Source organism: Culex quinquefasciatus, chromosome 3 (genome assembly GCF_015732765.1).
Source record: "Culex quinquefasciatus strain JHB chromosome 3, VPISU_Cqui_1.0_pri_paternal, whole genome shotgun sequence".
In the NCBI taxonomy this organism is placed as follows: domain Eukaryota; kingdom Metazoa; phylum Arthropoda; class Insecta; order Diptera; family Culicidae; genus Culex; species Culex quinquefasciatus.
In genome coordinates, this window is record NC_051863.1 from 127,641,121 (window position 1) to 127,929,478 (window position 288,358).

General features: G+C 36.1%; 5 protein-coding genes and 3 long non-coding RNA genes across 10 annotated transcripts in view; 2 read left to right on the forward strand and 6 right to left on the reverse strand.

Annotated features, from left to right (window-relative positions):
- Positions 1–4,430, reverse strand: part of LOC6038818 (gamma-glutamyl hydrolase) — a 4,565-nt gene extending 135 nt beyond the window's left edge. The window contains exons 1-4 of one of the 2 annotated variants that reach the window (XM_038264927.1): positions 4,249–4,430; positions 3,763–4,059; positions 595–1,080; positions 193–536 (exon numbers count right to left, since the gene is read on the reverse strand). In XM_038264927.1, coding sequence (XP_038120855.1) covers positions 193–536; positions 595–1,080; positions 3,763–4,059; positions 4,249–4,334 — 1,213 coding nt within the window. In that variant the 5' untranslated portion in view covers positions 4,335–4,430. The remainder of the gene's footprint in view (positions 1–192; positions 537–594; positions 1,081–3,762; positions 4,060–4,248) is intronic. The other variant, XM_038264928.1, reaches the window with a different exon arrangement.
- Positions 4,431–12,905: 8,475 nt separating this feature from the next.
- Positions 12,906–13,775, reverse strand: LOC6038819. The gene is made up of 4 exons (XM_038263392.1): positions 13,721–13,775; positions 13,608–13,661; positions 13,136–13,503; positions 12,906–13,060 (listed from the first exon to the last, which is right to left on the reverse strand). The coding sequence occupies exons 1-4, from the start codon at positions 13,728–13,730 to the stop codon at positions 12,974–12,976; spliced, it is 519 nt and encodes a 172-aa protein (XP_038119320.1). The 5' UTR covers positions 13,731–13,775; the 3' UTR covers positions 12,906–12,973.
- A 5,984-nt stretch (positions 13,776–19,759) lies between these two features.
- Positions 19,760–45,287, reverse strand: LOC6038820 (staphylococcal nuclease domain-containing protein 1). The gene is made up of 7 exons (XM_001848485.2): positions 44,812–45,287; positions 28,869–28,993; positions 27,659–28,804; positions 24,659–25,664; positions 24,008–24,189; positions 20,901–21,027; positions 19,760–20,638 (listed from the first exon to the last, which is right to left on the reverse strand). Exons 1-7 carry the CDS (start codon positions 44,875–44,877, stop codon positions 20,522–20,524), a joined length of 2,769 nt encoding a protein of 922 aa, XP_001848537.1. The 5' UTR covers positions 44,878–45,287; the 3' UTR covers positions 19,760–20,521.
- LOC119768673 lies at positions 42,764–43,410 on the reverse strand. The gene is made up of 2 exons (XR_005278137.1): positions 43,306–43,410; positions 42,764–42,837 (listed from the first exon to the last, which is right to left on the reverse strand). It is a non-coding gene; the product is annotated as an uncharacterized LOC119768673 (long non-coding RNA).
- Positions 45,288–51,203: 5,916 nt separating the features above from the next.
- LOC6038821 (EEF1A lysine methyltransferase 2) lies at positions 51,204–52,052 on the forward strand. The gene is made up of 2 exons (XM_001848486.2): positions 51,204–51,508; positions 51,571–52,052. The coding sequence occupies exons 1-2, from the start codon at positions 51,295–51,297 to the stop codon at positions 52,023–52,025; spliced, it is 669 nt and encodes a 222-aa protein (XP_001848538.2). The 5' UTR covers positions 51,204–51,294; the 3' UTR covers positions 52,026–52,052.
- A 1,332-nt stretch (positions 52,053–53,384) lies between these two features.
- LOC6038822 lies at positions 53,385–234,437 on the reverse strand. Of its 2 annotated transcripts, none has more exons than XM_038258591.1 (6): positions 234,281–234,437; positions 233,009–233,081; positions 72,855–73,098; positions 67,305–67,442; positions 61,682–61,867; positions 53,385–55,287 (listed from the first exon to the last, which is right to left on the reverse strand). In XM_038258591.1, the coding sequence occupies exons 3-6, from the start codon at positions 73,096–73,098 to the stop codon at positions 55,265–55,267; spliced, it is 591 nt and encodes a 196-aa protein (XP_038114519.1). In that variant the 5' UTR covers positions 233,009–233,081; positions 234,281–234,437; the 3' UTR covers positions 53,385–55,264. The 2 variants fall into 2 exon arrangements, with proteins under 2 accessions (XP_038114519.1, XP_038114518.1); XM_038258590.1 differs by having other exon boundaries at positions 72,690–73,098.
- On the reverse strand, positions 56,162–58,374 carry LOC119768575. Its single transcript, XR_005278076.1, has 2 exons — positions 56,445–58,374; positions 56,162–56,385 (listed from the first exon to the last, which is right to left on the reverse strand). It is a non-coding gene; the product is annotated as an uncharacterized LOC119768575 (long non-coding RNA).
- LOC119768574 lies at positions 85,384–85,870 on the forward strand. Its single transcript, XR_005278075.1, has 2 exons — positions 85,384–85,692; positions 85,770–85,870. It is a non-coding gene; the product is annotated as an uncharacterized LOC119768574 (long non-coding RNA).
- Positions 234,438–288,358: the final 53,921 nt, after the last annotated feature.

Here is a 288,358-nt window from a genome sequence, read left to right on the forward strand (position 1 = left end):
ATTTTCAAGATTAAAATGCCTTATTTCAGAAATAAAAACTAAACTTTATAGCCGAGAAGAATAAACTAATTGATTAGTCACATATTTTATGAAATATCAAACATTTATTAATCATTTTCAACAAAACATAAATGCAAATTTCATCAATTCATGCAACAAAAATCCCCACCATGCAGTTAGCACTTTACACACCTGTGGCCAACTTCTTAACGGTACCTTTCTTTGCAGCAGCCACCCTCGGCGGGTACACCGGCGGAAGTTCGTCCAAATAGTCGACATTGGCCTCGAACAGGTAGCACTGCTCGAACGCCGATCGTTTCAGTCCCGTGAAAGTCGCCGGAAAGTTGTAAATCACGTGCTTATCGATGTCGACCTCACTGGCAAAGTGTTGCCCATTTTGGCGAGCCTCGTTGACGAAAAAATCGGCAAAGTACTGCGCGGCCCGGATGGCATGGGGGCTGTGCGAAATGTTCTTGCCGCGGACCCACTCGTAGAGGTTTTTCTCCGGGTGAAATTGGACACCGTAAAAGGGTAATCTGGAATAAAATAAATTTGAAATTTACCTTTCAAAGAATAATGATGCGAACTCCGTACGTCTTGTGCTCAATGGTGGAGATAAACTCGAGCCCGTTCCAGTCCTTGTTGGTGGACATGACGCGCCACTCGCGGTCCAGCCCGTACTCGGTAAAGTTCTGCTCCGTCGTGCAAAACTGATGGAAATTCGCCGTAACCGGTTCGTTAGCCAAGATTTGCACCACATCTTCGGGGGCTTTCGCAAACAGTCGGCTGGTCCGGAAATCCGCCGTAAAGTCCAGGTGCAGCCCCTGGTTGTTGGAGCTGCAGTGCGCCCGGTGTTCGTTTCCGTCTGCGGCCAGATACGTGAGCAGTTCGAAGCCCAGGCAGGTGCCCCACACCGGGAAGTACACCCCTTGGGCGTTCAGTTCCACCGCGACGTCGTAAATGTGGCGACCCGCTTCGGCGTACCCGTTGGATTGGTTGAACCAGGTGGCGCCACCAGGGAACAAGGCGCCGTTCAGCTTGGGAAGGAGGGCCTCGTAGTAGTCACGGGTTTTGTTGATCCTATAAAAAAATCAATTTAGAGAGTCTTTCATGAATATCAAAACTATGAACAATGTGTATTAAATTTGAGGGTTCTATTCAAACTCGCAACATTCGACGCCAGTTAGAAATACATGCCTTTCCTCAGTTTAGCGATCTTCACAACTCTAAGGAGCAATTCCAGCTCAAATCAGGAATTTTTCTGGTACTTTTGTACCCGACCCTCTCCGATTTCAATGAAACATTTTAGAAATGTTATCCTAGGCCTATTTAAGCCACTTTTTTTGAATATGGAGCCAAAAGTACTCGATTGGCTTGATACTGCAATTTAAAAATTATTGTATCTCGAAGCCGTTGCGTCGTATCACAAAGTGGTCAAAGACAAACTTGTAGGAAATTGGACGAGCTTTCTGAAAAAAATACACTGAAACAAAAATACACGCCACTTCTATGAGATTTTTTGATTTTTAAGTTTAAAACTTAAATTTAAAGGTGATGTCACGATTTTTTCGTTCAATTTTTTGAGGAAATAGCCTAAAATGTTACCAAAAGTCTGACGAAAAATGCAGGATGGTATGTCTCTCCTAAAAAAATACAAAAATCATTTACTAAAACTGTTTTTGCCTTCCTCACCTTACTGAGGAAAGGCTATAAAATCACTCGAAAAATGAACTTCTTAATTCGACCTCGTAGACCCACCTTCACGTATACCTATCGACTCAGAATCATGTTCTGAGCAAATGTCTGTGTGGATGTGTGCAGGTGGGTGGACAAAAAAATTGTCACTCGATTATCTCCGGACTGGATGAACGGATTTTGACCGTATTAGTCTCATTCGTTCCGTCTTGGGGTCCCACAGGTCTCTATTTAAAATCAGCAAGTTTAGTTAAGTACTTCAAAAGTTATGCTAAAAAAACGATTTTGGCGTATGTCCGGAAGATTGTAAAAAGGGTGTTTTTTGCAAGAAACCCTATCATGTTATACATTTTCAGAAAGGTATTAAAAAGACCTTTCCAATGAGCCCAAAACATTGAAGATCTGACAACCCTATCAAAAGTTATTAGCACTTAAGTGTTATTTATACACTTTTTAAAGGCCGGATCTCAGATATTTCAGTAAAAATGATGTCCGGGTCCATCATGCGATCCATCGTTAGTTAGATAATTGAAAGACCTTTCAAATGAGCCTAAAACATCAAGGATCTGACAACCCTATCAAAAGTTATTGACACTTAAGTGTTATTTATATACTTTCTGGAGGCCGGATCTGAGATATTGTGATAAAAATATTGTCTGAATCTTCCATGTGAACTTTCGTTGGATAGGTTTTTTTTATCAGACCTTGGCGATGAGCTAGAAAAACTGAAGGTCTGCGAACCCTATCAAAAGAAATCAGTAATAAAATTGATTAGTTAAACATGTTAAGGGAATGTTGCTATTTTTACTGAATGTATTGACTTTATGAATGTGAGGAAGGCACCAACCACCTAAAGGTGGATTAAGTATCGTTTTTTGAAAAGTGGTCTAAACGTCAAAATTTTCAAAAACCGGTAGTGGGAATCGATTCCCCAGACAAATTTACATAAAAGTCTCCATATTGACCATTGTCCTATGTCCAATCCTTGGGAAGATACAGCGATTTAAAAAATAAAAATGTTGAAAAAATGAGTTTTTTGGAGGTTTTTGGCAATTTCTATATGACAGACTTGGTTTTTCAGTCTCGTAAATATTTTTACCGGAAAGCTCGTCCAATTTCCCATAAGTTTGCCTAGGACAGCTTTTTGATTTGACTCGTTTTGATATATATGTAAGCTAATTTACTATCCAGGTTTCTACCACACTGAAAAATATATTCTATTTTCAGTTATTAGCAATGTAATTAAGTTTATATCTGCAAGCCCGGACATCCAATTGAAATGATGTTAAAAGACTGACTTATAGGAAATTGGACGAGCTTTCCGGTAAAAATATTTACGAGACTGAAAAACCAAGTCTGTCATATAGAAATTGCCAAAAACCTCCAAAAAACCCATTTTTTCAACATTTTTATTTTTTAAATCGCTGTATCTTCCCAAGGATTGAACATAGGACAATGGTCAATATGGAGACTTTTATGTAAAATTGTCTGGGGAATCGATTCCAACTACCGGGTTTTGAAAATTTTTACGTTTAGACCACTTTTCAAAAAAAAAAAAACAGTTTTAGTAAATGATTTTTGTATTTTTTTTAGGAGAGACATACCATCCTGCATTTTTCGCCAGTCTTTTGGTAACAATTTAGGCTATTTCCTCAAAAAATTTGAACGAAAAAATCGTGACATCACCTTTAAAATTAAGTTTTAAACTTAAAAATTAAAAAAATCTCATAGAAGTGGCGTGTATTTTTGTTTCAGTGTATTTTTTTCAGAAAGCTCGTCCAATTTCCTACAAGTTTGTCTTTGACCACTTTGTGATACGACGCAACGGCTTCGAGATACAATAATTTTTAAATTGCAAAATACAAAAATATTTAAATACCTTACGCCTTTCTCAAATGTTATTTTCGAGTACTTTGGCTCCATATTCAAAAAAATGGCTTAAATAGGCCTAGGATAACATTTCTACAAAGTTTCATTGAAATCGGAGAGGGTCGGGTACAAAAGTACCAGAAAAATTCCTGATTTGAGCTGGAATTGCTCTAAGGTCCTAAAGCTCACTCAACTCACCAAATGGGAATCACTCGCGCGCCGGCTCCCTCGACAAACTTGACGTAGCTCGCGGCGATGTAACTTTCGTATGTCTCCTCGTACTTTTCCGCCAAGCTGTAGGACATTTCCTGGGCCAGCACGCCGATGATTGGCTCCTCGTTTAGCTGTGACGACGACGACGACCCAACGCGACTTCGGTGATCCTCGGAGCTTATGACGGTGGCACTTTCTACGAACAACCGTTCGGGGGTTCCCACGATCGTCACCAGCACGAGACTCACCGTGAATAGTACGGTACTTGGCGCCATGATGATGCTGTTAATTGTAACTGTTTATTACCTGTGGGTTTTGTTAATTTTGTAACAAAAGTAAGATTCTCATGGACTATAAGCTTTGGTTGTCACCAGTTCATAAACTTTTTGCAACCGTTGTGCACCAATAACAAATTCAATTTAATTGAAAGATAAAAAAACTGTTTTCCCAAGAATTGCTAATGTTGCTTACACAGAACTGCAGGCATGTGCTCGCAAACACACCGTCCAACTGATACTGACGGCGAGAGAGTGGCAATTTATTCGCTGCTGGACCATTGTCAATTCTTGCTGTCGTTGCTGCCTATCAGCAATTATCAATTTAAATGTGATGAGTCAGTTTGCGACAGAGAAAATAAACCAGAAGCTGCTATCTCCTCCTCGTGAACGTCACTCCATTGCGGGCTGCTCTGGCTCTCCTGGGGTTAATCTTAGGTACACATTGTCGAACACGCTGCGTTCGGGTTTGTTTAGTATGATGGCGATTTGCAACTATCGATTGCAAGTGGGCATCAGTGATGCACCTGTGTTGATTTCTTTTGTCTTTAATCACAAAAATGCATCCTAATTTCCGTTTTTTTAATTTTTTGAATTAAATAAAATTCAATCTTAAATACATCGCATCGATCGAATGTACCCGTTCCTACTGTTCAAATTTTGTACCTATCCGAGTATTTAAAGTAGCTTCACATAGTCGTACCCTCGTTGAACTCGAAATGACAATTAAAGGCTGGGCGACTCCGTCTAACAATTTATGTTCGTCAAATGCATCTCAATTAAGATTTAATCTTTGTATCGCTCTCCACCAAATGGACTTGAGCAAAGATGTGCTGAAATTTTGAGCTTATTTTTAATGTTTTCAAAATTATTCAAATGTAACCACGGTTATTCTAAGCCAGTGTTTCTCAACTGGTGACAAATTCCCCACTGGTAGGGATTTTTTTCATTCTAGATGGGAAACGAGGATGCAATGGAAATTGGGTACTAAAGCCCTATGTCAATTTTTATGTACAACGGTAAAAAACACGATTAAAAACCATTTCTGATCATTTTTCATTTTAATGCAAAATTTTTTTTTGACAAGACAACATTTTTTCGATGGATCAACTATTGTCCCCTTGGAACGAGCTGTCAAGTAGGAGCTTTTCTGTCAAGAAGGACCGCGAGGTTAATTTTTCAAAATTCATTAAAAAATCCATTTTAAACTCTTTGTGGTCGTACAAAGGGTCATTGTACTCAGAAAAATAAGCTTTATCGCTGTAAACAATAATATCAGCAATCTATGATTCATTTTAGGACCCAATTCAGTATTTTTGACGTTTTTTGCCAAAGCCCTAATTTATTTGATAACTTTCAACATTTTTTTTTAGATTTTATCTTAAAAGGTGTTTAAAGATATAACTGAGTTTTGCTTTTTTAAACTACAAGAAGTTAATTGACTTCTTCTTTTGTTTTTTGAAGAAAAAAAAAATAATAAAAAATATTAGGATTGATTTCAATGACGTTAAGCTAAACTCCGAATTAAATATCAAACAAGAATTGCCGTTCTACGCATAATTATCACATGTAATTGTTGGACGATTTTGACCTTTTAATTTTTTAGTTTAGTTTGTCGTATACTTTAAGAAAAACACATATAATCTAGTACTTCGTTCGGAAACTCATTAAAAACAACACCAAGTATGTTTGTCCCATCGTTAAACTTCTACGCACATAGGGCGAAAAAAGACCCACGGGACAATTATGCGTAGAAACACAGAAATCGGTCGGAAAATTTCAATCGCGTTTTTCTCAGTTCTGGAGTTTTTTTTTTTTTTTTTTGAAGAGGTCCAATAAACCAAATTTTCAGTTTTTGCTTTTTGGGTGTTTCAAAAATACCTAAAAAGCAAAAACTGGAAATTTGGTTTATTGGACCCTTACAAAAAAAAAACTCTAGAGTTGTGCTGTTTTGAACATGAGACAATTCGACGGTAACATTTCAAAAAGCATCATGTATACCCTATAGGGGAACTATACCCTTTTTCAGCCTATTTCTATTATCGGCCTATCAGCACTTTGATCATGAATTACAGCTTTCATGAAGTGTTTTTGACTGTTCCAAAGTAATAAATAGCTCAAATAAAAGTGAGCAAGCAACTCTTCATTGTTGATACATCTGAAAATGTTGATTTTATAGCGGAAAACTGCAAAAGTGATGAGAATTGGTCGAACAGCTTAGTGTGATTAAAATGGGTATATTTCCCCTACATTTTGACATTTTCTGGGTTATTGCATATTCTGAAAGTACTCCTAAAAAGCTATCTCACCACCAAAAATGAGCAAAAGTTACTTCAGTTAAGTCTGTTTAATCATGATTTTAAATAAAGTAACATAAACAAAATCTCTGCCATCAGCAGTCCCTGTTTATATAGCCCTGTCAACCTGTCAAACAAAAGACTACATGAACCTCGTGACGAAAAAAAAGCAACATGAACAAAGCGCCATGTACATTCGGCGAAGAAAAACGAATCATAGCAAAGCCCTCCCCCCCCCCCCTCAATGACAGCAGGGTGATATAGACGTTGGTGATTTCAAAAGGAGTTATGTTTGTTTTTCTCAAATAAAATTACGGAAATGATGTTTAATTGAATTTGGATGATTAAGTATCAATAAAAGCAACGTTTTTCATTGTTTGTTATTAGTAGAACATCTTATTTTGCTTTTATATTAAAATGGGAATTGAAAATGGATGCTCAACATTCAAATGTGGTTTTCTCAAAACGCATGGTTTGTACATGATGCTTTTTGAAATGTTGGCGTCGAACTGTTTTCGTGGGGAATTGCTGAATTTGTATATTTTGCAGTACAATTTAAGTAACGAAAGCGTAACGTTGAATAAAAATCTAATATTTAGCTCTGGTTGTTATTCCATGTATAAACATTGTTTAACTTGAAATGTATCTTGAAGGAGTATCAACTCTGACAACTCCCCAAATTTAACATAACAATTTATTGATTTATCTGTAGATACGTGATATACATTGTATACAATAAACCAATCAATTGAAGTGATAAGAACCTGTCTCGATATGCGCAATTATTGCGGCGATTGTTGATTATTTCGCTTACAACAGCAAATCAAAAGTTTTTATAGAGTTCCATCAGTTATTAAGCTTATTTGCTTGAAATAGGTCAAAACTTGGTTTAAATTTTGAAGTCTCTGAACTAATCTAACCCTTGCGCAGCCAGTCTTTCGATGGCATCCTGGAGAATGCCTTAGGTTGATTAACGCCTAGCATTTTGTCATTATTAATATTTGCTGTACCCAAGGGTGTATGCACTTCAGCGGTATACGCACTTCGGAAGAAACCGGTCAAGAAAAAAATCAAATGGGCAGCAGCGGCAGCTAAAGCAAGCCAGAGAGGGTGAAGAAAAGCCCCAAGAAATCTCTCCCTCTCCTTTGTTCTGCTGTTCGTGAAGCTGTTTCTTGACCCCTTTCCTTCCGATCTGAATACCAGCCTTAAAGCGTTAAGAGCGAGTCCACAAACAGGGCATACCCCTTTGTATGGGACGTCATTTGGACCTCACCAATCTGCCTGAAATTTTCAGGGGTTGTTTGTACATATAAAACTAGCATCTGGCCAAAATATGAGCACTCTAGGTCAACGGAATGTGGGGCAAATCGGGACACAAAGTTTAAAGGTTAAAAAACGTCAGAATGTTAAAAAGGCTATCCAGATTTTTAAGCGAAGATGGCGTTCGAATTGTGAACGCCCGAAATGTCAAAGACACGCAGTGGTATCAATATTACAAAAAAAAGTGTGCCATGGCACACGCAGAAAAATAAGGCTTATTTGAATCAACAAAACGTTTTGTTGATTCGAAAATCAAGATGTTTGTTGAATCAACGCTAAACGTCAAAGCAACTTTTTCAAAACAACAAAAGATTTTTGTGGAATTGAGAAAATCAAGGTTTGTTTCAACGCAAAATCGGCGTTGATTATATTCAACAAAATTTTTGTTGAATCAAACCTCGTACAGGCTGATTCTACAAAATATTTTTCTGCGTGCATGACAGCTACATTTTTTTCTAATGTTGCAGCTACTGAGCGATTTTGACATTTCGGACGTTCACAATTCGAACGCCATCTTCGCTTAAAAACCTGGATAATTTAGGCAAAATTAAATTTATTTTCAAAATTCAAAATGCATCTGAAAGGGCTTAAACAAAGGCAACCAAGGGGTTGGAAACTCTTAGATCTATAATTATTTTGTTAACCAGTATATCAAAATATATGTTAGTATACTTATTATTTCCTTCCAATCGCCAGTATACTTACCAATATACTGAGAGTATCTTTCAGGGTTGTTACGGACGGCGCGGATCGCGCGGATGGCGCGGATGGCGCGTATCGCGCGGATCTGGCGCGGATTTGCTGGCTAATGTTGCTCAGGCGCGGATTTCGCGCGGATAGCAATTTTGATAAACAAAATAATTGAGAACGATAAAATTTCTTGCAATTTACAAAGGAAAATATTATTAGGAATTAAATATATTCAGTCTTTTTCGTTGAGTGCGAAAACATCAATTTCTAGATGGATATCGGTACTGTCAAGAGCACGATGGCGATGGTGCGGGAGACCCTGGCGAAGTCCAAGCTGTTGGACGGATCGTCTGGAACAGGATAAGGTTGCGGATGAACAGCAATCCCGGTGATGAAGTTCCATTTTTCATATTTAAACAGTTTTGTCTTTCTTGATTTTTAATTTATTTTATTTTTTTCGAATCCGCACTGCTGTACACAAATTTTCACATGATATATTTTTTTAAATATACAATTATTGATTTGTTTTAGGGGGGAAAAATCGCAGCACCATTTTTGACGGTTCGAAATGCTCCTAGAGAATTTAAAATTTGTCGTTTTTCAATTGGTTTGCAAAAAGTTCACATTTTCTTGTGATAAGATTTTCTACAGTTTTCAAAACAGGCCATAAGTACAACTTCTTTTTTAGAACCACCGAACTATGTAGAAATACTGGTTGGGAGCGGACATACTCAGTGCTAAAGTGAAAGTGTTCACGTCAAACGATCCTGAGAAGAACCTGGAATCTGACGATCGGGATACCACCTCGCGGCGTCTTTTGAAGATTTGAGCTTTATGTTAAAGATTTGCTGTTTCTTGGTGAGAGCTGTCCATCATAAGTTGTTAAATTATTATATTCCCCTATATTATGATATTATAAATTAAATAACCCTTCTATCCCTTCCCCATTATCCCTTGCCCAATTCCCATTTTTCCCAATTCCCATTTTCCCCAACTTCAATTGCCCAATTCCACTTCCCTCCTAAACATATAATTATTTGCCAATTTACACTTACACACCACACCTAACTGATTCGGAGCGTTTGGTACGGTATGTCCACGCATCCTTCCTCCCCTGTTGATTCTGTGAAATGTGATCCGTTCACCGAATCTGTCTCTGCGGTTAATGCAACGCAGTAGGCCTGGCCGCTTTAATTTTTGCTGTACATTTTTGGGGTTACTCGGATGTACTGCAATTATTAATATAGACAAGAAAGGACTTGAGGCGTAATCTAACCGCAAGTTCTTCCAGGATGCTTTCTTCGGACTGGCTGCGCTTGTGTTCGATTAGATTAGATTAGATTAGAGTGCGAAAACATCAATTTCTAAGAAGTAGTTAATGAAGAAAATTTTCTTCTTAAAAATTATTGATTGTTTTTTTTTTTCTTAATACGAAACTTTACAACATAACATTACAACTCATTATTTTTAAAACATCTGCTTAACAATTCAAATAAATACCAATTTTATTAAAATCAAAATAACAAAATTCGAAAAAATTACATAATTTTAAAAATTTGAAGCTATGAAACTTTGTAGATTTTCTATGTTTTTTTTTTCAATATAATTTTTTTTTTAATTTTTGGTTTATTGAAAAAATCAAAAATTTTGTTGCCACTCTCATTCAGGTAGAATTGATTCTACTCCCAATTATCACAACATGACGAAATCCACTTAGAAATCTGCTAAAATCTCCGTCTAAAAGCGAAATGTAATGTTCAATTAAAAAAAAATAAGAAATCTGAAATTCAACAATTTGAAATTTAAGAATTTACATATTCAAATAATAAAAAAATAGAATTCATAATTTGAAATTGTCAAAACATACAGACTCAAAAAACGTAAAAAAGTACGAATTATTAAATTGAAAAATTACGAAAATATTACAATTGATTTTTTTGTAAATTTTATTTTTTTTAAAGAAAGTTCTTAAGTTATCAAATTATTAAATTATTAAATTATTAAGTTATTAAATTATTAAATTATTAAATTATTAAATTATTAAATTATTAAATTATTAAATTATTAAATTATTAAATTATTAAATTATTAAATTATTAAATTATTAAATTATTAAATTATTAAATTATTAAATTATTAAATTATTAAATTATTAAATTATTAAATTATTAAATTATTAAATTATTAAATTATTAAATTATTAAATTATTAAATTATTAAATTATTAAATTATTAAATTATTAAATTTTTAAACTTTTAAATTATTAAATTATTAAATTTTTAAATTATTGAATTATTTAATTATTTAATTTTTAAATTATTGTTTTATTTTTTTGCAATTTTCTTAGTTCGGATCATTTTCGGAGTCATATTTTTGATTAGAGAAATTTAGAGAAGAAAATAATAGAAATTTCGTGTTTCGATTTTCCAGAGTAAAGTTTTGGCGAGAATTATCAAGTACTAAATCCCTAGATTTTATAATTTTGTGATTTATTTGATGGTTTTAATTTTTTTTTAAATCCTCGAATTTAATTTTTTTCTGGCAAAAAAGGTTCCATTTGATACAGGTGGGATATGAATCCACAACTGATCAACGGTACTGATCCAAATGCCTTCTGTATTATTCTTTTTTCGTTTAAAATTTCAATCATTATGTTACTCTCTTCTATGTTTGTCGCGGTTTTTTTTATATGGCGCGTATTTCGCGCGGATTGGGTTTTGGGGTCGGCGCGGATCTGGCGCGGATTTTTTCTCGACTTTTCCGTAACAACCCTGTTTAATATACTAACAGTTTATTGCTGTTCGGTAAGTATACTAACAAGTATACTGGAATATCGTTAGTATACTCAGTATTCTTAAGTAATATTAGAGTTTCCAGCCCCTTGAAGGCAACAAAATGCAGGGAGAAGCATCCCAATTGGATTGCTTCTTGGGATGCTTCTCCCTGCATTTTGTTGCATTTTTTATGCCCTTTCAGATGCAGGCCAAGAGTGCATGATACTGATGATACTCGTCGGTTGACACCCAGGCGAGGAACATCCCGGAAGGAGCCCAACTACATCCGTAGTGCTGTTTGGACAAAACAGCATGGCCTTGGTTCCTTGCAAGTGTCCTATTTTCTTACCTCCACGTTGGCTTGGTTTAGTCATCATGATGATAAGATGTAACCTAGCTGGCCTATGGAAACGACTCGTAACAATACACAGTAAAATAACAATTAGTTTTTGAATTCAAACTAAAATATAACAGTTTTTGCTTTAATGAAAATTGATAGGCACACTGTATATGGTTAGGCGCTTATACTTGCATCAAACCCTACGTAATGTACCACCCCCGGCCGAGTTAAAATGCGTAACCGGAAAAGAAGGTGTGCATGCCTGGCACGAACACTCAAAGCGTGTTCTAGCGTGTTGCTCGTACTGACTCAGAGCAAGGGTGAGATGTAGGTGTAAGGGCAGTGCGTGTTCGTCTGGAACCTGGTGCATATGATCGGTCAAGGCCCGTTCTTACACTGAAAATTGCGAATTGCGAATTTTTTATGCCCTTTCAGATGCATTTTGAATTTTGAAAATAAATTGAATTTTGGCTAAGTTATAGCTTTTTTTAAGATTTTTGACTTTTTTGAACCTTCAAACTTTGTTTCCCGATTTGCCCCACTTCCCGTTGACCTAGAGTGCTCATATTTTGGCCAGATGCTAGTTTTATATGTACAAACAACCCCTGAAAATTTCAGGCAGATTGGTGAGGTCGATGCGAGAGCGGTATGCTCTTAAAGCGGCCAGGCCAACTGTGTAAAGTGAACCGCAAAGATGATGCACTGAATATAGATTGAGTTTTAGCCTTCGTGGTTCAAACAACAATACTGTTCTGAAACTACAGGGGATGAAAAAACGTGGCATCTCTCGCATACGTCCAAGTTGTTTAGGCAATTAATCGTTGGGAACCACCATACTAAGAAGTTTTTGTGTTCCGGGATGGGACGTTGCAAGAACATTGTAGGTATTTCCATTGTAATGCCCTGGACACTATATGCCGTGGTTATAGCGCCAAATCTCCCTCAACAAACTAATAAAGTAAATCTTTCCCTGTTCCTGAGGGGAACACCCGTGAAGAGTATCGGGGCCGGCATTTACAAAGCGGATTCAGTGACAGTTTATTTATCAACTAAATGTTTACATGTTAAGGGTAATGTAAACATTCCATATTTTGTCTTCCTAAGGTGTCTTTATAAGGTCCAGCTTGCGACGATACACTACCTACCCTTCACTAATCAATCGAATACAAAATGGAAACGATTACCAGTTGTGTTGGTCCGAGCCGGGATTTGAACCTCGATTTACCGCCTACGAGGCGGAAGCGTTACCACTAGGCTACGTGGCTCGGTCTCAACAAACAAATCCGATTTGGAATTCAATTTTGAAGTTTCTTATACAAAATTGGGAATTGGACTAGATCTGAAATTGCTCGGGATTGGATTTTCCATAACGTTGTTTACGTGATTTGTAGATAGCTACCGCATTTTTGCAACTTAATAAAAAAGATCCTATTTTTTATTATTAACAGTTTGTATTTTTTATTGTGGTCTACTTAGGTTAAATTAATTAATAAACGTATCTAGGCATTTTCTTCTGCTTCAATAGCGTTTACTTTTGCTATTAAATCGTCCAAGTTCAGTACATCTGCCTTTTCCATCAATGTTCGCTGCAAAGTCCATGAGGAAATTAGTGTTAGCCATACTAAACCATTATTTGCCACAAACAACGTCAAACACATTACCTGCTTACTCCGCAGCATTTCGATCCACTTTTCTCGCGTGACGCGCAACTTCTCCATCTCGTCGCTGCTAATCAGTTGGGCCTGGCTTTCCGTCACAAAGTGCTCCAGTTTGGCCAAATCCGTCTCTTCGGCTTTGATCTCGGCCCGGAGCCGTTTGAGTTGTGCCTTCAGCGTGATGGTCTGCAGGCGGGCTTCCAGCGCTTTGGACTGCTCCTGGTAGCAGTAGTCGTCCACAAAGGACGGTTCCAGCTCGGTTAGGCCCGTGAGCTGTTTGATTTTGGCGTAATCGGCCAGAGCTTCGCAGGCGGCATCGTTCAGGTTGTTCAGGTCGATGCCAAAATCCTTGAGCAGTTTATCGTTGCGGGCGTCTAAAGGTGAGAAAATGTGGTTTTGAATTCAAGATGAATTTTGAAGAAACAAAAAACCATTTGGGATTATTTTTTATTGTTACTGAAATCAGGATTGTACTTACTCAGCAGACGAACTTCATCCAACATTTTGTTGTTGGTAAACATCCTTGAAGTGTCTTGAAAGTAATTAAATGAAATAATAGCTTTAAACGTTTAAAAATATGTTATTAACTACCTTTATCCATAGAGTTATCTACGTGCGCATGTATTGGGTGTACGTACACGAAAAAGATTGAGGTTAAATTTTGTACCAGCCAGCAAAACAAATGGTGTGCTAGTGTGCGTGAGATCGGCCTTAGATAACTCTATTATGAACTGTTTGAGATATTATTTATTTTTTAAAGATTTAAAAATTAACTGAAAACTGCAACTTGTTTACATGCGCGCCGACAAAATTTGAATCCATTGCGATGTTTTGACAGCTGCATGCACTGCAAAAAGTTAGCATTTCGATTGCGTCGATTTTTTTTTTTCGATGCTCAGAACAGAGATGTGTGCCGAAATTCTCAAAGGAAATTGATACACTGCAGGTTGAAATAAAAAAGACACCAGGACGAGTGCGAAAGTTTAACTAGAGGAAATTCTCGTATGTTTGGTAGGTTTAGGATTCGTTTCTATTTCCATTCAATTCGATAATAAATAAGTTTCACAATTTATTTTGCAAAAACCATTGACAGAAACATGCTTACTCACCTCGAATCGAGAAAAATATTAAGATTGGTATCATCGACATCGAGTGAAACTTTTATGGCTGTCGGTCAACTTCACAGCAACTGCACAGAAAGTTTAACTCCATGTTGCACTCGATATTCTTTTTTAGGGAAGTTCCTAAGCACCTTCTTGGGGAACTTAAAACAAGTACGTTTTTTGTATCGCGTTTTTTTTTATTTTTCAAAATCTTGAGTTTTTTTAAAGGTTCAATAAGCTATTGAGCAGTTCTCTCATATTTCGGCCATTCGAATTTTTTTTTTTGCATTTTTTAATCCGACTGAAACTTTTTTGGTGCCTTCGGTATGCCTAAGGCTACCAACTGTACGGATTTATTCCTTATCATACGGATTTTCGAACCTCTTCGCGGATTTTTAACAGGCCGGAATTTTTGTAGGGAATTTTACGCATAATACGGATTTGTACGGAATTTTAACAACTTTTTAATCATTAAATTGCTTTTTTGATTTGGTCGAAGCTTTTGTTAACTAGAAATTTTTATTTTTCTGTGAGTTTGATTTAAAAAGGGAGAGTTTTCTGGGGTTTCCTCAATTCAAACTTGATTATCAATAATTCTAGAGTTTTTGAACTATTGTCTTTCATATGTTGATAGGACCTTTTTAAAAAAACTCTAGAATTGTTCTTTTAGAAATTCCTTACTAAATATATTTATCCATTTCCAAAGACTTTCTAAAACTTGTGAAAACATTTAAACATTTGAATTAACAAATCTAGAGTGTTTTTTAAAGGTCCTATAAACTGTTGTGTTTTACATGTTTTAAGACCTTTTTAATAAAAAAAAACTCTTGAAAATTGTTCGTGAAAACACTAAGAACGATAAGCAAACTTGACATTTCGTAAACTTTTAAACGTTTAACAAAAAAATTGAAGAACATAATGATTTGATTCAAATCACGGTTTATTTTATGAATACTTTTAAACGTGCACGTCATAAGCACTCTGATAGCATTGACAGTTTTTTTTACACCATGGTGTCATATCGGCAAAGTGTACGGATTTTTGCTCAGCAAGAGTTGGTAGCCTTAGGTATGCCCAAAGAAGCCATTAGTTTGTCCATATAATTTTTCATACAAATTTGGCAGCTGTCCATACAAAAATGATGTATGAAAATTCAAAAATCTACGTATCTTTTGAAGGAATTTTTTGATCGATTTGGTGTCTTCGGCAAAGTTGTAGGTATGGATATGGACTACACTAAAAAAAAGATACACGATAAAAATTTTTTTGGTGATTTTTTATTTAAGTTTTTGTGATTTGCAGAAAACACTATTTTTTTTATTTTTTGATATGTTTTAGAGGACATCAAATGCCAACTTTTTAGAAATTTCCAGGTTGTGCAAAAAAACTTTGAGTTATGAATTTTTCAATCAATACTGAGTTTTTCAAAAAATCGAAATGTTGGTCGCAAAAATTTTTCAACTTCATTTTGATGTAAAATCAAATTTGCAATCGATAAGTACTTTAGTGAAATTTTGATTAAGTGCACCGTTTTCAAGTTAAAGCCATTTTTTGGAAACTTTTTTTGAAAATAGTCACAGTAATTCATTTTTTTTTTAATTAGTGCACATGTTCGCCCACTTTTGAAAAACAAAATTAAAGCTGAAAAAAATCTCTGTATTTTGATATTTTGGACTTTGTTGAAACGACCCTTAGTTGCTGAGATATTGCCATGCAAGTGTTTCAAGAAATTTTAATCAAGACTAACGTTCTAAAAGTGCGTAATATTGAATATTTGCCCCCTTTTGAAATGTTAGCCTTGATTTAAAATTTTTGAAAATATTGTTTTCGAAAAGATCGGAAAATTTCACGCATGTTTCATATTTTGACATTGTACATCGGACCATTAGTTGTTGAGATATCGATGATAGAAAATGGTGGGTTGTTTGGGTGAGATTTGGAAAACATCAATTGAGCAATTCTCTACGAAATCGGTATTTTTTCTTCAATTTTAATTTTTGTATTTTTTAATCCGGCTGAAACTTTTTTGGTGCCTTCGGTATGCCCAAAGAAGCCATTTTGCATCATTAGTTTGTCCATATAATTTTCCATACAAATTCGGCAGCTGTCCATACAAAAATGATGTATGAAAATTCAAAAATCTGTATCTTTTGAAGGAATTTTTGATCGATTTGGTGTCTTCGGCAAAGTTGTAGGTATGGATACGGACTACACTGGAAAAAATAATACACGGTAAAAAAATTTGGTGATTTTTTATTTAACTTTTATCACTAAAACTTGATTTACAAAAAACACTATTTTTAATTTTTTTATTTTTGATATGTTTTAGAAGACATAAAATGCCAACTTTTCAGAAATTTCCAGGTTGTGCAAAAATCACTGACCGAGTTATGAATTTTTAATCAATACTGATTTTTCAAAAATCGAAATTTTGGTCGTAAAAATTTTTCAACTTCATTTTTCGATGTAAAATCAAATTTGCAATCAAAAAGTACTATACTAAAATTTTGATAAAGTGCACCGTTTTCAAGTTAAAGCCATATTTAAGTGACTTTTTTGAAAATAGTCGCAGTTTTTCATTTTTTTAAATTAGTGCACATGTTTGCCCAGTTTTGAAAAAAATATTTTTGAAAAGCTGAGAAAATTCTCTATATTTTGCTTATTCGGACTATGTTGATACGACCTTTAGTTGCTGAGATATTGCAATGCAAAGGTTTAAAAACAGGAAAATTGATGTTTTCTAAGTTTCACCCAAACAACCCACCATTTTCTATCGTCAATATCTCAGCAACTAATGGTCCGATTTTCAATGTTAATATATGAAACATTTGTGAAATTTTCCGATCTCTTCGAAAAAAATATTTTTGGAATTTTCAATCAAGACTAACATTTCACAAAGGCCAAACATTCAATATTACGCCCTTTTAAAATGTTTGTCTTGATTTGAAAATTCCAAAAATATTTTTTTCGAAAAGATCGGAAAATTTCACAATTGTTTCATATATTAACATTGAAAATCGGACCATTAGTTGCTGAGATATTGACGATAGAAAATGGTGGGTTGTTTGGGTGAAACTTAGAAAACATCAATTTTCCTGTTTTTAAACCTTTGCATTGCAATATCTCAGCAACTAAAGGTCGTATCAACAAAGTCCAAATAAGCAAAATATAGAGAATTTTCTCAGCTTTTCAAAAATATTTTTTCAAAACTGGGCAAACATGTGCACTAATTTAAAAATGAAAACTGCGACTATTTTCAAAAAGTCACTTAAATATGGCTATAACTTGAAAACGGTGCACTTTATCAAAATTTCAGTAAAGTACTTTTTGATTGCAAATTTGATTTTACATCGAAAAATGAAGTTGAAAAATTTTACGACCAAAATTTCGATTTTTGAAAAATCAGTATTGATTAAAAATTCATAACTCGGTCAGTGATTTTGCACAACCTGAAATTTCTGAAAAGTTGGCATTTTATGCCTTCTAAAACATATCAAAAATAAAAAATTAAAAATAGTGTTTTTTGTAAATCAAGTTTTAGTGATAAAAGTTAAATAAAAAATCACCAAATTTTTTTTACCGTGTATTATTTTTTTCCAGTGTAGTCCGTATCCATACCTACAACTTTGCCGAAGACACCAAATCGATCAAAAAATTCCTTCAAAAGATACTGATTTTTGAATTTTCATACATCATTTTTGTATGGACAGCTGCCGAATTTGTATGGAAAATTATATGGACAAACTAATGATGCAAAATGGCTTCTTTGGGCATACCGAAGGCACCAAAAAAGTTTCAGTCGGACTAAAAAATACAAAAAAAATCGAATGACCGAAATCCTAGAGAACTGCTCAATTGGGTACAAAAGCCGTACGTCAATTTTTATGTACAACGGTAAAAAACACGATTAAAAACCATTTCTGATCACTTTTTTTCATTTTAATGCAATTTTTTTTTGACAACATTTTTTCGATGGATCAACTATGATCCCCTTGGAACAAGCTGTCAAGTAGGAGCTTTTCTGTCAAGAAGGACCGCGAGGTTAATTTTTCAAAATTGATTTAAAAATCCATTTTAAACTCTTTGTGCTCGTACAAAGGGTCATTGTACTCAGAAAAATAAGCTTTATCGCTGTAAACAATAATATCAGCAATCTAAGCTTCATTTTAGGACCCAATTGGTTACTAAAGCCCTATGTCAATGTTTATGTAGGGGAAATATACCCATTTTAATCACACTAAGCTGTTCGACCAATTCTCATCACTTTTGCCGTTTTCCGCTATTAAATCAACATTTTCAGATGTATGTATCAACAATGATGAGTTGTTTTCTCACTTTTATTTGAGCTATTGATTACTTTGGAACAGTCAAAACCATTTTATTTAAGCTGTAATTCATTACCAACGTGCTGATAGGTAAAAATACGATTAAAAACTATTTCTGACCACTTTTTTCATTTTAATGCAAAAAAAAAAAAATGACAAAACAAATTTTTTCGATGGATCAACCACAGACTGTGGTTCAACTGTGGTCTCCTTGGAACGAGCTGTCAAAAAGGAACTTTTCTGCCAAGAAGGACCGCGAGGTAAATTTTTCCTAACTGATTTAAAAATCCACTTTAAACTCTTTGTGGGCGTACAAGGGTCATTGTACTCAGAAAAAAAGCTTTATCGCTGTAAACAATATCAGCAATCTATGCTACATTTTAGGACCCAATTTTCATGTTTTAAGACCTTTGCATGGCGATATCTCAGCAACTAAGGGTCGTATCAACAAAGTTTAAAAAAGCAAAATATAGAGAATTTTCTCAGCTTTTCAAAAATATTTTTTCTATAGTGGGCAAACATATGCACTTATTTAAAAAAAATGGCATTTAATGTTCTCTAATACAATTTAAAAAAATAATAATAAAAATAGTGTTTTTTTTGCAAATCAAGTTTTAGTGACAAAAAGTTGAATAAAAATCACCAAAAATTTGTCGAAGACACCAAATCGATCAAAAAATTCCTTCAAAAGATACAGATTTTTGAATTTTCATACATCGTTTTTGTATGGACAGCTGCCAAATTTGTATGGAAAATTATATGGACAAACTAATGATGCAAAATGGCTTCTTTAGGCATACCGAAGGCACCAAAAAAGTTTCAGTCGGATTAAAAAAATACAAAAATTAAATAATAAAAAAAGACCTGTTTAGTAGACAGCAGCAGTAGAAGGAGGAATTTCGGATATCGACCTGAAACGAAACAAAAACAAATTTCGCTACGATTCAGAGCATACAATAGTAACGTGGCGATACCAGCTGTTTATTACTGTTCATGAGGAAAGTTGTTGTTTCTGTAATAGCTGCTACACGTTGCGGCGACGGCGTCGCTTCACTGCCTCATAAATATAAATATTGTTTCTGTCTTGTTAACACCTCGAAGCAATTGCTGCAATTGTTTTCCGCTGAGAGGAGATGAACAAGAACCAAGACGTGACCAAAGGGGAGAGGGGAGAAATCAAACAAACCAAAAAAAAACGAGACTTTGACAAAAGAAAAAGAAAAACTTTATTTCGACCATCAATCAATTTTCTCGCACTCGATAAGCAATGGAAAATAAGAAAACGCAAAACTAAATGTATTGAATGTGAGTTGGAGAAGAAGCGCGCGCTAAATGTCCTACACGAATGCCACAATATTCAGTCAGACTCCGTGCGTGTTCACTGTTTCTACGTATAATTTCTAAGATTTGCAAGCGGATCGGAGCGGACGACAGTCTTGTTGAGTGGTGGAGGTCTCTGGTGTCACTAGTACGGAAACGGAACTTTCTGCAACATAAGGGTGCGGGGTTTTTTTTTCTTGCTCTGGGCAATAAGGTTGGTTCCTTCTGATTGTTTCAGTTGTTGTTGGCTTGTTTTGTGTTCCCTGGGACCGGTTGTTTGAGTTTATTTTAACGCGCTTTTTAGCTCATAACTTTTCAAGACGATGTTTTCTCTCTTTCTAGCTAGTGGATGTTATGGAAGTATTTTAGACTGTGTGTGTGGATGTGTGTTTAAAGATTTTCTTTTTTTTTAATAAAAAATATAAACTGGAATAATATCTTAAATAGCTGATTTTGTCTCCATTTTTCCTCTTCTTTTACTTTTTTTTGTTTAGAGTGTGTGTGTATGTGTGTAGAGTTTTCACCATTTTTTTTTGCTCGATAATAATGTCGTAATTATATAAATGTTTTTTTTTTTGTTTTTGTTGAATAGGCAGGGAGTTCAATTACGCATTTTGGGAGCTTGCGCTCCTCGGGGCACGCCCTTAACGGGGGCCACCCAGGCCAAACTCTCCGGCCTGGTCCTCGGTGCTGTCACCGTACTGCCAGATGCCGTTGCGGTTCTTGCGGGCGGACTGCTCGGCCTCCTTGTAGTCGTTGATCTGCGAAAGGGGGAAAAAAATCCGTTAAAATTTGCAACTTGCTCAAATTAAACGCTAATTTAAACGACATAAAAAATGTTCCTAAATCTTTGGTAAGACGACCGCTGAGATTCGGATCTGACCCGGCCTTCTAGAGTCTCGCTAGGCGTTTGCTGTTCCATCAATCAATCATACGGCGCCGTACGGAGTCGGGGCACCGTATAACCTATACATGATGGTTAAAAGTCGCTCTCTTTCTACCGTTTGTGGCGCTCAAACTTACCAGCTTCTGCAGTCTGCGGTCCTTCTTGTTCTTCTCGGCAATCAGGAAACCGTCTCCGATCAAATCCTTTCCGACGTCGGACTTGGTGGCGGGGTCAACGAGGGTCACGTGCTCGGCACCGGTGACGCTGTAGTGGAAAGAACACGTTTCAGTTAGTTTCATGAAGATTATTCGGCGAACGACAGTCTTTGAATAAGTTGATTTTGTTGAACCTATTTGAGGCGGTGATGGTCACCTGGACACAATCACGCTTCGAAAGGTCGGTCCGGAATGGCCCCGAAGGGGGCCAACCTTTGCTTTGCTCTGGGCAATAATCTAGAAGAAGCTGGCTTGGGTGTGTTTCGCCACTCCTTTGGCATTATTGCCCCTTTTTTTAATTTTCAGTTTAAAGCTAAGTACGGAGATCGAAAGGAACGCGTTCGAGAAAAGTTTAATAATTTAAAATTTAGGATAGAAATACTTTAGAATTGGCAAAAAAATTACAAAACTAAAAAAACTCCTGAAACTCGGAATTAAAAATTACCAAATCTACAAAAATTAAAATTCTGGAATCCAAAAAAATATTTTTCAAGTTTACGAATCCTTTTATTCTAAAATTTCGTAAAATCATAAGTTCTTTGATTCCCTAATTCTTAAATTCTGAAATTTTAAAATATAGAAATTCTAAAAATTTTTTGATTTCGAAATTTTGGAATTTTTAAAATCCGAAATTTTTAAATTGCTAAACTCTTAAATTCAAAAATTTTAAATTCCAAAACTCTAAAAATTTTTTTTATTTTTAAACTCTTAAATTCATAAATTCCTAAATTCTTAAATTTCATAATTCGTAATTTCCTAAATTCTTAATATATTCTTATTCTTAATATATTGTTACATTTTTAAATTCTCTGATTTTTTACTTTTTTCATAGTTAAATGCCGTCACCTCCAAAAACCAAACAGAAGAGTTTAGAGTTATAATTTAGGTTAGAAGCCCTAATTTTGAGAAAGATAAGACAAATAACTAGATTAACCGTGGTAAATTTTTTTTCAGGAACTTCAGACTGGTCCTAGATTTTGGAATAAATTTATATATTTTTTTGAAATTGCAGGTGTTTTTTTTTTAATTTTTTTTTGAAATTATAGCATAATTTACTACTTCAGTTTATGATTTTTTAAACTTTTAAATTTGTGTATTTTTGAGTTTTTGAATTTTTCAATTATTGAAGCGGCATTTTGGAATTCAAGATTAAATGCATGATTTTTTTAAAGGTTGAATGTTTTGATTTTTTTTTTATTCAAGATTTTTTTGTATTTAGTAATACATATTTAAATTTCTGATTTTATAATTCTGAAATTCTATAATTCCAATGTTCTGAAATACTGAAATTCTTAAATTTATTTTTTTTCAGGTTAAAATTTTTTAAATTCAATAATTCAAAAATTCTAAAAGTCTTAAATTCTTAAATTCTAAAAGTCTTAAATTCTTAAATTCTTGAATTCTTAAATTCTTAAATTCTTGAATTCTTAAATTCTGAAATTCTGAAATTCTGAAATTCTGAAATTCTGAAATTCTGAAATTCAGAAATTCTGAAATTCTGAAATTCTGAAATCTTAAATTCTTAAATTCTTAAATTCTTATATTCTTAAATTCTCAAATTCTTAAATTCCTAAATTCAAAAATTAAAAAAATCTAACATTTTAAAATTCTAAAATTCAAAAATTCAAAAATTCATAAATTCAAAAATTCTAAAATTCTATAATTTAAAAATTCTTAAATTCTTAAATTCTTAAATTCCTAAATTCTTAAATTGTGAAAATCTTAAATTCTTAAATTCTTGAATTCTTAAATTGTGAAAGTCTTAAATTCTTAAATTCTTCAATTCTAAAATTTAAAAGTTCTAAAATTCTAAAATTCCGGAATTCTAAAATTTTTAAATTCTAAAATTTAAAAAACTAAAAATCAAAATTCTGAAATTCAAGCAAAACATTGTTATAGGGCCGAAGGCGAAGTGTAAACAAAGAGTCTATGCTCCTCGTTCCTAATGTAAACATTAACTGACGTGAGCAGGATAAACTCTTCGTTTCACTTCGGCTTCGGGCCTTTTACATTGTTTAGCTTGAATTCTAAAATTCTAACATTCTAAAATTCTTGAATTTCAGAATCTTTATATTCTAGAATTTTCAAATTCTTTGATTTTTAACTTTTTAGACTGTTACCGAAAATCAGACATTTTAGAGTCATATTTAAGATTAGAAACCCTAATTTTGAGAAAAATAAAGTCACAAATTATTTGTCAAATTATTATCCGGACGGAGGAAAACGTTTGATGAGGACTTCAAACAGTCGTGTTCACTCAAACCCCGATGGTTTGAAACCAACTATTGTCAAACGAACTTTTTGATCTATATATTTTTTTTAAATTCTATATAATTTCTTTGGATTTTTGTATTGCAGCATTATTTGTTATTTGAGTTTTTTAAGTAATGATCTTCAATATTTTAAATTATAGATTTTCGAAACAATTGAATTTTTAAGTTTTGTGTATTTTTAAATTTTTCGACAGTTGAATTTTATGAATCTTAAATATTTGATTTTTTAAATTTTGTAATCCAAGATTAAAAGGATTTTTTAATGTTTATAGTTTTGAGTTCTTTTATTTAAGATTTTTTGTGTATTTGTGTATAATTTCTAAATTTCTGATTTTTTATTTATTTTTATTTCCGATTTTTTTGAACTTCAAGTTTTTAGAATTTTTGGTTTTTTAAATTTTTGAGTTTATTGAATTTTTCTGCCACAAAATTTAAAGATAATTGTTAGGCTTTTACGTCTGTCCTTTAAATTCAAGATTTTGCTTTTAATGATTTAAAAAAATAAATCCATGGTGGCGGCCAAAACCAACTTTTCAAATTTGACTTAAACGTGGTTGCAAAACTTAAATTTGACGTAAGTTAATAAAAAATGCGATTTTTTTCAAGAAACCACATCAATTTCTGTACCGCTTGAGAAAAATCTTTTTGCGTGACCCTTTCCTTGACAATTTCTTGAGCGTTTTTTTTTTATATGGAGTTTTTGCGTTCCTTCCGATCTTCGTACCAGCCTGAAAGAATGAAGTCTAGCACACTCACCGATACTCGACGTTCATCTGCAGGGTCTTGTTGAGCGCGTCGTCGGCGAACGCCTTGATGGCGTCCTTCCGGTCGTCCTCGTCCGTTGGCAGCACGACGAGCGCCAGGCTGTACTCGTGCGCGTACGGCTTGTCGGACAGGAAGGCGGGCGGCAGCATCGCGAGGCGGGTCGTGGGTGCGAGCTAGTAGAAAGGAAGGAAGTTTGCGTTATAGATATTGATGAAATTGTCTGGTGGAGAGAGGGTGCTGTCGGATCTTGGTCAGCAACCAGCGGAGTTTCGCCCAAGCCGGGTGCAAGCTACTGCTGCTCTTAAATCGTTGGACGAGTCGCTGGAGAGGGGGCAAGTCTACCTCGTTGGCGGTTTCCGCGTCGCCCGCCGTGGCCGTTCCAGCGCTACAAAACGTAACGCCGAAACAGGTGGGACCGGCGGAAGGTGCCGAAAGGTAAACCGTAAGTCCCCTCGGGCGCGAACACGCCAAGAGTGCCTTAAGAGCGTAGACTTGCGGGGCGTTTCGCTGGCGTGAGGGCTGATGACGATCCTTTCTTTTTACTGTTGCAAGCATATGACTCAAGCATTTCTTGTGAAGGACAGAAATGGATCTAAGGTACTTGCGAGGGAAAAAGCGATGTAACTGTGGAGTAGAACTTACCTCGCGGTTACCGTAGTCGACGTACAGGATGGACACGTTGCCGCCCTTTTCGACCTTCTCGACCTTGGCGCGGTACCACTCGTTGTCTTCGCTGAACTTGGCCGCGCACAGATCACCCCGTCGGGGGTTGTACGAACCGGTGACCGGCGGCATCGCGCGGAACTCCTGGCGCAGCTTGGTCATCAGTTCCTCCAGCTTGGCGCCCTGGTCGGCGTGCTGGGCGTAGAACTTGAGCTCGGGCGTAACTTCCGTCACGACGACGCTTTCGTACTTGACCTTGCGGTCAGCCGGTGCCGCCGGATCTTCCTTTTCGTCCTCGTTCTCCTTGTTCTCGTCCTCGGTCTTCTCGACCCAGTCCTTCCAGATGTTTTTCCTCTTGGCCTTGGCGCGGCCTTCGGCCTCCGTCAGCGCCCGGAAGTGTTCCGTCTTTTCGGCAGTAAAGTGCACCGACGCGAGACCCTCCTCGACGAGTGCCACCGACAGGTTCACGTTGCCCTCGGTCCACAGCCATCCGATCACACTGGTGGCGGCCTTGTCCGTCGTTTCAATCTTGACGCTCACGTCCCGCTGCAGGATTCGCTCCTTGCTGAAGGCCAACGCATCGTCTCCGAACGGTTCACCCTCCTGGGCCGGAATGCCGTTCAACGCGGGGCGACCCGACCGGGGGCAAGAAATACCCGCCAGCAGGAACGTCACCAGGCAGCTGTCCTTCGGACAGTAAATCCGGAACCGCGATCCGCTCGCCACGAACTCAACGACGGCCTCGGTACGCAGGGCGCGCTGCCACGACGGCAGATATTGGTGCTTGATGCGCGAGTGGTCCACCGTCAGGTCGTTGATCCGGTGCGTCGGAATGTCGTCCTTGGCGTGCACGCCCTTCAGGCCCTTGGCCGCCTGCGTTTCGGCCGAACGCAGCTCGTCGTAGTGCACCGAGCGCTGGTCGTCGTCCTGGCGGTACTTAATGACGGTGGCCAGACCCTTGGAGACGAGCGCTTCCGCCACGTTGCTGGAGGATGAGGGAAAAAATAGGTTAGTTCTAGTTTGTTCATGGATTTTCAGAGAAATTACAGTCAACAAAGGTCGGATCGACAATGTCTAAAAAAACTAACTTAATCCACCTATGTGGTTGGAGCCTTCCTCACAACAATGGCTGTACACAAGTTTCATATATTTTTTAGATCCGGCTTCCAAAAAGTACATCAATATCACTTAAGTGGCCATATCTCGAGACAGGGTTGCCAGATCTTCAATGTTTTGAGCTCGTTGGAAAGGTTTCTTGATAACCTAACCAAAGATGGGTCGGATGATGGATCCGGACATAGTTTACATACATTTAAGTGAGATTCGGCTTCAAAAAAGTACATCAATATCACTTAAGGGGCCATATCTCGAGACAGGGTTGCCAGTTCTTCAATGTTTTGGACTCGTTGGAAAGGTATTTTGATAACCTAACCAACAATGAGTTGGATGATGGACCAGGACATAGTTTACATATATTTAAGTGAGATCCGGCTTCAAAAAAGTACATCAATATCACTTAAGGGGCCATATCTCGAGACAGGGTTGCCAGATCTTCATTGTTTTGGGCTCGTTGGAAAGGTTTTTTGATAACCTAACCAACGATGGGTCGGATAATGGATCCGGACATAGTTTACATACATTTAAGTGAGATTCGGCTTCAAAAAAGTACATCAATATCACTTAAGGGGCCATATCTCGAGACAGGGTTGCCAGTTCTTCAATGTTTTGGACTCGTTGGAAAGGTATTTTGATAACCTAACCAACGTCGGGTCGGATGATGGACCCGGACATAGTTTACATACATTTAAGTGAGATTCGGCTTCAAAAAAGTACATCAATATCACTTAAGGGGCCATATCTCGAGACAGGGTTGCCAGTTCTTCAATGTTTTGGACTCGTTGGAAAGGTATTTTGATAACCTAACCAACGTCGGGTCGGATGATGGACCCGGACATAGTTTACATACATTTAAGTGAGATTCGGCTTCAAAAAAGTACATCAATATCACTTAAGGGGCCATATCTCGAGACAGGGTTGCCAGTTCTTCAATGTTTTGGACTCGTTGGAAAGGTATTTTGATAACCTAACCAACGTCGGGTCGGATGATGGACCCGGACATAGTTTACATACATTTAAGTGAGATCCGGCTTCAAAAAAGTACATCATTATCACTTAAGGGGCCATATCTCGAGGCAGGGTTGCCAGATCTTCAATGTTTTAGACTCGTTGGAAAGGTCTTTTGATAATCTAACCAACGATGGATCGGATGATGCACCCGGACATAGTTTACAAACATTTAAGTGAGATCCGGCTTCAAAAAAGTATATCTATATCACTTAAGTGGCCATATCTCGAGACAGGGTTGCCAGATCTTCAATGTTTTGGACTTGTTGGAAAGGTCTTTTGATAACCTAACCAATGATGGGTCGGATGATGGACCCGAACATAGTTAACATACAGTTAAGTGAGATCCAAATATATGTGAAAACACATTTTTATACATAACTTTTGAACTACTTATCGAAACTTCAATCTGTATAAAACTCGATCTATGAGACCCAAAACCAAGTCGAATGCAACAAGTTCGGGTCAAATCGGTTCAGCCAGTGCCGAGAAACATGAGCTAGTTTGTTAGTCACATACATACATACACACAGACATTTGTTCAGTTTTCGATTCTGAGTCGATAGGTATACATGAAGGTGGGTCTACGACGTTTTTATACGAAGTTCATTTTTAGAGCAGGATTATAGCCTTACCTCAGTGAGGAAGGCAAAAATTGTACAGAATTTTGTGCCGGATCATTGGTAAGGGCAAGCTATCGGGGAATAATCCTCCAAAGCCTTGCTCTTAGAGTCTCGAGCGGCTGGACGTTTTCTGTACCACCATTTAATCATATGACGACCCATTAAAGAAGGGAAGTCTATAACCTATATGATGGCACGAGTTAGAAGGTGAACAATCGAAAAGGGTACTCACGCTCCGCCCAGCGTCACCGTGTAGCAGCACTTCTCGGGGTAGTTGTCGCGGGCCGGCGTCACGTAGTCCAGGCTGCAGTTGACCTTCTTGCCGATGAGCTTCTTGCGCAGGTACTCGCGCGCCTCGAACATCCACGGCACGTCGTACAGCGGGCGGGATCCCTTGGGGCGGGGCGGCAGGTTGCCTTCCTCGTCGGCAACGCGGGCGGCCTCACGCGGCGGCTTGATGCTCGAGAAGAACACCTTCTTGGTGAGGGTCGGGCTGACCTTGACGAGGATGGCATCGCCGTTGTACACCTCGATGACGGTGCCGGTGAGGTCCTTGTCCTTGGAGCTGAAGGCGGCCGTCGGCGCTTGGTAGTCCTTCCAGAGGCGCAGCCGGTTCGTCTTGGCGTGTTTTTCCGAGGCACGGAGTCGGTCGACGCCCTCCTTCACGTACGGCATGCTCCACTCGACGCACTTGGCGAAACCTTCACGGAGCAAAGCTTCCGCGATGCTGCCCTTGGGGAAGATGATGGTGCCGACAAAGTTGTTATTGTTGACCGACTCGAGCCGGACTTCGACCTCGCGTTGCAGCAGGCGGGACTCGACAAAGTAGCGGGCTTCCTCGGCGAACGGCACGTCGGCCGTGGCGTCCGGTTTGCCGTCGGCGTCCAGCTTGAAGCCGGGGCACCGAATGCCGGACATCATGAGGGTAATGTGCTGGAAGCCGGGCAGCAGGAAGGCACGCACCGTCGATCCGTCGCGCACGTGCTCGATGATGGCCTTGATCGGTTTGCCATCGTTCTGGTCGAAGAACGCCTTCGGGTTCTCGATGGTCCAGGTGATGTTGCGCACGTGCTCCGACAGCGGCGCGTCACTCCACTTGCCCTTGCGGGCCGCCTTGGCAGCGTCCTCCAGTTCGGCCAGTCGCGACGGTTCGGCGTTCTGGCGGGCATTTTCACGACGCACCGACACCAAACCTTCCGACACGATCGACTCGACGATGTTCTCCGACGTGGTCGGATCCTTACCGAGGTAGATCGCTCCGTAGTCGCGGGTTGCGTTCGGGGGTCGCTCGGCAAACCACCACACTTCCTGGCCGATCAACCGCTGGCGCAGATACTCGCGGGCTTCCCACGCGTACGGCTCATCCTTGGAGGCTTCCCTGTAGAAACAGACATCATTAGATTGTAGAAAAACCACGCGGTTAACCTCACTTGGATACTCACGCGGAGGTGTTGGTCGGTCGGCGGGCGAGCTTCGGCGCGGTCACTCCGGCAAAGTTGATCTGCTTCTCCGGTGGCGGACCTCCCTTGGGCTGGCCGCGGATGATGACGGAGTCGCCGGACAGGACCTTTGAAATGGAAAATTTTCCAAATTAGTCTCCATTGCTAGGCGGACGACGTGCGACTTGGACGAGCGACGAGTTCAAAATGACGACCGGCGGAAGAGCACATGACGGGGGGAAGGAAGAAAGTGCTACGACTTCACACTTATACAAGGCAGTGCTGATGAAACCAACACAAGAATGCTGTAGCTAACGCATCGTTGCGTGTAGAGCAACAAGAAGGTACTAAAAGGAATCGAGAAGAATGTCAGGGTGACTGCTCAGCTGGAAAACAAAAGTAACATTTCCAACCTAATGCAACGACGGGGGAAGCGCAAACATGCCACGACGACACCTTCGAGAAGGCGATCCGCACAAACGAAAACAACAAGCTCACTGGAATGGAACTGGTCTCACCGACGCAACGCCTCGCAGATCATAACTGAACCATTTTCACTTGAAGAAGGAGATCGCGGAGCCAAAAGTAAGTAGTGAGAGGTAAAGTTTTGGGGAGAAAGGCTCGATCACAACCGGTTGACGGTTCCAATTTTAAAATCGATTACGTGATCGCAACGAAATCGTTGACGCAGCCAGCAGCAGCAGAGACATCATGGAAGGCGAATGAACCCTTGACGCGATCGATTGACGACGATTTCGCGATCAGCTGATTGGGTAAGTCGAAGGTGCTAAGAGTTCAGGATGGTACGAAGACTGGTTGATGATTGTTGGTAAAAAAGAGTGTTTCTTTCTATCTCTAAGGAGTTAGGATTTACGAGAATAGCATGTATTTCCATCGATCATCTTATTATGTTTTATAAATACTTTGGAAAAGTTTGTTATCCTAATAGTTTTGTTTATTCAAAGTAGTCCTTCCTATAGCATCGTTGATCGGAAGGCACGCTGACAAAATTACAAATTTGGGTGCAGGGCTGTGGAGTCGGAGTCGGAGCCGAACATTTTTGATAACCCGGAGTCGGAGTCAGAGTTATCTTAAATTCAACAAAACTATATGTTTTCTTACAGAATTCCTTATATTTTTGCCTTCCTCACCTCACTGAGGCAAGGCTATAAAATCACTCAAAAATTGAACTTTTTAAATAAGCCTCCCAGATATACCTTTACGTAGGGTATTTTAACCATTAGTGGACCCCCTAGTAGAGCCGAAGCACATTTTTCACGAATTTTCAATATTTTAAGCACTTTTTCGTAACCCTTTGTACAAAACAATGAAAACTGAAGTCTTTCGAACAATTTTGACTATTTGTTTCATCAGTTATTTGTTTTTGAGCAGAAAAATAGCCAATTGAAAAAAGTTTTTTGCCTGTTGTGGACCCCTTTTTCCTATAGTGGACCCGGGTCCATAATCCGATTGTGGACCCGGGTCCACTATAGGCAAACTGTTATTTTTATACCAAATTTAACCAATATTTGATGTTTTGATGCATGGTGTAGGTCTAATGATAGATATAATGAATAAAAGATGGATTTTGCTCACTTTTCATCATAAACAAATATTTTTTGTTAACAAATTTGGCTTTAAACAACAAAAAACCAAACAGTCATTTAAACACATTTATTTCCGAAAAAGATCAGAGAAAACGTCTCAAAAACCACTGTAAACATAAAAATAATTTAAAAAAGTAATCTTGATGCATTTTTTCCATACTAATTAAATAAATGGTTGACCGATACTAAACAATAGAATTGTTTACAGTTGCTGATAAAACCACGCATGTTTATTGGAAAAAAAGTTTTGTTATTGATTTATTATTATAAAATATCATTTCAAACTGCAATTATGGTGCTTCAGTTAAGTACAATTAACTATAGTTTTGATTAATTATAAATTCTTACGGCTTCAGCATTATTGGTACTTTTAACATGAAAACAGCTATATTTATACTCATAATTGAAAAAATATGCGTTTAACTTGATAACAACAAGCATTTATTGTATGTTTTAGAGAAACTTTTGCTTTAATACACCGTTTTCATCATTTTTGAAGGTTTAATTAACAGGGGTCCACTTTTGGAAAAGTTTGGATTTTCGTTGTCCTATATTGGACCCCCCTAATTTTTGCTAGAAAATTGCATTTCTTCGCTTTATTTTAGTAAATATCCTTAAACTTACATTACTTCGACTTGCTGAAGTTAAATAATCAGTCAAAAAATGATTAGATGGTTAATTCAATCATAAAATATAAATGCAGTTTTGTTGTGAAAATGCTAGTGGCCATGGCTGATTTCAGATGTCCAAATCAAAACACTTATTTTGGTGAAAAGGACAATTCAATGTCAGTCAACATTGTTCTAAATGATGCTGAACATGCCAAATAAAAGATTTGTAGACAACAACACGCTTGAAATTGTGATTTTATTGAATTTTCCATTAAAAACCCTTCAGAGGGTCCACTATAGGAAAGGGGTCCACTAATGGATAACGTACCCTATACATATCGACTCAGAATCAAATTCTGAGCAAATGTCTGTGCGTGTGGATGGACGTAGAATTTTTTTTTTCTCACTCACTTTTCTCGGAACTGGCTCGACCGATTTTGTCCGGATCTATGTTTTTGGATTTGCCTTCAGGTTCTTTAAGTCTTTTTAAATTTCATCCGGCTTGGTGCAGTACTTTAAAAGATATGTTCGAAAAACTGTTTTGGTTGATACTAAAAAGGGTCATTATTTACATAATTTGAAAGCTCCGGCGGATAGCTGTCGGAACTTTACGCTCAGTGCACGCACACAAACACTGCAGTGCTTTCAAATGGTTCATTAAATTTATCATACCTAGATGGCAGCACTCAGATGTATAGTGTCTTTACTAAGTAAGCGTTAGCCAAAGCTTTCGTAGTGTTCGGTTACAAGGCTTTTAGAAGGAAGGCAGCAACCACCTTCCGGTGGATTAAGTAACGTTTTTATTGTTTTTTAAGTCGCATGCATCAGAAATATTTAATTGATTCTTGACTGCTTTGTTTTGCCTATATTTATGTACCCTTTCAATTTAAGTTTGACCAAATGTAACCCAGTACTTTCTGAAAAAGGACACACTTACATCTTCTTTTACCCCAAAATGTACGTAGTAGAGCAATTATCCACGAAATCGTTTTTTTTTGGAATTTTAATTTTTGTATTTTTTAATCCGACTGAAACTTTTTTGGTGCCTTCGGTATGCCCAAAAAAGCCATTTTGCATCATTAGATTCTCCATATAATTTCCCATACTAATTTGGCAGCTGTTCATACAAAAATGATGTATGAAAATTCAAAAATCTGTATCTTTTAGAGGAATTTTTGATCGATTTGGTGTCTTCGGCAAAGTTGTAGGTATGGATATGGACTACACTGAAAAAAAAATGATACACGGTAAAAAAGTTTTGGTGATTTTTATTTAACTTTTTGTCACTAAAACTTCATTTGCAAAAAAAACACTATTTTTATTTTTTTTAATTTTTTGATATGTTTTAGAGGACATCAAATGCCAACTTTTCAGCAATTGACAAGTTGTGCAAAAAATCTTTGACCGAATTATGATTTTTTTAATTAATACTGATTTTTTCAAAAAATCGAAATATTGGTCGTAAAAATTTTTCAACTTAATTTATCGATGTTAAATCAAATTTGCAATCAAAAAGTAATTTAGTGAAATTTTGATAAAGTGCACCGTTTTCAAGTTAAATCCATTTTTAGGTGACTTTTTTGAATATAATCGCAGTTTTTCATTTTTGAAAATTAGTACACATGTTTGCTCACCTTTAAAAAAATATTTTTGGAAAGATGAGAAAATTCTCTATATTTTGCTTTTTTGAACTTAGTTGAAACGACCCTTAGTTGCTGAGATATTGCCATGCAAGTGTTTAAAAACTGGAAAATTGATGTTTTCTAAGTCTCACCCAAACAACCCACCATTTTCTAATGTCGATATCTCAGCAACTAATAGTCCGATTTACAATGTTAAAATATGAAACATTCGTGAAATTTTCCGATTTTTTCGAAAAATATATATATTTTAAATCAAGACTAACATTTTAAAAGGGCCAAAAATTCAATATTACGCCCTTTTGAAATGTTTGTCTTGGTTTAAAAATTCTTAAAGTATTTTTTTCGAAAAAATCGGAAAATTTCACGAATGTTGCATATTTAAACATTGTAAATCGGATTAGTTGCTCAGATATCGACATTAGAAAATAGTGGGCTGTTAGGGTGAGACTTAGAAAACATCAATTTTCCTGTTTTTAAACACTTTCATGGCAATATTGTCGCCGCGGCACTAAACCGAATTGAGCAAGTTTAACTCTCGCGACGATTTTCTGTCGCGAAATATCTGTCAAGCATGTTTAGGTGATTTTGAATCAGTGTGTTTGCTTTTTTTGTTTTGACGGCTTTGGATGATGAGAAAAACGTGGCTGATCTTTTCTGATCTGCCAAGGAAATGGAACGTTTTAGATTAAATTATTGTTTAAAATCTTGGTTTTTAGTTCTACTACCACTAGAACTGTTTCATTTGGGATAATTTATGAAGTTCAGTCAGTTTCCAGCTTCAGAAAAAGACGCAGAAGGGAAAAAGTCTTGGTTAAGTTGCTGATTACGGATGGATTTCCGTCGGAATAAAACAAAAATAGGTGGCCTCATTGTCGAGGGACCTCAATCCGGTCCGTTGTGTCCTCTCACCGAGAGAGTTTTGCTAATGCGGGATGTTGCGGGTGTCGATTGAATAAGCTATATAGAGTCAAAATGGGAAGACCCAGCCACCAACTTGAAAATCAAAAGCGCTGTAATTGTCCTCTCCAAGCTAGACATCATAAAATGGTCCATCTGGATGATCAAATCCACGCTCACAAAACGATTTCCGGTAGATTTTCTTGATCGATTCCATGCTCCGTGTAAGACGCGGCGCGAGTCTTGTCGCAGCTCAACTGGCGACATTTCAGTTTGGTGCCGCGGCGAAATTTTGTTTTGGTTTCGCGTGTGACATTTGGGGTACACTCAGAAAAGAAACAACAGAAAATTGCTTCGCGAGATGATAAACACTCACGCTGTTAATTCGATTTATTTCAAAAACCACAATATCTCAGCAACTAAGGGTCGTTTCAACAAAGTTCAAAAAAGCAAAATATAGAGAATTTTCTCAGCTTTCCAAAAATATTTTTTCAAAGGTGAGCAAACATGTGCACTAATTTTCAAAAATGAAAAACGGCGATTATTTTCAAAAAAGTAACCTAAAAATGGATTTAACTTGAAAACGGTGCACTTTATCAAAATTTCACTAAAGTACTTTTTGATTGCAAATTTGATTTAACATCGAAAAATGAAGTTGAAAAATTTTTACGAGCAATATTTCGATTTTTTGAAAAAATCAGTATTGATTAAAAAATTCATAACTCGGTCAAAGATTTTTTGCACAACATGGAAATTTCTGAAAAGTTGGCATTGGATGTCTTCTAAAACATATAAAAAAATAATTTTTTTTTTTTTGCAAATCAAGTTTTAGTGACAAAAAGTGAAATAAAAAATCACCATTTTTTTTACCGTGTATCATTTTTTTCAGTGTAGTCCATATCCATACCTACAACTTTGCCGAAGACACCAAAACGATCAAAAATTCCTTCAATAGATACAGACTTTTGAATTTTCATAAATCATTTTTGTATGGACAGCTGCCAAATTTGTATGGAAAATTATATGGAGAATTTAATGATGCAAAATGGCTTTTTTGGACATACCGAAGGCACCAACAAAGTTTCAGTCGGATTAAAAAAAAAATGGAATGACCGAAATCTAAGAGAACTGCTCAGTAAATGTTTGTTATGGAAAAAAGTTACGAGGTACATAAAAAGATTAAAATAATAATCACTGTTTTTGGAAATCGGAAAAAGGCATTGAAAGTTTAACTCTTCCAACAAATAATCAACGATTATAACTATCTATTACTTGGAACTCAACATGCGCATTTTGTTTATAACTAAGTACAAAAAATCAGAGTGTTGCATTTAAAATAACTGATACTGGCAAAAAATATCAAAAAAGTTGCAACTAATTTTGAAATAATCATTGAATATGATAAATATATCTTAATTTTTACTATTTCTCTACTAAAATCTGCGAATGTTGATCCTAAGGCAATCTTTTTTGATATCGTTGCAATTTATCGTTGAACAAATTTCAAGATTTCAGTACCAAAAAGAAACTTTTTTTTTTTTTTGCGGATCGAGGTGGGATAGCCAGGATCAAGTCAGTCCAAGTCCGGTTGTGTAAAGGAACGGTAATGGTCGTGTCAATCACATGCGGATCGCTCGCACTCCATGGGAGCGGGGATTGAGGACATGATTGGGTAGGTTAAAATGAGATTGTGTTTGTGAGAGTATGTAATCGTGTAATGATGTAAATAAGCTAAATCGAAACTTCGTGCTCAATCGCCGCCCCCAATGTTCATTAAAACCCCGTTCGCACGAGCTTCCCAAAATCAGCGCTATAGGTTTAAACTGTCGAGACTGTTAAACCCCACAGAACTGACTCCAAGGAACCCTAGCGAACGGAGTACACTATCCACGCACAAATGGACCTTTACTAACCGATTATTAAACCATCCCAACAAACGCAAAGTTATCAAAATGAATTTATATGTTGAGGTTTACAATCAATCAACGAAAGTAATTAATTATCAGAAGCAAAGAAAACAACAGGAAACAATGGTTAAAAGCTTAACAGGCCCTCGTCTTGTCACGTCCGTCATAAGTCTTGTTTGCTGAAAGTTTAAATGGTTAGTGTTGTAGTTAATCGTATTCAACATGACCATAATAGGCAGGCCTGTAATACGATTACTTTACTGATTTGTTACTTAGCTTTTGAGAGGACGACCCCGCAACCGCCGTCAGATGTCCTAGATCACCTTCGCCAGTTGATGTCGGAATTGGTCAGTAACGAATTTGACCTGGTCATCCTTTGACCAGCTCCGCTGATGAGGCTGGGTACCTGCAAATATTAAACAAAGGTGGCGGCAGTATCTTTTTTCTCCTAATTTCTAAGGAACGAACTCATTAGGGAGAATAAACCCTACAAATTTCAGTACCAAAAAGAAACTTATAATAAAAAGTATAGAAAAAATGATAGGATTTCAATTTATTTTTTAAACACTATTTGATAAATCAAAATCAACATATTATTCAACCAGTACAGTACTTGTTCGGTAACTGGACTGGAGGAAACATAACGAGGGAAACACCGATGCATAATATTTACCTGATGAAATATAAAAATATAAGTTAATCAAATTTATTAACAATGCTTACTTTTCATATTTCTCAAATTGTGACTTGAATTTAAATAAAAGTTTGAACAAATTTTTTTTTATTTACTGAACACGATGTTTGCATCTATGAACCCCTCGGTCTTTTCGGTTTGTTTTGGAATTTTGACGTTTGTCTGCTTTTTAACTGGGCTACGGCCCAGTTAGAGCGCAGCCCAGTTAAACAACGCCCAGTTACCGAACATCAACTGTACATAGAAAATTTTAAAATTTAAGCAAATCACAAATTCCTAGGTAAAATATTTTCTAGGTCACGGATACTTGAAAAGGACCTCTTAACAGGAAGGTGCTGTGTCCTATCTCTCGCCTAGACCAGACCAAAATCCATGATAAAGCTGACAGACCAAATCTGTCAGACCAAGACTGTCAGACCAAAGAGCAAAAAGTAAACAATCTTGTTCTTCGACGTAGGTGCACACAAATCAACAAAAGAAAATTTGAAAAAGATTTTATTTTTCCAATTCAATGACTGGGTTTTAACTGCAAAATTGAATGGACGTCAGAAAATGATTAAACAGTGCGGGTGTCCTGTACACCGACAATTAAATAAGCAGTTAAAAGCCTTATTCTTCCACATTAATTTTTGATAGCGTTTTCGGTTTACACCTGAAAAATCTTGAAATTATTTATACGGATTTGTGATTCCTCTCTTTCCACCATTCCCTTGCCTCTTAAGCGTGAATTTATATGTTAAATTGATCATTTAGGCTAGGTGTCTTGTAATGATTCATTAAAAAAACAACAATTTAATATTTAAAGGAGAATGGGCGAATTTGGTCCAAGGATGTACACGAACGGGACCAACTTTTTTCGAAAGATCTCGCCGAGACATGAAAAAAAGTCTTCTGGACCAACTCTCTAAACCCCGGGGTTCAAAAGTTACAAGTTGTTGAAGTTTGAGTATTTTGGGTTAAAATGTACAAAAAAACTTATTTTTGCTATTTCTAAAATCATTCATAAAATCTCTGTTTCATTATGGATTTCAATTTTCTTGACTTCATTCGACGCGTATCAGCAAAAACTATGAGTTCTGATATGTCTTAGCATGATTGAAACATGATTTCTCTGGTTTTTATCCGTTTGAACCGTTTGGCCAAGAGGCATCCCATATAAACAAGTCGAAACTTCAAGGTTTTGAAACCGGATCCGACCCAGATTGTTTCAGTGAGTATGGAAGGCTTCAGTACATTGTTGTAACAACTTATTGGGATGGTCTGAGTCATCCGAGAACTCCTTGGAGTTAAGACCGGTGAGTCTACCGCCGTAACAAGCAAGATGTCGGCGGTTTTTGACCACGGATCATACCCGCATGGCTTCAGTGAGTATGGTGCACTTCTTGGTTAATGTGTTGGGATGTCTTTGGTCATCCTAGGACTCAATTGAGTTATGATCTGTAGGTTTACGGCTGTTACAAGGACTCCCTGGAATGGTCCAGAACATACCAACATAACAGCAATACAGTCTGCCATACTCACTGAATCTTTGCGGTTATGATGCGCGGTTAAAAATCGTCGACCTTTTTCTTGTTACAGTGACCCAAATATCTTAACTTCAGGGAGTACTAGGATGACCAAAGACATCTCAACATATTAACAAAGCAGTCTACCATACTGACTTAAGCTATGCGGGTATGTTCCGGGGTCAAAAACCGTCGACCTCTTGCTTGTTACGGCTGTAGCTCTACAGATCATAACTCCAGGGAGTCCTAGGAGAACCCAGGACACTCCAACACATCAGCATAGTAGTCTACCATACTCACTGAAGCCATGCGGGTATGATCAGTGGTCAAAAACCGCCAACATCTTGCTTGTTACGGTGGTAGACTCACCGGTCTTAACTCCAATGAGTTCTCTGATGACTCAGAACATCCCAATAAGTTGTTACAACATTGCGCTGTAGCCTTCCATACTCACTGAAGCAGTCTGGGTAGGATTCGTTTTCAAAATCTTCAAGTTTTGGCTTGTTTCTATGGTAAGCCTCTTGCAAAAACGGTTCAAACGGATAGAAACAAAAGAATTCATGTTTCAATCATGCTAAAACATATCAGAACGTATAGTTTTCGGTGATACGCGTCGAATGAAGTCAAGAAAATCGAAATCCATAATGAAACAGTGATTTTATGAATGATTTTAGAAATAGCAAAAATAAGTTTTTTTGTACATTTTAACCCAAAATACTCAAACTTCAACAACTTGTAACTTTTGAACCCCGGGGTTTAGAGAGTTGGTCCAGAAGACTTTTTTTCATGTCTCGGCGAGATCTTTCGAAAAAAGTTGGTCCCGTTCGTGTACATCCTTGGACCAGCTCCCATACAAATTTGCCCATTCTCCTTTATGAGCTTTGATTAAATCAAGTGTAAATTTGAGGTTAAGTAAATAAATCCAAATTTACTAACAAAACTGTTCTTTTTAAAATGCTTTCAAAACTGGAGATATTTTTTGATTTCTGTTTCAATAACGTATACAACTTGTAACCTAGAAACTTTTTTTCCGTTTTATGATTCGAACTAATTTTCCTTCAGAAAGTCATCTGGGGCGAATGTATGTCCCGAGGCTGTGAATTCAACGGTCTTATGCGGTGTCGTCAGGAATGGAGCGACAAACTTCATGTCTGACGAGTGGAGTCTGCAAATTCAAGTATTGGACTAACATTCCTACCCTTGTTGAACTGCAGGCTTCTTGAGAGGGCGCCGATATTGACGAATAAAGAAGGGATTTTCAATTGGAATATCAGGCTAATAATTTCAGAGGGTTCTAGCCTATAAGACAAATTTATAGTTTTTACAATATTAGTGATATTTTTTTGTTATTTTGTTGCATATTTTTCAAATACTCTATAACAATCATGTTTGTCCTGTTAAAGGGCTATCCCTTGTTGATAGCAATTTTAAAGGTTTCCTTTTTAAATAAGATCTTGCGATAAAATTTCGATTCTGGATAAGTCACATATTATGTTTTGGTTTAGATTAACAACTTTTGTCATAAACCAAAAAACTGACCACATCTGTCGAAATCTGGAAACATGCTAGGGTTTACCTTTATTCTGTCGGAAACTTGAAAAATCCTAGCAACCCTGGTCAGCAGTTATCACAAGTCATTAAAGTTTTCCCATCAGAAAATTATACTTCAATGGAAAAGTTATTTTTTTTTGTCAGAAGTTATCACAGAAAATTGTCCCTTCATGTTGTTTGTAGAATTATTTTACATATTTTTAAAAGACGCTAAAAAAGGCGAAAGCAAGAAGTCTGTCGAGTTCCGAAATTGATTTACAGTCATTCCACTTACTCGGAACACCCACAAACTCGGAACACTTTTGTGATTATTCTAGATTAAATTTTCAAAAGGTCCTATCTGCATAGAAAACAAATGACTCATAGGTTGTTTTAGAAAAAATACTCTAGATATTATCAATATTATGCCAAATTCATCTTTTCTGTCGACCCTACTTTTTTTAGGACCTTTATTTGGACATTCTCTTGCTATTTCACTAGTAAAACTAGTTCTTTATTAGCCAAAAAAAAATGCATTTCAAGTCAACTTTAACCAGAACAGCAAACATTGCCTCCTTAATTGTGGGATGTTATTATGTCTCTCACTATTCACAAAAAAGTTATCAGATCATACACAAAACATTACGAGGCTTTTGTTTCAGTGTGTGAAGTAAATATTTTGTTTACATCTGTAGGAAAGTGTTCCGGTCGGTTTACACATAAATCGAAAGATCACAGGAAAAACTTTCACATGAAGGTAAAAGCAAATTATTATGTTAAATTATCGACTTTCTATGATTTTTTGAACATTGGCTGATCTGTAAACTGTTCCGAATATGTGGGATGACTGTAAGTTGAACAAAAGTTGTCTTAGAACTTGTGGCCCGTTTCACCTTAAGCAATTCTCGTATTTAATTTATGATGAAATGCCAAACGTCTATTGTGCCAAATGACTACAGCAAAATAGTGAAACACAAGACAAAAAAAAGTTTTGTTTATAAATTGCATTTTTCAATGTTTCAATTGATCGCAATTTTTGATAAATGAATCTTGATTTATATAACACTTCTAGAGTACTTTTTCAAAAGGTCCTATGTGCAAAAACCTCAATCTGAGAAATTTGATGATAAAGTTTTGGTGCACATTTTTAAATCCCATTCAAACACGTTTGGGTATTTTTCGATTCTGAAAACGCCCAAATGGGTCTAGAGTAATGCTTTTCAAGTGTACATCTCGGGATTATATAAAAGACAAGATTACGCTTAGTTCTGACGCAATTTGGTTCATACAACCTGTGAGTGCACATAGGACACGTTTCATAGAACAATTTTTGCACATAAGACATTGGCATTGGACTATATTCATGTGGCATTGCACATAAAACTTTATCAAATAAAATTTAAATCTCGATTTAAACAAAAACTAATTTTTGTAATAATAATGTATTTCCAACCCTCTCGCAACGTGTAGGCATCAGCTGATGAAGAGCATGAAATATTTCAATGCCTCCAGCGCGTGAGAGGAGAGAGAAGCCGTTATTTACCAATGAGCATTCTGTCAGATGGGTGGCGGGTAGGATAATTTACGATGCCAAATTAACCAATGCGCCAATGTAAACAATCAATATTGTTTATTTTGGCGCATAGGATAATTTGACATGGTAAATTGTCTTATCCGCCTATCGAGCTGTGAGCGCACATAATACATTTTTAATCTTTCGTTTTGAAAGTTTTTGGCCCAAGTAGTGTAAACATATTATTTAACACTTATAAACAAGTGTTCCGATAGCCCCCAGCAGCACTGCATGCGCACAACTTTTATGCCAAAGTGATTACCACGTCACGGATTATTACCATGTCCGATTATCACGTCACAGTCTCACGTACCCCCTCTCCTTGTCACACTTGCGACAACTCAACACCCCCTTAGAGCGTGACGTACTTTATGTATGACGCCTACGGCCTAACGAAGGATGCAAGATGTTGATTCAGGAGCGGCCCTGAGAACCTTGCTCTTCGCCAAAGAATTATTCAGATCTCAGGGGTTGGATCTCCGAACGGGTTCTACGGCTGTTGCTTGGCCGAGGGGTGAGGTCAGCTTGGGACTTGAAGAGCGCAAGTCGCACAAAACTGGAATCAATTGCGTTGATCGAGATGCTTATGCGGCGGTCCGAATCGCGCGCCTCGAAGTCATGTCCCCGAGCAAGTCCAGGATCTCATCCGAGTACTGGGTAAAGTGCTCGTATGAATCGAACGCCGCTAAACTGCCAGGGCCATGAACGAGTCGGTTAGGTTGCCGACTTGATACCGTTTGGGAGGAGTCTGGAAAAACGGAAAACATCGGGTCACAAAAACAGAGGCACAGAAGAAAAACACTCGTAACGTGCTGTTGGCAGTTCATCAGCGGGACTTTGCCGGACAGCTCCAGATGCTGCAGGCAGGTCAAATCATAGGACGAGTATGCCCAATGGACGTAATCCAGCATTGCATTGCAGACTGCACGATAAGAAAGGTAGAAACGAGTAGTCGTAGAAAGGTCGAAAGGTAGTCGTGTGGAATATCCAAGATGGAAACATCCGAAAAGATCAACCACTGCAGGTTTTCGTGCTCTTAGACAGACAGATGGACTTTATCTGGTTGTGACGTAGTTCTTAAGCTGGCTGATGAGCAGCTATTAGGACCTGTCGAGCGCGAAGAGTCACAAGCGATTCTTCAGCGAGGTAAGTTCGCTCAGATTAGCAGCCAATTCCTCCGTAAAACCAGTTCGTTTATGGCTGGCTGTGAGAAAAGATCATCACGACGACGAAGCCGCGACGCACTTGTCGTAGTGTCCATGCTGGAACTGAAAAACCACGGCGTAGTACTGACAGATCGTGCACGGCCGCCATGCGACCGCGTATTCCGTTACGGTGACGCTGCTCCAGCTGGACGATACCCTGCGTAGTCAGGAACAACACGTCGTGATCGGAGCGCTTCTGCAGAGCCTTTGTTACATACATGTAAATCGATAAAAAAAAAGTCAGAGGTTGGTGTGAGCACACACTTAATTTTATTAAAAAACTGTTATCAGGGCATTAAAATACACATTTTCATCTATTATCAAAACATATTTGAAGACATTTGGTTGTATCACTGCCGAAATATACACAGAAAAAATATTCCTAATCATCTTTTAGTGGATTCAAAAAAATCTGTAATATGACATTTTGTGATTTTCTACATGTATGTAACCCTTAACCGCCGCAACCTCTATGTTTCCGCCCACTCCGGTGGCCTCAGAAACACTAGTCTCAGCAGCTCGTGCATTTTTAGATTCTCGGACACGTTGTCCCAAGCGGCCCAGACGACCTGCATCTGCGTGCGTAATTATGAGTTTGCCGTTGGCGAAGTTGTTGATAGCCGATCCGCCCGGGTTCCGGCAATCTTAATGTACTCGACGTTCGTCTTGAGGTTCTCTGACAGACCATGACCACGAAGCGGATGGCGCGCTCTTTTTTAAGGTTTCTAGAAGCGTCCTCCGTACCACGTCCGCCGCCGCTTGGTTGGTCGTTGTCGGGGACCAGGTACCGTAAAGCAGTGCTGCGGGTGATGAAAAAGTAGTTTAAGGTTAAGGTTTATTAAATTTAACAGCATAACATTTCCTCCTGAAATGTGTTAACCGGTACCGTGGCCATCCGAAGTCGTCCCTGGCCAAAAGGTGGGATGTTTTCTGGCCTTCCGGATGTTTTTTGGTCGGTTCCGTGGCCATCCGGATGGCTTCTCTGTGCAAGAGGGATGATGCTTTTTGGCCATCCGGATGGCCACGGAACAGACAAAATCCATCCGGGCGGCCAAAAAGCATCGTCCCTTTTGGACAGGGACACCTTCCAGATAGCCACGGAACCAAGAAAACCCATCCGGAAAGCCAAATAATGGCCACGGTACCGGCAAACCCAACCCGAAAGGCCAAACAAATATTCGCCCTCTTGCACAGGGACGCCTTTCGGAGCCGATCCCATGGTCCTGGAATCATCTTTGGGAATCACGGTAATTTTCCACCCTACTTACCGTATTTTTTTGTTGCCGCAATCCTTCGCCCTCCGACACTTTTCTTTAAAAACTCAGACAGTCCACAACAATGATCTGTCCGGGATCCTATCAACCAAAACAAAAACATATTTTATGCTGTTTTATGAGTTGTTTTGGTATGTCATGCTGGGAGTCGTATCCGCCAGATTCGGGAGAGAGAGCTCATTGGTTAAATTTTGCTCTTCTCTTTTGCTGTGTCAGGCATTGAAACATTTCATACTCTCTTACAGCTGACGTCTACACGTTAACCGGAACCTAGGCAAACATTATTTTTAAAAAGATATATGGATATAAAAAATCTATCATTACTTTCTAATTATTCAATAAAATGCGTACATACGTCGTTATTATATTAGCGTATGTGCATAATGATTGAAATATATTTAAAATTGTACATAGGTCGATTTGTTATTGTCGTATGTGCATCATTTTACTGAATGCACATAGGACACTGAGAGGTAAAACGACGTAAATTATTTTGTATGAAAATTTAAGAGAATGCTCATAGGTTATTTTGCATTTCGCTAATAATTTTAAAAATTAAATACTTAGAAGAAATCGGGTTTGAGGATAGTGTAGTTTCGGATATGCAGAACGTCATGCATTGTATAACTCAGTTTGTTTACTTTTGGCGCATAGGACCTTTTGAAAAAGTACTCTAGACTTGATAAAAGGTACAGGAAGATGTTAATGCTCTATGAATTGAAGACTTTTTGTATAACACAAATTTTAATTCATCAATAACAAGCAACGATCCCCAACAGCTGTTTCAATCCGATGACAACATCAACCATCAAGTAAAATCAATAACTTATCCATTAACTACTTTCTTTATCAAACTAACACTAAACATTCGAGATTTGCAAGTGTAGTTGCATCTTTCTCGCGCGGCGGATTTGGGGGGACTTTCTGGTGGGTCATTGCGCCATCATTCGCAACAAAGAGGAGATTCCAACAGCCGATGTGGAACATTTTACTGACACACAAAAAAAATGGAAGAAAGAGCCACAAGCAGCACCTTTCGACGAAGAAAAGACACGAAAACTGTCGTGTTGGCCAGTCTAATCTATCGGTGCTTCTTCGACCTCTGAAAGACGGTGCGCGTCGCTTCGGACCCACAAGGTGGACACGAAGAGGTCACCTGGTAGGCAGGGAAGGTGGGAGGGGAAGGATGACTACTGTGTCCACTTGGCACTTTCACCTCCCCCCCCATCCCATTGAAAGGGGTCTTCAACCTTTGGGAGTATCTAGAGCAATTTCTTGAAGGTTAACCGATTCCAGATTTAAAGGACAGTACAACCGTAAGGTAGAGGACAGCGAAACTCCGGCCAACTCGCCGTCACATATGCCAAGTTGGCACACCATCCGAGAGAGAGAGAGAGGGCCTCCCCCCGCCCTCCTGCTCATGCTCCACGTCGGAACAAGAAGAACAAGACAACCTTTCTCCTTCAATCGATTTGGTGGAACCCCTTCGACGGAACTAACCTGCTTGACGATTCCCTTCTTGAGAACCGGCACAGGCGCGGCTGTAGGGGCAGGGGCGGCACTCATCTCGGCAAAAATAAAATCCGGATTCCGGTGGCGGGTTGTAGATTCCTGTTTTTTTGTTCCTTCTTCTTCTTAACTCTTCACCACAATTAACACGGTGGCAACGATTCCTTCCCGGCGGAGGCCCTCGCTCACACACACGCACGCACACAAAAAATCTCGGTCCTGGACGCGGCACAGGTTCCGGAACGGGGGAGGGCGGCCACTGAACACGTATTCACTTTTGCTGGCAGCGAAACTCGTCACGAAAAAACGCACTCACGACGACGGATTGTTGCACATTTGCACGGTACGAAGTCGCTGGCACAAGTGGAAAAGCTGCGGCGCGGCACGACTGGATGAAGTTGGCCAACTCGAAACCTTTTTGACGGCTCCACACTCTCTCTCTCTCGCGGGTTGCGTGTTCCGACGAAGGGAAGAAGAGAAAAGGGACGGTGGTGGGGGCGGCGGCGATTGAGCTTGTTGGCCACGAACTGTCAATTTTGACAACCCGGCGAAATGACGGAAGCTGACAGAGATGCCGAATGTTTGGGGGGAAGTCTGTTCACTTTTTAAAATAATTCGATAATAACTTAAATTTAAGATTTATTGTTAAACATTGTGCTCAAAACTTTTATACATAAATAACTTTTAATAAAAGCAAAATCAGTTCAAAATGTTCCAAAACTTTTTTAATTAGGTACGATTTTTGGCCATAAAATTAAATTGGTAAATCTGTAGAAACAATATTTACGAAGCCAAAGTCTGTACTTCGCATCCAAATAAGCTGTATCTCACGCATCACTTGTAATGACGTTTTGCGTTTCCGGAAAACGAGGGACAATTTTGTCATTAAATGTTTTGATTGATAATGGGGAACTAAAATCATTCTGCTTTTTGAGAATCGGCATGTAATCAGGAATTTTCAAAATTATTGTACGATCAGTACCAAGGCTCCAGAGCAGTTGGCAAACTTCTTCGGTTCGGCTTCTTGGACTTTGCACTCGTCCGTCTTGAAGGACCCCCACAGCTGTTGCACCTAGTGCCCTTGAGGTGACAGTTCTTGGCTCCGTGCCCCAGATGCAGTCAATTGGGTCCTAAAATGAAGCTTAGATTGCTGATATTATTGTTTACAGCGATAAAGCTTATTTTTCTGAGTACAATGACCCTTTGTACGACCACAAAGAGTTTAAAATGGAATTTTAAATCAATTTTGAAAAATTAACCTCGCGATCCTTCTTGACAGAAAAGCTCCTACTTGACAGCTCGTTCCAAGGGGACCATAGTTGATCCATAGAAAAAATGTTGTCCTGTCAAACAAATTTTTTGCATTAAAATGAAAAAAAGTGATCAGAAATGGTTTTTAATCGTGTTTTTTACCGTTGTACATAAAAATTTACATAGGGCTTTAGTACCCAATTCTTACACTGGGTCACTCTAGGTTGTTTGTTTCGGTAGGCCTCCCACCGGATGATAGTGCTTGCTACGTGGCTTGCTATGATTTTCATTGGAGAAAGCTTCTTCAGCGTTGTGTACTTGGTATCAGGGTTGTTACGGGAGAGTCGAAAAAAAAATCCGCGCCAAATCCGCGCCGACCTAAAATCCGAAACCGCGCAAAATCCACGCAATATAAAAAAAATATTGCGACCAACATTTAAGAAAACTCGTTTTATGGTTTAAGGCTCCAAAAGAATGAAAGCAATAAATCCATTTAAAAAAAATCCTCAAGAGACGGTCAAGACAAGGGTCATGAAAAAAAAAATCTTCAAAATAGAAAATACAATATTAAAAAACCTGAAAATTATAATATGATAAAATTTTAAATTTCGAAAGCCTAAATATTCACAGTCTAAGAATTTTTATACAGTTTGTAATCCAAAATCCAAAATTTCACTCCGAAAGAAATTTAATTTCAGATATTTAAAATAATGTCTTCTCATAATTTCAAAATCTCTTACATAAAAAGGACTTCAAAAATTGTGGAATTCAAGAATTCAAGAACTAAGAATTTAAAAATAAAAACATTTAAGAATTTACCAATTTTAGAAATTACGAATTAACGAATTTTAGATTTTAAGAATTTTAGAATTTTAGAATTTTAGAATTTTAGAATTTTAGAATTTTAGAATTTTAGAATTTTAGAATTTTAGAATTTTAGAATTTTAGAATTTTAGAATTTTAGAATTTTAGAATTTTAGAATTTTAGAATTTTAGAATTTTAAATTTTAAATTTTAAATTTTAAATTTTAAATTTAAGAATTTAAGAATTTAAGAATTTAAGAATTTTAGAATTTTAGAATTTTAGAATTTTAGAATTTTAGAATTTTAGAATTTTAGAATTTTAAATTTTAAATTTTAAATTTTAGAATTTTAGAATTTTAGAATTTTAGAATTTTAGAATTTTAGAATTTTCGAATTTTCGAATTTTAGAATTTTAAATTTTAAATTTTAGAATTTTAGAATTTTAGAATTTTAGAATTTTAGAATTTTAGAATTTTAGAATTTTAGAATTTTAAATTTTAGAATTTTAAATTTTAGAATTTTAGAATTTTAAAATTTTAGAATTTTAGAATTTTAAATTTTAAATTTTAGAATTTTAGAATTTTAGAATTTTAAATTTTAGAATTTTAAATTTTAGAATTTTAGAATTTTAGAATTTTAGAATTTTAGAATTTTAGAATTTTAGAATTTTAAATTTTAGAATTTTAGAATTTTAGAATTTTAGAATTTTAAATTTTAGAATTTTAGAATTTTAAATTTTAGAATTTTAAATTTTAAATTTTAGAATTTTAAATTTTAGAATTTTAGAATTTTAGAATTTTAGAATTTTAAATTTTAAATTTTAAATTTTAGAATTTTAAATTTTAGAATTTTAGAATTTTAAATTTTAGAATTTTAAATTTTAGAATTTTAGAATTTTAGAATTTTAAATTTTAGAATTTTAGAATTTTAGAATTTTAAATTTTAGAATTTTAGAATTTTAAATTTTAAATTTTAAATTTTAGAATTTTAGAATTTTAGAATTTTAGAATTTTAGAATTTTAGAATTTTAGAATTTTAGATATTTAGAATTTTAGAATTTTAGAATTTTAGAATTTTAGAATTTTAGAATTTTAGGATTTTAGAATTTTAGAATTTTAGAATTTTTTAATTTAGGATTTTAGAATTTATAAGCTTTAGGATCGTTTAGGATACTAACATCATTTTAGATTTGAGAATTTTTTTTTCTACATTGTTTTGAATTTGATAGTTTTTAGTTTTTAAATTTTGACTTTTTAATTTCGATTTTTTTTTAAATCTTCAAATTTTTGATTGCCCAATTTTTTGTATTTTGAATTTTAGATTGCTAAAATTTTGAATTTCGAAATTTCAGATAAAAAAATCGATTTTAGAAATTTCAAAAAAAATTAATATGTATTTTGATTTTTTTTGTTATTATAAAAACTATTAAAACCGAGATTAAAACTATTTTTTTCGATTTTTTGAATTTCTAAAGCTTTGAATTTGGAATGTTCTGATCTTGTTATTATCGCCAAGAATGTTTTAATTTAGAAAAAAAATATTTCTACCGATAAAATTCCATTCCAAAATTCTAAAGTGGAGGCCAGCTTCTGTTACGTCCAATCAAGCTCATATTTGGCGCCAGGGGGGCGACATCTATATTTCACTACAGGCAGCTAGCCCGTAGCCAACACAAGCTGTCAACTTCGGCGCCAGAACAAAAGGGAAATGTCAACTTCGGCTCCAGCACAAAAGAACAGCTGTTCGTTACGGAATCAAAACAAAGCAACTGCGCACTGTAAAAAAATGTACAAAAACTGCAGGCATAATTTTAGAATTTTAGAATTTAAGAATTTAAGAATTTAAGAATTTAAGAATTTAAGAATTTAAGAATTTAAGAATTTAAGAATTTAAGAATTTAAGAATTTAAGAATTTAAGAATTTAAGAATTTAAGAATTTAAGAATTTAAGAATTTAAGAATTTAAGAATTTAAGAAGTTAAGAATTTAAGAATTTTAGAATTTTAGAATTTTAGAATTTTAGAATTTTAAAATTTTAGAATTTTAGAATTTTAGAATTTTAGAATTTTAGAATTTTAGAATTTTAGAATTTTAGAATTTTAGAATTTTAGAATTTTAGAATTTTAGAATTTTAGAATTTTAGAATTTTAGAATTTTAGAATTTTAGAATTTTAGAATTTTAGAATTTTAGAATTTAGGATTTTAGAATTTTAGAATTTATAAGCTTTAGGATACTAAAATCATTTTAGATTTGAAATTTTTTTTTTTACATTGTTTTGAATTTGATAGTTTATAGTTTTTAAATTTTGACTTTTTAATTTTGATTTTTTTTTAAATCTTCAAATTTTCGATTGCCCAATTTTTTGTATTTTAGCAATCTAAAACGCGCCATCCGCGCGATCCGCGCCGTCCGTAACAACCCTGTATGGTTGTGTATCCCTTGGAGAAGACGATATTGTACGGAATTTCGTCCGCGGTGGTTTGCTCCTTCCGCTTGATGGCATGCACCTCCAAAACGTCCAGTTTGAGATCCCTTTTCAGCAGCTTTTTGACTTGTTCCGGATCCACATCCGAAAGACCACGTAGAACGATCCGCTGCGATCGTTGTTGGTTGGTGTAGAATTCCACTTTGTGCTTCTTGAAGCGCTCTTGCAACTTGTCAAAGTCTTCGACAGAGAAGCTGGTTACCTTGGTGCCAAACCGGCCAAACCGGGTAATCTTGAAAGTTGGCTAGAAATCGTATTGACACAGCGACGTTATCTTCACAAGCCTGTAAAAGGCCGTGAACAAGGCCGTGAAGTTCTTTCCGCTAGCGGGCTGAACTTGTTGTTGTTGAGCACATTCTGCTCCACTAAGTGGAAAAGTCTTTTCCTCGGTCTTTTCCTTCTCCGACAGCTTCGGTGATCTCAGGGGATTTCTTCCGCGTCCGATTTCCGGGGATGAGTTGGATGAGTTGACGCGTCAAACAACTCGAATACAAATATTGTCCGTTACAACGCCGACGTCCTTCGAACCCCATCCTCTCATGTACTCCAATTTCGTCGTATGTAGCAGGGTTACCAGGTAAAAACTAGAAAAATCTGACAAAGTATCGATAAAAAATCTGGAAAAATCTTGTAGACGAAAATCTAACCATTCTCGATGGTAAAGGGAAGGGAGGATATGAAATAATTCAAAAATTTGTAGAATGCTCCTCAATTGACCTCACAAATGTTTCATTAACATTCCCTCTAAGAAAAACACATTCTAATTTTTATTATTTTCAATTAAATTAGTTAATTTTAATCAAAAAGTTGTTCAAAATGGGTAGAAAGTGAAAATCTGGCAAAATCTGTCAAAATCTGGCACTGATAAGGATAAATCTTTATTCTGGCTGACACTTGAAAAATCTGGCATTCGTGTCGATGCCCGCTCTTCGATTTATGCCCTCAAGGACAATGTTGAACAGCACACAGAAGCCCTAAGCGTGATCCAAAGGATTCCACTAATTTTCCCTAGTTTATCACCCTTTTTTGTAGTTGGGGCATACAACACCATCCATCCATCTACTTCTCCGGTAGCTTCTCCTCCTCCCAGAAGCGCCCTCGCCAGTTTCTCTCCTCCGGGCTCACCGGGTAACCGATCCTTGCCGGCAGCTCTGTTGTTCTTCAGCTTCCTGATCTCCCTCTTCCCCGTCTCCAGAGCAGGTGCTGATAACTATTCATCAGCTGCGGGCGCTCCAACTCCAAGGTCGTCCATCTAAATCTCCATGTCCATGAAATCTAATCAAAATCAAATCAAAATCAAATCATTCGCTCTACAGCATTGCCTTGGCGTTCTCGATTGCGAGATTCCTACTCGAAACTAGGCGTCCGAAGGCTTGATTGTTGAGGAAATTGCAAACCTCTTTTTACACCTTAGCTTCCATCCACCCCGGGGTTCGAGATGACGACCTTTGGATTGTGAGTCCAACTGCCTACCAGCGACTCCACCAGGACAGGACCCAGGGAGACGACTCCTACACCTGGACTGAGCTAACGACCTAACCTTTTTTTAGGTTAGTCCGGGGCCAACATTCTCATTTGAGCAAATATCGAAATATCCGGTAGAATCATACAAATTCATTAGCTGGCCCAATTATGAAATTGTAGAGTTGTCTACGTGCGCATGTATTGTACGAAAAAAATGAGGCTAAAATTTGTCCGGCCAGCAAAATCGGCGCGCTAGAGCTCTATTTGATAAAATTAAATAGTTACAAAAAAAAATCAAATCTGTCATCCCCGTCACCCAGAGAATTCACCCCTGTTCTTTTTGACATTTCAAGCACGTGAAAGCTAGGGAGATGTGAGCCGTTTTGTAAACAATATTCCAAATTAAAAAGTTTTGGAGGAATCGCCGGCAACAGCTTGGTAAACCGCTAAAAGCAGCAGCAACCGAAGAAATGAGCAGCGCCGATCAAGTCGAGGAACTGGAAAGCTCCGAGCTGGGCACAAAAGAGTACTGGGAAGCGAGCTACGACACGGAAATCCAGAACTACAAGGACCACGGCGATGTCGGTGAGGTTTGGTTCGACGAGGACAGTCAGCTGCGCATAATTCGGTGGATCGAAAAGCAGGAGGACCGGATAAAGCAGGACGATGCTATCATTGATTTGGGTAAATGAGTTGTTTTTAAGGTGGTTGAATGATTTTTTTACGGTGGGATTTTTATTTTTAAGGAAGTGGCAACGGCATGATGCTGGTGGAGTTGGCCCGCGAAGGTTACTCGAACCTTACCGGGGTGGACTACTCGCCAAAGGCAATCGAGCTGGCGAAAGCAATCTGCGCTGATCAGGAGCTCTCAATTACTTACAAAGTGGCCGATTTACTTGACGACGCGGCCGTGCGGAGTTTGGGCAAGTTCAGTGTGGTCCACGATAAGGGCACGTATGATGCGATTAGTTTGAACCCGGACGATTCCAAGACCATGCGGGAGCTGTACATTGGTGCGGTGCGGCAGTTGCTGCGAGATGACGGAATGTTCATTCTGACGTCGTGCAACTGGACGCAGGCGGAACTGGTGAAGAGCTTCGCGGAGCATTTCGTGCTGCACGTCGTTATTCCGACGCCGACGTTCAAGTTTGGTGGCAGTGTGGGCAACGTTGTCACTTCGGTTGTTTTTGTTAAAAAGTAAAGCGCTAAAGAAAAGAAACGGTTCCGTGCTAACGTCTTTCATTTTTCCTTTTGGTATCGAGTTCTAATTGGCTCGATTGTATTATTCGTATCTGTATGTTTCGCAAATTCATGTAATGCATGATTTGTTTTTGTTTATTTGTGTGCTCGTACAAATCCTTGAAAGATTTACATGTATGTAACCGGTTAAACAAAACGTGTTTGTTTATGTTTACAATGTCAATCAATAAAACGTGTTTTTCTTTAAACGTCAAAAAGATCACGGCGGTTGACTATAGTCTCAGAGAATTAATATACTACATTATTCTGGGTGAAAGGATTTTGGGATTCAGGTCAACAAATAATAAGGCACCTACATGAAAGAGGCTATACAGAGCTCCCGAGCCTTTTAAGGTGAAAAAAGACCGAAACAAGATTCACATTAAGATTAAACGGCTTAAGTGTTGCTGAATGGACTTCACGCATTATCAGGAAACTCTGGCCGTGGAAGATTTGAAGAATTAGTCGAAAAATACCTACATCGTGAGATTGGATGACGACTGCTAGAGTAGGCATGTCAAAGATGGCGTCTAATCAATTTCATTATGTTGTTACACACTTCTGCATTTACAATAATTACACCAAACAAATAAACGTCTCGTTTTGAATGCCGAGTCCTTTCCTGAAACAGATATCAGGATGTATTTTGCAATCGTCAATTCAATGCACGATTTCAGACGATTCAGAAGAAATTGAAATGCTACCGTGCTTAAAAACGGTAACGTACAAGGTGTAGGTATCAGTGGCGGCTCAAGTTAGATGATATTCGTCAAATTTTGACATTATGCGACAGATGGAAGATCCAAAACGTAGTTCGTCGATGTAAGCAACACTTTAAGACTTTAAGTAGCTGCGACTTTGCATTGTTTACTTGTTTATTAGGTTTTTATATAGAAATCTGTTATACATAATTTATTTCTCACGTCCGTTTTTGAGAAACAATTCTTCTGATGTCAGACAGTGGTCAGACAATGTGGTGCAACTCTCATGCGCCTGAACATTATGCGATTTGGTACCCGTGCCACATACTATTCAGGCGTTTCCGCTTATCTTTATGGAACTGGAACAAACTTATCAGATAGATAGCATTGATGTTTGGAAAAGGAATTGTCATCAGCGCAAAAGTTAAACAACTCGCCACGTACAACATATCACAAAAGAATATGTTTTATTAAGAAATTTGATATTTTTAAATCTACAGTTATTGTATATGTTGTTGAATGAGCTGAACCAAACCGTGTACGAAACTTGCCCAGAACGGCGCCTCCACCACACTGGATTTGCGCTGGACTGTCATTTTTGATCCGAACCAAATTATTGATTTTTTTGTGTAAAATTTGTTAGCCAAAACGAAAGCCAAATGCAACCGATTAAACTCACAACTTCAAACATTTGAACGAAGAAAGACTTAACCAAAACTTGAAGAGTGTGTGCTCAAATTTTGTTTAGTTGGAATTTTTTATCGTTCTCCTCTACACACAAAATCACACTCGTTTTTTACTGTTTAATGTTCTAAAAGTCGCCATCGATTTCTGTGTGTGTGTTTTCTTTAGAATTGTTCAAGAATGTATACCCTTCGTTTCTATAGCGCGGAGAGAAAGACAAATTTTTAATACAGTAATAATACTAAGAATATGTGTGTATATGTTTGTGTCAGCTTTACCACTTTTTTCTTTTGTGTTTCTTGTTTTGTTTTTCATAAATATTTATCTAGTTTTACTGTTTGCTTCTTTCCCCTTTTTTGCTCTCTTACATCGTTTTACTTTGCCTGTTTGTGTTCTGTTCGCTGTTTTTCTTTCTGTTGTTTTTGTTAGATTTTGCTGTATACTTTCCCAATAGATTATCTATTTTTACGTTTGTTTTTATTTCTGTAATTTTGGCGCTGATTTCGGACTCTATTGTACACCCACACACAACGTTTGCGAAAAGGGGTTTCGCACCAATTCGTTTGTGTTGCTGTTTGGTTTGTGCATTTTTAAATAAGTAATCTTAACGTTGAACATCAAACATACAAGAGCTGAGTTGCGCGCAGCAGGGAATGAATGGGATTTTTTTTCTTGATATTTTTGCTTGCTTTCGACGCTAAAGAGGACATCTACATCTCAATGGGGATTATTCTGATTAGAGTTTTTTTTTCTGCTTGTTTCGCGGACCTATCAAGCGTAGAACTTAAAAGTGTTGCTATTGTTCTTTCCTCGCCTTCTCGCGCTCTTATTTTTATCGGTGATGCTGGGGGGTAGACACATTACTATAGTAAAATTTTACAATTTCTCTATAACTTGGCTTTGCAAACTGCTGCAGATTCTTTTCTTCTGTGTTGCTTTGTTTTGTCTCTACTCTAATTAGGTAATGGAATTAATTCAAGAAATGGTTACAGTTTTTGCTCATCTAGTTCTTCCTCAACTCGAGAGTTGCGAAAGTTGGCTCTTTTCCAGCGAAAACTTTGCGCTTTCCAGTTCGAAAACGGCATCTTTTTTTTTTGTTTGTTCTTGTTTTGATAGCTGTTGCAGTTTTAGAGTGTTTTAGATTTCTGTCGTTGATTTGCTCTCGGCTAAAAGTTTGATTTTGATTTTACTCACTACAACGCACACGCCTCACGGATTCTTCTGCTGTTGTTTGCTCGCGTTCTATTTTATTCTGCGCTGACTCACTATTTTATATAAAGTTTTTTTCTTTTTCTTTTTTTTAATAGCTATATTTAATTTTATTTAACACGTAAGTTATTTCCGGCTTCTCCTTCTGCTGTTTTTGTTTCTTCTTCTTTTATTTTTCTTCCTTCCTCTTTTTACCCATAAACTTGTTAAGTTTACTTACTTTACAAATGTCAGTTGTTAAAACGAATAAATGGATTTTGTGATTCTGTTCTGTTGTTCGTGAGAGTGTGTTTGTGTATTCGCTTCATTGTGTTGGTTTTGTTCGGCTAATCTTCAATTAAGTTTCGGCTGTTTGTGATAAGTTAAGTTCGACATTTTTTTTCTTGTTGTTTTCTGCCTCTTTCAGCTATGTTTTTTTTGTCAATGATTTTTGCAATTATTTGGCAATTCTCGGGATGAAACTCATTTCAATGCGGCGTGGCGCGGCTGGAGTGCATGTGTTCGATGATTAATGTATGTGTGTCTGTGTCTGTACGTGTGCTTCTCTCTGCATTGCAAATGGTGATGAATGATGACTTATTAAAAGAAACGCTGGCGCTTACATCACTTACTGACGGTTCTTGCGGATACCTTTGAAGGGTTGAGAGGTGGGGAGAAAAGAAGATTTAAAAAAAATAATTAGAAATATGGTTAGGTACATTGTATTTAGTGCGAGACTGTGCTTGTAAAACACAAAATTTGTGTGTCATTAGTTTTTTTTTCAAACGTGAATAATAAAGGTGCCGCAATATAATTTAAAATCACGCAAAAAATATCATTTGTGTTCCGTTTTAATATTATTTGCCTTGTATTTAACTTCATGCTTCTGAAAGGTTTATATAGCTTGTTATTGATGCTTTTTTGAAACAAATGTTCTTGGACAGATTAAAATAATGGTAATTTTTATTCACCCATTCCAATTAAATTAAGACAGTTGATTTTGATTATTCATGTCAACATGACAAAAAATGAATCATCAAAATTATTAATTATTAAACAAAGATTGAAAAACACACAAAATTCGTTTGTTGCCAATTTGCTCAGTTAAATATATGTTTTTTTTCCGGTTTAAAGGATGTTTATTCATAGGTAGTCTTCAAATATAACAAATCCATTTTCCAAAAACTCTGTCGTAAAATTTCTTGTTGTTCCATCGTTTCTCCACGCAGAAAAATGTTTTGTAGAATCAGCCTGTGCGGGGTTTGATTCAACAAAATATTTTGTTGAATATAATCAACAAAATGTTTGCATTGGATCAACACTCAAATTTTGTTGTTTCGAATCGTGGTATTTTGTTGAGTCTAAGCAGATCTTTGTTGATCGAAATTTGACAGAAGCAGGTTCAAATCAGATTTTGTTGAAACAACGTCGATTTTTTGTTGATGCAACCCATATTTTTTTTTCAAAATAAGGATAGTCTATAAATTGAATTAACAAAATGTCGAATTGAAATAAAAAAGCATTATTCATCGATATTAGCATTTTTTATTGGAAAAATATATTTTTAAATCTGCTACTTAGAGTGTTTCCCCTTGTTCTGTCCGAGTACTGCTGAACCGCACCTTGTGTCCTTGCCTCCGCCACCGTCTGATGAAACAACGAGTTGGTGAAATTGCCTTCCATGTTGAATTGGCCATGTTGCCATTGGCGTCCCCGGTGGATCGAGGTTACGTTGTTTTCTGCAGAGGTCTGCAAGAGTGAGAAAAGCATTAAAACGGGGCATTTGAAGTAAAATAACAAGAGCTTACCGGTCATGTTCCGTAGAGGGTTGATATGTTGGGGAATTTTGTGAAGTCTGCTAAACTTGGTGGCAGCTTCCGCTTGTCGATGATGAGTTGGCTTAGTTGGGTGGCGATCAAATCACCCCGAATTCCGCGCTCTAACTTCTCACGTAAAACTTTGCTCACGGCAGGCGTAATACATGGATGAAATACCACGAACGTAATTGCCGCACGGACGAATTAAACGAACTTCGCCACTGATCAAAATCAGGAAAACTGAACATTTTGACAGATAGCAACACGTGTGAATATCAATTAATTTCATTTGAATCAAAAAACACATTAAAGTTGATTCAACGTCGTTCATGGTAGAATCAACGCAATAATTTTGTTAATATTTCCAAAACGAATTGACAAAAAACACAGAGTAAATTCAACTCTAAATTTAGAGTTGTTTCAATTGGTTTTGAGATTTATTTCAACAAAAAATCGTTAACTTGAAACAACAAAATATTTTGTTGATTCAAATAGGCCTAATTTTTCTGCGTGTCCCTAACTTTACATTCAAAATCTGCTACTGTACCATTTCCAAAGTTTTTCAAATTGTAGGCAATTGCTTCAACTACTAACCACAAACCTAATTTTTCTTTTTCATTTTTAAACGTTTTCCCTAGCAATTCCTCAGGGTCTACAATGTCTAAGCCTAGTTTTCTAATTATAGTTGTTTTTACGCTATTCCAAACTATTCTACTGCTGCTACATAACTTTATACGATGCTTTGATGTATCTAACTTTTTACAATATTCACACAAATTTGTATTAGTATCCCTAACCTTATGGCGAAAAAGTTTTGCTTTTGTTGGATTAAGATCATTGAGCATGATGAATAGCGAATGCTTTTCTTCAGAGGAAATGAAATTCGATTGTATATTCTGCCAATAATTTTGCCACGGCAATTCAGGGAATTCGGTTGCTATTTTGATTTTAATATTTTGCTTACTAATCAACAAACGGTAGATTTTTTTGCTTGTGTTTAAATCAGTATCGTTTGATATTTCTTCTGCTAAACTTACCCACTCACGTGAGTTCCGACTAAGCGTGTTGTTAGTTTGCTGTGATAAACACATGTTAGAATTTTGAATTGAATTTCTTATGGCCTAATCGAAATAAAAACATTAGATGAGGTAATTTAAAATATAATTGCATTTTGTTTGAAGTGAAAATTGTAATATTTATTTTGACAAAGGAAATGCATGGACAAAGTTTTATCTAAATCAAATACAATATTAGAGATCTCGAAACAAAATTTCAAAATTCTACAGCTCACATGGAAAAAGGTATCCTGAAATACCACTTCAAAACTATGTACAATTTGTAGAGTTCCGTTCTTAGCATAGTTGAACGGAACTCTACAAATTGTACTTTTTTTTAAACAATTCATTGCCATTTAATTTAGCAAGTAAAGAACAAAAAACCTCCAAAATTGTCCAAACTTTGGTTAGTATGTATTTTCTTATCACATTTTTATTATCAGTATATTTGCTTTCAAAAGTGTTAACAATTTTCTCTCTGCATGGATGCTGCTGGAGTGAAAATCAACTTTTAAGTGTGTTTGGTTCGATTTTAAATTATTTTTCTAGTTATCTTAAGCAACAAAGGTAAGAGACATTTGAAAAACAAATGCCTCGAGGCTTACCACTAGTTTTTATTAAAAATGTTTTGCATAAACTTTATCTTTACAGAATTTCAGCAAAAAATTGGTGTTTTTTTGTTATTTTGACAGATGATTGAATAAAATTTCGGTTGTCAAATCAACAGAAATTTTGGCAAATGAAATGCCACTTTGTTTTGTTGAAAATTTAGTATTGCGCCTATTCCCGAAAAAGACACGCGGCAAATCAGCCTGGAAACGACGCGCCGCACTTTCGGCAAATGCGCGCTGTCAAATCCCATACTCTACGTTTTGTTTTTGTTGATCTTCTTCTTCGAATCGCATGGTATTGTTGCTGGGTATGTTTTTTATTGCACCAAAAGTGTAGAAAATCGCTGGCAACAATGTCTGCGACACATTCTGAAATGCCGCGCGGCGTGTACCTTTAAGAGAAACGGACAATAACATTCTTTTGTCAGTTTGACAGATCATTTGCTGAAGGTTCAGCATTCGTTTCTGTTTTTCCGGTTTTTCAGTTATCATGATTTGATTTTTCTTGCCATTAAAAATGTTTCCAATGTTGTTTTGCTGCTCGAACCTACACAGCAAATTCTGATGTTCGTTTTCAGTTAATATTTACAGAAAACTGCACTACTGAAATTTTCAGTTAGTTTTTCGCTGAACTCCAGTTAATATTTGTATGGAGCTGTCAAAGTTTGCTGAAATTTCAGCAAGTTTTCATTTACTGAAAATTTCAGTAGTGCAGATTACCAGAGTAGGCTTGGTTTGAAGTGTTGTGTGTACTTATAGCGTGGAGACGACTCCTACACTTGGAATGACATAACGGCCGGGACCGACGTTTTATTTCCCCATCCGATGTAAGGTTGGAGCAGATGGGAATCGAACCCATAATCTTCCGCTTACTAAGCGGACAGCTTAACCATTTGGCCAAGCCTGCTGTCATATATTTCCTTATATGCTTTTATACATATATTTCCCAAATCACATTTGACTGACTTGTCGTTATTATTGTTTTTAGTTTGGAAAAAGTTGGTGGTTTGAGCAATCCTCCAAACCCTAAAAAAAGCAACTAGGGGAACTATACCCTTTCTCAGCCTATTTCTATTATCGGCCTATCAGCACTTTGATCATGAATTACAGCTTAAATAAAGTGTTTTTGACTGTTCCAAAGTAATAAATAGCTCAACTTAAAGTGAGCAAGCAACTCTTCATTGTTGATACATCTTAAAATGTTGGTTTAATAGCGAAAACGGCAAAAGTGATGAGAATTGGGTACTAAAGCCCTATGCCAATTTTTATGTACAACGGTAAAAAACACGATTAAAAACCATTTCTGATCACTTTTTTCATTTTAATGCAAAATTTTTTTTTGACATGACAACATTTTTTCGATGGATCAACGATGGTCCCCTTGGAACGACTTGTCAAGTAGGAGCTTTTCTGTCAAGAAGGACCGCGAGGTTAATTTTTCAAAATTGATTTAAAAATCCATTTTAAGCTCTTTATGGTCGTACAAAGGGTCATTGTACTCAGAAAAATAAGCTTTATCGCTGTGAACAATAATATCAGCAATCTAAGCTTCATTTTAGGACCCAATTGACAAAAAAAAATGCATTAAAATAAAAAAAAAGTGATCAGAAATGGTTTTTAATCGTGTTTTTTACCGTTGTACATAAAAATTGACATAGGGCTTTAGTACCCAATTGGTCGAACGGCTTAGTGTGATTAAAATGGGTATATTTCCCCTAGTTTGCATCGATGCTTTTGTTTTTCACATTTTTCATACCTTTGTTTCCAAAAATCACCATGCAAAATTAAAAAAAAATGACAACACATTTGCAGGAGGATTTTCACTTCTAAACAATAAATTATAAGTGACATTTCAATTTGGCAGAATTACTGTTACTGATTTCTCAGCAATGTTTTTGTTCACTGTCAGCAAAAGTGATGATTACTGAATCGCATTCAGTTATTTTTTATTTGTTGAAATGGCAATCCAAAATTTGCTGTGTAGGCAACCAAAGGTATTTTGAAAAGTAAGCAAGCATTTTCCCTTAGTTGATTTCTATTTTAAGCAAAACAACGTAAATTTAAAAAAGCAGTATATCCACCTCATTTTAAATGTAAACAGTAATTGACGTGAACAGGTTAGATTACTTGTTGACATCCCATCAGCCAATTTAGATTGTTTTATTTGATTTCTTCAATTTAACAGTTATTTTTAGAGTTTGTTTTTCTTGTCCGTTAAACAAAACTGTATTTTTTTACTATTTGAGTGTTTTCTAAACCACCCTGAGTCATGGGTATTAAAAATGTTATTACTGAAGTGCTCCTATTTGGCTCAAGCTTGGCCTTGACCAAAATGATAGAATATGTTTTTTTCAGAATGTTTTTAGTAACATGCCCAAAAATGGTGAATATCAATTGAAATGATTCTGATAAAAATGTTATAGAATTTCGGTATTTCAATCGATCTTAAACTACCATGCTCCTCCATAGAAATGAGTTCACAGTACATTTAGCTGGAGATGCATGGTGCTTAAAGGTCGATTAATGAAAACAATCAAGTTTCCCGATTTACATGCAAATCGGACTCCTTTTTAACACCACCCCAAAGTTTCAACTTTTTTTGTGAAAATTGTTAAAAATCTCAAATTTCAAACTGGGATGTCCAGGTCCTGGAATCGTTTTAAAGTAAAAAGAAGAACTTATACTCAATTTATGCAGTCCACATTCATATTGAAAATTGTGTTGCGTATTCAAGTACTAATTTTCTATTCAATCCCATTCAAGGAGTGCACTGGCTGGGTGAAAACCATAAACATTCGCACACGTGTGCTTTTGCGTGGTTAAGCTCAAACTGCAGCCTCAAACTGGCTCCTGGAACCTGCGTGTTTGTTACCTATGTTTAAACCCACACCGAGCGATGTGGACACGGGGTGCCACCAAACACTATCGTTGCGATCCGGTTGCGTTCCGCTGTTTGTTGTACAACTTGGCAAGTCTTCGCTTCCACTTGCGCACTGCAAACAACAGGTCGGGACAGGAACAGATAGAATACAGAACAAAGTTCCAGTGATGAGGATGGTACTGACGATGGTGGTTTAGTTTACGGGGGACTCTCGGTTTGCGTATTTACATATGTGTGCCGGGGAAAACTTTGACCAGTGTAGCATCCTAATTGCAGCAACATGCACTTTACACTCAGTAACAGGAAAAAGATTCTGCTCATTGTTAAACATATTTTCAAGAAAATAACATTTTCTTTGAAACTGAGTGTTTTTTTTTATTCACATGATGCTGCAATTGTTGGACAAAGTTCGCACCGTAAAGGACACTGAATTTTGACAATTTCTGGATCGCTCTCTGCTCAGATTGTAACCCGATTAACGCTAACGAACTTTCGAAACTTGCACACACCATTCACCATTAGCAAAGTGCAACCAATTCCGAGAGGTTCATTTCCGGTTCTCGATAAATCAGCAAAACTTGATTTCGTGTGCAATTTTCCTCACAAAAAAATAGATCCTGTGAAAGAGACAAAGAGGCCCACAAAAAAAACCCTGAAAAAAAGCTGGCTCTCAACCCTCACCTTTCTCCTTCTTCTCGGCCTTGGCGGGCTTGTTCTGTTTGTCTTTCGACTTGCCCTGATTGCAGTTCTTGTTGACCACTCGGGACGTCTGGCAGGTGGCGTCGCTGCTCGACTTTAGGCTATCGGTGCGGGACATCTGGCCGTTCGGGGCGCACTCGGACCAGGCGCCCTTGTCGTAGCGGCAGGCTGCAAAGAATAAAAGGATTGGGTTAGTTATTGGAAAGTGATTACAAAGTGTTACAGGCTACAGGTTGGCAAAGGTGCTCTATGCGGAAACAGAGAAGTGGGGCCATCCTACACGAGTTCACTTTTCTGAAAATCTCTCTCTGCATTGATCCACTTTATCGACAATATTGTTTAATAAACCTTTAAAATAATAAATTAAAACGAACTTGTTTGAGCAAAACAAGCATTAACTTTTATTAATGAGAAACATATTTTTTTCTATAAATAAAACTTAGACCGCAGGCCTGGAAATAACAAGTAAGATTTCAAACGATTATAGTTTTGTTTAGATAAACCAAAATGATACGATTTATCACCATTTGATACGAAGTGTTATCAGCAATTTTCTTTATAACTTTCAATATGAGTTCAACTTTTGAATCTAGGCTCAAAATAATGTTTTCTAATGTTTTTGAATCTTATTCAAAATCAAGCTTCGTTTGACACCTATATAAATTATTAGTATTGTATTGAAAGCAATGATGTTGTGCAAATTCATTTGAAAAAAAAAAAATGCTTTGTTTGGCACCCAAAATTCCAAAAATTTGATTATTTTCAAAATAGGTTTTCAAAATGAGTATTTTGTGATGATCGTACATCATCAAAAACAACTTCAACGTTTTAAAGTTCATTGATTCTATCCTGATTATCGACGAGTATTTCAATAAAAAAAAAAGAAAATAAATATTTTTATGTAAAAAAAATGTATTGAGAAAACGGCCTTTTCAATAATAAGTGTTATTGTTTTATAACGCTGCTATTTGAGAGCTCGAAACTGCAAAACTGCACTCTAAAACTACCATCATCTGGGGCGAATCGGGACTACAGTCTAAATTTGGAAATGGATGTACACAATTTGTTGTTCTAAGTTTGTTCTATTAGAAACTAACCAGAAAAATCCAAACATTGTTCTCTAACATGGTTAAAACTGCTGTCCCAATTCGCCCCATGTGTCCTGATTCGCCCCAGTTGACGGTACTTCAAATTTAAAAAAATGTGCAGCCTGTTCAATTAAAACAAGACCAATGCAAATCAAATTTTGGTCCAAAATAGATCATTTACCTTAAGCAAGGTTATTAACGATAAAATTCTAGAGGTTCGATAACGATAACGGCAGTTCTATCGCTATCGTTTTGACAGTTAATTATCGTTATCGTTATTCCGATAATTCTATCGGTGATAATATTATCGACGATAACGGATGATAACTCATTTTTAATATATTTCTAAAATTGACTTAATCCAATAAAAAAAACCAAAATACCGTATTTTTTAAGTACACAAGTACTCGAAGCGAAATTTGGTATAATTTTTAACTGTTCTAGTGTTTTCACAAAATACCGCATTTTTCAAAAATACTAAAATTTTCACAAAATACCGAATTTTATGAAAGCACTCAAATTTTCATAATTTGCAATATGGGTTTCGAACGATTTGAAATTTTGCAAGCATTTTCACTGATTGGGAGTTTTCGAAATAAAATAGTAAAATTTCCACAGTATACCATATTTTTGAAAGTACTAAAATTTTCATAATTTGCATTCTAGGTAACAAACGATTTAAAATTTGGCCTGCATTTTCCGTGTTTACACTAAAATTTTCACTAAATACCGTATTTTTTGTAGTGCAAAATTGTGTGTGGGTCATTCCTTCCCAAGTGACCACGCGTCCAACATCGGCCTTCACCAAATCTGCTCATATTTGGCATGGAGGTTGTTTTTGCCCCAAAAACAAAGAATCCAAAGTTTGGTGACATTTGGTCCACCCCCGCGCCCGTGGCACCCCCCTCTTTTTCTGAGATTTTTGAAAAATCTCATTTTTAAAATGCATTTTGCTAAGAGAAAAGTTTACAAAATGTGAACTTTTGGGTATGCATATTTGAAGATTTTTTTATGTAGAATCGAATGGCGTACTCAAAATTTACGTACAGTGTTGCCAGATATGAAAATTTTGCGCTTTAAGTTTTAAAATGCATTTTTAACCCTTTGGACGAGCACTTACGGGAAAACTGACAATTGCATTCGATTGCTGAGAGTTTTTTACATTAAATTCAATCAAAACCTCAGGGTAAAATGAATATTTCTTGAGATATCACATTTTTAAGTTGGAAAGCTCTGTATTGCACAGCAAATGTTTTACTTAACCATCAATTTTCAACAGTACATTGCGTGAGAGCATAGTTGGCCTTGAAATTTCAATATTCTTTTTTCAATTTCTTAACGGAAGCAAGTGAATGTCACAAAATTGAATTTATGTATGTATGTATTGTATGTATGTATGCATTTGAACCCCCGTCTTGGCAGGACTTGGCGTGGTTCACGGATATAAGAAAATGACAAAATGTTTAATTTCGTGCGCTTTAACAGGAATTTTCAAGCCACGGGCGCGGGGGTGGACCAAATGTCACCAAACTTTGGATTCTTTGTTTTTGGGGCAAAAACAACCCCCATGCTAAATATGAGCAGATTTGGTGAAGGTCGATGTTGGACGCGTGGTCACTTGGGAAGGAATGACCCGTGTGCATTTTCACAGTTTTAGAGTCTAATAGCATAAAAACTAAACTAAAACATCTAAACTAAAAAATACTAGTAAAAAAAAAATCAAAAAGATTAAACCTGAGAGTTTTGTTTGATCACATGTTGTTAAAAATTTGAATATTATCGAAAAATACGGTATTTTGCAAAAAAATTAGAATTTGACAAAAAAAAAACTTTACAAAAAATTAATAACTTTATCAAATTTCGCTGAGTTTGATACTTACCAATGTTGCTAACTATAAAAATGTGAGTATTTTCAAAAAATAAGGCACTTTTTGAAAATTTTAGTATTTTTGGAAAAATACGGTATTTTGTGATAACTGTAGCATTTAATTCCAAAGAGAATTGATAAAAAACTCTAAAGCAGTGAAAATGCATGCAAAATTTCTAATCGTTTGATACCCATAATTTGAGAACTAAAAAAAAGATAATCATTATCGTTATCGTTAGACCCTTGAGCCTTGACCTAAGGGTACAGCTAAAAAGGCATTTCTATTTTTCTATGTGTTTTTAAATTGTTTATTCTTTGCATTTAAAGAATGGTATTAAAAAACTCTTTCCGATGAGCACTAACGTTTAGAGATTCAACAACCCTATCAAAATTATGACCATTTATGTGTAAATGAGTAAAGGGAATTTAACAAATATTTTGTTTAAAGTTTTATTCAATGTGAGGAAGGCACCAACCATCTTAAGGTGAATTATGGAACGTTTTTTGCATCGTAAATAATAGGTTATGGGATAAAATTAAAATTACCTTAGCATTATTCTAAAATTCCCGTGGATTAAAAAAATAAATGAAATGAATATTCAAACTGAATTGAAATAGCTTCTAGAAATTTGTCCGGATAAAATAATTTAAGAAAAAAAAAATATTCTGAAGGCTATTGGATAAATACTGAGCATATAAGAAGATGTTGATTTTCATTTCAAAAACATGTTTTAAACTGTTTTGATATTGAGAAAAATCTTATTTAACATACCGTAAACCGGGGTGACTTTGATAGGATTTCAAATTGTTTTTGGAATATTTTCCAACAGGTGAGGTTTTTCTCACGATTATTATTTTTAAAACATGTACTGGGGTATGCCACACAAAGTCCATGAACTATTTTGGAAAAAAAGTTCTTTCAATAGTGTTTAGAAAAATAGTTACGTTAAAAATTCTTAGTTTTAATTCCGGGGTGACTTTGATAGTCATAGATTTTTTTGTTAAAATCATATTTAAGATGATCAAACCTTATTTGTTCGTTGAATATACCATCACTGAAGTAGGTGATATAGTTTTTAAGAAAAAAATCAATGTTTTTGTTTAGTTAACTAAATTAATAAGCTTTTTTAACAAAATACATATAAATTTTAGGTAAAATTGTTGAAAAGTCGGAATTTTGTCTGAAATTTGTTTAACTAAATTTGTTTATAAAATTATCGATAAATAATTGCATTTTATACTGAATTCGAAGCACGAATCACAATTTTTCACATTTGACATGAAATTTGTTTTTTTGAAATTGCCTTTAAATTTGGAGATTTTTTTCAATTGTGTTTCTAAAACACATATTATTTATTATTTACAAACTTATTTAACCTTCCACTACTGGAAAGTTCTCCAAAGAATCCGAAAATGCATTCCGTTTTCCGATTTAAAATAATTTTCACTGAGAAAATCATGACACTTTGAGAAGATTAAAATAATGACTTTCATGAACATTTTCTTAACTATAGTTAACTAACTTTTTAAACTTTTCAAAATTTTATGAAAGGTTCTTTTTGAGGTACTTTGAACACTTCTCTACCACGGTCAGTATGATTCTAAACATTTCCGTACGTATTTTAATTATACTCTTCATTTTACGGAAAAATCGCAAACCTATCAAAGTCACCCCGGCTATCAAAGTCACCCCGTTTCACGGTACATAAGTTATAACCTTACGGTTGTTTATGCGAGGTTCAATCTTCCCACTTTTAACATAGAAAACATATCGTCAGCTGTGTGCTATCTTGTGACATAGACCATTTTGGTAGAAAATGAGTTGATGATGACGTTTTGCTATACTTAACAAACACTACAAGATGCTTTAACCCGATTTTAGAAACTCGCTTCCGTTTCCCGGATATCGCAATACACACTTGTGACATAGACCAATTTATCATCAAAATGATTGTGCACACTTGTGACACGTCATACATGTTGTTGGAAAATGTGGAATTTTTTTCTTGTTTTTCACAAATTTATGTACACACATATTTTCAAAAGGCAATGCAACCTTTTGTTTATAAAAATATACTGATTAAGTCGATTAAACCATTTATTTGAGCTTATTTTAGTTTGTATGGGAATTCTGTGCACACTTGTGACACGTAGTACAATTTTACTTTCTAAACACACTTGTGACACGTGCTTTTTCATATTTTTGTTTACATTATTTACTGTATCTTTTATTTGATGTAACCAAATTAGTTGAAACTTGGAGCGTTTGTTAAGCGATAGCATACGAACCGATTGCTTTAAAAAGTTTGGCTCTACCATTCATAGTTTAGAAAATATTTATCATCAAACTTTGAAAATCGATTTTCTCGAAAAGTACTAAATGCTCGTTGTCACAAGATAGCACACAACTGACGATATAGAGAATTTTATGATCTTTTTGAAACCAAAAAAAAAAATCGTTCGGAGTTGACAGCTACAAACGCATTCTCAAATTCATTATTTATTTTTTCAGAATAGGTATGATTATTTATCCTGGTTGATCCTTTACATACGAATTAAAGTTTATATTTCAAATTAAAAAAAAAAATAAGATTACATTTGTTGAATTCTAAAACATCGAACCACCCCACAGGTCAAAAACTGCGCTTACCTTTTTTGCACTTCTTCTGGATGGTGCGGGTCTGCACGCAGGACTGCTCGCCCTTTTTCAGCGACAGCGTCCGGGAGCGCGTGTTGGACTTGGCGTCGCACTCGGTCCACGGGCCCTTGGTGTAACGGCACTGCGAGTCTGGTGACGACGGTGATGTTCCGGTTGGTTAGGTTACAAAATCAGCAGCACGGGGGGTGGGTCAGGAGCAGGAAATGAAATTTCAAGTGGAGGCGGGAAAAAAAAGAGAAAAGTTATTTGGAGCGTGAGAAAAGGCGAATCCCCCCGAAATTGGGGGATCCGGAAGTTACGGGTTAGGTCAGTGAAGTGGCACACACACACACACACTCATACATTCATGTTTAGACACGCTCACGTAACATTGGGTTATCAGAATGGTTTAGTGAGTTTAGTTCTACTAATATTTTTTTAAACAACTTTAAAAAAGCTTCTGAGAAATGCAAAATTTCAAAATGACTTAAGCGAGCACACCGGCGACGAACGTCGAGCGAGGGTAGTTTGGTATGGTTGGTTGAACGCTCGGATAAAATCAGCTTCCTGAAAGGGATTCTTCCGGTTTGCCGGTTGGTATCCGTCGCCTTGAAATTGTAATAAGTAGAGAGAGCATTTCGTTGCGGTTGGATTCAGCGCAAACTTACTGGAACGCCAACCATTGCTAAATGGCGGTGGGTGGATTTCAGCGAAAAGAGAAGGAAAACCATGCGTTTTAGATGACGAACGAGTAATTAAAAATTACTCAAAAAAGATATTTTTTGCGCCCCGATTTTTTTTCAAAAACATGTTCTCTAAACCAACATTTGAAAAGGTCGCATAACCATTTTAACCGCTGAAACTACATATGTTGCAAATTCCAAGACAACAGGTAACTATTTAACAAAATCCGCAGTGTTGAATGGTAGCTGGGGAGGTCGGCTATTGTTTAACACTTCGAGTTTTGTGAAAAAGTTAACGTTAGTCTGAGAAACTGCCGACTGCATATAATTAATCAGAAATAAAACACGATAAGTCACGATAATATATGTATTTTTCTAACATAACTTGACTTGTTTATGGAAAGAATGGTAGAGTTTGGAAACTAAAACGCCAGATCCACCTTTCTTTAGCAATGCTGCTAGCAAAAATTGGTTCAGCCGATGTGGTTTTGCAAAAATCTCAAATAAAAAAAACATTTTTTTAATCACCCTAACTCGATAATGACACCCTTTATAGCCAAACAAAAAAAATGCAATGTGGCGAGCAAAGACATATTAAAAAAAAAAAAAATGTGCGGAAATCTTCAAAAAATCTATTTTTGACCACCCAACTCGGTAAGGACAACCTCAATCACCTAACAAAATAGGGCTGATTATTTTGGCAGAACAACTGCCAGATCAATTCTCTCGTTCTAATTTGTCGCATGTAAATTTTAAGCCAAATTTAGATAAGAACGTCATTTTGTGCAGTTCACAATGCCTCACCTTTTAACCTTCACAGATCCCAAAAAGTCGAGTTGCATTGATAAATTGATTTGGTTAATCGCGATAACTTAACTTGAAATAATTCGAACTGTCAAAAATCCACCAAAGCATCAACCACATTGATCACACAAAAAAACTGTGTTAGCAAAGTAAATAATAATAATAATTATTCGCTCTAAAGCATTGCCTTGGCGTTCTCGATTGCGAGATTCTTACTCGAAACTTGGGTCAAAGGTTCGATTGTTGAGGCAATTGCAAACCTCCTTTTACACCTTAGCTTCCATCCACCCCGGGATTCGAACTGACGACCTTTGGATTGTGAGTCCAACTGCCTACCAGCGACTCCACCGAGGCAGAACCCAGGGAGACGACTCCTACACCTGGACTGAGCTATCGACCTAACCCTTTAGCTTAGACCGGGGCCAACATTTACTTCCCCATCCGACGGAAGGCGTGGTCAGACAAATCACGTCTCGAAAATGCCACCGGGACCGTCTGGCCCGAGCAGGGGTAAATAACACGGGAATACCAAATTTTGGTATTACTTGAGCAAATAACAGCAACCAAAATGTGCTCTTGGTTGCCCAGTAATAGATGGTAAAATACCATGAAATCATACCAAAGTCTTGTATGTGGAAGGGCACAACAATACCAAACCAAACCAAACCAAATTTTTAGGTATTCCCGCGCCCCTGGAAAATCAGATTTTGGTATTCCTGTGGTCTTCCACATACATGATTTTGGTATGATTTGATGGTATTTTACCATCTATTACTGGGCAATAGCGTGGCTCACGGATATATGAAAAAGACAAAAGTGTTCAATTCCAAACGCCTCGACCGGATTTTTGTAGCAATATGGCCCCAGAACATAGCCTGAAACTTTGAGCGCATTTGGTTAAGGTTTAGTACTTCCACCATTGACCTGAAGTTAGAATGGAACTTTTAAAGATTTACTATGGGAAATTTTCACTTTTAACCTCTTCTTAGATAAAGTTTCCCAAAACCCAATCAAATTTTCTTATTCTCAAGTTTCTTATAGGTTTTGATCCGGGGAACAACTTTGTAGAACATCGCAAAGCGCTAGGAATTGATCCTGAAAAGATACAGGATATTTTTGGAGCTAGGATTTTTTTAACGTGCTCTAAAAATTTGCCTGTATCTTTCCGGATTAATTCCTAGCGCTTTGTGATGTTCTACAAAGTTGTTCCCAGATCAAACCTATAAGAAACCACTACTGAGAAAATTCATAGGGCATAGGAAAATATACTCGAAGAAGAGTTAAAAGTTGAAAATAAATAAATTAAATTTATTGAAATTTCTTTATAACTTCAGGTCAATGGTGGAAGTTCTAAACCAACAAATGCGCTCAAAATTTCAGGCTATGTTTTGGGCCATATTACAAAATTCCGGTTGAGGCGTTCGAAATTGAACACTTTTGTCTTTTCATATATCCGTGAACAACCAAGATCACATTTTGGTCGCTGATATTTGCACAAGTAATACCAAATTTGGTATTTTCATACCATTTTTAGTGCAGCAGTTGCAGTTAGTGAAAAAACGGAAATTATTCATATGCAACAGCCAAATCTACTCACCTGATGATTCCATGTTGTTCTTAGTGATATTCTTCACCACACCGAATGCATTTGTCATTGATGAACGGCCTGTGCATGAAGTTCTTGAAGATTCTGAAAAATAACAAGATTGAAAAATAAGTGTTATTAAAATAAAACTGGATTGGAATTCACCAAAATTCAATAATCTTTCGATTGACTCGTTTTTCAAAGTATTTGGTTTTTTTTTCAAGTCATTTTAGCGCAAAATTTATTATCTTGTCCAAATTGGTAAAAAAAATCCCATAGTTTTAGAGAAAATTGATGAAACCTTTCAATACCAAAATAATACCAAAATGTGCCATCCTGACTTAGAAAATTTTCCACAATTTCAAGTCATTTCTGTAGGGGGTATATCAAAAATGTTTAAAATCAAGTTTGAAGTTTCCGGTTTTCAATGAAAGCATTCGCTTTGAGACATCATTTTAGTGCAAAATTAATTATTTTGTCAAAATTGGTCAAAATTTTCCCATAATTTCAGAGGAATTTGATAAAACACTTTAATACCAAAAGAATACCAAAATGTGGTGTTCGACCATCGACAAATTCTGCAATTTTGCAATATCAAACCATACCTTAAATTGGTATGATACCACATTTTGCTCTTGCATAATCCTCAAGACAAATTTTAAAGGGTCCAGGAATACCAAAATTTGGTATTGATACCAGAGAAAGGTATTATTAGGCAATTCCCTTGTTATTTACCCATGCTCGGGGGGATCGAACCCAAGCCGACTGGGTGAGAGGCAACCACGCTTACCCCTACACCACGAACCCGGATGTGGTAGAAAAGTATCCACCGGTAGATGCTTTGGTGGATTTTTGACAGTTCGAATTATTTCAAGAAAATGCATCGCGATTAACCAAATCAATTTAACAATGCAACTTTGATTACAATCCTGAGATACACAATAAAAACCGACAAAACTCCGTGCATTGTTGTCACTTTTCATATGAAAGAAGTTCCAATTTTGTCGTGCTTTCTTGACACAGCCTGAAAATTGATGTAAGTGCGATTTTATTGATTGTTATTGTTTACATTGCGTGCTCTAATTTTTTTTTATTCAAGGTCAAACATTAAAACGCGTTTTTCTCGGAACGTCAAAAAGCTAAGTACGGCAAATAGCACGACAGCGTCGACTTGGAATCGTTGGCATTATTAATGTTTAATCAATTTTAAGATTCCGGATAAAAAATAAAAAGTTCCCTTAGAGGAGAAAAGCAACTCGCGACAAAATTTTGAGGCTAGGAATTTTGACAGGTATGATTTTCATAAAGTATTCGCCTCCTTTTCTCTCCCACAGAAAACCTGGGAACGAGGTAGCTGTCAAACTAGGCCAAAATGTTAAAGTCACTCGCAAAATGAACTTTGAGTGATTTGAGTTCATTTCTGAGTGACTTTGACAGTTTTGCCTTGTTTGACAGCTACATTGTCCCCAGTTTTCTGTTGGAGAGAAAAGGAGGCGAATACTTTATGAAAACCATACCTGTCAAAAATCCTAGCCTCAAAATTTTGTCGCGAGTTGCTTTCCTCCTCTTATAGCTACCTGACATATGGCGTCGCGGTGTTCATCAAGCTTCCATAGCATGCTAAGGACAATTTGATGCTTTTTGAGGGAAAACCGTTGATTCCGGAGACATCGGATGTTTCGTCGATGCGCCAGGTCTAGGGACAACGAATCCATATGCTCTCTTCGGGAAAAAATGTTCTCCAGACCATTCCCCTTTAGGCCTGACCATACCAGAAGTTGGCGCGTGATTTTCCCAGACCTGTAGGAGCGTTTGAACAAAAAGTCCAAATTTTCCATAGCAATTTCCATGTAAGCTTTAACCCTGATGCGCGCAGCCAGTTTACAACGAAATTCGCTGATATTTGGCATGAGAGCCCCTATGGGCATGTCATACAAGGGGAACCATACTAAAACGTGATCGGAGAACATTATAAAAAACGTACCCACCCTAATTGACTAAACATTTTCCAGTAACTCACACTCACTCATTCACACTGCAGTTATGTTAGAATTAAAGCTTATTATTAGGTTCTTGTTTTTTCTTACAATTTTAGCTTACTTGTCCTGTTAGGAATTCACTTGTATGAAATGGACTCGGAAATGTGTTACAATAAACTCAAACCACGAAACTATACAGAGTTTGTAAAAATGGTGTTAGTGTATTAAATTTTGTTTTATTCGCAAAACTACTTGAAATTTTGTTAGAAACATAAGACGAACCAATTATTACAAAAGAAAGCCAATCAAAACCAAACAAAAGAAAATAAAGATTTTCAAAACTTACTCTGTGCCTGCTGTCGGTCAGACGGTTTGGGTTTAGTGTTTTGTTGTTTGTTGTATTTCTGGTGGCCATTGCTGGCACCCCCCGCGGACGAGGATTGTGGTGATGAAGATGATGATGGTGAAGAGGACGAGGACTGGGTTTTGTCTTTTTTGCGGTCTTTCTTACCAGCGGTTCCGGCGCCTCCGCCGTTCTTGGTGCCCCGCTCGTTCCGGATCAGCACCTCGTGTTCGTCCTCCTGCCAGACCTCCTTCAGGCCGTTGTTGTTGATGGGGGCGACGGCGGCCGCGGCCAGCGATTTCTTCGGATCGGACACGTCTGCGGCGGCGGCCGAGGCCGGCGTTCCCAGCGACGGCGCCGGGAACGTGGACAGTGACGCCAGCGCCAGGAACGATATTACCAGTATGTTCATCTGTTGGAGGGAAAGGTAAAAAGAGTTGATTCAGTTAATTTGGTTCAATTAACATATTGATTTGGTGTACAATACTTCGTAAGAAAAATAACAAGCTTAGTTGTGGTCTAACCTTTTAAATGAATGTCGGTTAGGGTTAGGAAAGACGAAGAACTTGGTAAAACTTAACATTGCTACTAAGCAATGAACTTACTCTTTGTTGCTGAATCTGCAAAACAAAACTCCATCAATGAAGCAAAATAAGTTCCATCGGACTATCTGCAAATCCAGCTCTCAGTTAATCGCAACAAATTGGCTTAAAACTCTCAAAAGTTCAAAGTCAAAGCACATAAAGTCGAAACCCACAATCCGACAAAACCGGTAACAAAAGGTCAAAGTTTTTCAGAGCGGGACAGACTCGTTCAACAGAATTCATTTTCCCAGTGTGGTTTTTCCCTCACTTTTTGCCTCGCGCACTATTTATTTCAGGTAAAGGCACCTTTGATCTTCAAGCTTTGATCTGGCCCTGCTTCCCGCTATCCCCCACCCCCCAAATAATGAACAGTGATAATCTGCAATTTTCCTTTTGCAAAATTGAATTCTTCACTATGAACCATTTCTGTTAAGGATTTGCGCGTTTTTCTTGCTTGCCTCCCCCTGCTGGGAGAGTGCTTTCCACTTCGTTTGAATTATTAACGGTGGTGCCATTCGAGAGGATTTTCCAAAAAAAAACCCCAAGGAAAGCAGTGTTTCATCGTGACGACGCCAAAGACGTGATTGTTGCAGCAGTACAAAAAAGTAGAAATTTCTTCACTCCACTCCGGTTACGCTCCAAATCCCACCCAAGCAGAGCAGGGTGAAGCGATTTTCCATATCTGCGTGGGACTTTTTTCTTCCACGACGTTCGTTTTTTTTTGTCAGCAGCAGCAGAAAAACTCTTCTTTTCGTGGAACTTTACTTACTTTTGCTAGCGTGCGAGGCGGCCATCAAGATTTGCGTTTTCACGGGCGTTTGAACACCCTGGAATTAGGGTGATCGCTGATTAATTTTTAAGAATTCAACATCTCAATTTAAACCAAATGAACAAATCCTTTTTTTAAGGCTCGCTATCAAAAAACATAAGTTCAAGACTGTATAATTTTCAAAATAGATTTTTTTTTTCAACTAGTGCCATATTAAAAAAAATGATTTTGTTTTCGAAAAGTCAAAACTTACTTTCATCATTTAACTCCATACCACCCAGAGTAAAATCAATTTTTTTTTAAGTTTTACATAATTACCATACACTGAATTGATCAAAATAAATGAAAATTCAGTGATTGACAGATAAAATTCTGAATAAAGCAGTGCAGGTTGATTTAGGATGAAATATTGCATTGTCGTCAAGATATTTTAGTTTAAGATAAGTATGTGTGATGTTCTGGAGTAATGATGGACCTAAGAGGGTTAAAGTAAAAATTGTTAGCATTTTTTCAAGTATATACTAACACCAAGTTTAATTTTTAAAAACAGCGACAAGTTTATGTTTTACTGAGCCAATGAGCAATAGTTTACGAAGTCGGCTAATTCTCGCGTATTTTTTATTTATTTTTTTACTAGGCTTAAACTTTGTGAAGAGAGAAACCGTTTTGTGTTATTAGTTCACCCATAAAAGTCTTTTGAATGTTGGCACTGCCCACCATTGAAAAAACGGCTAATATCCACTTTTGGCAAAAACGAGATATTAGCACTAGGTGGTAGAGAAAGTTCCAACGCATCTTCTGAAACTTGAATTTCACCAAAATAGTGTTCAGATTTGGCTGCCGATGCGAAAAACCAAACGGCAAATATGCCAGTCTTATGGGAAATTGCCTTGGTGGAGATTTGGTGACAAACACTAAAACGCGTTTTTCTCGGAATACTTGATTTGGCATAATAGCCGAATTTTCAATTATGGGCAGGGCAGCTGTCCATACAAAAATGGTACGTAAATATTCGAAAATATTTATTTTGTTGTTGTTATTTTCTGATCGATTCAATGTTTACGGCAAAGTTGTAAACAAAAAAAAATGACTTGTTCGATACTTAATTATTTTTAAAAAATAATTATTACCGAAATTCAGTGTTTTTTTTTTATTTGAAATTCGTTTAATTTGAGAAAACCAGCAACTTTTGAGCCATAGAGAAGTAAGAACAAACATTTTTCCGTCAAGTTATGTCGTTTAGAAAAAAAGTGATTTGGAAAAAAATCAATTCTACCAAACAAAAATTCTGACTTAATTTTAACATGTAAAATTGAAAATATTTTTTTTTATAAACGCATAATTTTTATCATTGCCATAATATGTTTAATTTATATTGAAATGTTTATTTTTTATGTTTGAAAGTAGTGTTCATCTACAGCAGTGTTTCTCAACCGGTGAGGAATTCCCCCTGGGGGGAATTCGGCCATTCTTGGGGGGAATGGGGTGGGGAATGACGATGCAATAGAAATCCAATGCATTTTTGTAAAAATACAAATCTTTATCTGTACTTTATTTTTGCGATTTTTTCTGTCTGATTAGTTTTTGAATTCTCTTAAACATCACTTTATTTATTTTACGAAAACTCAGCTGTACTATTTTTTTTATTAATTCAAGCTTGTTTTTTTTTAAATGAGAAGTTTTGAAAAATAAAAAATTGAAAAAAATTTTCTCGAGTTTTTGTTATTCGATCATGATCGAAAAATTTAAATAAATTTAAATTATTTACAACTGGGCAACTTTAGAAAAATATGTTTTTAAGGTTTTGCGTTGATGCGAATTTTTAAGAACATTATTTACAAAAATTTCTGAAAGTTTTTTCATCTTTTTGAGCAAAGTTCTATTACTTTGAAAAATAATCGAGTTTAAAATAATATTTTTTGTGCAACTTATTTGTCATCAAATTTCTGCCTGTGATTGCTAAAAAACTGTGAGTGTTTACGTTTGCTTTTTATGGAACATTTATAAAAAATATTTTATTTAATAGTGAAAAAATATGTTTTGAAAAATGTAATCTTTCTGCAAATATTAATGTTAAAATAATGACGTTTGTGCAATGTTACCAATTAGTTAGATATTAAAGGGGGGAATGTAGTTCTTGAAATTCAGCCAAGGGGAGAATGGTCCAGTAAAGGTTGAGAACCACTGATCTACAGTATGTTAAAAAGGTATTTACAAGGGCATAACAAGTCCGATCTTTTGATACTTTTTTTACATACTGTATGTCCTCCAGGAAAAATTTGGAGCAGCTGAGAAAATTTTCTTGATTTTTCGTTCTTGGACTCACAAAATCGAACAATTAAATGCAGAGATACAACCTTGCATCTAATAGAATTGATACTTCCATTTCTGAAAAAAAATCAGCAATGAACAATATTTTTAACATAAATTATGTTAACATCTGCTATTATTTGAAAACTATGCATTTTATCAAATCTTAAGTACTTTTCGAATGAAAATTCGATTTAGCAATAAACATTAAAATAAAAAAAAAGAAATCCAATTTTTCCATCATATTTTTATTAAGTAATAACTCGGCGGCAAAACTTTTGTTCGTTTTTTCTATAGCTGAAAATTTCGGGGTGTTATGCCCTTAAAATATCAAAAAATTCTGATTCTGGAAAGTTTATTGAAAAACCGTCAATTTTGTCCGTAATCCATTTTTTTGAATACAACATTGCCGAAGACACCAAATCGATAAAAAAAAATCTATTGGATCATTTGGAAAGTGTTTTTGCTGGTTTTGATGAAACTATGTTCATGCATTCCCTGTGGCATCATTCGTGTTTCCATACAAGTTTCCATACGATTGAGAGCTGATCATACAAAATGGTCATATGAATATTCAAAAATCTCAATTTTGGAAGGTATTTTCTGATCGATTTGAAGTCTATCTGCAAAAGTCTGCAAAATCTATAGGAATTTCTGAAAATTTGCAGATCAGTCTTCAAATATAGCAACTCTGGATTAGGACTTTTCAGAGAAAATAGATACTCGGAAAACATCCTGAGTTTTTTTATTTCGCTTTTTGATTTTTGGAAAATGATGATTTTTGGAAAGTTACTAAAATTACTTTGAACAATATCATTTTCTTTTAACATTAAACTTTTAGTCATTAAAATTTAAATAAGGCCGATGCAAATATTTAAAAAAGTTTTTGTCCCTCGGCCCTGGCCGAGGTCAAGGAGGGGGGGGGGGGGGGTCTTCACATTTAAATGAAAAAAGTGTTTTAAAATGCATTTTACACTATAGTTCAGTTGTTTTGCAATCATTAGTTTTCAAAAAATCTAAGATCTGACAAAAACAAGAATTGTATCGAAAAAAAAAAGATTTTGCATCGAAAATTTTCAAAAAATCTTAAGATTTTTTAATAAACCCAAACATGCAAAAAATGATTTTAAACGCAGAAGAATGTATTTTAATTTGATTTCAGTTGGTTGCACTTGAATTTTCATTGAAATTTTGAAGTTTATTGTAAAATTTTTTTTTGCCCCCTGATTTTTCGAGCCAATTTTGAAGGGGGGAGGGGGGTTGACAAAAGCTTTTAAAAATATTTGTACCAGCCTAATATAAAAAAAACTTTTGTTGATTAAATCTCGAATATTTTTATTTATTTTTTATGCCGAGTACCTATTTTGTAAGTTATTTTTCCGGATCGCAATCAGCCGGCATCGAGAGTTTTTTTTTCTAAAAGGTTCAGTAAAACAAATTTTCACTTTTTGCTTTTGGAGTGTTTTTGAATACAACCGTCTCGGCGGTTTCAAATACATCGAAAAAGCAAAACTGAACCTTTGGTTTATTGGAAGTAATAAAAAAAACTCCAGATATTAAACATAGAAAAAATACAAGCAAAAAAACTAAAACATTCGTTGGTGATCCATATAGAATATACTGAATAATGTTTATAATATTTATATATTTTTTAGTGAACTTCGAGGCTACAGATCGCAAAAAGATGTGCAAGTTCTGGAATAAAAATTGCCATGAATTCCCAAATAAGGTATTTGCATTTTTTTGTTCAGCTCTTTGAGGAAGGTGGGGCAATAATATGGACGTTTAGAAAAATACGTCATTTGTGGACACCCCCTGACCAAATTAAGAACATATTTCTGAGGATGGTGGGGCAGTTGCCCCATGTTGCCCCACCCTGTGCATGCTAATGATTCAGTTGATAACACTTCATTTTCATTAAAATTTTGAAGTTTTTAGGAAATATTTTTTCCCCTTGATTTTTCGGTTCAATTTTGAAGGGGGTGAAATAGTTTTTAAAAAAAAATTCAACGGCCTTCATGATTAATAGCCATTACTAAACTTTATCATAATTAGCACATATGTATTAGTCACATACACTTAATTTTCACCAAGAAATTAAATTAAGGTGTGAGTTCCAAAGTAATTTTTTGATATAACTCTTTATGATGGTGTCGCAAGGGAAATAGTATACCTAATTTGGAATCCACTTTATTTAATCTAAACGGCTTTTAAAACTTCGCTACGTCGAAATCACCAACTTTTCCGCTGAAAATGGCCAGGATAAAAGAGACTTCCATTCTGATTTGTAGCTTCGTCGCCTGGAGAAAAAAACCTTTTCCACTGTGAGTTGTAAATTTTGAGAACTACAACGATTGCTAATCCGTAAAACGGTTACGGGCACGATTGATTTAATCTTAATGTTCTCCCTCTCTCTCTCTCTCATCTCGGCGTTCCACTGGCAAATTTAAATATTTGATCAGCTGAGATGGAAATCGAGCAGCAGCGGCACCCAAATCCAATTCTGTCACGTTCGATTTCGGCATACGGAACCAAAAAGCTTGTTAAACTGAACTGTCCTCGAGAGCAGCAACGAAAATCGAAAGAAATCGACCCAGGTTACGAGTTTTGTGAAGGGGGAGGGGGGAAGCAGAAAATCCATTCGTGATCGTACTGACAGCAAATATACATATTGCAATTGAGAAATGTGAAGCTTAACAAATTGCTTTTTACGTGTTCCACTTACACATAGACACTCACTCGGTGAGCAAACGAATTCATGTGGGGGATCAGTTGTTCGCTGCATTGGTGTGACTTTTTTTTTGTAGATTTTTGAAATAATGGTTCACTTTCAATATCAACTAAAATATTGTTTTTTTTTCTATCTTTGTTTATGTAAAAATATTAGAATTTATTTTTCTATTTGCATTATGGTGGACCTATCAAACATTTGTAATGGCCTATTTCAAAATAAGCTAAACACGATGAAAAGTTTGAATTGCCGTTCCACCTTCCTGTTCCCACAGACTCTTTCACCGATGCTATTCTCCCTCTGGGGTTTTAGGTGGATCGTTCCGTTTCAAACCACCGTTTCAGCACCCTCAACCACCCAACCACCGAGGTCGTCTACGGAAGAATAAACATCATTCGCAGCCCATCCGCTTCATAGTGTGAGGCTGCGGCGGGGGTGTCTCCAGTAATATATTTCCAATTTCGAAAGTTGTCATATCTTTCTTCCGGGATCCGCCCAGGGGAACATTAGGGGGTTGTGGTAGTTCCTGTTGGAAATTTATAAATGTGTGCCGAGGGTACGAGTGCAAGGATGAGAAAGATATGTGCGAGCTTGAACATTTGACTAAGCCATAAAGAACGTCGTCGTCGAGTCGACAGGACGGTTTTTCCGTACCGGACCCTGATGGAGCACTTCGTTGGTGGTGTAGGATCTGGTGTCAGGTCGTCGTTTTACCCAATTGAGTTTTAAAACTCTTTATTTTTACATTCGACTATCCAAATTCCATCTTTAGTCTTAAATGGGCACAATATGAAGTTTTCAAACGGTATGTAAAAAAAAAAAAAAAACGTCAGATGCGACAAGATACCACAACGGCCACGACTTGGCCCGTCCTAGATATCTGGGCAGGACCGACCACATCCGGCATCACGCTGTGCAAAATGCTCATCCATCGTCGTGGTGTACAAACCACGTTGCTGCCAGAGGAGCGCAGGACATTCCTGGACTTCCGGTAGGATGTGTTCTGAAGTCGACACACTGCGCCCCCATTCAACGTGCTATCAACGCGTGTTGTACAAATGTTGTGATCATCAAGCCGACGGCATCACCATTGCGCAGAGAAGAACTTTGCTGCTGCGTTGTAAATGTGGCCAAAACGCAACTAAATTTAGCTTATCAATTGGATTAATTGCGATTCCCACAGCAAGATACTGCGATGGTTTATTCATGTGTGTGTGTGTGTGTTTGGTAAACATGAGTTCTCCAGCACTGACAGACGCTGACGATTTGTGGTTATTGGAAACCGCAAATTGGAACGTCAAATACAGCGGTTAAATGGCGTTTTTGTGGGTCTTCGTAATTGTGATAACCTCAATTGATAACCTAATTGAGATAGTTTAGGCGGCATATCTATAACAACAAAATTTTCATACGATGGGATTTATAAAAATTTCTTTTGAGTTTTAAAAATAAAAAAATAAAAATTTCCCGGGAAATCGACAATTTTTGGACCCCTCGATTCCCGGGAAATTTGGTCGAGAGTCCCGGGAAATTTTCTACTTATAAATATCGAAGCAAAATGTTATAAACTAATCAGAAAAACATTTGAAAATTCGAAATGGTTTAGAACATTGAATGTTCAATGTTCAAGTTCGAATAAACCTATGCTTCTCTAATCTTGTTATTCAGAAAGTGTAAATTTTAACTCGTCGAAAATTCCAATAACTATAATTGAGAGAAGCCCAAAAAAATGTGGAGCCCAAAATTTACCTTAAAGTAGCAGTTACATCCCAGAAATGAAATACAGTCCAGACTCGACTATCCGAAGTTTCGACTATCCGAAGTTCGATTATCGGAATATTCATATAGGACTTCGGATAACCGAATCACGAACAAAAAATCAAAAATAAGACAGCGAAATTTATTTTGTCGAGATTCGATTATCTGATGTTTCGTTTATTCGAAGTGAAATTTTGTTGTATTAAGTTTTTTTGTTAAATTATTTTTATCTATTATTTCTAAGAGGGAACACCCTTTTCAATAAGTTCAATTTACATATCCACATTAAGTCATTTTGTGTTTCTCATCAACCTCAATAGAAAAAAAAACTCTAGCATTCTGTAAAGATTGTCTTAATCTTTGTTAAGGTCCGATATTTGTGAACATTCGCATTTCCTGAGAAATGTAAATATTTCTTCAATGAATATTTCCAGTTTACTTTAAAAAGAAAAAAAAAAACAAGTTCAAATAGTTGTTTTGAGTCGTTATGTATCATATTGCAAAAATCATATTGCGATACTGGGAAATTATATATTTGCTATTTTTTAACTTCACGAAAATCTAATAACATGTTCATGCAACAAGCTTGTGCAACTTGTGCGAATTAAGATTCGTAAAATTTTAAACTACAATTTTGAGTCCACAAAAGCTCAAAAAACGATCTTGTATTTGCAGATTCTAAGAAAAATTCTAAAGGTTGAACTAGTTTCTTAAAATAATGCGGATTCTTAAATTAACATTTCTTTGAATAAGTGTGAATTAATTGTAACTGAATTTATTGAAAACAAACAAATATATGACCTTTCCCTTTAAAATTATTGGCACTATTGGCATAGTCAAAAAAATCCCGGGTCCCGGGAATTCCCGGGAAATGGCCAAATTCAACTCTCGATTCCCGGGAAATTGAAAATCTCGAGAATCGTCACCCTCTAGTTGTAAACAAAGAGTTCTCAAAAATCACAAGTCTGTGTTTCAAGAATCTACAAATAATTTGGAAGTTAAACCATTCATACACAGAAAAAAAATCATGGTAATATTACATCTGGGAAGAGGTACATACATCTTTTATGTCAGAAAAAAGGTGTAATTTTACTTCTGGAAATTTGTAATTTTACCACTTTTCTGGTGTAATGCCACTTTTTCAGTCTAAATTGAAGTTAAATTACACCATAAAAGAGGTAACATTCAACCTTCAAAAATTACAGCTTCCAAATTTACATTATTTTTACTGTGTACCAAAGATACCTGCTTGTTATCAAGTAGTTATCTAGAATTTCAACATTTTAATTTAGAGTTTATATTTATTTCAATAAAACTTTGTCCACACATTCTCCATGTCAAAAGAAGCCATTTTGCTTCATTTGTTTGCCATACAACACTCCATCAGTGCTAGTCAGTTGGACTAACAATCTAAAGGTCGTCAGTTTGAATCTCGGGTGGATTCTTTTTCTTATAAATTGTTAATCGAAAACCAATCTTCACACAATAATGAACAATTTTAAAATTGACGTTGATTTGTGGCAATCAGATTTGTTTGATAAAATCGGGATGGCACTGTTACATAAAAACGGGGTTCCTAATTTTATTTTGATTTGCTGACACAAATTTTATAGAATGAAAACAAATTCGCAGCATTCGCATAAATTTTATTTTATATTTTATAATTTTATAGACACGAGGAAGTGGATGGGAATGTTAGTCCGATACTTGAGTGATGGGACCGCTAAATCGACTGCGTCTCCGACAAACTATCACATGAGTTTTGAGGGGTTAGTAAGAGGTCAGGATTCACTGTGGTAGGTGATGCGATCAAGGGCAATTTGTTTATCGGTTGAAATTTTAAAAATCTTTGGCAGCCGGCTGCGGGAAGATAGCTATCTAGGGATTTAAATATAGTATTAATTCGACCGCGATTCTATAGAAATTCTCCGTCGGCGTGCCTTCCGATCAACGGTGATGTAGGCTTCATTCATTAAAATTATTCTATATCATAAGCCTTAAAACATATTCGTCGACGTGCCTTCCGATCCTCGATGATATGGAAAGGACTTAATCCAGCAATACGACTTGCTTGTCTCAAAAAACAAAAATCGGATCGTTTCTATCGAAAACTATATGAAGAGAACAAAAAAACTCATCGGCCAACGAACGCGCGAACTAAAAAATATGAAAAATTAAGAAGAAGAAAATTAATCACCCCATGCACTCGAACAGCGGCACAAAAGAGACGGAAAATAACACGAAAAAACAGGACTGCGCGTCCCCACAAGCACCGCACTACTCCTTTGTGGAATATTTTATATTTGTTGAAATTAACTTTCCAAATCTGCTAGTATAAGTTCACTTTAATGGTTTGTTGGGACTCAAAACTGTACCGATTTTTTTCCCACTGAATGATTTTTACTAGAGCGTCCAATTTCCCGTCCCAGGAAATTATTTCCCGGGATTTCCCGGAAAAAAATATTCTCCGTTTCCCGGGAAATTTGTAATTTTTTTTATGTTTTTTGGCTTTAGTTGATGTTTTTCGGTGAGAAATGAAACAAAATTCTTCTTCGTTACGTTTCGGCCTACTTCTTGGTTTCGGCCATCTTCAGACTATATTTAAACACAAAAAAATACAAAAAATAAAATCTTAATCAAAAGGTCACAAATATGAAAAACACTTAAGTTACCACAAAAACTATTCCAGGCCAGGCTACTCCTGCTGGAGTGTCTGGATCGTGTCAGCTAAGATTAACGAGATGCAGAGAGAACCAACCTGGATAGAGAACACAACCAACGTCGTCCTCCCAGACTTTTTGGAACGAACACTGCTCTTAGGACCTAACTTCAACATCCAAAACGAGAGCAACATCCCATATGTTCGCTTTGTCGCTGACGTCGAAACAGCGATCAAGAAGAAGACGGAGTTCACTGGTGACGACATCGAAACTGTGGCTAAGAAGAGAGCTGAAGCTGACGACATGCGGGCTGAAGTCTCAGCCATGGTAAACAGCTACGTAAACTACCAACACCAACCACACACTAAGAAAAACGATTGGATACAGAAAGACATCATACGCAGTCAACGCTTCCTGAAGGAGAACGACCAGCTGATCGTGACGAGAGCGGACAAGGGGAACAAGGTAGTGGTCATCACGGCAGAAGAGTACAAGAAGAAGATGAAGGAGCTCGTCGGCGACTGCGCTACCTACGCACAGCTGCCGAAGGATCCCACTTACACTATCTTGAAGAAACAAAATGTGTTAGTGAAACAATGGTACGCGGATAAACACATTAGCAGTTCCAAGCGGGACCATCTGCTGCTGTTTCACTGCAACGCCCCCAGGATTTACGGTCTACCCAAGATCCACAAAGCAAATCGCCCGCTCCGCCCTGTGGTTTCCACTTGCGGTACCGCCACCTACAAATTAGCTCAATACCTGGCAGGTATTTTGAGCCACCTGGTGGGAAAACCCGGTACTACGTAAAAAAACAGTTTCACCTTTGCTGAGGACATCAGCAAAGTTGTGGTACCTGAGGGTTGTGTAATGTATTCTCTCGACGTGGTATCATTATACACGAACGTACCTGTCGACGAGATATACACGTGCATCGAAGAACGATACAGCGAACTCGCACGCTACACAACCATTCCATGGGAGAGCTTCAAACAAGCGCTGGAGATCGTACTGAAGAATGCCTTTTTCCAGTACGACGGTAAGATCTACAAGCAGATCTTCGGCCTCCCGATGGGTTCTCCTCTTTCGTCGGTGGTGTCGGACATCGTCATGGAAAAGCTGGAACAACTAAACATCAACAAACTAAGGCAACGTGACATCACACTACAGATCTACAAGCGGTACGTTGACGACTGTTTCGTCATCGGGAAGGAGGATGACATTGAAGCTGTGGTAAGTACGTTCAACTCGACATTCAACAGCCTACAGTTTACGGTAGAGAGAGAGACCGACGCCTCTCTCAGATTCCTCGATCTAACGCTAACGAGGGCAGGAGAGAAGATAAACAAAAAATGGTTCCCCAAGCAAGAAGTAGGGCGATATTTGGATTATCTCTCCGAAAGCCCTAAAAACCACAAACTTAACACTGCCATCGCTCTTTTCGACCGAGCGCTTATGCTGACCGATGCGGAGAGGCGGCCGGAAAGCATAAAGATCGTCCGGAACATACTACGCAGGAACAACTACCCGGCGTGCTTCGTGTGGCAAGTACAGAGAGAGTACACCTTCTGTACAACTCTCTCGAGCGCGAGGAGAAGAGGGACAAGGGAGTTGCCACTTACGCATCGGTGGCTTATATCCCACACTTGAGCGAAAAAGTGGGGAAAGCGCTACGCAAACACGATATAATTGCTGCTTACAGACCTAACGACAAAATAAAAAACACAGTTTTTAGCAGACTGAAGGACAAGGTACCAATAATGCAGCAAACTAATGTCGTGTACAGTGTCCCTTGCGGGGTGTGTAAGGATAGGGCTTACGTTGGGCAAACATCGCAGAAGCTGGAAAAGCGGCTTAAGCAGCATAAAGATGCTGTCCTAAACAACACAGCAAACTCTGGCCTCTCGCAACACACACTGGGAATAGGACACGTTTTCGATTTCTCCAGAACTAAAATTCTGGAGAAGGTCGAGAAGGAGAACGCGAGATGTACGACCGAGATGATGCACATCAAAATGATGGGGACGGAGGCTGTGAACCTCCAACGGGAGTCTGCTTCTCTCTCGTCGTCGTACAATCGGCTGCTGCTAAAACTAAAAGAGAGTCAGCCGAAAAAATCACGGCACGACTCTCAGTTAGCTGACACGATCCAGACACTCCAGCAGGAGTAGCCTGGCCTGGAATAGTTTTTGTGGTAACTTAAGTGTTTTTCATATTTGTGACCTTTTGATTAAGATTTTATTTTTTGTATTTTTTTGTGTTTAAATATAGTCTGAAGATGGCCGAAACCAAGAAGTAGGCCGAAACGTAACGAAGAAGAATTTTGTTTCATTTCTCACCGAAAAACATCAACTAAAGCCAAAAAACAAAAATTCTCGGTGACCAAAACTATCAAACAATTTTTTTTATGGGAAATTTAATGTACTTTTCAAATCTTAATTGACCCAGAAGGGTCATTTTTTCATTTAGAACAAAAATTTTCATTTTAAAATTTCGTGATTTTTTCTAACTTTGCAGGGTAATTGTGTAATAATGTTCTACAAAGTTGTAGAGCAGACAATAACAAAAATTTTGATATATAAACATAAGAGGTTTGCTTATAAACATCACGAGTTATCGCGATTTTACGAAAAAAAAGTTTTGAAAAAGTTGGTCGTCGTTGATCATGGCCGTTTATGGTCGTCCGTGACAGACACGGACGACGAAACAAAGAGAAACGCAAAAAGTAACTTTTTCAAAACTTTTTTTTCGTAAAATCGCGATAACTCCTGATGTTTATGAGGAAACCCCTTATGCTTATAGATCATTTTTTTTGTAATTGTCTGCTCTACAACTTTGTAGAACATAGTTACACTCTAAAAAATAACCCTGCAAAGTTAGAAAAAACACGAAATGTTAAAATGAAAAATTGTGTTCTAAATGAAAAAATGACCCTTCTGGGTCAATGTAGATTCGAAAAGTACATTAAATTTCCCATAAAATTACATGTTCCAAAATTTTTTACAGTCAAGTAACGGAAACTGGGAGAATTTTTAAAACTTTTTTAGTGTTTTTTTTCGATGAAAAATACGTTTTTTTTCGGAATTCTGAGTACGCCATCAAAGCAGGCATCTAATTTAACATAAAAGTCCCTTTGACACCAAATTCCTATCTCATCACCGTTTGAGGTTGCCAATTATTGAAAAACACCTTTGTTTCGCATGTTAAAAATGAAAGGGGCCGTACCGCCCCTCCATCACGATATACCAAAAAACGGACCTCGGATTCGTGATCAGGTACAAAATTTACCCCTAAGGACAAAGTTTCACGCAAATCGAAAAGGGGTCGGGGCTACTTTTCCTGATTTCGTGTGAGTAGGTATATTATTCTACGAACGAAGTTGACTTTATAGCTGTCGGCCACCATTGCTAGTACCAACCACTAGTGTCTTCCTTTTATCTACAAGGACTTCGCCGCCCTGGGCTCCTAAGTGTATGAAAGTATGGCACGGAGCGACGGCGCCGAATACCCATATTTACACAAAGAATTTTAGAGCGCCCGCCGCGGGATTCGAACCGGCGACCTCTGGATTGTGAGTCCAGTGCGCGGTTCGATTGATCCACACGGGCGGGACGATATTATTCTACACCCAAAGTTAAAGACCGAGGGGGTAGTCCTCACGAAAAAAACGTGAGGAAAGTACTATTTTGCGAGAGTACACCCAAAATTCAGAATCGAGATAATCGTTCTCTCAAAATTTATTGAGGGCTCAGTGCCAAAATCGATAGAATAATGGTACCAACTCACACCATCATAACAAATGAGTTCATTCGTTAGTTGAATCAATAAATCTCCAACAAGTGTCATACATCGACTTCTGACTTCTCCTTGGTCACCAAGCTGTGGTGGCCGAGGCAACTAAGTCATTGGATTGGTTTGTCAAAGGTTTCTGGTTCGATTCCCGTTGTCGCCACTTTTGGTTTTTTGTTTGACGGATGAATTTTTTTTGCAAATGAACCTCGAGAGAATAGTTCTATCGCCCATCTCGAGCTGTGTTCTCTGCGTCCGTGAATGGTACCACTATTCTCTCGACTCGAAACCATCATTCTCTCGGACTAGCGCTGCCAGTTTTGGGTGTATATACCTCTCGCGTGTTCATTCGTTGATTGAAACAGTTCATCCTATTGAGTGGCTTATATGGACAATTGACCGCCACTTAGTCACCGAACCATGGTGGCTCATACGGCAAAGGCACGGTTCAAAATGCCAAAGGTCTTGGGTTCGAGTCTCGGTACCGGTACTTTTTTGTTGATAGATGAACTGTTTTGGAAAATGAATCCAGGAGGAAAGTACTCTTGGTAATTTCGGGATTTATCCTCTCCGTCCGCACACCCGAGCATGGGTAAATAACAAGGGAAATGCGTAATAATACCTTTCTCTGGTATCAATACCAAATTTTGGTATTCCTGGACCCTTTAAAATTTGTCTTAAGGATTATGCAAGAGCAAAATGTGGTATCATACCAATTTAAGGTATTGTTTTGATATTGCATAATTGCAGAATTTGTCAATGATCGAACACCACATTTTGGTATTCTTTTGATATTACAGTATTTTATCAAATTCCTCTGCAACTATGGGAAAATTTTGACCAATTTTGACAAAATAATTAATTTTGCGCTATAATGATGTCTCAAAGCGAATGCTTTCATTCAAAACCGGAAATTTCAAACCTGATTTTAAACATTTTGATATACTATAGAAATGACTTGAAATTGTGGAAAATTTTCTAAGTCAGGATGGCACATTTTGGTATTATTTTGATATTTAAGTGTTTTATCGAATTCCTCTGAAACTATGGGAAAATTATGACCAATTTTGACAAAATAATTAATTTTGCGCTAAAATGATGTCTCAAAGCGAATGCTTTCATTCAAAACCGGAAATTTCAAACTTGATTTTAAACATTTTTGATATACCCCCTATAGAAATGACTTGAAATTGTGGAAAATTTTCTAAGTCAGGATGGCACATTTTGGTATTATTTTGATATTTAAGTGTTTTATCGAATTCCTCTGAAACTATGGGAAATTTGTTAAAAAAAAAATTACGAGTTAATTAATTTTGCGCTAAAATGACTTGAAACCCAAAAATGTTAAAGATGATTTTAAAAATTAGTGTGATATACCCACTAATATTTTTTTCAAGAACGTTGAAATATCTCTAAGTCGGGATAACCAAATACTTTGAAAAACGAGTCAATCAACAGATTATTGAATTTTGGTGAATTTCAATCCGGTTTCATTTTAATAATACTTATTTTTCAATCTTGTTATTTTTCAGAAGCTTCAAGAACTTCAAGCACAGGCCGTTCATCAATGACAAATGCATTCGGTGTGGTGAAGAATATCACTAATAACAACATGGAATCATCAGGTGAGTAGATTTTTGCTGTTGCATATGAATAATTTCCGTTTTTTCACTATTTGCAACTGCTGCACTAAAATAGGTATGAAAATACCAAATTTTGGTATTACTTGTTCAAATACCAGCGACCATAATGTGCTCTTGGTTGCCCAGTAATAGATGGTAAAATACCATGAAATCATACCAAAATCATGTATGTGAAAGACCACAGAAATACCAAAATATGATTTTCCAAGGGCGCGGAATACCTAAAAATAAAACCATGGCAATACCAAGTTTTGGTATTCAAGCAATGTTCAAAATCCAGAAGACCTCAACTTGGTATTGAAATGGTTTTATTTTGAGGTATTATTTTACCCTTGGAATAACATGGTTTGGTATTGTTGTGCCCTTCCACATACAAGATTTTGGTATGATTTCATGGTATTTTACCATCTATTACTGGGCAACCAAGGGCACATTTTGGTCGCTGTTATTTGCCCAAGTAATACGAAAATTTGGTATTCCCGTGTTATTTACCCCTGCTCGGGCACAGTACCATTTTACTATCGAACCTCTTTATCCTCTCGTATGCCGATGCCCAGTTATGGGTGTATTCTAGAAAATCTGTAAAAAATATCATATCACGTATCAACAGAACCAACATGGTCAAGCTTCTTCTTTTCTCAGCACTGAATTTTGTTTTCCCTCTAGTATAAATCAAAAATAGCTGCCAGTATATGTTTAGAGAGGGCGAACATAAAATACTTCTTGCCGGATGATTTCCCCTTCTGACTCCCCGAGTATCACATATACGTGATTCTTACTAGTGTTTTTGTTTTGATTTGCTCTGATGGTAAACTTTCGTGCCTAGAATAAACTACTGCTGCGGATTGTGTGTTTGTAATGTTTGAAAAAGCATAAAATTCTCGAATGTTTATCTACTGTGTTGGAATGCGGCGTAGTTCAACAGATCCAAAATAATGGCTCTCAATGATCAAAGTACATCGATAGCACAAGTTTTGTTCGTTTAGTCAGGCAATTTATAAGCTCGATTTATGAACAGAACCGGCCACAAAAGCTGCAATTTGCCACACACACAGTTTTATCCGGACAAATGACTTGTAAAGTTTGGCTCAAATCTCCGGCCATAACTGCCTCTCTCTCTCCGAAGTCCACAGCTGGTATCAGCTTGGAAACGATTGAACCTTTGATTCTGCTGGATCTGATGGTTTACAAATAGAGCAGTTAACCTTCGGTGAAAATCTGGGCGCCACTGGATCTCCGGGGGTTTTCTATCGCCCAAAATGGCTCTTCGTCCTTTCCTCTGAGCTTTATCGTGCCAAAAGCGAGATTGAATTCGGTTGCAAAATTATTAATTCTGGCAACGTTCTGGATTTGCTGCAGTGGACCGAGCTGGAGGGATCCAGTCATGGAGAGAATTTTATGAAATTTTTTAAAATAATATAAAATTGAGTGAGAATAAACTGATTTAATGAATCAAACATTCCTGACTGATAAAACAATGTTAACTTCAAAAACCTGTAACTTGAAAACGTATTTTTTGACTGATTTGGTGTCTTTGGCAAAATTCGAACCAGTGATAGGAGTTTTCAGAAAAAAAAGTTAGAGGAAAAAAAGCTTATGTTTTATTAAAATATAATTAAAGAAAGTTTAATTCTGAAATTACGTTGAGAAACCCAAAATAGCTGAAATATGTTACTTTCCCCAACACTGCCAAAAATCCGTTCAACGCTGGTGGTCCCCGAAGGAATTAAAGCTCGAACGTCCCTTCTGCAGCTGATCCCGTGACCAAAAAAATACGATAATCTTCCCCAACCTTCGCTCTCATGGAAAACGAACAAAACTATTTTCCTTCCAGCACGGAGGGGAAGCAAGGCGGTTTTCCACTATAGTTTTCCCTCGCTGATTTTCCCAAACCGAACCAAAGATTCAATTCTCCGGCCCGGCCCTGAAAAAGCATCCTCCAGTTAAGCTTCCAGCGTCCAAACAACAGCAGCAGCAGCAGCCGGAGAGAAGGGATTTTGCATATTCATGATGCTTTTTTTTTGTTAGTTCGCTTTTACCACCGTGAGCTTTTCCGTTTGGCTCATTTTTTCCTCCTTCAAACACAAACCCCCGGGAAGATCAATTGGGGAATTCGGAGGAGAGAGAAGAAACAACATCTCCGCCCGGAATGTGGCCATCATATCGATGTGGGACGGAACCAGATTGGAGACCCCGGGAAAAAAGAATTGAAATTTTCCTAGGCCGACTTTTTTTTCTTCTTCGTGGAATATATGCTTATGAGGGAGAATGCGATCTGTCGAAGGGAATTTCAAATTTTGCCTCGTCAAAAGATTATCGCAAATCAGTGCGGATTTTGCGGGATTTTTTCCCTTTATTTCCTCTATAGCTTGAAGAAGGGAGGAAAAGACGCGCAAGGCAGAAATGGGTCGTTTCCATAAACCGTTGATGGGGCTGCAGCTGCTGCTGGTGGGGTGGTTCCGTCAGCTTAGCGGAATATTAGTGGAATTTATAATTATGTCCTAAATTTGCTGCTGCTTCTTTCTCTTTATTGGTGGTGTGTTTCATTTTGAGCATGTTTTGCTTACGAAAAACTTTACTTTTCTTGTTTTATGTTTCGCTTCTTTTTCACATTTTCTATTATCAAGTGATATCATTATCATTTTAATGGTAAAAAAATCGTGGAGACATAGTCTCCCCTTTTTGGGATTTATTTATTTTTTTAATCCAGATGGCGTAAGGTAAAAAGCAAAGCAAAGGAATCGGCAGCCGAAGCCGCTTACCACCGCTCCATGAGGCCCTCGGCGTAAGGTAAACCTTATAAATTACTATCCAACGCAAATATACATTAAAAATCACAAGTTTAGACAAGTACTATGCTATAGCCTGGGATAATATAGAAATTATTTCATAATAATTCTTGAATAAAATATTGAGAATGCCATAGTTGTCCCCAGAAAAAAAAATACATTTTTGAAAACATTGCTTAAGTTTTATGGGACAAATCCTTTTACAACCCTAAAATTTTAATATCCAAAAATTTGCTGAAAATTTGATTTTTGGTGATTTTATTTTTAATTCGCTATGACTATGACCAAAACAAACATTTTGTGTCACTGGTTCACTCATAAGACAAGTCTCCATACAAATGTGGCAACATGGAAGGACAGCCAAAAATCATGAAAATCTTACCCAAATTTTGTTTGACTACAGTTTTCAATGAAAAATAAAATTTGCAATCAAAAAAATACTTTACACTAGAGGTGGGCAATACCGCTCTTTTTAAGGAGCCGCTCATTTTCGTTCGCTCTTTAAAAAGAGCCGCTCTTTTGAACGGTTCTTTCGCTCTTTTTCAAAATTTGGATGAAATTGTTTTTTTTTTCAAGAATCGTGTGATTTTATTAGTTATTTCACATTGGACTTTTATAAATTAGGCCGAACCAAACATTTTTGAAGTTTATTATGTCCCTCAACTCTGGCCAAAGTAGCAAATAAAAAATAACAAGCCATGGTATAAACATTGTAATGAAAAAAGAGTTTTAAAATGCATTTTACACATCCCAGGTGCATTGCAATCATTAGATTTCAAAATATCGAAGTATTGATGAACTTATTTTTAAAGCCGAAAAAAAAACTTTTTGCATTACTGTGCAAACGGAACTTCACTAAAAAATCAAAATATTTTTGATCGATCCCAAAATGCTTTTTAATTTGTTTTCAGTTGATAAGACTTCTATTTCCAGTAAAATTTGGAAGTTTTTTGAAAAAAATATTGTTTTGCCCCCTGATTTTTTTGACCAATTTTGAAGGGGAGGGGTGACATAAGCTTTGAAAAATGTTTGTAACGGCCATATTTGATGAATAAAATAAATAAATTTGAAAACGAGAAGATGCCCTTGAAAACCATAGGTCTTGGAGGTCTCTATGTCAAGATTTCTCCTCAAAACTAAACATTCGAGTAATTGAATGGCATCCAAACTGAAATCTGCTGGCATCCAAACTGAAATCTGCTGGAAAAATTGTTATTGATTTTAAAATTACGTTTATTTCTGAAAGACTAATGCTCATATTTTATTTGAAGAAAATATTATGTGAACTCTTCTCCACATTCTGATTTAATAGATAAGGTCTATAAACGCTAACTTTTAATCGGACAAAGTGATTATTTTTTCCGAAATTTCTCAAATATTCAGTAGATTTTTGGTAATATTTGACAAATTATGCTATTTGAAATACTCCAATTTGTATTATTGGTATTACTTTAATGTACAATTAGTTGCACAATAAAAAGTTTACTTCATTTTGTTTAGAAAATCATTTACTTTTGGGATTAATATTTATAAGCATTGAAATTTTTTAAATTGCATTTTCAATTCTCGAAAACAAATTTAGTACCACATTTTTTGGAAATTCAATAACTAATATTTATAACAAAAATCATTCCATCTTGACCCGGTTCTTTCAAAAGACCGGAGTTTGAAAAAGAACCGCGGTTCTTTTTTTGTGAGCCATGGTTCATTCGCTCTTTTCAGTGAACCGGCTCTTTGAGCGGTTCGCTCTTTTTTTGCCCACCTCTACTTTACACAGATAGTTTGATAAACTGCACCGATTTCGAGATATGGCTATTTTAAGTATGATTTCAACAAAAAAAAATGCTGCTCAAAAGAAACCATACCTAAAAATATTGTTTTCGAATAGTTCAGATTTTTTTTAGATAAAAGAAAAACAATCAGGTAAATTTAAGTTTTCATAGTTCAAAATTTAAAAAAAATTACAAGCAAGAATTTTAACATTTTCATCAAAAAGTTGCCGAAAATGCGTAATACACTAGTACAGTTGTTTTGCAATCATTAGTTTTCAAAATATCTAAATACTGACTGGAAAAAGTAGTTTATGCAACAAGTTGCAGATAATGGATTTTTTAAGCACGAGTCGTACATATAAATACGAAAAGTGATGAAAAAATCAAGTTTTGCATTTAGTTCCATACAACGTTTATTGCAATTCCAAAAACACCCTTTCCATTCATTGAGTCAATGAATCGCACAATTAAAAAAAAGTATAACTTTTCCAAACAAGTGCTGAAAAGTTCAACATTTCAGTATCCATTTCAGTGCTGAAAAGTAGAACTTTTCAGCATTTTTTTTTGAAAAGGATTACTATTTGATTCTGTTAATTTTGGCACAGAAAAGTAGGCTGTTTTGTCGATCAAGAATGACAGGAAAAGTAAGTAGTTTCACGTCGGAATTGCAAAAATAATCTCTTCGCATTTTATTATTCATGCATGGCAAATTGTGTTCAGTTGATTAGACTTCTTATTAAAATACAATTTCTTGTTTCTTGAAAAAATATTGTTTTACCCCCTGAATTTTTGGATTTTAATTTCACATTGTACACGAAATTTAAAAAAATCTATTTTTATATGGTAAGATTGCAGTTATTTTGAAGAGAAATTTAAAGAAACTGATTATGCAAAAATACGAAAAAACATGCCGCTTCTATGAAATAGCTCGAAACAATCTTAAGTCCATTTCAACAATCATGAAGTGGGTTCTACGTTCCAATTTTCATATTCTGAAAACGACATAATATAATCAGGGATCTGACAGGCATGCACTTTCCCGAAGTCACCGCCAGAGGCGCTGTCAATGTTGTTTACGTGGGGTTTTTGAAAAAGTTGTATGAAACAAATTAATAAACTTTTATCTTCAAATTAATAAATTTTTAGTTTTCATCATCTTTTGCTTATATATTTAATCAAATGACAAGTATTACGTACAGATTTCCTCATTTATAATTGATAAGACCGATAAACAAAGTTGTACTAGAACAACACGTAACATTAAACTAAAAATTAAATATATTCAGTTTCCTTGAAACAAAATTAGCAAGGTAAGATTCTACCTGACTCACCTGACTGTTGGTTTAAATTCAATTACATTTTTAGAATACTCAGTTAATTTAACATTTAAACATAATTCAACCACGAGTTTGATCAAAATATTTCGATGATTATTCATTGCATCCTGTTCTAAAATGTGATTTGATAGGCCTTCAAACCAGGTTGTTTCATTTAAAATTTTGGTTAGAATCGAAATTAACAAACGCTGATAAAATTTTGGAACATTGAATTTAGCATTTTCCCCTACTAAAATTTAGAATTCCAATTTTACCAGTTTGCTAAAGTTATTTGAATATTAATTAAAGTTCAAATCTAGAGTTTTTTTTATTAGGTCCTATAAACATATGAAAGACAATAGTTTATTGGTCCTTTTTTTTAAAAAACTCTGGAAATCTTAAATTAAATGTAAATCGCTTGAAAAAAAACTTGGTGATTAAAAAAAAAATTTATTTTTGCAATTCATGTGCAAACAACATTTTCAAAAACCTCGCTACAAAAACTTGGTTCGATCTTGGTTCGATTTTGACTTCACTCGCTTTGTATGTGGATGACAGTCGTGACGTATCCGTGAATATAATATCTCTGTTGCTTTTGAATTTTAAACCATGAAAACCTTAAAACCACCCTTACACTTTCCACCTCGACGACGACGATACCACTCAAATACCCGGAAAAGCCAATCGGGACCGGGTACCAGCCAGCCAGGCAGCCAGGCAGCAGCAGCCGTTCCCGGTTTAATAGGCCGCCATCACCACACCGCGCGGCCCCGGCCGGGGATAGAGATTAGACGGATTTCGAATCCTCTAAAATGGCTTATTGTCAGGAACAATATCGAATATCATCTCCGCTCTTTTTGAAAGCCACCGGCCTCTCAAATGACACGCCAAACTGGGTTCCGAGGGGGTTAGGGTGGTCATAATGGCGGAATGACTAATCCACTTTTCCTCTTTGGGGGTTTGGAGCGGGGATTGGTTTTCATTTATCGTTTATGCTGATCTTTCATGCTGTTTTTTTTCTCAGTGATTGGGAGGAATTCTAGCCGATTGAAAAGCGGTTTTGTTTTCCGGGAAAATTGATTTTCAATTAAAAGCGGAACTTGTTTTTGAAATTGGTACTTCCCGAACGGAAAAACGATACCGATAGACAAGGTTTACCACAAACGAATTGTGTTTGGACGAGGGTGATTGAATTGAATGTGGTTGTTTAGTTCAGTGCACGGATGAAATTCCAGCAATTAAATTGAATTTATTTTGAGGCGTATCATAACACCGTTAGACAATATTTGCCAACATGAATCCGTAAAGCTTGCAGTTTGCTGCGTAATCATCCCTTTAGCTGTTTATTGATGACTTGGACAGACTAAAAGCACAAACATGTAAACAAAAACAGTTTAAACTAAATTGCTTCTAATAGCTGCGGCTAAACCTGGTACAAAAGTGCATCAGTTTTATTCAAGGTTGTAAATTTAATGGTTGGGACCGTTTCCTTTTGAAAGCAAAAGTGCCTGCCTGGAACATTTGAATCTTCAACAAAAATGTTAATAAACGAAGAGAGTCTAATTCAAAGCTTCTAACCTTGTCTTCAGAATCTTGACTAACGCCATACGTCCAAGAACATACCAGGTCGGTGCAAGACGTCAGCAGCTCATCAAATAGTAAACAATAACTAATTCACCACACCATCGTCATTAGCCGAGCCACTGTAATGCTCTGTATTTAGCTTCTGTAATGGTATAACAAGACCATCATCGCTCCGAGATGAGCTAAATGGTACAACCGACAGCTCGAGCTGATAACCCACACACGACGGCAGACAGGTCACAGACGCGAACCGTTCATTGGATTCAATTACAGGCTGTGAATTAGGGAGAGCGACTAATTGCGGCTTTGCTAAACGCATTTCACTAATTTAACTCGGGGTTTGGGGAATGAAGCAAATTTCGGAATTCTCATATTGTATTGTTTATTCTAATTTGAGCAGTTCTCTCAGATTTTGGTCATTCGTTTTTTTTTGTATTTTTTAATCCGACTGAAACTTTTTTGATGCCTTCGGTATGCCCAAAGAAGCCATTTTGCATTACTAGTTTGTCCATATAATTTTCCATACAAATTTGGCAGCTGTCCATACAAAAATGATGTATGAAAATTAAAAAAAAATGTTTCTTTTGGAGGAATTTTTTGATCGATTTGGTGTCTTCGGCAAAGTTGTAGGTATGAATACGGACTACACAGGAAAAAAATTATACACGGTAAAAAAATTGGTGATTTTTTATTTAGTTGTAGTATTTAATTTGCAAAAAAACACTATTTTTATTTTTTTTCATTTTCTGATATGTTTTAGAGGACATCAAATGCCAACTTTTCAGAAAATTCCAGGTTGTACAAAAAACATTGACCGAGTTATGAATTTAGTAATCAATACTGATTTTTTCAAAAAGAAAAATTTAACTTCGTTTTTCAATGTAAAATCAAATTTGGAATCAAAAAGTACTTCAGTGAGATTTTGATAAAGTGTACCGTTTTCAAGTTAAATTAATTTTTAGGTGACTTTTTTTTAAAATAGTCGCAGTTTTTCATTTTTTTAAATAAGTGCACATGTTTGCCCACTTTTGAAAAATATATTTTTGAAAAGCTTAGAAAATTCTCTATATTTTGCTTTTTTGAACTTTTTTAATACGACCCTTAGTTGCTGAGATATTGTCATGCAAAGGTTTAAAAACATGAAAATTGATGTTTTCCAAGTCTCACCCAAACAACCCACCATTTTCTAACGTCGATATCTAAGCAACTTATTGTCCGATTTACAATGTTAAAATTTGAAACAGTCGTGAAATTTTCCGATCTTTTCGAAAAAAATATTTTCAAGATTTTTAAACCAAGACTAACATTTTAAAAGGGCCAAAAATTCTATATTACGCCCTTTTGAAACGTTTGTCTTGGTTTAAAAATTTTTAAAATATTTTTTTCGAAGAGTTCGGAAAATTTCACGAATGTTTCATATTTAACATTGTAAATCAGACCATTAATTGCTGAGATATCGACATTAGAAAATAGTGGGCTGTTAGGGTGAGACTTAGAAAACATCAATTTTCCTGTTTTTAAACACTCGCATGGCAATATCTCAGCAACTAAGGGTCATATCAACAAAGTTCAAAAAAGCAAAATATAGAGAATTTTCACAGCTTTTCAAAAATATTTTTTAAAAGTGAGCAAACATGTGCACTAATTTTAAAAAATGAAAACTGCGACTATTTTCAAAAAAGTCATCTAAAAATGGATTTAACTTGAAAACGGCGCACTTTATCAAAATTTCACTGAAGTACTTTTTGATTGTAAATTTGATTTCACATCGAAAAATGAAATTGAAAAATTTTTACGAGCAATACTTCAATTTTTTGAAAAAAAAAACAGTATTGATTAAAAAATTCATAACTCGGTCAAAGATTTTTTGCACAACCTGGAAATATCTGAAAAGTTGGCATTTGATGTCCTCTAAAACATATCAAAAAATAAAAAAAAATAAAAAAATAGTGTTTTTTTGCAAATCAAGTTTTAGTGACAAAAAGTTAAATAAAAAATCACCAAAAAAATTTTTACCGTGTATCATTTTTTTTCAGTGTAGTCCATATACATACCTACAACTTTGCCGAAGACACCTAAACGATCAAAAAATTCCTTCAAAAGATACAGATTTTTAAATTTTCATAAATCATTTTTGTATGGACAGCTGCCAAATTTGTATGGAAAATTATATGGAGAATTTAATGATGCAAAATGGCTTCTTTGAGCATACCGAAGGCACCAAAAAAGTTTCAGTTGGATTTAAAAATACAAAAAAAAAATGGAATGACCGATATCTGAGAGAACTGCTCATAGAGAATTAGAGCGATTCGCCGCGGTTGCATACAAACTAAAAATTGCATGCAATATTTTGGAGAAGCGAACCGCTCTTATTTTATTATTTCGCAATCAGGTATAATTCTCGACCTTCTTTTGTGGGTGTATATTTATTGATTCACGAATTCGGAAAGCCTGGAAATTGTAGAAGGAAGGAATCTTCTAGCTAATCGAGGGAATCAGTGAAATCTGGCCGCTTGGTTCTATTATTGGCTTTAGGCCTAATATAGGCACCAAAACAAACTAAATATTGTTGTGAGATATTTTGAATCAAAGTTATGATTGTTCCAATGTGACACTAACACTAACTTATGTGTTGGCTAACGATTCTAATCTAATCTAATCTAATCAGACCCTAGCGCAGCCAATCTTTCGAAGGGATCCTGGAGATTGCCTTAGGTTAGATGACGCCTAGCACTCTTCTTGTCATTTATTAACATTTGTAGTGCGCCATTGCATCGGAATGCATTGAAACATCACAAGCGTTAAAGCGGCCAGGCCTACTGCGTAAAGCCGTATCGCAGAGATGATTCGTAATTGGGTTGAGTTTGAGCACTAAGTGTTCGAACAACAACACAATTCTGAATCGACAGGGAGGAAGAAGCGTGGGGACACACCACCATACGCTCCGAGATTTGGTTGTATTCGTTGGGAGCACCATGCTAAGAAGGTTTGGTACTCCGGGACCCTCTGGGATGGGACATTGTATTTCCACGAATGCCCTGGACACTAGTTGCCGTGGTTATAGCGCCACAACTCGCTCTCTGTAACAGTATTCCTAATTCCAGTCCAAGTTCACCAAGTCGTCATGGCCTAGTGGTTAGCATTTTTGTTTACCAACCCAAAGGACGGGGGATCGAACCCCGCCTCGAGCGACTTTGATTTTTCGTTCATATTTATCATTTCTAATTTCTGTGTTCTAATCTTTCTCGTTGGGAGCAGATGGGCATCGAATCCAGAACCGTTCGCTTACAAAGCGAACACCGTAACCAGTCAGCCACGGCCGCTCCCATTATGTGTTGGCTAACGATTCATAAAAAAATATGTGTCTAGTTACCTTTACTTGGGTTATTTCGGCGAGGTTTTTCACAAAGTGCTCGAGGAAATTACCTGAAATAGAAATAAAAACAGAATTTAATTAGTTTGAATTTACTTTTGATTTTTTTTAGCAATATTTAATTCATTACACACAAAACACGGCTACCACCTGCAATGCTGGCGAATCTGAGACGCGATTATTATTATTTCTTCTCGATTCAATTGAGCTGCACTCGAAGTCAAATAATACGTGCTAGCAGATAATGCCTGGTCGATCCTGCTGGCTGGAGGCCCCCTCGGCCAGTCATAATCCCGCTCGGTCCAATTGCTACTGGTTTTGTGCAATTGATTGCGGAATTAATCTGCTTAATTGGAAAACGAGGTTCGAGCACTGTTATTGCATTTCTCGGGAACGCTTACTTGGAATTTCAATCTTTGACCTGATGATTAAGCTGTTGCTTACGCTCTTTTTTAAAAGATTAATTTTCCTCAGGGAGGGATGATTTCAAATTCCTGGTTCCTAAATTCATGTCCGACAACATTTCTTACACCTCGATTAGACCGTCATCTTTCACGCCGACAATCTGGGCCGAATCCCCCGCTCTCGCGATGTTTAACAGAAAAACCACCACCACCGTGATCAATTCGTTCCCATTGCCGTCGGAAAGCCAAACGATTTATATATTTTCCGAGAAAATTAATAAAGGTTTCCACCTGAATGCTGCCGGGCGATTCTTTTTCCGCAATTTTGACTGCCTCCGGGTGGACGACTTTGGCGGGGTTAGGAGGGAAAAGGTAAATTCCAAGAATGATAAATGTGGGACTTGGTTTTTGGGAGGGAACGAGGGACACACGAAAAAATCCGGGGAAATTGAAAAGGGATCGGAAAATCTAATGTTCCGGTGAGAGAGAGAAAAAAAGTGGAGCACCCCGGATGGCATTCCTGGACGGCGCGTGGTGCGCGCGCCAAGGTGTCATGTATGAGCATGGCCATAAAACATCCGGACCGGAAATCGAGGTGGCCTGCGGTGTTGATAGGGAGCACTTTTTTCTCGAAACTTTTGTAGGAGGAGAAGAACATGACTTTACAGCATGTTGCATACCTCTTGGAGAGGCTTCATAGATGGTAAAGATTATTTTTAATCTTTATTTATTTAATGATTAAAAATAACATATTTTTAAAGATAGCATTAAATATTTCTCAAATTTTGAAGTTTTTATTTACACTTTTTTGTATAAATTTGATTTGAAAAAAAAAAAACATGTTGTTAAACAACATAATATATTTTGCTTAAAATTATAATTGCTACATTTACATAGAAGCCACTTCCGTTTGTCTATGTCACTCCATCCATCTGATTTATGATCGCTTATTAATTAAACGATTTTGGCGAGTGACCGGAAACAAATGGCCTCCATTGACTGCTTGCTTGCTGGCCGGTCTTTCTGGGGTGAAACTAACAGGTAACATTTTCCCTGGAGAAGTTGAACCCCGCCAGCTGCCCCACGGAAGCTCTCTAATCCTTGGTCATTATTTATGATTCAGGTGCTCCGCACTACTCGCAGGCGATGGAAAATAGATTTTTCCCGTCGTCAATTTTTCAGCTCAACTTGGCTTTTTCGGACTTTATGTTCTTCATCTATCTAACTCGAGCACGCCTTTTCAGAGGATAGATTGAGCAGTTCGAAAGGGCTATGACCCGCTTTGTCCTGGGGAAATTTATGTACTCTCTTTATTTTTTTGAGGATGAAGAGTGGCGCAAGCAAAATGATGAATTGATTTCGCTGGAATCTAAAAATTGATATTTTATCATGCTGTTTCCACGAGCGAGCTCAGCACGCTATCAATTGATGTTGAAATTTTCCAGAGCTCGAAAAAAGGTCAAAATGGCAAACCTCCCGGGACCGAGACTGGCCTCGTGCATTATCTAAAGTACAAGCCACGTTAAATAAAGCTCAATTTCAAACCCTTTCCCCACTTTTGCCAAGGGTTTCCACATGACCGAGTTCCTTTGGTCGAAGCCAATCCAACCGAATGGACTAGCTGTTCTCGGCTCCCCTCGCGCGAAATGTGAGATTTTCCGCTCGCCGGAAACGGGGTGAGTTATGGCCGGGACGACCGGTGGTGGGTTGCTCGGTTGTATTGCGGGAATGTTACCAGTTGGAAAAATCTCAGGACTCCCCACCTTGTGGCGATGGTTATTATTCACGTTGAAAGCCAAAGTTTGCTTTTGTTGGTCGTTTATGTTGGGAAAATTTTAAGGATCTTGTTAAAAATGTGTATCTTGTTAGCTTTTGGAATCAATTTTTCTATACTTAAACAGTTTTTAGTTCGTTTTTCCTAGTAAAAATTTACCAAAAACAATCCACCTACATGGTTGGTGCCTTCCTCACCCCTAACCAACATGGGACCCGGATATATTTGAGTAAATCTCCGCCAACTCACACGAAATCGGAAAAAGTTGCCCGACCCCACTTCGATCTCGCGAAACTCTGCGCTAAGGGGTTATTTTGGTCCTTTATCACGAATCCGACTTCCGTTTTTCGATATTTCGTAACGGAGGGGCGGTACGGCCCATTTCATTTTTCAAGGCTTTTTACGGTGACACGTTTTCCAGTGATTTGTAGCTCGAAACCGTGAAGAGATAGAAATTCAGTACCAAAGGGACTTTTGTGTGAAATTTGACGCCCGATTTGATGGCGACTAAAAATTCTGGAAAAACATAGTTGAAAAATAAATAATTTTAAAATCGCTGCCATTTTCCGTAACTCAACTGTAAAGAATCGTGAGATATGTCATTTTATGGGAAATTTAATGTACTTTTCAAATCTGAAATAACCCAGATAGACTATTCTTCATTTATAACCAAAATTTTGGTTTTAAAATTACGTGTGTATTGTAACTTTGCAGGGTTATCAGATTTTACGAAATAGTAGTTTGCGAAAACAAGGTTTTATCAGCACGAGCCGTACATTTATTCAATGAGGTTTACTGAGTTGAGCATGAGCATGAGCATGAGAGACCACCCATGGTTGTCCTTCTCCGTTGCTGAACAGGACCATAATATCCCATCAGCACAACCGGTCACACGCTTCAACGATCAAATGATGTTTCCCTTATCAACAGCATGCATGAATGCGCTGAAAAGATAAAACATCACGATCATCAAAACTAGAGCCGGTGCGAATAGGAAACAGTCGTTGGCCACCAACGGCGCCCGCCATGTCAGTTTGTAGGTCTCGAGGGAATGGGACGGGAATGTTAGTTAGCACAGGCTGCTACCAAGGGTGGGTTCTATACGATATCCACACCCCCGCGTGTGCCGGAAAACTACTTCTACTTGGGATTTTGTTAGTGGGTAAGGGTAATGGCCAGGATTCAACATAGAGGATGATGATGCGACCCAATAATCAATAAATTTTGTTTAATGGTGTGATGTATTATGCATTCTCAAGGCAAACAGTCGGAGTATGCGGATGAGACTATTCCCGGTTATTTGGTGTTGAGTTTAGCATAAATGATTTAATCTTAAACAGCCGGCTGTGGAAAGATAAAACGAAATAAAATGCGAAAACGCGAAACCGCCCGGATCGAAATACACGCACAATCGGGGGGACAACAACGACGGAAACGGCAACGAAAATCCTGCGCGAGGACCGCGACGCACACCGTTCAAATTCTCCAACTCAACTGTCAAACATCCCGAAACCGCCCGGATTGAAATACACACACAATCCGGGGGACAACAAAGACGGAAATGGCAACGAAAATCCTGCGTGATGACCGCGACGCGCACCGTTCAAATTCTCCAACGCAACTGTCAAACATCCCGAAACCGCCCGGATCGAAATACACACACAATCGGGGGAACAACAAAGACGGAAACGGCAACGAAAATCCTGCGCGAGGACCGCGACGCACACCGTTCAAATTCTCCAACTCAACTGTCAAACATCCCGAAACCGCCCGGATCGAAATATACACACAATCGGGGGGACAACAAAGACGATAACGGCAACGAAAATCCTGCGCGAGGACCGCGACGCACACCGTTCAAATTCTCCAACTCAACTGTCAAACATCCCGAAACCGCCCGGATCGAAATACACACACAATCGGGGGAACAACAAAGACGATAACGGCAACGAAAATCCTGCGCGAGGACCGCGACGCACACCGTTCAAATTCTCCAACTCAACTGTCAAACATCCCGAAACCGCCCGGATCGAAATACACACACAATCGGGGGAACAACAAAGACGGAAACGGCAACGAAAATCCTGCGCGAGGACCGCGACGCACACCGTTCAAATTCTCCAACTCAACTCTAATGTAAATGTGTCAGTGTTATAGTGTGTAATCCCCCCTGCTGTTGGCCAAAATGCATCAGTAGACTCCTTCAAACGGCCCGGTCTTCGTGACCCGCCGTCATTCCAGCATCCCGCCGAAATGAACGGACCGCACCGGCTTCCAGCCGGTTCTCCTGCTGCACCGCTCGTCCACCGCTGATCGATCCACTGCTGCAGAAGCTGTAGTCCTCCAGCCGCCATTTTGTTGAATATCTTGAAGTTATGTGGAAAAGAAAATACGGCCTGGACAAAGTCCAAAAAGGGCCTTAGAAAACGACTTGTCCAAACAATTGTCCCAAAAATCAACCCCAACGCTAACCACACGATCCTTACCGATCTCACATCATTCCGACGCTCACAGCATCGATGCCGTGCCGACCATTTTGTAGAAAAAGGTTGGCACTTTTTGTAAGGCAGTGGCCGCAGCCAAGCCTTGATGACCACTCTCTGTTCAGGGAAAATAAATTTCCTAGTTAGTAATACCGACTAACTATAAGCACACGATTGCACAACCTGCACTGGACGCAGTTTCAAACTTTGTCCTACGTCTTGTTCACACTTTGTCAGCCCATTTATTCAATGAGGTTTACTGAGTTGGATAAATACGACGAGTGCTGAAAAAAATCAAGTTTGCAACAAGTTTTTTGCAATTCCGAAAAAAACGCTTTTTGAATGGAATTTTATGTCAAACATTCATGTGTGTTGAGTAAATTCACCGCTCAAAACAAAACGAAATAGCAGGACTTTTCGGCACTGGTTTTAAAATTAATTGATTTTCAAATCTGTAATTTTTGGTAGTTAAAAGAAGGCCGTATCGTTTCTCCAGAAGGACAGAAAAAGTTGACAGTTTCACAGCCGGATTGCAAAAATGTGTTTTTTGAAAGGGGTGATTTTTACATTTTTTTTACAGTTTTTAGAAGTTTTCATCCCTAAAACTCAATCGTGTGCTTTTGAAAGTTTTTGTTTTCGAGAAGTTCAGCCAATTTTACATAACAATGACCCCTTTGAACGATTGTTGTGGCTAGTGCATTGCTAGAATACGCAGCAAACTAGGTTTTTGATATCATTTGTTCGTTGTTCGTGTTCATTTGTTCATATAATTTTGAAAGCTGTACTTACAAGACTATTAAAATGTTCAAAAATCTATATCTTGAGAATGGATCATCTGATCGATTTGGTGACTTTGGCAAAGTTGTAGTTATTGCTTTGGACTTCTCAGAAAAAAATAGTTACATTCATGAAATAACAGTTATTTTTACTCGACTTTTCACTCAAAAATTCTCATTCATGGAAGAGAAAAATGCCATAATTTGAGCTATGGCACGAGCTGGTCAAATATTTTTTGGCAGTGCTGCAAATTTTTCGAACAAATAATGACTTTTATAAAAATTTGGTCGTTGTTGATCATGGCCGTTCATCGACATCCGCGACAGACACGGACGACGAAACAAAGAGAAACTCAAAAAGTAACTTTTTTTTCGCATGATCAAAAATGGAAGGGGTCGGACCGCCCCACCGTCACGAGATTTCAAAAAACGGACCTCGGATTCTTGATAAGGGACAAAGTTTCACGCAAATCGAAAAGGGGTCGAGGCATTTTTTCCCGATTTCGTGTGAGTTTGTAGGAACTTACCCTCATCTAAAACATATCGAAAAAGAGATTTTTCAAAAATGATTATTTTGCGCAATCAGATTTATGTGTGAAATGTCGAATAAAAAAATAGGATTTTTTTTAAGAGTGACTTTTTTCTAAGAAGTTCTGACCAATATTAACTATGAGTGCATAATTGGCAAAGGGAGCGCGTGGTCTTAAAAAATATTCGGAGTGAAAAGTGATTTTTTTTTGTGTATGCCTTTTGTTTCGCATTTTTGTCGTGAATTGTGTGCTGCGAGAAGAAGATTACCCTCTGAAAATGCAGCGTCATCAGTGCATAATTGGCAAAAGGAGCGCGTGGTCGTAAACAATATTCGGAGTGAAAAGTGTTTTTTTTGTGATTTTCAAAGCCCTTCCTATATCATCGTTGATCGGAAGGCACGGCGTCGGATGGATTGTGTTTGAATTTTTCGAATAAGTTTTTATTTTTTGCGGTGAAAAAGCCATTTCTATACAATGATCGTAAGACGCACTGACAGTTTGGATCGTTGAGTTAATTGTGGTGCAAAATAACTGTGTATGAGTGATTTTGTGTGTTAACCAGAAAGACCTTCCCATAGCATCGTTGCTCGGAAGGCTCGCCGACGGGTTTGTTATGAAAGTCCTCCCCATAGCGTCGTAGCTCGGGAGGCATCGAAAAGCCAATACCTTATCCTTCTAACCAAAAAAAAAAATTAATCACGTGATGCTTGAAGGAAATGCTGTGGATTCAACGGTCTCAAGCGGTATCAACAAGTATATAGCGAAAAACTATGTGCTTGATGAGTCTGCAACTTCAACTATCGGACTAACATTCCTCCCTTTCGTTGAACTGCAGGCTTCTTGGGAGGGCGCCGGTATTGACTAATAAAGTAAGGATCTTCAGAGGTTAAACAGTGAACGGATGGTTGGCTCCCACTGATCATTTTTGATTCATTGTTTAACTTCAGCTGATCTGTCAATAACGGAGTAGCACCTCATTGGCAGTCAACCATGCTCATGCTCATGCTCAGAAGTTCTGACCAATATTAACTATACTTTATCGAAGACACTAAATCGATCAGAAATTCCGTTCTCGTGATACAGGTTTATCGACGTGTGGCAAATTTTCGAAATTAAATCTTACTTACCAATTAAACATTCAGAGTTTATAGGAATAACAAACTAGTAATAAATAGCATTATAAAAAGTGAGAAAACCAGTTTCTCTTTAGAAAAATATCAAAATCATTGAATACTATTTTACTTGTTAACACTGGAACGCCCAACGCATGTCCAACTTACACGGACGCCCAAGCCTCCCAACAAAGTTGGAACGGTAACTTCAACTCGCTGGTTCTTGGGCAGCGTTCTTCGAAGAAATCAATTTGATCAAATCTGTAATTTCTGCGACCGAAAACATCGTTCCACCTTTTTTTAAAAGACTGCGGATTTTTTGCGATTTTTTTACACGCGAAAAAAAAAGTTGGAACGATGTTAGAAAAAAAAAAATGACAAATTTGTTCAAATTGAGCTCTGCAAAGTTCTAGGAACATCCTAACAAATCACTGGAAAAAAGAATCATCTTGATTAGGTGAGTTATGCCCGAGAACCAACGAGTTGAAGTTACCGTCCCAACTTTTATGGAGACTTGGGCGTTGGAATGTTGATAGTTAAACGTACGTATGGAGTGTAGAAAGGAGTGTATCGAATTTGTGACAAATACAAGGACGTAAATTGTTCTCATTTTGATAAAATGGAATCAAAAGAGTGTTATCAGTTGGATTTAGCAAGAACCAATCGTTGCTCAGCTGCATCTCCACATCTAAAGTGGCCTGCTTCTTGCTCTGGCATTGTTAATTCCCACAATCATGATAAAATCTAGTCCTCACAAGAGGATTACCTCGAATCGAACCAACAACATCAGTGTAATACGCTTTTCCAGGTGCACTGCGAACAAAGTAGCTCCGTTAGTGTGGTCCCCCAACCACAAACCTAATTTCCTGAAATGGTCAACATCAACACACGGACGGTACAAAACACCCGAGACATTTTTCCTACCACTCCCAGAACCTCAGACCCGACCAGGTTCTGATGATGCGACCTTGTTTTCAGTTTTTCACCCCGAACCTTCCAACCTCATCAGCAGCTTCCAAGCTACTTAGGCCACTTGAACCAAAGTGAGATATCACGGACAGTAGCACTATTTGTGTGTGGAGTTGGTCCCACTTGGGTTGTAAACTCAATTTCGTACAATTGCACACACCACATCCGACACCTTCCGCCCCCAACGTCCGAGCAGGTTGCCAAGTCCCGTTACCAACACGGTCCCAAACGTGTGACGACGCCCGTTGGCAAGTTGGAATTTGATGAACATGCCAGCCCCCGGAGCTATGAGCTACAACCAACTGCTCTCCACAACAAACTGGATGTGGTGACCGCCGGAAGGTTGCAAGTTTGTGCTCGCTTGTCACAAACGTCAGGTGGTGGAAAATGAGCTGCGGACGCCATTTTGACCTCCAAAAGATGACATAATCTATTCTACGTTGATTCTGATCCTAAATAGAAAGCTTGTTGCACAATTGTTCTTAGAACCATTGTACAACTTAACACAAAGTGCACAAAAAAAAAATATTGTAAATTTGGAAGCTGTAATTTTGGAAGGTTGAATATTACCTCTTTTATGATGTAATTTTACCTCATTTAAGACTGAAAAAGTGACATTACACCAGAAAAATGGTAAAATTACACATTTCCAGAGGTAAAATTACACCTTTTTTTCAGATGTGAGCAATTCTCTACGAAATCGGTCTTTTTTCTTCAATTTTAATTTTTGTATTTTTTAATCCGGCTGAAACTTTTTTGGTGCCTTCGGTATGCCCAAAGAAGCCATTTTGCATCATTAGTTTGTCCATATAATTTTCCATACAAATTCGGCAGCTGTCCATACAAAAATGATGTATGAAAATTCAAAATCTGTATCTTTTGAAGGAATTTTTGATCGATTTGGTGTCTTCGGCAAAGTTGTAGGTATGGATACGGACTACACTGGAAAAAATAATACACGGTTTGGTGATTTTTTATTTAACTTTTATCACTAAAACTTGATTTACAAAAAAACACTATTTTTAATTTTTTTTTTTTGATATGTTTTAGAAGAGATAAAATGCCAACTTTTCAGAAATTTCAGGTTGTGCAAAAATCACTGACCGAGTTATGAATTTTTAATCAATACTGATTTTTTCAAAAATCGAAATTTTGGTCGTAAAATTTTCAACTTCATTTTTCGATGTAAAATCAAATTTGCAATCAAAAGTACTTTACTAAAATTTTGATAAAGTGCACCGTTTTCAAGTTATAGCCATATTTAAGTGACTTTTTTGAAAATAGTCGCAGTTTTCATTTTTAAATTAGTGCACATGTTTGCCCAGTTTTGAAAAAAATATTTTTGAAAAGCTGAGAAAATTCTCTATATTTTGCTTATTCGGACTATGTTGATACGACCTTTAGTTGCTGAGATATTGCAATGCAAAGGTTTAAAAACAGGAAAATTGATGTTTTCTAAGTTTCACCCAAACAACCCACCATTTTCTATCGTCAATATCTCAGCAACTAATGGTCCGATTTTCAATGTTAATATATGAAACAATTGTGAAATTTTCCGATCTTTTCGAAAAAAATATTTTTGGAATTTTCAAATCAAGACAAACATTTTAAAAGGGCGTAATATTGAATGTTTGGCTATAACTTGAAAACGGTGCACTTTATCAAAATTTCAGTAAAGTACTTTTTGATTGCAAATTTGATTTTACATCGAATGAAGTTGAAAAATTTTTACGACCAAAATTTCGATTTTTTGAAAAAATCAGTATTGATTAAAAAATTCATAACTCGGTCAGTGATTTTTTGCACAACCTGAAATTTCTGAAAAGTTGGCATTTTATGCCTTCTAAAACATATCAAAAATAAAAAAATTAAAAATAGTGTTTTTTTGTAAATCAAGTTTTAGTGATAAAGTTAAATAAAAATCACCAAATTTTTTTACCGTGTATTATTTTTTCCAGTGTAGTCCGTATCCATACCTACAACTTTGCCGAAGACACCAAATCGATCAAAAATTCCTTCAAAAGATACAGATTTTGAATTTTCATACATCATTTTGTATGGACAGCTGCCGAATTTGTATGGAAAATTATATGGACAAACTAATGATGCAAAATGGCTTCTTTGGGCATACCGAAGGCACCAAAAAAGTTTCAGTCGGATTAAAAAATACAAAAAAAATCGAATGACCGAAATCCTAGAGAACTGCTCATGTAATACTACCACGATTTTTTTTCTGTGTGCTAACTTGTTATAGACGCGAAAAAAACTTATTTTTGTCAAAGAAATTCAGCATCTGTAAATTGGGCTTTGAAATTATCATACCAAAAACAAATGTGACAAGCAACCATCACACCAACCTCGGCAACTGTGGCACAAAACTCATCTCAATTAGGACACGTAGATGAGCAAATGTGGCAACTTTTTTTTTCTTCCCTTCTTCTCCTCAACTACTCCATACTTTTCCAGAGTGTCATTTGCTACTGCTACTGTTTTGTTTAGTTTTTGGTATTAGCATCGTGTCAGTGTGGTGATGCCCCCCCTGGGGTGGTTTTGGGTGGAAAAAAATGTGGGGAGGGGGGAGGAAAACTCTCCACCTACCCTCCATTTCTCTGGGTGTGATTCATGATGAGCATTTCGCTGCCCGGGGTGTGAAAAACTTTTGCCCCGGTCAAGAGTGCACCCGTCGTTGCGCACGTACAAATTATGGCAGTGAGTGGCTGATGTCAGGGGTGGCTAAGCACAAATTAAAAAAAACGAATTGGCTTTATTTTGCAGAAACTTATTAAAAGTTATAATTTTTTTTTTTTTTTTGAATTAAATATACTTTATTGAATCTTTCTTATAATAATTACATTTGATTTACATAATAAGTGGTCAGCTGTGGCTCTTCAGCTTTAGTTTGCTTTTCGTGATTTAAACACTGTTCATTTTTATAACTTTAAAAGTATATGATTTATCATTTTTGTAACACTAGGTACAATGAGGAAAAAATGTTAAGAAAACATAACCTAACCTAAAACTAACTTAATCTTACCATAAACTAAACCAATCCTTGAATCAAGGGGTATTCAGATATAGCACATTTTTCCCTGAATTTCAAACATTTTTCTTGAATCTTCTGATCCAACATTTTTACTTCTGCTAATTCATGAACCTCACTTGATCTTGTCCAGCCAGGAACATTCAAAACCATTTTGAGTACCTTGTTTTGGACACGCTGGAGCTTCAATTTATGAGTTCTAGCGCAACACTCCCAAACAGGTACTGCATACTCAATAACGGGGTAAATTATTTGTTTGTAAACTGCTAGCTTATTTTTCAAAGATAGCTTTGATTTTCTGTTAATTAAAGGATACAAACACCTGATGAGAATGCTGCACTTGTTCAATATTTTATCTACATGCTGCCGAAACAATAGTTTCGAGTCAAGTATGAGACCTAAATAGACAACTTCCTTTGACCAGGGTATCGAAACATCATTCATTTTAATCAAAACATCATCCTTTGGGACAAATCTGGCCGATTTGGAAAGTGGAAAAATGATGGTTTGAGTTTTGGCTGCATTTATGCGAATTTTCCAGTCGCCAAAGTATTCGGAAAGAACGTCAAGACCCTTCTGAAGACGGCCAACTAAATATCTGGTTATTTTACCCTTATAAATAACGGCAGTGTCATCAGCAAAAAGTGACAACACACCATTACCAGGAAGAGTAGGCAAATCAGATGTAAAAATATTGTACAGAAGTGGGCCAAGAATACTTCCTTGGGAACCCCAGCATCAATGTTGAATAATCCAGAAGCAATCCCATTCAGAAAAACCTTGAACGATCTCTCCGAAAGATAGTGCTGGATAATTTTGATAAGATACATTGGAAAACCGTATAAATACAGTTTATGTATCAAACCATCATGCCAAACATTGTCAAAAGCCTTCTCAACATCCAACAAAGCCATAGCAGTTGATTTAGACTCAAGCTTGTTCTGCTTGATGATTTTAGTTACTCGTAAGCTGATGAGCAGTATTATGTCCCTTTCGGAAGCCAAACTGCTCATTCAAAATTATATTATTATCGTTGGTAAAATCCAAAAGCCTTGAATAGATGACCTTCTCAAAGAGTTTGGACAGACTACTCAAAAGACTAATGGGACGATAACTTGTTGGCGATGTTGGATCTTTTGAGGCTTCAAAATTGGTATGACTTTGCCCAGCTTCCAATTGGTGGGGAAGTAACCAAGTTGCAAACATTTATTGAAAATATTGGCTAGATGTTGAAAGAACTGATCACTCTGTTTTTTCAACACTAGATTAAAATGTTATCAAAGCCTGGAGCTTTCATATTTTTCATTTGTTTAACTGCAACTTTGACTTCCTCACCAGAAACATGGGAATCTGCAGGAAATTCAAAGGTAGAGTCATTGATTGTTGAAATACTATTGGCAACTGATGTTTCTTTACGGCTGGTCATGGAAGCGCCAAGATTATGTGAACTAACAAAATGAAGCCCAAGTGCATTTGCCTTTTCCTCGGATGTAATCAAAGGAGAATCCTCAACAATAAGAGGAGGAATAGGCTTTGGTTTGTTTTTAAGAACTTTTGAAAGTTTCCAAAATGGTTTTGAATAATTCCCAAGCTGGCTTACATGTTTTGAAAATTCTTGATTTCTGATATTGTCAAGTCGGTCTTGTATGATTTTGTTCAAATTGTTCACTGAAATCTTTTGTCATAGTCCCCAGTCCGTTGATATTGTCTCCTATAAACATTCCTAAGTCTAATCAAGTGTTTAGTATCTACGTCAATATCAGTTACCTTAAAATTAACAGGAACCTCCCGAACGTTGGCAGCCTCTGCTTGGTTGATAGCCTGCTGGATCACCTCCAGCGAACGATCAATATCAGCAGAAGTTTCCGGGTGTTGATCATAGTCGATGTTGCTGTCGACCACTTGCTGAAACTGCTGCCAGTCAACGTTGTGGTAATCTTTCCGGGTTGGTTGCCGCTGCGGAGTAACGGAAGCTCCAACCTCCACAACCACCGGATAGTGATCAGAACTCAACTCTTCAAACACCTCAGGATGAGCCACGTTCTCAGCCATATTGGTAATGAAGAAGTCGATGATTGAGTGATTCCCAGACCGAGCCACCCTCGTTGGACGATCCGGACTCACAACGTTGTAGTATCCGTTTTGCAGATCGTTGTGCAGAATCACTCCGTTCCGATTCCTCCTGCTGTTGCCCCAAACTTCATGCTTCGCGTTGAGGTCACCAGCGATGATGTACTTTGCGCTCCGCCGTGTCAGCTTCTGGATATCGCTCTTCAGTTTTGCTGCTGAACCATCTCTGGCATTCACCTGACGTGGGCAGTATGCAGCAATGAAGAGTACTGGGCCAACCGAAGTGGGAATTTCCACCCCAACGGCCTCGATGATGTCCAGCTTAAAGTGTGGCAGCCGGCGTGGCTTGAGATCACGATGAACAGCGACAAGCACACCTCCTCCTCCAGAGGTGGTCCTATCGAGCTGCGTCGCGATCTTGTAGTTTTGCAGATAAACTTTTTCACCGGGCTTCAGATGAGTTTCCGTGATGGCAGCTACGTCGATCTCCTTCTCGCGAAGAAAATCCACCAGCTCTAAATTCTTCCTCCTAATGGAGCAAGCGTTCCAATTCAGCAGCTTGAGGGACCTACGATCCATACTGGATGACGAACGAGGTCAGCACTTCAATCTGCTGGGTCTTGGTTTTGCATCCACGCAGTGCAGCGGACATCTGTTTGAAAATATTGAGGAGTTCGGTTGAGGTGTAAAGATCATTACCATTTTCCTCAACTGCTGGTTCTTGGGTTGGTCTTGGCTCCTGGCTGAAGCCCGGTGGTGGCGGTCTCGGCTCCTGGCTGGAACCCGGCCGTGGATGATTCATCTCAGCTCTCTTCCTGGGATCCAACGGCAACGGTGCCAAGTTCGGGACCTGGCGTCGCGGTTGAAGAGGTGGAAAATTTTGCTCCACCAGGGCTGGAGGAGTTCTACGACGCTGAGGCTGATTCTTCGTCGATGCTTGCTGCCGAATTTTCACGAACTCAGCTCTCTTGGGGCACTTTCGGTCGGTTGACGAGTGCTCACCGTTGCAGTTGAGGCACTTCACCAGCGAATCTTGGATGCACTGGGATGTGATGTGCGCATCGGTACCACATTTGGCGCAACGACGCTTCAGGTGGCAGTTCTTACCTCCGTGCCCGAAGCCCAGGCAGTTGAAGCATTGTGTGACGTCACGATGCACTGGTCGGTATCGCTCCCACGACACGATAATGTTGAAAACCGCTCGAATTGCCTTCAGCTCAGGAAGCGTCGTCGATCCCTTAGCCAAATGCAGCAGGTAGAGCTGGTCACGGTACTTGATGTCTTTGTTGCGTCGGCTCATTTTGTGCACGGCCAACACATCCAGTTTCAAAACTTTTAGCTCGGCAGCTAATTCCTCCACTGGCATGTCGTACAGACCTCTGACGACGATTTTGTACGGCTTATCCATGACGACATCATGGGTAAAGTACTCCGCCTCGTTTTCGGTCAAGTAATCCTTGACCAGTTGATAGTGCTGCCTGGATTGCACCAGCACCTTAAATCCGTCCTGACACAGACGAATGTTGCCTTGGACTTTCCCAGACTTGATGAGTTCAACCAGCCCCGCTCGAAAGTCGATCGTTGCTGCTGATTGCCGCACATAAAAAGGAGGCAGTTTCTCCTTTCGCTGTTTCACTTCATTCTCCTTTGCTTCCGCTACCTGGTCCTCGTCAGGCAGTCCAGCAAACTTGTTGTTCTTCAAAAGCTGCTCCTCGTGCGATGAAGAGTTCTCCTCCTCCTCATCCATCGGTACAGTACCGTCGCTCTTTTTCGTCTTTTTGCTGTTCGATGTCACTTCCAAAAGCACCTTCCTTTTGGAAATCCCCGGTTTTTGGCCATCAGTTGAGGCCTCAACCTTCCTTTTGGAAATTCCCACTTTTTTGCCTGCTTGAGCCGCAGGTAGGGCAATATTGCCGGCGTTTTGCGCCGGGACGCGACGAGTCATGTTGATTCAGACAACCTTCACCAACGAATGCTCGGATAACAATGATAAAAGTTATAATAATTTTCGTATTTCATAATAACTTGTGCATAAAGAAGCTGGTTATATAGAATTATTCAATTAATTTGAAGAGTATCAAATGATTTGACTTGGAATATTTTTTTGTTTGAATCAATTCGATTTTAACTCATAGATATATACCCTTTAAAGATATTGTGTGAAGTGTATATTTTGTGCTAGGGAGCAATATACTCAAGTTGTAGTATTGCCATTTTTTCACAAAAAAAAATTGTTTATTTTTCTGTATCTTTTGAAAGAATTTCTCGATCGATTTGATGTCTTCAACAAAGTTGTAACCAGGGCTGTGGAGTCGGAGTCGGAATCGGAGCCGGAGTCGGTGGAGTCGGGACTTTTTGGGGACCTGGAGTTGGAGTCGGAGTCGGAGTCGTCAAAATTGTATGAGCTGGAATCGGAGTCGGAGTCGGAGTCGTAAATTTGTGATAGACCCGGAGTTGGAGTTGTCAAAAAATTTAATATAATTTACGAACTTATTTATTGTTTAATATTAGTTATAATTCAGGTGGATTTCCATTTTTAATTTTATTTATTTATTTATTGATTTGCATGCACTGCGTTGACATTTTTTGTTTGATTTATTTTTTGGTTCAAGATATTTATCAGATACCATGAAGTTTTCGAAACATTTTTATTGTGATTGGAAAGCTCACTATCAGAATTTAACAAAAATAATTATGTTTTTAAAACATTATCAACTATTATATAAATCTTCTACTTGGAACGCAACATGCTCATTTTGTATGTGAATAAAAACAAATCAAAGTGTCTTGCTAAAAACATTTCAAGCTGGAAAAAATATCGAAAATAAGTTGCAACTAATTTTGAAATACAGTTAAACCGGCGCTCTTATGCCTCGCATATGCAATTTTGCATAAACGAGTCATAGAATTTATTAGATATATCGATAATCCCACTGTTTACAATTTCTCTACAAAACTCTTAAAGTGTTGATCCTTAAACAATATCGTTGAACAAGTCTAATTTTTTTTAAATGCCTCAAAACGGGGATATAATTGATATAATTTGATTTATTTTTCGAATATTAGAATTTTCTTATGATTTGTATGTTTAAAGTGTGTACGTTTGTTTAATGTCCATGTACGTCTTCTCATATAAATTCAAAAAAGCTTTAAAAAATAGTTACTTTGAAAATGGTTTATTTCAAAACCATCTTTGATAGTTACCTGAAATCTGCACTACTGAAATTTTTAGTAAATGAAAACTTGCTGAAAAAATAACAATTAAAAATTAGTGTAGCTAGCTTATTAACTTAAAAAAAATGAATGTAAATTTAAAGTAGTTAAATAAAATGTTCCAATTTTTCAAACAACAAAATTCAAATTTACTCAGAAAATTGTTGTGCTGAAAATGCGTTTTTTTATAATTAAAATACAGATTAGGTGTCGGAGTCGGAGTCGGAGCAGGAGACAACAAATTTTGGAAAGCTGGAGTCGGAGTCAGAGTCGGAGTCGGCTAGAGTGGGTATGTCGGAGTCGGAGTCGGAGCCGGAGTCAACAATTTGTGGAAAGCCGGAGCCGGAGTCAGAGTCGGAGTCAGCTTAAATCAGAAAGCTGGAGTCGGAGTCGGAGTCGCTTGAAATACGACCCGACTCCGCAGCCGTTTTAGGGTACCGTGAATTTAGTTGTTCTAACCCTAACCTTCTATCAAAAAATTTCAAAATATCAATAAATATATGAAATTTTTATCCAAAAGTTAAATGTTTTTAACCGATATGTGGTTTATAAATTCAAAATTTGTATAAAGATTAAAAGGCTTGATTTGATTCTACAGATTGTAAAAATCAATGAATCATTTCAACATTTTATATTAAAGGTCCTAAAACAATTAGTTTTGATTGTCTGTAAAGTAAAGCTTCAATGTAAAATTGAGAAAAAAAATATTTGTAAGATTAGTAAATTTCACGAATGCATTTTTTTACAGTGAAAATCTGAGCAAAAGTTTGCTCAGATATCGACAAATGAATGTTTCAATAGAAGCAAAAAAAAATATAATCAATTAAGAGTTTTACAAATTTTTAATTCCGGGACAGATCGGAATAGGGATGTTTTTAGAGGTTCAATGATATTTTGGTGGGTCTCGTGGCGCAGGGGTAGCGGCTTCGGCTGCCGATCCCGATGATGCTATGAGACGCGGGTTCGATTCCCGCCTTATCCACTGAGCTTCTATCGGATGGTGAAGTAAAACGTCGGTCCCGGTTTCTCCTGTCTCGTCAGAGGCGCTGGAGCAGAAATCCCACGTTAGAGGAAGGCCATGCCCCGGGGGGCGTAGTGCCAATAGTTTCGTTTCGTTGATATTTTGTATGCTTTTAGTACTAGCTCAACTGCATCAATGTATAAATTTTTGGTGGTATTCTATGCTTCAAAATTTTTAAAATTTGGCTTGATTTTTTTTTCCTTCTTTGACCATGTGTACATAACCATAACTTGACTTTAATCTAATCTAATCAAAACCGCAATATACAAAAAATACCCAGTTGTAGTTTAGAATAAAATTGATTTTTTACAATATTGAGGGATAAAAATAACATAAATTACAGAAAAATTGGGAAAGTAATGGCAAATTTAATGATTTTTTGTTGGATCACATGTGATTAATTCTCCATTTCTGTAAGGAAACACTGCAGTGAAAAAATTTATGAACACTAAAACCCTTCCATGATGCAACACCAAGCTCCCCCCTTCTTGGCTAGGTGATAGAGAGCCAAGCCATGTGGAAGCGAGATGGCGTGCGTGGGAGGCAATCAGTTTTAATTATTCACAGGTTGGACCACAGACAGAATCTGGCAGCTGCAGCTCATGATGCACCAAATTGTAACAGCAGCAGCAGCAGAAAAAAAGATGGAAGAGTTGCGCACAAAAGTAATAAACCGTCCTGCAATTTGAGCCCAACAATGCGGAAGTTCCAGCAGGAGCAACCTTCGAAAAGCGGGTTTCCAGTAATTAGAATTTATTATTACACACTCAGAGCCCCGGGTTGGCACGTTGCCTGATTGCCGAACCTGGCCGCGGCAGCTGGCCAACCGGATGACCGGATGATATGTGGCCAAGTGGAAAAGTTTCGAGTGGCGGGTTTTTTTTCGGACCACAGAACGAGGACGTGAGTTGGGCGGCTCGGTATGTTACGTTCAAACGTGACACTTGGCAACGATATTGGATCGATGTTACAGTATTGGGGTGGAAAAGTTGCGAATTGGGGCTGTTCAAAGTTCTTTTGATTATTTAAAATAACATCGATTACTACTTGTCTCTTCTCATCTCTTCTCATCTCTTCTCATCGCTTCTCATCTCTTCTCATCTCTTCTCATCTCTTCTCATCTCTTCTCATCTCTTCTCAACTCTTCTCAACTCTTCTCATCTCTACTCATCTCTTCTCATCTCTTCTCATCTCATCTCTTCTCAAACTTGTGTAAATGAGTAGTGATGAATTCAAAATCGACGGGCTGAGTTTCTGATTATTTAAAATTGATCGTTGAATTGATGATCGATTTATTTGAATCACATTGAATTGCTTTGAATTTCTAAAGCTTTTGCACCAAGATTTTTTTTATATTTTAGTATCTTCCAAACTACGGGAACTATCGATATCATTTTTTATTCATACCCTAATGTACTGTGTACAAAACAATTTACAACAAAATTTTTACTTTTTTGACAATCAAATTGTTGCAGGATTGGGTTCGTAAGTTTGGCAATTTTGGAATAAGAAGACAACAACTTCCTTGGCTGCTGTGCACCCTTAAGTTAGTTCCAGGTTAGGTTATGTTTTCTTATCATTTTTCCTCATTGTACCTAGTGTTACAAAAATGATAAATCATGTACTTTTTGAATTATGTGAGGCCGTTGCAAATATTTTTCAAAGTTTATGTCGCCCCCCCTCCCCCTTTAAAGTTGGCCTGAATAATCAGGGGGCAAAATTTATTTTTTCGAAAAACTTCAAAATTTCAATGAAAATTAAAGTTTAATCAACTGAAAACTAGTTAAAATGCATTTCCCGCGTTTATAATCATATTTAGCATGTTTGAACTCCTTTGGAAACATTTGAAATTTTCATGTAAGACCAATGTACAGTCCCACGAAAAGTTTTTTTTTTGCGAAAAAAAAAATCCGTCAATGCCTCGATATTTTCAAAACTAATGATTGGAAAGCAACAGTACGCCTGTAAAATGCATTTTGAAACACTTTTTTCATCCAAATGTTGAAACCTAGGCTTGTAATTTAAATTTTTATATGTTTTATTTTGTTGCCCCCCCCCGCTCCCCCTCGACTTTGGTCAGAGCCGAGGGACATAAACTTAAAAAAATATTTGCAACGGCCTAAATGAACAGTGTTAAAATCACGTAAAAGCCAACTAAAGCTGAAGACCAACAGCTGTCCACTTAATATGTTAATCGAGTGTAATTATTATAGGAAACATTAAAAAACTATATTTAATTAAAAAATTAATAGATTTCCTTAAAAAAAATCTCTTGATATTTATTTTTTTGAATCATTTAAAAATTCTTCGATTTTTAGATCCTCTTGATTGTTTATATTCCTAATTCCTTAATTTTTTTTAAATTTTTATTGCTTTTCTACACTTGGAATTTCAGTTTTTTTATTTGTTCTTTTTTCTTTTATGTTTTCAACAATTTAAGTTGTTGATTATTTTCATGTTGTCAAATGATTTTTTTTCCTAAATATTTCGAATGATTGTTATTTTTTATCTTCTTGATATCCTCCTTTTTTAATAACATGAATGTTTGTCTATTCGATGTATTTTCGTTTTAAATTTTTCACATTTTTCGTTATATTTTTTTTATTCAAGTAAATTTTCAACCACCTTTAGTGTTCCCAAAAACATGTTTCATGGGGTTAGGTGTGACAAATGTCCATGTAAATTCAGTTATTTTTTTCCCTACAACCTTCCTCACAGCACGATATCTAGTGTAGATGGATAAGCAAGCCTCGATTTTAGATCAGCAGCAGCAGTGTCGACGACATGATTTAGTGCCCTGAACTAGGTAGTGTGTCCTGGGTAGACCACCCAAGCCGACATGTGCAGCAGTGCCAATATTGATTAAAATTTGTGACCAAAAGTTTCGATGGCCTAGCTGGTGCACACAGTTGGATGCAAGTTTGGCAAGAGTATCCCCGAGGTGTCGTGCGGCCATTTTTGGGCTAGATTGGTTCCTGATGGGGAACCGAATTTAATTATAAGTTCGTGACACATGACGAGCCGGGCTGGCTGGATTTAGAACGTCGTGCTGGGAGCTTTGATCCAAGTTTGGGCAACTTTTTTGAAAGGATTAGTCGAAAAGTGTTTTCTAAAATTTTATTGAAGTAACTATTGGTTCAAAGGAATATTAGCAATAACTAGTTTAGCTTTATTAATTTAATAAGTTATCGTCTGTTCTGGGCATGATGACACGTTCATCAAGAGGGAAAATCTAATAAATTACCTTTATTCAATAAAGCTTTCAATGTAATTAAATTTTCATTTTATCCTTTGTCCACTCGTCTCTTTTCTAGGAGTACCCTCTTCATCCAAGAATACCTTCTTCAGCATATTTAAGTTAATCATTACGAGTCGTGCTTGCAGTTTGTGCAGATACAGCATCCCCCTCCCCATTTCCACACTTTTCCCTCCAGATTACTCTATCGATTCCAGTTCCGTTAAAATCTCTTAACGTTATTTCGTCTCGTAGCTCGCCAACCCCCTTTTTCCACGTTAAAAAAAATCTCGAAGGCGACAAAAAAGTACGATAAAAACAGAAGTGGATCCTCCGTGCTTCTTCTGCTGCTGAATGGTGTCAATGAAAATAGCACCTCAGGGAAATACATATTTATGAGCGCACCAAACAGCGAGGGGAAACACATTAAAACTATACATAATCTTTTCTTCCACGCATCCTTCGGCAGCATCTTGCAGCTTTTTTTTATTGTAGAAGGTGCGATGGTTCAGATGGACAGAAAAGAATGCTCAGGTGGAAAATAGGACGTTTTGAGGTGTGAAAGTGTAGGAAATCTCTCATAATCCGAAATTTATGATTTGTGTAAAGCAAGAAGAAACCCTAATGATTCATTAGAATATTATTTTATTTTAAAAAGGTATTCTGCATCCTGAGATCGAAGGAACTCAAATTTAGTTAGTTTTCAAACAAGTAGAATTTTTTGATCAAGGTTCAATCATCCGATAGCAGAAAATCATTCATTCAATTTTTGAAATTTTGCGATTTTTATGTTGTATTTTAAATTCGGATAAGTACGTAACCGTTCTGTATAAAAAAACTATTTACCAACATTAGTTTTTCCTCAATTCATACAATTTTCGGGGGCTTCCCTAGTAACATTTTAGGTTTTAAGTAGGCCATAAAAGTCTATTTAGGCCGTATGAGGTGTCATGGCTGGAGCGGGATTTTTCTCAGATTTTCCGAATATTTGGGATTATTTATTTTCGGAGACACAGAAACACGCGTTGTTCAGGCCCAAAACATAACACAAGACTGTTTTTTTCTTTTTCTCTCTCTCGCGTCAGCCATGCACACGCACACACTCAACACCAATGTATATTCGAAGCAAGGTGTGGCATTTCCAATTACTAGCTTGTATGAGTATCTTATTTATTTTTCGCCTACCAATCTCATCCACTACATGAGGGTTTCGAAAACCATGATAACACCTGTAAGTTTAAAAATGTTAGGTACTAGGGTTATTACATGAAAAGTAAATGCAAATATATGATACTATGAGTCCAGAAAGCAGATTTTGTGATCAAAGCTTGTGAAAATATGTGCTTTTCAACTGTCTTTCTTAAATTTCACATTCTGACAATATTTTTGTAGGAAATATCATTAAATTTTACGTATTTTTTTGCATTTGAAATCGGATAAATAGATGCTGAGAGGTATTGGAATTCGAAAATTTAGTTGGTAGTATTAGGGAGCGTTCTTTTATTACGTAACGCAGTTGGGGGGGATTTCTAAAAATGCATTTTTTTAGTTACGTAATAAAAGAACGCTCCCTTAGTGCTATTTGGGTGATAACCAAAACACCTAAATATTCCTTGAATATTCCTGTTTCTTTTCCTTTTTGTAGCTATACATAAGCGGTCAAATTTTCATTGTTTCTTGGATAAATTTTAGGATTTTTTCGGAACTTTCCGAAAAGAGGAAACTTTACGCAAAGGACAAAGTTAAGATTGATTTACCTCGAAAACGGTACAATTTTTCAAAGTTTCAGCAAAGTACTTTCTACTCCAAATTTACAACTTGAAATGAAGTACAATTTTGTTTTGACCATATTTTTAAGGTCTTTAAAAAAATTGTTTTCGCATGATTAACAACACGGGTTAATATTGTTTACCCTTGTAAAGTCATAGTTCAATTCTGGAGATTTTTTGAAAAGGTCCAAACCAAGGGGAAAACCACTCTGCTCATTGCCCTCGAGTAGGCTGTGCCTTAAAGTTGCCCAAACGTGCCCGAAGGTGCCCGAGTGAGCCCTGAAGCCAAGAAAAAAACTGGTCGGTGCTTAGCAACCGTGTAACTTTGTTTGTTTATTTAGTTTGAACAAATCTGTCAGTGTTGATTTTTTGGTTTTGCTTAGATGAAATCAATTTTCATCTTTGATTCGCTGGAATAATTCCAATGTTGCAAATTTTGCTCACTTCTTTTTGGTAAGAAGCATTTTGTAAGCTATATCGAGAAATTAAAAGTGAGAGTGTGTGCGTGCAACATGGAGTTAAACTTTTTGAAAAGCTTTGGTTAGCTTCACAGCAACTGCACAGAAAGTTTAACTCCATGTTGCGATTTGACAGCTCGATAATGTCATTTGATCAGATACTTTGTTATTCCAGGAAAAAAAAATAAACAAACCACTTAGAAGTGGTCCCGCCCAGCAAATTCTGTTAATGAATATTTCAGCGATGACCCGAAGCTGGTTCCAGAACTGAACAATTCGTAGACGAACGTGGCTGAATAGCGTGTGTTTCGACAAAATCACCATCAGTTCAATAAAATTTAACGAAAAATAAAAAAAATGTTTTTGTTAAGAGAGAAGCAGTATACGCATTTCGGAAGGAACCGGTCAACAAACATTTCAAATGGGCAGCAGCGGCAGCGAAAGCAAGCCAGAGAGGGTGAAGAAAAGCCCAAAAAAATCGCTCCCTCTTTTTTATTCTGCTGTTCTTAGAGCATTATAACAAGAACATTGAATAAGTTTTACTTGAAACAACGGGTTGATTTTTCACCATTTTGTAATTGCCAAATGATAAAATATTGCAATCAGCGGGGTTACCTTGGCGGTTACATCTATTTCAACAATAATCACATTGAAAGCATTCAAATGGACATAATTTTTTTTTTTAAATTTTTTGTCGATATGTGATTATTTTCTTGACTATGAAACGATTGATCCATACAAACAAATTTCTACACATTAAACCTCTTTAGAACATAGTTTTTATTTTATTTTGTTCAATTGACATACATTAAAAAAAAACACATCGATAAAATGAAGCATTTTCCAAAGCCAGATTTGATTACATATTTTGAAATTTTGCTTCAATTGAATTCATCCTTAGGAAAGAGTTTATCTTTCGACATCTAGAAAACAAAAGTGGGTTTAATATTTATAAAGTTATGGTTAAGAAACTACTTTCCAACTTACTTGAAAAAAAATTGTGTCTATGGCTGGCCTATAAACCGAATGAATATTATAATAACACATGATTTCACGATAAAACTTCTTATTGGTTACAAATCAGTTTAATTGATTGCATTTTTGCAACCAGAATCAATTCTTCGTAACACTTAAAATGACAGAGAAAGAAACTTGATTACTTTGATATTTAGAAAATCCATTGTCAAAGTCAGAGTGAAAGGTGCCCGAGCTTGTGCCTGAAGGTGCCTGAGGGTGCCCGAAGATGCCCGAGAACGTGCCCGATGGTGCCCAGGGCTCTTTGATTAGAGTGGTTTTCCCCTTGGTCCAAACAACAAAATATTTTTTTTTTTGCTTTTAGGATGTTTTTTGAAACCGCCTTGACTCAGAGGGATACTCAGAAACTGGGTACTGAAAAGACAGAATGCGTAACGTGATTTTCGAATGATCCCCACTGCTTCTCACTAATACAACTGCACTACAGCTGTAAACTAGAGAGCCTATATGGAGAGGCGAAATGTCACTCTCATGGTTCCAATCGAACTGTCAAATCTGGGTTCCAATCGAGCAACAAGGTCATGTAAGAACAAGGTCGGAATCAATTTAAAATCATTTTGGCAAAAAACGAGACTTATAACAATCAAAAGTATTGTAAAACTGTTGTTGATAATAATCTGATAGTTTTTGTTATGTTTGTGCTTCTTCGGTACAAGAAAAGTGCCAGCACCAAAGAAAAACTACAAGTTTTCAACCTTAAATTTGAATGACTTTGAGTGTTTGAAATGTCTCCCAGAACATTTCATTTCCCTATGTAGGTCCCTACTGTAAACGTAAACAAAGTAGAAGGCTATGTTCAAGCTCAAGCGTGACATAGTTTTTGCTGCTGAAGTGACTCGTTTTGAAATATTTTGGATCTGATGATATCAAAGTTTTCGCTGAAAAATTAAGTTCTTCGCGCTTTTTTGTTCGTAGACTAAATGATGGGCTACCAAAAGAGTCCTTCTTTGTTTTCAACGTGACGAAAAATTGCGTCAGAAGTGGGAGGAATTTTGTGAATCAGAAGAGCAACCGAATGGAAGATACGAGTTTATGTACCTTCAAGCGCAGTGATAATACAGGAGTAAGATTATTCAATGTTATTTGGCAAGTGGCATCCATAGTTACTGATAATTATTCGTCGTAAACAATTCGTAAACATAGGTTTTGCCTAAGAGAAAAAGCGCTAATTGAAATGTTAGCGACGAATTATGGCAATCTCGATTTCAACCCTTTTCTTAAAATTTGTTAACTTTGAATACCTCAAAAGCTTTCCGCGGCCGCGACTTTTTTTATTCCTGACAAAATAAGTTATAGATCGATTACAATACTTGCCATTTCTTGGCATCGTTTTGCCTTCCTCACTGAGGTAAGGCTATAATCCTACTCCAAAATTGAACTTTTTATTTTAAGCTCGAAAACCCACCTTGATGTATACATATCGACTCAGAATCGAAAACTGAACAAATGTCTGTGTGTATGTGTGTGTGTATGTGTGAGTGTATGTGTGTGGGTATGTGTGTGTGTATGTGTGTGTGTATGTGACCAATAATGTCACTGAGTTTTCTCAGCACTGGCTGAACCGATTTTGACCAAACCAGTCGCATTCGACTTGGTTTAGGGTCCCATACGGTGCTATTGAATTGTTTAAAGTTTCGATAAGTAGTTCAAAAGTTATGTATAAAAATGTGTTTTCGCATATTTTCGGAAGATGATTAAATGGCAGTAAACTGAACCAAACATCATCATGTTATACATCGTTATTTAGGTAATTGAAAGGCCTTTCCAACAAGTCCACATCATTGAAGATCTGGCAACCCTGTCTCGAGTTATAACCACTTAAGTGATATTTATGTACTTTTTTGTAGCCGGATCTCATTTAAATGTATGTAAACAATGTCCGGATCCATCATCCGACCCATCGTTGATTAGGTAATCGAGAGACCTTTCCAACGAGTCCACAACATTGAAGATCTGGCAACCCTGTCTCGAGTTCTGACCACTTAAGTGATATTTATGTACTTTTTTTGTAGCCGGATCTCACTTAAATGTATGTAAACAATGTCCGGATCCATCATCCGACCCATCATTGGTTAGGTAATCGAAAGACCTTTCCAACGAGTCCAAAACATTGAAGATCTGGTAACCCTGTCTTGAGTTCTGAACACTTAAGTGATATTTATGTACTTTTTTGAAGCCGGATCTCACTTAAATGTATGTAAACAATGTCCGGATCCACCATCCGACCCATCGTTGATTAGGTAATCGAGATACCTTTCCAACGAGTCCACAACATTGAAGATCTGGCAACCCTGTCTCGAGTTCTGACCACTTAAGTGATATTTATGTACTTTTTTGAAGCCGGATCTCACAAAAAATGTATGTAAACGATGTCCAGATCCATCATCCGACCCATCGTTGGTTAGGTAATCGAAAGACCTTTCCAACGAGTCCACAACATTGCAGATCTGGCAACCCTGTCTCGAGTTCTGACCACTTAAGTGATATTTATGTACTTTTTTGAAGCCGGATCTCACTTAAATGTATGTAAACAATGTCCGGATCCACCATCCGACCCATCGTTGATTAGGTAATCGAGATACCTTTCCAACGAGTCCACAACATTGAAGATCTGGCAACCCTGTCTCGAGTTCTGACCACTTAAGTGATATTTATGTACTTTTTTGAAGCCGGATCTCACAAAAAATGTATGTAAACGATGTCCAGATCCATCATCCGACCCACCGTTGGTTAGGTAATCAAAAGACCTTTCCAACGAGTCCACAACATTGCAGATCTGGCAACCCTGTCTCGAGTTCTGACCACTTAAGTGATATTTATGTACTTTTTTGAAGCCGGATCTCACATAAATGTATGTAAACAATGTCCGGATCTATCATCCGACCCATCGTTGGTTAGGTAATCGAAAGACCTTTCCAACGAGTCCACAACATTGAAGATCTGGCAACCCTGTCTCGAGTTCTGACCACTTATGAGCCCTTGAGTGATATGTGTGTTTTTTTGGATCAAATTTGTGTCCAAATCCATCATATTACATATCACTCATTGTTGGAAAAGAGTGAGGAAGGCACCAACCACATAGGTGGATTAAGTTAGTTTTTCTAACAGTAAATTGGTTCCGCTTTGACAGTTCTAAATTGAGGCCGCTTTGCGGACCACTATTCTGCACCCAGCTCAGAAACACCCAAAAGTGTAAAATTATATTGGCCTGATTTCACCTGGAACTATCTTTACAATTACAAAGCCCTACGATAGCAAAACCGGACATCTTCTGGAAAAGCTCTTTGTGCACACACATACACACACAGCTATTGGAATTGAATCGCGATAGCCCGAGAACGGAGCAAACCCCGAGAGTAACGAGTAACGATTGTGAAGCGATTTGTGAAAACCCCCTCCTGCATCGGGATCGGGATGGGAAAGCACTTTAGTCTTTTCCCAAGCCTTTTCCTCTCCGGCTGATCCATTATATCGGACGCCATGCGAAGCAGGTTTCTTCATAGGTTTAAACCTGCTTTGCTCGTTTTAAGGTAGCAAATTGTATAGTTGGATATTTTTTAATATGAAATCATTATTTTACCAAATTAGTGACAATCATTAGAATTTCGTTTCATTTTCAAGGTCAAATAAATCCACCATTACCTTAAAAATCTGGCGGAAATTTTCGAAAGACGAGAAGAATAGCGTCGAAGCGTTCAAGAATCTCGTGTCGAGTGTTCGTTACGATCGGAAAAGGGGGAAAAGTGGAAAAAAACCTTGCTGAACTTTTTCCCCCCTGTTCAGCAAAAAAAAGGAGGAAAATGCTGTTGCCGATGGTTTCCGGAATCCCAAGTGCCCGGCCCGATGTTGAAACAACAAGAGTCCATTACGGCGAGTGGGAGGAGAGGAAACTGTGCCGGGTGGGGAGAAATAACAACATCCAAAGGAGTTGATGCGAATCTTGGAAATAGTTCAAAGCATTACGGAGGGAAGGGTTGTGCGTAGTTGAGAGCAAGTTTTAATTAGAACTTGATATAACGTAACAGTTGCTACAGTGAAAGGGGAATGAAAGCGTTGGAATTAAAAATACAAGTTCTAAGATGGGATTTCTTAGGGTTAAACAAGTCTGTTATAATGAGTTTTAAATTATTCATAAACAAATTATATGTTTGTAACAAAAAATTAAGCCATTTTTAAATATTTTTTGATAGAACAATTCCATGCCAACTTTCTGCGAATTGATTGGATGCTAAACAACAGTGATAATTGATCCAACCAAATCCTAAACGGTCCTCATTAATCGAATAATGCCTAATGAGAAGCATTAATTATATTCGACCAATAATTGAGCAATTTCGGAGAACACAGGTGTTGAGCAAACTCATCACGTGGCGGACATTCATCACAGTTCCATAAAAGTGTCCATTACGTTGGATGGCTTTAATCTAACCATTCATGTGACGATAATGGATCACGTTTTGGGGTGCGCAAATATATTGCACATCAATAAGGAGGGAATCAATTTTGGGCAACCAGTTGGTGGTATTTCGGGGAAGGTGGAAGGTTGTCCCATCAATCGATCAAATCATTTTGCGATTATGGGAGGCAGTCTTTCCCCATTAAGCTCACAAAAACGTTTGGTCACTTAAGAATATTTAGTTTTTCTGCCGTTTTCCATAATTCAATGGATGTAAAAAAAAACTATTTATTGTACAGTTAAATTTTTTACATAATCTTGAAACAATCAACATGTTTTGAGTTAAATTTAGTCATCAATATTATCTCGTCTTCATATTGATTGTGAATAAAAAAAAACTAAATTAAGAGCAATTCCAGCTCAAATCAGGATTTTTTCTGGAACTTTTGTACCCGACTCTTTCCGATTTCAATGAAACTTTGTAGACATGTTGTCCAAGGCCTATATAAGCCATTTTTGTACTCAATTGTACTCAAAAATAACATTTGAGAAGGGCGTAAGTTATTTACATAATTTTGTATTTTGCAATTTAAAAATTATTGTATCTCGAAGCCGTTGCATCGTATCAAGAAGACAAACTTGTAGGAAATTGGACGGGCTTTCTGAAAAAAAAAAAAAAAAAAAAATACGCTGAAATAAAAATACACGCCACTTCTATGAGATTTTTTGATTTTTAAGTCGTAAAGGTGATGTCACGATTTTTTTTCGTTCAAAATTTTTGAGAAAATAGCCTAAGATGTTACAAAAAGACTGAAGAAAAAGAAAACAAAAATCATTTACTAAACCTGTTTTTAGAAAAGTGGTCTAAACGTCAAAAATTTTAAAAACTGATAGTGAGAATCGATTTTCCAGACAATTCTACATAAAAGTCTTCATATTGACAATTGTCCTATGTCCAATCCTTGTGAAAATACAGCAGTTTTAAAAATAAAAATGTCAAAAAATAGGTTTTTGGTGGTTTTTGGTAATTTCTATATGACAGACTTGGTATTTCAGTCTCGTAAATATTTTTACCGAAAAGCTCGTCCGATTTCCCATAAGTTTGCGTTTAACATCAGTCTTTTTGTAACAACTTAGCAATCGTGACATGACCATGAAATTTAACTTTTAAACTTAAACATCAAAAAAATTCAGAAAGCCCGTCCAATTTTCTACATGTTTGTCTTTGTCCAATTCTTGATACGATGCAATGGCTTCGAGAAACAGTAATTTTTAAATTGCAAAATACAAAAATATTTAAATAAGTTACTCTCTTCTGAAATTTTATTTTCGAGTACAATTGGCTCCATATACACAAAAATGGCTTATGTATGCCTAGAATAACATATCTACAAAGTTTTACTGAAGTCGGAGAGGGACGGGTACAAAAGTACCAGAAAAATTCCTGATTTGAGCTGGAATTGCTCTTAATCGTTAATTATTGTGGTTGATGCCTCCCTCACTATTATGATGCTTTGAACTCGTTTGGAAGGTATATAGATTACACATCCAACAATAGGTCAAATGTTGGATCCGGACGTTGCTTACATACAAAATTAAAAAAAAACACTTAAATATCACTTAGGTGGTCATAAATTTAGACAGGGTTGCCAGATCATCGAAGTGCTGGATCCGTTTGGAATTTTGCCTTGCAAAGTTTGAAGATTACTGATGAAATAACAAACAAAAAAGATAATACAACAATAAGTCTAAAACGAAGGGAAAACTTTTTTACGTTTTTACGGTACAACGATTTTTAGAGGTGAGTTTTTGAAAATAATCGTTTGAATGATATTTTCAAATTTATTATGAAATAATAATAAGCATTACGATATTTTTTATCTTATCTATTTTCCTAAAATAAATATCATTTTTTTTGTATTCCTAGCCATAAAATTTCAACAATAAATGTCAACCTATAAGAAAATAAATACATTTCATGACATTTAGATGTAACCAAAGTTTAGTCTCAAAACAAGCTGAAATGGGTAATGAATCTAAATTGATAAATTGTCTTTATTTCAAGAAGTGGTTTCCTACAAAACATAGAAAATACACGAATTATGCACAAACTTATGTAGGTATTTTTTTTTTCAATCAATTTACTGCATTTTATTTGTATTTTGTTTATTATTTCATCACATATAAAGCAAAGATTAGATCGCAGAAGGCCGCAAAATAAAGAGTGCAATTAAATTACGCACGGAATGGGCATACTGACCGTGGTAGAGGAGTGTTCAAAGTACCTCAAAAAGAACTTTTCATAAAATTTTGAAATGCTTAAAAAGTTAGTTAACTATAGTTAAGATAATGTTGATGAAAGTCATTATTTTTAACTTCTCAAAGTGTCATAATTTTCTCAATGAACAGTGAAGGTTAAATAAATTTGGAAACAATAAATAATATGTGTTTTTGATACAGAATTAAAAAAAAACTCCAAATTTATAGGCAATTTAAGTTTAACAAATTTCCGGTAAGATGTGAAAACTTTTGATTTGTGCTTCGAATTCAGAATAAAATGCAACATAAATCGATAATTTTATAAACAAAACTAGTTTTAACCAATTTTAGGCAAAATTTCGACTTTTTTACAATTTTACCTAAAATTTGTATGGGTAATTCTCCGCCAACTCACACAGCAGTTGCCCCGACCCCTCTTCGATTTGCGTGAAACTTTGTCCTAAGGGGTAACTTTTGTCCCTGATCACGAATCCGAGGTCCGTTTTTTGATATCTCGTGACGGAGGGGCGGTACGACCCCTTCCATTTTTGAACATGCGAAAAAAGAGGTGTTTTTCAATAATTTGCAGCCTGAAACGGTGATGAGATAGAAATATGGTGTCAGAGGGACTTTTATGTAAAATTAGACGCCCGATTTGATGGCGTACTCAGAAATCCGAAAAAACGTATTTTTCATCGAAAAAAACACTAAAAAAGTTTTATAAATTCTCCCATTTTCCGTTACTCGACTGTAAAAAATTTTGGAACATGTCATTTTATGGGAAATTTAATGTACTTTTCGAATCTACATTGACCCAGAAGGGTCATTTTTTCATTTAGAACAAAATTTTTCATTTTAAAATTTCGTGTTTTTTCTAACTTTGCAGGGTTATTTTTAAGAGTGTAACAATGTTCTACGAAGTTGTAGAGCAGACAATTACAAAAATTTTGATATATAGACATAAGGGGTTTGCTTATAAACATCACGAGTTATCGCGACTTTACGAAAAAAAGTTTTGAAAAAGTTACTTTTTGCGTTTCTCTTTGTTTCGTCGTCCGTGTCTGTCGCGGGTGACCATGAACGGCCATGATCGGTGACGACCAACTTTTTCAAAACTTTTTTTCGTAAAGTCGCGATAACTCGTGATGTTTATAAGCAAACCCCTTATGTCTATATATCAAAATTTTTGTAATTGTCTGCTCTACAACTTCGTAGAACATTGTTACACTCTTAAAAATAACCCTGCAAAGTTAGAAAAAACACGAAATTTTAAAATGAAAAATTTTGTTCTAAATGAAAAAATGACCCTTCTGGGTCAATGTAGATTCGAAAAGTACATTAAATTTCCCATAAAATGACATGTTCCAAAAATATTTTTACAGTCGAGTAACAGAAAATGGGAGAATTTTTAAAACGTTTTTAGTGTTTTTTTCGATGAAAAATAGGTTTTTTCGGAATTCTGAGTACGCCATCAAATCGGGCGTCTAATTTTACATAAAAGTCCTTCTGACACCAAATTTCTATCTCATCACCGTTTCAGGCTGCAAATTATTGAAAAAACACCTCTTTTTTCGCATGTTCATAAATGGAAGGGGTCGTACCGCCCCTCCGTCACGAGATATAAAAAAACGGACCTCGGATTCGTGATCAGGGACAAAAGTTACCCCTTAGGACAAAGTTTCACGCAAATCGAAGAGGGGTCGGGGCAACTTTTCTCGATTTCGTGTGAGTTGGTAGAGAATCACCCGTATGTATTTTGTTAAAAAGCTTATAAACTTAGTTAGCTGAATATAAACATTGATTTTTTTTCTAAAAAACTGATGGTGCATTTAACGTACAAATAAAGTTTGAACATCTTAAATATGATTTTAATAAGAAAAACTATGACTATCAAAGTCACCCCGGTATTTAAACTAAGAATTTTTAACGTAACTTTTTTTCTAAACACTATTGAAAAAACATTTTTTCCATAATAGTGCATGGACTTTGTGTGGCCTACCCCAGTACATGTTTTAAAAGTAATAATCTTGACAAAAACCTTACCTGTTGGAAAATATTTTAAAAACAAATTGAAATCCTATCAAAGTCACCCCGGTTTACGGTACATCAAGTTTGTTTGAAAGCTGGAAAACTAATATAATTCAATTCCCAAACTGCCAAAGCGAGAATGTTGTTCGCCATTATATCCCACCACAACATAATTAGAGTCCAGCCAATTGGACCCGTAACCATTCAACTAGGAAATGGCACTAACACACACATACACACTCACCAACCAATGTAGCACACTAGGTCCCACCCTCGCACACGTGTCCTCTTACGGGTGGATGGGCATTAGGGTGGTCCAAAACTGGTTACGTCATAATGCAGAGTGACGATAAAGTTTCTGTCAGGCAGTCTTTGTACAGTAAAAAAATGCTTTAAAATAGAGTGATATTGTGAAGGTAAATAGTACATCCGAAAAACCGTAAGGATCGGATGACACAGGGCTTAGAAGCTCAAACTTAGTCTTGGAATTAAGAGGATGGCATCGGGATGTCGGATTTGGACCACCCTAGTGAGCATCAATTAGCCATCGAAACCACTTGGGAAAGAAAGCCGCAGGAATTTCCATCTGCAGATTCCCCTCTCTGTATCGATTGCCGTAGCTCTTTACTTTGTAAACATCATAAAGGGAAGAATATTCTGACTCATCCTCGTTGATACACTTAATTCCTCTCCCTTTATGGTGGCAACAAAGAACGAACGAACGAACGCCAAGGATCATCGTCAGGATTGCGGTTAACCATCAAAGCGTGAAAAATCCTTCCAGTTATCTCGAATAAGAGTTCTTGTCTTTGGTATTTGACGTTCCATGATGGAACACAACAAGCCATCATTATCATATTGAAGGGGGGATATTTATCACACTTTGCTAGCTTCGAATTGATACATCATTGCAGGAACTGGAAGCTAGAACTTGGTAAATGTTACTTGAAATTTTCAGCAGTTGATAAAAAAATCTTAAAACACGTTGTCATAGTATAAATAAATTGTTTCTGATTTTTTTTTAAAAACACAAATTGAACCATTCCAACAACCTGGAACAACCAACTAACCACATCCGGTACAGCAAACTTCCTCTTCATTTCCTGTAGGAAACAAAAAAGCTGCAACGGAAGTGGGTGTTGGTCACAGCTGTAACGAGCGCGCGTGTGTGCGAGGACCAACCACATGTTTGACCGCGATTTTTCCTTTTTGTGTAGTGGAAAAAACTGTCACTCCACAAGAACAACAACGGGAATGAGTGCCGCCACGTGTTGGGGGTTCGCGCGAGATGGCCCTTCAAGTTCCACTTTTCCAACACGCCATCTGGTGCTGGATCGAAGGCAGGATCCGCGTTCAATCACAGTGTGTGTGTGTGGTGTTCAGGGTGTGTCAACGATCCCGAACAAGGGATCGAAGGGACAAGGGAAATGCGTAATAATACCTTTCTCTGGTATCAATACCAAATTTTGGTATTCCTGGACCCTTTAAAATTTGTCTTAAGGATTATGCAAGAGCAAAATGTGGTATCATACCAATTTAAGGTATTGTTTTGATATTGCAAAATTGCAGAATTTGTCAATGATCGAACACCACATTTTGGTATTCTTTTGGTATTACAGTATTTTATCAAATTCCTCTGAAACTATGGGAAAATTTTGACCAATTTTAACAAAATAATTAATTTTGCGCTATAATGATGTCTCAAAGCGAATGCTTTCATTCAAAACCGGAAATTTCAAACTTGATTTTAAACATTTTTGATATACCCCCTATAGAAATGACTTGAAATTGTGGAAAATTTTCTAAGTCAGGATGGCACATTTTGGTATTATTTTGGTATTAAAATGTTTTATCAAATTCCTCTGAAACTATGGGAAAATTTTGACCAATTTTGACAAAATAATTAATTTTGCGCTAAAATGATGTCTCAAAGCGAATGCTTTCATTCAAAACCGGAAATTTCAAACTTGATTTTAAACATTTTTGATATACCCCCTACAGAAATGACATGAAATTGTGGAAAATTTTCTAAGTCAGGATGGCACATTTTGGTATTATTTGAATATTGAAAGGTTTCATCAATTTTCTCTAAAACTATGGGAAATTTGTTAAAAAAAATTTACGAGTTAATTAATTTTGCGCTAATTACTTGAAACCCAAAAATGTTAGAGATGATTTTAAAAATTAGTGTGATATACTCACTAATATTTTTTTCAAAAACGTTGAAATATCTCTAAGTCGGGATAACCAAATACTTTGAAAAACGAGTCAATTGACAGATTAATGAGTTTTGGTTTCATTTTAATCAGAGGCGACTCGTGCCCGAATGTAGTACCTGTTCAATGTTATTTTTTTTAATTCTTTATTATAGAGTTTTTCAGCCGGAGGCTGGTTCAACTCTTTTGGATGATTTGACTTCGTACTTGAAGTCGACCCGGTTACAATGTTGTTTTTAATAAATATTGATTATAATAATAGATCGTAGTAAATTTTTGAATCTTAATGTTAAAAAATGTTTTTGAAGCTTTTTTCTCTCCAATGGCTTTTATTTTTATGTTTTATTATTTTTTATGTTTTATTATTTTTTCTGTTTATGCAAATAATTAATTACACTTATGATTGAGACTTTTTTATCTCGTTAAAATGTATTTTTAAGACTTAATCATTAGCGTGGCGAACGTGGAAAAATAGAGCAATCGCTCTGCCATCCTTATCGAATTTCAAGGAAAGTTATTGAACATTGTACTAAAATTCAAAACTCTTCATCAGGATGTTCAGAAAAAATACCACATCCTTCACAAAGGAAAACTGTTTGTTGGGCTTTGTAAGGCCCAACTAATATTGAGCTAACTTGGTTACTATTTAAAAATTCAATTGACATTTTACTTTATACTTTTTAGTACCAGGTCGTATCGCTTTTGATCCTTTTTCAATTTTTTAGAGAATTGAATTTACTCACTGTTATGTCCTCATGGTTTTGGAATTTAAATTCTGAATAAAAAGAAGAGCTTCTTCTGATGTTAAAAACAAAACTATATTGACATGAATCCGAGATAATGAAAATATTTGTTTTTAACATCAGTGAAAAACAAGTTTTCAGAACAAATTCATGCTACAATATATGATAATAATATATTCAACTAGAGTGAACCAGACCAACAGTCTGAATAAACACAGTCGTTTTTGGAGCATTTAATGGCATCAAATCTTAAACTTTTTAGGACTGCATCCGCTTTAAATACAACCATCCTGAAAATAAAATAACGATCATAGTTTAATCTACTGTCACAACTCTTCTCATGTGTCCCGAGTCTGGAAAAAACACAGTACTTTTTTGTTTCAATTGTTTCAATTCAATCTATCAATCACACTATCTAAACTTAACATTACATCACTTTCCAGTCGAGCAAGAATCCACTAGTTACCAAGAAGATCGAAGAGGTTCAACGCGCGCAGTTGAACATTCCAGTTTTGAAACAAGCCATCACCAGTCTGCGCAAAACAGCCTGATGCCTAAAAGTGCGCCAAAAATAGAGCAATATCTGTGGTGCTCTCGCGCTCTCTCATTTATTCATGCTCTCAACGTGCTGTCAACGCGCTGGCTTGTTTACCTTTTGCAAGCAGCTCCCTGCAGAGCTGAGCGAGCTAAGTCAGCTGGGGCCTGGGGGTGGCATTTCGCTCTCTCCCAAAAATGCTGTAAGTTCACGCTCTCAGATTGAACCAGATTTACCAACACATCGATAATGCCGCTGCGTATGAATAGGATGCTCTTTACATGTGTTGAATTTTTTCCGTATGGAGATTTTTTCCCCGACGTTCAGAGGGTCGGTGTGAACGCGACGAGCATTTGCGCGTGGCCCGTCAGGCTGGCTCGCTTTAGTATTGGTGGGTTGTAAAGAGAGGTAAAGAGTAAAGGGTGGCGGGCCAATGCTTTTTTGGTGCATGCAGCGCTGCTGAACGTAGGACGTCGATTTTGTTACCGTTTCAAACAAAAATTGTAATTGTATGTTGCTGGTTGAAAAAGCACCGCGGTACTTAAATAAAAAAAATATCCGCATGAAATCGGCTACCTGTTCAATGAACAGGTTGAACAGGTGGACGAGTCGCCTCTGATTTTAATAATACTTATTTTTCAATCCTGTTATTTTTCAGAAGCTTCAAGAACTTCAAGCACAGGCCGTTCATCAATGACAAATGCATTCGGTGTGGTGAAGAATATCACTAATAACAACATGGAATCATCAGGTGAGTAGATTTGGCTGTTGCATATGAATAATTTCCGTTTTTTCACTAACTGCAACTGCTGCACTAAAAATGGTATGAAAATACCAAATTTTGGTATTACTTGTTCAAATACCAGCGACCATAATGTGCTCTTGGTTGCCCAGTAATAGATGGTAAAATACCATGAAATCATACCAAAATCATGTATGTGAAAGACCACAGAAATACCAAAATATGATTTTCCAAGGGCGCGGGAATAGCCTAAAAATAAAACCATGGCAATACCAAGTTTTGGTATTCAAGCAATGTTCAAAAATCCAGAAGACCTCAACTTGGTATTGAAATGGTTTTATTTTGAGGTATTATTTTACCCTTGGAATATCATGGTTTGGTATTGTTGTGCCCTTCCACATACAAGATTTTGGTATGATTTCATGGTATTTTACCATCTATTACTGGGCAACCAAGGGCACATTTTGGTCGCTGTTATTTGCCCAAGTAATACCAAAATTTGGTATTCCCGTGTTATTTACCCCTGCTCGGGGAAGCACGGAGAATTTGAAGATTCAATATGAAAAGTGACAAAAAAGGAACGGAGTTTTTTTTATTGAATATCCTAGCATTAAAAACGATTTTTTTGTGATTTGTGAATGTATTGAGAGCTACACAAAATGGCGTACTTAACTCAATTTGGCCCAAAATGTACGTGGGACAAGATAGCACAACAACGTTTAGGTTAGCTCTTTTCATCCCGTAGATGTAACAAAGGCCCTTTTCGCGGTGTGCTGTAACAGCGTCGATTGGCACCTGTCTGGAAAGTTGTTATATGGAATACATGAACAATGTTTTGAAGTACGGTTTGTGACTGCCGTCAACGTGTGGATTTCCGGTGAATTGATTATTGATAATAACAATTACTTGCCTGGGGAATGATTTGTCTCGCCTGTGTGGATCAATCAGAGTGCACACTGGACTCACTATCCAGGAGCCCCCGGTTCGAATCCCGCGGCGGTCGTCCGTAAATTCTTCGTGTCTACATCCTAATATTCGGGGCTGAGACAAGCTGTATCAACTTAATACAAGTCTGATATCTTAGACCTTAGATTTTTTTCTATTTTTGAACTCAAATCAATGACTATTTCTCAGGGCTATGGAGTTGGAGTCGGTGAAATCGAGTCTTTATATTGAACTAGAGTTGGAAAATTCTGTAAATCCTGGATCAGATTCGGATTTGAACTTGACTTATGATCAATTCTCTACAAAATCGGTCCTTTTCGAAATTTTATTTTTTGTATTTTTTAATCCGGCTGAAACTTTTATGGTGCCTTTGGTATACCCAAAAAAGCCATTTTGCATCATTAGTTTGTCCATACAATTTTCCATACAAATTTGGCAGCTGTCCATACAAAAATGATGAATGAAAATTCAAAATTCTGTATCTTTTGAAGGAATTTTTTGATCGATGTCTTCGGCAAAGTTGTTGGTATGGATAATAACTACACTGAATAAAATGATACAAGGTAAAAAAAATGGTGATTTTTAATTTCACTTTTTGTCACTAAATTTTGATTTGATAAAAACACTTTTTTTTTATATGTTTTCGGGGACATAAAATGCCAACTTTTCAGAAATTTTCAGGTTGTGCAAAAAATCTTTGACCGAGTTAAGAATTTTTGAATCAATACTGGTTTTTTCGAAAAATAGAAATATTGGTCGCAACAATTTTTCAACTTCATTTTTCGATGTAAAATCAAATTTGCAATCAAATTTGCAATCAAAAAGTACTTTAGTGAAATTTTGATAAAATGCACCGTTTTCAAGTTAAAGCCATTTTCAGGTAACTTTTCTGAAAATATTAGCAGTTTTTAATTTTTTAAATTGGTGCACATGTTTGCCCACTCTTGAAAAAATATTTTTGAAAAGCTGAGCAAATTCTCTATATTTTGCTTTTTAAACTTTGTTGATACGACCCTTAGTTGCTGAGATATTGCCATTCAAAGGTTTAAAAACATGAAAATTTATGTTTTCTAAGTCTAATAAAAAAAAACCCACCATTTTCTAACGTCGATATCTCAGCAACTAATGGTCCGATTTACAATGTTAAAATATGAAACATTCGTGAAACTTTCCGATCTTTTCGAAAACAATATTTTAAATCAAGACTAACATTACAAAAGGGTTTAACATTCAATATTACGCCCTTTTGAAATGAAAATTTTAGAAAGCTAAAGGACTTTTTGATTGTAAATTTGAATTTACATCGAAAAATGAAGTTGAAAAATTGTTGCGACCAATATTTTGATTTTTTGAAAAAATCAGTATTGATTCAAATTTATCAAAAAATAAAAAGAAATTTAAAATAGTGTTTTTTTTGCAAATCACAATTTAGTATCAAAAACTTAAATCAAAAATCACCATTTTTTAACTGTGTATCATTTTTTTCAGTGTAGTCCTTATCCATACAACTTTGCCGAAGACACCAAATCGATCAAAAATTTCCTTCAAAAGATACAGATTTTTGAAAATTCATATATCATTTTTGTATGGACAGTAGGGTGGTCCAAATCCGAACTTTTTTGGGGCTACCCCCTGAAATCAAAGATTGACCCATCACTAGGCTAAATTCCAAATTTGAGCTCATTCTGACCACGGGAACCCCTCCCTCCAATCGCTTAAAGTTTGTATGGGAAAAATCGTCAAAATGTATGGAGAAAAGCAACTGTTTTACTTTTTTACCTGTGGAAGGCGCCATAATTATCCGATTCTTACCATTTCTCAAATGTAGAACCTTAATTAAATTTAGAACAACTTTCCCGAAGACACCATATTTTTAGGATTTTTTCCCGGGAAGTTATTAGCGCCCAAAACTGGCCCTTTTTGCGCGGCCAGCTGTAAGGGGCTACCTAACAACGATTCCAATTCGTACACGCACGTGCTCTCTCTCAGGTTCAAACTCTCTCACGAACTTGCTCGCCTGCCTGCCTGCCTGTATACCAACAAGCGCGCGCTGTTTCTCTGCTTGGACTTTTGTCGTCGTCGTCGTTTTTGTTTGCTATCCGCTGCGCTGCGTTCTTGACATGTTTATTATAATTTTCAACTAAAATACCAGGTTTGTTTTGAGATATAAAATTTAATGTAATGTAAATGTAATGTGATCAACAAAACGAAAAATACACAACAATAGATATCATATTATAAGAGCAGAATACAAATTTGATGAATTAGTTCATCCATAAATCGTCATCTGTTCTGATCCAAACCTAATTGCAAACGTTTTGGATTTTAATTTATCTGCTTTTGTTACAAGAAATACCATGCAGTTTTTTTAGATATAAAAGGAAGGAATTTTCTTTAGATTTTTTTTAAAAACTGAATCCAAATGAGTATCTTAAAGGAAGGCCGCAGCTGCAAGATCTGAAGGTAGTTAACGATTGTGTAGAAAGAGATGAGATCCGGAATCGAAAAATTTTCAGGTAAACTGACAAAAAATGATAAACAGATGCAATATTTGTTGCAGGTGGTCTAGGAACACAGAAAGAATAAAAAAAGAATTTTAGAGAGTATAAATGAAAATTTGCAGCAATAACTGTAAAATTGCCTTGATTTGTTCTGATTTGTACTAAAGTATATTTTTGTTAAAGCAAACTACCTAAAGGAACAACATTTGTATTACCTGAAGTTTTTTTTTTAAATAATTGAATCATTATCATGTTTCTTTAGCATATACGAAAAACTGCGTGAAATGCTTGGAAAACCAAACAAACAAACCCTGTTCTCATGACATTTGCTGTAATTTTTTAACTGGGCCTAAGCTGTCTTTTTTAACTATTTTTTTCAGCGCAGTTTTTTTTTTAATTTTGACATAATTAAGCATTTATATGCTAAATATATCTCAAAAAAATCCTGCTATTTTAGTTGAAAATTAAAATAAACATGCCAGAAACGCAGCGCAGCGAATAGCAAACGAAAACGACGACGACGACAAAAATCCAAGCAGAGAAACAGAGCGCGCGCTTGTTGGTAAACAGGCAGGCAGGCAGGCAGGCGAGCAAGCTCGTGAGAGAGTTTGAACCTGAGAGAGAGCACGTGCGTGTACGAATTGGAAATAAACATCGTTGTTAGGTAGCCCCTTACAGCTGGCCGCGCAAAAAGGGTCAGTTTTGGGCGCTAATAACTTCGCGTTAAAAAATCCTAAAAATATGGTGTCTTTGGGAAAGTTGTTCTAAATTTAATGAAGGTTCTACATTTGAGAAATGGTAAGAATTAGATAATTATGGCACCTTCCACAGGTAAAAAAGTAAAACAGTTGCTTTTCTCCATACATTTTGACGATTTTTCCCATACAAACTTTAAGCGATTGGAGGGAGGGGTTCCCGTGGTCAGAATGAGCTCAAATTTGGAATTTAGCCTAGTGATGGGTCAATCTTTGATTTCAGGGGGTAGCCCCAAAAAAGTCCGGATTTGGACCACCCTAATGGACAGCTGCAAAATTTGTATGGAAAATTGTATGGACAAACTAATGATGTCAAATGGCTTCTTTCGTTATACCGAAGGCACCATAAAAGTTTCAGCCAGATTAAAAATACAAAAAAAATCGAATGACCGAAATCTGATAGAATCGCTCTTATTTCTTTTTAGAGAGCTTGGTCGGAGTTGGAGTCGCTTCAACGATACCCAAATCCGTAGCTCTGCAATATTTGTATTAGTGTTTATAATTCTGTGCTATTAAAATTCAAGTGGGATGTAGATAAATTGATTTTAAATAAAGATTTACGTTTTAATTAACCGTTCAAGATGCAATCAACCAAACTAACAATTAATCTTATCTCATTGATGCCATCAATGCGTATCATTCGCAATCTGATAAGTTTTCACGGCAAAAATCTCATCCGAGTCCGGCGGCACGGGGCCTAATCGATGATTTGGACCCAATGAATTATGCAACAGTTTTGGCGCCTAAACCTTCCCCAGATTGAACATCCTCTTCCCCGTCCGTATAGATTGGCACTTGCGAAAGCCCTCACCCATTTTGGGATAAAGATGTTTCAGCGTAGATAAATTTCGGACACGTTCACAAACGGGACGGAGGCCCACCAAAACTCCAAGAAGTGGTTCCGGGGGCCTTTTTCACGCTCCCACGAGTTTCTCACCCACGTGCGAAGGTGAGCGCGCCCAGATTTGGTGCCCGGGCATACGTCGGGCAGGGTCGCCGCATCGATTCCAGGGAAAGCGATCCAATCGAGTGATTTCCATTCCCTGCGGGGGCGTCGGTTGGCCGGCCGGCTGCCGGGAAATTGGAACTGGCAAGTGGAAAATCGTGTTCGGCCTATCAAGGATGGCTCTGGCTCTGGGCCTGGGCTAGGGAAAGTTTTATTTTCCAACAACCCTCGAAATTGAGGGCTGAGCTCGGAATGGTGTTTATTTGGAAATGGTCACGGTTTGTGTTTAATTTACCGGGTTTTTGGTTACCTGAGCCAGTGTGGATGTAGCGATTGGGTGTCGATGAGTTGTTACTAGCAATTACCTGAAATTGATGGAAAAGATAAATGTTTTGGTTAGAGTGGAACGAGCGAGAGTTTTTTTTCAGGGTTTATTGCTTTAGATATATATTTGGGAGTGCAAAAGAGCAATCATTTAAAAACCCTCTAAAATTTGTGAGCGATTGGTTGCGTCCACAGTTTGCGCATTCCATTTCAATTTTATGGAGTGTGGACGCCACGAACCGCTCCCAAATTTTGGGCCGTTGTTTAGGGGCCTAAAAGTGACCGAAAAAACCTAGAGATCCTAAAAAGGGAGACTGGTCGAAGTGAATTTGACGTACCCAAACAGACACGAGTTTGACGTATCTAATCCAAGGGAATGATGGAAAGAGAATCCGTATAAATTATTTCAAGATTTTTTAGGTGTAAACCGAAAACGCGATAAAAAATTAAAATGGAAGAAAAAGGCTTTTAACTGCGTATTTAATTGTCGATGTACAGGACGCTGCACTGTTTAATCATTTTCTGACGTACATTCAATTTTGAAGTCCAAACCCAGTCATTGAATTGGAAAAATAAAATTCTTTTTCTAATTTTCTTTTCTTGATTTGTGTGCACCTACGTCGAAGACCAAGATTGTTTACCTTTTGCTCTTTGGTCTGGCAGTCTTGGTCGGGCAGATTTGGTCTGACAGCTTTATCATGGATTTTGGACTCAGAAGGGTCATTTTTTCATTTAGAACAAAATTTTTCATTTTAAAATTTCGTGTTTTTTCTAACTTTGCAAGGTTATTTTTTAGAGTGTAACAATGTTGCACAAAGTTGTAGAGCAGACAATTACAAAAATTTTGATATGTAGACATAAGGGGTTTGCTTATAAACATCACGAGTTATCGCGATTTTACGAAAAAAAGTTTTGAAAAAGTTGGTCGTCATCGATCATGGCCGTTCATGGTCTCCCGCGACAGACACGGACGACGAAACAAAGAGAAACGCAAAAAGTAACTTTTTCAAAACTTTTTTTCGTAAAATCGCGATAACTCGTGATGTTTATAGGCAAACCCCTTATGTCTATACATCAACATTTTTGTAATTGTCTGCTCTACAACTTTGTAGAACATTGTTACACTATAAAAACTAACCCTGCAAAGTTAGAAAAAACACGAAATTTTAAAATGAAAATTTGTGTTCTAAATGAAAAAATGACCCTTCTGGGTCAATGTAGATTCGAAAAGTACATTAAATTTCCTATAAAATTACATGTTCCAAAATTTTCTACAGTCGAGTAACGGAAAATGGGAGAATTTTTTAAACATTTTTAGTGTTTTTTCGATGAGAAATACGTTTTTTCGGAATTCTGAGTACGCCATCAAATCGGGAGTCTAATTTTACATAAAAGTCCCATTGACACCAAATTTCTATCTCATCACCGTTTCAGGCTGCAAATTATTGAAAAACACCTCTTTTTTCGCATGTTCAAAAATGGAAGGGGTCGTACTGCCCCTCCGTCACGAGATATCAAAAAACGGACCTCGGATTCGTGATCAGGGACAAAAGTTACCCCTTAGGACAAAGTTTCAGGCAAATCGAAGAGGGGTCGGGGCAACTTTTCCCGATTTCGTGTGAGTTGGTAGAGAATTACCCATATCTCATCAACATTCAGTTTAAATTTTAAGATTTGTTGATTATCTAATCTAATCTAATCTAATCTAATCAGACCCTAGCGCAGCCAATCTTTCGAAGGGATCCTGGAGAGTGCCTTAGGTTAGATGACGCCTAGCACTCTTCTTGTCATTTATTAACATTTGTAGTGCGCCATTGCATCGGAATGCATTGAAACATCACAAGCGTTAAAGCGGCCAGGCCTACTGCGTAAAGCCGTAGCGCAGAGATGACTCGTAATTGGGTTGAGTTTGAGCACTGAGTGTTCGAACAACAACACAATTCTGAATCGACAGGGGAGGAAGAAGCGTGGGGACACACCACCATACGCTCCGAGATTTTAGTTGTATTCGTTGGGAGCACCATGCTAAGAAGGTTTTGGTACTCCGGGACCATCTGGGCTGGGACATTGTATTTCCACGAATGCCCTGGACACTATTTGCCGTGGTTATAGCGCCACAACTCGCTCTCTGTAACAGTATTCCTAATTCCAATCCACGCTCACCAAGTCGTCATGGCCTAGCGGTTAGCATTATTGCTTACCAATCCAAAGACGGGGGTTCGAACCCCGCCTAGAGCGACTATGATTTTTCGTTCAATTTCAAATTTTATGTGTTCTTAACTTTCTCGTTGGGAGCAGATGGGCATCGAACCCAGATCCATTCGCTTACAAAGCGAACACCGTAACCAGTCAGCCACAGCTGCTCCCAAAATTTTAAGATTTGTTGATTATGTATAAAAATTCTTTTATCTTTTTAATAAAATAATCCTTCTTTTTATAAAAAAGATTACAGAGATACTGCTCATAAATGCTCAGTATGTTCCGAACAAAATACTAATATTATCGTAATGTTTTAAGAAAAGCATATAGAAACGACCCTTACTTATGAGGAATCGGAAAAGAACCATTCTTAAATTTGTTTCTTGAGAAGAATTCATTTGATCCCTTTGGTGTCTTTGCAAAATTGTTTTTTAGTTTTGTTTGTTTATTACTAGTCGTTTTTTTTAATTGTTGAGATTCTTTAATATGCTTTAGTGGACTAAAAATGCATCTTTTGTCTTAAAAGCGTGCAAATCTTCCTTCGCAAGATTCATGTTTTAAATTTGCATTCATGAAAAAAATACTTAAAAACCATAGAATTCTCGAAAAAATGCAAAATTCTAGGAATAACTTACATGGGACAAATATGCATTTTTAGACAGTAAAAGCGAAGGGGATTTTTTAACTGTCGATGTCCCAATAAATGACACATATGCAAAACTATATTCCCTACGGTTTTGTAGTACAAACAAGGGTTCTGATTTTAAGTTCAAAGATCAGAAATCACTCACTCATCACCGAACGAATCTGGGCCGACCGGAGCGCGCAACCATTCGCGAGCGAACATGATGCCAGCGCCTTGGTCAATCGCTTCACACAGCGAAACACATGCTTCGTGAATTTCTTTTCCTTCTCCGTCCGTCAACCCGAGTCATACACGAATATGTTAAGAGAGGAGAGAGCCAAAAAAATACAAGCGTTGTATTGATTTGGCCTGCACTACCACAGTTTGCCGTCAATTAGAATTTGGTATGGGTCTCGTGGCGCAGGGGTAGCGGCTTCGGCTGCCGATCCCGATGATGCTATGAGACGCGGGTTCGATTCCCGCCTTATCCACTGAGCTTCTATCGGATGGTGAAGTAAAACGTCGGTCCCGGTTTCTCCTGTCTCGTGAGAGGCGCTGGAGCAGAAATCCCACGTTAGAGGAAGGCCATGCCCCGGGGGGCGTAGTGCCAATAGTTTCGTTTTTTTTTCATGGTAGAAATTGTTGCCAAATGTGTCTTTGATGTTGTGTAAACAACAAAATTGCAAAACATTATTGATATAATTGATTTTAAGAAATCAAAGCAAAGCCGACCGCAAACTATTCTCAGTCAGCTTTGAGCGACTTAACGAAATCGGTCTCTCTGAACCATTCGCTGCACTACCCGTTTGGAGTGAGAGGGAGAGCAAAGAGAGAGTGTTCAGTGGCGATTGGTGTGAATGTGACAAACGGTAGGAATACATCAGAGCAGTTTTTCATCGCTCTAGATTTGTGCTCGCGAGTGACTGGGTCTTTTTGGAGCAATCAGGACCCTTGATTGTGGGTGTATTTGATGTCAAAGTTTTGAGGAAAGGCTCAAGATAATCAAATCTGTAACGTTAAAAAGGTAAGAGAAGATTGAAAATTAATATGGCGATATGTTGGAGTAGCGGTTCCCAAGAAGTTCCGAATGATGTTGGTTAAAGTGAAAGTACTCATTATTAATAGCAACATTGCATAAATAATCCAAAAGTAAATAACAATGCATATGCCAGATATAACGATGAATCTATATTTTACAGATTTTTCGATCCCAATAATCACAAAAATTTAAACGAATTTAAACGAAGTTTTTAATAAGTTGCGTAATTTTTTTCTGGTAATGATATTTCAAGTACATTTTCGCATAGCGGTTTCGAGAAAAAATAATTGAAAGAAATCAAACATGATAAACATTGTCAATTTTTCAATGAAACAAATGTTTGTCTCGATACTTGTTCAATAAAGTGCAGTGGGGGTTATTTTAATCAATATTAAACAAACGATGTGTGCTGATCAACTTTTACATTTGAAATTATTCAACAGAAGATATTGCAAACAGCAGGATTCCCTCGAGGTGCGCAATTTGCACGATACTGGAAATCCAATTAATTATTTGCGGCCTGATGACGGCTTAATGGATTCGGGGAATTCAATCCACAGGATTACACGAAATCGTTGGGTGGATTTGGGAATACTTTTTTTCATTTTGGGAAAAAGTGCGTTGCATTTAATCATTTTTCTGCAAAAAAAAAACCAAAAACCAACACAACTTTAAAATCAATTCAACTTGAAAGCAAACCAAAAATGATTCAGTCAAACCGTATTCCACGAAAATCTATCGGAAAATTTCGACCCCACTCGTCGCGGGTGGGTTAAAACGTAGTGGAAAATTCTACCCTCGCAGCCGCACAATTTCAACCTAGCCCAGTGCCTCAGTGGTTTACCCCTAGTGCCGATGTCTCCCGTCGAGAGTGGTTGAGTGGTCGGGTGTGAGTTGGGATGTGTTTTTCCGGTGTGCTTCGTTTAACTTTTAAACATTTAGAGCATCAGCAGCAGCAGTGGTGTGCGCACTGCTGGAAAAAGCCACTGCAAATTACCTGTCCTGTCTGGCTGTCTGGTTGGTGTGGGCAATGCATGTTCCAAGGGGGTGGGTGGGGGAAAAGAAGGTGGAAAACATTCGAATCTGCAGTGTGAGGTTCAGGGTAAGCTCATTTACGATTATGATATTGCCAGCAATTGAAAATAGAAAAAAGAAACAGGTATCAAAGTACAGCAAATTAAACATTTAACTAAATTTTGTCAAAAATGTAACGCAAACTTATCATTGTGGCTTCAAGATTTGAAAAAAAGTTCTCAAATCCTTTGCAATGACAGTGATACCTTTGAAATTGAAAAAAAATAATAAATGAAATTGCTTGCCATGAAATAAGTGTTTTAATGCAATACTATACACTAGTACTGATCATCTAATTTTCACAAATATTCAACATATTTCAAACAGGCATTTTCCAGCCAAAGATTTATTTTTTCCATTAAAAAGTTTTTTTTGTAAAATGTTTTAGCTGTCCGCTGATTTTTCGGGTTGACTTTGAAGGGGGAAGGTAAAAAAAACATGGAAATATATTTGCAACGGCTTAAGCCTCAATATAGCTAGAAGCATTACAAAAATTCTGCATAAATCAGGGGGCAAAAAAATGCACAAAATTGAATTTTTAATTTTTAAAACATGGTGCATTTGATTGTAAACTTAAAAAATAGTCTAACGTTTATTTTTGTATTAAAATCAAAAAGGCCACTTTTAGACTTTCTGTAAATTATGAATTTTTGGATCACAGAAGGGAAGAAGACATAAAAATTGAGATTTTTTTTGTTTAAAAATTCCTTCATATTTTGCTGATTCTTGGTAGAAGGATAACTGTAATAATATATAAAGCAATTGGGGATAGTTTTTGCTTCATTTTGTTTGAAAAATGGGCTTGAACTTTGAAATTCAGTTTGCTTTATGTTTCTTCTTCGAGGTTTTTAGGCAAAGTTAAATAAAACATTTAAGATAATTAACCCCAAGATATTAAAACTAAAGATTTTAAGATGAAGGATTTAAAAGAAAATTTCGATTACTTATTGAGGGGCTGACAACACTGCCAATCAGTATCGCGTTTAATCAAAACTATTTATGCTAAGTCTGTTAAAATATTGTAGATGAGATTTTTGAATTTTGATTAACAAAAAATATGCCTTTGTTTTAGAATATAAATTTATCAAAAAGGTAATAAATTCTAAATTGTTCGTTGGTAATCAAATATTTTTCAGGTTAAATAGGATCATTTGAAAAGGTTTATTTATGTATGATTAAATTGTTAGCAAACTATAAAAATATATCTGGTACATGTATAGGAAAGATAAGAAATAACTTCAACCATAAATTTTAACAAATCCACCGGTTAAATATCCTCCAGCTAATGCCCTGAAACCCCCTCTTCCCCAAAACCATTTCTTGCGGTGGAATGTATATATGAATTCGTAGCAAAACAACATCGGCGCCAATGTTGTCCCTGGAATATCCCCGGTCGTCGTCGGGGCAGAACCGGAGGCAACGTGGTGTGTGCGAAAAATCTGCACTGGCTTGTTAATATGATTAAAAATTTAGTGGAACACCGTGTAATCACGGTAATTTTGCGGCACACCTCAGCAGCAGGAGTGTGGCTTTGGCGTGTGGCGGTTAAATTGGAGTTTGTATAATTTAAAAGTTTTTCAGCAGCAGGCAGCAGCAGGTTGCAAAATTATCCACCAGAACTCGTGTGTGGGTGGAGGAAGGTTTCTGGCAACACTGCCGCGCGGGCTAATTTATATGCATGAGTTTTAATGAGGTATCGTCGCATGATGATGTTGTTTCTGAGCAGACAATTTCATGTCAAGCGGTTTGTTTTGCCTGGTGACAACACAAAAATGAAAGGAAAAAGTATCTTGTGAATAAAGGTTCAATTAGAATGGAAGCCTTTGGCATATTCAAGGAATTTTTTACACTTGAGTGACGTTAATTTCAGTTTGCAGAAACAAACAGAAAGCTTTTCATGAGTTTACACAAAAATGGCGTAATATACGAAATATCACATGTTACCCAGGCAATTGATTTTAAACACTTTTTCCACGCTGCGTTAAACACAATCTCCTCTTTATGAAAGGTGTACACGAGCATGTCACCATTTTCCGAACACAAAAGGGTGTCCTTCCATTCAGGGGGGAAAAAAACCCCGCATGTGGGTGGACGATGGTCCGCAACACCGCAAGAACACGAGCAAATTGTTTTTCTACTGCATTGTGTTGTACAGCATCACCTTGCACCATTCCGACGTGTGCGCGAGGTTATCAAAAGTTTGCCGGTTTCATGTGCATATTTTTCCAACCCTTAATTGTATGTATTTTTCCTGTTGATCATTTTCCACGAATTGTTGAGGTATTCGCGCTATGATCACCGGGACTATCAGAGTTTACGAGGTTTCCGTCCTGGATTATGTTTCAAATGTTTGCAAAGTACATTTTTATTGGTGTGGTTTTTTGTTGCATATTTTGCATAGAAAAATGCAACCGATGCTTTAATGCGCTTTGAATTTATGATCTTTAAAAGTATTGTCAGATATTCCATAAGAATTTTTGAAACCAATTTTGCAGCGTAGGCAGCCAAATGAGGAAAAAATATAATTTTCCAAAATTATGGATAACAAAGTAAATTCATGACCAGGAGTTCAATTAAACTTGCAATCCTTTTTGAAATACGGTCTCTAAAATTATTTTTGATTGAAAAGTTTTGTTTTTATCGGTGCAAAGCGTGCAAGTGTTCAAATTTTTTTTTGTATTTTGCAAATATATTTTTTTTTGAGATCAGATATTTCCATAAATTCTAGCAAATCTTTAATGTGTCGATCCAGGGATTTTCCGGGACAAAATTCTTGGATTTTTTCCAAACCCGTGAATTCTGATATTTGTTTCGGTTTTTCTGAATTTGAAAAAAATATTTTGATCTTGAAATTTAGTGTTTTATTGTGACATTGTTCTTAGTAGTCCATAGGATTTTATTGATCCTTGCACTCTAACTTGGATTTAGCCCGCACTTTTTTCTCGCACTTTTGACGACAAGAGTTCAAAAAGCTAGGCAACCACGTTTTGTTTATTTACATTTCCAGTCGCAGTTTCCATCAAACAGAACTTTTAGCACTGACAGCGATTGACAGGAGAAAACGAGCAAGCAACCTCGGCTCGCTTTGATCGTTTTTGAGGAAAATTTAAATTTCCCAACGCAGTTTGACAAGTCGCAATAGTGCGATCGATAGCAATAATATAGTGCGAAGTCCAAGTTAGTGGGAATTGCGCAATAGAAAAAAATTTAATTCGGCAATTATCAAAATCAATTTGGCTTATTAAGAAATATTGTTGAAATTTCAGTGTACAGAGCCGCAAAATGCCTAGCTCTTTTAATTATGTTGATGTTGGTTTTTGTTATGACATGGTATTTTATTGTCGTATGTTAATGATTTTTGATTTGAAATAAATTATCATATTTTATCATTAATTTTTGCACAGCCTTATGAAATTTTTGATTGATTTCGTCACGATTGATCAAAAGATTGATTAATCCCGATTTGTCCCTGTTGACAGTACTGACTTAAAAGTTTAAATTCTGAACTTATATAAAATTAATAGCTTTTATTCTTGTCAATTTCTTTGTTTCACTGTCCTTTCTTTTTTCAGACAAACCAACATTGGTATTTTTAAAGTTATAAAATATAAGAAGAAATTAATTTAAAGGTACCGTAAAACGGGGTGACTTTGATAGGCTTGAGATTTTTCCGCAAAATGAAGAATACAAATAAAATAAGGGAGCGGCCGTGGCTGACTGGTCACGGTGTTCGCTTTGTAAGCGAATGGTCCTGGGTTCGAATCCCATCTGCTCCCAACGAGAAAGTATAATTTGGAATTTGTAATCTGTAATTTATTGGAAACGATAGCCTGTTAGTATAACACTTTGTATCAGGTTAAGGAAGGACGTTGTGATGATTACTTTAGATCCAAAATAAACGAAACAAATTAACACCTAGATCTAGTTTTGTAAATGACTTCACAAAGAACTTTTGAATGCTGATAAAGTTGGTTTGACCTTAACTTTTGTTGGTAGATTGTTCCAGCTTGAGTATAGGAAATATAAATCTTGAAACTCTGAACATGAACGAAAAATCAAAGTCGCTCGATTCGGGGTTCGATCCCCCGTCCTTTGGATTGGTAAGCAAAAATGCTAACCACTATGCCTTCGCGACTTGGTGAGCTATGACTGGAATTAGGAATACTGTTACTATCAACTATATACGCGCTGGGTCCTTGTCCATTTGACAAGGGTTCGGAAGTTCTAAATAACGTTTGAATCCGATTGGTCCAAACGTTCTTCAGGGCGGGCTTGTCGATAAAGCTGAAGTACCTCGCGCTCGGCTAGCCAGCGTAGAAATGGGTCACCGAAGCTCGGCAGAGCTAACACCTTCCAAATGCCTATGCGAGTTATTTGCATGTATAGAATGTAGGTCTAAAAATACATGGAAACAACTCAATTTGTAAGAAGCGACCGCGTGGTCCCGTTTGGTTGGTTGCACACACACACACACACACACAACTAATTTCATATAAAATGTGAAAGCTTTTGATTTTTGTTTCTAATTCAGTTTTAAATGCAATATTGATAATTTTATAAAAAAAAATCTAGTTTCAACTAATTTCAGGCTCAATTCAGGCAAAATACTTTAAAACAATTTCACCTTAAATATAAATGTATTTTGTTAAATAGCTTATAAAGATAGTTAACTTAATATAAACATTGATTTTTATTATATTTATCAACTAATTCTATGATTAAAAGCTTCAAAAACTTAACAAATATATAAAAAACGATGTTGACACCATTTTACAAATATCTCAGAATCAGAATCAGTCCCAGGATTTATGAAAAAACTCCCTGAAATTTAGTATAAAATAATTTTAGTTCTTTTCAAAATACCCCATATTCGAGCATTGCATAAATCGACTTGAACGTTCCAGGTGTTAGGATAAGATGACGTTTGCTATTCGATGAAGATTATTTGAATGAAGAAGTGTTATGATATTAAAAATCAAAGAAAATTTGAGATAAGCAAATACCTATCTTGAAAACATTTTACAAGATTTTCCAAGTGAAGAAATTTTGTATTTTTTAACATTTTTTCTGAATTATTTATATTTTTTAGAATGTCGACGTTAGAAAAACTAACAATAGAAGCAAAATGAAGGCTCGATTGAAAATATTTTTCCTCTATAACCAGCTATGGGAGAGTCTCGTTCTGCTAGCAAACAATAACAACCGAATGTCAAACTTCTTTCAAAATTCCGTTTCACAAAGAATAATATCTATTCAAGTAATTAGAAAGAGGAATTATCGATACCTGATCAGACGGTAATAACTAAATTCATGCCATTTCAATAACAAATAATGTTAAAATAACAGAAAATGTTATGGATTCTTCTTGAAAAATCATTTTTTGCATAAGAGTTTAATAACAGTTAATGTTATCATAACAAAATTTGTTATTGGTCTGATATTAATTGAAAGCCAAAACAACTTGGGAATAACATTTTTTGTTATGGAAGAATAACTCCAAATGTTATTGGGATGATCGGATTAGTTGTTAAAATAACAAAAAATAATAACAAAGATTTGTTCGAAGAATAACTAAAAGTGTTATTAGTCTGTTATAACAATAACAACCCAATAACAAAAGAATCATAACGACGAATAACAAATGTTGTTATAAATAACATAAATTGTTATTGGCCTAGTATTTTTAAATATCAAAAAATGTTATTCCAAAGTTATTGCCGTCTGCTCGGGTATAAGGAGGGCTTTTTCTTTGGAAGGGAACAGTTCAAGGGAACGTTGATGATGGTATTCTTAGAGCTAGACAGGGCAGCGAGGAAACAAAAGCAACACAGAATGTAGTTTGAGGGAACCAGGGAAACCATTGATAGATCGAGAAATATTGAGATAGAGAGGATCATTACATTTTTTAAATAAACATGATTATAAGTTTTGCTTGTGCGAATACAACTTTTTTTGAAAGAAAGACTTCCTAAAAAATTATGTAACATATTTTAAATGGCTAACATCTAAAGATTTTCCGAATTTGTAATAAAATACAAATTGAGGGTTAAGCCTCTCAACCACACAGTGCTTCACTGACTGGCATGCTTTCCGTTATGTCCAGTCATCTCCAGAATTCGCACATATTTTCCGTTCGTTGCCACTGTTTTATCCTCTAGAAAAAAAAATCGTGCACGTGCAGCGGGTGCACAATAGAAATAATCCCGTGTTTTTCATTTTTGCTGGTCAGTTTCTTGTTTTTTTCGCTCTATGCCAAAACTTTTACAAAACTGTTCCCCAAACCTTGCCCTGAGCGAAAAATGTCGGTTGATGGTGGTTGGGAAGGTACAGCAGAGAAGAACAACAAAAACAACAATAAAACAACACAAAGACATCCGACAGGAGCCATTTTTCCTCGCAGCAAATTTGTTCCAAACTGGTGTTTTTTTTTTCTCAAATCCCCAACATTTAGCTGGACAGAGATAGTCTCACATAGTCTCGCATAGACACACGTATCATATACACACATGTTTACGTTCGCACACTTACACAGGCTACAAAACACGTATGTTTCCATAAAATAAATTGCTTTTGCTGTCTGGTGTTGATCCGGTGCCCGGAAGGGTTTAGTGTCTCCACTGCATTTTTCACTGTATTGGTACGTTTTATTGTGTCTGTGGGAACAGCCGAATTGTGTACTACTAAAAAATAACTTTAATTTGTTTTTGATAAACTGCAGGTAACAGTTTTGAAATATTTTTTTTGTGTAAAAAGTTTATGATTTCGTTTCAAGAAACATTCTCTATTAATTATAGATTCCTAACTTATTAGAAAATTAAAAAAAAGAATTAAAAAAAGGCTTTCCATATATTGTAACCACATGAAATGTATTTTGAGAGGTGAATTACATGGAAATGTAATCTTAGAACACATCAAACACATTTTCATGAAAACCACCCACAAAAGACAAAAGAGAAATCTTCAAATTCGAAAGAAACGTCCCCCGAATTCAGATCTCAAAAGTGCCTTTCTGAATCGACTCACTTTGCGCTGATTAATCAAAAGCTCTTCTCTTCAGTACACGTGTGGTGGATTTTTATTTCGTATTTCCCAAAACACAAAGCTGTTTGAAGGTACATTTCCATGGAACGATGGGTGGGTGAAGGAAAAACACACACACACACGTGCGACACTCTGGTGAAGGTGGTGAAGGATGCGGAATTAATTTAGCTCGTTCCTTGTTGTGGCTATTCTCGGAATGTTGACTTTGGGAATGACGTGTTTCTTTTGAGGTGAAAGTCGTTTTATATTGCAGCCACTTCCATGTAAAGTTACAGGATTTTTTTGATACTTTTTGATAAGTTGAAACTGTTTAAATCATTTCGTTTTTAAAATGCATCTTAATTTATTTGAATATTTTTTTGTAAAAATACTAAAAGGAAAAAATAGCCTGCTAAAATTAGTAAAATTACATAAATAATTATGCTGTGTTGTGTCAATTTGTTTGACAGTGCGCGCACATACCCTTTGAGAACGAATATGTCACAGGTAGTGACAGGGGAAGGATATCATCAGATCCTCACTCAAATGCGAATGGGGGTGGCAGTAACGTAAACCGTAAATTGCTGAATCGTGTTCGGTTACAGTTATGGTGGCGGGATATTTCCCAAGTGGGCCCTTTGAAGTGCGCCGCATAAACACCTTTTTTTTTTGGGGAACAAATGTCGTCGCCACGGTTGGGGTGGTTAGCGGGAGGATTCATCTGTCGTCGAGTGGCAGTGTGATGATTTTATCACATTTTGTACCTGGCTTTGGTCCTGGGAAATGTGTGGAATTCAATTACGTGTAATTTTACATGCAGATTTATGTAATAAATTCGCACGTAAACTGCAATTAACTTTTTTTTAACGCTAAATTGAAAATTTACATCGATTTTCAAGGAAGATTTTAGAAATAATCTCAAACAACAAAATAAGGAGAAACACCCACGCAAAGCAGGTGAGATCTCGAGAAAATTGTTTTCCCCCTTTTCCGCGACAATTCCCTCCCCTCAAAGCAATACACAATGTAAGAAGCACTTCAACCAGCACTGCCAGGCATGAAATATGATTAGGCTCTAGAAATGATCCGAGATCCGTGCTGTAGATCCATCATTTCGAGAAAAGCAGCAGCAGCAGTGAATAACATCTTCTTGATTGAGCATCCAGTTCCGCCGTTGCTGCCGCTGTCCTTGAGGATGATTTATGGAATTTTCCCGGAGTGCGAGTTTCACCGACAGCTCGTCACGACAGCTTAATACTTTGGTCGTTGATTCTTGGAACGGAATGCTGGGGGAGCACACGGTCTTGAAAGTGGAGTTGTGGGAGGTAAAAGGACACTTTAAAATCATTTCGAAACCCTTTTTTCCGGAGAGGATTCTCGGGAAAGTGACGTGGGTGGAATCAACTCACTCTGTGACGAAGGGTTGATGAAGTGTTTTGTAGTCGACGTTTGTTTTGGAGGCTTGTTGTGCGTTGGAATTCATTCTTGGCAGCAGCTTTGAAAAGTGGTGCTGTTTGGCTACGGAATGCGACCGTTGGAACCCAATATAAAAATATGATTCTTTGAAAAAAAGCTCTGAGTACAATTTTGCAAAAAAATTAAACCAAGACTAACATTTTAAATGGTTATAATATTGAATATTCGACCCTTTTGAAATTTTAGTCTTGATTCAAAAATTTTGAAATAGTAGTTTATGCTACAAGTTGCAAAAAGAGGATTTTTTCAGCACGAGTCGTACATTTATCCAACGAGATTCACCGAGTTGGATAAATGTACGACTCGTGCTGAAAAAATCCTCTTTTTGCAACGAGTTCCATACAACATTTTTTGCAATTCCGAAAAACACCCATTGAGTGAAATTTAAAGTCGAATTTTCATATATTTTGTCAATAAATCGTTTAAATAAAAAAATGTTGAAAAGTGTAACTTTTCGAAACAAGTGCTGAAAAGTTCAACTTTTCAGCACCCATTTCAGTGCTGAAAAGTAGAACTTTTCAGCATTTACTTTGAAAAGTGTTGCTATTCGATTCTGTTATTTTTGGTACAGAAAAGTAGGCTATTTCGTCGTTCAAGAATGACAGGAAAAGTAAGTAGTTTCACGACGGAATTGCAAAAATATTTTTTTCGAAAAGATCGAAAAATTTCACGGATATTTCATATTTTAACATTGTAAATCGGACCATTGGTTGCTGAGATATCGACGTTAGAAAATGGTGGGTTGTTTGGGTGAGACTTGGAAAACATCAATTTTCCTGTTTTTAAACCTTTGCATGGCAATATCTCAGCAACTAAGGGTCGTATCAACAAAGTCCGAAAAGGCAGAATATAGAAAATTTTCTCAACTATTCAAAAATATTTTTTTCAAAAGTGGGCAAACATGTGCACTAATCTTAAACAATGAAAAAGTGTGACTATTTTCAAAAAAGTCACCTAAAAATGGCTTTAACTTGAAAAATATGCATTTAATCAAAATTTCACTAAAGTACTTTTTGATTGCAAATTGGATTGTACATCGAAAAATGAAGTTGAAAAATTTTTACGACCAATATTTCGATTTTTTGAAAAAATCAGTATTGATTCAAAAATTCAGAATTCGGTCAAAGATTTTTTGCACAACCTGGAAATTTCTGAAAAGTTGGCATTATACATATGTCCCCTAATACATATAAAAAAAATTAAAAATAGTTTTTTTTTGCAAATCAAGTTTTAGTGATAGAAAGTTAAATAAAAAATCACCAAAAAAATTCATACATCGTTTTTGTATGGACTGATGATGCAAAATGGCTTCTTTGGGTATACCGAAGGCACCAAAAAAGTTTCAGTCGGATAAAAAAATACAAAAATTAAAATTCTAAGAAAAAGACCGATTTCGTAGAGCATTGCTCTGTTGTGAAAATGTATGGTTTATGATATTGAGCAGTTCTCTACGAAATCAGCTGATATTTTTTTATATTTTTTGATTTGGTTCAAACTTTTTTTCCCCAATGACCAAAGAAGCCATTTTGTGCCATTGGTTCACCCATACAAGCCTCCATACAATTTTGGCATCTATCCATACAAAAAAGGAACGTAAATATTCGAAAATCCGTATCTTTTGGGGGAATTTTCGGATCATTGAAAAAAATTGCCTATTTTTTTATTATTATTATTTTCCACAATTTTCGCGATTTTTTTTCACAAAAAAATATTTAAAAAAACAACATTTTTTAAATTTGGATTTTTGCCTTCCTCACCTTACTGAGGAAAGGCTATAAAATCACTCGAAAAAAGAAAATCTTTATTTGACCTCCTAGACCCACCTTCATGTATACATATCGACTCAGAAACCATTTATTTGCAAATGTCTGTGTGTGTGGTGGGATGTTGGTCAAAAAAATTGCACTGAGTTATCTCGGCACTGGCTGACCCGATTTGGACCGTTTTGGTCTCATTTGATCCGTCTTGGGGTCCCATAAGTCGCTATTGAATATGATAAAGTTAAGTTAAGTACTTCAAAAGTTATGCTTAAAAAAAACGATTTTAACAAAAGTCCGGAAGATAGTAAAAAGTGTGGTTTTTGTAAGAAACCTCGTCATGTTATACATTTTTAGAAAGGTATTCGAAAGACCTTTTCAACGAGTTCAAAAGATTGAAGATCTGAAAACCCTATCAAAAGTTATAAGCACTTAAGTGTTATTTATGAGCTTTTTATTGGCCGGATCTTATATATTTCGATGAAAACGTTGCCCGGATCTATCATGCGACCTGTCGTTGGGTGGTAATCAAAAGACGTTTTCAACGAGTTGAATAGATTGAAGATCTGACAACCCTGTCAAAAGTTATAAGCACTTAAGTGTTATTTATGATCTTTGTGGAGGCCGGATCACAGATATTACCTAGCATTACACTCTGAATGTGAGGAAGGCACCAGTCACCTAATGGTGGATTAAGTAACGTTATTTTATATGTTTTACGAAAAAAAAAAGAAATTTAACTCAAAAAAATCTCCAATATCTCAGAAACTAATGGTCATACTTTCAATGTAAAAAAATTAACATTTGTAAAATTGTCTGATCTCCTAAAAAAATATGTTTGAGATTTTGGAATAAACTATAACATTTCAAAAGGGTGTGATATTGAATTTTTGACTTTTTAAAACTTTGACTTATTCCAAATTGAAAGAGTTTTTTTTTTGAAAATATCAGGAAATTCCGAAAAAGTTTAATTTAATGGCTTTGAAAATACGACCATTAGTTCCTGAAATATTATTATACTATATATTTCAAGAACTAATGGTAAAAATACTAGAAATTTAAAGGTTTTTTGGATGAGACCTGGAAAAATTAAATTTTCTTGTTTCTTTTTCTTTTATTCGCTGTATTTCAGCAACCAGAGGATCAATTTTCAATATTTCTTAGGCAACTTATTTGGAAATTTTCTAAACTTTAAGAAAACAATATTTTCAGGATTGAACACTATTTAAAAATAAAAAAACTGGATTTTTTCAGTTGAAATTAAATTTAAAGGTGGCGAAGGTGAAAACTGTGTAATTCATCAAAAAATCTGTAAAGTACCGCAGTATCGCGATCGCAAATTTCAAAAATTGGCAAACAAAATTCCTGGGACTTCGGATAATCGAGTCTGGACTGTATCTTACCATGTTCTTTGTCATTCTGGTCTTGCATGATACATATCGACATACTTGTACCCTTAGCACCAATTTTTTTTCTCTATACGGATTTAAGATTCAAATAATAATAAACAGACTGTACACAATGACGATAATTTTTTTTTATTTCTCATTTTTTTTTATTTTGAAAAACTCACGAATAACCTGATTTTTTTTCTAAAAAAATTATTAATGTACAAAATACTCGAATTTCCATAAAATTATTAAAATAACATACTTTTTTTTAAATAATCTCAAATGTGAGTATTTTGATGCAGGGGTCCATGTAACTATTTAACTTTGGCTGTCATTACGAATTAAAGCGGCCAGGTCTTCTGCGTTGCATTAACCGCATCGACCGATTTTGTGAACGGATCACATATCACAAAATCAACAGGGAAGGAAGGATGCGTGGACATACCGTACCAAACGCTTCGAATCAGTTGTGGTGTAAAGTGTATGTTTTAATTGTAAATTTTCATATAAATATTTTTTTATTACCCCTAAAACTTTAAGTTTTTCATAAATAGTGAAAAACAAATATTGGCCATGAGAACTCTCTTTGAGGCAAGCAAAAGTTACGACAACGGAAAAGTTTTGCCACATTCGCAAACAAACATTCACATAAACTCACACAGTCCTGAAATGACAAATGTGTCGTTTCATTTGTCTCCAGGACGAGTGTTTTGTTGTTTCTCCTCCCGAAAAATGTCTCTTTTAGGGGGGTGCTGATGGTAAGCATGTGGGGTGGGAGTGAAGATGAGTGATTTTTTTTGTGTAGGTGAGAAACACTTGAGCTCTTGAAGGACGAATTAAGTGCTGGGGAGAAGAAAAATTACACTTTTTTGGAAAACAAGTGCTTGAGGAGCTGAATAAGCCGAGGTCTTATGATGAGGACTTCATTGATGAAAGTTAAATGTTGAAAAATCGTGGCATATTTTTTGCCTACTAAATCTTGATTATAAAAGAATTCATAAACCAAGTTATGGTTCTGCTCTAAACATAAACTAGTTAACTGAATCCCTCACATGATGCATTTACGGTTTGAGTCCCCCCTGCCCCTTGAAAAAAAGGACTTAAAATTCGCCAAGTTTACCGTCCGCAGTCACTACACCGCTCCATGTTGCACTTTACAGCGCTTCCATAATTCAGTCCAGAGCCCGTTCGGTGATACCTTGTGTAAATTTTACTTTTATGACTTCGAACGTTACACACAAGATATGGGCTGATGGGCTGGGTTGGGGTGGTTCACCATCTTCGTACATGAAAAGCAAACACATACTATCTGCTCCTCGGACCGGTGGCGCCGGTGGTGGTGCATCCTTTTCCGATGGTCCTGGTGCCGAGCAAATTGGAAATGCTTTTATGGAAAGAACCGTACGAAGATTCCGCAGCAGCAGCAGCAGTGGTGCCATCGACAGGCGGGGAAGTTAAATAAAAGTGTTCATTAAAAGTTTCCGGCTCGTTTGAGCAACTAGCTGTTGCAAAAAGTTATACTGCTCCCCAGATGGGGCAATGTGATTGTGGATACAGTCTTTACATGGTTGAAAGTGGCTTTTGAATCACTGTAAGCTTGAGCTGGTGGTCAAAAACATCATTAAAAATTGCAATTAGTTTAGTTTTTAATTGGATTTTGCATAATTTACATTCACACTTGAATACTTTGAAGAAATCTCAAACGTTACACTGAATGGATTGCATTATCCTTGATTTGTTTTTAACATGACTGCATCGCCAAGATATTTAGTTAATAACATGTTTTGGAATTTTAATAACCAATAAATTAAAATAAAAAACAAATAATAAGTTTGTTAATAGCGAGGCTGAAAAAATGTCTCCCAAGCAGCCATGCCAGATATACAGATAAATCTGTGTTTTACAGATTTTTCGACCCCAAAAATTCCAAAAATCTATACATACAGATTTTTTTTAAATGATTATATTTGAAAGTTTTAACAATTAAGTAATTATTTATGCTTAAATATGATTAAAAAGGATAAATCTGTTGTTAAATTTTTTTTAAAATGTATTCTATGGCTTCGAATTCGACAAGATACAGATAAAATACAGATTTATTTTCAAGAAAATACAGATCTCCCACAAAATAATGTGGCAACGTTGCTCATGAGTTCTTATTAGCTTATTGCATAATTTATTATTAACCAGTAAACAAGCAAATTGCAAATTCCATTAGTTTACATATACTATAATGAAGGTATAATAATTGAAACAAAAGCTAGGACAACTCCAAATATTTTTATATTCGCTTTGCAGATCAATGCAATGTTTTCAAAATTAATTAAATGCTAATTTTAGAAATTCGTATTTTATAGCTAAAAATTTACTGTGAATACAAAGAGACGAGTTGTTCCTTTTAATTCGCTATATTGTTCTTTACTTGCAGACTTCATCAGTGTTCTGTTCTCGACACTGATGAAGTCTGCAAGTAGTAGACGAAATACGTATCTGTCAAGATATTAAAATATATAGCGGAATTAAAAGGAACAACTCGTCTCTTTGTATTCACAGTAATGCATTCTGCTAAAACGCTCAACCAAACCACAACTAAAAATTTATATTTTAAATCGATTACAGAATATTTTTGATCGATTTCAGACATGCTAAATATGAAAATGCATTTCTAATTGTTTTCAGTTGGTTAGACTTCTATTTCCTTTAAAATTTTTATTTTTTTTTGAAAAAAAAAATTGTCCGCTGATTTTTCGAACCGTTTTTGAAGGAAGGGGAGGGGGGGTGACATAAACTTTGAAAAATATTTGCATTGGCCTAACTGGACAAAAAATTATACAAAAAAATTAGAGCAAAATCAAATTTGGTTTCGAAATGTACTTTATATAATACTTTTTAAATGTAGCATTTTATAATTGAAGTTAGTTAAAGGTTTAAATTCTTGATTTTTCAATTTTCTTTTTTTTAAATATTTTTGAAGAACTGAGAAAACTTCAACATTTTTTTCTCTCTGGAACTTTAAAATCGGGCAACTAATTTCTGAGGCACAGCCTCACAAAATAATCGAATCGATGGAAATGATTTTTTTGAAGTGTCACTTAATATACCTCGGAAGCCATTGGATTGATTTTCAATTTGAAAAAAATGAAACTTTGGTGAAATTTGAGAAAATAATTTTATTTTTTTTTTTGGATTGAAACTTGTGTGAATTTATCTTATGTTTCAATAAAAATATTTCAACAAATTGATATTTTGATATAAATAAAATTATATTATTGCAGGCCTTTTCAGAAGAAAAGCCTTTTCTTCTGAAAAGGCCTGCAATAATATAATTTTATTTATATCAAAATATCAATTTGTTGAAATATTTTTATTGAAACATAAGATAAATTCACACAAGTTTCAATCCAAACAAAAAAAATAAATTGAAAAAATCGCGAAAAAAAATTGTGAAATCGTTGAGAAATACTCTTTTTTAAAAACTACTGTTTTTAAAATATCATAATTAAATAAAAGAAGTTGAAAAAAGTGATGTTTTACATTTGCATGAACTTTTAAAAATGATCAAATTTTACATTTACGATTAACTGTTTTGCTGTTCAATAACAACATAAAAAATGAACCAAATTTTGAAAGAAAAAAAAAAAACAGAAAAGCTGGAGAAATGTTAATTCATCATATTTATGTTTTTTTTTTTCAACAGAAATTGAGGTAAAACACCTATCACTATAAGGTAAATTTTCACTATAAAATCTGAATTGTTAATTTGTGGAACAAGTACAATTATCAAACAAAATTTAGCATTCGAATTGCAATTGAACATTTCCTGAAATTTATCAAAAGTGCTAAAACAACTTCGGCAGTATTCTGCTGAAATCAGAACAACTTATCGCTAGACAGAAATGGAGTGTTGGTAAATTACACTACTCGACAAAACAAAACTTGTGGCAAGGGATTCACGATATCTCATCGGTTCCTCAGAGAAAAGGCATCCCCGAATCCGATGCAATCGACAGAATTTGATTTTATGTCCACGCGGACAGACGCGAATGTGGTAAATTTTTTAACATAAAAAAATCGAATAATTAAAAAAAAAAAACATGCGTCTTCTCCCAACTATATGAGCCATCTACAAAAATATGGAAGCGCCTGGTGCATAGCCATTTCCTTTAAGCACAACGGAAACAACCAATACAAATGTATAAAAAAGTTGTCAAGTTCGGGGGGTCCACAGCTAGCATTTTTTGTACGATTATAAAAATAAATATTAAAAGTTTAAAATTAAAATATTTGAAAAACATTTTTTTAAATTTATTTGTTAACTAAAATTTTATGTTTCTCAAAGGTCTATGGGTACTTCGGGATGTCCATGGTCATCCTAGGACTCCCTAGACTTAAGATCTATGAGTCTACCGCCGTAACAAGCAAGAGGTCGTCGGATTTTGACCCCGGATCATGTGCGTATAGCATCAGTGGATATGGTAGACTACTATATGAATGTAATGGGATGTCCATGGTCATCCAAGGACTCCCTGGAGTTAAGATCTACGAGTCTACCACCGTAACAAGCCAGAGGTCGTCGGATTTTGACCCCGGATCATGTGCGTATAGCTTCAGTGGATATGGTAGACTACTGTATAAATGTGTTGGGCTCCCTGGAGTTAAGATCTACGAGTCTACCGCCGTAACAAAAAAATGGTTACCCGACATTTTTTTCCGTTCAAATTTGTTGTGGAAAAAAATAAGTTGAAAAAACCTGATGAAAATGCAGAATAATAATACATCAATCATTTATTTAAAATGATTTTTATAAAGCGGTTAAATGTCAAAATTTTCAAAAAACTGTCTGTCGAGGTCAACTTAAAAAAAAAAACAGTGTTAATATTTTTTTTAAAGAGACATACCATCTAACATTTTTCGTGAGGCTTTTTGCAACATCTTAGGTTGTTTCCATGAAAATCTCGAACGAAAAAAAAATGATAGAAATTGTTCACTGATTCAACTGAATAATTGCCTGCGTTCTCAGAATTCCTCTCCAACGATTTTATTCACGACAAATGATCTTCAGTGGGTTTGTGATGATGTGAAACATTTTCCTCCCTTCGTTTGAGGGAGGCAAAAAGCTCCAAGACCAGTTTGTCGGCATAATTTTACACAGTTTCGAATCATCGCCATCTCGTTTGAACCATTTTAACTTCACTTGCCTAGGCCCCCTCGTCAAACTTGTACGGCACGAGAGGAAATCCTTCTCCTCCTCCCTCGTCCTCTAAGCCTAGCCTAACATGAGTCTATCACCTACGGTGTGTGTGTGTGTTTGTATAAATGTGTAGGAAAAACAAAAGCTTGTCGCTGTCAAAGCTCACAAAACAAGGCACTTCCATTCGCAGAGTGAAGGAGATCCTTGTCTCATCGCCACCATCAACCTAACCTGATGGTTTTGCTGGGGTTGATTTTTTGAAGGGGATGGGGGATTCGCTTCGATGAACATGTTTGCCCCGGAGGAGGAAAAACACGATGAAGATGGATCCTTAAGACCCCCCTTCTTCAACTCATATTATTTCTCTCAAAAACAGTTATTGTTTTTGCTACGTCAGGGGTGAACAAGAACGAACGAACGAAGAACAAAATGTTGGGTCTTAAACTGTCGTTTTGGCTGGGGGCTTGGCGTACTTTGGTTGCCCGTGAAGGCAGACTAACGTGGGAATAAACATCCCTTCCTCAAGAGCCAGGTCTGCGTTTCCGTCATCATCACTTAGATACATCAGATTAGAATGTATTTGAAACGTTTCTTTCATTTTTAGATTAAATAATAATATTTTACTAAAAAATTGATCGTTTTTTACGAAAAAAAAATATTACTCAGATGAAAAAAAGAAAATTTTAAAAATATCACTATATTTTGCATGGACAATATTTTTCAACAATTGTTTATCAGTTTTTAAGTATTTTTATGTATTTTTTCCCCAATAAAATAGTTTGTTGCAGCAATTCGTTATTTTTTCCATACTAAAAATCCATATGGTACACTTGCCCCACCTGAACAAGATTTTTTAAAAACTCTCAACAAAAATAACTAAAAGTTAAATCATACTTTATAAAAAGTGCAAGTCATTGGTAGGGACACTACTGATCTAGAAAAAATAGCATTTTGATAAAATGAGCCTTAAAACGAGCCCTAAGTCTTATTTTGTACTTTCAAAATATTATAAGAAAACAAAGGTTTAAAGAAAAACTTAATTAAATCTTACGCCCCGTGGCGTGTACGTCGTTTTGGCGGATATGTGGTAGTAGAATCAGTTAATTGCATTGCTAGCAACAATTCCTCATACTGGAAATAATCAAAATTGTAAAAATTACGGCCTTTCGAGCGATTGTTCCTCTTGCCCCATATGGTCGTCTTGCCCCACCTTCCCCTAATCCAGTTCCTTTGGTAGATGTACTAATGCCTGCAGCCAGGCAGTCAGTGAGAGGGAACAGCGTAACCATGCACGTGGTCATAGGGGTGCTCTCGGGATTCAGTGATGGGAATTGGTTTGAGAATCTGTTTATTATTTAAGGTTGAGATTTTTACGAGCCAACCCAATTGATTTACATTTTTTTTTAATTTACAAGCAGTCGAGCCACTAACAATAAAAATAACTAATTCGTTGTCCTAAAGATTTCTGTTGTAAAAGTCAGAGTCAAGATCAGAATAATTTAGCGGAAAATTTGTTCGGATTTCCCGGGAAATTTGACGAAAATTTCACGTCTCCCCGTTTTTCTTGTGTTTTTTTTTTAAATATTATTTTCGAAAAGATCGGAAAATTTCACGAGTGTTTCATATTTTAACATTGTTAATCGGACCATTAGTTGCTGAGATATCAACGTTAGAAAATGGTGGTCTGCGTGAAAAATATCAATTTTCCTGTTTTAAGACCTTTGCATGGCAATATCTCAGCAACTGAGGGTCGTATCAACAAAGTTCAAAAAAGCAAAAAGCAGAGAATTTTCTCAACTTTTCAGACATATTTTTTTCAAAAGTGGGCAAACCTGTGCACTGATAAAAAAAATTAAAACTTCGACTATTTTCAAAAAAGTTCACTGAAAATGGCTTTAAATTGAAAACAATGCACTTTATCAAAATTTCATTACAGTACTTTTTGATTGCAAATTTGATTTTACATCGAAAAGTGAAGTTGAAAAATATCAGCGACCGATATTTCGACTTTTTGAAATTGATTTAAAAAATCATATTTCAGTCAAAGATTTTTTGCACACTCTGTAAATTTCTGAAAAGTTGGCATTTAATTTCTTCTAAAACATATCAAAAAATTAAAAAATAAAAATAGTAATATTTGCAAACTTAATTTAAGTGACAATAAGTTAAATTAAAAATCACCAATTTTTAGTTACTGTATATATTTTTTTCAGAGTAGTCCTTATACACATCTACAACATTGCCCAAGACACCAAATCTATTAAAAAAAACCTTCAAAAGATAAAGATTTTTGAATTTTCACATATCATTTTTGTATGGACAGCTGCCAAATTTGTACGGAAAATTATATGGACAAACTGATGATGCAAAACAGCTTCTTTGGGCATACCGAAAGCACCATAAAAGTTTCAGCTGGATTAAAAAATACAAACATTTAAATTAAAGTAAAAAGATCGATTTCGTAGAGAAATCTCAGAAAAAGATTTCCTTAAATTTGTATTTTTTAAGTTTCAGATTTATTCAATAAATTTTTAGGGGACTAAAAAAGGCATTATTTGGGCTTGAATTTTGCAAGGTACAAAATCTGGTACCGGTGATATGAATGTTTGGGAAAAAAAACAAATTATTGTAAAATTACTTCACATTCAGTGTTGGATGCAAAATCAAAATTGCAATCAATAGTGACTAGAGCGTCCAATTTCCCGGAGTTACAAAATTCCCTGGAAACGGGAAATTTTCAACAAATTTCCTGTAAAATCCCGGGTATGCCCGGGAAATTTGAAATTTAACGAAAATTATTCTGACCTTTTTCTGATTGATATTTTGCAACCGAATTGTATATAACAGCAACTTTAATGGTCAAAATGAGTGGGAGGATCAATTAATGACTTGACTGCTTGTAAAAAATCATGCAAGTTTGAGATAATATATGAATCTCTAACTTTTCTTAACTTAACTTTACTTTGTCTCAGAAATCGTACAGAAATAATATTTTTCGTGGCATATAACTTATTTCAAAAGAAGTATTTTCAATTTGTGAATATTTAGATAATCGTGGAATTGGCCTTAAAAATCTAATTTCTAGCGCTTTTTAACTTGAAACACTCTTTCATGAAATAACGTCTTAAAGTTTTAAAATATTTGAAGTGAGTTAAATTTCATATGATACGAAGTTTTTTTTAATGATTTTTCATGGTTCCATTTCAATTTTTTCTTTTTTTTTAGTTATATGGCCTAATAAATTAATTAGATTAAAATAATGTAATAGAGTAAAAGAGGTTGAAATTAAACTATATGTAAACTTAAATAAATGATAACACCTCCGTGTACGCACGAGAGCAAGCAGCAGTCAAGTGCTCAGTGCTCTATAGTTTTTTCGAAATTTTCCGCCGTAGTCTACCGTGATTACCCGCGAGTTTGCTCCTGCAGCATGCCGAAGGCCGGCCGTGGCCGTGGCAGTTCGAGTGCGGCCTCGAAAAACCCGCGAAGTTCGTCTACCGGCCGTGTGCAAAAAGGTAAACAAGCCAACGCCGTGTCGACCGCCATCGCGCAGGGGAGCGTGAGCGCAGAAGGCATCGACAAAAAGTTACTACATCCCGGATATGTCCCAAGATCACCAGTGCGAACCCGTTCCGGTACTGCCGGTGCCACGACCAACACGTCGACATCCGCCAACATTCCCATCAGGAACGAGTTCCAGATGCTGAGCGACGACGAAGAAAACAACAACAACACCGACGGTAGCAGCACTACCGACGACGACGAATACGATGAACGTGCACGGAAGAAAGTGTTGACGTCAAAAACGAATAATTCTCCAAAGGAACGTAGACCACCTCCAATCTATGTTTTGGACACGTTGACGGACGATATTGACGAGTTGCTGGAAGGCCTCGGATATTGTCTGAAAATCGGTAAGTCGTCAGTGCAAGTCTACACATTTGACAGCAAGAACTTCGACCTGGTTGTGGAGAAATTGAAGAATAAAAACTTCAAGTTCTACACATTCGATCCCGTGCAGAAGACTGCCGTGAAGGTCGTCTTGCAGGGGTACCAAGACCGCCCGATCTCCGACCTGAAGAAGGACCTCTCGGGTGCTGGAATTACGCCGCGTGACATAAAAGTCCTCTCGCGGAAGACAACGGTCACAGGTACACACACACTGTACCTGTTGTACTTCGACCGCGGCACCGTCAAAATTCAAGACCTGCGGAAAACTAAGGCGTTGGACGGTTTTGGGTAAACTGGCGGTTTTACTCAAAGAACCCGACGGACGCAGCGCAATGCCACCGTTGCCAGAAATTTGGCCACGGCTCGCGGAACTGCAACCTCCCGCCCCGCTGCGTGAAGTGCGGTGAAACACACCTCTCGGAGGCGTGCGCACTGCCGTGCAAGGCGGACTTGGGGGACAAGGCAGAGCAAACCAAGGCGCGCATCAAGTGCGCCAACTGTGGAGGTAACCATACCAGCAACTACCGTGGATGCAGCGCACGGAAAACCTACATCGAGGAGCAGGTAAAGAGGAAAAAGCAAGCAGCAGCGTCCCACCCTCCTCAGCGAAGTACGAGCGTAACCGTGCCGGCTGCTGGTCATCGTACAGTTCCAGCGGACAACCCAGCGTTCCCTCCTGGATGGGGTCGATCGTTCGCCAGCGTGGTCGCTGCCAGTAGCGGCAAAGCGGCCCAGCAAGAAGTCACCGGGGAAGATCTCTTTACCCTGCCGGAGTTCTTTGCTCTCGCGGGGGAGATGATGACGCGGTTCCGGACCTGCCGTAACAAAGCGGAGCAATTCCTGGCCCTTGGGGAGCTGATGATCAAGCACATCTATAATTGATTAAATTTTGCTGTGATCTAGTTGTAAGCTTTTTCTATTCCTATCCCCTATCATTAGCAATTGCGTAAGTTTTTTGAAAACTTTTTCTTACTCTTGTTTGTGCATTTAACTAACAGTAATAATTGCTCTAAACCGAATTAAGACGTAACACACAGCTGAAATGAACACAAAAACTCTGTTAGGTTCATAATATGTACAAATTGTAATTTGATTATTCACAAATAAAACCGAATTGAATTGAATTGAATTGAAATAAATGATAAACAAATCTCAATTTTGATCTTGGCCGGAAGAGGTAAATATCTTATTTTCAAAAAATATAACAAAAAAAAAACGTTAAAATAGGTTGTCGAAAATGAAATAGTTAATATACATTCCATAATAAAAATTAAATCAAATGATTCGCTCTACAGCATTGCCTTGGCGTTCTCGATTGCAAGATTCCTACTCGAAACTAGGTGTTCGAAGGCTTGATTGTTGAGGCAATTGCAAACCTCTTTTTACACTTTAGCTTCCATCCACCCCGGGATTCGAACTGACGACCTTTTGATTGTTAGTTCAACTGCCTATCAGCGACTCCACCGATACAGGACCCAGGGAGACGGAAGGCGTGGCCAGACAAATCTCGTCTCGAAAAATGTCACCGGGACCGTCTGGGATCGAACCCAATCCGACTGGGTGAGAAGAAACCACGCTTACCCCTACACAACGGTTTCCGGAACCATAATAGCGTAGTTTTAATGCCCTACATATATGCAAACAATATTCCTAGTTGTGAATGCTTCAGAAATAAATATTTTCTAAATTAAAACTTGAAATAAAATTAAAAACAAGCTGATTAGTTCAATACCCAGAGTTTTTTCTTTGATAAGGCCTTATAAACATATGGAAGACAATAGCTTATAGGATCTTTAAAAAAAACTCTAGATATGAACAGTAGATAGAAATGAATAAAATCAAATCAGATGATCTAATTTTTATTTTTTGTATAATTTCAAAACATTGTTGCCAAAAAGGTAGGAAAATGTACACTCCCGCTTGTATTTCGGGAATTCCCGGGAAAATTACAAATTTCCCGGGAAACGGGAAATATTTTTTTTTTTGGGAAATCCCGGGAATTTCCAGGAATGTTTTGCCCCGGACGGGAAAATGGACGCTCTAATAGTGACTTTACATATGTTTTGACAAATTGCATAGTTTTCAGATTGTAGGCGTCTGCTTTTTCTTAGATTTGCAAAATATTCAATAATTCCTTCATGAAGTATTTTCAAATTGCAATAAATGCATTGTTCTGAGGATGTCATAAAAAATATTATTTTGTCTAAAACCGGCGGACGCATGATTGTGATGCACGGCGGCATGAAAGTATATCAGAATCTGCATTAAAATTGTCCTCATGCATTTTTTTGCGATATACTGCCGTTTTACGGCGATATGATGTATACGCCATTTTGGACATTTTCAATTTTATTGTACAGTCTGATAAAGAATCTTAAAAGCTACCTCCTGACGAAAGAATTTTTCAAAAAACTGCTCTGGGGCCCATTTTATTAAGCAAACAAACAATGATGTATACGCCAATTTTACTCATCATGATGTATGTATACTAGGGTGCCCAGAAAAAATGACCCCCTGCTCCACAAGCGAAAAACGGTTTTTTGGGTTATTTTAAGCATCTGTGTAAATTTTGAGCGAAATTGGATGAGATTAACCCATTGATACCCGAGCCTAAAGTTGGTGAAAAAAATGTTTTTCATACAAAAATGACTTTTTTAAATCGCTAATAACTTTTCAGGATCGAGTTTTACAGTTTTGGTATGTTCTACAAAGTTGTAGAGCATTAAATTTTCAATAAGAATCTCACTTTTGGGAATATTTGGATGCAAGTAGCGCACCGTGCAGACCAAACCGTAAGAAACTTGGGTTTTCCATACATTTTTTCGGTTTTTCCCATACAAACTTCACCTCCGAGTATCAATGGGTAAACGATGACCGATTTTGCTCATATTTTGCCCAGAGTCCTAAAATAGGTCAAGGAACAATATTTAGCTTGTGGAGCGAGGTTTTGAAAAAAAGTCCCATATTCTGGGCACCCTAATGTATACATTGAGAATTGATAGAAGTCAAATTCAATACTGTTTGAATGTTGATTTGAGGTTTTGGGACCAAATCAAGACTGGGCAATATTTTATTACATTATTTCGATTTAATTCTTAAGGGGACGTCCATTAGGCATCATCCATAAAGTACGTCACGTTCTGAGGGAAGAGGGGGGTTTTGAGAAAGCGTGACGTTGCGTGTTAAAAGCATAGGGAAATCGTGACAAAGGGGGTGGAGTAAATTTTGGCTGATTTTAATGTGACGTAATTAATGGATGACACCTTATCCACATCCACGTAGACACTTTTTTGAACATTCTAGAACCACCCACCTCCCTTGCTGACAATTGTTCATGCAAAAAATGTGTTTATGGAGCATAGACAATCGCTAAGGGAGCGTTCTTTTATTACGAAACGCAAAAAATCGGATTTTTAGACCCCCCCTCGTAACAAAATTTCTATACAAATTTGATAAATTTTGTATGGAGCGTAACACGGCCTCCGATCCCTCCTCCCACCAACTGCGTTACGTAATAAAAGAACGCTCCCTAATACCTTCCCCCCCCCCCCCCTCCCCCCTTAAAGTATCCACGTGGACAATGCATTACGGGATCCACTCAGCTATCAAAATAGCTGGCACAAAAAATTAAGCCAGCTTTGATCGCTTTGATCGAGCAATGTATACATACATCATTGGGCAGGAAAAGTACCGTAAACTGGGGTGACTTTGATAGCCCGGGGTGACATTGATAGAAATTTGATTTGGCCACTAATTTTGATACATCCAATCCAGCAGTCACATTTTTGCATATATGTTCGATAATAAGCTATCCCATAATGCTTACATATTCAAAATTCTCAAAAATGTTTAGATATTAATTTGACAGGCATTTTAAAAACCTATCAAAGTCACCCCGGGCTATCAAAGTCACCCCAGTTTACGGTAGTGATTTTTTATTGCTATTTTTTCGGCCAAATGATGTTTGTGGTTTAAAATCGTAGAGAATAGGAAAAAACAATAAATTTTGTAGGGGCCACATTTTTATTGTACTTTTTAACAGTTTCTACAGAGCAGACCTCAAATAAGTCATTTTAAATTGAAAAAATGAACAAAAACAGAAAATCGTGTCTTCAGCAAAATCACCTCAATGGCGTATACATCATATCGCCGTAAAACGGCAGTATAGGGGTATGACATTTTTGACCGTTACCGACAATTATCGACATTACCGACAGCTTTTTGGTTGTATTTCACAAAAAAAACCCTTAACAGAACGAGGATTGAACCACCAACTTCTTGGTTATAGATCCGACACGCTACCACCGCGCCATGGACGCTTGATGAAATGTGAGTGAAAGATCACCGACATAATCTTCTCTTTGGAGTGTTGCTCGGGGACGGGCCAGCATTATATGTGTTGGTGAGAACTGCAGATCGCTGAAATGTTTACACGCGGGCAAAAATGAGCTATGATCTTACTGCAAAAAATGTTATAAAATGTGACATTTTCTGCAGCAAATCCACTGTTGCAGATTATGAGATATATTTTTCCTTTGGGTGTAACAACTTTAGATTTGCATAAAGAAATGGTTTTCAAAATTTGGTTGTAATTGACTAATTGATCAACATGTTTCAAGAATAGTACAAAAATACCTTCAAAATTACCGAAATATTTTGAAAATTTGGCATCACTGTAAAAGGTTTCGAGTATGTACTTTAGTAAACATTATATAAGATTTCAGAGCCGGAGATCATCAATTCACGTTAAAATGATACCCATAATCAGCTTACTGTATACTGTAAGCTATTTATTTGAATGCCCTTTCTGAAGAAACAAAAAAAAATGATCTGGCAACCCAGTCGTAAGATTCCAACAGTTAAGGAACTACCAACCTTTTCTAGCCGGACCAAAATGAATGTATTTTGTTGCAAATAATTTGGGTTGGATTTTGTAAAAAACCTTATAAAATTAATTAAAAAAAATGATCTGGCAGCCCTGTCTTTCTTTGAAAGAAATTTGTTTAAAATATTTTCACAATTTTCTGTGATTTGTGGTTTAAACTCCAAGATTTTTCGAACTCGGCCCCGAACCTGTCTCGTCATCCTTGTGTACCATCACTTAGCGCCATCATCCTCCACCAGGCAGACAAACAAGCTGCTTCATTCTCTCGCAGGCAGGACTCTGGCTTTTCTTCAAGCGACGACGACAAACAACAACTCACTTGAGTGGAATAAATGGAACAAATGATGGAGAATTTTCCCACAATTGTCAGTTCTGCTGGCAGCTGGGGCTGGCTGCCAGCATCGTTTCTGGAGCTTGGGCGGAGGTTTTTGCTTGCTTTCTTTTATTGCTGGAAAAGTTTTCAACCCGACAGGAGTCAGTTTACCTGACGGTTACTGTTTGAAATTTGACTGGGAGGGAATCAAAAAGTTTTTGGATTTGGGATGATATTCTTTGAAATTTGACGTCAAAATGTTACTTTGCTTGATGGATTTTGAATGGGTTGAAATCCTCCGCCATTTTTTTTAAATTTATTTAAATTTGGGTAAACTTTTATGGATTTTCTGAAGATATATCTTGTTTGATCTTAGTCAAGTTTTGGTTGAAGTTTTTTTTTATCCACGTTAGTTATTAAGGAAAAATTTAAAATTTAAGCATAATATCATAAGAAATTTCCTTCAAAGGTCACAGATCACCGAAATGCACAACTAGCAAAAGCGTTGCTGCAGAGGTCCAAAAGTGAAACGTTATCGTTTCGAAATTTGTGTGCACAAGCGTTGGAGTAGTGCTGGCAGAAAATGGCTTTTCCTTTTTTTCGAGCCATCCTTCAACGGTACTGTACAAAGAAGATTTGCCAAGTTTGGAGCCTCGAAATTGAACAGAGAAAAATGAGCAAAATTTATTTTGAAAAGTGTAAGTAGTAACTATCAAATTTGTCCTATATGATGATTTAAAACATTTTAAATGTTGAAAATAACATTTTTTTTACAGTGCATAGCCGTTCCCCCCTTCATCTATTCCCACAGGACTTTGGCTGAACGAACAACGCGATTGGCCTTTTTCCCGTTTGCCGGGCAAGTTTTGCGTACTTTTCTCCAGGTTCGGGAAAGAAAAATCAAGGAAAAAGTTTTTCCTTTGCTCGCTTTCCTCACCTTCCCCTCTCCGTCAGGCAAAGTTATCTAACCAAATGTAAACTTTTCGCGCGTCAGATCAACTTTTCTGCACTTTTCCGCACTCTTTGTTCGGCAAAGGGCAAGTTTGCAGGAGAAATTGGACCTAATTTTGACCGACTTCATTGTTTCAAAAATGATTTGTGATAAAATTGTTGGATTAAAATTAAATTTGCAAATTACTAAACTTTTGTTAAAATTTTATCAAATTTAAAAACAAATTTCAAACATTTGTCCCACTACCCTTGTATCAAATTGTGCTGAAACCCCCGTAAGTGATGAGGAAATTTTACTGTTTTTCCACCCTGAAACAGCTTTGCTCAGCGTTGATCCTTGACCGTTTTGGCTCGATGGCTGATGCTGGGCTGCTGCTTCTGCTTGGCTTGGTTATGATGGTGGTCGTTAAATGCGATGCGATGCATATTGCAGGAAAATTTGCACTTTTATTAAACAACCGAGCAGCGCTGCTTTGTGATGGAAATGACGCGGGAAAAAGTGGGACGCGCTCGTTAAGGCTCCTCCTGGTCCAGATTGTAAATTTTTGGGAAAGTGGACCAACGCGTTTTGGTGCGCCGTAAAGCTTCGGTGATTTGAGTTTGGGATTTGGAGCTTAATTTTTGGGTCATTGTTTTGGGAAATTTGAAAAGAGCTGAAAGCTGACTTTAATTTGGGATGACAGCAGATTATAATTTACGCATTTACACCAGTTAGGAACGCCGTTTTGTGTTGCTCATAATGCCTCACCTTTTGATCATCACAGATCCCCAAAGTTTGATTTCAATTCTCAAAACTCCCTGCATTGTTGTCGTTCTTCATATGGAAGAAGTTTCAATGTTATCGAGCTATCTTGACGCACTCTGAAAATTGCTGTAAGTGCGACAAATGGCCAAAGAGATTTCAGGTCAGAACGCGCTTGACACACGTACATGCCCGACTGCCGTTTTTAGAACTCGGGACACTGGCAACCAAATTCAACCAAACTTCAGGACAATGCACAGAATGGTCAACAAAACAAAACATGTGTGTTATTGTTTACCTGTTATCTGCTAACAATCTTCAAAAATTCAAATCGATTGCTTCAGAAATTTTTCCAGCATCAACAATTTATGTCCACCGTTTGACCAAACCATGGTCAAAATGTCGACAAACGGCGAATCGCCGGCGAAAAGCCCAATTGGCACCCATAAAAATGGCCAATCTAAAGCCCAACCTCAGGCCCCTCAGTCGGCGCCCCCGTTCCGCTTGATTGGATCTATCAGGGCAGAGTCAGATTTGAATAGTCAAACTAAAAATATCATTTTTACGATTCGCCAAAACTTTTAATTGCCCAGAATGTGGCCTCCAAGCGGACCAAGCGGACCGCAACTCTGACTGATAGACTGATGAGTATGCAGCGATTTGGCGCAGGCTCGTATTAGTTTCGCAACGTTTCTCCCCCGGAAAAGCAATAAAATATTTCAACTATGAGCTGGAACTTCCACTGCAGTGTGGCGTTTGAGTGTGTGTGTGTGTGTGCTATGAATATATTGGGGGGGCAATAAAAAAGAAGAATTTTCCACAAAACGTCGCACGACGGGCTCATTTCGGATGCAGAGATCATTTCTTGCCAATTTATGCGAGTTTGCCCTTTACATTCACAATGGGCACACGCACACTATCTCGAGCATTATCTGTGGGCTTATCTGTCATTTTTATGGAAAGAGATTGACCATGTGTGATTGTGTGTGGCTGGTTCGCAAAATGGATGTGAATTCTGGAGCCGTAAATGACAGCAAAAGCAAAGCAAAAAAAAAATATCTCGTTGATTGATTTTTGTGAGCATTTAATTGGACTATTGGGCTCGGGATCCGATTTACCAGTTTCTGTGTGATTTATGGTGGTTTCGACGGCGAAGAATTAATTTTTACGTCTGCAGTGATTCGGTTAGTGGTGATTTATGATGCGGATTTATTTTTTTCCGGTCAATTGCTTGTGACATTTGACTGTAAACTCTTTTTAACCTTTTTACATTGTTTTACTAACAGTTTGAAGCATTTCTACATGTTTTTTTTTAATTTCTTCGAGTTTTTCACATTTTCTAGCATTTATTTATGATTTTAATTTTAAATTGAAACAACTTTTTACCAGAACTTTCATCTTGCCTGCCCATTGCAACTGATTGCATTAAGTTTGCCTTTTTGCTTTCCTCTCCTTACTAAAGAAAGGCTATAAAATCACTCGAACAATTTACTTCTTAATTTGACCTCAAATACCCACCTTCACGTATACCTATCGACTCAACGTCAAATGTATTTTTGAATTTTTGAATTTTTGAACTATTGAATTTTTGTGTTTTTGTATTTTTGTATTTTTGTATTTTTGTACTTTTGTATTTTTGTATTTTTGTGTTTTTGTATTTTTGTATTTTTGTATTTTTGTATTTTTGTATTTTTGTATTTTTGTATTTTTGTATTTTTGTATTTTTGTATTTTTGTATTTTGTATTTTGTATTTTTGTATTTTGTATTTTTGTATTTTTGTATTTTTGTATTTTTGTATTTTTGTATTTTTGTATTTTGTATTTTTGTATTTTTGTATTTTGTATTTTTGTATTTTGTATTTTTGTATTTTGTATTTTTGTATTTTTGTATTTTGTATTTTTGTATTTTGTATTTTTGTATTTTGTATTTTGTATTTTTGTATTTTGTATTTTTGTATTTTTGTATTTTGTATTTTTGTATTTTGTATTTTGTATTTTGTATTTTGTATTTTGTATTTTTGTATTTTGTATTTTGTATTTTGTATTTTTGTATTTTGTATTTTTGTATTTTGTATTTTTGTATTTTTGTATTTTTGTATTTTGTATTTTGTATTTTTGTATTTTTGTATTTTGTATTTTGTATTTTTGTATTTTTGTATTTTTGTATTTTTGTATTTTTGTATTTTTGTATTTTTGTATTTTTGTATTTTTGTATTTTGTATTTTTGTATTTTGTATTTTGTATTTTTGTATTTTGTATTTTTGTATTTTTGTATTTTGTATTTTTGTATTTTTGTATTTTTGTATTTTGTATTTTGTATTTTTGTATTTTTGTATTTTGTAATTTTGTATTTTTGTATTTTGTATTTTTGTATTTTGTGTTTTTGTATTTTTGTATTTTTGTATTTTTGTATTTTTGTATTTTTGTATTTTGTATTTTTGTATTTTTGTATTTTTGTATTTTTGTATTTTTGTATTTTTGTATTTTTGTATTTTTGTATTTTTGTATTTTTGTATTTTTGTATTTTTGTATTTTTGTATTTTTGTATTTTTGTATTTTTGTATTTTTGTATTTTTATATTTTTGTATTTTTGTTTCATGGCTGATTAAGGTCTTTGGTATGATATTTTTAGTATCAAGATTTTTCAAGTATAATTAATCCAATCATTCAATTTTCCGCTGAAATGACGCAAATTGATTCCCATTCCTCAGATGGACCAGAGCTTAACTAAACTTCCTCGCCGATCTCCCGATCCCAAGCTCAATTGACCGCCAAGAATGGCTCAGCAACACGTACTGATAACTGCGGGATTACGGGAAATGAGCCATCGTGTCTCCCGTGGTAAGATCCCTGCTGAAACTGGCATGCCACTCTGGTGTCTAAGCTGCTTAGCAGCCATGGACACCCAAATTTTGCCGGGAGGGTGAATCCAAACGGGCTTATCTGATGCGAAACGGAAAAAAAGAAGACACCTTATCGGCAAAAGTGCCCATCAAACTCCATAAGCTCGATATCGAAAATATCAAGATGGATGAGCGGCTTGGGCGGTGGATCAAATGAAATAATAAATCATTTCGGGCAGGGGAGATAAATCTTCCTCCGGTGGGACCACTGTAAGTTGTGGCCTTGGTTTTTTGGAGAGAAGACCGCTTTTAGGACGGGGCTTTGAAATCGCGTTGCCACCTGTGACTTCAATGCAGATATTTCTTAAAATAGAATCTTAATGCTGAGCGTTTACTGGGAGCAAATCTACGGTTTAGGAATACATTAGGGGTTACCCCCTAGGATCACTCAACTTGTTGTTGTTCATGAAGGGGTACTTTCAAGTCAACATGGTACCCGTTTCCGCGAAGCATCGTGATTTATAGTTGAGCTGAAAGAGCATTCCGATTTCCAATCACTCGGTGGGAGCTTTCAACAACATCGAGTGCGGAAATAAGCTTTGCTAACAGCATGGTGTGATGTGGTTTCATTCATGGCTAGGATTCAAAAGGATTGCTACAGTGGATGGGTTCGCTGGTGCAGAAAAATATTATTGGAGAACCATCGGGCTTATTTGCGCTAATGGGAGTGCTCTTTGATGGTGTTTCTAATTCAACGTGGAAATAGAAATCAGTGTGCAGAAAATTGCAAACTGGTCATTCAATCTCTTTTTTATATTCTTTTTGGTTTAATAAATGTGAGATCTTGATAGCAAAAATTCTTCGATATCTCTCATAATTTGATATTGATTTTGCCTTATTTTATGACATTTTATGTAATATTACACCCTGAAAAATGTATGGCAAGCTACTTGACCGAAATTTCAAACTCATATATGCGTTCTTCCTTTCCATTCTTCATTGGTTTGATGGTGAGCGGGCTAAGGCGCCGGTCCTTAATGTTGGGGATGAGTTTGAATCCCAGGTTGCAACTTTTTTTTGTTTTTACAAAAAAATATTTTTTCACAAAAGTGATGTGCATGCTTTTGCATGCGATTTTACCATCGGATTTTTTGCTGTGTTGTGAAGAAATATGTTTTGAGATATATTCGTCACTGCCTCTTACCTTACTTGTCAAATACCTTTCGTGATGATACTTGGCTGAATTTTAGTGTTTACCTGAAAAACAAGAAAGCCATTTGTTAATGGATTGAGTTAAACGATTTCAGGAAAATGTATGAAGGTATACGGAATGTACACCTAACCAGCAATCGCATGATGATAGATGGCGGCATGAAAGTATATCAGACACGTCCTCCGGCAATGTACACCTTAGGATGAAATTTTGAAAAGCGTGTATGAGCTATTTGGATATTTTTCCTCGATTCTAGACTACTTGAAGCTTCAAAAATCATGGTTTTCATTAATTTATCATTTGAACATCATTATGTACAGGTTGGTTAAGTTATGCATCAATTCGTGATAAAATCACCGTTTTAAAACATTTTTCTAAAAATTCCTGGTTTTCAGCGAAATAAAATCCAAAAATTATTCTTTTGATTGCATTTTGTACACCCAAACGAAAAATATATCTCAAAATCTGCAACAGTGAATTTGCTGCAGAAAATGTTATATTTTATTACATTTTTTGCAGCAAGCCCATAGATCATTTTTGCCCGCGTGTAAACACGTCAGCGATCTGCAGTTCTCACCAACACATAGAATGCTGGCGCGTCCCCGAGCAACAATCTAGAGAGAACATTATGTTCGCGCTCTGTCCCTCACCATTCATCAAGCGTCCATGGCGCGGTGGTAGCGTGTCGGATCAGCAACCTAGAAGTTGATGGTTCAATCCTCGTTCTGTTAAGGTTTTTTTTTCTGCAATACAATCAATCTGCCGTCGGTAATGTCGATAATTGGCGGTAATGAGCAAAAATGTCATACCCCTATATCGCAAAAAATGCATGAGGACAGTTTTCATGCAGATTCTGATATACTTTCATGCTGCCATGCATCAAAATCATGCGACCGCCGGTTGGGTGTAGGTTTTTAAATTTACTAAACGGAAATGTCATGGATTTGCAGTTTATCTTAAGTAAAGTATTTTTTCAAACTAGTGTAAGTTTACCATTATATTGCGTTGCAACGTCACGAAAAAGGGGAAGTTGTTTATGCCAACAGAAAACTAAACATTCAATCATTTTGATATTTCGGATGCTCTTTGTACTAGGAAAGAGCTTTCAAATGCAACCTAGAGCGACTAAATTGGTTGTCTAGACCCAAAGTTATAACAGGTTTAAGTTTGCGTTGCAACGTCACGAAATTTTAAATCATATTGGCCACATGGTAAAAAGGTGAATGCGTAGTTGGTTGTTGAAGATAAAAGGATACTAAATATTATATATTTTTTATATAATGTTTCCGAGTATATTTACAAAAGAATTGTACATGGGTCATTCACAAATTCCGTCACTTAAGTTTGTATGCAACTCGAAAAAAGTAGTATTTTATGAAACTTGTTGAACAAATCAAAATATACCGATGTTCACAAGTGGGAAAAAATCTAAAACTTTCAAAAAAGTAATCACGTGGTTACTGAATGGCCCCTTTATGATTAACTGATTTACGTGAGGGTTCATTCTAATACAACGCAACGATTTTTTTATCCCACACCCTTAAGTAGGCCAAATTACAGTGAAATTCACTTAACAATGAAAATCACGTGATTCGATTGTTTTTTTTTTTTTACAAACTTTTGTCACTTTGTTGTTGGACGAACCCTTGCCTAAATAAGTTGTATGCAGCGTTTTGTTGTTCGCAATTAAAAATGTTATGTTGCGCAGGTAAACAGTTTTATTATTTCCTCAAATTTAAATCAAAAAGCACAAAAGTCAACAAAATAAGTTACGTTGTTTGCAGATCACCCCTTAGGGGCCATCAACAAACTTTATGGGCCCTTTATTTATAAATTTCAGCTCTCCTGAAAACTTGAAGCTCCTTACCTCCCTTCTTAAACTTTCACGTGTTTTGTTGATTGCCCAAAACCATTGAAATGTTAAGGGAGCGTTCTTGCATTACGTAACAATACGTTTATATTTTTAGGCCCCCTCCAGCCCCCGGTAATATATTTCCGATACATTTTTTTGTATAAATCCTCGACCCCCTTGATATTACGCCATTACGTAATGCATGGACGTCCCATTACATAGATAGAGGAGGGGAGGGGGCGTGTGTCCTTCGTGATAATGGAATAATACAAAAAATGAAAACCCTTTGGAAAACTTCGTAAATCGTACTGCTACTGTGAAAGCGGTATAGGGGGAGGGGGTCTAACATGGGCGGGTGAAGCAATTCACATGTCCTTGTACTGTCTATTAATGTCTTATAATAAAATCATAACCTACAGTTGCTCGAACTAACAAAAACTATGAAACTAAAATTTCGTGACGTTGCAACGCAACGAAAAACCCTGTTTTCAAAAACAGAGCGTTGCAACGTCACGAAATGTAAATGGTCTTTAAAAATCGAGGTTTGATTTTTTCGAAAAACTAATGATTGCATTCGATTTGTTGGTCAATTTTACACTAAAAATGGAAGAAGAACGCCAAATTTGCCGTTTAACAGAGCAGAGTTAATGGCGAAACATGAATTGGGTCTGGGTTGAGAAAAAGTCACGCGTTGCAACGTCACGCTACATATTCCCCTCTCAAAAATAGAATATTCGCTTAAAATAATGTTTCAACATTGTTTATTATAGGAAATTTAATGTACTTTCCGAATCTGTAATAACATCTGTACCTTTTCAATGTATCTTTTGAGTTACAGCCGAAATACTGAAAAAAGAAAAGTCAAAGCGTTGCAACGTCACGGCGGAATGTGTCATCAGAATCTGCATGAAATCTGTCCTCATACATTTTTTGCGATATAGGGGTATGACATTTTTGCCCGTTACCGACAATTGTCGACATTACCGACGGCTGATTGATTGTATTGCAGAAAAAAAATCTTATTAGAACGAGGATTGAACCATCAACTTCTAGGTTGCTGTCCCGATACGCTACCACCGCGCCATGGACGCTTGTTGAATCGTGAGGGACAGAGCGCGAACACGCGGGCAAAATTGAGCTATGACCTTGCTGCAAAAACTGTTATAAAATGTAACATTTTCTGTAGCAAATCCACTGTTGCTGATTTTGAGGTAAATATTTCCTTTGGGTGTACAATAAATGTAAAAGTAAACGTGAAATAGGTGAAAATGCGGAGGTAATTTAATGTTATTTTACCTAAAAAAAATTACATAGAAAAGATGCAAATTACACATCACTTAAGTTATTTTACCTAGTTTCTAATGTAGAAATACACAGTTTACATCTTAAACTGGGTAAAATTATTTTATCGAGGCGACAATTTCATATTTTTCCATGTAATTGAATTTTAAAACATACATTTTATGTAAAATGACAATAAAAAGAGGTAAATTTACACCATAATATTTTCAACTGACGGTATTTATATCCTTTCAAAATGTAAATTTTCAACAATGATTGTTAAAAAAATCTACAAAAAATCTACTGATATTTAACTGATCGCATGTCCACGTGGATAACCTTAAAATAGTTCTAATATGATAAAAAAAACTACAAACAATTTCTCCTGGCCTGGAACCACAAAATAGACAAACCACAGACAAGCCAGGTCAACCACGGAGTACTGGAAACCGACGCAGCAGCAGCAACAGCAAACTGGCCATAGATGGTCCGCAAACAAACAAACAAAACAAGCAAAAAAATCATTCCAACTAAAAACAGACTATAAAACTGCTCCGGCATGGTTCACAACATTTGGCAATACTGCACGGTTCAATGGGTGGGCCGTTTTTGTGGGGGTGGTGAAAAGAAGTGATAGAAAGAAGCAAAAAAAAAGAGGAAACCCATTCTTGGACCGTCCACCCACGTGGCCCCGGGGCCAACTTAAAAGGGCAGCAGGGCCAACCACGGCGGCCTACACGGTCTGGAGAAAGCAATAAAGCCAAATTGGTTGTACATTTCATTTTATGTTTCTATTTGGTTGCCCCGTGTTCATTTAATTACGCAAATTAAATCAAGCAATGAGGTGGGAACAAAAGGCACACCTGAGGCGTTTTCTTGAGGGAGAACAATTTTAAGGTTTTTGTTTTTTTTTTTAATATAGAGTGGTTTTAGAAAATCGATGTAGTTTTTTTTAGAAAACAAAATCATAATTGTATTTTTGTATCAGCTGAAATTTTGATTTAATTTAGCTATTCGGATAAAAATAATTGAGTTCACAATAAACTAATAGGAATCTCCGATTATCACCGACGTTTCCAAGTAGTTCAAACATGACACCATGAAAAGCCCTACTGCTTCCTTCTTATCGCTTATTCGGCAACACTTGCCGAAAATCGTCCCTACCATCCATACATCATTCCACCAACACTAAGCAAGGGATGACAGCCAAGATTACATCAACCACCCACCCACCAACACACATTCACATTCACTTGCCAAAGAAATTGAACCGGAAAAGCCCCGGCATCTGCAGAGGCCTTGGTCTGGACTACCTTGAACTCCTGACGAGCCACGTGTCGCCGGCTATCAACAAGGCCACGCTGCTGCCACGTATAAAATCCAGAAAAGCTTTCGAGAGCGAACGATTAGCTTGTGTATAGGGTGAAGTGGTGTATTTTGGGAAATTCAGTTTTCAAAATTTTATTTTTTTTCTTTTTCTATCAAATTGTAAGCAAAATGTAATTTCCTGGATTTTTGTCATCTAAAACTTTAAATATCAAGTTTTTACCTTCAAGAAGCCATCTCAAAAGAAGCACACTCCTCACTCAAGCTCATTTCCCAGGGGAGCAGTGACAGTTTAATGCTTTCCACCCCCTCCCTCGCCACGTTCTGCTTTTCCACCTGATGTGAAGAAAGAAGAAGAAAAACGGACCAACATCACCGTCAGCAAAAGATTTCATTTATCTTTGGCACCTGTCAATTTTCACGCGCTTATCTCCGAGCCCGGAACACCTTACCATTGGAGTTTTTTTCTCCACTTCCTCTTTGCCAGAGATGCTCCCTCTAGGGAGATTTATCGAATGACTTTGAGGAAATCGAAGCTTGTGAAAATGGCTTATTCGTAGAGCTGGACAATTTAAAGTTAAAAAAATCTTAAGCCCCTTTCAAACATTCATCCAGACCTGCCACTTTCAGAAAGACTTACTTTTGGTCTTCCGGTTTAATGCGTTTCCCCCCTAAGTGGCTTCCAAGTTAATATTCAATCAAATTTAATCTAAATATAGCTTGCCTAAGGGGAAACGACGACGACGACGACGACGACCAAACGCATAATCGTTGTTTCCTCAAGTGTGTGTGTGTGCGTCATCCTATAATTGGAACATGCAATACGTGACCGCACTGTCAATCAGCAAATTAGTCGTTTCGATAAAAAGTTTTGCTCGTTTCCTTTTTTGTTCAGTGTGAGTGGTTAAAGGTAGATGTACTATTGGTTATGCTTATTTACATTGATTTTTACATCATATTTTTTAATAAACAGATTGATTTCACAACTCGATTTTTTTCCAGTAAACGAATTTCTAAAAAAATGTAGTATTAAATTTGTTTTTGAGAATTGAAAATGCAATTAAAAAAATTTCAATGCTTATAAAAAATAATCCCAAAAGTAAATGATTTTCTAAACAAAACGAAGTAAAGTTTTCATTGTACAACTGATTGTACATTAAAGTTATACTGGAATCAGATTTGAGCAATTCAAATAGCATAATTTGTCAAATGTTACCAAAAATCTACTGAATATTTGAGAAAATTCAGAAAATAATCATTTTGTCCGATTAAACGTTAGCGTTTCTAGACTTTATCTATTAAATCAGAATGTAGAGAAGAGTTCACATAATATTTTCTCCAAATAAAACATCAGCATTTGTCTTTCAGAAATAAACGCAATTTTAAAATCAATATCAATTTTTCCAGTATCCTAGATTTCAGTTTGGATGCCTTTCAATTACTCGAATGTTTAGTTTTGAGTAGAAATCTTGACATAGAGACCACCAAGACCTATGGTTTTTAAGGGCATTTTCTAGTTTTCAGATTTAATTATTTTTTTTCATCAAATATGGCCGTTTGTTATGTCACCCCTTCCCTTCAAAATCGGTCCCAAAAATCAGGGGGCAAAACAATATTTTTTTCAAAAAACTTCCAAATTTTACTTGAAATAGAAGTCTTATCAACTGAAAACCAATTAAAAATAAGTTCATCTATACTTCGATATTTTGAAATCTAATGATTGCAATGCAACTGGGGATGTGAAAAATGCTTTTAAAACTCTTTTTTCATTGAAATGTTTATACCTAAGGCTACCAACTGTACGGATTTTTTCCTTACCATACGGATTTTCGAACCTCTTAGCGGATTTTTAACAGGCCGGAATTTTGGTAGGGAATTTTAAGCATAATACGGAATTGTAAGGAATTTTAACAACTTTTTAATCAAGCTTTGATTTGGTCGAAGCTTTTGTTAACTAGAAATTTTTATTTTTCTGTGAGTTTTCTACAGTTTTTTAACTATTGTCTTTCATATGTTAATAGGACCTTAAAAAAACTCAAAAATTGTTCTTCAAGAAATTCCTTAATAAATATATTTATCCATTTCCAAAGGCTTTCTAAAACTTGTGCAAACATTTGAACATTTGAATTAACAAATCTAGAGTTTTTTAAAGGTCCTATAAACTGTTATGTTTCACATGTTATAAGACATTTTTAATAAAAAAAACTGTGGATAAGTGTTCTTGAAAACACTAAGAACGATATTATTCGTAAAAGCCAACTTGACATTTTGTAAACTTTAAATCGTTCAACAAAAAAATTTAAGAGAATAACGATTTGATTCAAATGACGGTTTATTTTATGAATACTTTTAAATGAAATTTGTTAGCTGTAAAAACGACACAGTTTTATATTTTTAATTCTCAAATTTATTAAATTTAATTTATCTAAATAATTCATTGACAGTTTTTGTTACAAATGGCTGAAACTTTTGACCTTTAAGTCTAAATTTACATGTCAAAAAATAGAAATGTTCGTTTTTTAGAGCTCTAAAAGTGCTCCGAATATCACTTTTCTCTAAAGCTTAACCCTGAAATGCCACGTTCAAAAAACTGATTTTTGAATGGTTGCTCATATGCTTTCTATAAATTTTGTCATATAAGGTGTAGATTACTTTTTTTTATTGGCAGGGAATTCACTCAAATTAAATTCTGTCTATTGGAGCGTGTTCAAGGAGCTTAAATAAATTAGATAAATTACTCAAAAAGAATATATTCGCTCCAATCTTTATCATCTCCAAAAGTACTCTCTGAAATACCATTATTTATAATACGTAACAAAAACAATCTGGTTTACTTGGGTTCGATAAAATTCATTTGAATTTTCAAAGTCTTAAATCGCTGTTTGGAATACATTTGTATTGTTTGTTTTAATAGGATATCCTACAAATCTTCTGTTAACAATGGGAATGTTAAAAAGTTATTTCCCCAAATGAAAAAAGAAACATATTTAATTAATTTTTACTGAAAAATTAAAACCTACAATAAAATTAAATGATTTATAAATAGTTGTTTCCAATTGTTTACTTAACTGTCAGCAAGGGTGACATTGGTTCTGCGAGCTAAGGTTTACTATTACAAATTCCTAGAAATTAAAAAAAAATCAATTCTATCGATACGTCATGATTCGAAATCCGGACACTTAGTAGCATATTATTTTTGTTAGAGCTGACAAAAAATCATGTAACAAGTTGTAAATGTAGAAATTTCATCAGGATGTAGTACAAAGAGTCAGTTTCAAGAGAATGCATGCAAAATATGTCTTTTCTAACAATTTTTAATCAGAATTTTAAAATTAAAATTACTTGTTGTGCTTCGAATCCGGAAACTTTGCTTCGAATTTCGGACACTCGATTTTGCTTATGAACTGCACAAATTTGGACTGAAATGTTAGTGAATGGCATTCTTTAGGTCTGAAATGAGCTGTTAATATCAAAACAATCGATATTTGGTAAAAAAGTTTGCTAGAATTTAAGAAAATCAAAACCACAAATTTTTGCTTTGCCTTAACTGCAGCGTTCAAACAAATTTTAAAAGAAAGTTAGAATTCATTAAACATCCCAGTTTTGACATTCATAATGCGAACTTATATCCAAATGATTGATAAAACAAGAGAGGTGTCCGGGTTTTTAAGCGTCCGGGAATTCGAATCATGACGTTACAAAGACCCCCTAAACGGTGTTTTATCCATTATGAAATGTTTATTTAGCAACTTTATTGTAATATTTTGACATTTAGATAGATTTGAAATTTGCAAAATTTAGTGTAGACAAGTTTTTTTCATAGAATTTCCAGATTTATTTTAACTTTTTTGATTTGGGACACTGGATTTATGGTGATTTATCGAAAATAACATAATTATTGCTGACATTTCGAATGGTGAACAGACTTTTTTTTTGCATGTTTTTAGTATTTTTAGTGATATTTGTTATAGAACTTTTTATATAAATAACCTTTTCATGAGCTTTTTAAAGAAAGATGTTTGGCATGAGTTTCTGAACAAAATGTAGTACAAGGTTTCTGACAAATTTTAAATTGTGTGCATTTTTCATCACAAAATGTGCATAGTGCTCAAGGGGTCTACATTCTTTTTTTTACATAATAAAAAAGACATTTTCTACTGATTATATCTTTGGTGAATTTGTCGATAAAAATATGTTTGCTTCATTTTATTGACAAATTATTCTGAAATTTAAATTTCTGCAATCTCGGATAGCTGAAACGTTAATAAGCTATACAAAATTGCAATACTTCACAATATTGAACTCAATAGCAATATTTTGTGTCAGGGGACTTTATTTCGTATCTTGAACTATTGTTGATTTTTGCAGTAATTAAGTGCAGTGAAAAAATCAATATATTTAACATTTCTAACGCCACTAAATTTGATTCTAGATAAGTACTAAACCAACGGATTATCAAATCTTTGAAAAAAATATGTAATTTTTTCAACTTAAATTTCAATTAAACAATATGTGACTAAAGGGCAACATAACTCCACAAGAAAAATCTGCAAAGGACAACTTTGATGATTTATTCCGAAGCCATATTTGCTCGCAAAAAGATAAATTTCGCCACAGGGAACGCGCCCGTCCAGCACATCGAAGCCTTCGGAATCGATTCCCCTGTGCGGTCTTGGAACTGCAAAACTTTTCTCGCCCGCGGAAACTTTTCCGCCCAGGCAGAACATTACCTATAACATGTCGTATCATTAGTGTAATGATTTTGCTATTAATGATGATAAATTGTCTAATTTACTGCGGTGACACAATTTATACCGTCTAACAATCACACGCTGTCTTCTTCTCTGTCCAGGTCTCATTTTTTCTGAGGGTTTCCCTTTTTTCGATGAAACCTTTACCGCGTCTGGAAAGTCATGGTGTAATTTTAATTAAAAATTTCCCTCTTCCCTAAGGTTCCCGGTTTTTTTTATTACAGAACGCAATTTTTTCCTCGTTTTTCTTCGACTTTAAATAAGCGTTGCATCGGGAGACATTTTTTACATTTTTTGCCATGCCTCGTACAAGTTTGCAGGGTGGTCACTTAACTTGGAAAATTTTATTTTCATCAGCCATATCGGATTTTTTTTTAGAAATTTGAAAGTAACCACCCTGAAGCTACCATGAATCATAAAATAGTTAGAAACAAATATCGCCAGCGGTATGTTGAGAGAACTGGGCAAAAGTGATTGCAGTTGGGGAGAGATGTCCCCGCGACGGCCGGTTGCCCTATGGCACCATGAATCTTTCCCCTATCTTGGGCTGCCAGCCTGCCATGGTGGGTGGGTGATGAAGGGTGAGAGGCTGAGGTTTGTACCCAGTTGCATTTTGCATGTTCCTTCCCACACTGTTGCTGTGGCCGTGGTAACCCTTGTGCGGCGTTGGACAGGACAGTTGAGGAAAAAATGAAGTCTAATGATTTTGTCATTTTTCTCCGTCGAGTTGGGTTTTTTTTTCTATCATAAGCTTATGGCAATTACGGAAAGATAATTTTATGATGGAAGCGTGCAATTTAATAAACTTTGTTTTTTTTTTCGTTTGATTAAACTTTCATCAATTTAAATCATTGATTCCCAAACTATTTTGGCCCCACATCACTGGCCATTCCGGGAACTTGTCAGGCCCCTCTACTGGGGCCCAGTGCCCACTTTGGGAAACACTGATTTAAATCATCGGTTTTAAGGGCGCTGAATATCTATTTCACTGTAAGAAAATTATTTGAAAATAAAAAAAAATGTTCTCCTCTACAGCGAACATTGTCGTTAAAAAATCATATCTTTTTAGATGAAAAATCAGTTTAAGTTAAAAAATATTAACATTTTTCAGATTTTTTAAGGGAACCCATGGTTGCCCAAGTCTGAAAATATTTTTTCTCGATGCGTTCAGAAATTTTCTTATAAATTTGTCATAGAAACTTTGAGGAAGGGCCTGATTTTACATCGTAAGCCTTTTTAAAATGTTAGTCTTGAATTTAAAATGTTGATATATTATTATCGAAGAAATTGTGTTTGTATGTTTAATATTTTACATAAGAAATTGTATAAAAAAAACGACAATTTTTTTTATTGTGTCTCTATTACAGCAACTAGCTTCAAAATATTATTACCGTAAAACGGGGTGACTTTGATAGCCGGGGTGACTTTGATAGGTTTGCGATTTTTCCGCAAGATAAAGAGTACAATTAAAATACGTAAGGAATGGCTCAGAAACATACTGACCGTGGTAGAGAAGTGTTCAAAGTACCTCAAGAAGAACTTTTCATAAATTTTTGAAAGGTTTATAAAGTTAGTTAACTATAGTTAAGAAAATGTTGATGTTAGTCATTATTTTAAACTTCTCAAAGTGTCATGATTTTCTCAATGAACATGATTTTTAATCGGAAAACGGAATGCGTTTTCGGATTCTTTGGACAATTTTCCACTAGGAGAAGGTTAAATAAGTTTGTAAATAATAAATAATATGTGTTTTTGAAACACAATTAAAAAATCTCCAAATTTATAGGCAAATTCAGTTGAACAAATTTCATGTAAAATGTGCACGAATCACAAGTGCTTCGAATTCAGTATAAAATGCAATATAAATCGATAATTTTATAAACAAAACAAGTTTTAACAAATTTCAGGCAAAATTCCGACTTTTTAACAATTTTACCTAAAATTTATATGTATTTTGTTAAAAAGCTTATAAACTTAGTTAACTTAACATAAACATTGATTTTTTTTCTTACAAGCTATATCAGCTACATTAGAAATGATACATTTAACGTACAAATAAAGTTTGAACATCTTAAATATGATTTTAACAAGAAAAACTTTGACTATCAAAGTCACCCCGGAATAAGAACTAAGAATTTTTAACGTAACTTTTATTCTAAACACTATTGATAAAACTTTTTTTTCCAAAATAGTGCATGGACTTTGTGTGGCCTACCCCAGTACATGTTTTAAAAATAATAATCTTGAGAAAAACCTTACCTGTTGGAAAATATTCTAAAAACAAATTGAAATCATATCAAAGTCACCCCGGTTTACGGTACTTAGAGTTTTTTTTAATGGTCCTATAAACATATGAAACACAATAGCTTATAGGACCCTTTGCTAACAAACACCAGATTTGATATATTTATTGGAAATTTTGAGAACTTTTCGAAAAAAAAACTTTCTGTCAAATGCGATTTTACTATTAAAAATAAAATAAATTTATATTTCGACATTTTTTCAATATTTTCCAAAAATATATATTTTTTAAATTGAATATTTTGTGCAATTGCTGAGTCAAAATAAGACTGTTGCAATTTTTTTTAAAGGTTTCTGTCGCCTCCCTTCAAAATTGGTCTGAAAAATTAAGGGGCAGACAAATATTTTTTTAAAAAGACTTCAAGATTTCAATGGAAATAGAAGTTTAATTAAATGGGAACTTTTTAAAATACCTTTTCCTGTATTGGTAATCCTGTTGAGCATGTTTGGGCTTGTTTAAAAATATTTTAAACTTTTATGAAATTACAGCGCCGCAAAAGTTTTTTTCTCCGCAAAAATACAATTTTACTCAATGCTTGGAATTTCCCGGAGCACCAAAACTTCTTAGCATGGTGGCTCCCAACGTTAAATTGCCTAAACAAACAGGAACGTGAGCGGGGGATCCCCACGATTCTTCCTCCCCTGTAGATTCAGAAATGTGTTGTTGTTTGAACATTCGTGCTCAAACTCAATCCACTTCATTGAATCATCTTTGCGGTTAACTTTACGCAGTTGGCCTGGCCGTTTTAACGTTTGTGATGTTTTAAAGCAATTTATTGCATTGGGGCACTGCAATTGTTAATAATGACAAGAGGATGCTAGGCGTTAATCAACCTTAGGCATTTTCCAGGATGCCCTCGAAAGACTGGCTGCGCTAGGGTTAGATTAGATTAGATTAGATGCTTGGAATTTTTGGTGATTAATGATTGCAAAACAACTGGACATAATGCATTTTAAAACACATTTTTCATTCAAGTGTTGACACGGTGTCTTGTAATTTCAATTTTGAATTTTTATTGTTTTTTTTATTCCCCCTCCCTCCCCCTAAATTTAAAAAAAAAAATCTTTGCAGCGGTCTAATAATGACAAGTTGAATATATTTTGGACAAACCAATTTTTGTGTTGAAATTTTAAATATTGAAATATGTGAATTGTTAGAATGCACCGATTTATTCCGAATCGTCCTCAACTTTACCGAGGACATCAAATTCATATGCCTTTTCTAATCAAACACCTGTCTTCGTCATATGGAGAGTTTGATGCTCGATTAAAGCTCCAACAAATACTATTTAGGCTATAAACTTAACAGCAACAGCACCGCCTCGAGTAAGCACGCAAATTCCATCTATTCCATCTACTGGCCAAAAAGATCAAATTTAATGCACTTTTGATCATAATTTCTATTTTGCGAGACCATTTCTCATCATTTTAGTGGCACATACATCCCCACGCAAGATGAGAGGTTTACTGCTTAACGAGAGTCGCCATCAATATCTTTTCACTTGCGCTAACGTTTCCAAAGCGTTTAAGATATGAAATTGCTTCCAACTACCGGTAACATGTTCTTTTGCACATTAGCTAGTCACTAACCTGAAAAATAATCCCGAAACATGTAAATAATAAGCAAGTGCAATCAAAAAAACAAACGTGCCAAATCTTTTGACGTTTGAATTTTGACGACCCATTCCAATCGAAGGCTGAAGAAAACCGAGCGAGAAGCGAAGGCAAATAAAGATCAAAGGGTGGTCACCAACACCATCAGCAGCGCCGCCTGTTGGAGTGAGCCAGTGATGTCAGGAAACTTTCACTATAAATGCCACTTTTCGTGAGTGTTCGCTTAAAATTTCATCAATTTTGGCAGCACTAAGCAGACCCCAAAGAGCGCTGGAAGAAAGAAGAACTAAGCTGAAAATAGGAAAATGGAAGAAAGAAGAACTAAGCTGAAAATAGGAAAATCCTTTTTTTTGTATGAACAGCAGTCAAATTTGTATGGACCAATGAAAATTTGTATGGACAAACCAACAACTGAAAATGACTTAAGTCGTAGACTCAAAAAAAAAAATTACTGTTATCAGATTAAATTTTAAATTCGCACAGGGGTTCAGTATTTGATATTTGCTACTGTCCCTCTCACATGCGATGCACCCGGGGGCTGGATGCTGTATGTGATGTGGAAGAATTTTTAATTTTACATGAGAAAATATTTTCCGTCGCATTCATTTGCTGCCGAGGGTCAGTAACGTTGTATAACACATCCGTACCTACAAAGTACCCGGAAGCATTTTTTTTTTCAAATGTTTGATATTCCCATAAACCCACGCTGGTGCTGCTGGTGTCATCACGAGTTTTCATTGCAATTTTCTCATCATGCCTAATGGGCACACCGGCAATTGAATTGCTCACTTGATTCGACCTCGTAAAGCCACTCTGCCAAGATTTTTGGTCCAGCGTTTTTTTTTCCAGTATCTCAGTTTGCAGACAGTTACTTTGGCGGTTGCCTCGATCCGTTTATGCCCCCATAAACTTCCGTCGCAGTCTGCGCCAAACTCCCAAGGCCCAGGTTAATTCCGTTGGAAAAAAGCCAACCAGACGGTGGCGTCGGCGTTATCCAATATTCAGAAGCACGTTTGGCGTCTCGACCGGCGTTCCTGGGCAGACCTAACGAGGCGAGCTGGGTGCAAAAAGTGCAAACTACCACTTGACTTGAGGATTTCGCTTCAGGAAGCTGCTGCTGCTGCACGTCCTTCACGGAGGGTGATAAAATTGGAAATCGTTGCCAAACACCTCCGTGCCAATCCCTCCCGCAAGTGCTTCGGCGTTGCCACATGACCTCCGATATCGTGCGGGCGCCCGACAGGCAGCTATCTACTACAAAGTCAAGGGCCCACCCGAACGTCTTGAGAAACTCATTTGGTGTGCGGAGTGGATTGGGAACAGAGTAGGACTTTTAAAGTTTATTTTACTTGAATTCACTTCTTTTTTGTTCGAATGAATTTAAAACGCCATTTCTCCAGAACATTGCCTCACCTTTTCATTATCATAACTCGAACAAAAATAGCATCGCAATCGCACTTTGATGTACTTTGTTCAAAGACAAGCAAGCTCGAAACCGATAAAGGTACATACAACCTTTCAGCGGTCCGACATTAAATATTCGAAAAAAATTCCATCCGAAAAGTACCCCGTCCCGTGCCACTCAGCCCAGCGATCTGACACGCATGCAGTTTCCTGAAGTCCCCGCCAGAGGCGCTGTCAATTTGTTTACGTGTGGTTTTTGAAAAGGTCGTATGACATAATTACATAAATTTTGTTCCCAAATTATGTTTTTGTTAGTTTTCACTACATATATATGCGAGATAGTTACAAGTAAAACGTAAATTTTTCCACATTTAACATTTATTAGATGAATAAATCAAAGTTCTGCTTGACCATTCAAGCAATACAACACAACACACTGAACCAAATTAATCAACTGAATAGCCTCAGTTTCCTTGAAACAAAATAAAATTAGTTTGATCTGTTCTGACCGAACTTCAGTCGAAAATGATTGAAACTAGCTGCAATTTAACACCAAAGTGCTGATTTGCCAACATTAAGTTCTCGATGGAATTAAATGGTTCCCAAGTTCAAATTTGCGATTGAACCTAGGATGAAACGTAAATCTTTTTAAAGAAAAAAGGACTTAAAACAAGTTTTTATTTTTGTAATTTATGTCCAATGCGCATACGACCTTTTCAAACGCCACGCGCTAAAAACTTGGTTCGATCTTGGTTCGATTTTGACTTCACTCGCTTTATATGTGGATGACAGTCGTGACGTAGCCGTGACTCAGCCGAGTCGTCATCAATTCTATTTCCAAAATAATAAAAAAAACATCTTCATCAATCAACCGTAAACGAACGGAGAGGATCCAAAACGGTTGGCATCACATCAAACCCGCGTTTCCATGAATCTTGGCAGGAGGAGCAGCAGGTGTGAGGGATAAAATGTTTGTCCTTTTTTTTTTCTTTGAATGCTACCGGGTTGGTCCCCCTTTTCGCCAGGCAGATAATTAATCATGACTTAAAAATATTTTTGCATTGCAAGAACGAAAAACCTAACCTAGCAAAACCAATCAATGTTCCAGATGGACGTGGGTGGAATTTGGAAGATACAAAGTAAGAATGATTTTGAATCATTTAAAACGTCATGCACTGATTTTACGGTAACTTTTAACCGAGAAAGTTTTGTTAGATGGAAATAAATGTTCATCTAAAGTATTTTTTGACTTCGTATATAGAGCTTTCGGAATGATTAATTACTTGTTCTCTGAATTTAATTTGCATGTCAAAAGAAGCAATTTCGCATTATGATTTTCTGTTTTTTTATTGTGAATGTATACACAAATCTGTACTTTAAAACAAGAATTAGGATAATACGATTTTCAACAGTTTGTGCAACTTCTAGGATTCTCATCAACGAAACATAAATTTGAAACCTTTCTGATAAAAACGTTCTTGGAACAAATCTTGCAATCATATCAGTTATTTAATGTTGAGGTACGTTTTTGGTCAAAAATTACCTCTTGAAAATTTAACCTTTGGTTTTTTTTTTGGGGGTTGATCGAAAAGTACTTAAATGTTTGAAAAACTTTGATTTTAACATTGTAGCATACGATTCAATACGATTCCCTCAAACAGATTTCATTTTCAGATGGCTTGTTTGGTCTTTTTTATGGCTTGTTTGGTCTTGCATATTTTTAGGTTTATTTGACTAGAGCGTCCAATTTCCCGAGGATACAAAATTCCCGGGAAACGGGAATTTTTCAACAAATTTCCCTGGAATTCCCGGGAAATTTGAAATTTATCGAAAATTGTTCTGATCCCGGTTTTAATTAATATTTTGCAACAAAATTGTATAGAATAGCAACTATAATGCTCAAAATAACTGTTAGGTTCAATTAATGCCTTGGCGGCTTTTAAAAGAACATACAACTTCAAGAAATATATAAATTTCCTAAATATATAAGCTGCCTTTCTTTTAATTCGTTCAAATATAAAAATAATGATTAGTATTTTTTTTTTTGTATTTTGTACCTAAGTAATATATTTTTAATCACAGAGTTTGGAAAGTGAGTAAGACGAATCCATGCTCCAAATAAATCGTCTCTGTGACCAGTTTGAGCAAAGATGATAAAGAATAATATTGATAATTTAGTTAAAATAAAAAAAATCATGCAGCAATTATGGTTTTCATGGAAAAAAAAACTGAAAAATACTATGGAAAATATGTTTTTCATGGTAAATATTTTATCCAGTAGAAATCTTACTGGTTTGAGCTCTTGAATAAACTAAGCATTGAAGTACCTTAAAAATCTGCTATTTTCTTGAAATACCATTTTTTTATAATCACAACTCAAAGTTTTCAAATGTTTGGAGCGAGTGTTGGAAATATATTAGCATTTTTTGGCACTTTTTATATAATACGTAGTGGTACTTTAATGATTTTTTAATGATTCAATTTTTTCATAGCAAAAAATGTAGTTAAGTAGTTTCAAAACAAAACGTAAAAAAGCTCAATTTTGATCTTGGCGGAAGAGGTATCTTTTTTTCAAATGGTATAACAAAGATTTTCGTTTAAAAAGCTTACCAAAATCATGATAGTTTATTTCCATTCCATAACATCGTAATTTTTGTTGCTCAACAAATAAACAAGATCTATTTCCAGTTTTGAATGCTTCAGAAATATCATCTGAAATAAATCTTGACATGAATTTTATAGACGAACTGATAAGATCAATGAGAACAGTAAATTGAATTTAATGAAATAAAATTGAGTTCTTCGATTTTTTTGTAAGTTTAAAAAAATTTACCAAAAAGTTAAAAAAACTATACTTCCGCTTAAATTTCGGGAATTCCCGAGAAACGGGAAATATTTTTTTTTTTTCGGGAAATTCCGGGAATTTTCACCGGGAAACTTCACAATTTTGGAAACGGTCCAAGTAACATTCTTAAATCAAATAGCCACCACCTAGTTTTATTGAGGTTTTATGGTAGCATCTTGATTGCTTAATAGTTTTATTTGGGCATTCACCACAACCAATAAGCAAGAGCTAATTAGTAGGTTCTAACAGAGTTTTATGCCTCGGACATAAAACCTTGTGACAATAAATGCTGAATTGCTTTCAATAAGGATTTAAGAAAGTTTTAAGAGAGTCTTGAAAACCCAATGGTAATGTCATGCCAAGACCAAGTTTGTGTTCATTTTATCATTTCGCAAGACAAAGACTTATTTTTTGCCAAAAGAAGAATGTGACAGCTTTGATTAAGCCTAAAATGTTACTTGGGGGATTTACTCCTTCTACCTCAACTGTCCCGATTCACAACAGATGAAGGAACAAAAAAAATCATTTATTTCAAGTTTTGAATTCTTAAGAGGTTATTACCAAAACTACTTTAGCCATTGTTTAAAGTGATTAAAAATTTGAACCAGTATCGTCATCTAGGTCGAATAGGGACAGCTGATTTAGAAATGTTACAACCCAAGAAAAACAAAATTTGAACACACATTTCAAAATGTGAAACTGTTAGCTGCTTTAAAATGTGCTGTTCCTATTCATTTATAACAAAAATGATGATTTTAAAGAAAATCCTAATTTAGTTTTTAAATTTTTTCTATTTGTCAATATACCGTAAACCGGGGTGACTTTGATAGGATTTCAATTTGTTTTTAGAATATTTTCCAACAGGTAAGGTTTTTCTCAAGATTATTATTTTTAAAGCATGTACTGGGGTAGACTACACAAGGTCCATGCACTATTTCGGAAAAAAAGTTTTTTCAATAATGTTTAGAAAAATAGTTACGTTAAAAATTCTTAGTTTTAATTCCGGGGTGACTTTGATAGTCATAGTTTTTCTTGTTAAAATCATATTTAAGATGTTCGAACTTTATTTGTACGCTAAATGTACCATCACTAAAGAAGCTGATATAGTTTTTAAGAAAAAAATCAATGTTTATATTTAGTTAACTAAGTGTATGAACTTTTTAGCAAAATACATATAAATTTTAGGTAAAGTTGTTAAAAAGTCGGAATTTTGCCTGAAATTTGTTAAAACTTGTTTTGTTTATAAAATTATAGATTTATATTGCATTTTATACTGAATTCAAAGCACGAATCACAAGTTTTCACATTTTACATGAAATTTGTTCAACTGAAATTGCCTTTATATTTGGAGATTTTTTTTAATTGTGTTTCAAAAACACATATTATTTATTATTTACAAACTTTTTTAACCTTCTCCTAGTGGAAAATTGTCCAAAGAATCCGAAAATGCATTCCGTTTTCCGATTAAAAATCATGTTCATTGAGAAAATCATTACACTTTGAGAAGTTTAAAATAATGACTTTCATCAACATTTTCTTAACTATAGTTAACTAACTTTTTAAACTTGTCAAAAATTTATGAAAAGTTCTTCTTGGGGTACTTTGAACACTTCTTTACCACGGTCAGTATGTTTCTAAACCATTCCTTACGTATTTTAATTGTACTCTTCATTTTGCGGGAAAATCGCAAACCTATCAAAGTCACCCCGTTTTACGGTAATTACTTTTGGCGCACGAGAGATCGGTTAATAGAATCTAAAAAATCGTCATCTTGCATATTAGGCGCAACACCTATTTAACTATTTTGGATTTAGCTCATTGCTGGATTTTCTGGCATCTTGTCACGGTGGAAACGGAAAGTTTAATTGTATAAAAAATATGGTGCAAAATTTTGATCTCTAATGACTTCTCCGGCATCAATTATAATTGTTCGCACTTGCTCGCAAATTTTTAATTCAGTGAAAAATCTTATTTTTCTTAAAAAAAGTTTTATTTTTATCCACATGATCATCCCTAATACTGGCACGATGCCGCCATCATGCGACGGAGCGCTCTGTTTGTTTGTCAACAAAGCTGCAGCTGGACGGTGAGACGCAGTGAGGAGGGAGAGGTTTTGACATTTTTATGCCCGGTGGTGCTGACAAGGACATTTACAAAAAATCATCAACGGATTGATTTTTTTGGAGAAATTCGGGAGCAATTTTCTTTTGCGTGATTTGCCTCCTCTCTCTTTCGCGGTTGAAACCAGCGGACCGGAAAAGATTTTTTTTCGATTATTCCATCTCTGCTATAAGGCTTTCTAGTTACAAATTTACCAACACATTTAAAGTATGTTTACATGACAGCTGGACGTTTGTTTGCATCAGGTTTCCTATCTCTTTCTAGCAAAAGTTTTTTGTCAGGTGACTTCTAGCTGGTTTTTTTGACTGGCTGCCCGATATGTCAGCCAACATACTTCGCAGGGCTGTGACAGCTACAGCTCGATCATTGTTTGCATCAGGACACTGTGACGAGGAGTTCGTCATTTTTGAGTTAAATTATATTTTTTTCACTGGGCCTAGAAAGCCTTATGGAAATTATAATTTTCGACAGTTGAGCCGCAAAAAAAAAAGTAATGAATGATAACATTGACGTGGTCTTTTTTTTCTGTTTGAGTATTAAGACACGGAATCCTGATTACAAGGACTATTGTATCGTGTTACCCATTTTTACTGTTATTAAGCATTTCCAGATCTATAACACAGTTCCTATTGAGAGGAAAAGTGCTGTTCCATCCAGATGCTGTAAACTCCATTCCTTGTGCCTTGTGCGCTATGTATCGCTAGAACCGCGGTGACAATTTTTTCGTGTCATTTTTCAAGCTCTTCCCAGCAGCTATTATTTGCCGCGCGGGGTCTTGTAAAGACAATTGTCTTTTGCGGCGCTACTCTTGCGGTGTTCCCTTTGCTCTGATCTGGACAATGCGACTGGACTGCAGTGCAATACCGATCGGCTGGGCATTATTTACATGCGAAGACACGAGGAAAGTATTTTGGGAAGAGGCGCAAAGTAATATCCCAAGATCGATCACATGCTTGAAGAGCACGTGAGGCAACCGTTTTATACTCATACGGTTGCTGCTACCTCTGAACTTAAACCTAAGGCTGCCACCCTGAGAAGAACCCATGACTTTCAGCTGATGAGACGTGGTCTTACTTTGGATCGTTGAGCAAAAATATGACCAGCAAGATGCTCCACGATCTGTGAATACCATCATTGAGGGTGACATTGGGTCTGGGGTGAGATAGGGTCCAAACTTTGGAAACATGTTGGATAATTCAACTGTGGAACATCGGATAACCGAATCTGGACTGTATTGATGAAACGATTTTTCTTAAGTGCACTTTTTCATTCAACTGCTCATTTGAGTTTATTTAAAACGTACTTTTTACTGGAATTTGTCCTAATGGTTTATCTTTTTTATTTGAAACAGACAACTTCCTTTATTACGACTTACTGTTCAAATTGTTTGATAGCTTACCTGAAAAGAGAAGAAAAGTACATTGTTATTTAGGTATTAACTTTATCAAGGAAAATCTGAAAATCTGAAATATTATGCTAATTAAAAGTACTTTTTTAACAAACATTAAAGTTGCAATTGCTTTACAAAAACTATTCATGTTTTGAAATTATAAAATATAGTAAAGAGAGTGTTCAAAAATTAACTTGACAATTTAAGCGACCAAAAAATCTGGTGCCTTATTTCTAGCACCATCCTAAACCCTCACCAAGAATCCCTCCAAAAAGCCGGAAATTGCTCCATCTTGTCCACAAGATGCCAGCCAATTGTCGGTCCAATTGTGGGGCGGGGATTTCAAAAATGGTCAGCAGCAGAGTGGGAAGAAAAGCACCACTCAAGACGATTTTCCGAAGAAAAATGACACCCTCGGAAAGCTCAAAGCCTAGAGACTCTCGGAGGCTGTGGTCAAGCTTTCCGCTGGGTGGTGGCCATTAATGTGATGATGGGTTTCGGTGGAAAATTCTGAATAAGTTTTATAAGCGAAATGTGATAAGTATGGATAATTGAATTGCTTTCGAGAATTGCCTTAACGATTGTTGGAGGACAATTTCAAGATTTAGTTGATTATTAGTGACATATCATTTGAATTTATCACGGGTTAACAACTTTTTCATTGCAAAAAAGTTCAATTTATTCTTATTTTTTCAACTCAATTCACCACCGCAAAAACCATCAGCCAAATTCTTTAAAGTACGTCACCTCTTTATGATACTTCATTACAGCCAGCGTGAAATAAAACATTGAATAAATTTCATAAATTTTCCATCCCCAATGAAGCAGCTCTCTCGCATTTTCCACCCAACGCGTAGGCATTGTGAACATTTCCATAATAAATTCACCGCCCGGTGTCAGAGTAATAAGATACGTATTTTAATTACCCCATTGCAGAGCCGTTTTTGTCGAGATGATGGAGCTGATGCTGCTGCTGTTATTGAGGAAATTTCATGAATTTTACATTTCTCACCCTTGGGTGTCTCTATTGAGGAATTTTATCCACACACCCCTGCTTTCAGCAGGAATGAAAAGAGGGCTTTACGAAGGGGTTCACATTGATGGACATCGTTGTGATGTCCTATTTGGAGTCGAAAGCCGTGAAATTGAACGCAAAAATTAAACTCTTCTCTTGATGGTTTGTCAAAAGGGATTTTATAACAATAACCTTATTTTTAAGCTTATAAATAAAGGATTTTAAAGATTAAAAAAATATGTTTACATTTGAAACCCACTAGACCGTAGTTATTCAACAACCCACACATATAATTTAATGTGCCCTAATACACTGTTCTGCTAGAAAAATTCCACCCAGCCACCACCCACTCTCCACCCAAAACACCCAGAGTCTTTTTGCCGCTTTGTTTGCTTCATCCAATCTCATTTATTACTCCCAGCAGCCCCAGTCCTGTACTACCACCCACCTACCCTAGATCCGCACGGAGTGCTGCGGAGCAATCTCTGTATCGGGTTTCAACGACGAAGACCGTAACGGGGGAGAGAGTCTCATTCCTCTGGTCCCGGTTCGAAGCATTTTAATTCGATCCTCCCTGGTTCGACCTCCCCCCCCCCTCGCCCATCTGCGGCAAGGACTGCTTATTTTCAGCTGGCTAGAAATCGTCCTTCGATTTCAATACTCTGAAACTGCTCCAGGGGATTAAAGTGGGCTAACCATCGAAAAGTTGAGTTCTTTTTACACCCAAAACAGTGACTGAAATCATCGTTCAGTGGGGTGGTTTTGATCACACAATTTACAAAAGTTACTTTTTTGTGCTTTTTTGTTTCGTTACCCGGGCAGACGGTAATAACAAAATTAATAATATTTCAATAACAAATCCTGTTAAAATAACAAAAAGTGTTATTATTTTATCCTGAAGTTCAACTTCAAGAAGAAAACATAATAACAGTTTCTGATAAAATAACAAAAATTGGTATTGAAGTGATATTATAAATAAAATGTTTAATAACACGCTAATAAGAGGAAATGTTATACATTTCAAAAACTCTCCTAATAACAAAATTTGTTATTCGTTCGGTATACTGACTTAGAAATAAAATTAACATAAATCGCACAAATGGAAAAGTTTCTAAGTGTCCATAACACAATCTGTTATTATTTTTTCTTTTGTTAAATATGTTTAGATCTTTGGGATAATTTTGTCTAATTTCGTCGGGGTCATTATTTTGGCCATGAAATGGGGTCCTTAAGCTAAAACTATTCTAAAAAGTTGAAATTTTGGAAGTTGATTTTTTTAATTATTTGATATACCCCCTAAGGGACTTTGCTTAAATTGGCTAGAACTATGGGATAATTTTGACGAATTTCGTTGGGATCATTATTTTGGCCATGAAACGGAGTCCTTAAGCTGAAATTATTCTGAAAAGTTGAAATTTTGAAAGTTGATTTTTTTAATTATTTGATATACCCCCTAAGAAACTTTGCTAAAATTGGCTAGAACTATGGGATAATTTTGACCAATTTCGTCAGGGTCATTATTTTGGCCATGAAATGGGGTCCTTAAGCTAAAATTATTCTAAAAAGTAGAAATTTTGAAAGTTGATTTTTTTAACTATTTGATATACCCCCTAAGGGATTTTACTAAAATTGGCTAGAACCATGAAATAATTTTGACCAATTTCATCGGGGTTATTTATTTCACCATGAAATGGGGTTTCAAGCTAAAATTAATCCGATAAAATTATCTTTTGATAGTTAATTTTTATAAATTTTGTTATATTCCTTAACGGAATTGATTTATTTATTGAGAATTTTCGAAGTGTGAATAACAAAAACTGTTATTATTTTCACAGAGCCAGGAAGTCGGAGCTGACGTTGAAGTTCGAGCTGGAGTGAGACCTCGAAGATTGCATCGGATTCAGCAAATTTTCAGCAACTTTTACTTGGAGTCGGAATCTGTGAAGTCGAGTATTTTTGGAGAGCTGAAGCCGTCGTTGACGTCATATCCTGCATCCAGAGTCGGAGTTGTCTTCAAAGTATGGATTCAAAGTCGCTTGGAGGTACCCGACTCTGCAGCCCTGACTAGTACAGAGGAGTTATGGCAACTGCAGGTTTATTTGCAAATTACAAATAAACCAAAACAATAACTTTTTTTGTTATGGATACATACCAGTTCAATAACATTTTTTGTTATTATGCTGCTCCACCTCTCCGCACAAAATAACAAATCTTGTTATTCCTTCATGATTCCTTCGGTGTTATTGGTTTGTTATAGCAATAACAACATAATAATATTTTAAATTATTCTTCGAACAAATTTTTGTTATTGATTTTTGTTATTTTAACAACTAATCCGATCATCCCAATAACATATTTCGATCTTCTCACAGTATCAAAAACTGACCTTCCCAAGTTATTTCCGTCTGCTCGGGTTGTTCATTTTTGTCGCGGATTGCCTTGAACGGCCGTGATCGACACAACCAACTTTTTCAACACATTTTTTCTCGTAAATTCATGATAACTCGTGATGGTTACAAGCAAACCCCTTATGATTATGCATCATTTTTTTGTATATAACATTATAGAACATTGTTGCACTTGAAAATAAAACCCATTAAAGTTAGAAAAAGCACAAAATTTTAAAATGACAAATTTTGTTCTATATAAATGACTTTTCTGGGTTATTGCAGATTCGACAAGTACCTCCATTAAATTTCCCATAAAATGACAGGTCCGAAAATTGTGTACAGTTTGGTAACGAAAAATATTGAAGGTTTTAAAACTATTTTGGTATTTTTTTATGAAGAATACTTTTTTCGGAATTCTGAATACGCCATCAAATCGGACAACCAGTTTTAAATAAATGTTCCATCGACACCAAATTTCCAAATCATCACCATTTCAGACTGCAAATTATTGAAAAACACGTCTTTTTTCGAACGTGCAAAAATGGAAGGGGCCACCCCTCCGTAACGAGATATTGAAAAATGAAGCTCGGATTCGTGAGGGGCAATAATTACCCTGCTGTGTGAGTTGGTTGAAAAATACCCATATGATTAAATGGCCCACAAATTGAATAGTACTGTTCATTAGTTTTTGAGATATAGTATTATGCGCCCAACTTGATGGCGTTCTCAAAATTTAAAAAAACATATTTTCAACAAAAAAGATTTTATTGAGCGCGCTGCTATTTGTCCTGTTACTCAACTATCAAAAATGTAATCTGAAAAAAAAGTACCAAATTCCTAAATTCTAGGAATTTTGGCTCCCTTCCTTATTAAGTTATCTAAAAAACCCGATTACTAAATAAGGAAAAGAGGCAAAATTCCTAGAATAAAGGAATTTGGTACTATTTTTTTTATTTAAGTGTTTTTTTTTGAATCCACAATAACCACAATTTAGTTCATTAGTTCAGTGTTTTGTGAATGTATTTTTTCAGAAAGTTCTCCTTATTTACCTTATTTTTCAGATAAATTTATCTTTTTATTTAGAATCATAAACTCAACACCAAATTCAAAGTCCCAGCCTACTTTCAATCGAAAGCGTTTGGTATGAATTGTATTCGAGTAAAATTTGGCATTGATCAGACGGTTTGTTCAAAAGTTAGAGCTGTGTGATTTTTTTTTTATAAATTTATCTCAAAAAAGGTGAGCAATCATTCGGAATCTTTCTTCCCAATGATTTATTTACAATTTCACTCGAATTTATCTTTCCAACTGGGTGTTCACGACTTGATCAAACTTCTCAACAAATTTTACATCGATTGGATTATTTGAGAGCGTTTGACTTTTTGCTTATCTTACAAAAGAAAGGATTAAGGTTTGCTTTTGGAAAAACGCTTTTTTCAGACATTTTAAAAAAATCGTGCACGGCGGAGAATCGTTTCAGAAAAATCCTATTACTAATTTGAAGGTTTTGATGCGCTCTTTCGATTGAATTTTGGCCCGGAACCCGGAACTCAAAACCTGATTTTTGAGAGCTCTTTTTCTGAAATACTTGTGCGATGTATGTATCCGCTCATAAAAAATTGTGTCTTCCATCATTGGAATACCGCTCGTAAAACCCACAATTTTCATAAGTCAGACGAACATTCTATTTTTCGATTCACAATTTTGGACCAGTAAACGTGATCAAAGCCATTTTTAAAGGTAGTTTTTGGACTATTTTAAAGGTAACACTATCAAATTAAAAGAATTCAGTATTGAACAAAAAGCCATTCGAAAACTGCGCCATAAACTGCTTGGGCCCAACATTTGAAGCGTTTCCAAATTGTATTTCCAGAGATATAGCCATATTAGTGTTATACGACTATTAAATTTCAGGTTTTATACAGAATCATATACTGAACATCAAATTCATCGAAAGATCGATAAGTCGTCAAGTCGAAGCATAAACGCTCCAATAAGTTTTTCTTAATGAAATAGGATTGTCTTGCGACCCATAATGTACCTCTGAAATTGAAAAAAAATTGCATTCGAGGTTTAGCCTAAAAATATTCGAAGCTTCAGGTCAAATTCTCACAGTGTATCTGAAAAATTCATTGCACCAATACATTTGCTGGAGTTTCATCATTTTGTAAGAAAGGCTCTATTTCACCTCTGGTGATATTAAATCGGAGTTTTCAATCTTTAAATCTGGAGTTTTTTTAAAAGGTCCAATAAACCAAATTTCCAGTTTTTGCCTTTTGGGTGTTTTTAGAACCGCCTTGAGTCAGGGGTATTATAAAACACCGAAAAAGCAAAAATTGAAAATTTGGTTTATTGGTCCTTTAAAAAAAAACTCCTGAAATATCCTACAACAAAGTTCAAAAAGTTTCACGGAAATCGAAAATGGATCGTGGCAACTTTTTCTGATTTCGTGTGAGTTGACAGAGAATGACTCAATTAAAATTTTAATTTCAATTCAAAATTTAGTTATTCTTATAAGTTTCTTTCAACTATGATTTAAAATTCAATTCAATTTGATGGAATCTATATACATAAAAAATTTCGACGGTTTTGTTCGGAGCGTCGGATCGAGGTGCTCTTTGTTGCGTTGGGTTCGTCTAAGCCCAAGGAAGGTTCTTACGACAAAAAGTGGCAACTTTGGCCACTCTGGAACCGATTCCGGAAAATCTGCCGATTGTACGGAAAAAGTTGCGTAAAATCAAATTTTGATCATAGGAGGCTGATAAGGAAAGAGCTAAAAACGTCAACAAAAGAAAAAAGGAAAAGACGAAGTTTTTCGGGTAAGACTTTTTTGATATATTCTTTAAAAATCTACATGTTTCAATAACATAAATCATTTTTGAAGTTCCATTCCAACGCCATTTACTAGCAACTTCGGTCAAACTCCCCTAACTTTACAATTCCCATTAACATCCCAGATTTCGCTTTTCCCGTCACCAGAGACGCCATCGTACTGCTGGGTTACTGCAGGCTTGGAAAGGCATCTTCGCTCCCCGAAATCGACCATGGTGGCGTCGGTGGTTGAGGTCGTCATTATTTCCCTAGCCAAAAGTAAAATAAAAAAAACCAAGTGTGGAAAACTACCCCGAGACGGGATGGGGAAAAGCAGTCGAAAACAACGAGATAAAAAGTCATAAGGAAACTGTGACAACGAGGGGTGTTTTGGTGGAAAATATTTTGAAAATTTAAAGGAAGTTGAAGAATTTTTAAAAGTGTTTTTTAAACATCCTTTAACCTTGTTTTATTTTTTTTCACGGTCCAGCAATTTAGCCTACATCAAACGACTCCTCGTGTCACTTTCAGCCTCATGCCGAGAGAGCTAATAGCATCAGGGATCGACTGGGAATGTTTCGGCACGTGTACGCTTCACAGCCTCAAGTGTTCTCCATGTGCGGCTTGCGATTTAATCGATAAATTTTAGGAAAAGTGTTCGTACATCTGTAATTCTTATGAAAAACTGTTAGGTTTAAAAAAAAAAACAGAACAAATATAATTGATTCCATTCACTAACCGAATTTGTTTCAACTTTCAAAATCTCAAAAATACTCGATAGGAGTTATAATTAGTTTGCTTCCAGTTTAGTTTCAACTTGTTAATTTTTTCATTCTATAAATATCCTGTAACGATGTTATCCTGTTAGCAAAAATCACTCGTGATGCTTCGAAATGGGATTGATTTACCGTGCTCTACGTTCTGCGAATCGATATATCCTTCCGGCGAAAGGGAACGAGTCGTCGTTAATCTCATTTCCACCTCAGAAAACATGCTTTTGCGATAGACAAAAAAACCTGTCACTTCACCAGCAGTGTTGCCATTTGGTTGGGTTTGAGGAAAGCTGTTAAACATTTTTTTAAATTAAAAAGAGCTATGATATCGTAAGTAGTTTAACCATTTTACAAAAAAAAAATATCAAAATATAGAAATAAACTTCAAATTTGGAAACAGTTTAAAATCCTCTCACATAAAAAAAATTCAAGTGAGACATCAAACCCTCTTATTTAGTTGTATTTCTACGTTCTGTGTGTTTGTCTGTCTTCATAAATGTGTTAGCACAAGTACCGATGTGCTCACTCGTGGATGGCTATTAAAGTTGGTTGGGTGGCAGTCACTGCCAGGAAAGGCTTACGGCAAAGAAAACGCGAAACGAAATTACCGATCGAAAATTAAAAATAAATTCAATTTTCTAAATAGCATATCGTTCCGATTGCCACTACCGTCTTGCTTCCATGTGTGCTGGCTGCCGTTCTGGTTTAGTGAGATCGAGATTGTTTGCTGTGGTGTGGTACAAGGGTTTCCAGCAAGGTCTCAGACTGGCAAGTAATTAATAATTACTTTGATTTTAAGCTGGTAATTAGGTAATTCATTAATTACTTAGTAATTCATGGTTATTAGAGTAATTAAGAGTCATTATTTGGTAATTAAAATAATTTTGAGTAATTAAAGTAATCTTTTTTATATTGTACTTCTTCAACGAAACTTTTTGATATTTTCGATATAATCTATTAGAACAGTATTTCTTTTTCATTTCAAATAAGAGTGTCACACATAGATTGAAGAAAGACTGGTTCTGTATGTAGAAGGCCTTATTCACCATAGTTCTCTCCTAAAACTTTCCTAAAATTTATTTTCAACATGTTGTTTAGCGAAGCTGATTAACAACAAAAGGCGACGCCATGATATATTACCCAGTGAAAAATGTTTCATGAATCCAAAATCTATTTATTTTTATTAAATAATTGTAAAAATCCAGAGTTTTTTCCTTAAAGGACCTAAAAGGTATTGTTTTTCATATGTTTATTGGGCTCAATTAAAAAAGTCGAAAAATATGATTTTTTTTTCTGCAAGAACTACATTTGAGTTGGTTATTTTTTCTATGTTTTTCCTTCTAACGGACAGTCAAAACTATTTGAAGTTTATGTGGATCAAATATTCAAAACCAAAATTTACTTTTTATCATTGATAAAAGCAAAGTTTTCAAGTGAAAGCCATTTAAAAATCAATTAAAATAAAAAAAAAATAATATATTTTTCAGCTAACTACAGCAGTTGACAGTCCTGTAATATCTCTTTTTTAAGAGCTGAGCTCTTTTCTTGAAACATTTCCAAATATTTCTGAGACAAATGTTTCATTGTTAAAAATCAAACTCAGTGAAATTAGAATTGACTAAATAGATGACGAAATTAAATCCAATGTAAATCACAAATTACTCACTATCCGTATTTTTGGTACTGGATTTTTTTTAATATACTTGAGAAAAAAAACAAACGAAATAATGTCAAACCAATGTTCGAAAAACATTTTAAAACATAACGTTATTTTGAAGAATTTCACAGTTTTCATAAAGAGCCGCTGCAAATATTTTTCAAAGTTTATGTTAGGCTTGAAAATCTGGGAGCCTTTTTTCAAACAACTTTAAACAACAATATTTCAAAGTGTAAACATGAAACTATTGTGAATTCTTCTGCTATTTTCAATAAAAATTATACAAAAAAATCACAATATCCCAATTAATAAAAATAAATAAAAAAACATAATTTAAGACTTAACAATACTGTTTGTACTTTGCTTGATATTGAGTGTTTTTATTTTATTTCATTAAATGTTGTTTTGAAAGAGCTATCGAATGAGCTATAAATAAATATTCAAGATTAGAACCGTAGAAATAAATACTAAAATCTATTTAATATTAAATTATATATTTTTTCTTAATAATGAAAAGTAATAAAGTAATTAATGTAATTAATCAATTTGGACCAGTAATTTGAGTAATTAATTGGCAGACTGGCAAGTAATAAACGCTTCTGGAAACCCTTGGTGTGGTACTTTAATGTGTATATTTACAGGAGATTTTTTTTTCGATTTGATTTTGAGCTAGGAAAGTTATGGAAAATTTTGTGTAGATTGCAGGGGTTTGCAGGCAATTAGCATATACAATGAAATTTGAAATTACTTGAATAAAAAATACATTTTGACCTTTGTGTCATCGAGTGTAAAAGTCTACTCAATTGAATTCAATTAATGAAAGCCCAAAATTTCGATACTTTTTGACGTTCTTTCTCCAAAATAAAGTATGTCTCAGTATACAGTCCTGCCTCGATTACCCGAAGGTTTGTATGAGACTTCAAATAATCGAATTATGAACATAATTTTTTCGCCTTTTTTAAATTTCTTAATTTTAACATCAAATTCGAATTCTTCGACCCCATTTTAGCCAAAATTTTCAAATGAATATTTTCCATATTTCATCACCGTCATTTTGACCTCTATTGTGGATTTTAAAATTCCAATCCAATTTAGAGGAGTTCAGGAGACTTACTCATAAAAATGGTTCTATTCCATTCCTCAGAATTCTATTCCCCGAAATGAAATACCCCCGAATCCCACTCCCCAGAATGACCCATTCCTCAGACATATTTAGGACCTTGAAAATAGTAGTTTATGCAACAAGTTGCAAAAAGAGGATTTTTTCAGCACGAGTCGTACATTTATCCAACGAGGTTCACCGAGTTGGATAAATACGAAGAGTGCTGAAAAAATCAAGTTTTGCAACGAGTTCCATACAACATTTTTGGCAATTCCAAAAAACACACACTGAGTGAAATTTTAAGTCAAATTTTCATGTATTTTGTCAATAAATCGTTTAAATCAAAAACATGTTGAAAAGCGTTACTTTTCGAAACAAGTGCTGAAAAGTTCAACTTTTCAGCACCCTTTTGAGTGCTGAAAAGTAGAACTTTTCAGCATTTATTTTGAAAAGTGTTGCTATTCGATTCTGTTATTTTTGGTACAGAAAAGTAGGCTATTTCGTCGTTCAAGAATGACAGGAAAAGTAAATAGTTTCACGACGGAATTGCAAAAAAATGTTTTGTTTCCCATTTGGCATAATATTATTTAGCATAACGCTGTTTGGCACAGTAACCATTTAGCATTACAGACAATTGGCATATTGATATTGAATTTTCAACATTAATGGAATACTAGAATCGCTTAACAGCCTAAAAAAAAGTTGGAACGGTAACTTTAACTTGCTGGTTCTTGGGCATAACTTTACCAATCGGGACGATTCTTTTTTCCAGTGATTTTTGAAGATGTCGAGATGATCCTAGAACTTTGCAGAAATGTAATTGTTAAAGCAACCTAATAAAATGAAGTGAAATCTAATATCCGATAATACAATTAACCATTATTTGTCTAGATTCCAAAATTTAAAAAAAATATGTTTTTTGAGAAGATCAGAAAATTTTACAAATGTAGGTGAGATATTGGTACTAAAAATAACAGACTTTTTGAGTGAGACCTAAAACTTCAATTTTATTGATTGTTTTTCTTTTTTGGGTGTATTTCAGCAACCAGAGATCCTCTCTTTAAAGTCTCTAATTTAATTTAATTTGAAATTTCCTCAAAACATAAAAAACCAATAATAATAATTTTCAGAATAGGAAGCTCATAGAAGAAAAAATGCATTTGTCATTAAAATTTTAACTTTAAGTGGTTATTTCTCGAAAATTGTGCACTCCTACGAAAAATCTGTAAAGTTCTTTTCGATTGCAAGTAACATTAGGAACTGAAGTTAAAAAACTGTTTTGATTTTTTTTTCAAAACCTCTTTTTAAGAAAGCATTGCTCGGCTGCATCCCCTAAAACACAAAAAAAAAAATAAATAAAAAAAAAATTGTATGGATTTTGAGATAAAGCTATAAAAGAAAAAAATTGTTTTTAATTAAAAAATGTTGATTCAAAATTCATCAAATTTTTGTTTCCGAGTCCTTATCAGCACCTGCAACATTGCAGAAGTCACCAAACCGATAAGCAAATTTCTTCAAAAAATACATAATTTTGAATTTAAACCTTGTACTGCCCAGTTTTTTTTTCGCAATTTTTCTTCTGTTCAGAAGGTCATTTTGAGTAACTGTTGTTATAAAAAAAACATTACTTTTCATGTTTTATGTTTTTCTTGTTTCATATTTATAATCTGTATGTGCCTTTATCTTATTTAGTTTATGTTTGTTTCTGATAGTGTGTGGTTGATACTACCACCTTCCATCATTACCTTTTGTCTATTTAGTTTTTTTTTTATGTTTTCACAGCCACCTTTTATTTTTTGCATGTGTCCTCATTAATTACTCTAGAAAAAAAAAACATTATCACCGCCCCGTTTTATCAAGGTTTTATAGTAGTATCTTGATTGCTTAGAAGTTATATTTGGGCATTCACCGCAACCAATAAGCAAGAGCTTATTAATAGGTTCTAACACGGTTTTATGTCTTAGACATAAAACCTTGTGACAATAACAGCTAAATGACTTTCAATAAGGTTTTATGAAAGTTTTAAGAGAGTCTTGAAACCCCAATGGCAATGTCATGCCAAAAGGTTTTATCGCATGCTTCTTTAAAACCAATGGTGTTTTAGCTGCCAAGTGCCATTAGGCATGCGAAATGCTTACTTAAAACCGCAAGCTCCTGAAAAAGCTGTAAACGCGGTCAATTAGCAGTGCATAAATATGACACTTAACGCGTGTTCTGATTGAATGTGATTGACCGCCATCTTGGCTGATAAAATAGAGAACTGAGAAGTTTGATTTAAATTTGACGAAAACACTCATTTTTGCTGAATTTCTGATATAATTGATGTTGCGATAGATGTTTAAAAATAATTAGAACATTTTTATCAAAGAATTGCAGTAAAATATTTTTAATCATTTAAAACTATGATTACAAAATAATGATTTTTTACTAAGCGAGTTGATTTATTTTGGCTCTATCTCCCTCACATTTATTAATAAAATTTGCGAGAAATAAGCTTTCAAATTATTTTGATAACCTCCAAAATCCTATTATTTATCATGGCCATTTTTGTAAACCATCTCCATTTTATCATTTAGACAAAGACTTATTTTTTGCCAAAATAAAACCTATTTGGCATAAGACGTTTGAAGACGTATGAAATGACATTTTTTCTTAACTCCTGACTAGGTTTTAACAAAGGTTTTATCAAGGCTTTTAAGATGTTGTTAGGACTGAGTTGTAAAACATTGAACTCCTATGTAGGTTTTATAAATAGGGCGTGACAACCATCTGCGGAGGTCCTTTTGGGTTTTAAGTGAGGTTAATCGGGGTTCTGGGGAGGCTGTTACAACTTAGTGGTTTTAATGTTGGTTTTGGCTGATAGATTTTATAGCAGTTGTGACAGCTTTGATAAAGCCTAAAATGTTACTAGGGTAGTCTGGGACAATACAAAAAAATACTGTAACCTTATTTCAACATATAATAAAGTAAATGCTAGTGAAAAACAGAGCCAAAGTTAACATACGTTATTGAAAACTAACTTTCAACCCTAAAACTGTCCTAAACTTTAAAAGATCTTCTTTTTAATTTTTTTCAAGATCAAAAATTGGTTGAAGAGTTGAATTTTGGCGATTTTTGTCATTTTTAGACCACGTTTTCCACTTTTCCTGAAACAAAACTGACTTCTTTATCGACTGTAGCTATATTTGGTCATAGGAAAGGCACTCAAAAAGTTTGAGAGCAATTCCAGCCCAAAACAGGATTTTTTCAGGTACTTTTTTCTCGACCCTCTCCGATTTCAATGAAACTTTGTAGACATGTTATCCTACGCTTATATAAGACATTTTTGTGTATATGGAGCCAGTTCCACACGATAATGACATTTGAGAAGGGCGTAAGTGTTTTAAATATTTTTGTAATTCGGAATTTAAATATTTCTGTATCTCGAAGCCGTTGCATCGTATCAAAAAGTGGTCAAAGACAAACTTGTAGAAAATTGGACGTGAAAGAAAAAAACACCCAACTTTTATGAGATTTTTTGATTTTTAAGTTTAAAAGTCAAATTTGAGGGGGAGCCCACGATTTTTTTTCGTTCAAAATTTTTGTGAAGATAGCCTAAGATGTTACAAAAAGACTCACGAAAATGCAGGATGGAGCAACTCACCTAAAAAAATACAAAAATCATTTACTGAAACTGTTTTTTTGAAAAGTGCTCTAAACGTCAAAATTTTCAAAAACCGAATACGGGAATCGATTCTCCAGACAATTTTACATAAAAGTCTCCATATTGACCATTGTCCTAAGTCCAATCCTTGTAAAGTTACAGCGGTTTTAAAAATAAAAATGTTGAAAAAATAGGTTTTTTGATGGTTTTTGGCAATTTCTATATGACAGACTTAATTTTTCAGTCTCGTAAATATTTTTACCGGAAAGCTCGTCAAATTTCCCATAAGTTTGTCTTTGACAACATTTTAATTGGATGTATGAGCTTGCAGATATAAGCTAATTACATTGCTCATAATTGAAAACATCATATTTTTCAGTGTAGTATAGTAACCTGGATAGTAAATTAGCTTATATCTGTAAGCCCATACATCCAATTGAAATGTGGTCAAAGACAAACTTATGGGAAATTGGACGAGCTTTCCGGTAAAAATATTTACGAGACTGAAAAATCAAGTCTGTCATATCGAAATTGCCAAAAACCATCAAAAAACCTATTTTTTCTACATTTTTATTTTTAAAACCGCTGTAACTTCACAAGGATTGGACTTAGGACAATGGTCAATATGGAGACTTTTATGTAAAATTGTCTGGAAAATCGATTCCCGTATTCGGTTTTTGAAAATTTTGACGTTTAGAGCACTTTTCAAAAAACAGTTTCAGTAAATGATTTTTGTATTTTTTAGGTGAGTTGCTCCATCCTGCATTTTTCGTGAGTCTTTTGTAACATCTTAGGCTATCTTCACACAAATTTTGAACGAAAAAATCGTGGGCTCCCTCAAATTTGACTTTTAAACTTAAAAATCAAAAAATCTCATAAAAGTTGGGTGTTTTTTTCTTTCAGTGTATTTTTATCGAAAAGCCCGTAAAATTTCCTACAAGTTTGTCTTTGACCACTTTTTGATACGATGCAACGGCTTTGAAATACAGAAATATTTAAATTCCGAATTACAAAAATATTTAAAGCACTTACGCCCTTCTCAAATGTCATTATCGAGTGGAACTGGCTCCATATACACAAAAATGGCTTATATAAGCGAAGGATAACATGTCTACAAAGTTTCATTGAAATCGGAGAGGGTCGGGTACAACCGATTCCCTATTTGGCATGGAATTGCTCTTGAGCTAAATAAAAAAATATTGATAAATCCATGTCCGGTTTTGGTCGATAATTTGCCAAATGTATTAAAATTGAAAATTGTAGTACCGTAAACCGGGGTGACTTTGATAGGATTTCAATTTGTTTTTAGAATATTTTCCAACAGGTAAGGTTTTTCTCAAGATTATTATTTTTAAAACATGTACTGGGGTAGACTACACAATGTCCATGCACTGTTTCGGAAAAAAAGTTTTTTCAATAATGTTTAGAAAAAAAGTTACGTTAAAAATTATTAGTTTTAATTCCGGGGTGACTTTGATAGTCATAGTTTTTCTTGTTAAAATCATATTTAAGATGTTCAAACTTTATTTGTACGCTAAATTTACCATCACTAAAGTAGCTGATATAGTTTTTAAGAAAAAAAATCAATGTTTTTATTTAGTTAACTAAGTGTATAAGCTTTTTAGCAAAATACATATAAATTTTAGGTAAAATTGTTAAAAAGTCGGAATTTTGCCTGAAATTTGTTAAAACTAGTTTTGTTTATAAAATTATTGATTTATATTGCATTTTATACTAAATTCAAAGCCCGAATCACAAGTTTTCACATTTTACATGAAATTTGTTCAACTGAAATTGCCGATAAATTTGGAGATTTTTTTTAATTGTGTTTCAAAAACACATATTATTTATTAATTTCAAACTTTTTTAACCTTCTTCTAGTGGAAAATTCTCCAAAGAATCCAAAAATGCATTCCGTTTTCCGTTTGAAAATCATGTTCATTGAGAAAATCATGACACTTTGAGAAGTTTAAAATAAGGACTTTCATCAACATTTTCTTAACTATAGTTAACTAACTTTTAAAACTTGTCAAAATTTTATGAAAAGTTCTTCTTGAGGTACTTTGAACACTTCTCTACCACGGTCAGTATGTTTCTAAACCATTCCTTAAGTATTTTAATTGTACTCTTCATTTTGCGGAAAAATCGCAAACCTATCAAAGTCACCCCGGTTATCAAAGTCACCCCGTTTTACGGTATGTCTTACCAAATATTGGTAAAGGCGAACAGAAGTAGTCAGAATTTAAAGCAGAATATTTTTTTTCACCGATTAATAATAACAGTTTGGTATCCCCTGTCTACGATGACGCATACGTCCAATCGAAGGTTTTCAGGAAGGGAAAACTGCAAAAAGGGAATCGGTATCTACTTTTGTCACCACAGCCGGTAGGCCAAAAGAGTTTTTCGGCCAGTTCGGGGTATTCCTTTTAGGTAGAGAGGAAGAAAAGTAAGTATGAAAACATACCTTCCTAGGAAAAAGTACGTCAACCACCCCCAAAAACTAGAGACAGAGATCTCGCATTCGCTGACAGCCTGTCTCAGGGGTGGTCCTGAACCTGGTTCTGAAGTGGCGATGTGGTGGGCTGGTTGAGGTGCTAGCACTTACTAACATTAGTCATCCCCGCCGGGGTGTGGCGAATTGGAAATTGGTATTTGCACACACTCACTTCGCGCGGGTTGGGATCGATTTCATTCAAAATAAGGAGATTGAAAATGGGGAATAAATAAATCCCAGATTGGAAAAGAGAAATTGGGGTGGATGGGGGAAAATTGAACAGGAAAACTTTGTTAGCGCCACCATGGCGATAGTCTGGGGGGGATCGCCGCCGAATTTGCAGAGGAAAATTGGATTCGCGCCAGCAAATCGTTACGGTGTTCAATATTTAAGGGAGGGGGAAATACATTGCAGAAGTTGCCTTTCGGGAGCGAAGCCAGATTCCCAAAAAATTATTTGCACTCAATTACGTCATTTCAGAAAATGCGGGTGTTGGCGATTAGTCCATCATTTAACGGCTCATCGGATACAACCGAATCGGCTCACAAGACACGATTTTTCTCATGTTTCAACACCTGTTTCGAGGACGTTCGAGCGGACGGGCCGCGTAATAATAGTGCAGTTTAGTGGACAGTTCAATCGGCTTTAGGATGGTGTGAAATTTTCAATTTTATGCAAGTTGCAGCAGCCAAAAAAAACGGTGCTGGGTATGACGCAAACGTGGTTGAAAACAGCTGATGAAGTAATTTGTTAGCAAATCGAGAGAAGTGTTTCGGCCTGAGATGAACTCATCAATTATGAAGTCGGGACAAGGAAAGGATTTCCTACTTAGCAGTCATACTGTTTGCAATGAAACTGTTAAAAAACATAGAACACGCATGAGAATATAATTAGAGATTGTTCAGATAAGTTTGTAATAAAAAACTAACTTAATCCACCTATGTGGTTGATGCCTTCCTCACTTTTTACCAAAAATGGGTATATGAGTGGTTTCATCATTTTTTTAGATCCAGAAAAAAATAACACAATGTATAACTTAAGTGGTCATAACTCGAGACAGGGTTGCCAGATCTTCAATGTTTTGTACTCATTGGAAAGGCCTTTCAATTACCTTACCAACGATGGGTCGGATGATGGATCCGGACATAGTTTACATACATTTAAGTGAGATCCGGCTTCAAAAAAGTACATAAATATCACTTAAGTGATCATAACTCGAGACAGGGTTGCCAGATCTTCAATGTCTTGGAGTCATTGGAAAGGCCTTTCAATTACCTTACCAACGATGGGTTGGATGATGGATCCAGACATAGTTTACATACATTTAAGTGAGATCCGGCTTCTAAAAAGTACATGAATACCACTTAAGTGGTCATAACTCGAGACAGGGTTGCCAGATCTTCAATGTTTTGTACTCATTGGAAAGTCCTTTCAATTACCTTACCAACGATGAGTCGGATGATGGATCCGGACATAGTTTACTTACATTTAAGTGAGATCCGGCTTCAAAAAAGTACATAAATATCACTTAAGTGATCATAACTCGAGACAGGGTTGCCAGATCTTCAATGTCTTGGAGTCATTGGAAAGGCCTTTCAATTACCTAATCAACGATGGGTCGGATGATGGATCCGGGCATCATCTACATGCATATAATTGAGATCCGAGTATTTGTGAAAACACATTTTTATACATAACTTTTGAACTACTTATCGAAACTTCAAACAATTCAATAGCGATGTATGGGACCCTAAACCAAGTCGAATGCAACTGGTTCGATCAAAATCGGTTCAGCCAGTGCTGAGAAAACTCAGTGAGAATTTTGGTCACATACATACATACTAGGGTGGGTACGGATTTTGAAAAGTTCTCAGATCAAGTTCTGGTGTGGTTCCCCTTGTAGGGCATACCCATAGAGACTCTCACGCCAAATTTCAGCTCATTTCGTTGAAAACTGGCTTGTCTCAAGCGGGTTCAAGTTTACATGGAAATTACTATGCTTCCTACAGACCTGAGGAAAACATGTAGAAACTTCTAGGATGGCCAGAAATGAGCGGAATCGTCTGGAGAACAATTTTCCCTAAGAGACCAGGTCGATTCGTTCAACCCCCATCGAGCTCAACGGCAATACATCCGGGGTTTTCGGAACCAACGGTTTTCCCCATAAAAGCATCAAATTTTCCTTAGCATGCTGTGAATGCTTGATGAAAACCGCGACGCCACATGTCATACAGCTACCACGTGATTGAAAAATTTGCACCATAACAGTTTTTTTTCTTATTTGGAGGTTCAGAATACAGCTGAATAATATCCTGATCACCATGAATGATAATTGTATGGTTCAAAAAGTAATAAAAAGTATTTTTTTATAGGCGATGCTAGTCCACGTGGTAGCTGTTTGACATGTGGCGTCGCGGTGTTCATCAAGCATTCATAGCATGCTAAGGAAAATTTGATGCGTTTCTGGGGAAAACCGTTGGTTCTGAAAACCCCGGATGTATTGCCGTTGAGCTCGATGGGGGTTGAACTAATCGACCTGGTCTCTTAGGGAAAGTTGTTCTCCAGACGATTCCGCTCATTTCTGGCCATCCTAGAAGTTTCTACATGTTTTCCCCAGGCCTGTAGGAGCGAATGAACGAAAATTTAAAATTTCCCATAGTAATTTCCATGTAAACTTGAACCCGCTTGAGACAAGCCAGTTTTCAACCAAATGAGCTGAAATTTGGCGTGAGAGTCCCTTTGGGTATGCCCTACAAGGGGAACCACACCAGAACTTGATCTGAGAACTTTTCAAAATCCGTACCCACCCTAATACATACACACACACATACACACACACAGACATTTGTTCAGTTTTCGATTCTGAGTAGATATGTATACATGAAGGTGGGTCTAGGAGCTTTTAATAGAAAGTTCATTTTTAGAGCAGGATTATAGCCTTACCTCAGTGAGGAAGGCAAAACTAACCAAAAAATAATAAATTTCTCAAATCAGTTTCGCAAAAGTCCTACGGTGATGAAGCATCAAATTGCTCAATTTCAAATGCTTAGGTCGATTTGAAACTGAAAATCGGACACAAATTGTTATTGTCTCTTAAAATGTGACGCTATTTTAGTGATGAAGAAAAAATCTCTAGTTTCCTGTTTGCTTTTTTTTCAGACACTGTATCTCATCAACCATGGGTACAATCTTCAATGAATTTTGAGCAAATTTTCCGATCTTGGCCAAGCTTGGTCATGACTATTATTGGTAAAAAAGTTAAGCTATCAAAAAAAAAAAGTTTAGTTTCTATAACTTGAAAACGGTGCACGATATCGAAAAATTGGCAACACTATCCAATTTAATTATGACTTACTTGTGCCAAAGCTTCAAAGATTGCATTTTCATCCAAAAATTAGATTTTCATAAATAATTATTTTCCGATTTCCAAATCGATCAGAAAATCAGTTCTTAAGATACAATTTGTTGGTTCCAAATATATAAATTTACACTATACAATGTATTTTGAATAGTTACAATCCATTTAATTAGTTTAGTAAATGAAAATTAAAATTTTTGACAATTATTTTGTCTGCCCCCTGTTATAAGAGAGATTTGATAAGGAGGGGGGACAACAACGAGAAATAAAATTTGCAATGACCCTAACAAGTAGAAAAATTGAAATCTTCCATTATGTGACTTGCCATGAGTAAAATTCCGTTATTTATACAAACACTTGCCATAAAATCTTGTGCTTTATGTGTTGCCAACCGAAACCAGAACCGATGGCAACACACCGATGAATCGTCGTCGTTGGGCTCAGATTCGCTCAAGAGGAAAAACATCAATAAGGTTTCCAATTTAATTTCCTCTTCTAGTGCCTGTGCTAACATCCACACTCTTTCATTCCGATAGGATCCATTGATGATCACACACATACACTCAGGACACATGTGAGGACACGTTCAAATGTGTTTTTTCTGTGTGTGTGTGACGTGAGCCTGTCGTCATTTTATGGCATTTCCGTTTCAAGTGGAAGATACTTTTCCGATTTTTTATTTTATATCGGAAATAGAGCCCCCCCCCTCTCAAAAGATCGGCTCAGGACTTCCTATCATATGGCCCAATGAGCTACTCGCAAAAAATAAGAATAAAAATAAAGAGGAGGAAAACTCGCAAACAGGAAACTTGCGAAGGAGTTGGCAAATAAAGAGCTTATCTTTTTCATTTTATCAAAGAATGGTCTGATTTCGGTTCGAGCCTGACGACAACTTTGGCAAGCGGCAAATAAAGTTGAAAAAAATCTGGCTTATTTTCGCACCATTTCCGCTGGCTCTGGGCTTGGGGCTGCTCAGCCGGCAGATATTATTTCCCACAGGAGAAATTTGCCTGTTTGCCCGCGGCGCGGGAGGAGGCTCCAAGAGTTTTGCAAAGTCGTTATTTACGGACTGTAAAGTTTGGTTTTATGGCACCCGGCGCAAAGAAGAACCATAAATATGGGAGTTTTCCTCGAGCAAAGGGACACACATCCCACACGGGCCTACGGGCACCAAGCTTACAAGGTTGTGCTTTTTGGCAGTTTTTGCTCTGTTACGGTGGTCGAGGAAAAAAAATGTCAATTTTTGGAGTAAAAATCACTGTTTTGCTACTGTACAGAACTTCTCATTTTGTGGGAGGATTTTTATGATTTATGCATAAAATTAAATAAGTTTAAATATTTCCCAATGAAGGATTAGAGTAGTACTGTCAGGTGTGGGTCCCAAATGTCACGTCTTTTGACAGTACTGATATCATCATATCATCTTAGTGATTAGATCGTAAAATTGATTGCAGAGACAAACAGATACAAATTTTTGTTTGAAAATACATCATGCATGCATCTTAGTTTGAAGTTTGATTTGAAAATAAACAACAACACGGAAAAATTGTTCATTTTTTCATATACAGTCCAGACTCGATTGTTCAATATTTCTTTTATCCGAAGGTTTGTATGGGACTTCGAATAATCGACGCTTTATACGAATACGAGAGGATAAAGAGCATGGTTCGATAGCAAAATGGTACTGTGAACGGACGGAGAGGATAAATCCCAAAATCACCGAGAGTACCTTACTCGTGAGTTCATTTTCCAAAAAGTTACCCATTCAAAAAAAAAAATCGATGTTGAAACTCGAACCCAAGACCTTTGGCATATTGAACCGCGCGTTTACCGTATCGGCCACCATGGTTCGGTTCATAAGTGGCGATTGTCCAAATAAGCCACTCAAAGGGATGAACTGTTTCAATGAACGAATGAACGTTTTTTTAACTTTGGGTACAGATTCAGATTCACCTACATGGAAAACCAATTTTCAACAATTTTGTCAATTTGCGAATTAGGGGTTAGGATGATCCCATACATCTTTCTTGACTTTTAAGACATTTTCAAACTAAGATGTCTCGAGTCTTTCGCCATGTGATGAGATGATTGTTTAAACCCAAGTTGCCTAGGAATCAGCGATATAGCTTATTTTTTCTGAGTACAATGACCCTTTGTACGATCACAAAGAGTTTAAAATGGATTTTTAAATCAATTTTGAAAAATTAACCTCACGGTTCTTCTTGACAGAAAAGCTCCTACTTGACAGCTCGTTCCAAGGTTGATCCATCGAAAAAATGTTGTCTTGCCAAAAAAAAAAAAAAATTCTGGATTAAAATGAAAAAAAAGTGATCAGAAATGGTTTTTATTCGTGTTTTTAACCAAAACCGAAAAAATTGACATAGGGCTTTAGTACTCAATTGCACCTGAACCAAATTTTCACCACCATGACCGTCCATGGCCGGCCGCTCCCATCTCAACCGCGCACCAGGGACAAGGAAAGGGATGCTCCACTTTTTTCAGAGTATGAAGGGAAAATCTCCACGGTATCTTCAAGTAAGTTTCGCTTGGATTTGGACGATTTTTGTCAATTCAGGGTTAAGTTTTAGAGAAAAATGATGTTCAGGGCACTTATAGAGCTCTACAAATCCAACATTTTTATTTTTTGACAAGTCAATTTGGGCTTAATGGTCAAAAGTTTTAGCCATTTAAATATCTTAAGTATCTCGAAAAGGCGCAGGCCAAATTTTATGCATCAGGTTGCATTTGAAAGAGCTGAAAAAATCTCAGTGGTGTTTTCTTTAAACTCGAGATATCTTCATGAAAAAAAAAGACAAATTTTCAAAGGAAAACAATACGGGACCACCCTAACGAAATTTGAAAATTGTCCAAATATATGTTTTTCCATGTAGTTTTGCCCGCTGAATTTGAATCAACCGTTAAAATTGATCCAAAATGTCAACAAATCGATTGTTGGTCATTCTTTGGGTTTCCATGTAAAATTAACATTTAAATCCAAAATATGTTTAAATTTGTATTTTTTTCCTTTAAAATGGCTGTAACTTTTGATCCTCAAGCCAAAATTGTCTAGTCAAAAAATGAAAATGTTGGTTTTGTAGAGCCCTAAAAGTGCCCTGAACATCACTCTTCTCTAAAACTTAATCATGAATTGCCACGTTAAAAAAATGATTTTTTACGGTTTGCTTAGATGCTTTCTATAAATTTGGTCGTAGAAGGCGTAGATTACGAGATAAAATTTTGGTGTCTTCGACAAAATTGCTTGGATACCCATACAACTTTTTTGAAGACAACAAAAAAATCCTAAAAATAATCCTGAAAAGTTAAATTTTCAAAACCACCCTAATCGTAAACCACCCTAGTTTTCAACCAAACCAAAAATAGCCCCTTTTTACTTGCAACAACCCTTCTGATGACACCAAAGCTCTAAAATTTCACGATTTTTCGGAAACTCCATTGTCCACTCAATTTTGCGATCTGGACCACTGTGCAATGCTCCACAGTAAAGTGGAATGCATTTTGCGAACCCTGCCGTGAGCTTCATGTTTTTCATTAATTCCAAATTCAATGAGTCCAGAACTTTTTCACTGGGAGCAGATGGGTTTCGAACCCAGGACCATTCGCTTATAAAGCGAACATCGTAACCATTCAGCCACGACCGCTCCCTTGATTCACACGGGTGTGCTTATCACAGACTTTTTCTAAACTCTTGAAGAGTGTCATAGCATGAGTGCAGTAATATGACATAAATTGCGTAGGTGCAAAACATTAAAACAAGATTTAAACTTCGCCGTATGTTACCCTTCCCTTTTTCACTTCTCACCATTTTGTGTTGTCGTCACACTGCGTTGATCCCCTTCGGATCACAAGTCTCGTTGCCCATGTACAACACCGTACACAAACAGCCTATTCATCTTAGTTAGCTGCTTTCGTTTCATTTCTATCCCAAAAGGAAAAACTTCCTACACAAACCAGCCAGCCAGGCACTGCTACTTAACTCCCAGCATCACAACAAGAAAGAGAAAAAATAAGCAGCTATGCTTCAATCTCATTCAGAGAGTTGGCCACCGTCTCCTTTCGTGCCGGATGGCTTTTGCCTTGAGACTTGATTCAATTCCACTCTCCAGAGTGACAATAGTCCATTTTCCGCATTAACTATGCATGCGACCGTCGTTGCGTCGTCGTCGTCGGTCCAAACATTATGAGTTGATGTATGTGTGACGCACTTGTACGACACAGCAAAGCACGAAAACATGTTTCCTCCCATCCCCGAAATCCTGTCCCACCACCATCCACTTCACGGCCCGGCCTTTCTTCTAATGGCAGCGGCACATGAAGTAACCGTAGTGTATCAATCTGGTTAAACTGCTTCCTCTCTTCACGGATGCACTCAAATGTGGGGACAGACATAATATGAAAAAAGTGTCATTTCCATCGAGATTTGACCCCAGCAAACTTTGATTGATACTCTATTGCTCTACCTCTGCGCCACGGTCGTCTATGTTTGATGAAACGGAAATTGCCTCAATGTAATGAGTGTTGTTGGCACATTGAGTTGCAGGAAAGTCATTAGTTCATATTCACATTTAATGACAGAGATTTTTTGTTTGGGTGTAGCAATGCAGCATACATGGCGTACATCTAGCGTTCAGCAACGTCCAGCATCGTCAACCCGCCATGTACACCAATAAAGGCACCTACATTATGTGCGGCCAAGGAGTTGTGGCCCTTGAGGGATTTAGTGCGAGGAGGAGGAGAATGCGGTTCAGACGTCGGAGTTCCAACTCATAACTTTTGTACAAGCAACATTAACCGCGAACTGGGAGCAACGAGCATTAGGGCTGATCTGTTGTCTGTGGGGATCGCGGAGCCGTAACAACAAGAAAATCCAATTTGCAGTTTTTTTGTATAGTGTTTTGGTGCCAAGTTCTGAAAAAAAAACCGCGCACAGAGAGATCATGTAAAATTTTATGGAAGTCGGCTAATTGGAATGAATATTCGCTGAACCCCTTTCTTCTGCATCAACACCAATTTATGACATCAATCAACATGGTCTGATTTCTTAATGCGCTCTTTCAGCCATCCATCTAGGTTTACCTTTTTCTGAGGCTTGCTCAAAAGGCAACAAATCCCGCAAATCCTACACAAAAATATTGCTCTGCAGACCAAAAAAAGAAGACATCAAAAATAAAACAAGCAAAAAAGTGTTCTTTTCTCTTTTTACAAAAAAAAAAAAGAATGACGATGATGGAGGCGAAACTGGTGACATTAGATGATAATAAATATAAAACAGGTCGTAAAATTGGATTTTATGTGCGTGAAATATGCAGTTCATTCCTTTTTCGTCGACGCCGTCTGTTGTCACCGATTCCGCCCCGGAGTCCTGGAACCGACCGACGATGACGGTATGACAAGCGAACCAGGCCAAGATTGGACCCGATTCACCACCCGTTCTCACCGAGAATAATCTTGTCACTTTTGTTTTATGGTACGGCGGAGTTTGAAGTCGCACGAATGGAAGTCTAGGTTTTGATGCGCAATAAATTGATATTAGTCGTGTGAGAGTTGGTTATTTGCGTTGCAAGATTTGGGTGACATGAATAATTATTGCCATAGCATGAGTATAAAGTCCAAAAATAATTTGAATATGTTTTTCAATGAATTGCAATCAATTTTTTTTTCGTGAAAAACTTTACTTACAGTTATTTTTATTTTTGATGAAGTGAGTTGATTTTTTGGTTCTATTTCTCTCATATTCATCGATAACATTTGCTCTCAAATTAATTAACTACCCTAAATTTAATTTACTCCATCATCGCCATTTTTGCAAACCATTTCCATTCTATCATATGGCAAGACGAAGACTTATTTTTTGCCAGATTAATATTGCCTGTTTGGCATAAGACGTTTGTAGACATATAAAATGTAATTTTTCCCTAACCCCTGCCTAGGTTTTAACACTGGAACGCCCAACGCATGTCCAATAGGGTGACAATAAAAAAACGACTTCAGAGATACCCTCTGACTCGATTCCTAATGCAAAAATAAGTATCTGTGCCAATTTTGAGCCAAATCGGTTAAGGTTAAGGGGTCGCTTTTCATCGTTGAAGTTTATATGGGGAAAATCACGAAAATGTATGGGGAAAATCATCGTTTCAGTAATTTTCTGCTAGGTGGCACAGGTCTCGCCCAAAATCGTCCAAGTTGGAGATTCTTGTAGGAAATTTAATTCCCTACAACATTGTCGAAGGGTGCAAAACGATCCGAGTTGATCCGATTTTCCGAAATTTTCAATTTTTCTTGTCACCCTAATCCCGAGCAGGGGTAAATAACACGGGAATACCATATTTTTGTATTACTTGGCATAATAACAAGTACCAAAATGTGCCCTTGGTTGCCCAGTAATAGATGGTATAATACCATGAAATCATACCAAAAAACTGTATGGGGAAGACCAAAGCAATACCAAAACGTGCCATTCCAAGGGCAAATGAATACCAGACAAATAAAAACTTTCCGGGTTAATAAAAATCTCATTGGACAAAAAATAATGAGAATTCTCTATAGGATTACAGCGGGAATTCAATTTAGCTAATGGGATTGCAATGAGAAATGGGTAGAATTTTGATGCTATATTTAAATCCTTCGAACAGGCAGGAAAACGAAGTCTTGCTTTGGAGAGCCAAAAAATATCAGGTAAAGAAAACTAGAGGAATACTGGAATCGAACTCATGGCAGGTAATGTGCAGACACCATTTTAGCTACCCGTTTACCAACTGAGCTATCAAGGCTTGTTGAAAACGAGCTGCTGCTGCATCAACATGTTTTAGCTGCAGGCAAAAATATCAGGAAATTCAAAGAAAGAGAACCAAACTAAAGTAGAACGAGAAAGGCTATAGCCCAGGCAGCGTGGCATTTTTCGAGGGATTTTCGAGGATGCATGATTCCAACTGAATAGGATTCAACACAAATCCAATATTAAAAAGATTTAAGAACGATGTTCGAATACCACATGCATACCAAAATTTTGGTATTGTAAGAGTTATTTTATCAAATTAACAAAGATTGACATTATTTTTTTTTGAGTTTATCGATTATGATGAAAAAGGCACACAATGTTAAGTAAAATCCATTCTAAAATTTTGAATTATTCACGTTAAACCTATTGTTGTCGTAAAATAAATCTCCTAAATATATAAATGTTTTTCTTATCATTTTCAAATGTATCAGCATACTTTTAAGAATGTTAAACATCATTTGAAATAGATTTTTATGAATCACCTTTATTTTATAATAGTTTTGTTTAAAATACCTTTACAATACCAATGTATGGTATTCCCTAATTTATAAAGATCTTTAAATGACTTTTTTAGACCAAAATAAAATAGTTGGCTTTGATTTGGAGTAGATTTGCGTTTTAAAGAATGTAAGTAAGTAACAGTAAGACACAATTCGACACTTTCTTAAAATTTGCCCAATAACAAAACAATACTAAAATTTGGTATAATACCACAGGTTGGTATTAACATACACTTTAGACATTTTTTCAAGGGCTCGCGAAAACCAAATTTGGTATTGATACCATTGAATGGTATTATTTTGCGTTTCCCTTGTTATTTACCCATGCTCGGGATGTCCAACTTAAACGGACGCCCAAGCCGGTTCTCGGGCATAACTCAACCAATCGGGCCGATTATTGTTTCCAGTGATTTGTAAGAATATCTAGATGATCCTAGAATGTTGCAGAACTTAATTTGAACAAACGAGTTAAAATTACCGTTCCAACTTTTTTTGGAGCCTTGGGCGTTGGAATGTTAACAAAGGGTTTATTAGAGCTTTAAGGAGTTCTTATGAAGGTTTTATAAATAGGCCGTAACAACCTTTTGCGGAGGTCCTTTTGGGGCTGTTCCTCTTTTTTGAGATACAGTCCATACTCGATTATCCGAAGTTTCGAATATGGAACTTCGGATAATCGAGCCACAAGCATTTTTTTCTGATATTTAGCATTAAATTCGAGTTCTTCGACTCCATTTTAGTCAGTAGTCAATTTTTAGCGTTGTTTGCTTATTTGATTACTAAATTCACTTTTTCAATATTTGCAATCATTTTCACATAGTTGTGGACTATATTTTCTCGTAAAGCTTGATTTTGTGAAAATGTTGCTCTTTTCTTACATTTTTAAAAAGTGTTCATGTTATTATAGCAGTTTATGGAACATGTTGCGAAAGCGAGATACGATGAGTGCTGAAGAAATCCGAATAACGCTATTTGAATGGAATTTTATGTGAAACATACATGTGTTAAGTAAATTCACCGTTCAAAACGAAACAATTTAAAAAAAAAATACTTTTCGATACAAGTGTTGAAAAGTTCATCTTTTCAGCACCCACTCATCTCATCTGGATCTCTGGTTGCTGTTTTAAAAAATACAAAAATTAAAAACTTTCGATTTTTTATATGAAAAACATAAAAATATTTTAATCTTTTTAAAAAATAAATTTTCTGAAAAACGGCCTTCGTCATGCACACAGGACCGGTTTAACGAGTCTTCACCGAAACTTTGAGCCGATTTGGTCAAGGCAGTGTTGAGATATCGTGGCACACGTTTTTTTGAAACTGCTAACTTCATATAGCTGTATCTTGGCAATGATGCAACCAAATGTCTTCAAATTTATTTTGTTAACAGTTGAAAATGTATATTTCAATGTCCTGAAAACAGATTGAAAAAAAGTTTAAGTTTGTGCTCAAACCAACCTCGAACATTTTTGCCGATTTACATGTATGTAACCCCTTAAGTTCAAAATGTCAAAATCCTCATCCTCCCATTTCTCGTGTTGCTCCTGAAATCTGGAGTTTTTTTTTTAAAGGTCCAATAAAAAAATTTCCAGTTTTTGGTTTTTTGGTGTTTTTGAAACCGCATTTAGTCAGGGGTATTAAAAAACTCCCGAAAAGCAAAATCTGAAAAATTGGTTTATTGGACCTTTTAAATAAAAAAACTCCAGAAATGTTCTGATTTTTGTAAATTGTGAAATTTTTGCAGTGAGCCATACAATTTAAAGATTGGTCACTCTATCTCATGATTAAGTTACTTAAAATAAATGTACATACTTTTAAAAAGCTAGGACTCAATCAATATGATTAGGCTTAGTGATTTTTCACGCTCAAAAATTGCAAATTTCACGGGGACCTTAATTTCAAAACACCAAATTTCACGAAAATTTCGCGGAACGTTAAAAATATTAAAATAACTATAAAAATTTCATGCTAAACTTTAAAAAATCTTAACTTTTTTGACTTAATTGAACGTGACAAAAAAAAATTGATTAATGAAAAATATCTTGAAAAAAAAAGTTAGGCATGAGTATTGTCATTTATTGAGCTGCCTTTTTAATGTTCGTAACTAAATCTTCAAAATTATATTTAAAATCAAAAAGCTAAAAAAAAACTTCCACGAAAATTTCCAATTTAAATAATAATCAAATATCGTGAAAATTAAACATCCTCAGAAAAAATCTGAAATATTCTTAAAAAGTGACTTTAAAGACAAAACGTTACCGTTATCAAAATATCTGAGATCTGGCCTCAAAAAAAGTTTATTGAAACACTAAAGTACTTATATCTTTTGATAGGGTTGTCAGATCATCAATCTTTTGGGCATGTTGGAAAGGTCTTTTGAATACATATCCAACGATGTGTCGCATGATAGATCCGGACAACTTTTTCATCAAAATATTTAAGATCCGGCCTCAAAAAAGTGTATAAATAACACATAAGTGCTCATAACTTTTGATGGAGTTTCAGATCTTCAATCTTTTGAACTCGTCGAAAAGGTCTTTCAAATACCTTTCTAACAGTATATAGCATGACGGGTTTTCTAAAAACCACCCTTTTTTACAATATTTCAAACTACAGCCAAATCGTTTTTTAGCATAACTTTTGAAGTACTTTTCTTAACTTCATCATATTAACTAGGGTCTTGTGGGACCCCAAGACGAATCAAATGTGACCAAAACGGTCCGAATCGGTCCAGCCAGTCTGGAGATACCAACACGATATTAAGAATCCAAAACAAAGTTAATCGAGTTTTCACTTGCATGTCCGAAAAAAATAATCCTTCATTAAACTTGGCCTTGACAAAAAATTAAGTTTGATACGGGACCATCCCGAAACCACGTGGACACTTTTTTTGAAATCTCAGAAACCCCCTCTCCTCGTGGACAATTTCTATCCAAAACAAATCTTTTTTGGCCACGTGGTTTATGGATGGTCCCTACCCATATTGCGATGGTAAGTAGAACTTTCCAAATTGGCCACTTTCCCAGGAGCATCCGGAACCTGCTTTACTATGGCCATTTACAGACCCTTTGATTCTAATATTGCTATGGTAAGATGAACTTTCCGAATTGGCCACTTCCCCCGGGGCACCCGGAACCTGCTACAGATTACCACTGGCCAATTACAGACTCGTAAATGTGTTTTGAGACTTGCCCATGAAAAAACATGAAGTTTGATACCCATATTGCTATGGTAAGTGGAACTTTCCGAATTGGCCACTTTCCCCGGGGCACCCGGAACCTGCTACAGCTTAGTGAGGCCAATTAAAGATCCGTAGTTTTGTTTTGAGACTTGCCCATGAAAAAACATGAAGTTTGATACCCATATTGCTATGGTAAGTGGAACTTTCCGAATTGGCCAATTCCCCCGGGGCACCCGGAACCTGCTACAGATTACCACTGGCCAATTACAGACTCGTAAATGTGTTTTGAGACTTGCCCATGAAAAAACATGAAGTTTGATACCCATATTGCTATGGTAAGTGGAACTTTCCGAATTGGCCACTTCCCCCGGGGCACCCGGAACCTGCTACAGATTACCACTGGCCAATTACAGACTCGTCAATGTGTTTTGAGACTTGCCCATGAAAAAACATGAAGTTTGATACCCATATTGCTATGGTAAGTGCAACTTCCCGAATTGGCCACTTTCCCCGGGGCACCCGGAACCTGCTACAGATTATCCCTGGCCAATTACAGACTCGTGAATGTGTTTTGAGACTTGCCCATGAAAAAACATGAAGTTTGCCACCCATATTGCAATGGTTCATCGAAGTTGCTATAATAACTGTGGCCAATACGTGTCCTCCCGGTCCGATTTTACGGAAATGGCCATATCTCTGCGGATTTTCAACGGAATTCAATGCTTCTGGTTGCATTCGACTGGTTATTAGTTGTACTTTCAGTAAAAAATATTGATTAAATAAAAAGCTCACCACAACTAAAATGGCACGCCGCAGAAAAACTTGCTTTTCGACATGACCTCGGGAAATCCGGAACATCTCCGGTGGCCACGGACCGTACCCTTAAACGGGTCCATTTTCTAAAACTGGAATAATTTCCCTTTCACCTGCTTCTTGAATCATCAAAATCGGTTAATTTTTCGAAAAGTTATGAGCATTTGAATTTTGACAAAAACTTGCCTGTCCCGATCATTTTGTCCAACCCCTGTAATCGTGTGCATATTTTTCGGTGCACGAACTCACATCCAGACACACGCACAGACATTTGATTCTGAGTCGATAGGTATACGTGAAGGTGGGTCTATGTCCTTACCTGGTTGCAGCACCTAAAAGGGCCTAATAAAAAGTGGGTCTAAGAGGTCAAATAAAGAAGTTCATTTTTCGAGTGATTTTATAGCCTTTCCTCATTGAGGTGAGGAAGGCAAAAAAGTTTGAATCTATAAAATTCTTTTAAAATTATTTCTTTCAAAATTCATTTAATTTGAATTTTGAAAGTTAAATTGTCTACCTCGAGGAGCAAGAAAAGAGGAAGAAGAAAGCGTCCCACCCTCCTCAGCGAAGTACGAGCGCAGCCGTTCCTGCAGCTGGACAGCGTACGGTTCCAGCGGAAAACTCAGCGTTCCCTCCTGGTTGGGGGCGTTCGTTCGCCAGCGTGGTCGCTGCCGGTAGCGGCAGTACGGCCCAGCAAGAAGTCACCGGGGAAGATCTCTTCACCCTGCCGGAGTTCTTTGCTCTCGCGGGGGAGATGATGACGCGGTTTCGGAGCTGCCGGAACAAGGCAGAACAATTCCTGGCCCTTGGGGAACTGATGATCAAACACATCTACAAAGGATAAATTACCTGTGATCTAGATATAAGCTTTCTCTTCCTCTATCCCCTTTCCTTTGCAATTTCTGTAAGTTTTTTTGTATAGTTTTTTCTTACTCTTGCTAGTGCCTTAGTTAAAGAAATAATTGTTCCTAAATGGATTATGATGCAACACACAGCTGTAAGGAACTCCAAAACTCTGTTATGCACTTCAAAATAACTCATTGTATCTTGATTATTCACCAATAAAACCGAATTGAATTGAATTGAATTGAAAGTTAAATTTTTATAACGATGAATGAATAAAATGTTAAATTCAGTTAGTTTTCAAAGGAAAACTGACAAACTATTGTTTATAGTATCAAGAAAATAGCAATCTATTTTCTCAAAATTTTTCTTCCTCTTCTCTGATGGAATTACATGTTTCAATCTATTTTTTTTTGCTCCTCCGGTTATATCATTGAACGGAAAAAAGGAAAGACGACTATTTTCACTGATTGTTATTTTTAAAGGAATGTTTGCTTTTAAATGAATTCTAAAAATAAATCACTACAACTTAAAAAAAATCTGTGCAATCTTTAAAAAATCTCAATAACTTGTTTAGTCAATTTTAACAAGTTTTGGTTGAAAGCGACAAAATTTAAAAAAAATCCGAGATTATTTTTTTTCTTCTTTGAATGATTTTTGTTAACATTTTTTTTTAAATATTCGAAGCATTCACTTATCAGTAAATGTTGTATCTATTTCATGTTAATGTTTGTTTTGCTAACAATTCTGTAGTTTTTTTAAAGGCCTAATAAACCAAATTTTCAGTTTTTGCTTTTTGGGTGTTTTTTAATACCTCTGACTCAAGGCGGTTTCAAAAACACCTAAAAAGCAAAGACTGGAAATTTGGTTTATTGGACCATTTAAAAAAAAAAACTCCAGAATTCTTCAAATGGCTCATATGCTTTTCAATTTAAATCTAATGAAATTTACTTTAAAGGTCTTTATGAATGAAATATTTATTATGTTGTTATTTTGATGAATTGATTTGAGAAAATTGGTAAATTTCACGGAATTTCACGGAAATCTTCAAATTTCATGATTTTTACGCTCTTCGCGAAATCTAACCTAAATATGATGAATCAGGATACCCATCATGTGACTTTTCGTTGGATGTGACTGAAATACCTTTTTAAAGCACCAGTAAATTTTAATATCTGGTCACCCTAAGATCCAAAACAAAAGTGCTCCGATTTGGCTTATATTCGGCATGGGAGTTCATATGCTCTGGGATTAGGGTGGTCCGAAAAAAGCGCTTTTGGACATGTTTTTGCAAAAACAACATTTTTTTTAAAATCATTTCCCCGAAACGGCATAACCAATTTTAGCTCAGGTTGCAAATAAAAATTGGGCTTATAATGGAAAATTCCTAGATATTTTGAAAACGTAATTGGATCCATATAAATATCTAACTAAAAAGTTTTTAGTGTCTTATAGTCTCATGCCATTACAAGAACCCTACACCCAAGATACCGTATCGCTGAATCTTTAGAATTTATTTATTTAAAATTAATTTAATTTAAAAATATGATTATCATGTTAAAAAAAAGCTATCAATCTCTTAATAAATTTAATATATTTCACCATAGAAAACAACTAACACAATTAACTTAACTCAAATAGCATTTCTCAGTTCGATACTTTGACGAACATAAACTTTCTCCAGTTTGAGTTTGTCCAGTTTGCCGCATCGAACTCGTTCCCAAGTTCTATTGGAAGTCACGTAGTCCAACTGCGTAGGAGCGAAGACATCGAAACTTTTCCATCGGCCATATCGTTTGAGTAAACTTTTCCTCCCCAAGTAAAGGTCTGTTCTCTGTTTTTTTTTTGAGTTACAATATTCTCAAAGATGTCGATTTTGCGCGCGTGGGTTTCGATGGTCGCAAATTTGCATGGCAAAAGTTGGTCATTTGTGCTAACGAACTACAAATGGGCATCATTTCCATATTATACGACGGGACTGTTTCAGGGTCAGCAAAAAGAAAGAAAGGATCCGCAATGATCATAAAAGTAACGCCTTACCTTATAGTCTTGTCCTTGCGGGAGTATTCGAACGACGACGGTTGACGACACAGCCCGGGATCAGGAAACAACTCTGCAACAAAAAATTATCAAATCACAAACGTTACAACTTTTTTTTTCTCTTCGTCCAGCTCGTTATTTTAGGGGTCTGAGGGTATGTTCTTTTTTTCTGGTGTCACTCTGAGACTTCTCGCGATGAGGACTCGAAAACAACGGAAAATGGGACTATAAATCACACTGCGGACACACTTTTTTTCTTCTCTCTACGGAATGTTTCGGGGTTTTTCGAGGGCTTTGAGCAATATATCCTTGTTAACGGAGATTATTTGTTTGGATTGGCTCCTCGCGCTCTCTTGTAGTGAAAGGGAGGTAGTTAATTTTTGGGCTTTATTCATTCGTCTTTTCTGGATTTTTTTTTCTTTCAATACTACAACTTCAGAGTGAGAGCTCTTCCTCGGGATGTGATTGCTCTGTTATCAGCTTTGATTTATTTTTAAAACACTCTGCTGGTCGTTATCAAACCCGGGTTTGTGCCCTCTCTGGGTTGACTTCCTCCCACGCACAATTCCCGTCCAGAACCGTTTTCTGGACCATAAAGTGTATAAAATTGTTATCACGTTCTTCGTTCGATCTTGGCAGCTCGTGTTCTTCCTTGAGTTGGACACTTTTCGGCCACTTCTCGCAGGCCTGTCTGCCTTATTCTTTATTGATTTTATTACCCTCAATTAATAGCAGGCATGTTCTTCTCGAGATGTCCAACTTTCTTCTTCCTTTCTTCCCTCGTTGAACAAATTTCCTCGCAAAGTGCCCCTTTTCAATTATATTTACCAATTATCTCAATTGAGTGCCCAGTTTATATTCTTCACACATACCCAAACCCACAAACACACATAAAACATCATCACATCGCGTTTATTGCGCTCAATTACAGTAACAGTTTGAACACGGTTCATAACTCTTCTTGTTCTTCCTCCCGACTCGCGAGCCTTCATAATTAATTTCACTTTAGTTGTTCCCTCCGTGCGCGGTTCAAAGAACCTGTGAAGATTTTTCACATCCCTTCACACACCCTAATGCTCACACGCACACACCCCTGCCCGATATGTTCACAGAAATCTCTCAGAAAAAAGTGTGATTATTCCATTGAGAAGAAAATATCCTCGCAGATTTTCATTGATAACATTACACCAACATCAGATAACAAAAGAGAAAGGAAAAATCTTCCAACACAACAAAAAACTAGACAAAAAAAAAGATCAAAAAAAAACTCACACTCTTAACACCAGCGCACACACAAAAAAGAGTAAAAAATCCAGAAAGACCCACACACGAGACACCGAGACCGAGGAGCAAAATCTAGCCGCGATAGACCAGGACGATGGCTCACACTGTTATGAGCCGCGGAGTCTGGCCAAAGATCAGCATCGGTTCGTTGTTTGACAAAAATGCTGCGACACGCTCTCTCGCGTGCTCTCGCAACATCCCGTGTAGGTGTAGAAGCAGGGAGAGCGAGCTCTCTCTCTCTCTTGTGGGGCGCGTGCCAAAGCAGGAAACAGAGGGAGCGCGCTGCAATCGATTTTCCTCTCTCTCTCTCTTCGTCGATTGTTGAACGATGATGATTTTTGCGCGCTCTCTATGAGCGGCGATGATGATCGGTGAAAGCATAATGCTCTTCCTCTCGTGTTATTGTTCTGGTGGTTGAATGGTTTGTAGTTTGATAATTCCGATATGGTAAAATATGTTGATAAGCATTATAAAAAATTGTAAACAAAAGCCAACGCTAATCTATGTAGGATTACACCCACAGCAAGGCAGAGCCATCCCAGAGGAAAAAGAGCACGGCTCAAAAACTCAAAAACTCATTCTTAAAAATGTCTACCTATAAAAAAGTGTTCTAACCAAGCATTGAACCCAAAAACTTAAACATATTGAATCTAAGCTTTAACCGTATCGGCCACCAATGTTTGTTGAGAAAGTAATTCTGCAATGTAAGTCTCTCAATGGTACACAAGGGAAAGGTGGGACAAGAGAAATCACCATCAGCATAACTTATTTATTTCATTATTTTTTAGGTGAATACCGATAACGCAAACCAACAATCAAAATCTGTCTGCTGTGGATTTACAGTCCAGACTCGATTATCCGTAAGCTTTGACTTCGGATAATCGAATCACGATAAAAATCGTTGTTTAATTTTTGATTGTCGATTGAACGCTAAACTGCCCATGTTCGCATAAATGTCTCATATTCAAAAAAGAGAAATACATATGAGAAACACGCAAGGAAAGTTTGTCCCACACAAGTTTGAAAGCTCACAGGATTTTGAACCAAACTGCATCAATAACTCAAATGCGACGAAAATGCATATGTGACATTTATGTGATCAGGGGCAGTTACTTTGAAGTAGGAGCGGCCGTGGCTGACTGGTTACGGTGTTCGCTTTGTAAGCGAATGGTTCTGGGCTCGATGCCCATCTGCTCCCAACGAGAAAGTTTAGAACACAGAAATTAGAAATGATGAATATGAACGAAAAATCAAAGTCGCTCGAGGCGGGGTTCGAACCCCCGTCCTTTGGATTGGTAAGCAAAAATGCTAACCACTAGGCCATGTCGACTTGGTGAACTTGGACTGGAAATAGGAATACTGTTACAGAGAGCGAGTTGTGGCGCTATAACCACGGCGAATAGTGTCCAGGGCATTCGTGGAAATACAATGTCCCATCCCAGAGGGTCCCGGAGTACCAAACCTTCTTAGCATAGTGCTCCCAACGAATACAACCAAATCACGGAGCGTATGGTGGTGTGTCCCCACGCTTCTTCCTCCCCTGTCGATTCAGAATTGTGTTGTTGTTCGAACACTCAGTGCTCAAACTCAACCCAATTACGAGTCATCTCTGCGATACGGCTTTACGCAGTAGGCCTGGCCGCTTTAATGCTTGTGTTGTTTCAATGCATTCTGATGCAATGGCGCACTACAAATGTTAATAAATGACAAGAAGAATGCTAGGCGTCATCTAACCTAAGGCACTCTCCAGGATCCCTTCGAAAGATTGGCTGCGCTAGGGTCTGATTAGATTAGATTAGATCAGGGGCAGTTACTTTGAAGTGATTCACAATTTAAAAAAAGATGGCGGCCATAATGAGGGTCATGATATACAGTTCAGATTCGATTAGCGGAAATTTCATTCGGCTAATCGAATCACGAAAAAAATGATTATTTTTAACGTGATATTTTTAAATCCAAGAATGCAGCCAAAATGGTGGTGATGAAATATTGAAAAAAAAAATGCAATTTGTAATTTAATAGGCAATCAACTCAACTAAAGTGACTAAAATAGGGTTACAGAACATGAATTTTATGTTAGAAGTAGAAGAATAAAACAAAATACAAATAGTAAATAGGCAATCAAAATTAAAATCGAACGCAACGAAAAACTGCTCTGACCGTTCCCTACCGTTTGTCATTTCCACACACATCGCTACTGAATACTCTCTCTTTGCTCTCCTTTGCGCTTCAATCGGGTAGTACAACGAATGGCTCAGAGAGATGATTGCGCTCTGTCGCTCAAACCACTCAAAGCTGACCCGAAATAGTCTGTGATAGGATTTGTTTTGACCATTTTTTAAACTGCTTGCAATCAATTTTATCAAAAATGTTTTGCAATTTTGTTGATAACACGACATCAGAGACACATTTCAAGCAATACAATGTAAATGGGCTAATGTCAAAGTGTAAACAAAGAGTCCATCCTGCTCACATCAGAAGATGTTTATATAAGAAGTGAGCAGGATACACTATTTGTTTACAAACTCTCGTTGGCCCCTTTACAATGTTTTGCTTGATTTGACTGCAATTTTCACCATGCCAAATATTAAGTGACGGCAATCTGTGGTAGTTCAGGCCAAGTGAGCGCCTCGCTGGTATTTTGTTAGGTTTCTCTCCTCTCCGGACATATTCGTTTGTGATTCGGGTCTATGGACCGGGTAGGCAAAGAAATTCACAAAGTATTTGTTTCGATGTGTGAAGCAATTGGCCAGTCGGCAAATATTCGTTCGGTGATGAGTGAGTGATTTCTGACCTTTGAGCCGACAATTGGATCATAGCTCGTTCTAGGTACCCTGGAAGAGGCCAAATTGCCATTTTGGTCTAATCAAATCCTGTGACACACATTTTTTAAACCAAATTATTTCACATATTTTTTAAACCAAGTTATTTTTACATTGCATCATCTCTATCCCGATCAAGATTTGGATGGTCCATGAAGTGTATTTCTATCACTACCTACCCTAGCAAAATCGATGGAGATAATCGGATTTTAATGTTTGGATTGAAATTGAATTTCGGGAATCTGAGAAGGTCAAAATGTTAGGCATTGTGAGCTGCACAAAATTGCGTTCTTACCATAATTTGCCCCAAAATGCACTTGTGGTAAGATAGCATGATAGCTTTATCTTTAAAAACAAACGAGAAAATATTCTGACACTTAGAGCGTCAATTAGTTGGATTAATCCCATTGTCCCTCGCAACACCACCCACCCAAAAACATATTTACTCTCATGCTGCCTGCTCCACAGATCATTGCTCCTCGTCCAGCATCCTCATTCCGTGAGCAATAACCGAGCCTCCGTCTCTCAAATCTCCCGCAGAGTTTCTCAGTTCTGATTTTCTTCCTACTCTTTAACTGAATGACTCTCGATGTTATCGATGATGATGGTTCCAGTTCGCAGCCCTTTTCTGTTCCCTTCCTGTTTGCTTATTCAGCCCTGATTTCTTTCCAGAGTTTGCCAAAACACGAGCTCACAATCTTTTGCGCGAATCACACGCAAACACGCGAAATCAAAAGTTACTCGCAATATCCTCTCGAGTGAGAAGCCGAACTTGATGTTCACCGCGCTCCTCACGTACTCATCCTCCTCGCTCCCCTCATGTGATGTGAGAATTGATGAGCGTTTGTTTCTTGGGGAGTTTGGAGTTTTTGTTTTGGCACACGATGCTGGAGAACTTTTTGAGTTCTGGAAGAGTTCGGTGCCAGTTGGCTGTAACGAGAGTCGACTGGTATGTTACTGTTTCTGAAGAACACGCTCAACGCTCTCAACGATGTTCGCTGTAAAAGGTTGATTTATGGCGGCTGAGGATTAGCATTAGCCAAAGGTCTCACTGCAGTTCTACACTCCTGTGGAATCACCGCAAGGGCCGATAAGAGGTCGTCTATGCAAGAGTTGTGGTGGCAACACATGGCACATTCCCGTTCCGTCCTCACACACATAACACCCTTTTATGTGCTGGAGGGGCCTTCTCAAGAAGAGTTCAAGAGTTGCTGCAGGGAGAAGAAGGTGCGAGACAGGCGTTGAACTGCACGAGCTGAAGAGGCTGCCCCGGCCTGCTCTCCACGGGAGTTCTGAGCTGTGCTGAACTAAGCAGGCATAGTGCTGTGCTGTTGGTTCGTGTTCGTTTGTGTACATAACAAGTTTTGGAGAATTTTATGTTTACAAATGCGGACCAAACTGTTGTTGTTGGTTTTGTTGTTGTGTCAGCAAATGAGGGAGGCCGGCGCGCAATATTTGCTGAGGACCAAAGCGATAAGTTGTAGCCGAATTTGTTTTCGGACTTGTCGTCCGCGTCGGGGTTTTTTTCTTTCTAGAGGTGTTGTTTGAACAGCGTTACAGTTACAAAAAAGGCTTGTAAATAATGGCAAAACGTGTGAAATTTGGGAGACCGCTTCTTTTGCCCGGGGTTGGATGCGGGATGAGTGGGCGATTGGGCGGGACCGATAAATTACCTCGCGAGTAAGATTTATTTTCGGGAATTTTAGGAAATTGTTGCGGCTCAGGTGTGAAGAGAGATATTTACTTAGTAGAGGGTAATTAGTTTGGAGAGCGAATGAGAGTGCAAACAGAGATGTGTCACTGGATGGGAAGCTGGCTTACGAAAATCACAGCAATGGTGATTTTGCATGTATCTTTTGTAAGCATATTTTTTATTGATTTTTTTAATTAGCTATTTAATTAGTCATTTTGTGTCATTGGTTCGTCTCCAAACAAGGCCCCATACAATTTTGAAATCTGTCCATATAAAAATGGTACGTTAATATTGGGAAAAAGTTTATGCTTTTGGCAAATTTGTAGTTAAAATGCAAGGTTGTTAATCGATAAAATAATCGTCCATAACATTTTCGTCTAACAATAATGGTTATCGTTATCGTCATATTGATAATTGTAGCGGCGATAATCTATCACCGATAATGGTTTCTAAAATCGACTTGATTCAATCATGTCATGTTATTTTATCAATGTTGTATATTTTAGGAAAATACTACATATTTATCGAAATAATCAAATTTTCATAACATGAAATATGTGTATCCAACGAAGTGATATTTTGTTTGCTTTTTCCATTTTCTTTTGTTTTTTTTTTTGGAAAATACTAGAATTAAGTAAAATATTTTTCAAAAATTTTAGAATTTTTAAAAAATATTAATTTTTTGAAAAAATTTAAGCGTTTAAAAAAATATAAAAGCGAGAAAATGAATGCATACAAAATTCGCTTCTTTTGATACCCATTTTGAAAATTTTAAAATTTAAGTTTTTTTTTGAAAAAATACGGTATTTAGTGAAAATTTTAGTTTTCATAAAAAACAACTCTAATAAAGTAAAAACGCATACAAAATTTCGGTTCGTGTGTTGTCTTTAATGACTACTATTTTCATTGGAATTTTGAAGTTTTTTGAAAAAGTATTTTTTTTGCCCCTGATTTTTCAGAATAATTTTGAAGGGGGGAGGGGAGGGGGAGGGGACATAAAACTTCAAAAAATATTTGCTACGGCCTAAATTGTTATAAAATTTGTATTTTCAAAAAATACGATGTTTTGGAAAAAAATGTATTTGGTAAAAAAGTATAAAAAGTGAGAAGCGTATACAATTTTGCTTTATGGGTATCAACATATGGCGAATCATGAAAATTTGAGTACTTTAGAAAAATACGGTATTTTGTGAACAATTCCAGAGTTTTTTTTAAAGAGGTCCTATAAACATAAGAAACACAATAGCTTATAGGTCCTTTAACACAAAACTCTAGAATTTTGAGTGTTCATACTTTGAAACTTAGGCCGTTGCAAATATTTTTCAAAGTTTATGTCGCACCTCCCTTCAAAGTCGACCTGAACAATGAGGGGGCAAAAATTTTTTTTTTTAAACTTGAAAATTTCAATGTAAACTATATTTCCATCAACCGAAAACTAGTTAAAATGCATTTTCCTTCGTTTATAATCATATCTAGAATGTTTGAACTACTCTGAAGACATTTTAAATTTTCAAAAAATACCAATGTAAAGTCCCACGAAAAGTTTTTTTTTTTGCAAAAAAAAAAAAAAATTCCGTCATTACATCGATATTTTGAAAACTTATGATTGGAAAGCAACTGGACGCGTGTAAAATGCATTTTTAAACACTTTTTTCATCCAAATGTTGAAATCTAGGCTTGTAATATCAATTTTTATATTTTTTTATTCCCCCACCCTTCCCCCTCGACTTTGGTCAGGGCCAAGGGACATTAACATAAAAAATATTTGCAACAGCCTTACTACATTTTCAAAAAATATATTCTTAGTGAAAGCATTGAACATATCACATGACATGGCTGAATTAAGTCGATTTTAGAAAAAAAAAATGAGTTGTCGTCCATTATCAGCGATAAGATTAGATAGATTATCGTTATCGTCCCGGTCATTATCAAGCTTTTGGAAACCTAGTTTCGAGTAGTAATCTTGCAATCGAGAGAGCCAAAGCAATGCTTTAGAGCGAACAATTTATTTTTATTTTTTTATTTTTAGGGCTATCATCCATTGTTGTTTTAAAATTTAGGGCAAATAAAATGCAAAAGCAAATTAGTTTTTTTTAATACCAATGGACTGATAAGGTTTCGGTCTTATTTCCATCCTATTTTATGATTTGTCATCAATAAATTTGGGTGAAGAGTAGGCTTTTTCGTCTCTTTCGAAAAACGGAAAATCGTGATATTTTCATAGTGGAATTGCAAAAGTTGTAATCTGGAGTTTTTTTTTGAAAAGGTCCAATAAACCAAATTTTCAGTTTTTACTTTTTGGGTGTTTTTTAATACCCCTGATTTAAGGCGGTTGCAAAAACACCCAAAAAGCAAAAACTGGAAATTTGGTATATTGGACCTTTAAAAAAAAAAAAACTCCAGTATTGATAACGGAAAACTTAAGCAAATACTCCAGCCATGTTGTTGATTACGCCAAGTTTACCAAAGTTCATTCAATTCCGCACTAAACATTATCAAAACTGTCCCAAGGACAACTTCCCACTTAAATCATAACCAAACGACCCAATTCAAGATGTATAATTAATTAAGCACTAGTTCTCTCTCCCTCCTATCCCGGGCATAAATTATTAATTCATTTTGTCTCCATTGTCCGGGAGTTGCTCTTCAGTTTCGGTTTATGTTCCATTCTCGGACCATCATGCCGGCCAGCAGCGCTCCTCAGCCAGACCCAGAGAAGTCTACAGTTGATTGGACCTTCTCCAGCCGGGGTTATTTTATGTTCATGGCACCGGGCATTATGCATGAGGGTCCGCGCGCGTCGGAATACGTCGTTTTCACCAACCAGTTAGTAAATCGAATTAAAACACTCCCACAATGGGCCGGAGTGTGTCTCCGGTGATTCCGGAGGGGGCTGGAAGGTGGGGGAAGTTTCTTGTTGACCTTTCCCGGATCATAAAGCTTCCGCACGGAGTCGCTCAGCCGTGTGAAAATGGGGAATCGTTAAAGGGCATAGGAACAGCAACAACGACAAACGCCTTTTTTTCGGCTTGGTATACCCTAGAAATCAGGGGTACCAAAAGTTTGACCTTTAATTTGATTTTGCAAATTGAGTTTCATTGCAGAGCATAAACCACAAGCCCTGTGAGGAACCCCTGCACTCGTAAAATTCACAGAACTTGGTAATTGCGGCGGCAAGTGTAGAAAGAAGTTTCTTAGCCCAAATTGCCATTTGGGCCGTCTCGCATCTTCGGTTCTGTACCATTCCGGATGAGTGGCCAGCAGCCGAGCGAAAGGCCAGCCCCTTGAGAAATGGCCAAACAATTCTCTTAATGAGTTGTCACTTCATTTGACAGCGTCCCTTATTCAGTGAACAGAACCAGAAACCAAAACCCAAAGCCTGCTGCGGACAAGGTCCGGGCTGTCCTGTCCATATTTGGAATAAGCCCCAGAGCGAGAGGGCAAAAATGGAGAAACCATCAGCAATTCAATTGGCCTTGATCAACTCTGGAGAGGAACTGGGTCCCGGAGGGAGGTCGTAGAAGCTGGCCCGCATCGGCAGTCCCGTTCTGGGCGTTTATCTTATCGGTTGATCTACTTAAAGGCCAGGCCAGATATGGAGGCAAAGCCGGTTTTGCCGTCTCGCACCATGGCTTCATCGGGAGTTGGCACTTGCAATAATCAGCTGGCAGAGGCTGCACTCTGGATGCCAGCAGGCCAGATTCAGGTTTCGTTTCCAAGGCAACTGAGCTTACGACTTGTTTGTGGCTAAAATAGAGCCTCTGGAGGGGACTGATTTGCGATAATGATAAACTTTGTTGGGAAGAGTGGTAAACTTGTGACTGGGCGCCAGTAACGTGGCACAAATTTTAATTTCAGAGTTGCCAATGATTATATCTCTAAATAGACATATTGTATGAAAGTAGCAACAAGAAGATACTGTCACAGAAAAAGATTAATTTTGTTCTTCATCTAGATTGCATCACGGAAAACTTGATCTAATGATCTAATTTTATAATTTATTTTTGCTAGGGCTATGGTGTTTGAGCGACTTCGACTTGACTCCAGAAAAAAAAGGAGATTTTTTTTCCCAGTCAGTTTCCGAAAATTGGCCGTATGAAATTTTAATAACTGTATAATCTTTTGCCTTCCCCACTTAGGTTAGGCTGGACTCGGATTGAGGTCCATTATTCGCTATTGCTATGCTATCCAAAAAGTTGTTCAAAAGCTTTGTATGAAATCTGTTTCCGCATAAATACAGAAGAATTGCCTTGAAACTGCATCAAATTCACCATATTATACATCGCTGAGCAAGTAATCAATACATGGAAGATCTGGCAACCCTGTCTCTAGTTTTGACCACTAATTAAAGAGTGATATATCAGAACTTTTTAAAGTCGATTCTCACTTATTTTAAGTTTATGGGCATTTTTGGGATATTCTTTCAAAAAAAAATTTTTTTTTGAAATTTGAATATACTTAACGATGGAGAAGCAACCCAGCAAAATTATTTTTAATAAGCTGATAAAATTTGAATAAATCAAAATTTTCAACATTTTTTCTTATCTTGACCCAGTGAAATGGTGCTGAGATACAGCCTCATAAAGTTTAACTTTGTGAATATTTTGATTTTTCTACTTGAGCAGTTCTCTAGGATTTCGGTCATTCGATTTTTTTTGTATTTTTTAATCCGACTGAAACTTTTTTGGTGGCTCCGGTATGCCCAAAAAAGCCATTCTGCATCATTAGTTTGTCCATATAATTTTCCATACAAATTTGGCAGCTGTCCATACAAAAATGATATGTGAAAATTAAAAAATCTGTATCTTTTGAAGGAATTTTTTGATCGATTTGGTGTCTTCGGCAAAGTTGTAGGTATGGATATGGACTACACTGGAAAAAAATGATACACGGTAAAAAATTGGTGATTTTTTATTCAACTTTTATCACTAAAACTTGATTTGCAAAAACACTATTTTTAATTTTTTTATTTTTATATGTTTTAGAGGACATAAAATGCCAACTTTTCAGAAATTTTCAGGTTGTGCAAAAATCTTTGAACGAGTTATGAATTTTTAATCAATACTGATTTTTCAAAAATCGAAAATTGGTCGCAAAATTTTTCAACTTCATTTTCGATGTAAATTCAAATTTGCAATCGAAAAGTACTTTAGTAAAATTTTGATAAAGTGCACCGTTTTCAAGATAAATCCATATTTAGGTGACTTTTTTGAAAATAGTCGCAGTTTTTCATTTTTTTAAATTAGTGCACATGTTTGCACACTTTTGCAAAAAATATTTTTGAAACGCTGAGAAAATTCTCTATATTTTGCTTCTTCGGACTTTGTTGATACGATCTTTAGTTGCTGAGATATTGCAATGCAAAGGTTTAAAAACAGGAAAATTGATGTTTTTTAAGTCTCACCCAAACAACACACCATTTTTCAATGTCGATATCTCAGCAACTTATGGTCCGATTTTCAATGTTAATATATGAAACATTTGTAAAATTTTCCGATCTTTTCGAAAACAATATTTTCAAAATTTTCAATTCAAGACTAACATTTTACAAGGGCGTAATATTGAATGTTTGGCCCTTTTGAAATGTTAGTCTTGATTTGAAATTTTTGAAAATATTTTTTCGAAAAGATCGGAAAATTTCACAAATGTTTCATATATTAACATTGAAAATCGGACCATAAGTTGCTGAGATATCGACATTAGAAAATGGTGGGTTGTTTGGGTGAACTTAGAAAACATCAATTTTCCTGTTTTTAAACCTTTGCATTGCAATATCTCAGCAACTAAAGGTCGTATCAACAAAGTCCGAAGAAGCAAAATATAGAGAATTTTCTCAGCTTTTCAAAAATATTTTTTCCAAAAGTGTGCAAACATGTGCACTAATTTAAAAAAATGAAAAAATGCCACTATTTTCAAAAAAGTCACCTAAAAATGGATTTAACTTGAAAACGGTGCACTTTATCAAAATTTTACTAAAATACTTTTCGATTGCAAATTTGATTTTACATCGAAAAATTAAGTTGAAAAATTTTTGCGACCAATATTTTATTTTTTTGAAAAAATCAGTATTGATTCAAAAATTCATAACTCGCTCAAAGATTTTTTGCACAACCTGAAAATTTCTGAAAAGTTGGCATTTTATGTCCTCTAAAACATATCAAAAAATAAAAAAAATTAAAAATAGTGTTTTTTTGCAAATCAAGTTTTAGTGATAAAAAGTTAAATAAAAAATCACCAAATTTTTTTTTACCGTGTATCATTTTTTTCCAGTGTAGTCCATATTCATACCTACAACTTTGCCGAAGACACCAAATCGATCAAAAAATTCCTTCAAAAGATACAGGTTTTTGAATTTTCACATATCATTTTTGTATGGACAGCTGCCAAATTTGTATGGAAAATTATATGGACAAACTAATGATGCAAAATGGCTTCTTTGGGCATACCGAAGCCACCAAAACAGTTTCAGTCGGATTAAAAATTACAAAAATTAAAATTGAAGAAAAAAGACCGATTTCGTAGAGAATTGCTCACTTGGTACTTGGTACTGTAACTTTTTCGTGAGTTTTCTGATGAATTTGATGTCTTCGGCAAAGTTTTAGGAATTGTTGAGGACTATTGAGAAAAAACTAAGTACACAGAAAGAAAAAAAAATGTAAATTTTTCAGTTAAGAGCGAGTTTTTCACCCATGTGTAACAGGTCGTATCGAGGTGCTCCGATTTGGATGAAACTTTCAGCATTTGTTTGTCTATACATGAGATGAACTCATGCCAAATATGAGCCCTCTACGACAAAACGAAGTGGGGTAAAACGGGCTTGGAAGTTTGAGGTCGAAAAAACATTAGAAATCTTAAATCAGCTCGCATTTCCGTAAAACTTCATCAATTCCAACTCTTTTAGATGCATTCGAAAGGTCTTTTGAAGCACTTCAAAATGTGCCATAGACATCCAGGATTGGTTTGATTTTTGCCCATAGCTTTTGCAAATTACTGTTAAAAATGGATTTTTTTAAAACCTCAATATCTTTTTGTAACAACCTCCAACACCCATACTCCCATAGGTCAAAAGATAGGTAATTTTATGGACTGTAAGAATTCGGAAATAACTTTTTGGCCAATCGCAGTTTTTCTCATAGTTTTTCGATTTTTCTATAACAAACATTTTACAACGTTAGTTTTTGCTCTGTAGGCCGCCATAGCGGCATTTTTTGGTCTCAATTTTGTCATATTCGGAATCCTCGGACAATTTCACGTAAGTTAGAAGTATTAGAGTTGTAAATTTGATTGAAAAAAATGCCATTTAAAATGAATTAAAATATTTTTTAACATTTTGTCGGATTAGGGGTAAAACAGATATTCGCCTACTTAATACGGCATTTGACGTTTTGATCACAAGGTAAATAAGATCTATTTCTTTTTTCGAAAATGTTTTATTTGATTATTTTTTAAATCAAATTTACAACTCCAATACTTCTAACTTGTGAAATTGTCCGAGGATTCCGAATATGACAAAATTGAGACCAAAAAGTGCCGCTAGGACGGCCTACAGGGCAAAAACTAACGTTGTAAAATGTTTGTAATAGAAAAATCGAAAAACTATGAGAAAAACTGCGATTGGCCAAAAAGTTATTTCCGTAGGCTTATAGTCCATAAAATTACCTATCTTTTGACGTATGGGAGTATGGGTGTTGGAGGCTGTTGGAAAAAGATATTAAGGTTTTGAAAAAATCCATCATATTTGGCATGAGTTCATCTCATGCTCGTGGCTCTGGGTCTCGTGGCGCAGGGGTAGCGGCTTCGGCTCCCGATCCCGATGATGCTATGAGACGCGGGTTCGATTCCCGCCTTATCCACTGAGCTTCTATCGGATGGTGAAGTAAAACGTCGGTCCCGGTTTCTCCTGTCTCGTCAGAGGCGCTGGAGCAGAAATCCCACGTTAGAGGAAGGCCATGCCCCGGGGGGCGTAGTGCCAATAGTTTCGTTTTTCATCTCATGTATAGACAAACAAACGCTGAAAGTTTCATCCAAATCGGAGCACCTCGATACGACCTCTAGAACAAACCGAGCAATATTTACAAATACTGCCTCTTAACTGTTCTTCACAAAAACTCAATTTCCCAAAATATGTATTTTTTTATATGTTTCAGGAGACAAAACCCGCAACTTTTGAGCTATAGAGTAATATTGTCAAAAAATCTGCCGCCATGTTATGAATTTTTGAATAAATAGTGATTTTGGAAAAAATGAAATTTCATGCAAAAACCAATTTGGCCGATAAATTTTTATGTCAAGTTAAATTTGCAATCGAAAAGTACTTGACACATTTTTTTTATAAAGGGCTCAGTTTCTAAGATATAGGCACCAAAAGTTTCATTTGGACTATGAGTGACCATATTTAATTTTTTTTTTAAAGTTCAGAAAATTTGCTATAAAATTGTCTAAGAGACATTGAAGATTGGACCTCTGGTTGCTGAGATACATCGGCATAGAGAAAAAGAAACAGGAAAATTTATGTTTTCTAAGCCTCACCCAAACAACCCATAATTTTCTAATGTCGATATCACAGCTACTAATGGTCCGATTTCCAATGTTAAAACATTCGTGAAATTTTTCGATCTCTTCGGAAACAATTTTTTTTTTTTCGTAAAATCGTGATAACTCGGGATGGTCACAAGTAAACCCCTTATGTTTATAAATCATTTTGTTGTAATTATCTTCTCTACAACTTTGTACACTCTAAAAAAAATACCCTGCAAAGTTACAAAAAACACCAAATTTTGAAATGATTTTTTTTTTCTTAATAAACAAAATAACCCTTCAGTTTTAGTACACAACAAAGAGGCATTTTTCGTTAAACATAGCATAGCATAGCATTACGGGTCGGCACCACGCTGTAGGGGGTACAAAGAGGCATTTTTCCTTAAGAAACCTAAAACCATCCAAACTGTAATCAACTACTCGTTCCAAGGCTGCTTCACGTAAACTCCAAACGCACTCCAAAAGTCCAAACCGAGTCCAAACTTTCAAGTACCGTCCTCCGAAAGAACTCCATCCCCCCTTGCAAGTAAGTGTGAGTCCGGCCGGAAGAACCGCTTTCATGTTCCGTGTCCATAGCCTGTAGTAGTTGATGCCAAGATGGCAGTTACGAGCTTAAGTTTCTCGAGTGTCGTTTACGCTCTCGTACACACACCTTTTGTCCTGCCTGGACTTGGTCTTTCATCTCTCGTTGCCAAACAGTTCTGCGTATAAAGCATGGGATTCGTGCTCTGAACTCTTGCTGCTCGAAAAATGGCACTTTCGGAACCGGAATAGGAAGGTTGATGCTGCTGCTGCTGCGGAACATGATGGAAATTTATGTAGATTATTTAGCAATTAAATTCTCATTCACGAAACGAAACAGACAAAGCGAGTCCACTGTCAGAGCCAGAGCTGTCGACTGATGGTGATGAAGGCGGTACAGTCGGTTGAAAAAATATTTTTTTGTAGGATCCGGTAATGTTAACTTAAGTGTGTATTAATAGTTATACTCCCATGCACTATGTGGCTTTGCTTGAGAAGCCTCGTGAAAATGATTCTAAAAGTTGTCTCAGTTATTTTCAACTGAATGTATTCTAGCGAACTGAATTTGCAAGTTCAACATTCACGGAAATGGAATGAACGGTCGAAACTGGAGCATGCGCCATGGTTCTGGATTCTGACTTGAACGATGACTCCGAACGGGTGATGAGCCATGAAGAACGACGTTTGAAATTCGTAGAAGTGAACTAATCCGTTTCGAATTCAGTCCATTGAAACCTCAAATAAGCAAACTCTAACAAATTTAACGCAAATATTTGAGCTTTACACGCCTCACTCAAAACCGCGAAATCCAGCTTTCATCAAGGTTCAACCGTCCAGCAGCCCAGCAAAAGTTGGCATTTTATGTCCTCTAAAACATATCAAAAAATAAAAAAAATTAAAAATAGTGTTTTTTTGCAAATCAAGTTTTAGTGATAAAAAGTTAAATAAAAAATCACCAAATTTTTTTTTACCGTGTATCATTTTTTTCCAGTGTAGTCCATATTCATACCTACAACTTTGCCGAAGACACCAAATCGATCAAAAAATTCCTTCAAAAGATACAGGTTTTGAATTTTCACATATCATTTTTGTATGGACAGCTGCCAAATTTGTATGGAAAATTATATGGACAAACTAATGATGCAAAATGGCTTCTTTGGGCATACCGAAGCCACCAAAACAGTTTCAGTCGGATTAAAAATTACAAAAATTAAAATTGAAGAAAAAAAGACCGATTTCGTAGAGAATTGCTCACTTGGTACTTGGTACTGTAACTTTTTCGTGAGTTTTCTGATGAATTTGATGTCTTCGGCAAAGTTTTAGGAATTGTTGAGGACTATTGAGAAAAAACTAAGTACACAGAAAGAAAAAAAAAATGTAAATTTTTCAGTTAAGAGCGAGTTTTTCACCCATGTGTAACAGGTCGTATCGAGGTGCTCCGATTTGGATGAAACTTTCAGCATTTGTTTGTCTATACATGAGATGAACTCATGCCAAATATGAGCCCTCTACGACAAAACGAAGTGGGGTAAAACGGGCTTGGAAGTTTGAGGTCGAAAAAACATTAGAAATCTTAAATCAGCTCGCATTTCCGTAAAACTTCATCAATTCCAACTCTTTTAGATGCATTCGAAAGGTCTTTTGAAGCACTTCAAAATGTGCCATAGACATCCAGGATTGGTTTGATTTTTGCCCATAGCTTTTGCAAATTACTGTTAAAAATGGATTTTTTTAAAACCTCAATATCTTTTTGTAACAACCTCCAACACCCATACTCCCATAGGTCAAAAGATAGGTAATTTTATGGACTGTAAGAATTCGGAAATAACTTTTGGCCAATCGCAGTTTTCTCATAGTTTTTCGATTTTTCTATAACAAACATTTTACAACGTTAGTTTTTGCTCTGTAGGCCGCCATAGCGGCATTTTTTGGTCTCAATTTTGTCATATTCGGAATCCTCGGACAATTTCACGTAAGTTAGAAGTATTAGAGTTGTAAATTTGATTGAAAAAAATGCCATTTAAAATGAATTAAAATATTTTTTAACATTTTGTCGGATTAGGGGTAAAACAGATATTCGCCTACTTAATACGGCATTTGACGTTTTGATCACAAGGTAAATAAGATCTATTTCTTTTTTCGAAAATGTTTTATTTGATTATTTTTTAAATCAAATTTACAACTCCAATACTTCTAACTTGTGAAATTGTCCGAGGATTCCGAATATGACAAAATTGAGACCAAAAAGTGCCGCTAGGACGGCCTACAGGGCAAAAACTAACGTTGTAAAATGTTTGTAATAGAAAAATCGAAAAACTATGAGAAAAACTGCGATTGGCCAAAAAGTTATTTCCGTAGGCTTATAGTCCATAAAATTACCTATCTTTTGACGTATGGGAGTATGGGTGTTGGAGGCTGTTGGAAAAAGATATTAAGGTTTTGAAAAAATCCATCATATTTGGCATGAGTTCATCTCATGCTCGTGGCTCTGGGTCTCGTGGCGCAGGGGTAGCGGCTTCGGCTCCCGATCCCGATGATGCTATGAGACGCGGGTTCGATTCCCGCCTTATCCACTGAGCTTCTATCGGATGGTGAAGTAAAACGTCGGTCCCGGTTTCTCCTGTCTCGTCAGAGGCGCTGGAGCAGAAATCCCACGTTAGAGGAAGGCCATGCCCCGGGGGGCGTAGTGCCAATAGTTTCGTTTTTCATCTCATGTATAGACAAACAAACGCTGAAAGTTTCATCCAAATCGGAGCACCTCGATACGACCTCTAGAACAAACCGAGCAATATTTACAAATACTGCCTCTTAACTGTTCTTCACAAAAACTCAATTTCCCAAAATATGTATTTTTTTATATGTTTCAGGAGACAAAACCCGCAACTTTTGAGCTATAGAGTAATATTGTCAAAAAATCTGCCGCCATGTTATGAATTTTTGAATAAATAGTGATTTTTGGAAAAAAATGAAATTTCATGCAAAAACCAATTTGGCCGATAAATTTTTATGTCAAGTTAAATTTGCAATCGAAAAGTACTTGACACATTTTTTTTATAAAGGGCTCAGTTTCTAAGATATAGGCACCAAAAGTTTCATTTGGACTATGAGTGACCATATTTAAATTTTTTTTTAAAGTTCAGAAAATTTGCTATAAAATTGTCTAAGAGACATTGAAGATTGGACCTCTGGTTGCTGAGATACATCGGCATAGAGAAAAAGAAACAGGAAAATTTATGTTTTCTAAGCCTCACCCAAACAACCCATAATTTTCTAATGTCGATATCACAGCTACTAATGGTCCGATTTCCAATGTTAAAACATTCGTGAAATTTTTCGATCTCTTCGGAAACAATTTTTTTTTTTCGTAAAATCGTGATAACTCGGGATGGTCACAAGTAAACCCCTTATGTTTATAAATCATTTTGTTGTAATTATCTTCTCTACAACTTTGTACACTCTAAAAAAAATACCCTGCAAAGTTACAAAAAACACCAAATTTTGAAATGATTTTTTTTTCTTAATAAACAAAATAACCCTTCAGTTTTAGTACACAACAAAGAGGCATTTTTCGTTAAACATAGCATAGCATAGCATTACGGGTCGGCACCACGCTGTAGGGGGTACAAAGAGGCATTTTTCCTTAAGAAACCTAAAACCATCCAAACTGTAATCAACTACTCGTTCCAAGGCTGCTTCACGTAAACTCCAAACGCACTCCAAAAGTCCAAACCGAGTCCAAACTTTCAAGTACCGTCCTCCGAAAGAACTCCATCCCCCCTTGCAAGTAAGTGTGAGTCCGGCCGGAAGAACCGCTTTCATGTTCCGTGTCCATAGCCTGTAGTAGTTGATGCCAAGATGGCAGTTACGAGCTTAAGTTTCTCGAGTGTCGTTTACGCTCTCGTACACACACCTTTTGTCCTGCCTGGACTTGGTCTTTCATCTCTCGTTGCCAAACAGTTCTGCGTATAAAGCATGGGATTCGTGCTCTGAACTCTTGCTGCTCGAAAAATGGCACTTTCGGAACCGGAATAGGAAGGTTGATGCTGCTGCTGCTGCGGAACATGATGGAAATTTATGTAGATTATTTAGCAATTAAATTCTCATTCACGAAACGAAACAGACAAAGCGAGTCCACTGTCAGAGCCAGAGCTGTCGACTGATGGTGATGAAGGCGGTACAGTCGGTTGAAAAAATATTTTTTTGTAGGATCCGGTAATGTTAACTTAAGTGTGTATTAATAGTTATACTCCCATGCACTATGTGGCTTTGCTTGAGAAGCCTCGTGAAAATGATTCTAAAAGTTGTCTCAGTTATTTTCAACTGAATGTATTCTAGCGAACTGAATTTGCAAGTTCAACATTCACGGAAATGGAATGAACGGTCGAAACTGGAGCATGCGCCATGGTTCTGGATTCTGACTTGAACGATGACTCCGAACGGGTGATGAGCCATGAAGAACGACGTTTGAAATTCGTAGAAGTGAACTAATCCGTTTCGAATTCAGTCCATTGAAACCTCAAATAAGCAAACTCTAACAAATTTAACGCAAATATTTGAGCTTTACACGCCTCACTCAAAACCGCGAAATCCAGCTTTCATCAAGGTTCAACCGTCCAGCAGCCCAGCATGAGTGGGTAAAAGCAATTTTCGGAAACGCAAATTTGGCGCACTTTCGATTACTCCAGATGGATTCCTGCTGCCGTGCCCCGAAGGGGTATTGTTGAAGGGGTTTCTGGGTTTCTATGTGTACTTGGAATTTGCAAATCATTCGCCTGGCCCAGTTTGCAACAGATTTCGCCGGAATTGGGCTACCCTTGGCTTCGATTTCAAATCGGTTGGTGGTGGAAAATTTGCCAATTTTCAAGCTCTTGATGGATGATGGAAGCGGAAAAAAACGGTTCTGCGAAGAAGTTGTAAGCTGTTGATTCGAACATGACAAAAAAAAACGAGATGTGAAATTTGAGGCAACAGTATTTAACCAACAGGTCACTGATGCCTTTTAGTTCTTTTTCCATATTTTTTTTATATTTTTTGCCTTTTTCCTATTTTTTTCATAAAACCATGGTGCATTTAAATAAATTGAATTATGTTAAAAATTTGTATCCTCAAAACTTAATTGAGTATATTATCTTTATAAATGTTTTTACTTTTATTTTTTAAATGTGTACTGTGCAATTTTTGTACAGTAGCAAAACTGCAATTATGGTATTTGTATTTTGTAATACTTTAATGTTATAGAAATTAAAATTAAAATTAGAAAGCTTGTTTTATTCTGATTTGCTTTACTTTGTTTTCAGAGACATAAGGAGATAAAATATAAATATATAAAAATGACCAAAAGACATTTGACTTTATGCTTCATACAATTTTGCGGGCTGATCATACATAATATAATGGGTATGTTCGATAGTTTGTTTCTTAAAAGGAATTTTCTGATTGTTTCAGTGTATTAGGCAAAGTTGTAGTTAAAGATTTTTTAGAAAAGAAATAATTCACGGAAAAACAATTCAAAATTATTTTTTTATCAAACTTCAGTGATCAGAATTTTATTGATATAAAGTTAAGCTCGTGTGATTTTTTTCATTTAAAAAACTATTTACATTTTTTTTAAACTCAATATTTCAAGAAAGAAAAACTATTTGAAGTATAATTCATGGCTTTAAAAATCAAGAAATTTTATTTCAAAATGTTTATAATTTTATTTGAAATATTATAAATCTGTTAAACAGTCTTAAAATACTATCGATTGAAAAAAGAGGGCCGAATGGGTAGCACTTAGAAATCCCGGAGGTCGGATCATCAGTGTCTAAAAAAATGTAAGAGTGGACGACTACAATGAGAAAAAAAAAACATTCTTGAAATTTTAAACTTATAACTTTAAACCTCGAAAACGGTACATTTTATCAAAATATCACATAAGAGCAATTCTCTATCAAAACCGGAAATGGATTTTATTTGTATTTTTTGATTTGGCTCAAACTTTGTGGAGGCCAAAATAGCTAATTTGGTCATAGGGAATATGACCAAGTTAGCTATTTTGTGTCATTGGTTCACCCATACAAGTCTCCATACAATTTTGGCAGCTGTCCATACAAAAATGGTACGTAAATATTCAAACAGCTGACACTTTTGAGTGAATTTTCTGATCAATTTGGTGTCTTTGGCAAAATTGTAGGTATTGTTGAGGACTTCTGAGAAAAAATAGGTACACGGAAAAAAATTGCAGATTTTTAAATCAACTTTTTTTTCACGAAAACTCAATTTCCCAAAATACGTATTTTTTTATTTTCGAGATTTTTTGATATGTTTAACTTTTTAACCATAGAGAAACATGCCGCCGAGTTATGAATTTTTGAAAAAATAGTGATTTTTGGAAAAAAAATCTAAATATCATGCAAAAACAAATTTGATGTAATTTTTTATTGTAAAATAGAATTTCCAATCGAAAAGTACTCTACGGATTTTTTGATAAAAGGCTCTGTTTTCAAGATATAGCCACCAAAAGTTTGATTTTAGCGAAATATTAGCATTCGTGAAACATTCGTGAAACTTTTCGTTCTTTTCGAGAAAAATATTTTGAAAATAATTAAATCAAGACTAGCATTTTAAATGGGCGTAATATTCAATGTTTGGCCCTTTTAAAATGTTAGTTTTGATTTAAAAAAAATCAAAATATTTTTTCAAAAAGAACGGAGATATCGACATTAGAAAATGGTGGGTTTATTAGGTGAGACTTAGAAAACTCAATTTTCCTGTTTCTTTTCCTTCAAGCGGCTGTATCACAGCAACCCGAGGTCCAATTTTCAGTGTCTCTTGGACAATTTTATAGCAAATTTTCTGAACTTTTCAAATAAAATGTTTTCAGATATGGTCACTCATGGTCACTATTTTTAAAAATCGAAAAACTGCAAATATTTCGCTAAAATCAAACTTTCGGTGGCTATATCTTAAAAACAGAGCCCTTTATCAAAATATCTGTAAAGTACTTTTCGATTGGATATTAAATTTTACAATAAAAAATTACGTTAAATTTGTTTTTACATGCAATTTAGATTATTTGCAAAAATCACTTTTTTTCAAAAAATTATAGCTCAGCAGCAGATTTTTTGACCATGTTTCTCTATGGCTCAAAAGTTGGCACGTTTTTGTCTCCGAAAATCAAAAAAATAAACGTGTTATGGGAAATTGAGTTTTTGTGACAAAAAAGTTGATTAAAATATCTGGAATTTTGTTCCAAGTACCTATTTTTTTCTCAACAGTCCTCAACAATACCTACAATTTTGCCGAAGACACCAAATTGATCAGAAAATTCACTCAAAAGTTACAGATGTTTGAATATTTACACACCATTTTTGTATGGACAACTGCCAAAATTGTATGGAGACTAGCTTATTTGGTCATAGGGAAGGCCCCCACAAAGTTTGAGCCAAATAAAAAAATACAAAAAATAAAAATGGTCGAAATCGCCCGAATTCATACACAGAAAAAAAAATGATGGTAATATTCATCAGGAAATGGTGACAGATTTTGTGGCAAAAAAAATGATTAATTTTACCCCAGAAAATGATGAATTTTCATCAGTTTTTGATGAATATTCATCAGGTTCACATTTTTACACATTTTTTATGTAATATTACTCAAAAATAGAGTTAATATTCAACCTACCAAATTTTCAACATTCCAAAATTCAACTTTTTTTTCTATGTAGAGAGTTGCTCATAAGTATCCAACAATAATTTCAGGAAGCTTTTTCTGACGACTTTCGATACTTTCCAAAATATCTCTACTTTTTTCAAAGAAATCATAAGTTGGCGAAAATCAGAGCGTTCGTCACATTTTGTCCACACAAACATTAAAAAACTAACTTAATCCACCTATGTGGTTGATGCCTTCCTCACTTTTTACCAAAAATGGGTATATGAGTGGTTTCATCATTTTTTTAGATCCAGAAAAAAGAACACAATGTATAACTTATGTGGTCATAACGCGGGACAGGGTTGCCAGATCTTCAATGTTTTGGACTCTTTGGAAAGGCCTTTCAATTACCTAACCAACGATGGGTCGGATGATGGATCCGGACATCGTTTACATGCATATAATTGAGATCCGGGTATTTGTGAAAACACATTTTTATGCATAACTTTTGAACTCAATAGCGATACACATACACACATACAGACATTTGTTCAGTTTTCGATTCTGAGTAGATATGTATACATGAAGGTGGGTCTACGACTTTTTTTTATACAAAGTTCATTTTTAGAGCAGGATTATAGCCTTACCTCAGTGAGGAAGGCAAAATATAAGGTTTAGTTTGACATAATTCAGTTTTTGTGATAAAGCTGATAAAAATATTTTTCAAAGCATTTATCTCTGGGCTGTGGCCGAAGTCGAGGGGAGGAGGGGGCAAAATTAAAATATAAAAGTTCAAATTACTAGTCAGAATTACTACATTTTACTGAAAATATTGTTAGAAAATGCATTATACACTATTGCAGTTAGTTTGCAATCATTTGTTTTCACAAATGTAAGTTTTGACAAAAAAAAAACCTTTTTTCATAGATAATTTATCAAAACTAAAAATGTAATCGAAATTGTTTTTCATCTGATTGCACTTTGAATTTCGATGAAATTTTGTAGTATTTTACCTCCTGATTTATTGTGCCAATTTTGGAGTAATAAAATAAAATATTTGCAACAGCCCTGAAAGCTAATCAAAAACAGGGTTATGGTAAGACCGTTTCATTGTTGTTTTGAATTTTTCGTGTGTTCTCATTTCTTTTGGGAAAGCTTTCAATTCTTCTCATCTCTCATAGGATGAATTGTATGAGTCGCCCAGGCTAGTTTTGACGAGTTAATTTCAGATTTAATTTCAAATTCAAAGATACAAATATTCGAATGTTTGCCGTCAAAATCGATCCAAATCTGGGCTTTCTCGGGGCTACCCCCCGAAATCAGAGATTAGCCCATCACTAGGCTAAACTCCAAATGTGAACTCATTCTGACCACGGGATCCCTTCCCTTTTATCGCATGAAGTTTGTATGGAAAAATCGTCCAAATTTATTTAAAAAATCAACTGTTTCAGGTTTTTACCTGTGGAGGTCCCAATAGTTATTCAATTCTTACCATTTCATCAAACTTGGAAAAACTTTCCCGAAGACACCAAATTTTAGATTTTTTTTTGATTAACTTCCGAAAATAAACATATTTGCGCGGCTGACTCTTAAAAATGTTTTTGCCCTCAGATATTTTAGGACAATTGTTAAGTGTTGCAGGAAGGGAGCCTAGCCACAATGTAGATTCTATCTTACTTATTCTGAATTATTGTAATGCAAAAAAAAAAAACAAACAGTTTCACAAATTACACATGAAGCTAGAAAATTGGCTCCTCACGGCCAATGGAGCGCGATATGACGACAAGGACGACGACAACGGCAGTGTTGATGACTTGTGCTCCCCGCCAAGAAGCAGCGCAAAAGTGTTGCCAAACACCATTAACGCCAACGACTCGACACGACAAAAATTATGATTGCAAATTTGTTCGCCACGGGAAACATAAGAAGTAAATTTTAAATTAACATCCTCCGATGCGCATCGCACTTGACTTCCCCGTCGCCCCCTCTGTCAAATTGGCAAATAGGAAAAAGTCTTGAAGAGGAGAGGCTGATTCGATTTTTGGGCCTCAAGGACTCTCCTGGAGGTGTGCTTTCCAATCTTGACGCGTGAGCGAAGGTGGTAGCAGTCAACACAAGATGGGTTTTTTTTCTTGAGGTTCACTGCTTAGTAAACACGATAAAAAGTTGACTTATTGTAATTCGGAACCTCGTGATGGAGATTGGCTTCCAGGAAAAGAATACTTTCGACATTCGATTACATGTTGATGATGCAAACAGTTGGCAAAGTTAACTGGGTTGTTGCAGATTCGAAAAGGTTACTAATGGTATTTGAAAAAATGTAGGTTAATAAAAAATATTCAAAAAAAAAACACTTTTGCAAAATAATCACCCCCGGCAATTTCACCACCAATCATCGTTATCACCGTTTTTACAATCCGGATTTTCCGGCCAATTTTACGTCATGCAAAAACCCCATCAACCAGAACCTCTTCCATCCCGTCGGGGCCATCAACCGATTTGACCAGGTTCGCCCTTTTCTCGCCAAGGTATGCTGTTTCGTTGCCACCACCACCACGACGACGGTGGAGTTGAGACAATTTGGCCATCTTCGGACGCAAGGTGCTCCCCAACCCTTATAAGCAATCCGAAAGTATCTGTCGTAAAGTGTAAATTTTTATCTACCCTCAGGGCCAGAACCAGACCAGACCATTCGTCTTCGCCGCCACAGAACACAGAGTGTCCTGTCAATGTTCGATGTTGGTGTCGGCGTTGATTGCCTCCAAGTAAAACTTCAAGACAATGACGAGCACAAGCAGAAGCTGCAGCATCACGGTACTGACCGTCCAGATCGTTGTCCCCCCTTCGAGTCGTAAATTCAAGCATCGAAATATCTTGGTTTTGCATAAATTACCAATCTGCCAGGCGGAACACCGAATGAAGAAGCACTTTCCAGACTGGGACCCCCTCTCCCGAAGGAGTTGGGGCAACCTTGGGGCGAAAATCGTTTGGTTTTATGGCACTTTGACAGAGAGTATACAAGGATCGACGCGGGAAGGAGGGAGGTATTCCAAATTTGGCAAACAGTTTGGATAAATGGACTCCAGAGGGCAACCGAAAACCGACATCGTGCGTGGTGTGGACGATGATGGATTTTGAATTCGTAACTGGCGTTGATGGTCGGAATTTGGGAAGAAGACTCCATTACTGTTTGGTAAAGTTGTTTGATTAGGTCAACCATGAATTGGCAGAAAAAGAGAAATTTGCTGAAAAATTGAAAACCAAAGTTCTACATTTTCAGCACCATAACAATGCCGAATGCTCCAACTTTTTCCTGGCTTTATTTTCTAGACGTTTTTTTTTTTCAAGAATTCATAAATACGGAATTTAGTATAAGGTATTGCTATAGAAAAGTATTGCAAAACGATGCCGTTTTTAGCCTGGTCTGATATCAAAATGCAGTTTTTAACCACTTTTTCTTATTTCATTAAAAATAACTAAACAGATAAAATATTTCGTTAAAAAACTGGAAACACAAATTTTCTTTGAATGATTTTTTGAAAATTAGTTAAAGAGATGATTTTCCCTCCCATTTTTTGAGTATGTTACGTAAAATTGTCCGAGAAACCGTCGAAATCGCATTTAAAAGTTTCATTTGAGCTTTTCAAATGATAGGCTAGATTTTTCGGTCAAACTGTTTGTTTTTGAAAGACCAATCACCATCCGTTTGCGTCTAAGACAACTAAAATCGGTTAAAATGGCGTGGAGTTATGATTTTTTGAATTTTTTTCTTAAAATGACGAATGTGGCAGTTTTTTAGGACCACCCTAGGTATAGGTCACCCTAATGGCCAATAAAAAAAATATGGGTCTAATTATTTAAGCCAAGATACCCCCAGATAAATTTTGAGCCCAAACGGAGAACTTTTCTGTCGGTTTAGGCTCTTTTCAAATGGAGTTGCTGAAAAAATATTTTTTGTTTTTGCAAAAAAATTATACCCGAACATCTTTTTTTGTTAATGATTTTTTTATTACTCTTCTTATGAAAAAGTGCCGGCGACAACATTGGGCGAAAAGTTCATCGCCCGGAGATCGCGAGTTGGCGCGAGCGAATGAACACCGCGAAAAAAGATTCGGGGGTACATTAGGGTTAAATGATTATTTCGCCATTCGGTTTAATTAGAAAATAATTCTTTTTTTTTGTAAATATCGCAACTTTGATGCAATGTAATTAATTTTTACAGTAAAAACGGCATGGTTACATCAAGTTTGACCTTTCAAACGCACTAGAATGAACAAATTTTAAAACAACAATGTTTGTCAATTTGACCGTTTTACCCCCAATTTCCTTTGTAGAACAAAAGAAAAGTTCATCCGCGGTCTGTCAGCAGCGCGCTGTTTTGTTTGCTGGATCAACTTTTGGAAATGTCAAACGTTGAAGGAAGTCGCTCGAAAAATGGAAATTGACCGATTTCAAATGTTTTGGCCGCAAATGAAAGGTAAGGGTGGCTAATTTTTGATTCCGATCTGTAAAACTAGTTCTCTGGCGAGGGTTCTGGGCACTGCGGCAATCGATTTTACCGGCGGGTTGCCTTCAAAAGAACGCACACTTGAAAGATTAGTCTAAGTTTGTTTTTCATGCTAAACACTGCAAATATTAAACTTATTAGAAGCTCGAGATTACCGAGACTGTTGCCCCCGAATAAGCCCCTGGTGGATTGAAAAACCTTCTCCGCAAATCAAATGCAACCAGAAGCAACCCGCCGGTAAAATCGATTGCCGCAGTGCCCAGAATCCTCGCCAGAACTCGTTTTACAGATCGGAATCAAAAATTAGCCACGCTTACCTTTCATTTGCGGCCAAAACATTTGAAATCGGTCAATTTCCATTTTTCGAGCGATTTCCTTCAACGTTCGACATTTCCAAATGTTGATCTAGCAAACAAAACAGCACGCTGCTGACAGACCGCAGATGAACTTTTCTTTTGTTCTACAAAGGAAATTGGGGGTAAAACGGTCAAATTGGCAAACATTGTTGTTTTAAAATTTGGTCGTTCTTGTGCGTTTGAAAGGTCAAATTTGATGTAACAATGCCTAATTTACTGTAAAAATTAATTACATTGCATCAAAGTTGCGATATTTACGAAAAAAATAATTATTTTCTAATTAAACCGAATGGCGAAATAATCGTTTAACCCCAATGCACCCCGAATCTTTTTTCGCGGTGTTCATTCGCTCGCGTCGACTCGCGATCTCCGGGCGATGAACTTTTCGCCCAATTTTGTCGCCGGTACTTTTCAATAAGAAGAGTAATACTTTGTTTTAGAGGACAAAAAAACAGAATATTTCAGCTATAGAAAAGTACGGACAGAAATTTTGTCACCAAGTTATAAGTTAAAAAAAAGGTTTTCTGGAATAGTAAAACTTTTACTCGATTTTCCTTTGAGTTCAGTTTTGAATGCTAAATCAAATTTGCAATCGAAAAGTTGTTTACATATTTTTGATCAAGTGTACCAATTAAAAAAATATGTTGAATTTGAACTGAAAAATTCCAGTTTTTCGATTTTTTGTCTGTTTCTAAAAATATAGTTTTTACCATTCCGTCGTGCAACTACTTAATTTTTCTGTCATTCTCGAACATTAAAACGACCTACTTTTCTCTCCCAAAAATAATAGAACGGGAAATCAATTCATTTCAATAACATTACTGAAAAGCTCTACTAGAACTTTTGTGAAATTTTTTAGATCTTTTTCGGAAACAATGTTTTTTTTTTTTAATTTTGGAATCATAACTAACATTTCAATAGGGTGAATTTTTGAATATTTGACCTTTGTTAAATGTTATTTGATTTCAAATTTTAAAATAAAAAAAAAAACTCGTTGGAATCACAACATTTCACAGACGTATCATTCATTCAAAACTGAGTTATTATTTGCTGAGTTATCGGTATTAAGAAATAGGGGGGTTGTAAGAATGAGATAAAATAAAACTATTATTGTAAATCTATTTGGAAATAGTAGCTTTAAAAAATCAAATCGATAGTTGCCGTAGTTTTGCAGATACTGAAATGTCTGCAACAATAATCTGGGTGCAAAATATCTGGTTGATGTGCACCGTTAAAATAACAATATAGATTTTGAAAAAAAGAAGCCATATTTGTCATTGGTTCACATATAAAAGGCTCCATACAATTTTGGCCGTAAAAATTGTATGTAAATCTGTAGCTTTGGTCGGTTTGGTGTCTCCGGCAAAATTGAGGTAAAATAGTAGTTTATGCAACATATTGCAAAAAGATGATTTTTTCAGCACGAGTCATACATTTATCTAACGAGTTTTACCGAGTTGGATAAATAGGACGAGTGCTGAAAAAAACAAGTTTTGCAACAAGCTTCATACAACATTTTTTTTGCAATTTAGAAAAACACTCTTTGAATGGAAATTCAAGTCAATTGTCTATGTATTTAATCATTTCACTGATAAAATCAAAACAATATTGAAAAGTATAACTTTTCAACACTTGTGTCCAAAAGTATCAATTTTCGAAACTTTTATTTTTAGTAGATAAAAGCAGGCCTTTTCGTAACGTGAGAATGACAGGAAAAGTAATTAGTTTCACAACCGAATTGCAAAATAGTAGTTTTTGCAATTCCATCGTGAAACTACTTACTTTTCCTGTCATTCTTGAACAACGAAATAGCCTACTTTTCTGTACCAAAAATAACAGAATCGAATAGCAACACTTTTCAAAATAAATGCTGAAAAGTTCTACTTTTTAGCACTCAAATGGGTGCTGAAAAGTTGAACTTTTCAGCACTTGTTTTGAAAAGTAACACTTTTGAACATTTTTTTTTATTTAAACGATTTATTGACAAAAAAATAAAAATTTGACATAAAATTTCACTCAGTGTGTGTTTTTTGGAATTGCACAAAATGTTGTATGGAACTCGTTGCAAAACTTGATTTTTTCAGCACTCGTCGTATTTATTCAACTCGGTGAACCTCGTTGGATAAATGTACGACCCGTGCTGAAAAAATCCTCTTTTTGCAACTTGTTGCATAAACTACTATTTAAGCGCTAAGGTTATTTTTTCAGAGGAATGATCTGACATATCCGTATTCAACAATCAAAGCTGCATACAATCATATTGAAAGCGCTCGATAAAATATTCATTACGTCACTGTACAATTACTCAAAGACACCAAATGAAGTATCATTCCTGATAAAGAACCCCCCCTCAAATCGTAACGCGATAGACGTCGTCGTTTGTCTGGCGGAGAAGGTCGTTTCGCGATGGTGCGTATATTCCTTTTGCTATCCTACATTGTTTGGCCCATTCATCATCATCACGCTCGTTTAATTCATGAAAGAAAGCCATCATAATCGTAATATTAAATTAAATATCATTTCACTCTCCGGGTCGGGCTGCGCTGGTTGCCACTGGGACCCAGTCCCAGTCGGTCTTGGCTTGGCAGAGTCACGTGGTCCGACGGTGGCGGCTTCATGGCGATAACTCTGAACGCCCCATGACTCGTTTTATGGCAAAAGAGGACGGGGAAGGATCCTGAACCTTCCTCACTTTGGGGTAAAGTGTATGTGGTATTATAATCAGAGTTCAAAATTATCAAATAAAAATGGGAGGGTTTTCAAAATGTAAATCTTGACAATGCTATTAATTTTTATTATTTGAATAATTAAAGTTATTTTTCAAACAAAATATCCCGAACATTAAAGGTAACGCCAAACCGACCCTTAAAAATGTCAAATTCTATCTTTCTGGTCATGACACAAATACTTCATCCAGGCCCGTATCCAGGATTCTTCAATGGGGGGGTTTTCCCCCATAAGGCGTTAGGGGTGTAGGTGTGTTATAGGAAGGGCGTATACAGTCAACAAATGCGTTAAAACAAAAACGTGAAATTTGCTTTATATATTGTAGCAGTAATGCTAAAAAAATATCTAAACATCAATAAGTTCATGAATATATTGTTATTCTTGCATATATTATTGATGTGATATATGTGATAGAAAATATTGAAATAACGTTATTGAATCCTTGATAGTTTAGATTTAGAGATCTAACTGTTTTAGAACAGTTAGAAAACTGTTCAACTTTTATAGTGCATTGCACCATGAAAGTGAACAGTTTTATTCCTGGTTCCCGTTGGCATGAACTCTGTTCACGATTACGCGAACTCATTTGTTTGAGTGCATACAATTGCTTACGAGGCCATTTCACGAAGCGGAACACCACTCGAAATTGACTTTTTCTGAACATGCCTGAAATTTAGCGGAGCTGTTTATCCTATCGAAACATGCAAAATCCCTACTTTTGGCACCGCCCCAAAGTTTTACGATTTTCATCTATTTTTTATATTAAATTAATTAGTTTTCAAATGGCCATGTCTTGGATACAAAAAGCAAAAATCGACTGCTTTTTTAAGAAACGCTGAATTCATCAAATTTTTTATTCGAATCAAACTTTACTTGTTAGGGCAAGTTGATCATCCCTGCATCATTTATTCTAATTGCTCAAAATGCTGCCATGTTTGATTTTAATTAAAATCATGACGCTGAATTGAATCAGCGTCAAGTTTCTTTTAAAAATTGCAGTCGAATATTGCTCTACCAATTTTTTTTCCAAAATATTTGACAAAGTTTTTTTTAACTGGCGAAAATCGCAAAACTTTGGGGCAATGTCAAAAAATAGAAGATTTTTGCATGTTTCGACATGATAAACAGTTTCGCCAAACTTTTTTGTTTCCAGTTGGGGAGAAATGACTCTATATAAAAAAACACTTTGGCGTACATAGTCAAAGTTGGATTTGGATCTGGCCGATAACGATCTAAGTATTTTACTAACAAAATCCAGGAGGGCCTATCCAGTTAGTCAAAGGCTTTATAATAAAAATAGCTGGCCGTTTTAGTGCGATTTCGATTTTTCAAGATTTTTATGAGGGCGTATTAAGCTAAACTTTAGTTTTTTTCAAGGCGTCAACGATCAAAGTTTTTTTTAATAATTTTTATGAAGGCGTATTAAGCGAGAGTTAAGTTTTTTTTTTCAAGGCGTCAGCGATCTAAGCTTTTTTTTATATTTTCTTGAGGGCGTATTTAGTGACAGTTGATTTTTTTTCAAGCCGTCAACGATCAAAGTTTTTTTTTTAATAATTTATTGAGGGCGAATTTAGTAAAAGTTTTTTTTTTCAAGGCGTCAACGATCAATTTTTTTAAAATAATTTTAATGAAGGCGTATTAAGCGAGAGTTTAGTATTTTTTTCAAGGCGTCAGCGATCAAAGTTTTTTTTTAATATTTTCTTGAGGGCGTATTTAGTGACAGTTGATTTTTTTCCAGCCGTCAACGATCAAAGTTTTTTTTAAATATTTTCTTGAGGGCGTATTCAGTGGAAGTTTTTTTGCAAGGCGTCAACGATCAAAGTTTTTTTTAAATAATTTCTTGAGGGCGTATTAATGAAAGTTTTTTTTAAGGCGCCAACGATCAAATTTTTTTTAAATAATTTTTATGAACGCGTATTAAGCGAGAGTTTAGTTTTTTTTTTCAAGGCGTCAGCGATCAAAGTTTTTTTTTTATTTTCTTGAGGGCGTATTTAGTGACAGTTGAATTTTTTTTCCAGTCGTCAACGATCAAAGTTTTTTTTTTAAATTATTTTAATGAAGGCGTATTAAGCGAGAGTTTAGTTTTTTTCAAGGCGTCAACGATCAAAGCTTTTTTATATTTTCTTGAGGGCGTATTTAGTGACAGTTGATTTTTTTTCAGGCCGTCAACGATCAAAGTGTTTTTTAAATATTTTCTTGAGGGCGTATTTAATGGAAGTTTTTTTGCAAGGCGTCAATGATCAAAGTTTTTTTTAATAACTTCTTGAGGGCGTATTTAGTTAAAGTTTTTTTTAAGGCGTCAACGATCAAAGTTTTTTTGAAATTATTTTTATGAAGGCGTATTAAGTGAGACTTTAGTTTTTTTCAAGGCGTCAGCGATCAAAGCTTTTTTGATATTTTCTTGTTGGCGTATTTAGTGGACGTTTTTTTGCAAGGCGTCAACGATCAATGTTTTTTTTTTAATAATTTCTTGAGGGCGTATTTAATTAAAGTTTTTTTTTTCAAGGCGCCAACAATCAAAGTTTTTTTAAAATATTTTCTTGAGGGCGTATTTAGTGCAAGTAGAGTTTTTCTCAAGGCGTCACCGATCAAAGTTTTTTTTTAAATTTTCTTGAGGGCGTATTTAATGAAAGTTGGGTTTTTTCAAGGCGTCATCGATCAGTTTTTTTGCAAATATTTTCATGAGGGCGTATTGAGTAAGAGTTTAGTTTTTCTCTTGGCGTCAACAAACATAGTTATTTTAAATATTTTTAAAAGGGCGTGTTTTGTGAAAGTGGAGTTTTTTCTTAGCGTCAAATGTTTTTATGAGGGCGTATTTACTGTGGCGGGCGTATTTACTGAGTTTTCACTTGATGGCGTATCAGTGAGAGTGAAGTTTTTCTCTGGGTGTCAAATTTTGATAGTCATAAAAAATGCCGGCCCTTCGGGGCGTTAGGGGTTTAAGACATTTTTTTTCCATGGGGGGTGTTGAACACCCATAACACCCCCCTTAGATACGGCCCTGACTTCATCCAAAGATGAGTTCCACTGCAGGGACTACAAAGCGAAACCAAGTCGCCCTGTTTCCGGGTGGAATCCCGCGAAAGTACTTTTCCGGGTTACGGGAAGAAAACCGGTGCCAGTTGATAAAGCTTAATCCCGTTGGGGTTTCCAACACCGTCGCGATGGAAATTTTGGCGTTGCTGTGGTTAAGGAAATTAGCACTCGGAAAACCCCCCAAACTTCCGCATTAACAATGAAATGTGTGGAGTCTGGTTGCGGATGGAGGGGCTGATGGCTGTCGCAAAATTTGTCTCTGTTTGTGACACGTTGAGGGTTTTTTTCTAGCAATGTTTTGGAGTTGAATTATTAATGGTAGTAGAAAGGTTTGATTTTAAAAGACACACACACAAACAGACACAAAAATCGAATTAATAAATAATTATGTGACTGTTTGAATATCTGCTTTTTGAGAATCGATGTTCTGGTTTCTTGCACAAAGTTATTGATTATAATTTAAACTTTGCAGAAAATTGATTTAGTGAATTTTTCTCCTAAATTTACTTTTGTTGACTTAATTATTTTGTTAAAAAGTGGATTTTGAGCCTAATTTTTGCAACCCGTTTTAAAATAATTAAGTTGACGAAGATCCTTTATTTTTTATGTCAAAATAAGAACCGTAAACCGGAGCAACATTGACAGTCACTATAATTTTGAAAACATTGCAAAAACATTTTCAAACCAATAAAAGACCCGATTTAATCCCACCTGGGGTGAGATAAAGCCTTTTTAACAAAAGGAAGATAACGGCAGTTGAGTTTTGCCTTCCTCACCTTACTGAGGAAAGGCTATAAAATCACTCGAAAAATGAACTTCTTAATTTGACCTCGTAGACCCACCTTCACGTATACCTATCGACTCAGAATCAAATTCTGAGCAAATGTCTGTGTGTGTGTGTGTGTGTGTAGGGATGTGGGTCTGTGCACCAAAAAATATGCACTCGATTATCTCAGCACTGGCTTAACCGATTTGGACCGTTTTGGTCTCATTCGATTCGTCTTGGGGTCCCATAAGTCCCTATTGAAAATTATGAAGTTTAGTAAAGTACTTCAAAAGTTATGCTAAAAAAACGATTTTTACAAAAGTCCGGAAGATTGTAAAAAGGGTGGTTTTTGTAAGAAAACCCGTCATGCTATACATTTTTAGAAAGGTAATAAAAAGACCTTTCCAATGCATCAAAAACATTTAAGATCTGACAACCCTATCAAAAGTTATTAGCACTTAAGTGTTATTTATACACTTTTTGGAGGCCGGATCTCAGATATTTCAATGACAATGATGTCCGGGTCCACCATGCGACCCATCGTTAGTTAGATAATCGAAAGACCTTTCAAATGAGCCTAAAACATCATAGATCTGACAATCCTATCAAAAGTTATTGACACTTAAGTGTTATTTATACACTTTTTGGAGGCCGGATCTCAGATATTTCAGTAAAAATGATGTCCGGGTTCATCATGCGACCCATCGTTAGTTAGATAATCGAAAGACCTTTCAAATGAGCCTAAAACATCAAGGATCTGACAATCCTATCAAAAGTTATTGGCACTTAAGTGTTATTTATACACTTTTTGGAGGCCGGATCTCAGATATTTCAGTAAAAATGATGTCCGGGTCTATCATGCGACCCATCGTTAGTTAGATAATCGAAAGACCTTTCAAATGAGCCTGAAACATCAAGGATCTGACAATCCTATCAAAAGTTATTAGCATTTAAGTGTTATTTATACACTTTTTGGAGGCCGGATCTCAGATATTTCAGTAAAAATGATGTCCGGGTCCATCATGCGACCCATCGTTAGTTAGATAATCGAAAGACCTTTCAAATGAGCCTAAAACATCAAGGATCTGACAATCCTATCAAAAGTTATTGGCACTTAAGTGTTATTTATACACTTTTTGGAGGCCGGATCTCAGATATTTCAGTAAAAATGATGTCCGGGTCTATCATGCGACCCATAGTTAGTTAGATAATCGAAAGACCTTTCAAATGAGCCTAAAACATCAAGAATCTGACAACCCTATTAAAAGTTATTGGCACTTAAGTGTTATTTATACACTTTTTAGAGGTTTGATTTCAGATATTGTGATAAAAATATTGTCTGAATCTTCCATGCGAACTATCGTTGGATAGGTATTTTTTATCAGACCTTGCCGATGAGCCAGAAATATTGATGGTCTGCGAACCATATCAAAAGAAATGAGTAATAAAGTTGATTTGTTAAACATGTTAAGGGGGAATGTTGCTATTTTTACTGAATGTATTGACTTTATGAATATGAGGAAGGCACCAACCACCTAAAGGTGGATTAAGTAACGTTTTTTTCAAAGAAATAGAAAAATAAGCGTCTGCATGTGGGAGCATTCTTTTATTACGTAACGCAAAAACAGAAATTTTTGGACCCTCTCCTCCCCCCCCCCTCCTCGTAACAAAATTTTCATACCTTTTTTTTAATTTTGTATGGAGCGTAACACAGCCTCCGACCCCCCTCCCCCCAACTGCGTTACGTAATGAAAGAACACTCCCATGTAAAGCTCAACTTGACAACTTGTCGATGAGACAACGAGGCGACGGAAATCGATCGTCCATGATTTTTTGCAGATTTTTCGAATGGGTTTTTAATTTTTCCCGGGTTTTGAATTTCCCGGGAAACGGGAAGTATATTTTTGGAATCCCGGGAATTCCTGGGATCCCGGGACATTTTTGAAACAGACATAAAATCTATGTTTTCATTATATTTGTTATTTTTTAAAAAGCTTAAATTGCTCAACAATATTAATTAGTGATAATCTACACTTCAATCTTAGCTTAAAAGAAATAAAAAAATCTTTTTTGTTCTTTGTTGTGCTTTAGATTTGAGATTAAGTGCATTTTTTATCCAATGTGATAAAAATTAAATAAGTATTTTGTTACTATTTATTAGGGTGTTTCAGCCAAACAAAAAAGTTCTCAGAATCAGGCAAACCGAGGTTCCCATAGTAGAGGATACACATAGGGACTCTCATGCCAAATATCAGCCCATTTGGTTGAGAATTGGCCTGTCCCCAGCGGTTCAAAGTTTACATGGAAATTACTATGGGATTTTTATGCTTTTCGTTCAATCGTTCCTACAGGTCTTGGGACAACATGGATTCACTCGGAATAAAGACAGGTGTGTAGGGGATGGACCAATGAACAAATTCCAGAAGGAATTAGGCTTGTCCATTCTGTCCCCAAGGTGCGCATTGGATCGACGTCCGGTGTCTGCAGAATCAACGATTCATCCTTCAAATGTACGCATTGTCCTTAGTATGCTATGACGGCTAGGTGAAAATTACGACGCCCCATGTCAGACGGTGAACACGTGGCAGAGCATCTACTCGAGTTTTGGCTCAGAAACATTCTTAAAAGTACTAAAATTATAATTATTGATGTTCCTGGAAGAATTTCAACTATTCTAAATAAAGTAAAATGATGATTTTGTGTTAATAATGCAATCGATGTCTCTCCACGTGTTCACCGTCTCATATGGGGCGTCGTGGTTTCCACCTAGCCGTCATAGCATACTAAGGAAATGCGATGCTTTTGAAGGATGAATCGTTGGTTTTGGAGACACCGGACGTCGATCCAATGCGCACCTTGGGGACAGAATGGACAAGCCTAATTCCTTCTGGAATGTGTTCATTGGACCATCCCCTACACACCTGTCTTTATTCCGAGTGAATCCCTGTTGTCCCCAGACCTTTAGGAACGATTGAAGGAAAAGCACAAAAATCCCATAGTAATTTCCATGTAAACTTTGAACCGCTGGGGACAGGCCAATTCACGACCAAATGGGCTGATATTTGGCATGAGAGTCCCTATGGGTATCCTCTACTAGGGGAACCTCGGTTTGCCTGATTCTGAGAACTTTTGGTTTTGGATGAAACACCCTACTATTTATCATTAATATATTTTTTAATTTGACATAATGATAATAATTGAATAATGCCATCAGAAGTGCGGTGCTTCGGTGGACGCGCAGTCCTGTTTTTTTGTGATAATTTTCGTCTCTTTTGTGTCGCTCTTTGTGTGCATGGGGTGATTGGGCATAATAATTGAATAATGCCATCAAAAGTGCAGTGATTCTTGGGACGCGCAGTTCTGTTTTTTCGTGATAATTTTCGTCTCTTTTGTGTTGCTATTTGTGTGCATGGGGTGATTGGTTTTATGTGAGTAGGTTTTATGTGATTAGGTTTTATTTTTTATGTTATTTTCTTTCTCTCCATTTCCTCAGTTTGATTTGCGATGCCTTTCCGTCGGGTCGTGTTTTTTCGCGTTCGTCGTCGGTGTGTTTTTTGTTTTTTCGCGTGCGTGTATGTGTGTAAAAGTGCGGCTGGTTCTGGTTGTCATCGATGACAATTGAGCCAGTCTTATTTGCGATGCCTTTCGGTCGGGTCGCAGGGTTTTTTCGCGTTCGTCGTCGGTGTGCAATAACAACAAAACCTTATCATACCATTTCAGCTCGATAAACATCGTAACTCGTCGTTCGCTTCGTTAATCAGTACCCCACTAAACATGAATCATGTAAAACTCGTAAAAACATCTCAGTTAAAAAGTCAGACTGTTAAATTCTTCATCATTTAATTACAAATAATTTTGGTTCTATCTTTCCACAGCCGGCTGTCTAAGATAAATCCAATTCAATTAAAAGTTAACAGCCGATAAACGGGAAATGACTCATCCGCAGCATCCGATTGCTTGCCTTGAGATTAAAACATAATACCTTTCAACAAACACTATGATTTTGGGTCGCATCATCATCTTCTATGGTGAATCCTGACCAAACACCCTATCCTACTAACAAATTTTCAGGTTCCTGGCGCTTGTGGGGTGTAAGCACAGAGTAAATCAGCTGCCCTAGTAGCAACCTGCGCTAACTAACATTCCCGTCCCTTAAAATCGAGATCTACAAACTGACATGGCGGGCGCCGTTGGTGGCCAATGACTGTTACCTATTCGCAACTGATCTAGCTTTAGCAATCATGGTGTTTTATCTTTTCAGCGCATTCATACATGCTGTTGATAAGGGAAACACCACTAGATCGTCGAAGCATATAATCAGTAGTGCTGAAAGGATATTACGGTTCTGTTCAGCAACGGAGGGGCAACCATGGGTGATCTCTCATGTTCATGTTCATGTTCAATATATTTTTTAATTTGACATAATTGCAAAATCTTGAAAAATTTCTATGAAAATTTAAAAAAAAGAAGCGAAAACAAATAAAAAGAAAAAAAACTTTGATAGTCTTAGTTTTTCTTGTTAAAATCATATTTAAGATGTTCAAACTTTATTTGTACGTTAAATGTACCATCACTAAAGTAGCTGATATAGTTTTTAAGAAAAAAAAATCAATGTTTATATTTAGTTAACTAAGTTTATAAGCTTTTTAATAAAATACAAATAAATTTTAGGTAAAATTGTTAAAAAGTCGGAATTTTGTCAGAAATTTGATAAAACTAGTTTTGTTTATAAAATTATCGATTTATATTGCATTTTATACTGAATTCGAAGCACGAATCACAAGTTTTCACATTTTGTATAAAATTTGTTCTACTGAAAAATGCCTATAAATCTGAAGATTTTTTTAAATTGTTTTTCAAAAACACATTTTATTTGTTATTTACAAACTTATTTAACCTTCTCCTAGTGGAAAATTTTCCAAAGAATTCGAAAATGCATTCCGCTTTCCGATTCAAAATCATGTTCATTGAGAAAATTATGACACTTTGAGAAGTTTAAAATAATCACTTTCATCAACATTTTCTTAACTATAGTAAACTAACTTTTAACACTTTTCAAAATTTTATGAAAAGTTCTTTTTGAGGTACTTTGAACACTTCTCTACCACGGTCAGTATGATTCTAAACAATTCCGTACGTATTTTAATTGTACTCTTCATTTTGCGGAAAAATTGCAAACCTATCAAAGTCACCCCGGCTATCAAAGTCACCCCGTTTTACGGTATCAAAAATTGGCTTAAATATCTGTCTTCATTCGTTACATTTGTCCTGATTGGCCCCAGATTCCGGTGTTTGAAGAAAATTAATTTAATATGATTTTTTTTTTCAAATCATAAATATACGTAAATATAATACTCAGTCTTTTAAAAACACTAAAACCACTAGGCATTCTGCGGATCTGTAAACTAAAATTTAAACAATTTTCCCTAATGAGCCAAACTATTGTAGATACAATATGTCGAATACAAATTTTAAATGCTTCAACATTCTTATCGATTACTAAAAAATCAACTTGTCATTTATTTCCACAACTAAATCTGAATTTGCAGACCAATATTAGTTTCTTTTTCAATTTCGGGAATTCCCGGGACAAATCATAAAAAAATCCGGGATTCGGGTATTGTCCCGGGAATTCCCGAGATGGACGCACTAATATTTCTCGAGAAATGATTGGATTACTAAGCTTGATTGATGATCGGAGCCAAACCCTGTACCTTTCTTTGGTAAGAAAGGCAAAAAATGGAAATTTTCTAATATCTGAACGGTAAATCCGAATGAGGTCAAATTTGTTTCAGAACCGATAATGGTCTACATAATGATATGGAGAAACAAAATTAGATAAACTGCCAAAGGAACAGTTTTGGAATTTGGTGCAAAATTGTCTTTTACCTTTTTTAGGGGTTTTTCCCCTCACAGTAACACAGTCCAACAGTCGTAACCACATTACTGACATGGATGAAAATTTGGGAGGATGTAGGGCTCGAAAAATGCAATTTTTCGGATTAATAAACGATTTCAATATTTCAATTTTCGACCGAATTTTTATTTGAAAACTACCTAATCAGGTAAAAACATACTCCGAGTCCCCGAAAAAAATGATAAATTCAAATTTGGTATGGAACTGGTTTTTTTTTTGCAAATTTCGAATGAATATTTCTCGAGAAATGTTTGGATTACGAAGCTTGATTTTGAGGCGGAGCCAAAAGCAAACTCTAAACCTTTCTTCTGTAAGAAAGGCAAAAAAAAAAATAACAAGCAACATTACAATGAAAAAAGTGTTTCAAAACGCCTTTTACACTAGTTCAGTTGTTTTGCAATCGTTCGTTTTCAAAAAATGCAAGATTTGACGATAACTAAAATTTTAGCGAAAAAAATACGGTTTGCGGTAGTATACATCGGAAATTATTCAAAAATCAAAAAAAAATGTAACTAACTCAACCATGGAAAATAAGGATTCTAAACGCAGGGGAAGGCATTTTAACATTCCAACGCCCAAGGCTCCAAAAAAGTTGGAACGGTAACTTCAACTCAATGGTTCTCGGGCATAACTCAACCAATCAAGATGATTCTTCTTTCCAGTGATTTGTTAGAATGTCTAGATAATTCTAGAACTTTGCAGAACTTAGTTTGATCAAATCTGTAATTTTTGCGATCAAAAACATCGTTCCAACTTTATTTTTCGCGTGTAAAAAAAAATTCGCCGAAAATTCTGCGGAGGCAGTCGTTTTAAAAAAGGTGGAACGATGTTTTTGATCGCAGAAATTTCAGATTTGATCAAATCATGTTCTGCAAAATTTTAGAATCATCTAGACATTCTTACAAATCACTGGAAACAAGAATCGTCCCGATTGGTTGAGTAATGCCCGAGAACCAGCGAGTTGAAGTTACCGTTCCACCTTTTTTGGGGGGCTTGGGCGTCCGTGTAAGTTGGACATGCGTTGGGCGTTCCAGTGTTAAATTAATTTTAGCTGTTAGCACCTAAATTTTCATTGAAATTTTGAAGTTTCTGGATTTTTTTTGCCCCTGATTTTTCGGGTCGACTTTTGAAGAGGGCAATAATAAAAGTGAAGTTTGCCGTAGAGCTATCAAAATTATCTCCTAAACACGTTTTTTTTTAAATTGGCCGTACAGAATAACATGCAATATGGAATAACATGACAAACACAAAAAAAAATACAAAAACAAGGTTGGAAATTGTAAAATATTCTATAAACTGCACTACTCGACATTTTTTTATAAGACGTCAGTAAACGCTTCAGTTTTGTTAAGGTTTGATAGATTTGCTAGCACACAGATAAACATGGATGCACATGATTGCTCAAGATGATTCCATAGCATTTAGGCCCAAAATTTACAATTTCATTGATTAATTATAGATTAAGATTATTTTTACAGTGATTAGTCTTTTTTGCAAATTGAAAACATGTTTAACATGATCAAATGTATTTCGTTTAAATTTTAAGATGGACAGTCACCATGCCAAAAATTGTCTGAAGGCTCGTGAGATGTCGAAATTGGAAGCGACAGATAGAGTACTCACAGTAGCTCTAATGAAGATTCATTTCACGGAGTCTGTGACAAGGCCACAAAGATGATGAATACTGATTGCGCGATATCTCCATCAGTCACGTGGATTTTGCAGCCCCTAATCGAGTCACAATTGGATAGATGGGGAAGAATTGTGCGGAGAAATGCCCTTGACCGCTGCTGTGTGACAGTGGAATGGAAGATGTTTGACTTTCAATAGATTGCTTTCTTTTTTTTTCTGCTGGAATCGTCCAATTGTGCATAAGTAATTCGATTACTGAAAGTGCCATCGGCAGGAGTCGATCCGCTCAACTCCGTCATGTTGAGTGGTGGAAACACGATGGGCTGGTTGATTACATTTTTCCACTTTTCTTCGTCAGTCAGTGATTGTAATTTCCATCGAGGCTTCCCTGGAAGGAGAGTCTCTAAGAAAAGATTTTCATCCTTTTTTTCAAATCACGCAAAGCTAATGAGAACAACACGTAAGTGAAATTTAAAATACTAACAATTCAGTGCTTACGGCAACCTAACTGCGTCGTGATTTCGCATCTCAACGCTCCAAATGGGATTAAAACAGAAGCTCCAACAGGGAACAGACACTCGAAATCCGGACCATCTGCCCGCTGGAAAATGCTAGTTACTGGAGGATGACAGTGAAAAAACAGATTCTTAAATTTGAAAATTCATGAAAATTTAAAAATTTGATAAACAGGGAATATCAAAAAAGAACACAATTTTAAATAGAACATTAAACATAAGTTAAAAAACTAGTGTGTCAATATTCCCAGTCGTCACCCTCCGCGTTCAACTCTGTTGGCCCTGAAAATAGTTGTTTGTACAGCAATTTCAACAAAAAAAACAAAACAAAGAAAGAGTCATGAATCTCCACAAAACTTCCTCCTGTAGACCCCTCCCTCTCTCTGTGAGGAGTACATAATCCACTTTGGAGCCACAACACAAATCATCCACGTGGCGGCGCTCTTGCTGCTGCTGCTGGAAGTGCATCGAATGGCATTGCAGCGACGTCGCGGATTCCTGCGGGACATGACCCCAGCACAAGATTGCTTCTTCCAGTCCTGCTCGCTCGAAGATTTATCTATAATACCATTTTGTGCTGGCTGTGCACGTGTCCTCTGCAAAAGTATGATTGCGGTTTCGACCCACTACTGCCTGGTGCTGCTGCTTTTGCTCGGGGTCTGTGAGTTTCTTGAGAGTTGCTTGCTCTGTTTGCATTATCTTATCTTGCGATGTGATGTTGTTGTTGGACCTGTACCTGGATGAAGCCGGTAGGATTACACCGTTTTTCGTCGTTGTCGTACTATCTTGTCGCACGTGCATTTTTGGTCAAATTCAGTTTAGGGCGCCATTTTATGCAGCTCACAATGCCTTACCTTTTGACCTTCACAGATCACCAAAATTTGATTTCAATCCTGGGATATTCGATAAATGCCTCAGAAACTCCGTGCATTGTAGTCACTTTTCATATGAAAAAAGTCGTGCTAAGGGGATTTCAGGTATGAACGCGTTTGACACACGTACATGCCCGACTACCGTAAACATTTGTAATTGGGTAATTCTCTACCAACTCACACGAAATCGGGAAAAGTTGCCCCGACCTCTCTTCGATTTGCGTGAAACTGTGTCCTAAGGGGTAACGAATCCGAGGTCCATTTTTTGATATCTCGTGACGGAGGGGCGGTACGGGGTGTACCCCATTTGGCATAATGGACATTTGGCATAACGGGTTTTCAAGATGGACGTTTGGAATAATGGACGTTTGGCATAATTGGTCCAAGACATCAGGGACGTTTGGCATAATGGACATTTGGCATAATGGACGTTTGGCATAATTCGTTCAAAAACCATCAAGGACGTTTGGCATAATTATTACAAGCTTGTTTTTTTTGTTAAGTATTTGTCATTTTCACGAACGAAAATGTATATTTTTTACCTTTTAATATTACTTTAAGAGATTATCATTTTTTTTCTATAAAAAATTAGGTATCTCTACATTTTTTCCCCAATAATAAATTCTTTCCTTTTTGAATAATTCACAATAAATCTTTTCAATGAAATTTTGATATTTTTATTAAATAATTAGTATAAAGAAGGAAATATCTCTTGTTAGCTTAAGATTTTTCCCCTTTCAATATAATTAGCAGTAATTTTTTAAATGAATTTTCCCTTCTTTTATATGAAATTCATTATGAGAAAAACCTCTTCAAATCTTCGACAATTGAGCTTTTATAATGCAATTTTCCCTTCTTTTGATCAAAATTTTACTTGAAGAAGGAAATCTCTAAATAAATTCACATTTTTCCCTTCTTTTTCGAATTTAATCTAAAGAAACCCCAGAACTGGGCAGCACTCATCCGACACAAGACTAGCGAAAAGATTCACAGACACAGAGAACATAGTTCTAGATGACCGAGAGAATTATGCCCTCGAGTCCATTTTCAAGAAAAAGTTCATCCTTCAAAACAAAAAGAGTTCTCTACGGGAACTGAACCAGAGACCTTTAATAGACTAACTCAATGACTAAACTGCCTTGGCCACAGCAGCTTGGTGACACAAGAGTAGTCAGATTTGGATGTATGACTCTTGTTGCAGATTTACTGTTTCAATTAATTAATTAAATTAATTGTTTTGCAGGTGTGAGTTGGTACCATTATTCTATCGAGATTAGCATTGAGCTCTCTATAAATTTTGATGGAATTATACTCTCGATCCTGTATTTTGTTTGAATGGATGTCGATGTTGCTTTTCTTTAAATATTTTGCAATTAAGTTTTTTTATTCAATTTTCCCATCATTTTTTATATTTAACTTGAAGAAGGGAAATTCTCTTATAGATGTTGTCTTTAAACATTTATATAATTTCTGCACATTTTTTTTCTGTCTGATTAATTTTTGCAATAAAGTTGTTTATGGAATTTTCCCTTCTTTTATTTATTCAATACTAATCTTAAAGAAGGGACAACTGCCCAAAAAAATAAATGCTGATTACATGTTATTTTTAAGAGAGGTAGGTGAAAAACATAAAAATATTGCGATAGTCTAACATTTAAAGAGTGTCAAAATGTGAATCTTTAAATTTACTTTTCCTTCCATAGGTTGAATTTTATATAAATAAATACAGCAATTCCATTTGAAAAGAGCCTAAACCAAAAAAAAAGTTCTCCGATCGGGCTCAAAATTTTTCTGGGGGTTCCTTGGCCAAAATAATTAGACCCGTATTTTTTTGTTTGGCCATTAGGGTGGCCTACATCGTGCTAGGGTGGTTCAAAAATGGCAATTTTCGTCATTTTCGCAAAAACCACTTTTTCTAAAATCATATCTCCGCGCCATTTCATCCGATTTTAGCTGTCTTAGACGCAAAGAAAGGTGATGAGTTTGGCTATTTGGGAAAAATAGTAAAGTTCCAAAAATCTAGCTTAACTATTGAAAAGTCGTATGAAAACTTAAAATGGCGTTTTGACCGTGTCTGGACCAAAGAGCCTATGTCTGAAAATATTTTTATCGGATTCCTCGGAAAATTTCACATAACATATCAAAATTGGCGATGTCGAACCGTACGTTTTGGAGATACGATTTTTGAAAATAAAAACTGCGTTTTCGACGCGCCACGCGCAAAACGGGAAAATGACGAAATCGGCAAAAATCAACTTTTTCACTAAAACTGCGATAACTTTAAAATTTCAGCGATGACCTATACATGTCTGGGTACCAAAATTTTCGTAATTGAGAGACGCAACTTTTGGTACCATAACATCTACAGGTCATCGCTGAAATTTAAAGTTATCGCAGTTTTAGTGGAAAAAGTTGATTTTTGCCGATTTCGTCATTTTCCCGCGCGTGCGCGTCGAAAACTCAGTTTTTCAAAATCATATCTCGAAACGTACGGTTCGACATCGCCAATTTTGATATGTTATGTGAAATTTTCGAGGAATCCGATAATATTTTCAGACATAGGCTCTTTGGTCCAGACACGGTCAAAACGCCATTTTAAGTTTTCATACGACTTTTCAATAGTTAAGCTAGATTTTGGAACTTTACTATTTTTCCCAAATAGCCAAACTCATCACCTTTCTTTGCGTCTAAGACAGCTAAAATTGGATGAAATGGCGCGAGATATGATTTTAGAAAAAGTGGTTTTTGAAAAATGACGAAAATTGCCGAACCACCTAGCACGATGTAGGCCACCCTAATGGCCAAACAAAAAAATACGGGTCTAATTATTTTGGCCAAGGAACCCCCAGAAAAATTTTGAGCCCGATCGGAGAACTTTTTTTTTGGTTTAGGCTCTTTTCAAATGGAATTGCTGAATATAAATGTTATAAAAAAGTTCATAATCGAAGTTAATTGTCAAATATTCGAAAAGTATTGATTTTAGAGATTTTCCCTTCTAAAAGTTGAATTTAAAATAAATGAAGGGAAAGAAAAAATGTACATCCCTTATTAAGAATGAATATTAAAGAAGAAAAAATTGCATAAAAACAATGATTGCAAAATTTTGAAAAAAAACTAACTGCACATTTTTTGAGAGATTTTACCTTATTTTAGCTTTAAAATAAAAGAAGAGCAAATTGCTTAAAAAAATTCAAATGCATTTCGTTAAAGAAGAGCAAAATGTACATACATTCTTTAGGTTGAATTTGAAAAAAGGAGGGAAAAGGGTAAACAGTATAAAATCTTTATTGCTAAATTTCAAAGACTGGCAAAATTACATCACTTTGTTAGGTTGAATTTAAAATAAAAGAAGGAATAATTGAATACAAAAAATTAGTTGCAAAATATTTCAAAAGAAGACAAATCTCAATTTTATATATTTATGAAAAAATGCATTTTATATTTATAAAAAATTGCATTTTCAAGCTTTATTAAGAAAAAAAAAGGAAAAAATACATCTACTGGGAGAAAATGACAAAGATACTAGATTTCTTGAAAACAAAAATCATTTTTAAAGTACAGTTATCTGCTTAGAAAAAAGGAAAAAACCTATAAATTATTATTCTTTACAAAAATAAATACTAATTGAACAAAAAAAAAGCTAGCAAAAATTATGCCAAACGTCCTTGATGGGTTTTGCACGAATTATGCCAAACGTCCATTATGCCAAATGTCCATTATGCCAAATGTCCATTATGCCAAACGTCCCTGATGTCTTGGACCAATTATGCCAAACGTCCATTATGCCAAACGTCCATCTTGAAAACCCGTTATGCCAAATGTCCATTATGCCAAATGGGGTACACCCGGCGGTACGACCCCTTCCATTTTTGAACATGCGAAAAAAGAGGTATTTTTCAATAATTTGCAGCCTGAAACGGTGATGAGATAGAAATTTGGTGTCAAAGGGACTTTTATGTAAAATTAGACACCCGATTTGATGGCGTACTCAGAATTTAAAAAAAACGTATTTTTCATCGAAAAAAACACTAAAAACGTTTTAAAAATTCTCCCATTTTCCGTTACTCGACTGTAAAAAAATTTGGAACATGTCATTTTATGGGAAATTTAATGTACTTTTCGAGTCTACATTGACCCAGAAGGGTCATTTTTTCATTTAGAACAACAATTTTCATTTTAAAATTTCGTGTTTTTTCTAACTTTGCATGGTTATTTTTTAGAGTGTAACAATGTTCTACAAAGTTGTAGAGCAGACAATTACAAAAATTTTGATGAAAAGACATAAGGGGTTTGCTTATAAACATCACGAGTTATCGTGATTTTACGAAAAAAAGTTTTGAAAATTGGTCGTCATCGATCATGGCCGTTCATGGTCACCCGCGACAGACACGGACGACGAAACAAAGAGAAACGCAAAAAGTAACTTTTTCAATACTTTTTTTTCGTAATAACTTTCGCGATAACTCGTGATGTTTATAAGCAAACCCAAAATTTTTGTAATTGTCTGCTCTACAACTTTGTAGAACATTGTTACACTCTAAAAAATAACCCTGCAAAGTTAGAAAAAACACGATTTTTTTTTGTTCTAAATGAAAAAATGACCCTTCTGGGTCAATGTAGATTCGAAAAGTACATTAAATTTCCCATAAAATGACATGTTCCAAAATTTTTTACTGTCGAGTAACGGAAAATGGGAGAATTTTTAAAACTTTTTTAGTGTTTTTTTCGATGAAAAATACGTTTTTTCGGAATTCTGAGTACGCCATCGAATCGGGCGTCTATTTTTACATAAAAGTCCCTTTGACACCAAATTTCTATCCTATAACCGTTTCAGGCTGCAAATTATTAAAAAACCCCTCTTTTTTCGCATGTTCAAAAATGGAAGGGGTCGTACCGCCCCTCAAAAAACGGACCTCGGATTCGTGATCCGGGACAAAAGTTACCCCTTAGGACAAAGTTTCACGCAAATCGAAGAGGGGTCGGGGCAACTGTTGTGTGAGTTGGCGGAGAATTACCAAATTATAGCTCTGGACTCCGGCAACCAAATTCAACCAAACTTCGGGACAATGTACAGAATGGCCAACTACACCCAGAACTGGGCATCGGCATATGACAGGATAAAGAGCACGAATCTATAGTAAAATGGTACTTTGTGCGGACGGAGAGGATAAATTACGAAATTACACGAAATTACGACAAGGTAGCACGACAGTGTCCATTAAGTCGCTTTCATGTACATTAGTGTAATTTTTTCATCCTTGCTGCATTATACAAAGTTCACACTAAAAAAATTGGAATATTACATTTAATGGAAGCGCTCATTTGACGTAAAATTTGATCTTGTAAATGAGAATTTGATGTAAAATTATGTTTGTTTTGCCGTAATAAGGCCAAATGTACACTGTCATGCCATTGCCAAACATTACATTATACGAAATCTTCAAAGTTAAAATCCGAGGGGATAGTCCTCCCGAAAAGAAACGTGAGGAAAGTACTATTTTGCGAGAGTATAAACCTCTCGCGTGTTCATTCGTTCATTGAAATAGTTCATCCTATTGAAAAGGCTTATATAGACAAATGACCGCCACTTAGTCATTTAACCATGGTGGCCCATACGGCAAAGGCACGGTTCATTACGTCGAAGGTCTTGAATTCAAGTCTCGGCACCGGTACTTTTTTTGATAGATGAACTTTTTTGGGAAATGAACCCTTGAGTAAAGTACTCTCGGTAATTTCGGGATTTATCCTCTCCGTCCGCACATAGTACTATTTTACTACCGAACCGTGCTCTTCAGTTCTAGGTGTAATAAAGCATAAAGTTTAACCTAATTTTACATTAAATCTGATGCACAGAGCATAGTAGTATATCTCACGCTCTAGTATATTACATCAGATAAAACAGAATGTCACGCACTTTTTTCGTTCGTAATAATGTAATGCCAAGTTATTCAAAATAGCTTCAGTGACCTACGCAGTATATTCTACAGCAAGTTGAGATGTTCTGGGTTATCCAAGAACTTCCGGAAGTTATATCTACCTTCAACAAGGGTCTGTACCTTCGTGATAATTTCAGGTAGCTTCCGTAACTTACGATGGTTAACTTGTGATCTGTTAGAATGTACTAGGTCATCCAAGAACTCCCGGAAGTTATGGCCTATTTTAACCATCAGTAAAGCTTCAGTGAACCACGATAGGCGTTCTGCGGCATGTTGGATGGTTTTGGGTCATCCAGGAACTCCCGGAAGTTATGACCTGGATATCTACCTAGCCATATAGAACCCCGTTGATCAGGTAGATATCCAGGCTATGGATTCCGGGAGGATGACCCAAAATCATTCAATATGCCATAGAGGGTCCGATTTAATTGAAGCTTGAATTGTGTGTGTGTTTTTTTTAGTTTTTTAAAATAACACCTATATTCTTTTCATATTAAAACCAATTGTTGCCATTTTTTGGGAAATCGTTTAGGAACCCAAAAGTTTTTTTTGTAAAATTTAATTTTCCCTTTTTGGATTTTTTTTGTTAAATTAAAATTTATTGTATATGCCTAATTTTATTGCTAATAAGATCTAAAGAATATTAAAAAAATAGTTAGGTTTGGAAAACCAACTTGAATCTTTTACCGCAAAGATGATATTTGTAACATTTTGGTCCAGCTTCTCCAATGTAAACATTGAAACATCCCAGGCGATTGCATATAAATATCCACGCTGTTTTCCCTAGACCTCACTTCTGGTAGGCAGCAGCTCCTCCATCCATCGGGCCAGGAAATGTGCACTTATTGCCTGTCGACACGGTTGCCAAAATCAACAAATTGAAATGTTCCCACCCGATCGCCGATCTACCTACCTAGCTTGGTCGTGGCGATTGGTGATGACAATTTTTTCGTTCGATCTGCCGCGAACTGTGACAAATTTTATTTTTAAACCGTGACTTAATTTAAGCTTCATTTTGGTTGACCTTCGTTTGTTGAATTCATCAACTTCAAAGTGTACTAATTTGAATAGAAGTGAAACCAATCAGTCGAAATTGTGTCAATTGCAATCAATTAACATCGCCACCCACGCATCGTTTCAGCTAATGAATTTTAAATGTTTTTTCATGAGTTCATGTTAAAGGCCGGCCTACGCCCCTTTGATGTGGACAGAAGTTTATAAAATGTGTCTCATTATGCGAGGACAGTTGTGTTGTTCGACAACGATTTGATTGGCTTATCTCACGAACCGTGTGAGTGTGTGGTGTCAACTCATTTGTGGACCCCAGTGAGGGCAATAAAAAGTACAGTTTCAGTGCAAGCATAATTAGTTATGTTAATAAATGCTCCGCCAATTATCGGTAGCAGGCTGCTCATTTATTGATGAACGGCCACAAATCAGAGCTTATCAGCATATATGAGCGGATGTTTTTTTTTCCTACGACTCATTTGAACGACAAGATTTTTTTTCAATTTCATTCAATTGGTGACGGAGAGTTGCATGCTCTACTCAAATCTAGTCCTTTCATTCAACATGCTTGCTCTGCATTGCAGGAGGGAAAATTATGCCTCTTATTGTCCAATTTTCAACTCATTCTCACTCCATAACTTTGCGCTGACAATCTTGCACCGCGGTATAAATAGAGCGAATTTCATTTTAAATTTTCCATTTCCTCACACGAACGTGGGTTTTCATGCGGCATTCGCTCTTACTAGGAAATGTCCACTTTGCAGCCAGATATGAGCGACACCAAAATGTGCTTTCCGATGTTGATTGATTATTTTAAAAACTCAACAAATATTTTGGAATGCTTCTTTTTATTTGTTAAGATGCTGACAAATTTTGTGTACTTTAGTGGTACCTTGAACATTTTCATTTTTTTTTAATTCTTTCTTTATTTTTTTATTCCAAAAACAAATGTTGCTCGTCACAATAAAAACAATTAAGAATAACCTTCAAATTGTTACTCCAATCAGTAGAAAGCATTCCGGGTGCGTCTGTTTCGAGTCTGCTTTCTTTTGCTGGCATCAACGAATTGCACCAGTTTTCCACGCCAATGCCGGTTTATTTTCAATCTTAATAAATATTTGTATATTGGCACCGATCCATTTGTGCGGTGGCGGGGTCAAGGGAGGGAAAACCATTTCGCCAAAATCGTCCCACCCCCTCCCATCCATCTTTCCTCTCATTACCTCTTTCGATGATATAGTGAGAGTGGAAATAAAACAGTGTTTTCCGCTGCGATGTTCGACACACACATTTTCGCACCAAATTGATATGAATAAACCAAAACACAGTCTCATTTTCGAACCACATTTGACCACGAGAGAATTTCATCCACCAGATGGGGGGGATGAATTGGGTGGTGATGCGTCGTAGATGCATAATAAATTTGTATCGATGGTAGTTTATTTAAAGGTGATTGATTAATACTCTGGAATAGATGATGGTTTTCAAACTTTATCTTGGGAACAAACTAAAACGTGTACGAGCACCATCCGAGATTCATCATTATATTTTAAATTTTCTTTAACGGTACACATCAACCAGAGATTGTTGCAGACATTTTAGTATCTTCAAAACTACGAGAGCTATGAATATGATTTTTTTATTTATCTCCTAAATTACTGTCATCAAAGAGCAATTCTCTGAGATTTCGGTCATTCGATTTTTTTTTTGTATTTTTTTAATCCGGCTGAAACTTTTTTGGTGCCTTCGGTATGCCCAAAGATGCCATTTTGCATCATTAGTTTGTCCATATAATTTTCCATACAAAATTGGCAGCTGTACATACAAAATTGATATCTGAAAATTAAAAAAATCTGTATCTTTTGATGGAATTTTTTGATCGATTTTGTTGGTATGGATTAGAAAAACACTGAGAAAATAATGATAAAAGGTAATTTTTTTGTTGTTGAGATTTTTAATTTAACTTTTTGTCACTAAAACTTGATTTGCAAAAAAAAAAACGTTACTTAATCCACCTTTAGGTGGTTGGTGCCTTTCTCTCATTTATAGTGTTTTCAATCCCCCTAAAGTGTCCACATGTTTATGGATCTCCCCTAACGTTCGCAGCACCTAATAAGTCCTAATAAAAATAAGTGATGAGTAAAAAAACAGACTACCTACAAACTTTTTGTCAAGGTTATACAGACACGGCCTTTGAGGAAAATGGCACCCCTCTACACGGCTTTTTCGTGGCGATCAGACCCGACTAGTTGAGGTTATGTGAATTCAGACCATTTTTTAAACTGCTTGTAATTTAAGATAGGTAAGTCACATCTTAAAAATTCTTACTCCACCTAAAAGGTCTTCTCATATGCTTTCTAAAAATATATAACATGCTATTTAAATTCATTCAGAATCATCATGTGTTCAAAAAGTTATGTTAAAAAAACTGTTTCATATTAAACTAAAATTATGGTAAAAAGGGTGGTTTTTTCATGAAACCCTCACGGTTTCATGAAAAAACCACCCTTTTTACCATAATTTTAGTTTAATATGAAACAGTTTTTTTAACATAACTTTTTGAACACATGATGATTCTGAATGAATTTAAATAGCAACTTAGGGGACGTTAAGACGGATCGATTAAAACCATTCCGGCCAAAATCCGTTGAGCCTGTGACAAGATATTCCAGTGACATTGATTTGGTACACATGTCTACATACAGCCAAACACACAGACATTTGCTCAGCTGGTGATTCTGAGTCGATATGTACAAATGAAGGTAGGTCTAGGAGGTCTAATTAAAAAGTTCATTTTCCGAGTGATTTTATAGCCTTTCCTCAGTAAGGTGAGGAAGGCAAAAACACTAGTTTTACTTTTTTCATTTTCTGATATGTATAAGGGGACATAAAATGCCAACTTTTCAGAAATTTCGAGAAAAGGCAAAAAATCTTGGACCGTGTTATGATTTTTTAAATCAACACTGATTTTTTGAAAAAATCGATATTCTGGTCGCAAACATTTTTCAACTTTATTTTTCGATGTAAAATCGAATTTTCAATCAAAAAGTACTGCAGTGAAATTTTGAAAAAGTGCACTGTTTTCAAGTCATACACCCAGAACTGGGTATCGGCATACGAGAGGATAAAGAGCACGATTCGGTAGTAAAATTGTACTGTGTGCGGACGGAGAGGATAAATCCCGAAATTACCGCGAGTACTTTACTCATGGTTCATCTTCAAAAAAAGTTCATCTATAAAAAAAAAAAAAAGTACCGGTATCGAGACTCGAACCCAAGACCTACGGCACATTGAACCGTGCCTTTGCCGTATGGGCCACCATGGTTCGGTAACTGAGTGGCGGTCATTTGTCCATATAAGCCACTCAATAGAATGAACTGTTCCAATGAACGAATGAACACGCGAGAGAACTATACTCTCGCGAAATAGTACTTTCCTCACGTTTCTTTTCGTGAGGACTATCCCCTCGTTCTTTAACTTTGGGTGTAGCCATTCTTGGGTAACTTTTTTAAAAATAGTCTCAATTATTAATTTTTGCCTTCCTCGCCGTACTGAGGAAAGGCTATAAAATCACTCGAAAAATGAACTTATTAATTTGACCTCGTAGACCCACCTTCACGCATACATATCGACTCATGTTCTGAGCCTCGTTCTGAACAAATGTCTGTGTGGATGTGTGTAGGTGGGTGGACAAAAAAGTTGTCACTCGATTATCTCCGGACTGGATGAACGGATTTTGACCGTATTAGTCTCATTCGATCCGTCTTGGGGTCCCATAGGTCTCTATTTAACATCAGCAAGTTTAGTTAAGTACTTCAAAAGTAATGCTAAACAACGTTTTTGGCGTATTTCCGGAAGATTGTAAAAAGGGTGGTTTTTGCAAGAAAACCTATCATGTTATACATTTTCAGAAAGGTATTAAAAAGACCTTTCCAATAAGCGCAAAACATTGAATCTGACAACCCTATTGAATTCTGACAACCCTATCAAAAGTTATTAGCACTGAAGTGTTATTTATACACTTTTTGGAGGCTGGATCTCAGATATTTCAATGAAAATGATGTCCGGGTTCATCATGCGACCAGTCGTTGGTTAGATAATCAAAAGACCTTCCAAATGAGCCAAGAACATCGAGGATCTAACAACCCTATCAAAAGTTATTAGCACTTAAGTGTTATTTATACACTTTTTGGAGGCTGGATTTCAGATATTGTGATTGAAATATTGTCTGAATCTCTTTCTGAACTATGGTTGAATAGGTTTTTTATCAGACTTTGCCGATGAGCCAGAAATATTGAAGGTCTGCGAACCTTATCAAAAGAAATGAGGAATAAAGTTGATTTGTTAAACATGTTAAGGGGGAATGTTGCTATTTTTACTGAATGTGTTGACTTTTTGAATGTAAGGAAGGCACCAACCACCTAAAGGTGGTTTAAATAACGTTTTTATTTAAATTAGTGCTCATGTTTGCCCACTTTAAAAAAATATTTTTTAAGAGCTGAGGAAGTTTTCTATATTTTGCTATTTTGAATATTTTGCCAATACTGGAAATTTCTGAAAAGTTGGCATGTTATGTCCCCTAAATCATATCAGAAAAGGAAAAAATAGTGTTTTTTTGCAAATCAAGTTTTAGTGACAAAAAGTAAAATTATAAATCTCCAAAATTGTTAAAGCCGTGTATCATTATTTTCTCAGTGTAGTCCTTATCGATACCTACAACATTGTCGAAGACGCCAATCGATAAAAAAAATCCTTCAAAAGATACAGATTTTTGAAGGCACCAAAAAAGTTTCAGCCGGATTAAAAAATACAAAAATTAAAATTAATAAAAAAAACGATTTCGTAGAGAACTGCTCGAAGTTATTAACAACAAAGTTTGATTATTTTTACAGTCAGATTCTTGAAGGATTGGGTCCGTAGTTTTGACAAATTTGTAATAAAAAGACAACAACTTCCTTGGTTACTTTGCAGCCTTAATTAAGGTATCTAGAGACCTTTTCAAAAAACAAACTATATTACAGTCCCAGAAGTTAGCCTGAAAATTTGAGCTCATTTGGATATGGTTTAGTTGCTCCAGTTTTAATTTGAAGTTAGAATGGAATATCAACAAATTAAATGGATTTATTTTTCAATTTTTAGGTCTTCTTCTAGAACGTTTTTCTCAACCCGATTTTTTTTCGTCTTAGAGATTTCTCGTGGGAAATTTCAAAGTAAACTCCAAGAAACATCCTGTATCTTTTTGAGATCAATTCCTAGCACTTTGCGATGTTCTACAATATTGTTCCCCGGATTACCTAAGAAACCTAAGAACAGAAAATTTTGATTGGGTTTCGGGATATTTTTTTTCTAAGAATATGTAAAAAGTTACAATTTTTCATAGTGAATTGTTTAAAGTTCCATACTAACTTCAAATCAAAACTGGAGCAACTAAACCTTTAACAAATGCGCTCAAATTCTCAGGCTAGCTTCTGGGATCATAGTATTTTAAAATTTCGATTGATGCGCTCGAAATTAAACACTTTTATTATGATGGTAAAAGTGTTTTTTATCCTGCATTGTATATTTCTATAATTTTACATGAAGA

Bases quoted from the DNA above. Each gene is read 5' to 3' on its own strand.
- LOC6038819 (XM_038263392.1), bottom strand. The intron at 13,504-13,607 runs GTAAGTACAATC...TCTCACCTTTAG, and splicing joins GGATGAAGTTCGTCTGCTGA to ACGCCCGCAACGATAAACTG. The intron at 13,061-13,135 runs GTAATGTGTTTG...TGGACTTTGCAG, and splicing joins AAATGCTGCGGAGTAAGCAG to CGAACATTGATGGAAAAGGC.
- LOC6038820 (XM_001848485.2), bottom strand. From the start codon at position 44,877: ATGAGTGCCGCCCCTGCCCCTACAGCCGCGCCTGTGCCGGTTCTCAAG. The intron at 24,190-24,658 runs GTAAGTTCTACT...CCTTTCTACTAG, and splicing joins TCGACTACGGTAACCGCGAG to CTCGCACCCACGACCCGCCT. The intron at 20,639-20,900 runs GTAAGTTTGAGC...CCCCTTTCGCAG, and splicing joins ACCGCAGACTGCAGAAGCTG to ATCAACGACTACAAGGAGGC.
- LOC6038822 (XM_038258590.1), bottom strand. From the start codon at position 73,098: ATGAACATACTGGTAATATCGTTCCTGGCGCTGGCGTCACTGTCCACG. The intron at 67,443-72,689 runs GTAAGTTTTGAA...CGTCGTCACCAG, and splicing joins TGACCGACAGCAGGCACAGA to ACTCGCAGTGCCGTTACACC. The intron at 55,288-61,681 runs GTGAGGGTTGAG...AACCCTTCAAAG, and splicing joins GGCCGAGAAGAAGGAGAAAG to GTATCCGCAAGAACCGTCAG.
- LOC6038821 (XM_001848486.2), top strand. From the start codon at position 51,295: ATGAGCAGCGCCGATCAAGTCGAGGAACTGGAAAGCTCCGAGCTGGGC. The intron at 51,509-51,570 runs GTAAATGAGTTG...TTTATTTTTAAG, and splicing joins CGATGCTATCATTGATTTGG to GAAGTGGCAACGGCATGATG.